At 38.3% G+C, this 288358-nt stretch overlaps 1 protein-coding gene across 1 annotated transcript; it reads left to right on the forward strand.

Annotated features, from left to right (window-relative positions):
• Positions 1–21047: 21047 nt before the first annotated feature.
• On the forward strand, positions 21048–209262 carry RFX3 (regulatory factor X3). Its single transcript, XM_052645026.1, has 17 exons — positions 21048–21164; positions 89603–89700; positions 105025–105283; positions 124956–125030; positions 134319–134500; positions 138551–138670; positions 152620–152741; positions 154451–154563; positions 158624–158739; positions 159177–159331; positions 163229–163326; positions 166324–166473; positions 174260–174468; positions 188357–188510; positions 203509–203571; positions 204506–204548; positions 209024–209262. The coding sequence occupies exons 1-17, from the start codon at positions 21048–21050 to the stop codon at positions 209260–209262; spliced, it is 2313 nt and encodes a 770-aa protein (XP_052500986.1).
• The last annotated feature ends 79096 nt before the right edge of the window (positions 209263–288358 follow it).

Below are 288358 nucleotides of genomic sequence, written 5' to 3' on the forward strand. Positions count from 1 at the left end.
ACCTGACCTACCTCTTGAGAAACCTGTATGCAGGTCAGGAAGCAATAGTTAGAACTGGACATGGAACAACAGACTGGTTCCAAATAGGAAAAGGAGTATGTCAAGGCTGTATATTGTCACCCTGCTTATTTAACTTATATGCAGAATACATCATGAGAAACACTGAGCTGGAAGAAGCACAAGCTGGAATCAAGATTGCTGGAAGAAATATCAATAACCTCAGATACGCAGATGACACCACCCTTATGGCAGAAAGTGAAGAGGAACTAAAGAGCCTCTTGATGAAAGTGAAAGAGGACAGTGAAAATGTTGTCTTAAAGCTCAACATTCAGAAAATGAAGATCATGGCATCCGGTCCCATCACTTCATGGGAAATAGATGGGGAAACAGTGAAAACAGTGTCAGGCTTTATCTTTTTGGGCTCCAAAATCACTACAGATGGTGACTGCAGCCATGAAATTAAGACACTCCTTGGAAAAAAGGTTATGACCAACGTAGATACTATATTGAAAAGCAGAGACATTACTTTGCCAACAAAGGTCCGTTTAGTCAAGGATATGGTTTTTCCAGTGGTCATATATGGATGTGAGAGTTGGACTGTGACCAATGCTGAGCGCTGAAGAGTTGATACTTTTGAACTGTTGTGTTGGAGAAGACTCTTGAGAGTCCCTTGGATGGCAAGGAAATCCAACCAGTCCATTCTAAAGGAGATCACCCCTGGGTGTTCTTTGGAACAAATGATGCTAAAGCTGAAACTCCCGTACTTTGGCCACCTCATGCGAAGAGTTGACTCATTGGAAAAGACTCTGATGCTGGAAGGGATTGGGCACAGTCGGAAAAGGGGATGACAGAGGATGAGTTGGCTGGATGGCATTACTGACTTGATGAACGTTAATTTGGGTGAACTCCAGGTGTTGGTGATGGACAAGGAGACCTGGTGTGCTGCGATTCATGGGTTCACAAAGAGTCGGACACGACTGAGTGACTGAACTGAACTGAACTTAAAAGAGTTGAATATGAAGACCTGAGGATGGAAAAATTTCTTATTTATTGGTATAATCTTTTGGGTACCAAACAGCAGCCTTAACTTTCTTATTGTTATTTAGGTGGAGGGCATGACTTTTTTTTCTGTTTCCTGAGTTATTACTTAGTATTCATCTTTCCATGCTGAGATGCCATACAAGAAACCTTAAAGGTTTTTCACTTGCAGACTCACAGTTGCGGGAGAACTGCTATATTACAGAAGTTAACTTATGTTTGCTCCAACTATTTTGACTGTAAAGGTGTTAAAGCAGTGCAGTCTTAGGTTAAATTCTACATTCAGGAAGCACTGATTTCTTCCTTCAAAGCAAGAAAGGACGAAGGTATGAACTCTTCAAAAAGTAGTGTCCAGGATGTGCAGTAGATAATAAATGATAAGTAGGTGCCTTTTTCTATTGATGTGCCTTTTTTTCTCCCTCAAGTGAAAGCTATACATGAAGAAATACCTTAATCTAAATACTGAAGGCGTGGCCTTCTAAAAATAAAATAAAAGTAGACGAATTCACTCCTGAACAAATTGTAAACTATCATAAAATGTCCCAATTTAATACTTGTGTAAAAGTAACTTAATTATACATTATTGGGAAGGAACATAAATCACCTAAATTCAGTTCAGTTCACTCGCTCAGTCATGTCTGACTCTTTGTGACCCCATGGACTGCAGAATGCCAGGCTTCGCATTCTATCACCAGCTCCTGGAGCTTACTCAAACTCATATACATCGATCAGTGATGCCATCCAACCATCTCATCCTCTGTTGTCCCCTTCTCCTCCTACCTGCAATCTTTCCCAGCTTCAGGGTCTTTTCTAGTGAGTCAGTTCTTTTTCATCAGGTGGCCAAAGTATTGGAGTTTCAGCTTCAGCATCATCACTTAAATTATGAATTGTTAATTATTGTTGAGCCTTATTCATGATATTTTACAAAATAATTTTTGGGTAAATTGAATCCATTTTAAAAGTTTTAATTGCTTTATGTTATGTTATGCTTTAACAAATATTTTCATAATTCTCTAAGACTATGTAGATATTGGATAAGTTTTCTTTAGGAGAAAAGGTTGTAATTGAAAAAAAATTAGATATTACTATAAAGTGTCAGTTTGTAGAAATTTGTATAGTCTGTGTATTTCTCAAGGGAAAGGCTTTTGGATATTTTGGTTTTTCTTGTTAAACTGAGATAAATTTTCATGTGTATAAAGCCTGTGCTTTAAGAACCAACTTAAGATGTCCCATTTTTAGATTTTTCAATATAATACACATTGGAATCTTATTTTTTGATTACTCTTATCTTTGTTGATTTTTATTAAATTCATACTAAAACAATACATAGATTTTCAGCTTGGTGGTAGCTTTTTTAATACCCAATTTGGAAGAAAAATGAATTTAATACTAGAATTGCCCGCAATGATGATTTTAAAAATAAGAAGTTTGTAATTTTTTTCCTGGAAGTTCAAAGATAGGCATAAATTTCCCTATTTATAAAATAACTTTGAGTAAAAACATGCTTCCTATATTTTGGAACCAGATGATAGCTTTTCTTGCAGGCATTGTTGCATCTCTGGAAGCTGCCCTGGGGACTTGGGTTTCACTGACTTAATGGGTTTGGAGCAACAGCTGGTGAACTTCAGAAATGTCAGCTTCATCCTTTGCACCTTTCTTTTATGACTTTTTACTCAATATATTTGCTCTAGGAAAAATGTTATGGTTTTTAGAATTTTCTCAGGAAGACAAAAAGTAAAATAAATTAATAATCTTTCTTTATTAATTTTTCCTGATAATCTTGTTGGAAGCCTTTATTTCTTCTCCCTTTCTACTGTTAATTATTATTTACATACTTAAAAACAAAAATATAGTGGAGTTACCTTGAAGTCACGTTAAAAGCTAAGTTATCCTTTGTCAAGTAGTATGGTAGAGCTTCATTGCAGAGATCAATCAGGCAGATCACAGCCTAAACTATGTCACAGGGTCTTACATTGAAGTGCTCTGAGCCTACGTTGTTCTAAACGTAATCACATAAAGTAATATGACTAGAGTTGACTGTTACTGGTCTCATTGTAAAGTGGTTCTATTGTAGTCTGGTAAGTATAAAGAAGGAATATTCAGTGCTGGTGATCTAATTTCACAGTAACCTTTGTTTTGAGACACCAGATACTTTGGACATGTGGCTTATATGTAAGTATTGAAAAATAGTTTAGCAATTATTTTTGATGTCTATAATGTTTGAAATGGTGTGACTCTACCAAACCTCAAAATGTCAAAATTAGTTGTTAAAATGTATGAGAACAATTTTAAAGAAAAAATGATAGACATAATTAAGCTTCATTGCTGACTCAGCCTATGTACTTAGAGCAATTTGGAGGAGCTGTTGTGTGGCTACTAGTTAACTATGGGCCTAACTAGGTGCTCTTATTTGGGAAAGTGGAACAGGATGAGTAAAAGGGAAGGAGGTATGGGAGAAAAGAAAGAGAAAGGGACTCAGGGAGGAAGAATGATTGATTCATTAGCCTACATTAAAAAAATTATGTTGTCTTAATGAAACAGAATGTATCAGTCAATGTTGAATAAACCTTGTGAACAAAGAGATTTTTCATTATAAAACAACCTTTTTTGCTCTGAGGGAAAAAAAAAACACCCTTGTAAATCTGTGCTCAGTTGTGTCCAGATCTTTGTCGCCCCATGGACTGTAGCCTGCCAAGCTCCCCTGCCCATTTAATTTTCCAGGCAAGAATACTGGAGTGGGGTGCCATTTCCTATTCTAGATGATCTTCCCAACCCAGGGATCAAACCCATGTCTCTTGAATCTCCTGCATTGGAAGAAGAAGCCCTTGTAAATCAGGTTTGTGTAAAAAAGGACCCCGCAGAGAGAAGTAATCAGCCCATATTTGTATCTGGTTTTGAATATAATATATGCATGTCTTGGTACAACAAGAAAAATCATTTATATTACCTTCATAAGAAAGGTGACAAAGAAAACACAGATTTTGAATAGTTATATTGGGAGGTGTTTGCTTTCACCTGGCTTTAATGTCCTTCAGTATTACAGAACTGTGATAGAACTACTACAAAACTATGTAAATTAGTTGTAGATGACTTACGAGGCAGTAAAAACCAACAGTATGCATCACGTGCATAAAGAGGTTATGGTTGGTTTGGGAGTTACATTTGTACAAAATAATTTAACATTTTTTGAAAGGAGGTGTGATCATAATATGTAAAAGATGTAATTGCATAACATTTTAACATGAATAAATAGTGCAAGTTGTGGAAAGCTTGTAAACCTGCCATCTAAAACTGATTACCCTTATGAGCATTTCATGCTGTTTGACAGTGAAAAGTACACCTTGTAAAAGCTGTTACACAAGCCATTACATTTAAAAGGTTTCCATCTCACACCCCAAAATTAAACTTATTTGCTGCAAGTGAAAGTTCAGAATTTGTTCCTTGTTTATTTTGGAGGCAGTTATCATGTTGTTGAATTTTGCTTCTTCCCCTTCTTCCTGGAAAGCTAGAAATTAGCCTTTTTGATTTCTTTATTTCAGTATGAACACAGTCAGTTTGTGTGCTATAGGCTACAGACAGAGATAATGTAATAATGAAAGTTGAACCTGAAACACTCTGATATTCCATGTAATAATAAAATACTGAACCTAGGTCACTTAGATGCTTCATGTATATGAGGAATAGACACGTGAAGACACAAAAGACAAAAGACAATTTTGCAAGAGGATTCAGTCTCTACAGAATGTAAAATCCAGTGAGCCATTTTAGTTAGCATCTCCATACACACACACGTTTGCCGTACTTGAAATCTTGTTAAACATCTTCAAAGAATACCTTAATCATTTATGTGAGAAAGAAACTTGAAAATGTCTAAGAGACTCACTTATTTTAGGGTTTCATTCTCCATGTTATGTGCATTTCTTTCGTTGTGTAAGAAGCAGTTTGAGCTTTTGACAGGCCTTCCTACTTCTTTTTAAGTGTGTTCCTTCTTTCTTCTCTTATGCACCATAGTTTGTTAGAAAGAGCTATTGACTGGGAATTGGGAATTCTGAGTTCTAATGCCAACTCTGCTACTAACTGATGGATCCATTTGGTTTATTGGTCTCAGATTCCCTGTGAAATGGGGACCTGAACCAGTTGACCTTCCAGATATTTTTTAGCTTTAAATGCTGTGATTTTGAAAAGTAGAGCATTTATCTGAAAATCTATTATATACCCTCTTCTCCAGGGTTTTGTTTTTGTTTTTGTTTTTGTTTTCACTGAGTGATCAATTTACTGAATGGATATATATCTAACGGCAGTTTGCTGAAACATGAAATTCATTGAGTGGCAATTTTGTTAAGTTCTCCAAGTACTGTGATTTATTAGTTAGCCAGGAACCAGTTTTCCAAATTATCAGCTGCCTGAAATATGTTTGTATTAATTACATATAAAATTTATCACAAATTACACTGCACTAAATAGTCACAAAAGCTTTTGAAATTTTGGTAAGAAGTATTAATTAGGCTTCCCTGGTAGCTCAGCTAGTAAAGAATCTGCCTCCAATGCAGGAGACCCTGGTTTGATTCCTGGGTTGGGAAGATCCCCTGGAGAAGGGATAGGCTACCCACTCCAGTATTCATGGGCTTCCCTGCTGGCTCAGATGGTAAAGAATCCGCCTGCAATGTGGGAGACCTTGGTTCACTTCCCAAGTGGGGAAGATGCCCTGGAGAAGCATGGCAACCCACTCCAGTATTCTTTCCTGGAGAATCCCCATGGACAGAGGAGCCTGGCAGGCTATAGTCCATAGGATTGCAAGGAGTCGAACATGACCAAGCAACTAAGCACACACATTAATTAGTTTTATTTTTTCCACAGCTGTTTCACCATGGACATTTTTCAACAAATATTTATCAGTACAGCCCAACTGAATGCCAGATGTATTGTTGATACTTTATATGTGAAACACCTTTCAGTTGCTTAAAACCAAAGCAATGTATTTATGTATTTGTAGTGGTTAACAAATTTGTTAAATTAGGATAAGTATAGAATGCACTTAATAGGTGAAAAATGTATTAAAAGAAATACACCTTCCCTGTTCTCATTTTTAAACCCCATAACATTCAAGACATGCACATTCCTTTAATTTAAATTAATATTCATTTTCAAAAGTCATTGGCTCAGAAAATGGTAAAATTCCAGAATATAGTTGTAGGTAGCCTATAGTGTGCTAACTTATAGCAATTTTCAGGTAAGTTAAAATCTTGAACTCATCAATAGAAGGGTCAAAGAAATCCTCAAAGACCCTTTAAAACTTTTATTCAATACAAATTGTGTCATAGAGTAAATGGTTAAAAGAAACGAATTTTGAGTGAACTGGTCAGTTTGTCACCAATGATTCTTATCCAACAAGTTGACTTTTGACAGAGTGGTCTTAGTGTTATCATATACCTATCACCATCTCTACCAGGAGTGGGGGACAGTGAAGCTGTAATGGAAGAGTACTGCTGCCTTTAGAATTAGTGTTTTTTCTGCACCCTTGCCTATAGCCAAAGTTGGAACCATCTGGAAGGTCTGCCTCTGTGTGTATTTGCATGTGTGTTCCATACTTACTACATGTACAGCATAACTGTTGATGCTAAATATCCATTATGTGTGTGCTGTGGGTGTGTGTGTGTGCATATGTGCACATGCGCCATGGCTACCACAACAGAGGATTAGTAACTTCGTTGAAAAATTACACCATGTCCAACTTCTGTTGCAGAAGATTAAAAATATAGAAAAGACTACTATTTAGACAGGACTACATAGTAATTGGTCTGTACTACATTTAAATCATTGTTTTATAAGCCCAATACAGCATATTGCTAGGGTAAAAAAAAGAAAGAAAAAAAGAGCCCAAAGTTTTTGCTCCTGGTACCTAATACATGGTATGGTATATTTATGTCCTCACTCTGTCCATTTCTAACTATATGACCTTGGGATTATAGAATTATTTAAGCTTTAGGCCTACGTTTTCTCATCCATAAAATGGGATAATAATAGTACTTACCTCACAAGATTTCTGGACAGATTAAATAATGCATGCAAAATCTTTACATAAATGTGTTAACTGATTTATAACTAGAGGCTTCTTGAAATACCCTTTTATTTATTTTTTTTCCATGAAATTTCAATGATTGTTAAGAGAACATAGAAGAATGTCAGTTGAATATTGCCAAGCTCAAATAAATTTCAAATGGTTAATTACTATTAGGCTAATTACTTATTCTTAGCATTCCAGCTATGAAAATTAAAGATCTCTGAGTGCTTCTGTCTCTTGAAAACAAAGGAGGCATACCAGGCTACGTTTTCTCAGATGATATGATTAGAGCATTGGTTCTTAAACCACAATTCAGTGAATCAGGTGTACTTATTAAAATAGTAAATGATGTGTCAGGAGATTCAGAGCAATAGTTGCAAACTTAATTTGCTCATTTGAGTTTATTTAATCCTTGTTTCTTTATTAAAAAAGCTATACACAAAATCTGTTAAGGCATACAAATATTAGAATATGGAAGTTATAAAATTCTGCCATAATGGGAATTGAAAGTGAAGTCAGAAAATTAAGAGAAAACATTCCTAATAAATAACTTGGTTGTAAATGGCTCTCAGTTCAGTTCAGTCGCTCAGTTGTGGCCGACTCTTTGCGACCCCATGAATCGCAGCACGCCAGGCCTCCCTGTCCATCACCAACTCCCGGAGTTCACTCAAACTCATGTCCATTAAGTTGGTGATGCCATCCAGCCATCTCATCCTCTGTCGTCCCCTTCTGCTCCTGCCTCCAATCTCTCCCAGCATCAGGGTTTTTCCCAATGAGTCATCTCTTCGCATGAGGTGACCAAAGTATTGGAGTTTCAGCTTCAGCATCAGTCCTTCTAATGAACACCCAGGACTGATAAAACTATATTTTTTCACAATTTTTAAATATTAAATACTCATGATATAGTGTGCTCTAATAGTATTGTTTCTGCAGGGTCTTAAACTCATCCTCCTTGTAGATCCATCTGTTCATTCAACAAATTGAAGATCCTCTGTGTGTTAGGCAGTGTTGCATATTTGTAGGTGAAAAAGATAAGCATAGTCCATGTGCTCATGGTTTTTATAAACTGGAGAGACAGTTAAACTGCAACTAATATTGCTGCTAGCTGAGTAAAAGTAAGGTGCTATAGGAACACTAAAATACCAGATCCAGACTTATTTGGAAGCAGAGGGGTCAGGGAGAGGGAATAGTGGTGGGGTTTGGGAGAGTGTCTGGGGGAAGTGGAAGGTATTCTGAGATCTGAAAGATAAAGTGAAGAGATGGGAAGGCAAATTTGTTTGAGTCAAAGGGAACTTCTTGTGCAAAAGCCCTGGGATCAGAATGCTGAAAGTAGTTCCATATGGCTGGCTTGTATTTAGTACTCTCTGGAGATGGTAGGTGGGATCTATATTCTAAAGAGTCTTTCTTACAAACCCTTGTTGAGGGCTATGCTATTCATCCTAAGGGCACTGGGAACCTATTGCAGGGAGTGACCTCCACTCTGGAGCTTGAGAGATGAAGATAATGTGAGTAAATTTTGAGAGACTTAAGAAGCAGAATCATTGGCCTCTGTAATTGATTATATTTGGGAATTGAGAGAGAAAAGTTTGGTGATAAAAGAAATGATAGAACAGTCACTGTTTAAGATATTTTAAGGGTTAAAGGAAGACTTCTGTTTTAGTCCCCTGGGAAGATCACCAAAGTGTGAGAAGAGGAGGGAGGGTAGAAATAAAACGCATCATGTAAAATTTTAACAATTGTATAAAACATTACATAATGACAATAGCTTTTAATAATAGAGAATTTACAGGTGATTTGCATATTAATATCCCCAGTTAAGGGGTCTTAACCATAGATTTATGAGATAGCCATGAGGCCTAAGGCTTTAGAAGGAACTCTTGCTTTTGAAGCCATGAAAATGCTTTAGAGTGAATTGAAAAAAGTACATCACCAATTCCAAAAAAGAAGCTCTGAAGGAAGTGTCTTTAGTTCAGTATTATTGACTTATTTCAAGTATTATTCGTTTTTAGAAGTAATTTTCTGGTTAAGTTTGAAGATGTACAGAGTTGGGTAGAATCTTCAATCTGTTTTAATTTTCATCTTTTATCCAAGCCATTTTTTCTAAGTGTGTACATATGCATTTTATAATGAGAGTCAGTGTAACTATTTCACTTGATTAATAGTATTATGTTTTAGAACAGTTATTTCCAGTATTTATGTATGTATGAATATATAGATTTTTTTGAAGTCCACCCTCTCTCCCATGTTCACTACATTCACCAAAAAATGGCAGTAATGAGAGTTCAGTTCTTTTAAGATATTGTACATTTAGTGGGGTGTATTATTTCCATTACTAGCAATGTTATTATACAGTATTATATCCCCTTTTAGATGTGTTGATCTCTTTGAGCCTGTCATTGCAATAGTTAGGAACTGCAAAAGGCTCTATTCTTCACTTTTATAAAAAGAAAAAGAAATAAGAGGTAGAAAAAAATAGAAAAATTTCTTGCGTGGGAAAGAGAATCCAAGAAAAAGTTGTTATTGAAGCCTTTTTTGGTGTGAAGAAAATTGAGATTCGTGTTTTACTTCACTCCCCGTTAAATCCAAAGAAAATCCTGTTTGGAGATAGCATTACCTATTTTCTTTCTTTTGTGGTTCTTTAAGTAAGCTACCTTTTAAGCCATTGTTTCCTCTCTCTTTGCTCTCATCCCATCTAAAGTAAGACCATTTATTTGGGAGCCCCAGCTGGCAAGCATATCTTTGTTTATCAACACAAATTATAAGGCTGGGTGAATAATTTCATGTGTGTGGATAAACCCCACTACTGAGTATAGGGAAAAAAATAAAACTTTTAAATAAAGTTTAGGGTGGGTAGGAAGAAGAAACCAGATGTCACTAGGCTTGTTTTAAAAGAGACACTAAACACCTAAATTCCCCACCTATATTCTCTTCTCCGTTTGAGATGTATGGAAAAGGCGCCACTGCTTTTATGAGTTTCAGTACGTGGGAACAGAAATGAAATTCATGTCTTTATTCTGGATTGGACAATAAGTGCTAGGCAATGTCATAAGGAAGGGATCATATTTGACATTTGGGAATGTGTATTACCATTGATTTCCTTCTTTCAGCAGAAATATGACCAAGTCTGTGGCACTAGCAATGAATGGACCTGTAGATACAATCTCCAGATAATTTTTTTTAACTTCTTATTTTGTATTGGGGTATAGCCAGTTGGGCTTCCCTGGTAGCTCAACTGGTAAAGAATCTACCTGCAAGGCAGGAGGAGACCCCAGTTCGATTCCTGGGTTGGGAAGATCCCCTGGAGAAGGGCATGGCATCCCACTCCAGTATTCTTGCCTGGAGAATCCTCATGGACAGAGGAGCCTGGTGGGCTACAGTCCACCAGGAGATGCAAAGAGTTGGACACGACTGAGGGATTAAGCACAGCACAGCATCTAGCCAGTTAACAGTGTTGTGATAGTTTGGGGGGAACAGCCAAGGGACTCAGCCATACAAGTACATGTATCAGCTCTCCATCAAACTCTCCTCCCATCCAGGTTGCCATATAACAATTGAGCAGAATTCCATGTGCTATACAGTAGATCCTGGTTGGTTATCCCTTTTAAATGTAGCAGAGTATATATGTCCATCCCAAACTCCCTAACTATTCCTTCCACCCATCCCTTCCACCAGCAACCATGTTTGTTCTCTTAAGTCTGTGTGTCTGTTTCTGTTTTGTAAGTAATTTCATCTGTGTCATTTCTTTATAGCTTCTACATATAAGGGATATCGTATCACTCAGTATGACAGTCTCTCGGTCTACCCATGTTGCTGCAAATGGCATTATTTAATTCTTTTTAAATAATTATGTGTACATAGGTACAATGGGCTGAGTAGTAAGTAGTCCATTGTATATATGTACCACATTTTATCTGTTCCTCTGTTGATGCACATTTAGGTTGCTTCCTTGTCTTGGCTATTGTACACACCCCAGTGAACATTGGGGTGTGTGTATCCTTTCTGATCATGTTTTTCTCTGGGTGTATACCCAGAAGTGGGATTGCAGGGTGGTAGCTCTTATTTTCAGTTCTTTACAGAACATCCGTACTGTTCTCCATAGTAGCTGTACCAGTTTACATTCCCACCAACAGTGTAGGAGGGTTCCTTCCTCTTCACACTCTCTCCAGCATTTATTCTTTGTGGATTTTTTGATGATAGCCATTCTGGCTAGTGTGAGGTGATAGCTCATTGTAGTTTTTGTTTTTCATTTCTCTAATAATTAGTGATGTTGGACATCTTTTTATGTGCCTTTTGGCCATCTGTATGTCTTTGGAGAAGTACCTATTTAAGTCTTCTGCCCATTTGTTGACTGAGTTGTTTGTTTTGATGCTGTTAAGCATCACAAACTGGTTATAAATTTTGGATACTAATCCCTTGTAGGCCACATCATTTGTAAATATTTTCTCCCCATCTGTGGGCTGTCTTTTCATCTTGTTTATTGTTTCCTTTGCTGTGCAAAAGCTTTTGAGTTTAAGTCAGTCCCATTTGTATATTTTTGTTTTTATTTACTTTATCCTGGGAGATTGATCAAAAAAGATACTGTTGCAATTTATGTCAGAGTGTTCTGCGCATGTTTTCCTCTAGGAATTTTATAGTGTATAGTCTCACATTTAGGTCTTTAATCCATTTTGAGCTTATTTTTGTGTATGGTGTTAAAGAATTATCTAACTTCATTGTTTTGCATGTAGCCTATTCCATTAGAAATGTTGGTTTAGAGCACTTTGGGAATTTTGAGCCACTTAGTAGGAAGGCAAACAGAACTTGTACTAACTGAAAGGATCAAATACTCTACAGGTATTTTGGGATCAGATACTATACAGGTATTTTGGGGATTATAAGGACTCTTTTACAGAATACAAAACTGACTTTTTAGGATGGTTCCAGGGTAGGATAAGTCTCTGGAGCTCATGTTGCTTTTGACCAGCAAGCCTATGGTTAGCTTGAGGCCACCCAAAGTTAAGATCATTGGTTTGGGAAAGCTTGTATTTCAGGAGTCCTTAGGAGGTACACTGATGTCACTGTATACCCTCAAGAATTTTACCAAACCATGCCATTTTACGGACAAGGCAATGGCACCCCACTCCAGTACTCTTGCCTGGAAAATCCCATGGACGGAGGAGCCTGGTAGGCTACAGTCCATGGGGTCACTAAGAGTCGGACACGACTGAGCTACTTCCCTTTCACTTTTCACTTTCATGCATTGGAGAAGGAAATGGCAGCACACTCCAGTGTTCTTGCCTGGAGAATCCCAGGGACAGGGGAGCCTGGTGGGCTGCTGTCTATGAGATCGCACAGAGTTGGACACGACTGAAGTGACTTAGCAGCAGCAGCAGCATGCCATTTTATATCTGTGAATAAGATTATACCATGGGCTGCATATTATTTGGCATCCTGCTTCTTATACTTAAGTATTATGAACATCTTTCCATGCTGACTTTTATAGATCTATAGAGTGTTCCATTATAGGAATATAGAATAGAAGAATTTATTAGTTCCCCCATTACAGACATTTCAGTTATTATTGACTGTCATAAGTAGTACTTAGTGAACATCTTTGTATTTGTGTATATTATTATATAGAGATACTAGCCTAAATGGGTCCATTTGACTGTTTTTTTTTAGACAAATTTAAATTCTTAAATGGAGACAAGTCTCATATTATTTCCTCTTCCATCTATAAAATATTTTCTGAACACAAGGTCAGTGCATATCTCTTAACCCATGATATGCTTTTCTATGTCATAAACATAACTTTGATTACATAGTGATCAAATACTAGGCATAGCACATTTTTACAGTTCATGTGATATTTGTGTCCATTTGTTCAAATTTAGAATTCTTTCTTAGCACCCAGAGTCTCCATAGAATACTTTTATCTTGATGATTTCACTAAAATAGCCTTACCTGTCTAGCTGTTTATATTGCTGCCTGGGATCCAGTGTCAGGGTGCCATTATTGGAGTGAGGCAGACCTGAACTTGAATCCTTTCTTTATCACTTAATAGTTCTATGACTGTCAGCAAATTACATAATTCTGAGTTTGAGTGAACTCCAGGAGTTGGTGATGGACAGGGAGGCCTGGCATGCTGCAGTTCATGGGGTCACAAAGAGTCGGACATGACTGAGTGACTGAACTGAACTGAACTAAACTGAAGCCTTTTCTGTCCTATAAAATGAGAATATCTACTTCATGGTTGAAATTAAGGTTCAATGTATGCAAAGATGCAAAGCATCTATCACATAGGAAATGCTCAACATATGCTAGCTATTTTTATTACTGTCTCTAGTAATGAAAATGATTGATTTATGATAAAATGCTCTGTTTTTTAATTCTAAGTGCTATCATCATTAAATACTCCGTTTAATAGGTTTTAGTCCCTGTCAGGATTGAATTGACCAATAATAAGAAACATTTATGGGTTTGTCTCATAAATTTTGGTAAGAATCTTTCTGTATGTTGCATCATTTTGTTCTCAGACTCATCTTCTAGTAAGAAAAAGTATAGGATATTCAGAAATTTTTTTTCATTGGTTTTCTTCTCTTTTAGCTGTTATCTGAGTGCTCTTTTTTTTTTTTTTTAAACGCATATATCACCTATGTAAGATTGATTTGCCTTTTAATTTGTCGAAGTGAGTGCAAGAAAATGCCAGGCAGGATGGCCTCAGCAGTAGACTGGATAAGCATGTGGGTTGTTTTCCCAGGAATTACCTCTGTAACTGATAATAGTCTCTTTTGATAACTAGAAACAAATAACAAAATTCTTACATCATTTCAGCAGTTTGGTTTCAGTAATGTGTTAATAATAGGTTGTTTCATTTTTTAATTAGTCCACTAAGATAAAAAAATGTTAAAGTTATTTAATTTGATTTGTCCTCTCCAAAAACAGTTTTTCATAATCTATTTCTGAATCAAAGAGAAAACTTTTGTTTGAAAAGTGAAAAAAGTTACCCAGGCAAATTGTGTATGTTACCGGTGTGCTGATTAATCATTCCCAAGATTAATCTCCATCTTCAGTTATCACAGGAAGATGACTGCCAAGAAGTCTACACTGTTATCATTCCATCATTTTTCTACAGATCAATTTAGTACAAAAGATTAAATGTACACAGGAGGATCATAGCATCAAATCTAAAAAAGAAGCAGAGCTTTTATAATATAGAAAATTAGAAATTTTTGTTTTACATCTCTTTAGTTACTTGATTTACTGATTTGAGAAAGCCCTGTGCTTTATTTACAATGAGTAAACTTTTCACAGAGGTATATTTCAAGTAAAAAGAGCTGACTGTTAGTTTGTAGCTTAACCAGTTTGTTTTCATTTGTGCTGCTGCTGCTGCTAAATCACTTCAGTCGTGTCCGACTCTGTGGGACCCTGTAGACGGTGGCCGACCAGGCTCCCCTGTCCCTGGGATTCTCCAGGCAAGAAAACTGGAGTGGGTTGCTGTTTCCTTCTCCATTATTTGTGGTAGTGAAGAGAAAAAAAGAAAAAAGCTTAGACATAGTGTTTTACATTTGTAGCTAGATTATTCAGCCCAACAAAGTTTTGTCAGTTTCGAAAAAAGAAACCCACATTATTTTAACCCTATATATAATTTCTGATATACCTCATTATTTTTCATTATATTGTCAACTTTGAAAATTGCTTAATATTCTTAGTTTTTTTCTAAAGAATTGGAATGATCTTAATATTTTCATCATCTACTTCAGAATAGTCAGAAATGTGTATTTCATACTGGTTTTATGTTCAGGAAAGTATGTATCAGCTATTTTTTTCCCCAAAATCATGACTGAGTTGTCTAATTTTAATAAGTAGAGGTTTTCAATGCTATGGGTGTTATATATGCTCTTATTTATTTACCAACATTTATTCAAGAATACTGATGCTTAGTCAGAGTATTAGTAATAACCTCTTACTGAAAAAGTTTTGTTGTGATTTTGGATGTTTTTCCATGAAAGCACACTGATGTTAAACTCCTTATTCTGTATTATAAAAGTAATAATTTTAAATTATGACTTTTTTTCTGTAAATAGCATTCATATGGTCTTATGTTGAACCAGGTTTCTAAGTAATTTATTCTTTAAAGTCACATTTTAGGTGTGATTTATTTTTACTATACCAATAACTGACTATCATAATAATATTGGTTAATTTGGTTCAAATAGAAATTGGAATTACCATCTTTTGCGTTTCTATACTAAGGATAGAGGAAGATAATTCTCTGTTGTATTCAAATTACAGGTTTTTATTTTGAGCTGAACTGAATTAAAACCTGTTACATTCCTAAGTGTGTAACGACAGTACAATCAGTATACTGGGACCAAGCTTTGCAGAGTTTGCCTTTTTTTTTTTGGAAAGCAAATTATTTCAGGATGAAAAAACCCAATAAAAATTAGATGATACTATGTACTTTTAAGCTAGCCCAGTTATATAGTTCTGTTTGATAAGTAATTGATTAGGTCAGACTATTAAACCATTTAATCTGGCATGTACATTGTGTGTGATGAAAGAAATCCAGCTGTGAATTTGAGTGTATTAAATAATCTTCAGGAAGTTTCACAAAGAACACTTGAATGCCTTGAAACTTGGAATAACGTGTGTTTGTTCCAAACACATTTGCTTTGCCTAGGTTTTGCCCATCAGGTTGCAGAATGGTAATCTTGCTGCATTCAGCAGCTGGGTTTTTGCAATATTCTTTTCCTTTTTCCAAGGGTTAATTAGCCTTCTTTCAAAATGTGGCCTATTTAGCTGTAGATTCGCATGATTCAGCCAGAGCTGGCCATACAAAGCAAAAACCGTTAACAGGCGGGTGTGTCCAACTGCTTAATTAGCCAGAATAAAAAGGTCCTTTGTCAAACAAGCATCTGTTGCTCTTGACACACCTGACAGCCACATTAGGCAAGGATGACTAGACTGAAATTGTGCATTTCTTTCCTGCAAGAATATACAACTTATTTACATATGGACTGCATCATGGACAAACTGCAGGGGTTTATTTAGCTTATCAAAATGGATTAATGTGACAGCATTTGTGGCTGATAAACAAATATCACTTGAAAGGGGGCTATGAAGGAACTAAACTAACCAAATTACTCCCAAACATAAACAAAACATCAGAAACCACCATTAGATGAATGGGAACACCTCAGATGTACACACAATCCTTTATACTGGATCTAAAACAAAACCTACAAATGAAGCATGCTAAGACACTACCCTCATGTGATGGTCTGTGCTTTCAAGTAATGTTGGAAAGCTACCAAAATACTCTACATGTGTCAGTGGGTTTAAATGACCTGTTTAGGAAAATTTGGCGGGAAACGTACACTTCTCAGCATGCTTTAACATTCAAATTGATCTGCTATTAAAAATCAGGTCTTGGGAATTAATCAGTTAAAATGCCTCTGGGAAAACACTAGTTGGGTTTTATTGAAAGTGAAAGTGAAGGTCGCTTAGTTGTGTCTGACTCTTTGTGACCCCATGGACTATACAGTCCATGGAATTCTCTAGGCCAGAATACTGGAGTGGGTAGCTTTTCCCTTCTCCAGGGGATCTTCCTAACCCAGGGGTAGAACCCAGGTCTCCTGCATTGCAGGCAGATTCTTTACTAAATGGGCAGTGAGGCTTCCCTGATAGCTCAGTTCAGTTTTATTATGCCTCAGTAGAAAAAGAATACTTCCTGTGTTCGATGTCAGAGAGAAAAGAGATGTCTCACTGTTATTAGAAGTATAGATCAAATAGGATAGATTGAGAATCCCAAAGATTTTCTGTTCAGACCAGTTATCTCTAGCTTTTCATTTTGAAGTCTTTCATTGTAATTTTGCAAAGTATTCAGTAATGTACATTATGGCATGTGTGTGGTATATGGTAACATGGGCTTTAGAGTAAAGCAAATCTGGATTTGAATTTAGACACTTACTCTTACCAACTGTGTGGCTTTCAGCAAGTTTTTAATCAATTTGTGCTTCAGTTTTCTCATTTTTTAATTGGAAATAATAGGATTACCATTCGGAGAAGGCAGTGGCACCCCACTCCAGTACTCTTGCCTGGAAAATCCCATGGACGGAGGAGCCTGGTAGGCTGCACTCCATGGGGTTGCTACTAGTCGGACACGACTGAGCGACTTCACTTTCACTTTTCACTTTCATGCATTGGAGAAGGACATGGCAACCCACTCCAGTGTTCTTGCCTGGAGAATCCCAGGGACGGGGGAGCCTGGTGGGCTGCCGTCCATGGGGTCGCACAGAGTCGGACATGACTGAAGCGACGTAGCAGCAGCATTACCATTACAGGGGTGTTTTGAGGATTAAATGAGAAGATATATTTCAAGCTGTTAGCATATTGTGTGGCACCTGGAAAAGACTAGTTAATGAGAGACCTAACTATGGGATTGTGACTGTTTTTTTGTTATGACTCTGGGAGGGATATAACTAAGAGCCTTCGAAGGCCTGAGGCTTTGGTGGAGAGAACCTGTTCTGCAAACTTGAGGAAGAAAATGAAATCAGAGGATAATTAAGTTGTGTCTATTAAGGAAAGGTAGAGACCAAACTGAGAGATTAAGTTCTTATCAGTTGGCATGACCCTGTAATTCAGGAGTCAAGGAGATTAGATGATAGCAGTAATTTGGGAGTAAACAGTAGATATTCTGGGAAGTTATTGAATGTTCTGGATTGGTCTTTCTGTGCTGGTTTTGATGTGGTACATACTAGAGCGAGAAGCTGGATGTAAGTTTCTCCATGACTCTATAACTTTAAGGTATATAGGCCATCATTTTCTCTCCATCTTATTTTCCCCATTCTATTCTGTAAAGGTTGCTCCTATTAAATAATTGGGATCTTTTTCCTTCTTTCTCATTCTAAAAGTTCATCAATTTGCTTTTTTAAATTATCTTCACTTCTGGTCTGTTCAGTGTCAATTATGAAACTCAGGACTTCTAGTTTGTTTAGTCGTTCAATGCATGAGCTTCAGTGTTATGTCCATACCCTCTTTTTTTACTTCCAACAGCTATTTGATCTCAGTTCAGTGACTTCACATCTCTGGGCCTCAGCTGACCCAGAGATGAAGTTAAATGATAAAGATTTTAGTTCCAATCATCTATAAGTTAAACATTCCTATTAGTAAAGTAGTCAAAGCTTGGGTGTTTCTTTTATGCCTCAAGTGCCTATAAAGGCCAAGTATATGTATTGCCATATAAATGATTTGAGTATAAAACACATAATATGGGCTTACCTTTTCTAGATATTCAGATTTTTCAAGAGAATTTAGAAATTTGGCTTTTAACACAGAATTTTCTGATTTTTAAAGGCTGACAATTAAAATTTTTAATTTGTAGATAGTCTGTGCCAAAGCCTATCTATGGAGTCTAATATGGTCCATAGGCACCCAGTTTTCAAATCTGTGCCTTTTATCTTCTGATAAGCTCTCTCAGGTGATTTGCTGAGGAATTACTTTCAAAATGCATTTAATTTTTTAAATATCTTCATTATTTATAGTCTTAACGTATATTTGTCTAAAACAGTCGTGGTCAAATTATGAGTCATATACCAAAACAGAGTGTGTAGGGTGATCTTCAGTATAGACCCCTGGACACACGAAAGAGCCTCAGTGAAGTTCGTAGCCAAGACTGGAATGAACAGGAGAGAGTTTTACTTTGAGTGACTTCACTGTAAGAATCTCATCCAACGCTTGAATGAGTAGCTTAAACACAAAAACATAACTGGTAACTGTGTTCCTCATTTGTGTACTAAATTGACCAATGCCTCTCTTGGAGTTGGGAAGAGAAGCTAAGAAAAACTCACTGAAGATGATATCTAACATCCGGTTCATTCCTCATTCCCTGCAGAAACGTGTCACCTCACTCTCACTAATAGCCCCTCTGCTATAGTGCAAGTGGCATCAATTGCCCAAAAGTGTGTAATGAATTGAAGGAAATTGGCATGTGCTTTCTTTTGGGGGAGGGTATTTTTTCCCTCTACAGTGGAATAAAGAAGAGGTACAGATAGAGTTCTGAATTTGTGTATCCCCTCTCCCAATTTTGGGAACCCCAGGTAATCTTAATTAGGCAAGAGTTTCATGTAGTGAATACTATCATTCTCAAATATTGTCAGGCATATTCGTGGTCTTAATACTAGTGAAGAAAAAAGGCTGTGTGTGTGTTTGAAGATCAGTGTTACATTTTTTGTTAATTTGCTACCATCTTTAGCTATTCACATGAAAAAGTCTTCTTTTGGAAAACTGGAGAAACTGACAGCTACAGTTTTGCTTTCCCATAAATTCAGTTATCCCTGAGCTGAACATTAGCTGGCCCAAATAAATGGAGTGGTAGCCACAGTCGCCATCACTTTCCTTCTGTAGCCCCTCTCTGCCTTCACTGTATGGGCATAACGTTCCTCATCTGTAAATGGAGATTATAATCATACCAACCACATTGGGTTGTCACATGGAGTTATTTATGAATTAACATTTAAAGCATTTAGAAGAGAACATAGCATATGTTAAATACTCTGTCAGTGTTAGCTTTACTGCTGTATCTTTTTGTACGCACTAAGGTTTATTGTTCTGCTTTAGGGGTTTGTCTAACAATGGAGTAAGAATAGTCAATCACCTAAAGTTATACCAGTATCAAGGTCTAGAAAGAAAACTAAGCAGAGATTCGAAGTGAAAAGGCCTAGCCCTTTCTCTACTCCCTGTCACCTTGAGCAAGTCTCTTAACCTCTCTGGCTTTAGTTTTCTCTTTTATGAAGTAAGTTTAGATTAGGTATCTTCAGAGGTCTGTTTCTGAAATTGAATGAGATGATTGAAAAGGTTTGGGGAAAAATTGGAAGAGGTCATGCTGTGACAAAAGATGCTGAGAGAGGTTAATTTTCTACTGAAAGAACTGAATGCTCTTTCAGAATTTTCTTTGGGAAAATTAATGTTCATCATACTGTTCATGGATTTAAACCATAATGCAGTATTTTTCTTAAGCTACCGATTACATATTGTTTTTCCCCTAGGAAAGAAAATTAGAATTCTGGTCCCTGCTCAATAGCAAAGAAATTAATATTTTTTCTATTGACTGTATAAGTAACAAAAGGGAATATCAGGGCCTAAGAAACCATACTTGTTGAATGTACACTGTAAAATTTAATCCTGATTTAGTAAGGTAGGCACATGAGAACTGAAAAATATGCCATGTTGAGTTGTGAATGAGAGATGGTAAAATTTCGTGTCTTTGTTTGCAAATGTCACTAGATAATAGTGATCCTCCTTATCTTTCAAAATATTCAACATTGTTGTTGTTTGGCTATCTTTGTGTAAGAATATAATTTAACTGTGATTTTAGCACCATATCATCCCACAGGCAAGAAAATCAGTGAGCTTGATCCTGTGGCTAAGTTTAGGATCTATCAATTGGTTTTTATATACACATTAATTTTTAAAAGTCAGTGAATATTGAGTTCGAAAGTTGGACCTTAGAAGTAATTTATTCTAAATTGTACACTTCCAGTGACATCCTATAGTTTATAAAAGTGTTGAGAAAGTACAATTTATGACATTTGCATCCAGTTAGGGTTTGTGTTATGAGAATTAAGTCTTCACATAATTTACAATATGACTAGTTTATAGTGTGCTTGAAACAGCTTATAACAGATGAGACCTCATTGAAGTTCAACCTTTATAGCCTCAAAATAAAAGGTATTCCTGGAGATTTTTAAAATGTAGATTAGCAATTTTCTATATTGATTTTAAAAGTGGTCAACATGACTATAACCATGCATGGAATATCAAGAGAGCATGTTGGGTGGAGTTAGAGATATTCTGGGAGTAGAAGGTTAGTCTCAGTTTAGGATGTTAAGAACAATGTGCTGCATCTAGTCATATAAGAATAGCATTTTAAACTTTCTTTCTGTTTTAATAAATTTCAGAGACCATCATGCAGACATCAGAGACCGGGTCGGACACAGGTTCGACAGTGACTTTACAGACATCTGTGGCTAGTCAAGCAGCAGTGCCTACACAGGTGGTTCAGCAAGTACCAGTCCAGCAACAGGTAAGGAGCTGCTGTTCCCAGAGAAGATGCTGTGCACCTCCTTGTGCTGCCCCTCCAACATAGCTGTGTTGAAGAAATGATTCGGACAACACTTTCTGGCACAATGGGCGCCCAAACAGACCTCGTTCAGTTCTTAGATAAAGTCAGCAAATTTTCCTTGAGCATTTTCTGGTGTGCCAAGTTCTTTCTGAGATAGGCTGTAGGGATACAAAGATAAACACTCAAACTATAATCCGTCTTCCAAAAGAGCCTCTTAAGTCCTAAAGAGAGCATTTGTTTCTGACTTGACCACTCTAACTGGGTTTTCTCCTCCTCTTTACTCCTCCTTATTCTTTATCACATCTTCCTATTTCTTTCTTATTGAAATGTCGGCACTCGTACTTTTATGTAATTGGCTTATGGTAGTATTTGATAAAGGAGAGGATGTTTGTACCCTACAGGAAGGGATTTTGCCTTTGTGATATTTTGGAAGGTGCCTGGGAGTTATGGTGACTGTTACTGTTTAATGAAAATTAAATTATCTTAAAGGTCTGAAAATCTGAGTCATGCCACTTAAAAAATTGATAATGAATTCATCATCACATGTTTACTACAAGGCTTATTCATACTTGGGACACTGAGCTTGTTTTGGAAAGCTACTGACAAAATAGTGCTATTTTGTGCCAGTTAATAGTTCTCCTTTGGATTGTGAATACATTGGCCTGTCATTTCCTCTAAAGAATGGTGAGAAAATATGTGAGAAAGATAATTTTCCTGTAATTTCTCAGTATCAAAGAAAATCTTTAGCAAATGTGCTTTTGAAATTGCAATATAAATAAGTCTTTGGGTAGAGGGATAACTTTTCTTGAATTATAGACAGAAGGACTCAAGGTTATGTTGTTCTCAGGAGATAGAAGTGGGATGGGCAGGGGGCGTGCCAGAATCATGGAGAAGGGTCTTGGACTCTCAGTGTAAATGAAGACATCTGTCACAATTATTTCTTTTATACTTAAATCTCAGCACACTCTTCTCCCTGTTCTGTATAACACAATGGTATCATTGATGTCATCACCAATTTCAAGACTCTGAACATTCAGAAGAGAGTAGCTTATGGCATATCATCCAAAGAGCAGGTAGAAAACTGTAGAAACAATGTTATATATAATTTTAAGAAGATAATTCAACAGCCTACCAATATTAAGCACACATTGAGCAGTTACACTCACTGTGGTTTGTTGTTGGTCTCCTGTGTGGAAGAAGAGTGGCCTTGAGCATGCCTATCTCTGATGGCAGTGCAGTGGAGAGCCTGCTCTTTTCTCCAGAAGGTGCTCCCTTGAGAACTTGAAGTGTGTGTGATAAGTGCACCTGGCCTTCACTCCTGGACTATCTTTTCTTTCTCTTTCTCCTTTCCCTTTTCTTCCTTTTTTCCTTCCTTCCTTTTCAAGAAACATTTTCAAAAAAATTAAATTTAGTGTTATTAGATATTTGTTACAGGTCAGAATAGTTCAGCAAGTTTGTTATTTAAAAAAAAGCAGTCCTCATCCTCCCTCTATTCCTTCTCAGAGGCAAGCAGTGTTTATTTTACTGTTTCTTGATTTTTTAAACATTTTTGTATCATACTCTTCTTTCTAGTTAGTCTTTAACATATGCTTGTGTGCATGCACACACACACTTTTTCCGTCCCAAAGGCTCCTGATATACTAGGTTGAACTATGTGCAATTTTTGATCTACAAAAAACAGCAATTTCATACGTTTCAACCTAATAGTTTTGCTATAATTCTGATAGATCATTAATCAATGTTTATATTCTTGTGACATATAAAAACTATTCAGATCTATCTAGTGAGCTGTGATTACTTTTCTTTTTTGTAAAACTCAATTTACTTTCCTTGCATTTAATGATTATGTGTCCCTTTGAATAAGTCTCAGAGCATTCTGACCTGCTCTAGTCTGGAATGGATGCTGTTTGCTCAGCCCCATCTTGGGCGATCCCTTTGCCGTCATCCTGGGATTTCCTTTTTCTCTGTTATGTTGGCTTTCCTGTTTCCTAAATCAGTGTCTTAAACTCTTTTTTGATTTGTTAAAGCACGGCTTGCAGTAACATCTTAAGAAATGGTATATTTTGCACTCTTTTGTGTCTGAGAGGGAATTTATTTCACAGTTTGGTTGTTGGATGGGTACAGAATTGGGGGTTGGATATCTTTTTCTTCAGAATCTTGAGGGAATTCTTCCAATGTCTCCCAGTGTTCAGAATTGCTATGGAAAAGTGAAAGACTCTTCTGATTATTGACCCATTGTATGCAATCTATATGTTTTTTTCTCTCATGTTTTAAATCCCAGTTTCTTAAAATTTCATGTCTTGATATGGGCCTATTCCCATACATTGTGCTGGAACCTTGATGAGCCTATTCAATCTCATGGACACTCGTGTTCTCCAGTATTGGGAGTTTTTATTCTTTTTCTTTTTATTTTTTTCATTTAAGATTACCTCCCCTCTTTTTTCTCCTTTTTCACTTTTTGGACTTTTGGGTTCTGTTTTTAGTTTCATCTTTCATCCCATCTGTTACTTTTCATTTCTGTTACCATCATTTTAATTTTTAAGAGCTTTATAAAATTCCTTATATGGCCCTTTTTATAACATCATGCTTTATTTCCTGTTTATAGTATCTTTTTTTCCTCTCTCTCAAGGTATTAATTTTTCAAGTTTGTGAAATTTTCTTCTCATATAGTCTCTTTCTTTCATGTACAATAATTTTTTTCTGGCCTATCGTTTGTATTAGAAACATTTCTGAAATACCTGATAATCTTTGAGGGTTTATTCATATTTTAAAATGAGGGGATAAAAGCCTGATTTAAATCCATCAGTGACTTTGTTGACTTCAGTATAGAGTAACTTGACTGGGCTTTTTAACTGGGGACCTTCTGATGTTCAGTACTGTTTTTCCTCTTGAGGTGGTCATATTTTTAAATGACTTCAACTTCTTGCCTGGTGGGTGAATGCTTAGTTGCCTGGGGAGCTGAGTAAGGAAAGATAGTTGGATATTTCTTGCGCTAATTCACTGAATCCTTCTTTTCAATATGGTTTCACCTGTACTTGGTTTCCTCACTGCAGAGGTTAAACCAAAGAATAAACATTCAGACTTTTACCATAGTTAGGGAAGGCCAGTCACCTCATTACACAGAGTTGATAGAGGAGATCTGATAGCTTCTTAAATAGAATCACTTTATATTTTCAGTTCAGTTCAGTTCAGTCACTCAGTCGTGTCCGACTCTTTGCAACCCCATGAATCGCAGCACGCCAGGCTTCCCTGTCCATCACCTACTCCCAGAGTTCACTCAGATTCACATCCATCGAGTCAGTGATGCCATCCAGCCATCTCATCCTCTGTCATGCCCTTCTCCTCCTGCCCCCAATCCCTCCCAACATCAAAGTCTTTTCCAATGTGTCAACTCTTCGCATGAGGTGGCCAAAGTACTGGAGTTTCAGCTTTAGCATCATTCCTTCCAAAGAACACCCAGGGCTGATGTCCTTCAGAATGGACTGGCCGGATCTCCTTGCAGTCCAAGAGACTCTCAAGAGTCTTCTCCAATACCACAGTTCAAAAGCATCAAATCTTCGGTGCTCAGCCTTCTTCACAGTCCAACTCTCACATCCATACATGACCACAGGAAAAACCATAGCCTGGACTAGATGGACCTTAGTTGGCAAAGTAGTGTCTCTGCTTTTGAAAATGCTATCTAGGTTGCTCATAACTTTTCTTCCAAGGAGTAAGTGTCTTTTAATTTCATGGCTGCAGTCACCATCTGCAGTGATTTTGGAGCCCAAAAAATTAAGTCTGACACTGTTTCCACTGTTTCCCCATCTATTTCCCATGAAGTGATGGGACCAGCTGCCATGATCTTCGTTTTCTGAATGTTGAGCTTTAAGCCAACTTTTTCACTGTCCTCTTTCACTTTCATCAAGAGGCTTTTTAGTTCCTCCTCACTTTCTGCCATAAGGGTGGTGTCATCTGCATATCTGAGGTTATTGAGATTTCTCCCGGCAGTCTTGATTCCAGCTTGTGTTTCTTCCAGCCCAGCGTTTCTCATGATGTACTCTGCATGTAAGTTAAATAAGCAGGGTGACAATATACAGCCTTGACATACTCCTTTTCCTATTTGGAACCAGTCTGTTGTTCCATATCCAGTTCTAACTGTTGCTTCCTGACCTGCATACAGATTTCTCAAGAGGCAGGTCAGGTGGTCTGGTATTCCCATCTCTCTCAGAATCTTCCGCAGTTTATTGTGATCCACACAGTCAAAGGCTTTGGCATAGTCAAGAAAGCAGAAGTAGATGTTTTTCTGAAACTCTCTTGCTTTTTCCATGATCCAGCAGATGTTGGCAATTTGATCTCTGGTTCCTCTGCCTTTTCTAAAACCAGCTTGAACATCTGGAAGTTCACGGTTCATGTATTGCTGAAGCCTGGCTTGGAGAATTTTGAGCATTACTTTACTAGCATGCAAGATGAGTGCAATTGTGCTGTAGTTTGAGCATTCTTTGGCATTACCTTTCTTTGGGATTGGAATGAAAACTGACCTTTTCCAGTCCTGTGGCCACTGCTGAGTTTTCCAAATGTGCTGGCATATTGAGTGCAGCACTTTCACAGCATCATCTTTCAGGATTTGAAACAGCTCAACTGGAATTCCATCACCTCCACTAGCTTTGTTCGTAGTGATGCTTTCTAAGGCCCCCTTGACTTCACATTCCAGGATGTCTGGCTCAAATATATATAAAGCCAAAAAAGAAAAAACAAAACTAAGTTCCTAACAGAAGTAGAAAATCAGTATCACCAGCGATAAATAGAAAATTACACATATACACACACACTTTGTTCATATCCTTATAAAAAAATACTCTCATGTACATATGGAACACAGTATAGAAAACTTTATGGTTATGCCACATGGCTCATTCCCAACAGGTGTATTTTTCAGTCCCTCAAGTTAGTTCTTTCTTCTAGGACATTCAAGGCAGGTGACAACCTGGTCCCCTTACATCAAAGAATTTGAGAGCTTTCATTTTCTTTTTGTCAACAAAGTACTTTATTTCACATAGTGGATTATTGTGATATATGCCTGGAATGCTTGTTATATTGTCCTTCCAGGCTTATGTTATTGGGAAAGATTTTGTCTACTCTGTCCTTTCCTTCCTTCCTCGCTTCCTGTCTCCATTCCTCCCTTCCTCTCTTTCTCCTTTCCTTCCTCACCTCCTTTTTCCTTCCTTTCTTGTCTCCCCTCCCTTCACCTTCTCTCCCCTGCCTCCTCTCTCCTCTCCTCTCTTTTCCTTTCCTCTCTAGAAAGTGACATATTTGAACATCCCCAGTGCGTTCTAACAGTGTTTCTGTGAATATAGATTGTCAATAACTAATAAGATAGGTGCTATAATTTCTTATTATTCTAACATCTTTGTATTGTTAATATGCTGATGTCATCTCAAGTTTTCAAACTGTGGTAGGATGCCTTTAAAATATTCCAAGTCTTGTCACTGACCCATGATGGATGTTGAAATCATAGCATTGATGTCAAAGGTAGTTGCTTCTATTGATTTAACTTTTCATTGTGTTCTAGCTTTCCTTGCTTTGGCCATATGGTGTAAAGAGAAAGCCCATAGCTGAATCTTTAAATTTTGAGACAATGTAATATTAAGTGTATTGGAATTTTGAGAAACCAGAACATTTTAAAATCTTAATATATAGTTTTATTTCTCCAAAGCCCTAAGGGTTTTTATTTCATTGTGTAATAAGTACCAAGCAAAACGTTTATTCTAAAAATAGTTCAGTTATTTTTAATTTATTCTGTATGATGTTAAGAATCAGTTTGTCACTTTCCTTGGACAATCTGATTTAGGAATGGAGAATTCTAAGAAGATATTTTGAGGTATTATTGTATAATTCTTTATCAGATTTTCTATTTTTTCCAATATTTCATTATTCATAAAATGCCATAGAGTCTCAGCTTAAAAATGCAGACATTGTTGCCCATTTAAATAAAATACATAAGAACATTCAAGTTCAGTACCTTGATTAGACACTACAAACTTGATATTATTTATCCTTATCATATTTGTAAAAAGCCCTTTTGAACTAATCGGTCTGTATTGAATATGGCTAGAAATGTGCTAATCTCCCTTCCCCTATCCCTTCCTTGAGTGATTTGTCAGATTTTCTTGTAGATACGTCTTCAAGTTGGTCATTTTATGCCTAATTTTGAGAGGTCTTCTAACCCTACTTGCCCTGGACATGAATTAAAAATCCAGGGTAAATGACTCAGGGAACTTAAAGTGGGGCTCTCTGACACCTAGAGAGATGGGATAGAGTAGGAGGTGGGAGGGAGGTTCAAGAAGGAGGGGACATATGTATACCTATTTCTGACTCATGTTGATGTTTGACAGAAACCAACACAATATTGTAAAGCAATTATCTTTCAATTAAAAATAAATAAGTTTAAAAAAAAATCCAAGGTAGAGGAAAAGGAAAATATATTCCTACTATTTCATTTTACATCATAGCCAGCCAATTTAAATTCTTTTCAAGGTAGAATCTAGTCAAAATTCAGAACTTTTATTCATGTTTTAATCATGGGATCCAGATATTTCACAAATGCTGCTGACACTGAGGATAATTTCTAAACCAGCCTAAATCTTGAACCAGGGCTCCAAGAATGTTTTCTCCCATTCAGGCTGCCCAGAATTTTAAGTGGTCCCCCAACTGGATTTCTTCCTGACTCTACTGTCTCTGCCTGTCTTCCCTTTTTCTTGAAAAAGGTCATACATCTTTTCTCTCAAAGTGGGAGAGTATGTTGTCCTAATACTGCTCCTTCTAAGTGTAATATACCCCAGGGACAGTTGAGCCCTGGGGTTTAGGGGCTTCTATCTGAGTTCAAGGACATATATATATATTTGTATTCAAAGATGCTGTCAACTTTGTTCAGATTCTTTTATTGTCAGAGACTGTGAATCTTGACCTTTCTCTGCCCAGATACTGTTTGTTTCTTTCACAGAATGGATGTAATAGCTGTGTGGCTATATTGTTTCCTTTTGTCTAGTATCAATTTATCACCCATTTAGCATTCCCACTTAAGTTATGGTGCATCCTGGAGAGTGAGCATATTATCATGTGATCAAAAAGACATTTTGTGTAGGAAACAAATCCAGCCAGCACTGTCAGTTAGGCAAAGGACAATCTTCAAGAAGGTTCAGTTCAGTTGCTCAGCCATGTCAGTTTATAGATATCTTTAAAATGGTGCCACAACCCTTAGAAGCTGGATTTTAGGGATTAATGTTAAGTATCAATGCTCCTGACTTCCCCACTTTAGGCCACAGCTTAATGGGTTATTTCTGTCCTCACTTCTCTTCTCCGTATTCCTGTGTGTAGTAAATCATCACAATCAGAAGGAAGCCATGGTAATTAGCAATATACCCATGAGAAAGTTCTGATGGAAGCAGTCAACAGTGATTAAGAGGAAAAAATGATTGTCTATAAAATATTGAGTCCAAAACAGAATGTTCTATTGGATTAAAATTTGATCAGTAATATTGTGGATGGAACCCTGTGTTAGCTTGGAGAACTAAGCCCGAGGTAGTGCATCCGTCTTCCTTGGCTATCTTTCCTCTGTTCTGGGTCAAGAGGTTTGCTTCTTGTTCATCCTAGCTTCAATGGGCATGAATAGAATTCTTTTCACTTCAGACCATTATTTGATATAATCAACAGAAACAAAGACATTTTTCTCTCATTTGCCCTTACTTGGGACTTGATTCTCGTTGGCTTAGTCCCCTAAGGGAATAGTGTTTTCATAATTAAGGCTGTGGCAGACATCCTAAAAGGTGGGGTTATATTTTTAAATGAATTTCAGTTGAAAGTCTTTTGTAAAAATAATTTTTTTAAAGACATTTATTTTAGTTCTTGAGGAACATATTTATTTTTAGAATCAGAGCTGCTAATTTTTAGTATCCAATATAAAAAAGTAAGGTGCTTTGAAGGAACATGCTGATTTATAATTGAAATAAATTTTACTGTGCCAACCCAATAAGAAGATCCTTTAGTTGACCAACTGTACTGAATATTTGTAAAAATAAGAACTACTATTTAAATAGTTGGTAGTTATAGTCTTTGATTCTCTTTTAAGTGATCTTTAGAATATTTTCTCATCTAGAGTTAAAAATTATTAAAAAAATTATTGACAGTTCTAGATAGTATATTTTAAGAGTAATATGCCAGGCTCTGTGTAAATGCTAGGGTTTCAAAGGTAATTCAGTTTGGTACCTGATACAGGAAACCAGTGATTTTATTTATTTATTTGTGGCTGTGCTGTGTCTTCGTTGCTGTGTTGACTTTTCTCTAGTTGCAGCAAGCGGGGGCTACTCTAGTTGCAATGCGTGGGCTTGTCATTGCAGTAGCTTCTCTTGGTGCAGAGCACAAGCTCTAGGGCATGTGGGCTTCAGCATTTGCTGCACGCTAGCCATATAGTTGCCGCTCACAAGCTCTAGGGCACAGGTTCAATAGTTGTGGCCCATGAGCCTAGTTGCTCCTTGCTGCTGCTGCTGTTGCTGCTAAGTCACTTCAGTGGTGTCCGACTCTGCGTGACCCCATAGACGGCAGCCCACTTGGGATATTCCCAGACCATGGATCCAACCCATGTCTCCTGCATTGGCTCTTTACCACTGAGCCACCAGGGAACCCTTCAAAACCAACTTTTAATGGAGATGGATTTGTTATAGAATTAGATACAAAGTTCCTTAGGAGTAAAAATGAAAATTGTTTTGGAAATGAGGGTCAGTGATGTCTTCACCAAGGATGTAACCTTTAAACTGTGTGCTGAAGGAAAAGTTGGAGTTCACAAGAAAAACAAACTGGAAAAGGGCATTTCTTCATAGAAATATTAAAGAGCTCAGTTGAAATCAAGGAGGTAAGGGGGCTGGGAGTGAGGGCTGTGGAACAATGTTGTGTAAGAACCTCTTGTGGGAGCTTGAGTATGGTATCTTTACATGTATCTCCTCCTGAGTATTTTCCCTCTTCAGTTGACATGTTTCTTCAGGTATTCCCTCATTGCTAATTTCCTGGACATAGACATCACAGTTACCTATTACATTTTCCTTTTGTCTCACCACTTTTTAATCCTATGAAATTTGGATGCTACCCGTGCAATGGATACTGTACGCTTAGAAAGTGAAAATGTTAGTTACTAATAGTGTGCTACTCTTTGTGATCCCGAGGACTGCTGTCTGCCAGCCTCCTCTGTCCATGGAATTCGCCAGGCAAGAATATTGGACTGTGCACTATCAGTTCAGTTCAGTTCAGTCGCTCAGTCGTGTCCGACTCTTTGCGACCCTATGAATCATAGCACGCCAGGCCTCCCTGGCATCTTTCCACTGTTTCCCCATCTATTCCCCATGAAGTGAAGGGATTATGCCACGATCTTCGTTTTCTGAATGTTGAGCTTCGGCGTGCTGCGATTCATGGGGTCGCAAAGAGTCGGACACAAACTGAGGCCTCCCTGTCCGTCACCAACTCCCAGAGTTCACTCAAACTCACGTCCATTGACTCGGTGATGCCATCCAGCCATCTCATCCTCTGTCGTCCCTTTCTCCTCCTGCCTCCAATCCCATCCAGCATCAGAGTCTTTTCCAATGAGTCATCTCTTGGAATGAGGTGGCCAAAGTACTGGAGTTTAAGCTTTAGCATCATTCCTTACAAAGAATACCCAGGACTGACCTCCATTGGAATGGACTGGTTGGCTCTCCTTGCAGTCCAAGGGACTTTCAAAAGTCCTCTCCAACACTACAGTTCAATAGCATCAATTCTTCGGCGCTCAGCTTTCTTCACAGTCCAACTCTCACATCCATATATGACCACAGGAAAAACCATAGCCTTGACTAGATGGACCTTAGTTGGCAAAGTAATGTCTCTGCTTTTGAATATGCTATCTAGGTTGGTCATAACTTTTCTTCTCAAAGAGTAAGTGTCTTTTAATTTCATGGCTGCAGTCACCATCTGCAGTGACTTTGGAGCCCAAAAAATAAAGTCTGATACTGCTTCCACTGTTTCCCCATCTATTTCCCATGAAGTGATGCGACCAGATGCCATGATCTTCATTTTCTGAACGTTGAGCTTTAAGCCAACTTTTTCACTGTCCTCTTTCACTTTCATCAAGAGGCTTTTTAGTTCCTCCTCACTTTCTGCCATAAGGGTGGTGTCATCTGCATATCTGAGGTTACTGAGATTTCTCCCGGCAGTCTTGATTCCAGCTTGTGTTTCTTCCAGCCCAGCGTTTCTCATGATGTACTCTGCATAGAAGTTCAATAAGCAGGGAGACAATATAGAGCCTTGACATACTCCTTTTCCTATTTGGAACCAGTCTGTGGCTCCATGTCCAGTTCTAACTGTTGCTTCTTGACCTGCATATAGAGGCAGGTCAGGTGGTCTGGTATTCCCATCTCTTTCAGAATTTTCCACAGATTATTGTGATCCACACAGTCAAAGGCTTTGGCATAGTCAATAAAGCAGAAATAGATGTTTTTCTGGAACTCTCTTGCTTTTTCCATGATCCAGCGGATGTTGGCAATTTGATCTCTGGTTCCTCTGCCTTTTCTAAACCCTGCTTGAACATCTGGAAGTTCACGGTTCGCGTATTGCTGAAGCCTGGCTTGGAGAATTTTGAGCATTACCTTACTAGCGTGTGAGATGAGTGCAACTGTGTGGTAGTTTGAGCATTCTTTGGCATTACCTTTCTTTGGGATTGGAATGAAAACGGACCTTTTCCAGTCCTGTGGCCACTGCTGAGTTTTCCAAATGTGCTGGCATATTGAGTGCAGCACTTTCACAGCATCATCTTTCAGGATTTGAAATAGCTCAACTGGAATTCCATCACCTCCACTAGCTTTGTTCGTAGTGATGCTTTCTAAGGCTCACTTGACATCACATTCCAGGATGTCTGGCTCTAGGTGAGTGATCACACCATCGTGGTTAACTTGGACAGAGCCAAATCCAATAATTTTCTCTAGGGTCTTTCTAGATTTTTTCTTTAACATTAGATTCTCTTGACTGTTACGTATTTCTTTTTTGCATGGATTTTAATTTTCCCCTTTTATTTCTTTGAGAGATATTTCATCAATAAATCAGGTTTCGTATAGATTAAGAAAGTGAGATTCATAGTTGAAAGGATGGATTTAAATCCTGATTCTTGCTCTTTTTAGTTATATGACTTTTGACAAACAATTTATTTTCTAAGACTGAATACCCTACTGTATAAAAATAATTATGTCTTAAATACTTCAAGTATTAAATAACCTATTTTTTAAATAATTTAAAATAGTACCTTATCTATAATAAACCTTTGATAAAAGTTCTCTTTTTGCTATTATTATTTTCATTCTTATCGCTATCAGTAGTACTGGTAATATTGTCAGACTTGTCTAATGAAAAATTGGAGGGGGTTGGATTTGACCTCCTTTTCTAGAAGAGTTGGTCTTTGACTCTCTCTTTTTGCCCTCATTGTCAAGTAACTAATCTTCTGCAGTTACATTAGTCATAAAGCCAGCTGCTTCCCTTTTCTTTACTAAGAACCTCTGATTCTTCCTTGTATTGCTCTGGATTGTGAATTATTGAAACTCAGGCTCTAGGTCAGAGTGGATACCAACTTGGCCTGAGGCAAGGTCAGCACTGGTGTCCTTCACCCTGGATGGTCTGTCACCCAGTGTAGTCACCATAGTGATTAGGGAAATGCCAATTTTTTTAGTAGAGCTGAAGAACATGTCCAGTTTTTACTCCATTCATAAGATATAATTTTGAACCAAAAGTATATCTGGTGGTGTAGTATGATAGGACTTTAAGAAATTAAAATGAGAATAATATATTAATATTCTATAGCTACTTTGACCTGGAATTCAGTTTTCTAATTAGAAGCGGTTTACACTGTTCATCTAATATACCTATTGCAAAGGACCTCCCAAAGCTGAACTGCAGAAAATTTTCTTTTTCAATAATCACTTAGCTTTATTGACTTATTTTAGTCAATTCCATAATTTTGTTCTTAGAGACATGTAATGTTTCCTATGAATCATCAAATTTGCTTATCAAACTATCCGTTTCAACATCAGTACTTTTTGTTTGTTTGAAAAGTTCAGTTTGTCCTATAACATTTTTCCTATTAGTAGAAAGTAGAAAACTATAATAACTGGCACTTCTGTTTACACATAATTTGAAGAAATTGGAACACAACTTAAACAGAGCACCTGCCCTCTTTGCCAAAGTAAATCAGAGGAGTTCTTTATGTGTGCTAGAAATACATTGGCAATATAGGCCTCAATATATATATATATAGCTGAGCCTCCTTGACATCAGTATCTGAAAGAGAAGAAGCAATAAAAGTTGTTATTTATAGTAACAGCTTGTCAAGGAAGTCTTCCCAGAGGAAGTGATGTTTAAGCTAAGATTTAAAGAATATAGGTGACCAAGGAGGAAATAAAAGGAAGAGTCTTCTGAGAGCAGGGTGTTTGTGAAGACCTGATGTGAGGGAGAACATGGGTTGATGGAACTGAAGCAGGGTTAAAGTGCCTGGAGGAATGGGTGGGAGACCTGAGTAGTGAGAGGTGAGGTGGAGTGCTCTGTGACTACTGGTCGAGCTATATAAGCTATTTAGATTTTTAATAATTCTCATTTTGAAGTCATCTACCATCTGCTTTGTCAGACATCCAGGTACAGCAATGAATAAAAATAATAGTAGCTGCCATCTACTAAGCACCTACTGTGTGCCATTTCCTATGCTTAATGCTCAGCTCTTTATTTCTAAAGCTTAAAACAGCTCCACAAGGGTAGGTGGTATTATTGCAGGTGAGGAAACTGAGAATCAAAGAATTTAAATAACGTACTTTGGATTAGAGTCATTTGGCCTTGACAGCCTGTGCTTAACACTTGAGAAGTATACTTTTAGATAGTAATTATATAATGTATGTGTGTGGGATTGATGTTATATTTCTTTAAAGAATGGGATTATATTTGTATTGTTATTTGACAAATAATTTTTTTGAAAGTCTTCTTTCATGGGTCCCATAAATGCTGAGCAAGTAGATAATCAGTTTGTATTGATGGAGTATACTAAATCATACAATAGCTTGAGCTCTTCAGACTCAGTCCTTGCGTGTGTGGAGGGGAAAGGACTTGGATCTTGTCTACTTCTGCCCCCGTTAACAGCTCCCAAGATGCTTTTCAACTATGGAGTTCTCCAGACCAGAATACTGGAGTGGGTAGCCTTTCCCTTCTCCAGGGGATGTTCCCAACCCAGGGGTTGAACTTACTCCCTTAATGCAGGCAGGTTCTTTACCAGCTGAGCAACAAGAGAAGCCCAAGAATACTGGGGAGGGTAGCCTATCCCTTCTCTAGTGGATCTTCCCAACCCAGGAAGTCAAATAAATGCAAAAATTCCTGCATTGCAGGTGGATTCTTTACCAACTGAGCTATCAGGGAAGTGGAACCTCTAGGGATATATGGTATACAAGCTGAGAATCATCTCCTCCTCTAGACTCTTTTATAGCCAAATGAATGACCCATTAAAATTCTTCAAGTTTAATACCTGTATTAAACCAGCATAAGTTTTATTCCATGGCATAAGTAACATAGCCTTTCTGTCCATGAAAAATTATCATTCTGCTCTTCCTTTTATCCAGGGCTGATTTTAGAAATAGACACACGTTGAATGGCTCTTTATTTTCTTTAAAAGCTTGTTTTGATATCAGTCAAAGCCATTTCTGCTGGGACACTGAGGTTTCATTTTTCTTACAGCCCTTACAAACTAAAAGACTTACTACTGAGTGGAAATCACAGCCACCTCTTTATCCCGGATGACTGGTAGTTCAGTGCTAAATACTCAGCCTGATGTTTAACTAATATACCTTCCTTCAGCCATGATTCTTTCAGGTCAGCATCAAACCCAAGATACCTGACTTCAAGACCTGAGCTCCTAAGCCACACCCTATAGAAATAAAGCAGTCATATAATGTATAATAAGATATGGTATAAGCCTACTGACATAGCTGGGCAGTCTCATGGTGAAGAAAATGATATATTTTATATCAAGAAGGATCAATTTTAGTTCTATGAATCAATTACAATGTATTTTTTAAGACCCCACACGTAAAACTAGTGAAGCAGGTGCATCTGGGGTATAAAGGGCTGCTTAAGCAAAGTAAATATCAAATCAAAAATTATAAACCTTAAACTTACTAAAAGTCCTCTCTAAACTCAGATTCTAAGTACCGATGTCAGTAAATATAGAACTTTCAACAAAAAGAGGGAAAATATGATAAAAATAAATGTAGTAAAATGTTGTCATTTAGAAAATCTGGAGAAAGAGTAACTTGGGAATATTTTGTATGACTCATGACTCTTGTACCTTTTCTAGTCTGCAGTTACATAAAAAAATTTTAAATAAGTGTGCTAATTTGAGGTAAGGTTTGTTAAGTGATAGTTTGAGCTACTAATCATAATATTGTGTTCAGTAAACATGGGTTCACTTCAGTTCATGTCCAACTCTTTGTGACCCCATGAACTGCAGCACGCCAGGCCTCTCTGTCCATCACCAGCTCCCTGAGTTCACTCAAACTCATGTCCATCAAGTCGGTGATGCCTTCCAGCCATCTCATCCTCTGTCATCCCCTTCTCCTCCTGCCCCCAATCCTTCCCAGCATCAGGGTCTTTTCCAATGGTCAACTCTTCGCAGGAAGTGGCCAAAGAATTGGAGTTTCAGCCTCAGCATCAGTCCTTCCAATGAACAAATCAGTTGATTAGCAGCCTTTTAAAAAAAGGAAACTCACCCAAATTTATACTACAGTTGATACATTAATTATTGAATAGAAGAAGAGGTAGAATATAGATTTTTTATTCAATAAAGAGGTACAGTTTTTAATCTTATAATATAATTAAAGATTGTTTAAAAGATTGTCTTATGTCTGTAAGTTACAGTTTTAATGAGTGACAAAAAGAAAGGCGTCAATACTGAAAATAATAATATGTGGAACTTTTTACTTTTGGTTTACAGCTTCATCGAGCTGTTTCTCAGAAATCTCTATAACTAACCAAAGCTATGATTTTTTTTTCCCCCTGTTGCCCTTTAGTACTTGGTGTTCCTGGGTTGTTAAGTATTGACAGCTTTGGGTTCTGTTAGATCTGTGCTTCCTTGTTATTAGCAATCTCAACATTGTAAAAGTAGTAGGATTAAAGAAGAGAAAAGAAATGAGAAAAGTTACACATTAGGAAAGATATCACTTGAAATATAAGAAGAAACATGATTCTTAAATAAAAATGCTTGTCAGTATTATATAATCAGGTTTAAAAAGGCACTGTCCCATTTATAAATCTCAGAGTAGCTTTTCGTCTTATTGCCAGCAGAGGTAAATTATAATACAGACTAACATGAGGCTTTGTGCTTTGTTTTCTTTGGTAAATGGAACTATAAATGGAATAACTGAGAAAAATTATATCTGAACTTTTGGAATAGTGATAGTAAGCAAGTTAATTTTACTTTGAATGAACCTAAACTTTAGCTGGAAGAGGATGTTTGCTATGACCAGTGCGTTCTCTTCGCAAAACTCTATTAGCCTTTGCCCTGCTTCATTCTGTATTCCAAGGCCAAATTTCCCTGTTACTCCAGGTGTTTCTTGATTTCCTACTTTTGCATTCCAGTCCCCTATAATGAAAAGGTCATCTTTTTGGGGTGTTAGTTCTAAAAGGCCTTACAGGTCTTCATAGAACCTTTCAACTTCAGCTTCTTCAGCGTTACTGGTTGGGGCATAGACTTGGATTACTGTGATATTGAATGGTTTGCCTTGGAAACAAACAGAGATCATTCTGTTGTTTTTGAGATTGCATCCAAGTACTGCATTTTGGACTCTTTTGTTGACCATGATGGCTACTCCATTTCTTCTGAGGGATTCCTGCCCACAGTAGTAGATATAATGGTCATCTGAGTTAAATTCACCCATTCCAGTCCATTTTAGTTCGCTGATTCCTAGAATGTCGACGTTCACTCTTGCCATCTCCTGTTTGACCACTTCCAATTTGCCTTGATTCATGGACCTGACATTCCAGGTTCCTATGCAATATTGCTCTTTACAGCATCGGACCTTGCTTCTATCACCATTCACATCCACAACTTGGTATTGTTTTTGCTTTGGCTCCATCCCTTCATTCTTTCTGGAGTTATTTCTCCACTGATCTCCAGTAGCATATTGGGCACCTACTGAGCTGGGGAGTTCCTCTTTCAATATCCTATCTTTTTGCCTTTTCATACTGTTCATGGGGTTCTCAAGGCAAGAATACTGAAGTGGTTTGCCATTCCCTTCTCCAGTGGACCACATTCTGTCAGACCTCTCCACCATGACCTGCCCGTCTTGGGTGGCCCCAACTGGCATGGCTTGGTTTCATTGAGTTAGACAATGCTAAGGTCCTAGTGTGATTAGATTGACTATTTTTCTGTGAGTATGGTCTGAGTGTCTGCCCTTTGATGCCCTCTTGCAATACCTGCTGTCTTACTTGGGTTTTTCTTACCTTGGACGTGGGGTATCCCTTCATGGCTGCTCCAGCAAAGTGCAGCCGCTGCTCCTTACCTTGGACGAGGGGTATCTCCTCACCGCCACCCCTCCTGACCTTGAACGTGAAGTAGCTCCTCTAGGCCCTCCTGTGCCCGTGCGGTCACCTCTCCTTGGACATGGGTTGCCCCTCTTGGCCGCTGCCCCTGGCCTCGAGCTTGGGGTAGCTCCTGGCTGCCGCCCTGACCTCGGACGTGGGGTAGCTCCTCTTGCCCATTACGGCGCCATTGCAGCCTGGCACTCTGGGCTGCTGCCCCTGACCTCGAACGTGGGGTAGCTCCTCTTGGCTGCTGCCCCTTGGGTATGGGGTCCTCCCGGCTTCTACCCCTGACCTCGGACGTATGGTAGCTCTACTCGGCCGCACTTGTGTGCTGTCACAGCCGCCAGTGCGTGACATCCTGGAATGTGAAGTCAAGTGGGCCTTAGGAAGCATCACTACGTACAAAGCTAGTGGAGGTGATGGAATTCCAGTTGAGCTATTTCAAGTCCTGAAAGATCATGCTGTGAAAGTGCTGCACTCAATATGCCAGCACATTTGGAAAACTCAGCAGTGGCCACAGGACTGGAAAAGGTCCGTTTTCATTCCAATCCCAAAGAAAGGCAATGCCAAAGAATGCTCAAACTACCACACAGTTGCACTCATCTCACATGCTAGTAAAGTAATGCTCAAAATTCTCCAAGCCAGGCTTCAGCAATACATGAACCGTGAACTTCCAGATGTTCAAGCAGGGTTTAGAAAAGGCAGAGGAACCAGAGATCAAATTGCCAACATCCGCTGGATCATGGAAAAAGCAAGAGAGTTCCAGAAAAACATCTATTTCTGCTTTATTGACTATGCCAAAGCCTTTGACTGTGTGGATCACAATAAACTGTGGAAAATTCTGAGAGAGATGGGAATACCAGACCATCTGACTTGCCTCTTGAGAAACCTATATGCAGGTCAGGAAGCAACAGTAAGAACTGGATATGGAACAACAGAATGGTTCCAAATAGGAAAAGGAGTACGTCAAGGCTGTATATTGTCACTCTGCTTATTGAACTTATATGCAGAATACATCATGAGAAACGCTGGGCTGGAGGAAGCACACGCTGGAATCCAGATTGCCGGAAGAAATCTCAATCACCTCAGATATGCAGATGACACCACCCTTATGGCAGAAAGTGAAGAGAAACTAAAAAGCCTCTTGACGAAAGTAAAAGAGGAGAGTGGAAAAAGTTGGCTTAAAGCTCAACATTCAGAAAACGAAGATCATGGCATCTGGTCGCATCACTTCATGGGAAATAGATGGGGAAACAGTGGAAGCAGTGTCACACTTTATTTTTGGGGGCTCCAAAATCACTGCAGATAGTGACCGCAGGCGTGAAATTAAAAGACACTCCTTGGAAGAAAAGTTATGAGCAACCTAGATAGTATATTGAAAAGCAGAGACATTACCTTGCCATCAAAGGTCCATCTAGTCAAGGCTATGGTTTTTCCAGTGGTCATGTATGGATGTGAGAGTCGGACTGTGAAGAAAGCTGAGTGCTGAAGAATTGATGCTTTTGAACTGTGGAGTTGGAGAAGACTCTTGAGTGTCCCTTGGACTGCAAGGAGATCCAACCTGTCTATTCTGAAGGAGATCAGCCCTGGGTGTTCTTTGGAAGGAATGATGCTAAAGCTGAAACTCCAATACTTTGGCCACCTCATGCTAAGAGTTTACTTATTGAAAAAGACTGATGCTGGGAGGGATTGGGGGCTGGAGTAAAAGGGGACGACAGAGGATGAGATGGCTGGATGGCATCACCGACTCGATGGACGTGGGTTTAAGTGAACTCTGGGAGTTGGTGATGGACAGAGAGGCCTGACGTGCTGCAATTCATGGGGTCACAAAGAGTCGGACACGACTGAGCAACTTAACTGAACTGAACTGAATCATTTTTTACTGAGTTTCTGATGCGGCTCACTAGGCCATTGATTACAATCCTCTGTTTAGGACTGTTGGTAACATATTTATTCTATGCAAAGCCTTTTTACGGCTAGCTTTTCTGTTATTGTGCTGATTTTCAAGGCTTTGCTTTGACATTGAGTTTCACTAACGTGTTTGTTTTATTGATCTGGTAGATATTTATACACTTAAAACTCATTTTCCAGTGATTTCACAGAGTTTTCAGAGAATGTATTTCTTTAGTTATTTGATTTAGTTAGATATTAAAATTAACAAAGCAAAAAATATCAGGGAACACTATCTAGGAAAAAAATATATGATCTACAGAAGCTAGTGTAATAAACAAAACCCATACTCTTTTGTCAGTATGATAATAGACTCCTCACAGTGCTAATTGATCTCAGTGGACAGTTTATTTCACACATGGAAAATGTTTTTGAATTTTGAGCTTAAATTGTATTCATGCCTATGTTTTTGTTCATAATACTTTAAATTAGTATTGAAGGAATGCATTCCTTCAATGGATGTTTTCTTAGGAATCCATTCTGTTGTTGTTATACTTCTATGAAGCAATGGTGGTGGTGGTTTAGTTGCTAAGTCATGGCCACCTCTTGACTCTTGGTGGACTAGAGTCCACCAGACTCCTCTGTTCATGGGATTTCCCAGACAGGAATACTGGAGTGGGTTACCATTACCTTCTCCAGGGTATCTTCCTGACCTAGGTATTGAACCCATGTTTTCCTGTCTTCTGCATTGCAGGCAGATTTTTTACCTGCTGAGCCACTGTGGAAGCCCCTGTTAAGCAATAATACTGCCCCAAATATTAGAGAGATAGACTGAAGGAACAGTGACTGGAATTTGGTCTCAGAAGGTGTGAGTGAGTCAGAATTCTAGTTCTGCCACAAAAAGCTACATGGTATTGAGCTCATTTTAACCACCCTGTGGTTTAGTCTGCATAACTGTATTATAAAACCTCACTGGACAAATATTGATTGAACATCTGTAACTTGCTACTGGCATATAAAAAACTTTAAAGATAGGTCAAAGAGATGGACAGGTGAACAGAAGGTGACATAGAGAATGGTGATGGCTGAAGTTTATAGAGCGAGCTATAGGAAAAAAAACACATAATATAAATTGGAGGTCAATCAGTTGATGCAAGGGGGCAATTGTAGGAAACTTCTTGAAGAAAATATCGCCCAGCCTTAGTTTGCTTATTTTAAAATAGATAATTCACTCAGAATTGTTATTAGAATCAAATGAGAAAATCTTTGTGATGTGGCTTTATAAACTGCGAAGCATTTTGCAGATATGAGGACAAATTACTGGTTCATTTACCAGACACTGCTAAGAACTGTAGGTTAGAAAATCACTGTAAGGAGCAGTACTCCTGAAAGTGTGATATATGGATGTTTTCTTAGGAATCCATTATGTATTTATGTGTTCATTTAGATAATGTTTGTAATAAAAGTGTAAACATAGTCAAGATTATCTTAATTTATGCATTATAACTGAAAATGCCTTTCAATTTCAATTTGTTTTCATATGTATTTAAAATGTCTTTGGTGTTAGGAGATTGAACTGCTATAATTTTTGAGACCAATAGGGAATGGAATCAACCTTAATATGAAAATGATCAAGGATAAATGATACTACAAGATAGACTGAATGCAAAAAAAGGTTTATCATAATATTTGGCCCCACAGCTATCATTGTTTATGCCTTGGTTCATGTTTATATGTTCTAATATTTTATTGAACACTTGAAGTCTGTTATCATCATCCCCAGGAAGCATGGTTAGTCCCCAAACCAAAATTAAGGCTTTCTGTTCTACACTCTCCTAGACCCTTGTGCCTTCCCCCTCACCGACCGTTTCATTGCTGTGAAATGATTTTTATTTTAACTGATTTATGTGATTAGTGTCTTTCTCCAAAACTGTATCTTGTTGATCCAGACACCATATCTTCTTTTGCTCCCACTATAGTACAACCTAGCATACCTGATCTGCCTGACACATAATAAGTGCTCAATAAATGTTTATTGAATTAATTAGTGAACTAGGTAATACTGAAGTGCATTCTAAACTAAATGGCTGAAGATATTTAATTACATGTTCAGAGTTAAATGTGCACACACACATACTCTAGTTTTTAAACACTATAATTTTTTGAATAGTATAAATGGTCTGTCTCAGATGTAGCCAAAGCAGAACTTATATATCCTGTATTTGTGCAAGATTTATTAGAGTAAGAGAAAGATATGTTACAATATCTGCTTATATTTTTTTACTAAAAATAGGAAATATAGCAAATTACTAATTACATACAGGGATTGAAGGCAGGAGGAGAAGGGGACGACAGAGGATATGATGGCTGGATGGCATCACTGACTCGATGGACATGAATCTGAGTGAACTCCAGGAGTTGGTGATGGACAGGGAGGCCTGGCGTGCTGTGATTCATGGGGTTGCAAAGAGTTGGACGTGACTGAGCGACTGAACTGAACTGAACTCTGAATCACATGTATAAATGAGTCATCCTAAAGGAAGGGGGGGTAATGGTAGCCCCCTATCTTTTGAAAAATATTTTATTTATTTATTTTTCTTGAAATATAGTTGATGTACAATATTATAGTTTCAAGTATATACCATAGGGATCTGACATTTAAATTCATCACAAAATGATCACCACAATAAGTCTGGTAAAGATTGTCAACATACAAAGTTATTACAATATTATTGACTCGATTCACTAAGCCGTATGTTACATCCCCATGCCTTATTTATTTTGTAATCTTAAATTTGCCCCTCTTAATCTCCTTCACCTATTTCACCCTTCTATTCACCCCCTTTCCCCCTTTTGCAGCCATTGTTTTTTCCTCTGTATCTGTGAGTGTATTTCTGTTTTATTTGCTTTGTGTTTTAGGCTCCACATATAAGTGAAGTCATACAGTATTTGTCTTTGCCTGACTTATTTCATTTAGCATAATACTCTAGAGATCTGTTTATGTTGTTGCAAATGGCAAGAGTTCGTTTGTTTTATGGCTGAATAATAATCCTTACGTACACACGTAACATATACACATACCTCATCTCCTTTTATCCACTCATCAGTGGACGATAGGATTGCTTCCATATCTTGGCTATTGTAAATAATGCTGCAGTTAGCATAGGGGTTTTTATTTTCTTCATATAAATACCGAGAAGTAGAATTGCTAGATCATATGGTAGTTCTATTTTTAATTATTTGAAGAACATCCGTACTATTTTCCATAGTGGCCGCACCAGTGTACATTCCCACCGACACTGCACAACTGTTCGTTTTTATCCACATCCTCACCGATATTTGTATTGGTTGTGTTTTTGATGATTTGTATTCCCCTGATAATTAGTGATGTTGAGTATCCTTTTATGTGTCTATTGGCCATCTGTATGGTTTCTTTGGAAATATGTCTATTCAGATCCTCTGACCATTTTTTAAATCACATTATTTATTTATTTTTTTCTGAAACTCAGTTGTAAGAGTTCTTTATATATTTCGCATGTTGACCCTTTAGGGGATGCATCATTTGAAAATACCTTTGCCCATTCAGTATGTTGCTTTTTCATTTTATTGATGATTTCCTTCACTGCAAAAGCTTTTTTATTTCACGTAACCCCATTTGTTTTACTTTGCTTTTGTTGCCTTTGCCTGAGGAGACAAATCAGAAAAATATTACTAAGACTGATGTCAGATTAGTTTACTGCTTGTATATTCTTCTAGAAGTTTTGTGGTTTCATGTCTTATATTTAAGTCTTTATTTTGAGTTTATTATTATATGTGGTATGAGAAAATTCTTTTGCATGTAACTTTCCAGTTTTCCCAACACCATTTATTGAACAGGTTATTCTTTCCCCATTGTGTATTCTTAGTGCTCTTGTCAAGGATTCGGTGACCATATAAGCATGGGTTTATCCCTGGACTCTGTTTCATTGGTCTATATGTCTGTTTTTGTGCCAGTACTATTCTGTTCTGATTGCTATCGCTTTATAGTATAGATTTGCATCAGGGAGCATGATTCCTCCAGCTTTGTTGTCTTTCTCAAGATTGATTTGCCTATTCTGGGTCTTTTGTGGTTCATACAACATTTAATATTATTTGTTGTATTTTTCAGTTGCTCAGTCTTGTCCGACTCTTCGCGACCCCATGAACCGCAGCACTCCAGGCCTCCCTGTTCATCACCAACTCCCAGAGTCCACCCAAACCCATGTGCATTGAGTCGTTGATGCCATCCAACCATCTTATCCTCTGTTGTCCCCTTCTCCTCTTGCTCTCAATCTTTCCCAGCATCAGGGTCTTTTCCAATGAGTCAGCTCTTCACATCATGTGGCCAGAGTATTGGAGTTTCAGCTTAAACATCAGTATTTCCAGTGAACACCCAGGACTGATCTGCTTTAGGATGGACTGGTTGGATCTCCTTGCAGTCCAAGGAACTCTCAAGAGTCTTCTCCAATACCACAGTTCAAAAGCATCAATTCTTTAGTGCTCAGCTTTCTTTACAGTCCAACTCTCACATCCATACGTGATGCCTGGAAAAACCATAGCCTTGACCAGACAGACCTGTGTTGACAAAGTAATGTCTTTGCTTTTTAAAATGCTGTCTAGGTTGGTCATAACTTTCCTTCCAAGGAGCAAGTGTCTTATAATTTCATGGCTGCAGTCACCATCTGCAGTGATTTTGGAACCCAAAAAAATAAAGTCTGACACTGTTTCCCCATCTATTTGCCATGAAGTGATGGGACTGGATGCCATGATCTTCATTTTCTGAATGTTGAGCTTCAAGCCAACTTTTTCACTCTCCTCTTTCACTTTCATCAAGAGGCTCTTTAGTTCTTCTTCACTTTCTCCCATAAGGGTGGTATCATCTGCATATCTGAGGTTACTGATTTTTCTCTCAGCAATCTTGATTCCAGCTTGTGCTTCCTCCAGCCCAGCATTTCTCATGATGTACTCTGCATAGAAGTTAAATAAGCAGGGTGACAATATACAGCCTTGACATAGTCCTTTTCCTATTTGGAACCAGTGTGTTGTTCCATATCCAGTTCTAACTGTTGCTTCCTAACCTGCATACAGGTTTCTCAAGAGGCAGGTCAGGTGGTCTGGTATTCCCATCTCTTTCAAAATTTTCCAGTTTATTGTGATGCACACAGTCAAAAGTTTTGACATAGTCAATAAAGCAGAAATAGATGTTTTTCTGGAACTCTCTTGCTTTTTCCATGATCCAGCAGATGTTGGCAATTTGATCCCTGGTTCCTCTGCCTTTTCTAAAATCAGCTTGAACATCAGGGAGTTCACAGTTCACGTATTGCTGAAGCCTGGCTTGGAGAATATTATTCTATTTTTGTGATTACCTTTGGTATTTTGGTGAGTGCATTGAATCTTGTAGATTGATTTGGGCGGTATGAATATTTTAACAATACTGATTCTTCCATTTCATTAGTATATCCTTTCATTTCTTTGTATCTTCAGTTTCTCTCATCAGTGTCATAGTTTTCAGAGTCGTCTTTCACAGTCTTGGTTAAGTCTGTTTTTAGATATTTTATTCTTTTAGGTGCAGTTTTGATAATCTATCAGAGAAAGAATAATTGATATATAGAAATGAACCTATTTCCAAATGTTTATTGGTGGAGTCTTTGGCCTTTCTGCTTAAGTTTCTAAATATAGTATCCATGCGAAGAGACAAACCCAGGATCCTCCTACTCCACCACCTTGTTCCCCCATCTCTCTCCTTCAGTTATTTAGCATTTTCTGTTTCCAGTAAGGTGGATTAATATATTACATAGTTTAGTTTTAATTAAACTAACTTTATAATGTGGAAAGGCAGCTTAAAATTTTTCTAACACACAGCCTATGGATTGAAGATAGTACTAATACTGCAAACAGAATCAAGATGGCAGAATAAATGCTCCTCTAATTCGACAGTCATGTAGAAAACGTCTGTTTAGAAAGGCACTGTCTGAGTGATGAGAGGTTGGCGCCACAAATTCTACATACTGATAATATTTTTGATATACAGATTCATGTCCATTATCTTTAGTGATGAACACTTCACCTAAGTAATATGCCATTTGATTAGCTAGTGAAGTGCTTCAATTAACAGGATACTTCATTATTTGACCTTTAGTTTTTTATTTTATAATTCCTATTTTTCTGTATTTTTGTAAAGTATATACTTCTAAACATGTATGTAATTTATAAGTAATTTTTTAAGTAAAAGAGGAACATGATTTTAAAAGTTTGCAAAGTACTGAACTAATATATTACTTACCATGCTAGCACTTTCTGTGAAGAAGGTGCTATTTACACGCAACAAAATCCATTTAAATGTACAGTTAAATGAGTTTCACCAAACATGTATTTTTGTAAAACCACTATTGCTCTCAAAATATAGAACATTTTCATCACCCCATATAGTTCCATCTTTCCTCTTTGCTCTCAGTTCTTCTCCTCGCCCATTTCCAGTTTCAGAAAAGTACTGATCTGCTATCATTTAGATTGTTTTGTCTTTTCTAGAATTTCAAATAAAACCTCACAACATACACTCCTTTATGTTGTGTTTCTTTTACTCAACATAATGTTTTGGAAGTTCATCCATGATTTTATGTCTCTCAGTGCTTCATTCTTTTTCATTCACGAATAACATTCCATCATAACAATATATTACTGTTGTTTATTCACTTACCTACTGTTGAACATCTGGTTTGTTTTCTGTTTTGAACATTCATGCATTGCTTTCGTGTGAACAGGCGTTTTTATTTTGCTTGTGTAAATACCTAGGAGTGGATTTGTTGGGTCATACAGTATGTGTTTGTTTAACCTTATAAGCAACTGCCCTACTGTTTTCCAAAATGCTTATATGCCCACCAGCAGTGTGTGAGTTCTAGTTTCTTGATATCCTTACCGAAGAGTTATCAGTGATTTCAGTTTTAGCCATATCAGTGAGTTATAAAGTGATATTTCACTATAGTTTTAGTTTGCAGTTCTCTGATAATAATGTTGAACATCTTTTGTGCTTATTGGCAACTATATATATATCTTAATAGTTTATTAACTACGGATAGTTTAATTTTCTTCCATTTATACTTTTATTTAAATCAGTAAGTACCTCATCTGTGTCTAATAGATTTTTAAAATACACTTACATGAGTTCAAGTAATTTTTTTTTAATTTTAAGTTAAAGCCTAACAGATTAAGAAAAGAGAAAATTTAATAATGATAAATTAACTTAGGTCAAGTTTATGTTTTCAGTAAGAAATAAATAGAATTATACAAACATAAAAAGACATGAGATGTTTTATTTAATTTTAGATATCCTCTTATCAGCTTGTATTAAGAAATGTGAGAACTTATGAGTAGATGGTACACTAATTGTAATAATACTGTGTGGTTACAGTGTACTATGGGCAGAGCTACAGAAGATCAATAAGCTACTGTATGGTGAGGTCTGGGGCTCAGAATCAAGGTAGAATGCCAGACACAGGATTGACCACGAAAGTGTAATAATGTTATGTTTTATGGGAGCACAGAAGAAACTGACTGCTCTTTGATCTTGCCTGGGATATAATGCCTTCAAATAGCTTTCAATAGAGATTAATAGTAACCTTAATTTTCAGAACTTTCTATTTGGACATAAGATTTCTAACATTTAGGTAATATTTTAGTGACTCTCCGTAGAGAGCATAAATAAGTATTAGTCACCAAGGCTCATTGCTTTTATCGTAGAGATTAGTGGTTCTCATCAGTTCAGTTCAGTCACTCAGTCGTGTCCAACTTTTTGTGACATCATGGACTGCAGCACGCCAGGCTTCCCTGTCCATCACCAACCCCTGGAGCTTGCTCAAACTTAGTCCATTGAGTTGGTGATGCCATCCAACAGTCTCATCCTCTGTCGTCTCCTTCTCCTCCTGCCTTCAGTCTTTGCCAGCATCAGAGTCTTTTCCAATGAGTCAGTTCTTCGCATCAGGTGGCCAAAGTATTGGAGCTTCAGCATCAGCATCAGTCCTTCCAATGAATATTAAGGACTGATAATGGTTCTAACACACATACTGTAAATATTGTGGATAAAATTTATGGGATGGATAAGTTTTTTGTTTTAATTTTGTTCATGAACCTTGAATCATGACCATGATAAATTACATAATTGTTGTTAATACTAATTTGAAGACTGTGGAGCTGAAAGAGATCTTAAATATTATATAGTCCTGTGGGTTTTATTTTTGATCTGTATTTTTTAACAGTTGAATTAATGACAAAATAAACATAACATTAAATTTACCATCATAATCATTTTAAGTGTACAGATCAGTAGTGTTAAGTAGATTCACACTATTGTGCAACCAGTCTCAAAAACTCTTTTCATCTTGCAAAACCTGAAACTCTTCCCCTGGTTATCTCTATTTTACTTTTTGTCTCTATGATTTTGACTACTCTCAGTTCAGTTCAGTCGCTCAGTCGTGTCCACCTCTCTGCAACCCTGTGAATCGCAGCACGCCAGGCCTCCCTGTCCATCACCAACTCCCGGAGTTCATTCAAACTCATGACCATCGAATCGGTGATGCCATCCAGCCATCTCATCCTCTGTCGTCCCCTTCTCCTCCTGCCCCCAATCTGTCCCAGCATCACAGCCTTTGATTACTCTAGGTATCTCATATAAGAGGAATCATACAGTATTTGCCTTTTTTTAAAATATAAATTTATTTATTTTAATTGGAGGCTAAGCCTTTTTGTGATTGGCTTATTTCACTTACCATGATGTCTTCCAGGTTCATCTATGATGTAGCATTAATCAGAATTCCTTCCTTTGTGAGACTAATATTCCATTGTATGTATACATCTCATTTTGTTTATCCATTCATCTGTTGAGACATTTGAGTTGCTCCCAGTATTTGACTGGTTGTGAATATTGCTGCTATAAACATGAGTATGCAAGTGTTTCTTTGAGACACTGGTTTTAATCCCTTTTAGGTATATACCCAGGAGTGGAATTGCAGGATCATGTGGTACATTCTACTTTTATTTTTTTGAGGAACTGACATACTGTTTTCCACACTGGATGTACCATTTTACCCTCCTAGCAATAGTACACAAAGGCTCCAGTTCTCCACATCCTCATCAACACTTGTTATTTTCTCATTTTTTCAATAGTGCGTATTCTAAAAAGTGGAAGGTGTTTACCTTTGTATTTAAAAGTCATTTTCCTTTCTTTTTCTTCTCCTAGTCTTCCTCCCTGCCCTTCTTTCCTCTTCACTTACTCCTTACTTTTCTTTCTCTCTCCTGTTTCCTCTTCCTCCTAGCAAATAGGTCTTTATGTAAAACTGGTCTTCCTAGAACTGCTTTGAAGGAATGGGACTGGGAAACCTTCAGCTTCATCTTTGCTCGCTCCACTTCTTCCTAAAGTGGCAAGGAGGAGATTGGAAAAGATAAGACATTGATCTGTTTCATATTTTGATTTTATGTTTGAGGAACCTGAGGTCCAGAAAAATAAAGTGACTTGGCCACAGCTACACAAAAAATTACGACTAGAATTCCTAATTCTCTTTTTAATAGTTTCTGAAGCTATAAAGAGATCAAAGAAATATTGAGAGATCACTGATAATTTTTTTCTGATTAAGATTGTGATTAGCTTTCTCAGGTTTTATCTATTCTGTAGCATAAAATTTTCTGAAGTGTGGAATGTATATTCCGTTGAGCTGTGAAATGATTTTAAATGGTCCAAGATGATAAAATGGACTTCGAGTGGTTATGAGAAAGAGATTTAAGAAAACTTTGAATCACAGAGTGAGGGGATTATTCCCTCTTCCATTGTCTGTCACTCACTTGAAGTAATCAGCAAGGTCAGTTGGGTGCAAGATACCTGTAATACTTCACAAACATTTGCTGATCTTTCCCCACTCCCATATACATACTTTTGAAAAAAGAGCAGGATTCAGACTCAAAGATAATAGGCAGCAGTAGCTGGCTCATATTAAATGACTCTTTTGATATCATTTACTTTTAGCATATAGACTAAAGACTGTAAAGACTGTAATAATGAACATTGGAAGGTATTAGTATTCTAGTTCTTGTGTTTAAAACAATTTTTCAAGAAATTTTACAAATGGGGAATTTAAAGAAACTGTTGAGTGTTTGAAAGACAGGTGGTACAATAAAATGGCATATATGTTATCTTGGTTTGGGTACTAAAGAAACAAACTTGAATATGAAGATTTCAGTGCAAGTCATTTATTTCATGGGTGATCCCTGGAAATGCCAGTAGGTTATTGGGAAAATGAGACAGTGAAGGGATTTTATCTAATAGATAGTATTATACAAGTTACAGCTGTAGGTGATTGGAGATGATCACATTGGGACAGTCTGGGAACCAGTGTTATGTCACATCTCAAGAGTTACTTCACCTGAGGGCAAAGGAAGCCTAGGGTATTTATATAGACTCCTGTCCTTCACTGGCCAGTCACAGGAAGAGGTTAACTTCCTGACACTGATGGCTGATGTACAAGTGGGCGAATACGGTGCTAAAGTTCTGATAAATCTCTCAGATGCTGTAATGTAAAGCTAGGCAAGTGTACACTGAAGTGGTATGGGTGAGTGTGTATGGCCCTGGGGTATACAACTTTGGCTACATGTGCATTAGAAGAGTAGCTACCTTTGGTAATTTCTATTGTGACTGAACATTTTCAGAGAAAATGTCTTGAAACTGAAAAGGAAACTTTTTTTCATATTACACATAGCCCTTCTAGTTCCTACTTACATTTATCCTCTTATCCTTTTCTCAGTGGGCAGAATACTGGAGTTCTATTTGTATATTATTTTATCTAGTTGAATAAAGACTGTTACTAGTTCCCACACCAGTCTTTTGTTCCCTACTAACCCACATTATTTTAGGCTTTCTTTGTTAGGTCAGTTCAGTTCAGTGCAGTCGCTCAGTTGTGTCCGACTCTTTGCGACCCCATGAATCGCAGCACGCCAGGCCTCCCTGTCCATCACCAACTCCCAGAGTTCACTCAGACTCAACGTCCATCGAGTCAGTGATGTCATCCAGCCATCTCATCCTGGGTCGTCCCCTTCTCTTGCCCCCAATCCCTCCCAGCATCAGAGTCTTCTCCAATGAGTCAACTCTTCGCATGAGGTGGCCAAGTACTGGAGCTTCAGCTTTAGCATCATTCCTTGCAAAGAAATCCCAGGGTTGATCTCCTTCAGAATGGACTGGTTGGATCTCCTTGCAGTCCAAGGGACTCTCAAGAGTCTTCTCCAACACCACAGTTCAAAAGCATCAATTCTTCGGCGCTCAGCCTTCTTCACAGTCCAACTCTCACATCCATACATGACCATAGGAAAAACCATAGCCTTGACTAGACGGACCTTAGTCGGCAAAGTAATGTCTCTGCTTTTAAATATACTATCTAGGTTGGTCATAACTTTTCTTCCAAGGAGTAAGTGTCTTTTAATTTCATGGCTGCAGTGACCATCTGCAGTGATTTGGAGCCCAAAAAAATAAAGTCTGACACTGTTTCCACTGTTTCCCCATCTATTTCCCATGAAGTGATGGGACCTGAGGCCATGATCTTTGTTTTCTGAATGCTGAGCTTTAGGACAACTTTTTCACTCTCCGCTTTCACTTTCATCAAGAGGATTTTTAGCCCTTCTTCACTTTCTGCCATAAGGATGGTGTCATCTGCATATCTGAGGTTATTGATATTTCTCCCAGCAATCTTGATTCCAGCTTGTGTTTCTTCCAGTCCAGCGTTTCTCATGATGTACTCTGCATAGAAGTTAAATAAGCAGGGAGACAATATATAGCCTTGACATACTCCTTTTCCTATTTGGAACCAGTCTGTGGCTCCATGTCCAGTTCTAACTGTTGCTTTCTGACCTGCATACAGATTTCTCAAGAGGCAGATCAGGTGGTCTGGTATTCCCATCTCTTTCAGAATTTTCCACAGTTTATTGTGATCCACACAGTCAAAGGCTTTGGCATAGTCAATAAAGCAGAAATAGATGTTTTTCTGGAACTCTCTTGCTTTTTCCATGATCCAGCAGATGTTGGCAATTTGATCTCTGGTTCCTCTGCCTTTTCTAAAACCAGCTTGAACATCAGGGAGTTCACGGTTCACGTATTGCTGAAGCCTGGCTTGGAGAATTTTGAACATTACTTTACTAGCATGTGAGATGAGTGCAATTGTGCAGTAGTTTTAGCATTCTTTGGCATTACCTTTCTTTGGGATTGGAATGAAAACGACCCTTTTCCAGTCCTGTGGCCACTGCTGACTTTTCCAAATGTGCTGGCATATTGAGTGCAGCACTTTCACAGCATCATCTTTCAGGATTCGAAATAGCTCAACTGGAATTCTATCACCTCCACTAGCTTTCTTTGTAGTGATGCTTTCTAAGGCCCACTTGACTTCACTTTCCAAGATGTCTGGCTCTAGATTAGTGATCACACCATCGTGATTCTCTGGGTTCTGAAGATCTTTTTTGTACAGTTCTTCTGTGTATTCTTGCCACCTCTTCTTAATATCTTCTGCTTCTGTTAGGTCCATACCATTTCTGTCCTTTATGGAGCCCATCTTTGCATGAAATGTTCCCTTGGTATCTCTGATTTTCTTGAAGAGATCTCTAGTCTTTCCCATTCTGTTGTTTTCCTTTATTTCTTTGCATTGATCGCTGAGGATGGCTCTCTTATCTCTTCTTGCTATTTTTTGGAACTCTGCATTCAGATGCTTCTGTCTTTCCTTTTCTCCTTTGCTTTTCACAGCTATTTGTAAGTCCTCCCCAGACAGCCATTTTGCTTTTTTGCATTTCTTTTCCATGGGGATGGTCTTGATCCCTGTCTCCTGTACACTGTTATGAACCTCATTCCATAGTTCATCAAGCACTCTATCTATCAGATCTAGGCCCTTAAATCTATTTCTCACTTCCACTGTATAATCATAAGGGATTTGATTTAGGTCATACCTGAATGATCTAGCGGTTTTCCCTGTGTTCTTCAATTTGAGTCTGAATTTCATAATAAGGAGTTCATGATCTGAGCCACAGTCAGCTCCTGGTCTTGTTTTTGTTGACTGTATAGAGCTTCTCCATCTTTGGCTGCAAAGAATAGAATCAGTCTGATTTTGGTGTTGACCATCTGGTGATGTCCATGTGTAGAGTCTTCTCCTGTGTGATTGGAAGAGGGTGTTTGCTATGACCAGTGCATTTTCTTGGCAAAACTCTATTAGTCTTTGCCCTGCTTCATTCCGCATTCCAAGGCCAAATTTGCCTGTTACTCCAGGTGTTTCTTGACTTCCTACTTGCACATTCCAGTTCCCTATAATGAAAAGGACATCTTTTTTGGGTGTTAGTTCTAAGAGGTATTGGAGCTCTTCATAAAACCGTTCAACTTCAGCTTCTTCAGCGTTACTGGTTGGGGCATAGACTTGTTAACTGTCATATTGAATGGTTTGCCTTGGAGACGAACAGAGATCATTCTGTCACTTTTGAGATTGCATCCAAGTACTGCATTTTGGACTCTTTTGTTGACCATGATGGCTACTCCATTTCTTCTAAGGGATTCCTGCTCACAATAGTAGATATAATGGTCATCTGAGTTAAATTTACCCATTCCAGTCCATTTTAGTTCACTGATTCCTAGAATGTCGACGTTCACCCTTGCCATCTCGTTTGACCACTTCCAATTTGCCTTGATTCATGGACCTGACATTCTAGGTTCCTATGCAATATTGCTCTTTACAGCATCGAATCTTGCTTCTATCACCATTCACGTCCACAACTGGGTATGTTTTTGCTTTGGCTCCATCCCTTCATTCTTTCTGGAGTTATTTCCCCACTGATCTCCAGTAGCATATTGGGCACCTACTGACCTGCGGTGTTCCTCTTTCGGTATCCTATCATTTTGCCTTTTCATACTGTTCATGAGGTTCTCAAGGCTTTAGTAATTTATATTACTTGGTCCTCGACTTTCTGCAACTTCTCTTCATTTTAAGTTGATGAGCCTATTTTCCGTAACTGCTTTTTCAAGAAAACACATTTATCAAAGTCTTATATAATTTAAATTTCTGACCACATGTAAAACTTCATAGTTTATTAATAATTTATCATCATTTGAATGGTAATTTAAATTTTAGTTATGCACATTACTGAAATTATCCCCAAAGTTATAGCATATCTGTATCAATTACTTGATAGTTATTATAATGTATTTTAGAACTGTGTAAGTAGAAACAAGGAGCAACAGTTAGAACTGGACCTGGAAAAACAGAGTGGTTCCAGTCGGGAAAGGAGTACATCAAGGCTGTGTATTGTCACCCTGCTTATTTAACTTATATGCAGAGTACATCATGAGAAATGCTGGAGTGGATGAAGCACATGCTGGAATCAAGATCACCAGGAGAAATATCCATAATCTGATATATGTAGATGACACCACCCTTATGGCAGAATGCGAAGAAGAACTAAAGAGCCTCTTGATGAAAGTGAAAGAGGAGAGTGAGAAAGTTGGCTTAAAACTCAACATCCGGAAAACTAAGATCATGTAATCTGGTGACATCACTTCATGGCAAATAGATAGGGAAACAATGGAAACAGTGAGAGACTTTATTTTTTGGGGGCTCCAAAATCACTGCAGATGGTGATTGCATCCATGAAATTAAAAGACATTTGCTCCTTGGAAGAAAAATTATGACCAATCTAGACAGCATATTAAAAAGCAGAGACATTCCTTTGCCAACAAAGGTCCGTCTAGTCAAAGCTGTGGTTTTTCTGGTGGTCATGTATGGATGTGAGAGTTGAACTATAAAGAAAGCTGAGTCCCGAGGAATTGATGCTTTTGCACGGTGGTGTTGGAGAAGACTTTTGAGAGTCCCTTGGACTGCAAGGAGACCCAACCAGTCCATCCTAAGAAATCAGTCCTGACTCTTCATTGGAAGGGCTGATGCTGAAGCTGAAACTCCAGTACTTTGGCCACCTGATGCTAAGAACTGACTCATTTGAAAAGACTCTGATGCTAGGAAAGATTGAAGGCAGGAGGAGAAGGGGACAATGGATGATGAGATGGTTAAATGGCATCACTGATTCAATGGACTTGAGTTTGAGTAAACTTCGGGAGTTGGTGATGGACAGGGAGGCCTGGTGTGCTGCAGTCCATGGGGTCGCAAAGAGTCTGACATGACTGAGCACCTGAATTGAACTGAGGTGGAGACACTGATTTAATCCTAAATACTTTGTGCTAATAATATAAAGTTAAAATTAAGCAATAGGATTTAGCTATGCTGTAAAAGAAATTGAATTGGTTACATTATTTTGTAAGTATCTAAATTCATTTGCTTTGTCTTCTTAACTCTATTGGCAGAAGAAAAAACAATGAAATACTGCTGACAGTATACATAGAAACATCTGAAAACTGAAAGCCACAGTAGATTATAAATATACAACTCTGATGTTTACAGGGCTTACTCTTGATAGCAACGAATAATATCTTCCTTAAGTGATATATATACAATAGCAAATAAATTGAATGACTTTCCTTCAATTACGTATTTATCTTATGCAGAGTCAAATGTGTATTTTGCTTCATTTAAAAAGGGATTTATTTTATGCTAATACACAAGAATTTGAAGAATCTTTGTTTAATTATGTTCTTGGTCATTCCTCCCCCAGGTGTTTTATGATGCTATTATGGCCATATATCATTATGAAAAGTCACTAAATTGCTGCTTCATTTCTGGGGGGGGAAACACCCACTTTCTCCCTCTGCACACACACCAGCATCTATTTTCATTGTTGAATTAATTATATTCTGTAATTGTATTTTCATTATAGTCAAGAAAAGAAATATTTTAAATACTTTTTTTTCCTGCCTTTTAGTTAGCTGCAATTTATTTATAGTTAAAGACATGGATCTTAGGTGACACAATTCAGTGTGCTGAGAGAAGTGATTTTATCCCTGTATGCCACACTTTGTTCAGGATATAGGACATTTTTGTCATGCCAGAAAGTTTTCTGTGCCTCTTCCCAGTCGATCTCTGCCTTCCTCTCCCATCAACTCAATCTGAGAAGCAAGCCCTTCTCATTTATGGATATATAAATAGTTTATGTGTATAATTTGTATATAATAAATAATATAAATTTATATATATATAATTTTATTTCATTTTTGAAAAGCCATGTAACCTCACAGAAGAATTTGAAGTTAAAGAGTTGAAGTTTATTGAATACTCTTTTGAACTACTTACTGATTAAGGATTGAATATTGATGTTATGATTTTTAAAATCTCTAAGATAGATCACATGCTAGGCCATGAAACAAGCCTCAGTAAATTTAAGAAAACTGAAATCATATCAAGCATCTTTTCTTACCATAATGCTATGGGAGTAGAAATCAACTACAAAAGAGAAACTGCGAAAACACTAACAGGTGGAGGCTAAGCGATATACTACTACAGCCAATGGATCACTGCAGAAAGAGGAAATTTAAAAATATCTGGAAACAAATGAAAGTGAAAACAAAATGATCCAGAACCTATGGGATGCAACAAAGACCTAAATAGACATTTCTCTGAAGAAGACATACAGATGGCCAACAAAAATGTGAAAAGATGCTCAGCATCACTAATTATTAGAAAAATGCAAATCAAAACTACAATGAAGTATCACTTCACACTGGTCACAGTGGCCATCATCAAAAAAAATTTACAAACAATAAGTGCTGGAAAGGGTGTGCCAAAAAGGGAACTCTCTTACGCTATTGGTGGAAATGTGAATTGATACAGCCATATAGAGAACAGTATGCGGTGTACAGGTGTTCTGTAATGTCCACCTCCTTGTGACCCCATGCACTATAGCTTGCCGGGCTCCTCTGTCCATGGAATTTTCCAGGAAAGAATACTAGAATGAGTTGCCATTTCCTCTTTAGGATCTTCCTAACCCAGGGATCGAACCTGTGTTTCTTGGGCCACTTGCATTGGTAGGTGGATTCTTTACCATAGTGCCACCTGGGAATCCCAGAGAACAGTATGGAGGAGGTTCCTTAAAAAAACTGAAAATAGAACTATCATGTGACCCACTCCCAGGCATATACCCAAAGAAAGCCATGATTCAAAAAGATACATGCACCCTGGGCTTCCCTGGTATCTCAGTGGTAAAGAATCTGCCTGCCAGTGCATGAGACTCGGGTTCAGTCCCTGGTCCAGGAAGATCCCACATGCTGTGGAGCAGTTAAGCCCATGTGCCACAACTATTTTGAGCCTGTGCTCTAGAGCCCATGAGCTGAAACTGTTGAGACCATGTGCTGCAATTACTGAAGCCCACGAGCCCTAGAGCTGATGCTTCATGAGAAGAGAGGCCACCATGTTGCAAGGCATGCACACAGCAACTCAGGAAGAGCCCCCTTCTCACCACAGTTAGAGAAAAGCCAGAGGAGCAACGAAGACCCAGCAAAGCCATAAGTAAATGAATAAAATTATAAAAAAGATACATGCATCCTTATGTTCATTACAGCACTATTCACAATAACCAAGACGTGGAAGCATCCTAAATGACTATCAACAGAGGAATGGATAAAGATGTAGTACATATATACAATGAATGTTACTTAGTCATTAAAAGGAATGAAATTGTGTCATTTGCAACATAGACATGGAGACTATCATATGAAGTGAAGTAAGTCAGAAAGAGAAAAGCAAACATTATATATTAACACATATATGTGGAATCTAGAAAAATGGTATGAAAGTGTTAGTCACTCAGTTGTGTCCTAGTCTTTGTGACCCCATGGATTGTAGTCCACCAAGTTCTTCTGTCCACGGAATTCTCCAGGCAAGAATACTGGAGTAGGTTGCCATTTCCTTCTCCAGGGGATCTTCTTGACCCAGGGATTGAACCCAGGTCTTGTGCATTGCAGGCAGACTGTTAACCGACTGAATCCCCAGGGAAGAAAAATAATATAGATGATCTTATTTGCAAAACAGAAATAGGGACACAGACATAGAGAACAAACATGGAATGCAAGGGAAAGGGACAGGATGAATTGGGAGATCAATGTAAAGCAACTATACTCCAATTAAATAGGAAAAAAAAAATCATGGGATGCAGCAAAAGCAGTACTAAGAGGGGAATTTATAAAATACAAGCTTATTGTAGGAAACAAAACAAAAATCTCAAATAACCTAACCATATACACCTAAAGGAGCTAGAAAAATATGAACAAACAAAACCAAAGTTAGTGGAAGAGAAGGAATCATGATCACAGCAGATTTAAATGAAATACAGAATAAAAATCAGTAGAAAAGATCAATGAAACTAAGACTTGGTTCTTTAAAAAGATAAACAAGGAGAGAACAAGATAGCAGAGGAGTAGGTGGACCTGGAGTACATCTCTCTCCACAGATACATCAGGATACATTCAGACACAGAAGAGCATGCAAAACACCAGTTGAGAGCAGACAGGAATACATGACCAGTGGAAAAAATATATAGAGAACCACGCAAAACTCGGTTGGGTGAAGGAACTAGGGGGAAAACCAGGAGCATTAGTAGAAATGGACCTGCCCTCGGTGGGTGGGGGAACTGAAGCACAGTTCTCCATCCGGGCAATTATCTGAGTCAGAGGAGAAACATTTAAGGCTGAGAGTGAAACAGCTTTTCGGTGGCAGCCTAAATAGAATGAGAATCAGACAGTCCTTGCTGCAGCCGTACATCTCCCGGACAGGAATGCTGGTACCCTAGAAGGCGCAGCAGCTGGGAGCTGGAGTTTAGGGATTGTGGAGCGACCCCACCGCAAGGGCTGCTGTTGATTGTGGAGAGACAGATCTGAGGGGATGTGAGGGAGGAGATTGTGGGGGGAAATGCCAGTGAAGGAAAGCCTGGCTGCCATGGAAGCAGGGCGATACTGCTGAGTCACACGTAGGGGATGGAGCCATCACCATAGCCTCTCTCCCCACACGCCAGCATTGGCAGCTGAACAGTAGGTTGGCCCATCAAACGCTGACTCACTGAATTACAGAGCAGGATCACACCCAGGGTACTCCTTTAAATGAATGATGCCCCAAACTACAGAGTTGTATCCTATTCAAGGTGCCCCTTAAAGTCCCTGATGCACCGATCTACAGAGTAGGACCCCAGCCAGGGAGTCCCCTCTATGTGCCTGACGCAGGGAACAACAGAGAAGGACCTCAGACAAGGGAACCATCTAAGTGCTTGAACAGGCAGAGCTAACGGAGAAAGACTGGCCAAAGAGGCCTTCTGATCGCCAGCTGCAAGAGGCTCGAAAAAAAGACTCTTAATAGGGGCATAACTCCTTTGGCAGAGGGTATCCCTGCACACTTGGCGCCACCAGGGTCCCCATAAGCCAAGTAGCTGTGCCACCTTTACGCACAACTCTCACTGTGGCATAGCTGCCACAGGCAAAAAAAGTCTTGTGTCTATGCATGCAGGGTTGCTTCAGTCATGTCCAATTCTTTGTGACCCTGTAGACTGTGGCCTGTCAGGCTTCTCTGTCATGGAGGGTGTTCTCCAGGCAGTACTGGAGCATACTGGCCAGTACTGGTTGCCATACCCATCTAGAGCACTATATTTCCTGCTGCCCTAGCAGCCAACTCCCCTGACTACCTGGTGCTGCCAGAATCCCTGCAACCCAAGCAGCTGCACCACTTCCACACCTTGCCCTCACAGGGGCAAACCCAGGCCCTCCATGGCAGCCTCAGGAGCAAAGCCCAGCAGATGAGCCGCATGCAGAGGTGGAAATAAAACCACAGTTGAAACCCAGGGGCAGTGTGGCTAAGGAAGAAGACTCCAAACCTTTCCACCAGCTGTACCAGCTGCAGATGAAATCCATACAATCAACTAGGCAGACTGTGTCTATGGAATATATAAAAGATCATTGAGAGCACCCACAAAAGGAAACACACTAGTTCTGGTAACTGTGGACATTGGAGGCAAGAAAACACAGGAGTAGGATCAGATTAGAATCTGAGCTGGCCCCATAGCAGGTCCAGAGATGAGCACAGTGTTGGAGGGCATCCTAGGGACGCAAGGTGGACTGTGACTCCCAGCAAGGGAGAGGACACTTGACAGCAGTGACTCAAGAACAGCATTTATTATTCTTATTTTTGACTTGTCCTGTAGAATCTTTGGGATTTTTTTTCTCTTTTCTACTTTTTTTTCTCCTCTGTTGTAGTTGTCGGTTTTATTGCTCTATGAAATCCAGTTAAGCTTTTGAACTTTTTTTTTTCCTCAGTCACATTTTTTATTGTTGTTATAAACCTCTGCCTTTACGTTGGGTGATTGCAGTTCTGTGAGGTTTCTTTTTTTAAATTTTAATTTTTAATTTTTTCAACCTATTATTGTTTTATCTACACTTATTCCTTTGTTTGCCTTTCTCACTGTTCTTCTCCCCTTGCAGTTGCTCTTTAATGTATATAAATCTTCTCCATCTACCTCTGTTTAACTTTGCATATCTATTCTTTCTTTCTTTTCTTTCTTTCCTTTCCTCTCAACATATTTGTTAGATTTGTTTTCATTGCTTTATTACCCACTTGACATCTTGCTTTAGTTTTGTTTTCCAGTTTGTGCTTTAGATAGTTTTGCTCTTAACTGGTAAGTATAATTTTTGATTTCCCTTGTTTGCTGGCTCAATCTATTGTACTTTATTTTTGTTGGACTGTTTTGACTTTGTTTATGGGTGTAAATGTATACGTGTATATTCCATTATTTTAATTATTTATTTGCCTTATTTTGTAACTGCCATTTGTCTGGGATTCATCTATGGTTTCTCGTTTTTGGATATTTATGTTAATCTCAGTTAACGCCATAACAAACCACTTCTGGAATCTCTGTTCCTGACCAGAGATCAGCTCTGAGCCATTGGAGTGGGACCACTGACTCCAAGACTACCAGAGAACTGACCCTAGGGAGTATCAAATAGTAAGAACACACACACACAACCACTTGAATACAAGACCCAACATCACCCAACCACCAGTAGCACCATGTGCAGAACATCTCATCTAAACAACAAACAAAACAAAAATGCAAACCCAATCATCAGCAGATAGAATTACCACCTCACTCAGCCTTGCCCATCAGGGGAAAAACAAGCAGACAAAAACTCAGCACAAATCTTACCCTATAAGAAGCTTACAGAAACTATTGGACCAGCCTTAGGAGGGCAGAAACCAAAAGGAAGAAAGAATTCAACCTCCTTCAAGGAAAGAATTCAACTTTCCTTGAAGCCTGGGCAAAGGAGACCTCAAACACAATAAGTTAAAAAAAAAAAGAAAAGGCAGGTAAATACTACACAAATGAAGGAACAAACTAGAAACACAGAAGGCCAAATAAATGAAGAGGAAATAGGCAAACTACCTGAAAAAGAATTCAGAATAATGATAATAAAGATGATCAAAAACCTTGAAAACAAAATGGAGAAAATGCAAGAATCAATTAACAAAGATCTAGGAAAATTAATGAATAAACATACAGAGGCAAACAATACAATTACTGAAATTAAAAATACTCTAGAAGGAATCAATAGCAAAATATCTGAAGCAGAAGAATGAATCAGTGAGCTGGAAGATAAAATGGTAGAAATAACTTCTGAAAAGCAGAATAAAGTAAAAAGAGTGAAAAGAACTAAGGATAGTCACAGAGACCTCTGGGACCATATCAAATGCTCCAGCATTCAAATTATAGGGGTCCCAGAAGGAGAACAGAAAAAGAAAGGGTATAATAAAAGTTTTGAAGAGATTATAGTTGAAAATTTCCCCAACATGGAAAATGAAATAGTCAAGCCCAAGAGGCACAAAGAGTCCCATACAGGATATACCCAAGGAGAAACACACCAAGACACATACTAATCAAATTAACAAACACTAAACACAAAGAAAGAATATTAAAAGCAACAAGGGATAAGCAAGAAGTAACATATAAGGGAAACTCCATATGCTTAACAGCTGACCTTTCAGAAGAAAGTCTGCAGGCCAGCAGGGAATGGCAGGATATATTTAAAGTATTGAAAGGGAAAGATCTACAACCAAGATTACAGTACCCAGCAAGGATCTCCTTCAAAATTTATGGAGAAATAAAAAGCTTTCAGACAGGCAAAAGTTAAGAGAATTCAGTACCATCAAATCAGTTTTACAACAAATGTTAAATGGACTTATATAGTCAAGAAATACAAGAGAAGAAAAAAGATCTATAAAATCAACTCCAAACAAGAAAATTCCAGTAGGAACAGATATACCAATAAACACTTTTAAGTGTAAATGGATTAAATGTACTAACCAAAAGACATAGACTCTGAATGGATACAAAAAAAAAGACCCATGAATGTGCTGTCTAAAAGAAACCCACTGCAGACCTAAAGACGCGTATAGACTGAAAGTGAGAGGATGGAAAAATATATTCCATGCAAATGGGAAGCAAAAGAAAGCTGGAGTAGAAATCCTCATATCAGACAAAATAGACTGATATGAAGATTACATAAAAGAAGATTACAAGAGATAAGGAAGGATACTACATAATGATCAAGTGATCAATCCAAGAGGAAGACACAACAATTCTAAGTATCTATAGACTCAACATAGGAGCACCTCAATACATAAGACAAACAATATCAGACCTAAAAGGAGAAATTGACAGTAGCAAAATAATAGTAGGAGACTTTAACACCCCACTCACACCAATGGACAGTTAATCAAAACAAAATTAATAAGGAAACACAAATCTTAAATGATACATTAGATGAGATGGATGTTATTAATATCTTCAGGACATTTCATACAAATACAGAAGATTGGATTGAGAGAGTGCACATGGAACATTCTCCAGGATAGACCACATCTTGGGTCACAAATCAGAACTTAGTAAATTTAAGAAAATCGAAATTGTATCAAGCATCTTCTCCAACCACAGTGCTATGAAACTAGATATCAATTTCAAGAAAAAAGCTGTAAGAAACACAAACACATGGAGATTAAACAACACGTTTCTAAATAACCAACAGGTTACTGAAGAAATCAAAAGGGAAATCAAAACTTTTCTGGAAAAGACAATGAAAACATGACAATAAAAACCTATGGTATGCAGCAAAAGCAGTTCTAAGAGGGAAGTTTATAGCAATACAATCCTACCTCAAGAAACAAGAAAAACATCAAATAGACAGCCTAACTTTACACCTAAAACAACTGGAAAAAGAAGAAAAGAAACCCAAAGTTAGTAGAAGGACAGAAATCATAAAGATCCAAGCAGAAATAACTGAAAAAGAAATGAAAGAAACAGTAGTAAAGATTAGTAAAACTAAAAACTGGTTGAACAAAATTGACAAACCTTTAGGCAGACTCATCAAGAAAAAAAAGAATTGAATCAACAAAATTAGAAATGAAAAAGGAGAGGTTATAAGAGGACAACAAACAATGCAGAAATACAAAGGATTATAAGAGACTATTATGGAAAGCTTTATAGAAATAAAATGGATAACCTGGAAGAAATGAACAGATTCTTCGAAAAGTTCAACCTTCTAAGACTGAAGCAGGAAGAAATAGAAATTATGGACAATCCAATTACAAGCACTGAAATTGAAGCTGTGATCAAAAATCTCCCAAAAAACAAAAGCTCAGAACCAGATGGCTTCACAAGAGAATTCTGTCAAACATTTAGAGAAGAGCTAATGCCTATCCTTCTAAAACTCATTCAAAAACTCAGAGAGGAAGTTCCAAACTTCCATACTCATTCTATGAGGCCACTACCACCATGATACCAAAACCAGACAAAGACAACACTAAAAAAGAAGACTATAGGCTAGTATCACTGATGAACATAGATGTAAAAATCCTCAACAAAATTTTAGCAAACAGAATGAAGCAACACATCAAAAAGCTCATACACCATGATCAAATGGGGTTTATTCCAAGGGATGCAAGGATTCTTCAGTATATGCAAATCAATCAATGTGATACACCATATTAACAAATTGAAAGATAAAACCATACGATCATCTCGATAAAAGAAGAAAAAGCCTTTGACAAAATTCAGCACCCATTTATGATAAAAACTCTTCAAAAAATGGGCATGGAAGGAACCTACCTCAACATAGTAAAGGCCGTATATGATAAAAGTACAGCAAGCATTCTTCTCAGTAGTGAAAAACTGAAAGCATTCCCCCTAAGATCAGGAACAAGACAAGGGTGTCCACTTTCACCACTGTTATTCAACATAGTTCTGGAAGTCCTAGCTACAACCATCAGAGAAGAAAAAGAAATAAAAGCAATCCAGAGAGAAAAGAAGTAAAGCTGTCACTGTTTACAGATGACGTGATACTGTACATAGAAACCCTAAAATAGTATCAGCAAGTTACTAGAGCTAATCAGTGAATTTAGCAAAGTTGCAGGATACAAAATCAATATGCAGAAATCACTTGCATTTCTATATACTAACAATGAAAAATCAGAAAGATAATTAAGGAATCAATCCCATTTGCCATTGCAGCAAAAAGAATTAAATGTCTAGGAATAAACCTACCTAAGGAGACAAAAGAACTGTATACAGAAAATATAAGACACTTCAGGTGTGACCTGAATCAAATCCCTTATGATTATACAGTGGAAGTGAGAAATAGATTTAAGGGACTAGATCTGATAGACAGAGTACTATGGACAGAGAGTACTACGGACAGAACTATGGATGGAGGTTCATGACATTATACAGGAGACAGGGATCAAGACCATCCCCATGGAAAAGAAATGAAAAAAAAGCAAAATTGCTGTATGAGGAGGCCTTACAAATAGCTGTGAAAAGAAGAGAAGCGCAAAGCAAAGGAGAAAAGGAAAGATAAAAGCATCTGAATACAGAGTTCCAAAAAATAGCAAGGAGAGATAAGAAAGCCTTCCTCAGAGATCAGTGCAAAGAAATAAGAGGAAAACAACAGAATGGGAAAGACTAGAGATCTCTTCAAGAAAATTAGAGATACCAAGGGAACATTTCATGCAAGATGTGCTCGATAGAGGACAGAAATGGTATGGACCTAACAGAAGCAGAAGATATTAAGAAGAGGTTGCAAGAATACACAGAAGAACTGTACAAAAAAGATCTTTATGACCCAGAGAATCATGACGGTGTGATAACTCACCTAGAGCCAGATTCCAGGGTGAAGTCAAGCGGGCCTTAGAAAGCATCACTACGAACAAAGCTAGTGGAGGTGATGGAATTCCAGTTGAGCTATTTCAAATCCTGAAAGATGATGCTGTGAAAGTGCTGCACTCAATATGCCAGCAAATTTGGAAAACTCAGCAGTGGCTACAGGACTGGAAAAGGTCCGTTTTCATTCCAATTCCAAAGAGAGGCAATGCCAAAGAATGCTCAAACTACCACACAATTGCACTCATCTCACATGCTAGTAAAGTAACGCTCAAAATTCTCCAAGCCAGGCTTCAGCAGTATATGAACCGTGAACTTCTAGATGTTCAAGCTGGGTTTAGGAAAAGCAGAGGAACCAGAGATAAATTGCCAACATCCGCTGGATCATCAAAAAGCAAGAGAGTTCCAGAAAAACATCTATTTCTGCCTTATTGACTATGCCAAAGCCTTGGACTGTGTGGATCACTATAAACTGTGGAAAATTCTTTAAGAGATGGGAATACCGGACCACCTGACCTGCCTCTTGAGAAACCTATATGCAGGTCAGGAAGCAACAGTTAGAACTGGACATGGAACGACAGACTGGTTCCAAATAGGAAAAGGAGTATGTCAAGGCTGTATATTGTCACCCTGCTTATTTAATTTATATGCAGAGTACATCATGAGAAACGCTGGGCTGGAAGAAGCACAGGCTGGAATCAAGATTGCCAGGAGAAATCTCAATAACCTCAGATATGCAGATGACACCACCCTTATGGCAGAAAGTGAAGAGGAACTAAAAAGCCTCTTCATGAAAGTGAAAGAGGAAAGTGAAACAGTTGGCTTAAAGCTCAACATTCAGAAAACAAAGATCATGACATCTGGTCCCATCCCTTCATGGGAAATAGATGGAGAAACAGTGGAAACAGTGTCAGAGTTTATTTTTCTGGGCTCCAAAATCACTGCAGATGGTGATTGCAGCCATGAAATTAGAAGATGCTTACTCCTTGGAAGGAAAGTTATGACCAACCTAGATAGCATATTGAAAAGCAGAGACATTACTTTGCCAACAAAGGTCTGTCTAGTCAAGGCTATGGTTTTTCCTGTGGTCATGTATGGATGTGAGAGTTCTACTGTGAAGAAAGCTGAATGCTGAAGAATTGATGCTTTTGAACTGTGGTGTTGGAGAAGACTCTTGAGAGTCCTTTTGACTGCAAGGAAATCCAACCAGTCCATCCTAAAGGAGACCAGTCCTGGGTGTTCATTGGAAGGACTGATGCTGAGGCTGAAACTCTAATACTTTGGCCACCTCATGCGAAGAGTTGACTCATTGGAAAAGACTCTGATGCTGGGAAGGCTTGTGGGCAAGAGGAGAAGGGGACGACAGAGGATGAGATAGCTGGATGGCATCACCGAATTGTTGCACATACGTTTGGGTGAACTCTGGGAGTTGGTGATGGACAGGGACACCTGGAGTGCTGCGATTCATGGAGTCGCAAAGAGTTGGACACAACTGAGTGACCAGACTGAACTGAATTGAACTGAATCAAAGAAATCAAAGATGACATATACAGATGGAAAGATACTCCATGTTCTTAGGTAGGAAGAGTAAATATTGTGAAAATGACTATGCTACCAAATGCAATCTACAGATTCAATGTGATCCCTATCAAATTACTAATGGCATTTTTCACAGAACTAGAGCAAACAATTTCACAATTCATATGGCATTGTGACAAAAGATTCATATGGAATTGTCAAAAAAGACCCTGAATAGCCAAAGCAGTCTTGACAAAGAAGAATGGAGCTGGGGGAATCAACTTTCCTGACGTAAAATTATACTACAAAGCTACAGTCATCAAGATAGTATGGTACTAGGTACTAAAACAGAATTATAGACCAGTGGAACAAAACAGTATGCCCAGAAATAACCCATGCACCTATGTGTACCTTATTTTTGACAAAGAAGGCAAGAATATACAATGGGGCAAAGACAGCCTCTTCAATAAATGGTGCTGGGAAAACTGGACAGCTACATGTAAAAGAGTGAGCTTAGAACACTTCCTAACACCATACACAAAGATAAACTCAAAATGGATTTAAGACCTAAATGTAAGACCAGAAACTATCAAACTCTTAGAGGAAAACATGGGCAGAACACTCAATGACATAAATCAAAGCAATATCCTGTATGACCCACCTCCTAGAGTAAAGGAAATAAAAACAAAAGTAAACAACTGGGACCTAATTAAACATAAAAGCTTTTGCACAGCAAAGGAAACTATAAGCAAGGTGAAAAGACCACCCTCAGAATGGAAGAAAGTAATAGCAAATGAAACAACTGACAAAGGATTAGTTTCCAAAATATACAAGGAGCTCATATAACTCAATACCAGAAAAACAATCCCATCAAAAAGTGGAAAAAAATACCTAAACAGACACTTCTCCAAAGAAGACTTACTGATGGCTAACAAACACATGAAAAGATACTCAACATCGCTCATTATTAGAGAAATGCAAATCAAAACTGCAATGAGATATCCCCTCACACTGGTCAGAATGGCCACCATCAAAATGTCTACAAAAAATAAATGCTGGAGAGGGTGTGGAGCAAAGGGAACTCTCTGTTGGTGGGAATGTAAATTGATACAGCCACTGTGGAAGATGGTATGGAGATTCCTTTAAAAGTTAGGAATAAAACCACCATATGATCCAGCAGTCCCACTCCTAGGCATATACCCTGAGGAAACCAAAACTGAAAAAGGCTAATGTATCCCATTGTTCACTACTGCACTATTCACATTAGCTAGAACATGGAAGCAACCTAGATGCCCATGGACAGATGATTGGATAAAGAAGTGGTGGTACATGTACACAGTGGAATGTTGCTCAGCCATAAAAAGGAACATATTTTGAATCACTTCTAATGAGGTGAATGAACCTAGAACCTATTATACAAAGTGAAGTAAGTCGAAAGAGAAAGATAAATGTCATATTCTAATGCATATATACAGAATCTAGAAAAATGGTACTGAAGAATTTATTTGCAGGGCAGCAATGGAGAAACAGACATAACGAATAGACTTATGGACATGGGGAGAGGGGAGGAGAGGGTGAGATGTATGGAAAGTGTAACATGGAAACTTACATTACCGTATGTAAAATAGATAGCCAACAGGAATTTGCTGTATGGCTCAGGAAACTCAAACAGGGGCTCTGTGTCAACCTAGAAGGGTGGGATGGAGAAGGAGATGGGAGGGAGGTTCAAAAGGAAGGGGATATATGTATACCTGTGGCTGATTCATGTTGAGGCTTGACAGAATACAACAAAATTCTGTAAAGCAATTATCCTTCAATAAAAAATAAATGAATTTTTAAAAATAGGCAAAAAAAGATAAGCAAAGTTATAAACCTCTAGTCAGGGTATTAAGAAAAAAAAAGAAGAGGACTCAAATCAATAAAATCAGAAGTGAAAAAGAAGTTAGAACTGATACCACAGAATACAAAAGATCATAAGAGACTACCACTAACAACTATATGCCAATAAATTGGGCAACCTAGAAGAAATGGACAAATTTCTAAAAATTAACAATCTCCCAAGACTGAACCAGGGAGAAATAGATAATATAAACAGACCAATTACCAATAATGGAAAAATATGTACTGTAATTTTCAAGAGTGATTTTTAATATTCTGACTTTTTGACTTTATAAGTATTGTATAATATGGATTAGAGTAGAATTGAGTCCCGCATATGAAATTGAGTCCCGCATGTAGTTTACGTGTATTTATTGGATAATTTTCTGGAGATCCCTAAACTGTCCATCTGTAAAAACAAAAACAAAAAAATGCAAACTTGTCTATAAAGCCATTGATTCAGCTCCAAATTAGTCATGAGCCATTTTTGTGACCCATATCTTTACATTCATCTTTGGCTTTAAAATATTTTTTTGCTTTGCTAATGTATAAGTATTCTTTACCTAAATAGGTATCTAATCTAATATGCTGTTAGTGCTTACTGGGCCCCATGTCTATCTCTTTGGAAGCAGTCTTTCATGGTAGACTGTTTTTTCCCCTACTGTTCCAATGAATTTTATTCCTTAAAATAGCATATGGATGGAACTATTTGAGAAAGTTGTGAAGAAAAAATAGAATGCCTTTATTTAGGAATAGCATGAAAACTGAACTTTCTTGTTCCTTTCACTATCACCTTCTTCTCTTTATGTTTTCTTTCTTCCCTAATGTGCCATTTGCCTGTGTCATTTTTTGTTCTTGTTGTTCATTGGCAACTCAGCGCTATTGGTTGATTTTAGTTTTTGCTCACCTTTGTAGCTCAGCTGGAAAAGAAACCACCTGCAATTCAGGAGACCTTGATTCGATTACTGGGTCGGGAATATCTCTTGAAGAAGGGATAGGCTACCCACTCCAGTTATTCTTGGGCTTCCCTGGTGGTTCAGATGGTAAAGAATTTGCCAGTGGGAGACCTGGGTTCAGTTCCTTGGTTGGGAAGATCCCAAAGAGAAGGAAGGGAACGCCTACCCACTCCAGTATTCTTGCCTGGAGAATTCCATGGACAGAGGAACCTGGTAGGCTACAGTCCATGGGGTTGCAAAGAGCTGGACACGACTGAATAACTTTAATTTTAACTCTTACTTTATCAAGTCCTTACTGAGAATTTACTATGTGCCAGTCATTGTGATAGAGGATAAAGAAGAAACAGATATTGTTCCTCCCTTCATGGGACTTTAGTACAAAACACAGTTCTCCTTCTGTCCTCTACATCAGAACTATCCTTGTCTTTGCAGGGAAAGTACATCTTGTACTAAGATGTAAATGGATGACAAAATAATGACATTTAAATTATAAACTACAGTGCTTAGGAATAGGCAGAGCATTAGATCAGAGGGATCGTTCTCCCTTGTGAGGTCCAATGCAAAATCGTCAGGCAGGTGGTAAGTAGATTTAGATGTGCTTTCCCAGCAACTGTTAAATTGACTGCAATCTGCCTTACCAATAGGCAGGGGCAACTTGGTAAATAATACCTTTTGTTTACTGAGTGAAAAGCCGTGGAGACATCAAAGAAAATCAATTGAGGCAATAAGATCCCTGTCTATCATCCTGATAAGACCATCTGTTAAAATTTTGAGACAGATACTGGTTCCTAGGTCTACCACTACAATTCTCTTATTTGTATATCATGGAAATTGGTGTTTAGAGGAGAGCAGGACAGGTCAATAATTTTTAAAATCACTTTTAATAAGAAAATAAACTTTAAAATTTTAGACAATGGATGAATTTTCTTTTTAATTAGCACTCATAACATTGTTTTGATAGTTCTAACAAATATCTAATCATTATTCCATGTTATGTTATTTCCTTAAATTTCTTTCTTCTCAATTTTTACTTTCCTTGAATTTGTTTTCTGATTTCAAAACTCTCTCAGTTCCATGATCATTAAAATCATCATCTTTCATATTCACTAAACTTTTTTCCTGTTTTATTTATTGCTTTGTTTTAAAAATTTTACCCAAGAGCTATAAGTAACATGCTTTGTTAAACAGGATTCAAATAGTATGGAAGCATGCAGACAAAATAAGTGAAGCTTATTTTATTGTCAGTCTTGTCACTGAATACCACTGTAAGTTTTCTTTTACCATATCTTTTAAAAAATTACATAATTCAGCCATGCATCAGCTCAAAATTCTCTAAACTGATTTCAAAGTATGAATTATTTAATGTTACTTAGACCATGAAGAGTTTTATAAATTTAACATACTATGGAGTAAATTGCATTTTTAATTAAAGGAAAAGGTAAATAGTGCAATAATTTATTCAGTGGAATCAAGAATGTTGATTAATTATTATTTTACCAATATACTGTATTTGCTTTTAAACATTGTAGTCATAATAGGTAAATTACTGAAAGAACCTTAACTATTATATATATCCTGGCCTCTTGTGAAATAGATTTTGGATTCTAGTATTTGATAACAGTTAATATGCTCCTACTTTTCATTAGGTGATTTACCCAATGACTTTTAGGCTTTATGTTCTTTGGTATTTGTGTTTTCAATTTATATTGTACCTTAAATATTCAAACTTTTTCAGGAAGAGATAGCATTTTACTCCCCCAAACTTAACATTTAACAGGAAATTAAAGATTTTGTTTGGCATATATGGCTTAATTAAGGAGTATTAGTTGATATACAGGGGAGGAAGGGGAAGGTGATTCTGAATGTATTTCCGTTTCCCCAGGAATCCTGAAACCTTATGGAGGTGGAAAGTAGTAATAACAATTGCTTTGGAGTCTATCTGGATTAATTTTCTATTGCTGTGTAACAAATTACAACTAACTTAGTGGCTTAAAGCAACACTCATTTATTATCTCATAATTTCTATAAGTCAGAAGTTTGAGTGGATGCGATTGGGTTCTCTGTTTTAGGTCTCACAGGACGGAAATTAAGGTGTCTGTAACACCACAGTTTTATGAAGTGGTCCTAGAATTAATTCATTTTCAGACTCATTCAGGATGTTCAGTTCACTTCACTTCAGTCGCTCAGTCGTGCCTGACTCTTTGTGACCCCATGGACTGCAGCACACCAGGCTTCCTTGCCCATCACCAACTCCTGGAGGTCACTCAAACTCATGTCCACTGAGTCGGTGATGCCATCCAGCCATCATGTTCTCCATTGTCCCTTTCTCCTCCCGCCTTCAGTCTTTCCCAGCATCAGGGTCTTTTCAAATGAGTCAGTTCCTCACATGAGGTGGCCAAAGTATTGAAGTTTCAAGTCAGCATCAGTCCTTACAAAGAATCAGTTCAGTTCAGTCGCTCAGTCGTGTCCGACTCTGCGACTCCATGAATCGCAGCACACCAGGCCTCCCTGTCCATCACCAACTCCCTGAGTTCACTCAGACTCACGTCCATCAAGTCAGTGATGCCATCCAGCCATCTCATCCTCTGTCGTCCCCTTCTCCTGCCCCCAATCTCTCCCAGCATCAGAGTCTTTTCCAATGAGTCAACTCTTCTCATGAGATGGCCAAACTACTGGAGTTTCAGCTTCAGCATCATTCCTTCCAAAGAAATCCCAGGGCTGATCTCCTTCAGAATGGACTGGTTGGATCTCCTTGCAGTCCAAGGGACTCTCAAGAGTCTTCTCCAACACCACACTTCAAAAGCATCAATTCTTCGGCGCTCAGCCTTCTTCACAGTCCAACTCTCACATCCATACATGACCACAGGAAAAACCATAGCCTTGACTAGACAGACCTTAGTCGGCAAAGTAAGTCTCTGCTTTTGAATATGCTATCTAGGTTGGTCATAACTTTTCTTCCAAGGAGTAAGAATAGTCAGGACTAAATTCCTTTAGGGTTGACTGGTTTGATCTCCTTACAGTCCAAGGGACTCTGAATAGTCTTCTCCAACACCACAGTTCAAAACGATCAATTTTTTGGTGCTCAGCTTTCTTTATAGTCCAACTCTCACATCCATACATGACTACTGGAAAATCCATAACTTTGACCAGACAAACTTTGTTGGCAAAGTAATGTCTCTGCTTTTTAATATGCTACCTAAGTTGGTCATAACTTTTCTTCCAAGGAGCAAGCATCTTTTAATTTCATGGCTGCAGTCACCATCTGCAGTGATTTTGGAGCCCAAGAAAATAAAATCTGTCACTGTTTCCATTGTTTCCCCATCGATTTGCCATGAACTGATGGGACCAGATGCCATGATCTTAGTTTTCTGAATGTTGAGTTTTAAGCCAACTTTTTCACTCTCCTCTTTCACTTTCATCAAGAGGCTCTTTAGTTCCTCTTTGTTTTCTGACATAAGGGTGGTGTCATCTGTATATCTGAGGTTATTGCTAGTTCTCCTGACAATCTTGATTCCAGCTTGTGCTTCATCCAGCCCGGCATTTCGCATGTGTACTCTGCATGTAAGTTAAATAAACAGAGTGACAAAATATAGCCTTGATGTACTGAAGCCTGGCTTATAGAATTTTGAGCATTACTTTGCTAGCCTGTGAGATGAGTGCAATTGTGCAGTAGTTTGAGGCTAAGTCAGTCTCAATTTTAACTTCAGTTGTGCCATGTAACACAATCACGATAGATATCTCTCATCACTTGCATAGGTTACAGGTATGCAGGTTTGGAATCAGCGATTTTTAGAAATCTGCCTACCACATCACTTTGAAAAATAGCATCAAGCTTCATAATAGGTGCTCATAACCAGTGAATTAGGGTGAAGCTTATAATTCACATATGAAACAACGTTAAAGAGGCCTAAATTTAAAAATGAGATTTTTTTTTTCTACAAAGGATATGTGGTGAGATTACTGTGTTTCTGGATGGATAGACTACGTATTATGCAGAATTCATTTCTTTCCCAAACAGATGCACAGTTTCAACATAATCCAACCAAAACATCCATCAGTGTTTTCTTAAAATTTGCAAAGCTAATCTTAAAATTAATGGAAAAGAATATATACAAGAGAATAGCCATGGAGGACTTGTTCTACTAACCTTATAAAATGCTACAAAGCTATAGTAATAAAAACTGAATGGTGACAGACCAGGACTAAATAAACAAATCCAAGTAAAAATGAGAACTTAGTTTATGATAAATATACTCTTTCAAATAAGAAAAAAAGATAATGCAATATATACATTGGTGCAAATAATGCAGTGGTGTTAAGAAAAATTGGTTATCTGTTTAGAAAAAATAAAGTTATACCTTTGTCTAAAAACCCAAAATATATTCTAGAACTAATCATTTTTAAACTTCAAAACCAATAGAAACAAAAGCTGGAGAATATTTTTTCATAATATTAAATGGAGGAAGATTGTCTTATGTAGAATATAAAACATCACAAGGTTTATAGGAAAAACATTGATATATTTTGCCAAGTAATAGTTAACAAACACCATAAGTAAAGTTAAAGGAAAAAATATCAAGTACATAAAAATTTCATCATGTTTATTAACAAGATTCTGTATATCATTAAGGGAAGAAAGTACAATAGCTAAGTCAACATAGGATATGAATAGGCTGTTCACAGAACATGAGAACCCAATGGCCAGTAAACATATGGACAGAATCACCTCCATAAAATGTTTGATTAAAAGTTAGGTGTATTCTTTTTTTTATATTATTTTTTATAATAGAGCAAAAGTAGCCTGAATATTCATCAATAGTGGAATGGTTAAGTGATTTAGCTGTGCTATACTTACTGTGAAACCAATAAAAATAGTTGTCTGTGCATGTACATACATACATACAAACATACTTGAAAAGAGCTCTGAGTATATCATTAAGACGAAGAAAAGTATATGGCAGGAAAGCACATTCTCTTTCACCTAATTCATATATGTACTATTGAACAGAATGGTATTGTAACATATATAAGTTCAGCTCTGTATTTTCCCTTATGTTTAGGTTGGGCCCTGTGGCATATTCTGGATAGTGGATTGTGAGCAAAAGTGGCATGCATTATGTGTGAGTCATGGTATTTAGGAGCCATGATGCCACCTCTACAGTCTCTTAGCTCCTCTAAAGCTACATTAAGGTCACACAAATACAGAATGGTAGAGCCTTGTTAATCAGGGTCTCTAAAGTGAACATGTGGATCGTGGGCTCCTTGTACCCTCTGTAGGTGGGTAACTTAGGATTTAAAGCACAGACATTTGAAAGCTGTCTCTTGTAGCAAATAGTGTTAACTTTCCTGGCTAGTATGAAAACAAAAACATACATGAAGGTGAATTTACTGGAAGGATATTGGAGGAACACTATGAACAAAGATAGTGGAGGTGATGGAATTCCAGCTGAGCTATTTCAAATCCTAAAAGATGATGCTGTGAAAGTGCTGCACTCAATATGCCAGAAAATTTGGAAAACTCAGCAAAAGCCACAGGACTAGAAAACATCAGTTTTCATTACAATCCCAAAAAAAGCAATGCCAAAGAAGGCTCAAACTACTGCACAATTGCACTCATCCCACATGCTAGCAAAGTAAAGCTCAAAATTCTCCAAGCCAGGCTTCAACAGTACATGAACCAAGAACTTCCAGATGTTCAAGCTGGATTTAGGAAAAACAGAGGAACCAGCAATCAAATTGCCAGCATCCAGTGAATCATAGAAAAAGCAAGAAAGTTCCAGAAAAACATCTACTTCTGCTTTATTGACTATGCCACAGCTATAGACTGTGTGGATCACAAACTGGAAAATTCTTAAAGAGATGGGAATACCAGATCACGTGACCTGCCTCCTGAGAAATCTGTATGCAGGTCAAGAAGCAACAGTTAGAACTGTGCATGAAACAGCAGACTGGTATGAAATCAAGAAAGGAGAACATCAAGACTATATTTTGTCACCCTGCTTATTTAACTAATATGCAGAGTACATGTGTGAAATGCCAGGCTGGATGAAGCACAAGCTGGAATCAAGATTGCCGGGAGAAATATCAATAACCTCAGATATGCAGATGACACCACCCTTATGTCAGAAAACAAAGAGGAACTAAAGAGCCTCTTGATGAAAGTGAAAGAGTAGACTGAAAAAACTGGCTTAAAACTCAACATTCAAAAAACTAAGTTCATGACAACTGGTCCCATCACTTCATTGCAAATAGATGGGGAAACAATGGAAACAGGTACAGATTTTATTTTCTTGGGCTCTTAAATCATGAAATTAAAAGATGCTTGCCATGAAATTAAAAGAAGCTTGCTCCTTGGAAGAAAAGGACCAACCTAGATAGCATATTAAGAAGCTGAGACATTAATTTGCCAACAAAGGTAGGTCCATCTAGTCAAAGCTATGGGTTTTCCAGTAGTCATGTATGGATGTGGAACTGGACCATAAAGAGTGCCAAAGAATTGATGCTTTTGAACCGTGGTTTTGGAGAAAACTCTTGAGAGTCCTTTGGACTGCAAGGAGATCAAATCAGTCAATCCTAAGTGAAATCAGTCCTGAATATTCATTGGAAGGACTGATGCTGAAGCTGAAGCTCTAACACTTTGGCCACTTGGTGCAAATAATCGACTCATTGCAAAAGACCCAGATGCTGGAAAAGATTGAAGACAGGAGGAAAAGGGGATAACAGAGGATTAGATGGTTGGATGGCATCACTGACTTGATGAATTGAGTTTGAGTAAGCTTCAGGAGTTGGTGATGGACACAGAAGCCTGGCGTGCTGCAGTCCATGGGGTCACAGAGTCAGACACAACTGAGCGACTGAACTGAACTGAACTGTTGGAGAAATGAATTTTGTCTTACAGTTTGTTAGTCATTATGTGCAGGAACAGGAATAGCTGGGAGTGTGAGCATGAAATGGGAGGAGCCTGGTGAGCTGCAGTCCATAGAGTTGGAAAGAGTCAGAAATGACTGAGTGACTTGAACACAAAGAGTCATACTTTACTCTGATTATTCTTTTTGTTTGAATCTTATGCAACTGTATTTATGTATAACTTCTATTGTAATAGTATTAGAATAAATGAAATATTGCTAAAAAGTAAGTGATACACCAAATTTCCTTCAAAACTAACTTGACTCTTGCTATGATAGTATTATGGCTACTGTACTCATTTAGAAATGTATGTAAGTAGTAAGTTGATACAATGAAGCAACTAATTGTATGAATTCTGTATGAAATGTAAAGTTCTGTAAATTGGAAAGCCTTTTGGTGGTCATTATTAAGAGTATGATTTATTGTGTTTGATATGTAGTAGAATATTTTCAAGTTTCAGTCTTTTGCAAACTGATTAATGGATTTTTTTTTTGCAGAATCCACTATATTTTTATGTACTAGTTTTCTATAAAATTACTTACATTAATTTAATAAAGAGAACATTATGTTTCTGCCTAAAGTGAAAAAAAAAATATGTCCCTTGACATAAATGGAAGATAAACATAAAGCTCTGTGTGTGTGTGTGTGTGTGTGTGTGTGTGTGTTAGTCGCTAAGTTGCGTCCTACTCTTTTGACCCCATGGACAAAGGCTCCTCTGTCCATGGGACTCTCCAGGCAAGAATACTGGAGTGGATAGTCGTTTCCTTCTCCAGGGGATCTTCCCAACTCAGGGATCAAACCTAGGTCTCCTGCATTGCAGGCAGATTCTTTACCATCTGTACTACATAAAATGAAATATAATATGATTTGGCTAAATGCTTTTGCTTAACAACATCCAACACTGGAGCCTGATTTCCAGAATCGAGGTGGTAAAGACTGGAATGGGTGAATTTAATTCAGATGACCATTATATCTACTACTATGGGCAAAAATCCCTTAGAAGAAATGGAGTAGCCATCATAGTAAACAAACGAGTCTGAAATGCAGTACCTGGATGCAGTCTCAAAAACGGGAGAATGATCTCTGTTCGTTTCCAAGGCAAACCATTCACTATCGTAGTAATCCAAGTCTATGCCCCACCAGTAATGCTGAAGAAGCTGAAGTTGAATGGTTCTGTGAAGACCTACATGGCCTTCTAGACACCCCAAAAAGATGTCCTTTTCATCACAGGGGACTGGAATGTAAAAACAGGAAGTCAAGAAACACCTGGAGTAACAGGCAAATTTGGCCTTGAAGTATAGAATGAAGCAGGGCAAAGGCTAATAGAGTTTTGCCAAGAGAACACACTGGTCATAGCAAACATTCTCTTCCAACAATACAAGAGAACACTCTACCCATGGACATGACCAGATGGTCAATACGGAAATCAGATTGATTGTATTCTTTGCAGCCAAGGGTGGGGAACCTCTATGCAGTCAGGAAAAAAAAAAAAAAACGGGAGCTGACTGTGGTTCACATCATGAACTCCTTATTTATTTCCAAATTCAGACTTAAATTGAAGAAAGTAGGGAAAACCACTAGGCCATTCAGGTATGACCTAAATCAAATCCCTTATGATTATACAGTGGAAGTGACAAATAGATTCAAGGGACTAGATCTGATAGATAGTGCCTGATTAACTATTGATGGAGGATCATGACATTGCACAGGAAACAGGGATCAAGACCATTTGCAAGAAAAAGTTATGCAAAAAAGGTAAATGACTGTCTGAGGAGGCCTTACAAATAACTGTGAAAAGAAGAGAAGCGAAAAGCAAAGGAGAAAAGGAACGATATACCCATTTGAATGCAGAGTTCCAAAGAAAAACAAGCAGAGATAAGAAAGCCTTCCTCAGTGATCAGTGCAAAGGAATAGAGGAAAACAATAGAATGGGAAAGACTAGAGATCTCTTCAAGAAAATTAGAGACACCAAGGGAACATTTCATGCAAAAATGGGCACAATAAAGGACAGAAATGGTATGGACCTAAGAGAAGCAGAAGATATTAAGAAGAGTGGCAAGAATACACTGAAGAACTATACAGAAAACATCTTCATGACCCAGATAATCACGATGGTGTGACCACTTACCTAGAGCCAGACATCCTGGAATGTGAAGTCAAGTGGGCCCTAGGAAGCATCACTATGAATAAAGCTAGTGTAGCTAATGGAATTCCAGTTGAACTATTTCAAATCATAAAAGATGATGCTGTGAAAGAGTTGCACTCAAAATGCCAGCAAGTTTGGAAAACTCAGTAGTGGCACAGGACTGGAAAAGGTCAGTTTTCATTCCAATGCCAAAGTGAGGTAATGCCAAAGAATGTTCAAACTACCACACAATTGCACTCGTCTCACATGCTAGTAAAGTAATGCTCAAAATTTTCCAAGCCAGGGTTCAACCATATGTAAACCTTGAACTTTCAGCTGTTCACGCTGGTTTTAGAAAAGGCAGAAGAATCAGAGATCAAATTGCCATCATTCACTGGATCATCAAAAAAGCACGAGAATTCCAGAAATACATCTATTTCTGCTATTGACTATACCAAAGCCTTTGACAGTGTGGATCACAAGACTGTGGAAAATTCCTAAAGAGATGGGAATACCAGACCACCTGACCTGCCTCCTAAGAAATCTGTATGCAGGTCAGGAAGCAACAGTTAGAACTTGACATGGAACAACAGACTGGTTCCAGTAGGAAAAGGAGTATGTCAAGGCTGTATGTTGTCACCCTGCTTATTTAACTTACATGCAGAGTACATCATGAGAAATGCCGGGCTGGATGAAGCACAAGCTGGAATCAAGATTGCTGAGAGAAATATCATAACCTCAGATATGCAAATGACACCATGCTTACGTCAGAGAGTGATGAAGAACTAAAGGGCTTCTTGATGAAAGTAGAAGGGGAGACTGAAAAAGTTGGCTTAAAGCTCGACATTCAGAAAACTAAGATCATGTCATCTGATCCCATCACTTTATGGCAAATAAATGGGGAAATAATGGTAGACTTTATTTTGGCAGACTCCAAAATCATTGCAAATGGTGACTGCAGTCATGAAATTAAAAGATGCTTACTCTTTGGAAGATAAGTTATGACCAACCTAGACAGTATATTAAAAAACAGGGACATTACCTTGCCAACAAAGGTCCGTCTAGTCAAGGCTCTGCTTTTCCCAGTCGTCACGTCTGGATGTGAGAGTTGGACTATAAAGAAAGCTGAACACCAAAGAATTGATGCTTTTCAAATGTGGTGTTGGAGAAGACTCTTTAGAGTTCCTTGGACTCAAGGAGATCCAACCGGTCATCCTAAAGGAAGTCAGTCCTGAATATTCATTGGAAGGACTGATGTTGAAGCTGAAGCTCCAATACTCTGGCCACTTGATGTGAAGAACTGACTTATATGAAATGACCCTGATGCTGGGAAAAACTGAAGGAGGCAGGAGAAGAGGATGACAGAGGATGAGACGGTGGGATGGCATCACCAACTCGTTGGACGTGAGTTTGAGTAAAGTCTGGGAGTTGGTGACAGACAGGGAGGCCTGGCATGCTGCAGTCCGTTGAGTTGCAAAGAGTCAGACATGATGAGCAACTGAATCAAAAGACTGAGACCTTTTCCTTGACATATCAGGATACATCAAAAATCATTGAAAATGGAATAAATTCTTAGCATTTGTTTTATAGTCATTTATTATTTTGCCTCTGTATCACTAGTATTATTAATCCCATATTTGCAGAAACACTGGTATTTTAGAAAGAATTCTAAGATTGGATTCATAATCAAATGACTGCTACCTGTCACCATATCTTTCGGTTGTCACTATATGTTGTACTTATATTACCATTTATAAAATGGGGGCAAAAATGCCTGCCATCTTTAATTCATCTTAGAATAATTGTGAGGAACCAATGAAATAATACTGCATGTCACTACTAATAGTTTCAGTGCTAGTTTAACAGTCATATAGAACTAAGGAATTCTGCTTTTTTAGGTTACAGTGCTTTGTCTGCTGACACTTAAGTTTAATTATTCATTCTGTTAATTTCATGTACTCCACCCACTGGGAATCAACATCTGTCCTATCTTGTAGACATACTTTATTGCCGCAGACACTGGGTGCACATGTGAGTTTGCGCCTATGGGATCTCACCATGGAATACATTCAAAATGCATATTCTAATGGTGAGTCTCGAGTTGTGAAGTGTATTTTGTGCAGAGTTAGATTTTCTGATGTGCTGCTTACATTTATTGATATTCTAAGTTTCTATAGATTCTATAGTAGATTGACCTTTTACTAGAAAGACTGAAGTAGCCTCCCATTCCAAAGTCTTCTTCTAATATGGCAGTGAGATTGGTATACTGAGCTCATTTGCCCCATCAGGTCACCAGAGTGTTATTTACTAAATTTCTTCCCCTAGAAATTATTACTTAGTTTAGTAGGATCTTATTGGTCTGTCCTACTGGGCCCCAAGGAAAATGTTTAGTGTTGTAATCATGACAGAAAGTGTTCCTCACTTGTAGGAAGTAGTTGTTACTTTTTTTTTTTTTTTGATTCACAAAAGTAGGTTTATATATTTTAGGAAATATCTATCAAATTTGTTATTGAGAAATCCTTATAAGCTAAATCTTCTCTTGGTCACATCCCTCCTCCCAGAAACACTTTCACTCTTGTCTTCAGGAACTTGCTTCACCTTTACCAGGGAACTTCCGTTCTTTGAAGCTAACTAGGTATTTTGGGGGAAGATAGATGGTAGGCAGTGGGGGTGATTTATTGAAATAATTCACTCCCTATTGACTCATTTTCATGTGGTCAGAAGTATGAGAAAGTGAGCCAGGACCTTACTTACCACTGTATTATTAGCTTTCATATGACTCTATTTGAAGTCCAAGTATAACAGTAATTTTTATAATAACCTTTAGTTGTCTGTACCAATCATATAATTTTAGTAAATAGTTCCTATACATTTGTTTACCTCTAGTCCTATTGATGAAGCAGGCTTCATAATGTTTGTTGGATCTGAATGTGCTAGAAGCGTCTTTTATTTACGTAGAGTCTGCTATAAGAGAAGTATATCCAAAAAATCTGAGTGTTTCTGAAAAAAAACAAAGTGCTACATAGTTTTTAGGTGAGAGTCCTATTTAAATTTCACAATGTAAATGAACAGATTCCATTTTCTGCATAAAACGAACTCTGTCATTTAAATAAACAATATCTTATTTTCCAACAGTTCATGTTCATCACATTCTTTGAAGTGGAGGGCTACCAGTCTTAGAAGATAAAACAGGAATTTTATAGTCATCATTGAATATCCCAGGAAGAACTTGGTAAATTAACAATAAAGATCTAGGGAAACTTCTTGTTTTCAGCAAACATAAGGAGAATATTTTAGTAGTAATTTTTTAACCTGTTCTGTCACTTAACCATGCTTTTTGTTCACCATGATCTTGTGATCAAAACGTATAACCATCTGGTACCTGCAAATGAACTTTGAACCTTCATAATATTTGTGGGATTCTTTCTCAGCAAGATTTATTAAACACCTCTGTAATATATGATTACTTTTTAATTTTAACCAAGACTGAAAACAGTGGTTTTCGGGTTTTGATTTCTGTTCCCATAACCGTGCTTCTAAAGAAATTCCCCGTACAATCCTTTGTTGTTGTTGCTGCATCTTTTTGAGGCAGCCCTAATGCTGTAGTCACTGAACTTTTTGACTGTCTTTCCACAGTCCCTTCAATTCCCTACAGTTTTTCTCGTCCAGAATTATTGAATTAGTTCTTTCTGTTTTCTCACAAGGTGGTTTTTCTAATTAACTCTCTGCTGCTACTCTGGATGTCTTACTTCCCCTCTGCCCTTTTATGAATAGCTGTTCCAGTGTTGATCTTTCTCTTTCTGCCTCACTTTTGGTCAGTCACATAGCAGTCTCTAATGTAGCTGTTCTAATATCCCGTTTTTAATCTTCTGAGAGCTCTTTCATATCTCTTGCGGGTTTATTAAAGTCATCTTATTGCAGTTTTTGACAGTTCTCAGTACTAAAGTTAGACGTTTTATGCCAGCCACATGTGTAAGGAATGGTTTTATATACAAGAAAGGCAATGAATGTCTTGACATAATAAAGACATTTTACAGAGACTAGTGTTATTCTTAACTGACTAATAAGCTTAACAATTATAAATGATTTCATTTACTGTTGAAAAGGATTACTGTTCTGAAGTGTGATTCATTTTTTTTTCTTGTAGCACATCCAAAACAACATATTGTATAAATTTGTCCTCAAAATATACTAATTGATTCTGTTGAACCAGCACATTTTCCTGTTGTATGTAGTTTGTTTTGGTATTCACTTCTTTTTATAAAAATAAGAATTATAAAAATGCAGTAAAATAAGGAAAGGCATTTGTCATACTACATTTGAATAGTAATAAGGTACTTCCATTTAAGTGTATATTAGTAAGAGTATTTATTAAGTTGTTTAATTCATCTAGTGTATAAATGTATATACATTGTTACATATATTTATATTTGGAGGATTTTTTTCCCTTCAGTTGACAAAAATGAATGAATTTCTTGTACAGAATGTTATGGTTTGACTTCATTCCCACCAACATTCTGATATGTATTATGTAGCCTTTTAAAAATTAACCCAAGGTCATTTTTATTAAATAAACAATTAATTGTAGAAATTGTTGGTTTATTTCTGTTAATTCTATCTCTTTTCAGTTCATATTTTTACCAATTTGTTGTTTATTAAAATTCAAGTGGTGAAAATTATTTGTTCATCCTCTTTGGAAACACTTCTGAGAATTTTTCTTGGAAATACAATAAAGTTAAGAGAAAATTAACTTCCTGTAGGGTTTTTTCAATCATTCTCCTTTCCCCTGAGGACTTTGGTAGGGTAGGCAGTAAAATGTGACAGTTTATAGATTTCACAGAGATGGATAGAAAATACTTTTACTGGGAATAGTAATAAGATGCCTACAGGATGCTAGTTTTCCTTTCTTTCAGCATTGCTAACCTAAACAGTTCCTGCACTGCAATTGGCAAATAAAATAGAAAATGAACTTAGAAAAGGTAGCAATTTAGTAAATATTTGAACAGAAATTAATATTTAACAAAAAGATGGTGTAAAATAATATTTGAACAAATTTAAGATCACAGTTAATTACTTTAGGAAAAAGAAAATAGCATGCAACTTCCTTTTAAAATTTTACCTTTGGTCTTTAATGACACATTAAAGGGCATTAAAAGTAATCACATCAATTCACTTTGGAATCATGAGCATTTCTTGGTGTTTTTTTAAAAAATGAATATGTGTCCACATTTAGAAGATATTATAAACTGCACAAATATTCACTGAGCATTTCCTTTGCTAGGTACAGGATGTTATTTAATTATTGTGCAATATATATAGTATAAAGGTGTTGGGTTTGGGGAAATGTATCAAAATATACAGAAGGCTCTACATGTGCATTTCCATCCTGTGACTGGATTTATAAGTCTCAATAGAGTTATTTTGTAGATATATCTCTCTTCCTAGATCTGAATAATTTTGAGATAGGAAGGGAGCATTTCTGTGCCTCTCCAGTGACCTCTACCAATGATATAGCTCCACTTTCCCCTCCCCCACAAAGGAAAGACAGTCAACTAAAAATTAAAAGGACCTCAATTTTTCATTGGTGAAATGAGACGTACAAACATAAGGTAGTTATTTTTCCTTTCTCCTTTCTTTTTCTGCTCTTTACTCCTCTTACTTCCTGCACTGTCATTATACCTTGAAGAAATACTTTATCAAACTGTAGGCAATTCCATTTCTCATCACTAATTTGTTTCAAGGCCTCTTCAGCCTAGTTTGTAATGATTAGTCTGGATAATAAGGAAAATTGTGTTATCTCCAATATATGCTATAATTAATTATTTTTAGTGTTTTTCTATTTTCTATTAAGTAAGTAGGTCTTTTATTTACTTCATCAGTTCTTTAACTTGGTAGATAATGCAAAGAATTATACTCTATTTTTACTCTGTACAGTTAAGTCTCAATGTAATCAAGAGCCATATTTATGTATTGATGTCTTAGATGAGTTAGCCAGCATCTACTCAAAATTCTTTTCCAAGATTCATGACACTTTGAGTTTCATTTCTACTTTAATTATAGAATTTCATGATTTGAAGGAACTCTTGATGAACATTTATTGTACATGTTTATGGCTGAAACCAAGTGGAATATAAAGATGAAAATTACACAGATGTAGAAGACAAGATTCTTATTTCAAAGTATTTAATAATGTTTCATTATTCAAAATGTATTATTATCATATATGCCTATGACATGCTTTCTGTTTTTATTTAGTAGTTTTAGATTCTCACAATTCTCTTTGACAGAGTAGGTATAGTTTTTCTTTACACACACACAAAATTATTAGTTAAGTGAATTGACTCTCCCAATGTATAAACAGCAAGCGTCAGCATAAAGACCTAAAATGAGTTCTCCTATTTCCAAATTAACTGAATTTGCAACCATTCCATATTGGCCTCCACAAAGGAAACTGGTTAACATTCAATTCTTTCAGTTTTTGCTTCATGTTATTTTGAAACTGTTCTTAGATGCAAAGACATATAGGATGTATTATTTATTCTTGATAATTTTTTATTAAATGTCCATCTTTTTCTTTGGTAGTATTGGTTGTCTTGAAGTCTACTCTGACTGATGTTAACATAGCCACTCTTTCTTGTGATTGGTGTTTGCCAAAGCTGTCTTTTTATATCCTTTTATTTTTAACCTGTCTTTGTATATTTAAAATGTGTCCTGGTGGAGAGTATATAGTTAGAGTTTACATTTTTACCCATCATGACAATCAAGATTTAAACTGAGTATAATTTCTTTTGTGCTATTTTTGTCATACTTACATTTTATTTCTGCATATGTGATAAGCCCTCTTATATACATATTGTTATTTTTACTCTTTACAGACAGTTATCTTTTATAGAAATTAAAAGATGAGAAAATAATCAAAATTACCTCACCTACAGATTTACCATCTAGTGCTCCTCATTTCTTGTGTAAGTCCCATTTTCCGTCTGAAATTGTTTTCCTTTAGTCCAAAACTCTCTTTTGTGGTTCCCTTCACTGGAGGTCTGCTAGAGCAGAATGAATGATCTTAAGTTTTGATCAAAGAAAGGATTTTCTCTTTATTTTTGAAGAATATTTCACTGGTTATGGGGTTCTTGATTGAAGTTTTTCTCTCACTGCATTAAATACATGCTATTTGATTATCTTAGGCTTTTATTTTTTGACTGGGAAGTTTTCAGTCATTTTAATACCTGTTGCCTTGTATACGATGTATCTGTTTTCTATCTGCGTAGGAATTTTTCTCCTTTAGCACTTTTTAATTATAATGCACTTTACTGTGGTTTTCATTTGTCTATACATTGACTTATATATTGAGCTTCTTAGATCTGTGTTTATAGTTTTAATAAAATTGTAAGTTTATACCACTCTTCCTTCAAATATATTTTCTGTTCTTCCTCTATGGGGACTATAGTTACATTGTTTAGACTACTTGATATTTTTCTATTTTTCTCTGTTCTTCATTATTTCTTTTTTCCTGGTCTGCAAATAGTTTTTATTGCTGAGTTTTCATCTTAACTTATCTTTTCTTCTGCATTATGTAATCTCTCAATTCCATTGAGCAAATTTTTCACTTCAGATACCGTATTTTTCAACTCCACAAACTTGACTCAGTTCATTATAGCTTCTTTCTTTCTTACCATGTTTGCATTTTCCTTTAAATCTCAAGGCTGTTTAGAATAGTTGTTTTAACGTCTCTCTGCCACTTCATATCTTTGATTTCTAGATTTGTTTCTGTTGATTGATTTTCTTCCTCATTAGCGATCACATTTTCCTGCTTCTTCATATGTCATAATTATTTTTTTTTTGAATGCTAGACACTGTGATTCTTATGGTTTTATATGTCTGGATTTTTGATATCTTCCTTTACAAATGTTAAATTTAGTTCCATATAGGCAGTTACTTGTGGATATTATCAAGGCTTTTCTTTTAGATTTGTTAGGATGGACATAAAGTAGTTTTTGAGACATAGGAGGTGCAGGTTCAATCCCTAGGTCAAGAAGATCCCCTGGAGGAGGGCATGGCGACCCACTCCAGTATTCTTCCCTGGAGAATCCCATGGACACAGAAGCCTGGTAGGCTATGGTCAGTAGGGTTGTAGAGTCAGACACGACTGAAGCAACTTAGCACGCATGCAGAGTAGTTTTATTCTAGACATAGTTTAGTCCTCTTATCAATACTATGGCTCTGCCCTCTGGTGTTTCTACAGAATGTCCTAGCTGTTCAATAAGGTCGTGACACTATGGATGGTCAGAACTTGAACATCTCTGTGTCCCTGCACATGTGGAGCTTAGTAATCGGCATCAAGGGGATCTCTACGAACATTTCTGGATCTGTTTCTCTACTTAACTTCCTTTCTGATACTGTCCTCAAATTTCAGGTGACTCAGCCTTCCCCAAATTCAGTATCTCCTCACCTCAGTTAGGTCACGATGCTCTGCTTTCTTTTCCATTCCTGCTCTATATTCTGCATCCTGGTCTCCAAGATCATCAAAGGGTTCACTGTGTTTGTTTTCCTTCTGTTAAGGAACAGAATCGCATGATGCCTTTTTGTTGAATGACTGAAAATACTGTTTTACACATTTTGTCTACTTTTCTACTTGTCTACAGGAGGAGGGCATTTCCAGTAGTATTTACTCCATCGTGGCCAGAAGTGGAAGTCCTTTCATATATTGAGATATATAAAATACAGTTGTGAATTCATAAAGGATGTTAGTCATTTCTTCTCTCCCATCTCATTTAATGTCACTCAGGAAAGTAACCATGTTTAGAAATTCAGTGTGCATTCTTCTATATTCGTTTATACATTTAAGCACATTTGTATGCACATGTGCCCATATATGCACATATATACGTAAATCAAGTTACATTGTAAGCCTCTGGAGAAGGAAATGACAAGTCACTCCAGTGTTCTTGCCTGGAAAATCCATGGAGAGAGGAGCCTGGTGGGCTACAGTTCATGGGGTTGCAAAAAGTTGGACACAACTTAGTGACTGAGCACGCATTGTTAAGTAGTTTTCAGCAACATTTTCACTTAGAATATGTCTTAGAGATCCTACTAATATAGTATATATTAATCTTAATTTATTCTTATATTGCGCTTCCCTGGTGGCTTAGAGGATAAAGTGTCTGCCTGCAATGCAGGAGACCCGGGTTCAATCCCTGAGTCAGGAAGATACCCTGGAGAAGGAAATGGCAACCCACTCCAGTACTCTTGCCTGGAAAATCCCATGGATGGAGGAGCGTGGGAGGCTGCAGTCCATGGGTTTGCAGAGTCAGACACGACTGAGCGACTTCACTTCACATTCTTTTATTATCAACCATATATTCTATAGAATGATCTTCTATATTTAATTACTCCACTTTTGCAGTCATGAAGGTTTTTCCTTCTTATTGTTCTTATAAGCTGTATTTTTAAAAATAATATTGTACAGCAACTCTTCATATGATGAATATTTCTGTAGAAGAAATCACAAAGGTGTCAAATTGTTTGCCTGTTGGTAAATTGCTTTCCCAAGCAGTTTCTACATATTTATATTACAACTAAAACAGAAGACCCAGGGGTTTTTAAAAAATGGTTGATTTCAGGTCTAGGACAGATGTGAGAATTAAGAAAGATACTGTGGTCATGAAGGCACTGCTGTGTGTATGTGCTGTGCTTAGTCGGTTAGTTGTGTCCAGATCTTTGCGACCCCATGGACTGTAGCCTGCCAGGCTTCTCTGTCCATGGGGATTCTCCAGGCAAGAATACTGGAGTGGTTTGCCATGCCCTCATCTAGGGGATCTTCCCAACCCAGGGATCAAACCCAGGTCTCCCGCATTGTGGATTCTTTACTGACAGAGCCACCAGGAAAGCCCCCATGAAGGCACTACCATTAGTCAAAGGTGGGACAGTTGTAGGGAAAAAAACTATTGCTCTGTTAAAAAAAAAAAATATATATATATATATAAAATATGTTCAAAAGCTAAAAATCTTAAGGGATACAAGCAAGGTCAAACTGAAAGCAACACTGGTCACCTTGGGGAGGGAGCTAAGGGAATAAAATCATTATTCTGAGTACCGATAAATAGTGAAATCATGCATTTATTCTATTCTTCCTGTACAAACCTTAATTCAGAGTAATCAAATATTAATAAGAATTCTTTTATAGAATTCTATTCATAAATAAAGAGAGAATAGCAGAATCAGATTACCACAAGTTTGAAGCCTTTTATTAATTAAAGTAATTGCTATGGAAAAAGATCATCAATGACTAGTGATATCCTCAAGTAAACATGGATAGGAAACATTGTAACCAGTGAAACCAGCTGACAACACCTGAAGCTCTTGATCAAATAATACTGCAGAATGAGAGACAACCAGCTGTTCAGTGGCAACTTATATGATACAATAGTACACAGCTTTTTCAAAATTGAATCTAATCAGGGTCCCTGATCTAACTATTCATTTGTAGGAAGTATAGAAGATAGAGGAATTTATCAAGCAACATTTCAGGGATGCTATTAGGCAAATTTAGCGTTCTAGAAATTCTAGTAGATAACTGATCTAGTTTTTTCAGTCACGAATAACTAACAGTCAAATATAAAAAGGATGGGAAACTGTTAGAGACTAAAAGAGAAAGAAAGGAAATAGCAACCAAATGTGACGGGTAGACCTTGCTTGGATCTGATTTGAGCAAGCTGACTTTTAAGAAAACATTGGAATAATTAGAGACATTTGAACAAACATAGGGTTTTATATGATATTAAGGAACTGTTAATGTTTTATTTATGATGTTAGTATTGTATTCATGTTAACAGTAGCTCTTTTCTCTTAAGAAAAAATGAAATATTCCCAGTAAAATGCTGTAAGTTCTACACTTGTTTTTAAATAATCCTGTGAGAGGCTGAAGAGGAAGATCTGGTGACAGTTTTTTATGTTGGATGATGAGTACATGGGGTTTATTATAGTATTTTTTTCTACATATAAGTATTTGAACTTTTCCACTGTGAATTTTTTAATTAAAAAATAAATGTAGCATTCACAAGCCAGGTTGAAGAGAATTGCGTCAACCATCAAAATAAGTGCAAAGCTTTCAGAATTTCACTCTAAATGCTTGAAGTGTGTATATACATGCATACTTGCAAGAATGTTACAGAATTTATTCAGCATAAATGCTACATTTGATTTGGACCTTTGGACCCAGCATGTACTTATGCTGAAATTAGCATGAACCTAATGGTTTTCACTATGAAACGTTCTTGGGTTTATCAGTACCCTAGAAACCCTTCGCAGTAGATCGGGCACTGCGCCTTCGTTCTGTCACAGGCACCTCTCATCAGGCCCTCGTGTTTGCTTTCCAGGTGCAGCAGGTACAGACGGTGCAGCAGGTGCAGCACGTCTATCCAGCTCAGGTGCAGTACGTGGAGGGGAGTGACACTGTCTACGCCAATGGAGCCATGTAAGTCCATGTGGGGGAGCCGTCTTCACTCCCCCATTCAGAGAGAGGGATGCGCTTCCTGACACCTTCCGCTCATCCCAAGTTCTTTCCTGGCTTTCACAGTTTTTTTTTTTTTAACCAGAGTAACATTGTTGAACTTAAGCTGATGTTTTGAGCCTTGTTTATGTTTGTTTAAAATATGTGCTCATTTTCCTTAGTAGAATATTTTTTTAATATTTTGAAATTTCTACCCCAGTAGAATATTTTTAAAATATTTTAAAATTTCTACCCCAGTAGAATATTTTAAAATTTTAAATTGTTGTACCCATGAATGATTTTCTCTTGGTTGAGAAAAACATACCCCCTTGTTGGTGATTTCTGTATCATAATAATACCTTCTAAAATCCATGCTTTTTGTTTTTATCCATAAGGTGAATTTTTGTGTGTCTTCTATAAAGTAATATAAATCTACTGTATTAGTAGATTAGGAGGAGGTTTTTGGGTGTGTGTGTGTGTGTGTTTATTAAATGAGGTACTTAACTACTCTATGTAAAAGTGCCAGATACTCAATAAATCTTATTTTCCTGTCTGAACTTCCCCTCCCTCCCCAACTCTCACTCTATCTCCTTTGCATCAGCAGTAATGTCAGTTTGTATATTTTTTTCATTAGTTTTTCAGCCACTTTGAGATTCAAGATGTTATTATAAATAAAGGGACTAAGAACTGTTAAAAGTCACCACATTTGTTTTCATTTCCCACAGGTTTTCATTTCCAATCTGTTAGATCTCCCGGTCTGTAATGAATTCAGATTCTCTTATTGACTCTTCTGCCCCAGGCTGAGAATCTCTGCTTTCTTAATTCTTACTGCACCTAGTGTTTCCTTGGGTGATTTCATAGACCCCCATGACACCAACCTGTAAGCTCCATGAGGAGCAGGGATTTTTGTGTGGTTTTTGTTTTTGTTTCACTGCAATAAATCTAGCGGCAGAAGTGTGTGTAGTATGTAGAAAGTGCATTTATTCTTATCATAGCTAAACATCTTAAAATCCTGGTTTAACTCTCTATTAGTTTTATAATCATGGTCAAGGTACTCAACTATTCTGTGCTTTTATTATTCTTTCCTGGAAAGTGGGAGGATAATAAACTTACTGTTACTGGATTATTGTGAGGATTTAAGGCAGAGTATGTAAAACAGCTTGCACAGGACCTGGTTTACAATAGATGATACAAAACTGAAAGTTCTTCATTGATCTTGACTCGTCTCTTTTTTTCTTATTGCTTTTGGTCACTGAATCTGCCTACAATACCACTGCCTTTAGAACCTATATTAGCTATAAAGTAAAATGTGTCTGTCTGTCTTGGTCCCCGCCCCCCCCCCCCCCCCCCCCCTTCTTATCTCCCTGGCTTCATCTTCCATCTGTTCTAGGAACAACCAATTTTGTACTTGTTTCCCCTTTCATGCCTCTGTATTATTGGACACGTGGTTTGTTTCCTCTGCTGGAATATCATTCTCTCCTTCTCTCTTCTGTTCCCAAACCACTACACCCAGTATAGCAATATCTTTGTAGACTGACATGTCACATCCTCCTTTGTGTTGTGAACCTTGGCCCTCCTCTGCAGGTAACTTATTTGTCCCCTGTACAGTAAAAATAGCAATGTACCCAGACTCTTAGTTCCACCATGGTGCAACGAATTCTTATATATATTTATCATACTAAGAAGAACTCTTCCTGAATGGGAATTTTTGTCATTTTGTTATTTTATTTACATCAGTTTAGGTGAAGGGCTGAGCGACTTCACTTTCACTTTTCACTTTCAAGCATTGGAGAAGGAAATGGCAACCCGCTCCATTGTTCTTGCCTGGAGAATCCTGGGGATGGGAGAGCCTGGTGGGCTGCTATCTGTGGGGTCGCACAGAGTCGGATGTGACTGAAGTGACTTAGCAGCAGGTGAAGGGCACATGATGAAGGATCAGCACATTTCTGTTACTCTAGTGAATCTATAACACTTTATATATATTAGACACACTGTGAATATTCTTTACCTCTTTGTTGTATAAGGCCAGGACATTCTGGAGCCTGTTTTTGGAATCTCTACCATAAATCTAAACTCTTATTGGCATTTAGACCAAAAAAAAAATGAGGATGCCTGCCACTTGGTCCTTTATGGTATCAGGGAAGATAAATGGGTTTCTGGACACTGCTGGAGGTCACTCAGTTGTATTGTTGCTGCATCCTTGTTTGTAGCATATTTCCTTCCAGAACCTCAGAGTAAAGTCATTATATTTTCTATCTTTGTTTAAGCAAGTACCATTTTCTACCTAGTTTGTTCTCCTAATTCAAAGACATCCTAGGTAATGCCTTAGCAGACCCCACTGGAGGGCTACATTATCACTCTCTATTCCATAACATTTTACCTTATGTTTATTACTGCAACCAGTCAGCTAAGAAACCAAAAAAATATGACAGCGATTTAAACAAATTAGGGCTTTTATTTTTGTCAAAAACATCCAGAGTTAGCATATTGTACAAGTAACTAGCACTATGTGTGCAAATATAAAATAAGCCTTATTGAAGAGATCTTACAAGCTGGCATACAACAGATACCTCTAGTAAGACTGGACAATACCGTGGAAATTGCTTCAGTAGATCTCTGGCCTCACAGAGTGCTCCATATTTCTAGGGAGTAGCGGTAGTGAACATTAACTGGTTATTTAGTAGAAAAAACATGGCTTTCTTATCTAGGGAGGAGTGGCTGCCTCTAAAGTTCAGGTCCCCCAGCCTGTTCTTCCATTAAGATTAACTCAGACCACCTGAGCCAGCTTAGTGCTAAGCTACCAAAAGATGACAGGAAATGAGCATTTAGAAACATCCACAACGGTACTTCCTCTCAGTCTGTTGCTGACATTAGCAGCTCAGGGATGTCAGGGCAAAGATTTGCTGGGATGGTAGTAAATCTGCTTTGGTAACAGCCATCACAGCTGTATTCCAGACAACAAGAAGACAGAAGGTGGAAAAAGAAGATACATTGTATATGCGTATGTACATATAAATATGTGTGTACACACACCCAGGCTTTCCCAGAAACCCCTACCTCCCTTTTTGTTTATATCTCATTGGCCATAACTGTGTAACAAAGTAATTAGCTGCAGAGGAATCTAGGAATGCAGGTTTGTAGCTTTTGTGTCTATATGGTAGATGACAGCAAAGGAAAAGGATAGTTGGAATGGGTGTTGAGAAAATTAACTTTGTTGTATCTATCACAGTCATTTATCATTGGCCCAAAGTAGAATAGGTGATTGCTAGTGTGTGATTTTGTAAAAGATAACACAGCCTGCTTCACTCTCTTCGTTTATGAAATATGGAGATAGTTTATCCAAAGTGTTTTGTATAGCTTCTGAGAAATTGAAAACACTCACTAAACATTAGTTATTACTATACAGTTTTGCTCTCTAGTTATTTTTTTTCTGAATTCTGCATATTGCCTTGTGCCTTTTAAAGCTATCCCACCACTGATACTAGGGTCTTCTATATGCGTAAATATGAGATCAGTGAATTCATTCATTCACAAAACGTTAGACAAACAACATCTCTAAAAGTTGACTCTTTAAAATTATAGGGCCCATTAAGTGCAGAAATAATTCAAAGTAAATATCTTGTGCCAACATATATTTTCTGTGGCCCTCAAACTCAGTTAGTTAGATCATGACTAATGAGGTCTAGGTCACGAGTTCATTTGCCACAAAGTCCAATTAGCTTTGATCCAGTCTGTGTGTGCCCAGATTATATCCTCAACTCCAGCTAATTATGTCAGAAACGTGCACCCTTGGTCAGGATAAAGAAGATGCATCCTTAAAACCTTTCATTACAATTTCAGTTTTGGTGCTTCTGACTAAAGATTCTGTAGCATCATTTTCATTTTTACTAAAGAAACATTGCGTTGCCATGAATTACACTCAACATTTTAGTACCTAGAGGACTATGAACATCTTTTTAAAATAAAACAAGAAAAATTTTCAGCTTAAGCTATTTCAATCTTTCTGTAATTTTGCAGTGCTGACATTTAACTATGTACAGTTTTTTCTCTAAAGTTCATTTTAGAGTCTTTCCACTCTTTATATTTGATGCACTTCCATGTGTGTTAGAAAAGAGTAGTCCACATTCATTTTCAGCACCGTGTATTAATAGCTAGTGTTTGATCCCTGACTCAGATCATATTGAGAGTCCCACTTCTGTGTGGTAACAAGTGCTTTTTGCTACTTATTCTCCCAGATCGGGATGCTGATCTTTATCATGAACTTCCACGCATCCACAATCTTGCAGCCTGTGCATGGTTAGTAAATCCTGGTTTGCTGTTGCTCCTGTCACCAGCAGCCTTGCCAAGTAGCCATAATGCACAGGGTTTGACTCAAAAGGTGATGATAGCCCTCACAGATATGTGTCATCGCTTATAAAAATGTTTAATCCTTATAATTTGATGATACTAACGTGTTTACTTTTTTTCTCTGTGACTATGGACAATTACTGTTATTAATGGGAGACAGTGAGTGAACATACATTTCAGTTGAAACTGCTTTTCAGTACTGAGTGCTGGAGTAGAATAGCTTTTTACTCAAGGGAGAAGGTAATCTAATTCATTCTTGTTCCTATTTATCATTACTTCTGTAGGAACACACATTTACGTATTTCCTGGCAATAGTTTTCCCAAGAATATTTTTTACTGGGCTGGTTCATAGGCTTGTCCATTGCTATAGATTCTTACAATTTATGGTATTTAATAATTTAGACTACTGTAATGAAACTAGCTGGGAAACATTGCATACCATGTAGAGAGAGTCCCATTCAGTTGAAATTTTTTGATGTAACTGAGAAATCAGTTTTTTTAAATGATGATTTTTTTTTTCTTTCCCATCTCCGTTTTTTGAATCTCACTTCCCCCACTTACTCCATCATGTTAGTCAAAGTGGAAATAAAGACATCATACTATATCTTGTCCAAATTAAGAAATATCTTTTGAAAACACTTTTAATTTCCTCTTATCAACCACTCTTTGAAGATTATCCCCTGGTTAGAGATGATCAGTGTTTTAAAATGTTAAGGTTTTCATTGTGTGGGTTTCCATTGCAATAAGACTTGACCAATGGGAAAGCATTCTCATAATCTTTAAATTACAGATTTATCAAACTCAATAGAGAATTTATCAAATGTGTTTCATAAAATGTTAGTTCTCTAAAAAAGTTCTGTAATCACACAAGCAGAAAAACACTTCATGAACTTCTTTTGAGGACTCTAAATTTCTGTTCATTTTTTAAAGAAATCCCCTAGGAATGAAACGCGGTGTTTTAAAAACTGATCACAGAACTCTCATCTGAATCATATGTAGTAACATGGCATCGTATACTTTAGGAGGTGGTACATTAATGCTATATTGACAATTAGTAGATTTATTCAAAAAGAAAATAATATAGTTAGGGTATTTTCTGAAGCCATCCAGTTATCCTTTCCATATACTTTTTAATTGATTAATTGTTGTTTAGTTGCTGTGATGTCTTACTCTTTGTGACCCCATAGACTGCATCAAACCAGGCTCCCCTATCTTTAACTATCTCTCAGGGTTTGAGTCACTGATGCTGTCTAACCATCTCTTCCTCTGCCCCCTTCTCCTTTTGCCCTCATTCTTCCCCAGCATCAGGGTCTTTTCCAAGGAGCTGGCTCTTTGCATCAGGTGGCCAAAGTATTGCAGCTTCAGCATCAGTCCCTCCAATGAATATTCAGGGTTGGTTTCCTTTAGAATTGACAGGTTTGATTTCTTTGCTGTCCAAGGAATTCTCAAAATTCTTCTCTAGCACCACAATACAAAAGGATCAGTTCTTCATGCTCAGCCTTCTTTATGGTCCAACTCTTACATCTGTACATGACTGCTGGAGAAACCATAGCTTTGACTATATGGACCTTTGTTGGCAAAGTGATGTCTTTGCTTTTTAATACGCTCTCTAGGTGTGTCATAGCTTTGCTTCCAAGTAACAAGTGCCTATTAATTCCATGGCTGCAGTCACCATCCACAGTGATTTTGGAGCCCAAGAAAATAAAACCTGTCACTGTTTCCACCTTTTCCCCATCTTTTTGCTATGAAGTAGTTGGCCTGGATGCCATGATCTTTATTTTTTGAATGTTGAATTTTAAGCCAGCTTTTTCACTCTGCTTTTTCACCTTCATCAAGAGGCTCTCTAGTTCCTCTTCACTTTCTGCCATTAGGGTGGTATGATCTACATATCTGAGGTTATTGTTATTTCTCCCAGAAATCTTGATTCTAGCTTGAGCTTCATCCAGCCTAGCATTTCACATGATGTACTGTGCATATAAGTTAAATAAGCAAGGTGACACTATACAGCCTCATCATACTCCTTTCCCAATTTTGAACCAGTCAGTTGTCCCATTTCCAGTTCTAATTGTTGCTTCTTGATTAATAAAGAACCTTAAAAAGGATATTCTTCAAGTTCATATTTTCTCTTTCAGTGAAATAGTCTCAGGATTTTCGGGTAAAATTATGCATTCTTATTATCATGAGCTCTCTGCTCAGAAGAAATGGTTGTATGGTGTTTCTATAATTGAGATAGAGAGGCTGCTTTCTTTATTTGTGCTGTCTTCTGCCTTCAGTGTGACTTGGAGCATTCAAGAAATAATCTGTTTCAAAACTCAACAGTATTGTTTCATGCTAGCCAACCAGAGATTATGTACCACATGAAAGCAATTTGTTGAAGATTCCAAATAATGTAGCTACTTCCATGTAGGGCTTTGGTGACTTTCACAAAAACTTCACAATGTAAAACTATATAAGGCAGAGTTCTTGATTTCAAGCAGCAGAAACCAAGTCTGGCTTATTTAAGCAAAACAAATAATTTATTGAAAGATATTTGTGACTCAGAATTTTCAGGAAGTCTGAAGAAACAAGCTGAAAAAAATAGGTACAAGCATTGTTAGACATTAACTAGACCAAAGACAAAACCGCACGCTAGGAGTTGTCCAGTCAGAACACCGCACGACCACAACCCTCTCAAACATTGTTGGCCCCTGCTGCCACTGGATTCCAGTCAGAACTGTGCAACCTGTGTGGCTGACTTAATGAAGATTCCATGAAATCATGTGCCTCTGTCCTTAACAACAGGTCTCCCCATTCTCATACTCTCCTAGCTCCCAAACTTTTTGAAAATATTTAAAACTGATTCATTCTGACTGCCTTTAGTTATTTCTTCAGTCTGTCCAATCAGACATATACTGCTATCACTACATGAAAACACCTTGCAGTAAGATCACCTCCTGTTATTATATCTAATGAACATGTTTCAGAATCATCTTACATGTTCTGACTATAGCAGTGTGCTCTGATTGCCACTCCCTTTTCTCATGGACTCCTGTTACCTCTCTGACCTCAGGCCTTTCTTTAGGTTGTTTCTCTGCCTGGAACATTCCCTTACCTCCTTGAACTCCTATCCCAGCTTAAAATAACATCCAAACTTCATTCTGTGGTCCATCATGATGTCTTTCAAGGTTTTTAAAAAACCATCTCCAGTGAGAAAACTAGAGTGCACTTTTTTACTCAGCTAAATATACATAGGCACACACACACGCTGCATATGCATATGACAGAAAAAAAGCTTCTCAAAAATAATTCTTATCCTCCTAGGTATAATATGTTCTGATGTTGTCTAGTCTCTTTTTTAATGCTAGTGTGACCCATTAAATTGCAGATCATGACCCATGAAAAAATTTGTTTACACTACTTACAAGTTTAGTTTTCACCTACTTTTTAAACCTAATTTTTCTTTCTAGTGTCCTTCTCATTCATTTTAAACGCCCACTCTAGACTTCTAGTTTATTCCTAAATACCAGGATCTTCCCTGTGGCATGACTTTTGTCCATGCTACACTATCTTCTTGATACATCTTTCCTCCTGTTTTTCATAAAACTGACTTCTTTTCATCCTCTAGTTTCAACCTAAATATCTTTTCTGGGAAAGTAACAGCACTTGATTACTTTATCTAATATGTGCCCTTCCATCAATATGCTGTTTTTCTCTTCTATAGGTTTAACAAAATATCTAATGATCTTATTTCCTTTTTTATTTTTGACCACCTATTTCTTATGTTATGTAACCTTTATATGAGTAGAGGTCATGTTCCTTTTTCCCCAGGTGCCATAAATATTTATTAAAAGAATATGTACAGAGTAGCCTGAAAGCAATAAAAACATTGTACCAATGTAAGATATTATAATGATCAACATTACTACATTTTATCTTCATATTGAATTTTATGGTATGAAATTTGTAAGATATTTTATTATCTTAATTTGCAATTTTTCATACCATTGCTTTATTTTGTAGTTGACTAGCTTATTGGTGAGAGGATATTCAAAACCGAGGTAAAACACAAAATGCATAATTTAGAGATATTATATATCTGGACTTATGGATAAGACACCTGAAGATAAAGAAAACAGAAAAATTGATTATAACTAAAATAAATTGACATAATCATTGTAGTGAGTAAGCAAGGAGTAAATATTCAGGGTCATGCTTAGCTAAGGTATATGCTGAGGCGTGATGGGATGCAACAGCACTAATTTACTGAATTCAGTGGATCAGAGTCCTGACATTTACACAGAACCTGATAATACCTTCAGCTATGAAGAACTTTCCGTCAGCAAGTATGGGCATGTCTGTGTGTTTAACATTCATTACTGGATACATATGCAGAACAATGGAAAGATTCCTCTTCTGCTATGGAATAATATGACATAGTATTTTCATAACAGTCTGTGGCAATCAATAAAGAACAAACAAACAAACAGGCATGTTTCAAACGTGAACAGAATTGCTTGGGAATTTAGTTGTTTCAGGAGTGTACAGTCAGAAATAGTTAGCTGCTTTCAATCTGATATGCCAAAAATTGAGTAATTTTCTCAAACATATGTCTTGGGGATTTCTGGGGTAAATAGTGTGCAAGCAATAACTCTTATGTATTCATTATAGCAGTATGAAAGACAGCTGATCTTAGGTATCAGAATTAGAATCATTATTTCTAGTTCCTAAGAAAGAACTGTTTGTTTTTGTTGTTGGCACTTCTTTTTTTAAACAAAATTTCTTCAGAATTTATCCAGGAGCTTAGAGCATTTAAAACTGAAAAGATACTAAGGAATTAATTTCTGCCTGACTCTGGCTCTGGCTCCAAAAAGGCCTCCAGCAACTGAGTTAGTACTTACCTTCTTACTCTTGAAGAGCAATGGCTGAGGACATTGAGGTCTGCCTCTGTTACCCAGTCCAGTGTTGAAAAGTCTCCTCTCTTCCACATTGCAAGTATTTAAGTGCCAGAGACAAATTCAGCAACAGTTTGTGACACTTCATCTACAAATATAATTGTGCCCTTTTCCCCCCTGGAAATTACCAATCTTTACCCCTGTGTGTGCTTACACAAGCTTTCTCCTCAGTCCCATGGGTCATGAGTGAGTACTGATCATAGCTTATGGATTAGACATACTGTTTAGTGACTTTCACTCTTCTCCTGTTCTTTGCTCATTTTTTAGCTAATGAATCATCTCCAGCTAGGGGGAAGTATGAAAATCAAAGCTCTTTGCTGCCGTATTTTTATGCTGACTTGAGGGCTATAGAGATTTTATATATACCTGTGATGCATTTATTTGTACTGCTATTATTCACTGAGGACTAATTATATAAAGGAGTCATGCCCAGAAGATGGCATGATTTAAACTCCTTGGAATGATGCTCTTATAATAGAACTGCAACTTCTACGATCATAGAACTTCCAAAGTCTTAGTGTGCAATGGTAAATATCCTCCAAAATAGTCTGATCTTTTCCATCTCTCTTTCTTTAACCATTACAAGTACATCTTCTGCAGATCCCATTCTGAGTAAGATAGGAGAGTAGTGGGGTGCTGATAAACAGTTAGCAAAGTGTAGTTGTAGTTCACTGGCTCAGTCATGTCTGACTCTTTGTGACCCCTTGGACTGCAGCATGCAAGGCTTCCCTGTCCTTCACCATCTCCTGGAGCTTGCTCAAACTCATGTCCATTCAGTCAGTGATGTCAGTGATGCCATCCAACCATCTTGTCCTCTGTCGTCCCCTTTTCCTGCCTTCAATCTTTCTAGCATCAGTGTCTTTTCTAATGAGTCAGCTCTTTGCATCAGGTGGCCAAAGTATTGGAGCTTCAGCATCAGTCCTTCCAATAATACTCAGGGTTGATTTCATTTAGGATTGACTGGTTTGATCTTCTTGCAGTCCAAGGGATTCTCAAGAGTCTTCTCCAACACCACAGTTCAAAAGCATGAATTCGTAGACATCCAGCCTTCTTTATGGGCCAGCTGTCACATCCATATGTGACTACTGGAAAAGCCATAGCTTTGACTGTATGGATCTTTGTTGGCAAGGTAATGTCTGCTTTTTAATATGCTGTCTAGGTTTGTCATAGCTTTTCCTCCAAGGAGCAAGCGTCTTTTAATTTCATGGCTGCAGTCACCATCTGTAGTGATTTTGGAGCCCAAGAAAATAGTCTATCACAGTTTCCATTGTTTCCCCATCTATTTGCCATGAAGTGATGGGACCAGATGCCATGATCTTAGTATTTTGAATGATCAAGAGGCTCTTTAGTTCCTCTTCATTTTCTGCCATTAGGGTGATGTCATCTGCAGCTCTGAGGTTATTGATATTTCTCTCAACAATCTTGATTCCAGCTTGTGCTTCTTCCAGCCCAGCCCTTCTCATGATGTACTCTGCATATAAGTTAAATAAGCAGGGGAACAATATACAGCCTTGACGTACTCCTTTCCCAATTGTGAAGCAGTCCATTGTTCCATGTCTGGTTCTAACTGTTGCTTCTTGACCTGCATACAGATTTCTCAGGAGGCAGGTAAGGTGGTATGGTGTTACCATCTCTTGAAGAATTTTCCACAGTTTGTTGTGATCCACACAGTGAAAAGCTTTAGGGTAGTCAGTGAAGTAGAGTTGATGTTTTTCTGGAGCTCTCTTGCTTTTTCTATAATCCAACAGATGTTGGCAATTTGATCTCTGGTTTCTCTGCCTTTTCTAAATCCAGCTTGAACATCTGGAAATTCTCAGTTTACATACTGTTGAAGTCTCACTTGGAGAATTTTGAGCATTACTTTGCTAGCATGTGAGACGAGTGCAATTGTGCGGTAGTTTGAACATTCTTTTGCATTGCCTTTCTTTGGGATTGGAATGCAAACGGACCTTTTCCAGTCCTGTGGCCATTGCTGATTTTTCCAAATTTGCTGGCATATTGAGTTCAGCACTTTTAACAGCATCATCTTTTAGCTAAAATATAAGAAACTCTTAAATAGCAATAGAAAGTTTTTATGTTACCTGTACCACCTTTTGTAACTACTCCACAATAGTTATTGATAAATATCATTGACATATTTAAAAGTTAAATTATTTTTATGTGATGAAATGTTTGAGAGAATGGGCTAAGTACATATTCCAAATCCAGTTTTTTACCAGCTGTGTGCTTTGGATAAAGCTGTTTAATCTATCTAGACTTCCAAATATTCGCCTTGTCTTTGCAAATAGAAATAACAGTATCTATCTCATAAAGTTGTAATGAAGGTTAAGTGAGTTAATACCTGAAAAGCACATAAGATCGTGCCTGTTGCATAGTAAATAGTAAATTTAGCTATTAATAGCTATTATTATATGATTTATTTGTAAAATCAGCTTACTACTGGAAAGCATACTTAAAGGTTTTGTTCAGATTGTGAAAAGGAAAGTGGACACAGTTTCGTGCATCTGTCAGTATTTATTTCCCTGTATCTGTTTGTACATCTTATTTGATTATACTTAAATACCAACATCAGATTGTGTTAAGTACAGCTAAATAGGGTCACTGTCATATTTAGGGGACATAAGATGAACTCATTTCTCTTTTTATCCAAATTTAAAATCAACATGGCTGTTTTATTAAAATAAGTATATACTGAAAGAAATATATAAATGAGATTTCCAGTTGGAAAATACAGCAGTATTGAGAAGAAATGTGTATTTTAAATGAAACTTTTCTATGTGTAAAAAAAAAACAACAAAAAGTATTCTCTATGGAGTTGTTTCTGTCATCATCCCAAACTAAAATTTATACCTGGATCTGTGGTGGTTTTTTTCTGGAAAGCAGTAACTTTACCCAGTGTTGAATACTTTTGGAGCACTCTTATTATTTTACTGAAATTTGCATTAGAAATTGTAATATAAATATAATTTGTAATGGGTTAAATGACCTATTTTAAATAATACAGAAAAATCTTGAAATAGTTTAGCCCAATTTCTCATGCTTTAACAAAACCGCAAAAAAAGAATGTATGTTTTAGAAATTTATGAAAGTGACCATTATGCCAAATATACTTTTAAGTAGAGTCCTATTTTATTTGTTGATTAGTGAGCCCACTACGTAGCAATAGTTACGTTAAGTGTTGAGGGTACAGATGGGAATGAATGCTCCCATAATTTCATGGGAGCATGAAGACGTAAGGAAATTAACAGTGCATTGAGGGTTGTATTTCAGGTGTGTGCAATGTGTTGGGAAAGTACAGAGAGGAAACCTGACAGTCCTGTAAGGAGTGGCTATAGAATACGGGGGTGCAGAGGAGTGATTCTGAGATAAGGCGATGCTCGAGCTGAGAGCTCAAGGCTGACTTAGGCGAAGGAATAGAGGTGAAGACATGCAAAGGCCTTCCAGACAGGGGAAACCCCACACAACATAGCAGGGAGGCAAGAGAAGCTAGTGCTTTACAGGAGATCAGCATCAAGGTCAGTGTGGTACAAGCAAAGAATCATTTGAAGACATGGCTGGTACCAAATCCGGAGCTTGTGCCGCCATCAGCCCTGAGAAGACAGGTCAAAGCTTGTGAATTTCTTCCCAAGGCAAGAGAGAATCACAGGAAAGTTTTTAAGAAAAGCTTAATTTTCCTATTTTCCTTTTAGAAATATTCCCCTGGCATCAGAGTTGAAGATAGATTGGAAGAGAACCAAATAGAGGAAGGAAAACTAGTTAGAAGGCAATTTTAATGGAGACTATTATGAGTTAAAGGACCCCTGATAGCTCAGTTGGTAAAGAATCCACCTGCAATGCAGGACGCCCTGGTTGGATTTCTGGGTCGGGAAGATCCGCTGGACAAGGAATAATAGGCTACCCAGTCCAGTATTCTTGGGCTTCCCTTGTGGCTCAGCTGGTAAAGAACCACCTGCAATGTGGGAGACCTGGGTTTGATCCCTGGGTTGGGAAGATCCCCTGGAGAAGGGAAAGGCTACCACTCCAGTATTCTGGCCTGGAGAATTCCATGGACTATATAGTCCATAGGGTCACAAAAAATCGGACACGACTGAGAGACTTTCACTTCACTTTACTCACTCATTATGAGTTAAGGCAGTGAGTACAAGAATGGAAAGGAGAATTGGAGAATTGTTTCGGAGATGAAGTTAGTAGGACTGATGTCAATCTGAGCAAGAAAAGTATGCGTGCACTCAGTCACATCCGCCTCTTTACAACCCCATAGACTGCAGCCTGCCAGGCTCCTCAGTCCATAGTTTTTTTTTGTTTGTTTGTTTGTTTGTTTTTTAAGCAAGAATACTGGAGTGGGTTGTCATTTCCTCCTCCAGGGAGTCTTCCCGACCCAGGGATCGAACCTGCATCTCCTCGCCTTCTACAGTGACAGGCAGATTCTTTTACCACTGAGCAAACTAGGAAGTCCTGAGCAAGAAGAATTAGCAATAATTTCCAAAGCTGAGTGTTGTGGTGCTGCCCTCTGCTGAGAGGGGGGAATATAGGAAAAAGAGCCGGAGAGAAAAGAATTCCCTTTTAGGTATACCTTCACTTTTACATAGGAGACCTCCCAAATATCAGGGGTTCCCTAGCAGAGATACTTAAGTGACTCTCAGAAATCTAGATTTAAAACTCTTAAAGTATAACCTAGCGTGTTGCAGTCCATGGGGTCACAAAGATTCAGACACAACTTAGAAACTGAACAACAACAAAAGTAAAACTAGAAAGTGAAGAAAGTGGAGGTATAAACTTATAAGCATGAATATGGTCATGTAGTGTATGATCAAAGTGTATGGTCTGAATAAAAGTGAGAAAACATAAGAGCTAAAATTGGAGACCTCAGAAAATTACTATTTAATATGCCAAAAAAAAAAATTGAGCCTCCAAAAGATTCTTGAAACACTGTGGTTAAAAAAATTAAAAGGTGAAAGAGAAATGCCATAGAAACTAATGAACAAGAAAGATTAAAACAGAAAGACCTTGCATATACATAGAAATGTCCACAGACATCTACACCAGATTGTCAGTACTGGCTCACTCTGAGATGTAGTGTTGAAGAGAATGACCAAAAACACTGGGAATTTTAATCTGATGTTTGAATTTTTTAAAAGAAAAGTATTTTACACCTTCCTACTATTTTTGAAACTTCTTGAGCGCCTACACTAATTGCAAAATAAAAACAAAAGTCATGTTAAAATGTATGATATAGTCAATTAAAAATTAAAAATAAATCCATCAAACAAGCTGCTTAATCAGAACAGGGCAAGGAGGGAAAGGGCAACATGGCATAGTCAACAACACTGTACTGCAGATAAGTCAAGAAAGATGAGGACTGACAGCAGCCTTTTAGCTTGGTATTTAGACGAGGTCACAAGTGACCTTATTAAAAGCATTTTCAGTGAAAGGCTAAGGGCAGAAGCTTGACTGTTGTTGGGAAGCAGAAAATGAGGACATGAGGTAGCACAGTCATCTCACTGAGGAGAAGCTTGAGTGTAAAGAAGAAAGAGTTAGGGACTTAGGGCACATGCTTTGCTCAAGATCCTGCCTAGTGGTTAGAAAGAGATTTATGCACGCTACCTTAGTCATGGAGGTTTCCTGCAAGTCACCAGCAGTGTGAAGTAGTTTGGGGAGCTGACTTGTCAACCCCTCTTCATTCCAGATCCCAGCTTTCCTAAAACTGGGATTTGCAGGAAGTTTTATAAGAAATTTAAGAAGTCACACAGCAGGATTTCTTGAAGGGACAAGACCTGAGCTTATTTATATACTTGAGGTAGGCCCCAATAGTGGCAAAAACTCTACTGTGCAGAAAAGTGTTGAGGTACTTATAAATAAATGTACCTTTAATTTGGAAAGTAAGCCCAGCTATTTCTGGGAATGAAGTTTCACAAAAAATACAAAACTCACCATGTCCCAAAGGCTAAGGTGATATATTTTAAACATATATTCTACCCTGGAAAAACAATAAGATGATATAAATAAATTTCTTTCTTTTCTTCTTCTAAAGCCGAACAACAACTTACCCTTACACAGAAACACAGATGTACAGCCAAAACACTGGAGGGAATTACTTTGACACTCAAGGGAGCTCTGCACAGGTGACTACCGTGGTCTCATCTCACAGTATGGTGGGCACCGGTGGGATTCAGATGGGCGTCACAGGAGGACAACTCATCAGCAGCTCTGGAGGAACCTATCTGATCGGCAACTCAATGGAGAATTCTGGACACTCGGTGACACATACCACTCGGGCTTCCCCAGCGACAGTAAGTATCTTAAGTTTTTTTTTGTTTAATTCAGCTTCTTGGTGGCTTCTTCCATACACTTTTCTCTTTAGAGAGAAAAAACAAAACAAAACACTGGGCTGGGGCAAGAATGTGTTGGGAAGTTTTAGCATGTAACTTTTTCTAATATATGTTAAAATCTGTTCTTTAGAGTAAAATTAGACATGCTTACCCATATGTGAAGTTATTTTACATTGAACCAGAGGGACACTTTGGGAAGCACTGACAAAGGCCATCTACACAGTGATTTTCACAGTGAAAAGGGAAGTACTTGGCCTTAAGAAAGCTGGGAAAATGGGGAGGATGAGTCCTTTGCTACTTTCATTTTCATTCCAGTGAAAAACATTTAATAATTTGGCTCTGATCATAGGTGTGAGCAAATAATAACTTAGGAACACAAATACATATTTGAGTTTTCAAGTTTTTAAAATTTAATAAGTATGTTTATTTTGACACAAGACATTTTAATGTGCTAAAATGCTATGATAGAAATAGTAATAAAAACCTGTGCAGTTTTTGATGTCCTCAAACCCTGTAACCTGGTCTTTCCTTTTTACTTCAGCTAAGCATAGGGAGAATAATCATCTAGAACTACCTAGCTAAAGTAGAAATGGAATTGGTCTTACAGTTGTATCATATAAAAGGGGCCTGGAAATTTGACTTAAGTGCATGTACCCCTTTTCTGTACTCCTACCATATAATTTGTTCTTATAATGAAATAGAAACAAATAGAAAATAATTATATGAGAGGCTTTACATTTTTCACTTTGTGGATTTTCTTCATGATATAATATATACTTGGTAAGTATTTTCTATATATATTTTCTGTTTGTAATGATTACCATGTATTCATACCTTCATCATTTAGTATCTTTTCCCTAATCTGTCTTTAAAGCCCTTTATTTTTAGTTAACTCTTTCCTACTAACATCAGAATAGATGTTCCATTCTTTTCTTTGTATTTTTGAAGCATTTCTAATACCCATTTCCCTCTTGCTTTTAATAACACTCAATACGGCACTTCTGAACCTTTCAGTAACATCAGTATATTTATGTAGATCAGAAACTAAATCATAGATTCTCTTGACCTCAGTTCTGCTGTCAATGAAATAAGGGATTAGTTAGACTAAATGATTTCCTAATTTCTTTTCAGCTTTAAAATCAATCATATTTACAAAGGAATTGTACAATATTTTAGATGTAAAATAACTGTATATTTGCCATAAAAGGAAAGGCGATAGATTAGGTGCCAGTACTTTATAATGCTCCTCATAAAGGTCACCCAGACAGTATTTTCAGTGGAAAGGGAAGTACTTGCCGCTTACGAATGCCTTAGGAAATCTGGGAAAATGGAGAGGAAGAGTCCATTTCCCACTTTCATTTCATCCACCTCTCTCAGGCTGGCTTATCACCACTCCATCCCACACCCGCTCCTGTTTCACCTTCCCCAGACATTCCTGCTTGCCTTCACATTGACTTCTAGCTTTCTGTTAAACATCCTCATGAGCTGGATATAGGTTTACTAAATTTGCTAGTGCTATCACTACTGAGATAACTAAGTTGATTATTTCAGGTCATGTGTATACAGGTACAGATTTTAACAGGGTAAATTTTATAGCTTGATTTTCTTTCTTTCTTTCCTATATAGAGTGTAAAAGGTGGCATGACTCTTTAAGTTATCCATCACACAAATACAGTGCAATTTTTGTTATATTAATTGGTAAATTAAACTAACTTAAAATAATTGACTTATACCACCTGGAAATAGGGAAAAAACTTTTTAAAAAAAGAAACCATCGATTCCTAGTATCAGTTGCACATATTAATTTACACTTTTTAAAAGGCATTCGTATTTAAGCTTTTGTTATGGGTGGTTTTTTGTTTTCATTTTTACAAGAAAACTTCCTTTTTAGCAAAAGGAGTTTAAATGTTACCTAAAGAAATAATTTTTACATGGAAAATCATAAGGTGCCCTCATTGAAAACACACAAAATAGTGGCATATGATAGATATGTATTAACTAAATATACATCTGATAGTATTATATTACCTTGCATTTACTACCACCGTTTATATGTGATTTAGATTCCCCCTCAGTCGTGCTGAAGGTCTTCATCTGCTTCATTCACCATAGGCAGTGATTCTGTGCACAATTTCATCTCTGTTCTTTACTATAATAAAGTTAACAAAGTTTAAGTGCCATGACACCTATTTAACATTTCCTCCCATCCTCCTCTTGCCAGATGCTAGAAAATTTGTACAATATAGTTGCTTAGACTACTAGAACTCTATAGAGTTTTTGGTAGGTGCTGTGTTATTAGAGGGGCTTTGCTTATTTTCCTGTACCTTTTTCATTCACTGTAGAACCATACGAACAATGTCTATGAGCGCAGTCTTTAACAACTTGCTGGTCAAGACACAAGCCATTTTTTTCCAGAGACTGAGCCAGACTGTGCCATATAAGTTCAATTTTTCTGACTGTTCTTTAGTGTTCAAGCTGTCACCTATAGCAAGCCTGATGAAACTAACTGTGTAGGCATTCGTATTTCTGGCCTCTACTTTGGCCAGAATTCCTGAAGGGAAATGGTCAACTGGGCTATTCCTTAACAGCCTATAATAAATGGAATAAATTGTTAATTCAGTTGATGTGAAACTAATGAAATTTGAGGACTTAGGAATAGCACAGACCTACTACTTCTACTCAGTTCCTGGTTAGCAAGGTTTCCTGCTCCAGTTCTTAGAATAATTGCCTTGATTCTCTCTTACCTTTGACCTCTGTCTAGATAGAAATACTTCCATTTAAATTCATGAGGAATAATTTTCAGCCACAAAAAGGTTTACTCCATTGTGCAAACCAACTTTTCAGGATAAGCCAATAAAAAGAAGAGGTCATATTTGAAATTGAAGCCACTACTAAGAAAAATAAATGGTTAGCACTTGAAATATTTTCTTACCTAATCTAATGGTCGATATAAAACCATCTTTATTACACTACAAGAATCTCTACATTAATGGAAAATTTATATTTGAGCAAATATTTAGTTTTATAACCTTAAGTGAAAAAATATTTTACATAAACATGTTTTAGAGTTTTATTTTTCCTATGCATTGTAAAATGTTTCAATTTTCAAGGTATAGAGAGATTTCAGAATTTTTCAGAAGATAATGATGGTAACATGTTAAATTTTATTTGATGAATGTAGTATGGTATAAACTACCAATATTCAGATTTGGTCAAAATCCTTTTTCTCCTTTTACTTACTGTATTCTTTTATTTGGTCAATGGAGTCCATGTGTATAAAGTTAAATATGTATATATACATATATTTTAGTTATTTAAATATAAGTATAAACTTACATTTAAAAGGCATCTCCTGCTGATAGTATTAGATAAGAATTTTTCAAAAGATTATGTAACATTTTTCTTGGGACATCACTGGATATGACTTCAGCTAAGTTACTACTTGAATACATGTTTTACATTTCATTAAATTAATGCTGCTGCTGCTGCTGCTGCTGCTGCTGCTAAGTCACTTCAGTCGTGTCCGACTCTGTGCGACCCCGGAGACGGCAGACCACCAGGCTCCCCTGTCCCTGGGATTCTCCAGGCAAGAACACTGCAGTGGGTTGCCATTTCCTTCTCCAATGCATGAAAGTGAAAAGTGAAAGTGAAGTAGCTCAGTCGTGTCCGACTCCTAGCGGCTCCATGGAATGCAGCCTACCAGGCGCCTCCGTCCATGGGTTCTAGGGATCTATTTATTGTTAACATTTTGGGAGAACATGGATATTAAGGTAGAAGAGTTGACTGCTGTCATATCTCAACTCATTATGCTTTGACCTTCTTCTAAATACATCTCCCTGTCAGTTTTCATTCCAATCCCAAAGAAAGGCAATGCCAAAGAATGTTCAAACTACTGCACAATTGTACTCATCTCACACGCTAGTAAAGTAATGCTCAAAATTCTCCAAGCCAGGCTTCAGCAATACGTGAACCATGAACTTCCAGATGTTCAAGCTGATTTTAGAAAAGGCAAGGAACCAGAGATCAAATTGCTAACATCCACTGGATCATGGAAAAAGCAAGAGAGTTCCAGAAAAACATCTATTTCTGCTATTGACTATGCCAAAGCCTTTGACTATATGGCTCACAAGAAACTGGAAAATTCTTCAACAGATGGGAATACCAGACCACCTAACCTGCCTCTTGAGAAATCTGTATGCAGGTCAGGAAGCAACAGTTAGAACTGGACATGGAACAACAGACTGGTTCCAAATAGGAAAAGGAGTACGGCAAGGCTGTATATTGTCACCCTGCTTATTTAACTTCTATGCAGAGTACATCATGAGAAATGGCGGGCCGGAAGAAGCACAAGCTGGAATCAAGATTGCTGGGAGAACTATCAATAACCTCAGATATGCAGATGACACCACCCTTATGGCAGAAAGTGAAGAGGAACTAAAAAGCCTCTTGATCCTCTTGATGAAAGTGAAAGAGGAGAGCGAAAAAGTTGGCTTAAAGTTCAACATTCAGAAAACGAAGATCATGGCATTTTGTCCCATCACTTCATGGCAAATAGATGGGGATACAATGCAAACAGTGTCAGACTTTATTTTTCTGGGCTCCAAAATCACTGAAGATGGTGATTACAGCTATGAAATTAAAAGACACTTACTCCTTGGAAGGAAAGTTACGACCAACCTATAGAGCATATTCAAAAGCAGAGACATTACTTTGCCAACAAAGTTCCGTCTAGTCAAGGCTATAGTTTTTCCAGTGGTCATGTATGGATGTGAGGATTGGACTGTGAAGAAGGCTGAGTGCCAAAGAATTGATGCTTTTGAACTGTGGTGTTGGAGAAGGCTCTTGAGAGTCCCTTGGACTGCAAGGAGATCCAACCATCCATCCTAAAGGAGCTTGGTCCTGGGTGTTCTTTGGAAGGAATGATGCTAAAGCTGAAACTCCAATACTTTGGCCACCTCATGTGAAGAGTTGACTCATTGGAAAAGACTCTGATGCTGGGAGGGATTGGGGGCAGGAGGAGAAGGGTACGACAGAGGATGAGATGGCTGGATGGCATCACCGACTCGATGGTCGTGAGTTTGAGTGAACTCTGGGAGTTGGTGACAGGGAGGCCTGGCGTGCTGCAATTCATGGGGTCGCAAAGAGTCAGACTCAACTGAGCGACTGAACTGAACTGAGGGTCTCCTTATGTGTCTTTAATTTTAAATGCTAAATTATTTTTCATATAACAATATTTTTTTACAATTTTGAACCAGAACACATTTTGCACATGAAGATCAAAAATTTGTGATTATAGTAGTGATATTTTTATACTCATCACAACGTAGTTTATCTTATATGAAACTATACAGTAATTAGCAATTTGCTGTAAGAAGCTTTATTTACTCATTCCTCCATAAAATAACATTTGTATTCTTATAATTAGATGGTTATTTATGGAGTTGTTTTTTCTTCTTGATAAGGAAACTAACTGAATAAGATTACATTAGTCATTTTTGAGACTGTGATATGAAAGCTAATTTTCTACTTTTCTGTATATACATTTAGTAATTATATATGTTAAATGTCTCTTGCTAAAATTAGATCCCACCAAAGGCACAAGGTAAATGTATCAAAACTAGTACTGTTCATATCTCTACCTCTTTTGATTAATGTAAAATATTGTAATTTCTTTCAGTTGTTTGGAGGAAAATTTGAATGTCCATCTATGGCTATTTAAGTAAAAGTTTGAGCTATCTTATGTAAAGTATAGAAAGTTAAGAATTCATTCAAAAATTTTAATGCTTTTATTTCTTTATCCTTGAATTTACACATTTGTGGATATGGTATGTGAGAATGCGTTTTCTAGGAAGATGAATACATTTTGTTATTGTTCAGTCACTAAGTCATGTCCAGCTCTTCTGCAACTCTGTGGACTGTATAGCCCACCAGGCTTCTCTATCCGTGGGGTTTCTCAGGCAAGAACACAGAGAAAGTGCTTCACAAGATAGTGCTTCATAAAATGACTTTGTTTTCTAATTTTTTACTGGAGTGGTACCAATGGCTATTTCTTTTAAAGTTTTTATTAATTTATTTTTATGAATAAGTTATACATTCTTAAGTTGCACAATTCAAAAGATAAAAGAAAGTGTTTCATGCAGTGTCTCTTTCACTCGTTTCTCAGTTCTTCTCCTAGGAGGCAGTCACAGTTACCGAGTTCTTTGAGTATCACTCTAGAGATACCTTCTGAATGTATAAGCAGAATGTCTCTCTCTTTCCCTCTCATTAAATTTTTTTGCAAGTAGTAACAAAAGTAAAACATCATGCTTTTTTTCCCCACTTCAGTATGTGTCAGAGATTTTTTTATTTTATCAGTACTTAAAGGGCTTCTTTATATTTAAGGGGAAATAGCTATATTAGAAGGAGCTATACTGCCCATACTTCTTACCAAAGGGTAAAAAATGTTAAAATAATGTTGGATTACTTGTTATAACCATATAGAGATAGAAAAGTAACATAGTCACATGAGATGACAACGTGTTTAACTGTCATATATATAGATATGCTTGGAAGAAATGTTTAGAAATGTGATGTTATACTTAAATCAGTTATTTTACATTTTGCATATTATAGAAATAATAAATTTCTATTTTAAATAATTTTCTTATAGCCTTGCTGCTGCTGCTAAGTCACTTCAGTCATGTCCGACTCCGTGTGACCCCATAGACGGCAGCCCACCAGGCTCCCCCGTCCCTGGGATTCTCCAGGCAAGAACACTGGAGTGGGTTGCCATTTCCTTCTCCATCTTATAGCCTTAATGATTTAAAAATGTAAAGCAAAACTGCTTTTCCCACTTATTTTGGCAAAAGTATGTATGTCCATTATAATCTTCATATTTTCTCTTTTCCTATGTCCCATTTTCCCTAGGCCAACCTGAGGTCTCAAATAAAACTCCTCTGAAAGAGTACCATGAATCTTCTGCTTTCTGCACTAAATCCTGAATTGACTGAAGGTTCTGGGAACTTATTTTCAAAGCACCTAATTAAATGGGACTTTGAGTGACTTGTAGTCTCCATTGCTTTATCTATATTCCATTCAGCTGTCAGTCAGTGTCACACTGCTCCAGCTTTGAAGCTGATAAGATGTAGAGGCAGTAATCTTATGGTTAAGATTGTAAGACATTCCACCCCTAGAAATCTTGATAAGGTAAAAGATTAAGACACACAAAATGATGGGGCCTTCAGCCACTCCTTAGCATAGCTGATGGAGTCCTCCTTAATTTCTAAAGCAAAATAGAATGTGTTATTTTAATTTTTAGCTATTTCATACTCAAACAGCATTTCAGAACCCCAGGTATGTTGCAACATGCCAGAAATGGCTAGATTTTATTTCAGCCAAAATCTAGATTAGGAGTGTTTAATGATGTTTGTAAATTCTGATTATAAATATGGAAGTTAACTATGTTCCAGGTGACCTGTTGCATAACTTTCGCTTGGTCCTTATATTTGTAAATCAAATTGCAAGCTAATTTACTAGTTTGAAACTAATATAGATTTTAATGGAAAAAATCACTGATGTTTCATTTGTGGAAACTGTGTGATCCAGATAAAATATAAAATGTATTGCTGGCAAATTTAAATATACTGTCACCTGTGAGCTACATATGAGTCAGCTTTAGACCCATAATATTTTAATACTGCCTGTTCCACTGATCCATGTCTTTTAATGAGGCTAACGATCACATGATGCCTATGACCAAATGTCAGTTCTCAAATGAGAGAGAATTTCTCCGTGTTTATGAGTTCATACTCCAAAAGCATGTGATTTGGTTAACACTTTCTCAGCAAGCATAACTACAGTTGTATTTATTGGCCATGGAATTATTTGGTTTCTTTTAAAATCTAGATTTAAAAAAATATAGCTATTGGTGCCCCTAAAATTTCATGGGTTATGGATTTTATAAACTAACTGTAGAATGTTAAAGTAATTTAACTCATTTATTTTAACTTTACCCACTGTAAGTTTTAGTAACTTTCTCATCACCTTGTGAGAAAAGAAGATGTGCTTTATTAATTGTGCTTTCACAATTATAGGAAAGAAGCAGTTAGACAGGAGAAGGAAATAAAATATAAAATTAGAGGTCAGAATTTGTAGATATGACTGTATACTTGATAAAAAATCAGGATCAAATGAAAATCTGTAACAAATAATAGGAGAATTTAGTAATGTGACTTAGTACAAAATTTATATACAAAGAAATCCATAGCTTTTCTAGATACGAATGACAGTAGTTAGAAAATAAGCCAACACATCATTTATAATAAACTCAAAATATACCAGGCAGTAAGCTAATAATATATGTGCAAGATCCAGCTGCTGAATAAAACTTTTTAAAGTTCCTAAGGGACACAAAAGGAAACCTGAGTAATTGAAGAAGAAGTTTCACTATCAAATATTTTGAATCTCCATAAGTTAACTTAAAAATTTTTAATATGATCCCAATCAAGATACCAGTAGGTTTTTCTTTTCTAAGAAAGGCTGTTTACATAAATAAACCTACCCATAAGAATAGTGAAGAAAGTTGTGAAAAGAAAACTAATGATGAATGGCAATGGGATACAAATGGCCATACCAGTTATTCAAGTGTACATAAAATTAATACTTAAAACAATAATCTATGCACATGAATAGACTAATATAGGCCAGTAATAGACTAAAAATCATAAATAGGCCAAATGCATTTAGGAATATAAAAATGGCATTGTCTGTAGGTAGAAAAATGGTGAACTATTGATAAATGATGTTTGGAACAACTGGGTAACTATTTTTAAGAGAAAATTAGATTGGTTCCACACATTATTCCAAATATAAAAATTAATTTCACTTGGAAGAAAAATATTTTTATTATCATTCTCTTATAATAGAGAAACATGATATAAAATTTAGATCCTACAAAAAATACATTGATGTGATCAGCTCTATAAAAGTAAAAACATTCCATATGAAAGAAACCACAGCAAAAAAAGGCAACAGTGAAACAACAACCTCACATCAAGTTTGAAACATTATATTCAAAGCATGAATTACTTTAATATACACATTACTCTTAGAAATCCTTCAGGAAAGAAAAAAAAGGTCAAAAATGAAGAAAGCTTTTGAAGAAGCAGTCTACTGAAAAGGAAATGAAAAATAAACTACAAAGAGATAATATTTTTTCTCTCTCACACAGGCAAAACTAAACAGTTAGTAAAGCTTGGCAAAGGCATAAGGAAATAGGCAGTCCCGTTGTTCTTAAGAAACTGTATTGGTATAGGATTGGTGAGCAATAGGAAATTTTAATCAAGATTAAAAAAACAGATATCTATTGACTCAGAGTACTTAGAAGAACTTAATCCACTGGTGATACTCTTACATACGTGAAATGTTCCATAAACAACTATATTCATTCAAGTTATTTGTATTAGAAAAAGATTGGAAGAAACCTAATTGTTCATCAGAAGAGAAATAAATATATATTTTTCCATTTGTCCGTTCAGTGGGATTTTACACAATCTTTTAAAAGAGTGAGGCAGTGTGTATGTGTATATATGTGTGTAAATAGATATGGAAAGATCCCTAAATATATTGTTAAATGAAAAAACATATAGTGTGTGTATGTGTGCATGCGTGTGTACATTGAATAGAAACATACTTTTTTCTATGAAAGAAAGAAAGTGAAAGTGTTAGTCACTCAGTCATGTCCGAGTCTTCATGACCTCATGGACTGTAGTCATGCTCCTCTGTCCATGGGATTTCCCAGACAAGAATGTTGGAATGGGTTGCCATTTCATTCCCTAGGGAGTTTTCCCGACCCAGGAATCAAACCCAGATCTCCTGCATTGCAGGCCGATTCTTTACCGCCTGAGCCACCAGGGAAACCCCATACATTCCTATATGCTTATATAAGTACAAAGATATCTCTAGAAGAATGCGTGAGGAAAAAGGGTGGGAGGCATATGAATATATTTTTAATTAAAAAGTGATTTATTGTTTTAAAAAAATTCAGGCAAGCTCTTAATGATTATAAAGTGTTATCTACCAAAATGCATGTAACTGCAGCAACCTTTTCTCTTACTTTATGCACAATAAAAGATTGTCTACGAGGGATCATGGTTCAAATTAAACCTTGATCCTTGCTTTTAGAAGACGTCCTCTTTTATTAGCCAGTAGAAAGTTTAGAGAATGAAAACTTGCATTAAATTTAGTAAAGATATATAGAACCGTTCTTACTATTAAATATTTTGGAGTGAAGGTGAACTTTTAGTATTTTTATTCATATACTCAGAGCCTGGATTGTTATCTTTAATCACTAACTCTCTCAGACATTTATTGAGCAATCACTATTGACCAGGCACTGTGCTTCTGTGGTTGTAAGGTTTACAGTATGGGTTAATAGAGCTAATTTCATCACTGAAAGGCACCTAATACTCCAAGGCAAAAAAATGGAAATCCACAAAGAGCCCCAAACTTCTTTCAAGTGGTTAGCTTTCATTTTCTTTCTCATCACATTATTTTTAAAATCACAAATGGTAATATGTTGTGAATTGATTAATTTTAGATTCACCAAAATTATGATTATCTTCTGATTATGTTACTAATATAAATTGCAAAATATCTAAAGGTTGGCTAAGATTGGCTAGCAAGAGAATGAAAGACAGGCAAAATTTCAAATAACACTTAAGAAACACCCCCTTACATAGAGTTAGCCAGGGCCATTGTAGGAATACCTGTTATCGCCTTACTTATTCTCTCTGAAGTATTAATTGCAGTTTAACCCTGGCAAAGAAAAAGATTAGATCTTGTTTAGTACAAGTTTCCGGGGAAGGCAATGGCAACCCCACTCCAGAACTCTTGCCTGGAAAATCCCATGGATGGAGGAGCCTAGTAGGCTGTAGTCCATGGGGTCGTGAAGAGTCAGACACGACTGAGTGACTTCGCTTTCACTTTTCACTTTCATGCATTGGAGAAGGCAGTGGTAACCCACTCCAGTGTTCTTGCCTGGAGAATCCCAGGGGCAGTGAAGCCTGATGGGCTGCCATCTATGGGGTCGCACAGAGTCGGACACGACTGAAGCGACTTAGCAGCAATACAAGTTTCAAGTTTCAGTCACTCAGTCGTGTCCGACTCTTTGCAACCCCATGGACTGCAACACGCCGGGTTTCCCTATCCTTCATCAACTCCCGGCGCCTGCTCAAACTCATGTCCATCAAGTCGGTAGTGCCATCCAACCATCTCATCCTCTATCATCCCCTTCTCCTCCTGCTTTCAATCTTTCCCAGAATCAGGGCCTTTTCTAATGAGTCAGCTCTTTGCATCAAGTGGCCAAAGTATTAGAGTTTCAGCTTCAGCATCAGTCCTCCCAGTGAATATTCAGGACTGATTTCCTTTAGGATTGACTGATTTGATCTCCTTGAAGTCCAAGAGACTGTTAAGCGTCTTCTCCAACAGCACAGTTCAAAAGCATGAATTCTTTGGTGTTCACCTTTCTTTATAGTTCAACTCTCACAACCATACATAACTACTGGAAAACCCGTAGCTTTGACTAGATGGACCTTTGTTGGCAAAATAATGTCTCTGCTTTTTAATATACTGTCTAGGTTGGTCATAGCTTTTCTTCCAAGGAGTAAGTGTCTTTTAATTTCATGGCTGCAGTCGTGTTTCCATTGTTTCCCGATCTGTTGGCCCTGAAGTGATGGGACTGGATGCCACGATCTTAGTTTTCTGAATGTTGAATTTTAAACCTTTTTCCACTCTCCTCTTTCACTTTCATGAAGAGATATGTTTAGTACAGTGTTCCTCAAACTTGAATGTACATTATGTTTGGAGCATTGATTAAATGCATTTCTGGGCCCCACCCTCAAGCCTTTTGATTGAGTGTGGAGAATGACCTAAGATTTGTATTTCTTGTAAGCACCTGGTGATTCTGATAATGCTGATCCAGAATTACACTTTGAGAAAATCTATGTTTTAATGATTATATGAACTAAATATAAACTGAAAATGTTCGTAGTACTCAGAATAGTCTGCAAAAGGCAGAATTGAAATATTAAATTCGAAAATATAAATTTGGCCTTAAATCCTGTCACCTAATCCTAGCTTAGCAGATTCCTGAAGGGTGATTGTAATCCCTAGAGCTTATACAGTTGATATCTTAAAATTAATTTTAAAAAATTAATTTTATATTCATGCACCAGTAACGCCAGTCTCAAAGAATCCTGGTGAGGGTGGAGGGATGTGGGCTTTACAGAATAATCAGTGGAGAAGGCAGTGGCACCCCCCCACTCCAGTACTCTTGCCTGGAGAATCCCATGGACAGAGGAGCCTGGTAGGCTGCAGTCCATGGGGTCGCTAAGAATCGGACACGACTGAGTGACTTCACTTTCACTTTTCACTTTCATGCATTGGAGAAGGAAATGGCAACCCACTCCAGTGTTCTTGCCTGGAGAATCCCAGGGACGGCGGAGCCTGGTGTGCTGCCCTCTATGAGGTCGCACAGAGTCAGCCACGACTGAAGCGACTTAGCAGCAGCAGTAATAGAAGCCCAAAACTACAGTGGTTTCAGTTTACCTGGTTAAACCAGATGTTCTCAGAACACATTCAGTTCATGCAAGTACCTTCTGTACCTTCTGTAGATTTTTTTTTCCTTATCAATATTTCAAAATAGCTTGAGGGAATACAAAATTGCCAAAACTTTAGGTTGAAAGCAAAACAATAAAAAAAAAACCTAGATGTCATAAAATTATAACTGAGTAAAAAAAATTTCATACAGTTAAACATTTCCAAGATCTAAGACTTCTTTTCTCTAAATGCTTAATGTATAAGATTAAGATATTATCTTAGCTACTTCTGGTTCAAGAGATGAAAAGCAAAACTGGTTAGGTGTGTTTTCTGGGCATTTTAAATGTTTTTAAGAGTTAAAAGAACAACCAGTACTGAATCTTTCAGTTAAACTTTTCTTTAATATTGCTATAGAGTAATATATTCACATGTTGATTCCTATATCGGTTGAATGTACAATTTACAGAGTAGTATATTCAGAACTTTAGCTTCACTGAGCTGTTTCTGTCTGCATTGCAGAGATTCATGGGCCAAAGAGACACTTGTAGATCCCTAGAGGGGAAGTTACTAGAAGGGAATAACTGTTCACGCAGAGCATTCAAAGTTTGGGGGCCACAATCTACAGTGAAAATACCTTTACATTGCGGCCTTTTACTACTCATACACATACATACATGCATACATTCATGAGTACACACTTGTATGCACACACATAAGACTATTATATACATAATATACATTCATATACAGAGGACTGAAGCCAAAGTTATGCATACTGTGTGCCAGGATATTTGAGTATTTTTCTACTCTATTTGATTTCTTTAATGTTTAAAAAATGCTGGTCAGGGTAGTTGGTTTCATAACCTACTAATGAGTTACACCTTACTTTCTGAAAAGTGCTGCTTTGGAAAAACTGAAGAAGAGTTCAAAGCATCAGCAACACATATGAGCAGCCAGGATGCAGTTTTCATTCTTTTTAAAAAAAAATTTATTTGTTTTTAATTGGAGGATGATTACTTTACAATACCGTGTTGGTTTCTGCCATACATCAACATGAATCAGCCACAGGTATACATATGTCCCCTCCCTCTTGAACTCCCACCCACCTCCCATCCCGTCTCACCCTTCTAGGTTGTCACAGAGCACTGAATTTGAGCTCCATTCTTTTTATTTGTTTTTCATTATTGTTGTTTTGCATTTCTAACACATGTTCAGATGATTCTAACAAGTGTCTAGGAGCACACTTGGAAAACACCTGTGTTGTGATTATATAGACTAAATGCAGGGTGAAAGGGTTTTTTCCTTGGTGCTCTTGGTTTGAAATACTTACTGTGAAAGTCCCCCTCCATCCAATACACACTAACACACCAGGAGGTGATCATTTCTAACAGGTATAAGGGCAGTTGTCACATGGCTCATGTCAGTGATCATGGGTACTTTTTCTAAACAAGCCACCAAGTAGAAATGTTTGTATCTTGCTGTGCTGTGCTTAGTCGCTCAATCACATACAACTCTTTGCAACTCCATGGACGGTAGCCCACCAGGCTCCTCTGTCCATGGGGATTCTCCAGGCAAGAATACTGGTGTAGATTGCCATGCCCTCCTCCAGGGGATCTTCCCAACTCAGGGATCGAGCCCAAATATGCAGTCCCACATTGCAGGCAGATTATTTACCTTCTGAGCCACAAGGGAAGCCCAAGAATACTGGAGTGAGTACCTTATCCCTTTCTCCAGGGCTCTTCCTGACCCAGGAATCAAACCAGGGTACCCTGCATTACAGGTGGATTCTTTACCAGCTGAGCTACCGGGGAAACCTATTTGTATCTTACTTAATCTCAAATTCAAACAAAATGTTAAGTCAATAGTTCAGGAGAAAAATTATCCCAAAGGAAATTTCCAGTCTTAAGTTTATTCTCTTCATTGGGTTTCTCTAACGAATTTACTTCTCTTTTACAAGGAAACAAAAATGATGTTTCTCCAAAAAATGTTAACTTGTGAGGTTAACAAAATAACCTATATTAATAAGAAAATGTAATCATTACATAACTATTTTATGACAAGTAAAACTGACTATCATTCAAAACTTTTTGTTGCTTTGTAAGTTGATCACTTTGAAATCATTTTCAAGCATTGCTTATTAATCATATTCAAGCCCTTTCTGTTAGAAAATGAATCTTGTTAATAGCAAATCATTTAACAAATTTTAATCTTACAAGCCACTCCTCAGAAGATATTTTGTTAAAAACAGTGATATTTCCACTTGATTAATGTTCATGTTGTATTTGTATAAAATGGAAATTATGTTGAATGTAGAGTGATAAATCTTGGATTCCAGTCTTCAGGTGTATAAATACCTATATAATTCCAGAGACACTCAATTTTCTGATTTGTGAAAAGGAGATAATATTGCTTGCCTTTTCTGTTTCACAAAGTTGTGAAGATCAAATGAGATTTAATCTAAAAAGGCTTTATAAATCATAAAACATTGTGGTATTATTTCTGTTTTTAAATTGCTTTAAATTGTTCTAGAAAGGAAATCATTTCTACCATGAGACCAATTTTAATTGTAGTGGTAGTTGAATATATCCATCTTGACCTTTAGTCTTCAAAAAAGATTAAAAAACCATTTCAGAGACACTAGAATATGCCTTGACCTATAGACAATGAGTAAGTTGATATAATTATTCTTTTTCCTTCTGTTAATGGCATGTAGTTGAATGGTCGATATTTACATTAAGACAAAGTTCTGACTGTCCATATATATGATATTCTATTTGGGCCATGGAATAGGTGCCCATAATATCTATATAAATCACATGTAAAGGGGAGCTTCTTTCTGGCCCTCTGCAACTCCTGCAAAAAGATTCAGCATCTCTCAGTTTGAGGTCAACTTTCCTGTTTGTTTTCACTGAAGGTGATTGACATTCCCCAGCATTGATGTATCCTGATGTTTGAAATAAGATTAGCTCTAAAACAACTGTTTCCAGAATTACTTAAATAACTCTCTCTCTTAGAAGTAATGGTGATGACAAAATTAATGTCAACAATAAATAAACGACTCAATACCTCTCCAAGTTTCTGTGTATTTGAACCTGAGATTTACCTTTATGACAGCATCAACTGCCCCTAAATGAAGCCTGTGCTCCAGCCAGTTTTGACTACTTGTACCTGAAGTATGTGTGAGCGGCATCGATTTTACTGACGATGTTGTGGAGGAAAGAGCTGAGGGTAACGGGTCACACATGCAGAGTCCCTCAGAGCCCCTCTGCAACACCTGTCCTCCCCATTCTGCCCATCATCTGCCAATGAACGTTCCCTTCCGCTCTGCCCAGGTCCCAGTCTCCTCAAATCTCTCAACCCTCCAGCAGAGCACTTAAAGCCTGATGATAGCTCTGCAAAACAAGACGCCATCCTGTGATAAGGATTCTCCTGCATGAAAAGGCAACAGGGAACCATAAATACCAATTATAAATAATGATGGGAATTATAAATAATAGGGAAAATGCTTTTTTCTTGTTACGTTTTTCTCTTTAAAAGTATTTGCTGCTTTAGTAAAAGTACAATATTGATCTCTTCTTTGAGCTCAGGAAAAGAGAATACAAACACTGTATTTACTGGACCTCAGACAGCATTTGACCTCTCTCCTGTGCTCTCTCGCCCTTTTTTCTTAAGGGCTTGGTGTGACTTTTCTACGTCCTTATCATGACACTGACTCTCGAGTGAATATCTCACTAGCCTCAAGTTACCCTGGGTGCTTGGAGACACTCCACCTGTCCTTTGATTCTAACAAGGCAACGTTAGCATTTCAGTGATTGGAAAAGAGTCTGCAGCCTGATATTCAGGTCGCATTCTTAGTATGGAGCACCTTTTGCCCAAATGAAGGAAGCCGTGGTATTCTGTCTTTTGAGAATTCAGTGTTTGGTTGTGGGAACCAAGTCATACCTGTATTTACTTTAATTCTCCAGTTCCTAACTGGTGACACAAGCCCAGACATTGTTTCATCATAGCAACTGGTGTTACCTTCCTCTCTGTCTTCACCCAAATTAAGCTTCACTCAGAGCAAAGCTCATGGGTGTCCCTGCTAATGAAGTCTGGGTTTCCCTGTAAAATATTCGCAGCAAATGCTCAAACCAGATCTTTAGCATTATGCTTCATAGTGCTTTGTCATGCAGCATACTGCAAAGCCCTCTTCTGTCTTCCTGCTAGTGTGTGGTCAGGAAGAAACCTGGCCTGTGCATTTAGGAAGCTCTCCACATTTCCTGAATTCTGACTCTTCAGACTTTGCAGGCGTTCTGTTGGGGTAGCATCTGAGGTTGGTCATCCCACACTTGTAACTGTTTTGGCTGGAAAACTTTTCATTGATCTCTGTCATTTTTCTGACCAAGAGGCTGGTCAGTCTTCTAATATTTCAATGATGTGTCTCAACACAGTGCGAAATCCTCTTTTCCAGTTTCTGAAAATGTTTCTGCAGTAGCACTGGAGCAAGGGTTTCTCTCTCTGACTGATAACCACCCTCAGAGGAGATTCCCATTCTCATAGGAATCCTGTTTAACCTGGTGAATCTGAAAGGTTTTAATTCACCCCAAGTATTAATATATTACTAAGTATCTTTTTTTTAATCTTCCAGAAAAGACTTATTTTTCTAAGAATTCGTGTGCCCATTGTGGCTGGAATGTATATCAGTTTCTTACCTGCTCTTTCACATAGGGAGTTTTAAGTCTCACCCACTCCAGTAATCACACTTAACGCTCTATAAGCCTGGCTTTCCAGGCCGAACATCTCATCTCAAATAGAGCATCCCACCATTTGATCTAAGAGTAGTTGCCATAGCTTCTTATCTGATTATGAGGCAATAGTACAGGATCACCATGGACCAGTCTAAACTCCAAAGCAACACATATCCTAGCATTAGATAATCGTGGAGAGGACGTGTGCACTCAGTCCTAGGATGGTTAAGAGACGCAACTGGGCTATAATATACCTTAGTTCTGAGAATTTATTTCTGCAAAAAAAGGAAGGAAAACAAGCTAAGCTATAGTCCAAAGCTCAATTAGTTTAGGGAAGAAATGGAAAATGTTCATTTATTGCATTCAATTTTTAATTGTCAAAAACAACAAATCCTTTAGTCATTAAGAAATGGAAATTGCTGTTAACAAGCAAATCTGAATTTGGATCTCTCCCACATTATTGCTCTGCTCTTAGATTTTTGGTGATTTTTACCTTTCACCTAAACCTCTAAAATCACAGGAAACAGATTATTTTATTTTTAAATAGACTAAAATCTAATTTCAAATTTTCCACATTCAAACTTTAAAAAAAATGTAGGCATTTTAGCAAATTAGAGTTTTGAGCAAATTTTTCCTAGAAGAGATTTACAGTCACTTGAGGATGGGACTCTTCAGCTATCTTTTGATACATGTTTTCTCTCTGAAAGTAGGAATACTTATTGATACCCTTTTAAGAGATGTAATACTGAGATTCTTTAGTTTTACAATTTAACATTTAGTAAATTTAGTAGAATTTACATTACTCTTTTTGGCTTGTACAGTATCATTTTCATCAGTTTATTTTCAAGTATAATGATGAAATACATTAACATTCCATCTGGCAAAGAGTATTTCAGAAGCCAGTTTACTTAAGTGTGTGATCTAAAAAAATTTAGCTAATAAATTGTGTTCTATCACCTTATGAATTATTTTAATACATATTTAAGAGTACTTTTGTATCATTTCTCACCTAACATCCTTCTCTGTATTACATTTTATTAACTCTGAGAAAGAAGAACCAGTAACTTGGGGAAATAACATAAAATTAAAGCTACCAATTCCTAAGGAAACTAAATTTAATATTGGCATAATTGAGACTGAACATTCTATCTATAAAGTATTCTACCATAAAGCAAGTGGACACTTGGTGGGAAAAACAAGACTTTGCTCTGCTATGGATTTTGTCATCCTTTTTTTTTTTTTTGAATAGGAGTAGGCAGTATGTTAAAATTTCAAGGCATCGTTAATTTCCATAGATAGTATAAAATACAACTTATCTATGTTTTAAAGCATGAAATATTTTTCTTAACTGCTTAAATGAATATTGATTTGATCAGGTAGCAAAAATAAAAATAATAATTTCTTTCTTATATAGTGTGATTTTTAAATTTAACTTTAGCTAATGTTGTTAATAAAATCCAGTAAGCAAATACAGGGTGTTTGGAACCTGATCTTACAGTAAATGCTATAGTGCTAGGAGCTCAGAGATAGTTGTCTTTAAATATGAAGGGATCAACAGCACATCTCATTTATTATTGGCACCTCCTACTTAATTAAGGTGTTACGATTACTCATCATATGCTGAGATTACACAGAATAAAATTCTTTCTGTGGTTGTCCCTTTTCTTTGTTGGTTCTGAATTATTTTCTCTTCTACATTCCATGTCTGCTATCATTTCTAATATCTCTGCCTCACCACCACATCTTAAAATATGATATAGGATCCATGCTTATGTCTAAATGTGTCCATACTAATGATGCTCCACTTCCAAGTTTTAATATAGGGTTTAGAGAGAAATGGTTAGGTTTAGTAACTTTTGAACATTAATAAAGGTATCTTTGCACCTTTGCATTAAAATACTAATGTATGTAAAATACAAAATCTGTACTCTTTTCCTTTTGTGACAGAATAGGGCAAATGTTAAGTACTTTTTAGGTGGGAGACTAGAGAGAGAGTGGTTACTATCTGACGTCTTGAACTATGAAAGTCAATAATGTTTTAACTAGCACAGTCCAGTGGGGTTCCTGCTCCTCAGGTCTCCGTTCTGATTATAATTGTGGAATATTCAAGGAGGTTTACTTTTATGATTGAGCTTATTATTAGTGTGCCTGTTTTTATGTTATTCTCTGGGATTGGGGGGAGGAAGGGGGAAATACACATTTAGTGAGAGCTATTCATTAGCCACCATTCAAGGAGAAATTGAACTTTAAAGAATCTATCAAAAATTCTCTGGTGAGCCTTTTATTACTATCTTGTCTTGAGCCCTTTTTTTAATGACATCTATTATCAGATTGAAATGGCGATTGAGACGCTGCAAAAGTCTGACGGTCTGTCCACTCACAGAAGCTCTCTTCTCAACAGCCATGTAAGTTGCCTCTTCTTCATGTAAACTAATCTCTTGCTTGTTCTGCATGTGTTGCTTGCTTCTAAATGCTTGTTTTATTTATTTACTTATTTATTTTGCTTCTTAACCTTCCTTTCTCAGCTGCTTATGATCTCTATATCACTTAATGGCATTTTTGCACAGTGGACTAGCTAAAAATAGAGCCCACAATATACTACTTCATTAGGGTTTTGTACTGTTTTGGTACAGATATAACATTTCCAAGTTAATAACAAGCTGCCATGACTGGTAAAAAGTGGCTGATGATTTAAATTTTGCTAGTGTGGTATTTGTTTATAATGTTATGAAGCAAATGTTTGTAATCTGCATCTTCATGTCTGAGATAGAGAAATGGTCGTCTCTATTTGTATGACCAGTAATATCCTTTAAGTGGAAAAATGTTAATGCCAAACCCAGTGATAAACTGTTTAAAATGATGTATTTAACAGTGGGCAGGAAACAGCTCCCTAGAGGAGCTCAGATCCTAAGACTTAAATAAAAATAAGTCTGGGCCAAGAGAAGAAGCTCTAAATAAGCCATAAACTGCTACTAATTGAGATAAAACAGTATTACTGTTGTTACTATTTCTTAAAGCTTTTAACCGTTACCCAGATGCAGCATCACTATAACACTGGTGAGGATAAGAAAGTGATAACCATTTGTGAAACTATAAACATTCTCATTAAATGTTCAAATTTTGGGGAATCAATGAAAATTGATTATGAATTATTTTGTTATCATGATTTCTGAATATATGAGGAACTGTAAATAGACCTAGACTTAAATCTGTCTAGACAGTTCTTCTGCTAAATTAGTATCAGTAACAGTATAATAAGAATTAGAGTTTTCCTTCCCAACTGACAATGTATTCTTAAATTTAGAGATAAGTTATTTTTAACTCTTCCCCATATTTTGTGATGGGACAGTCCAGAATTGGATCCAAATGAAATAAAACATCGTTTTTTTTTCAATAAACTTTATAACTTTAGCTTATAGAAAATGTTTTCGTTATGCTTTTTAAATATGTGGATTTTCAAACATTTAAATTTTATATTCCAACATAACACAAAATACTTTGTTATGTTCTTACATATTTGTTTTTAGATGAAGTAGTTTGTTTTTTTGTTTTCCCAAAGGGAGGTATCATGGCAAATAAAAACAGGTTAATGCACTTGGAGAATGACTACAATTTTGGTGAAAATTAGAGATTATAAATTCTAAAATAATACATATTTTGGCCCTTTTTTGAAAGTTTAAGGAATATGATTTTCCCCTTTCTGAAAATCTGTATGCAGTATGCCACTCTTTTATATTAATATGTTTCATAGGTATATTCCTGCTGTATTGGCATGAATCTGTGGTTGTGTGTAAAGGCTGATTTACTATGTACTATTAGAATGTTTGTTTTGGGGAGTGGGTGAGGACCACCTGGTGTTTTGTTTTGCAAATGGCAAGTGTTGAAAGTGTTGTTTATTTAGGTCAAAAATGTGCAGAGGTATAAAATAAAATTCCTTAAGTTTCCAGTTACTTTTTTGAACTTTCAAACATCTTAGAATTTGTGCTTTGATATTCAATTCACATGTCATTTTCATTTGAGATATATGTTTTAGTAAAATATGTGATATGCTTAATTTAACTTGAATTAATTAAATTAATTAGTCTTTTTATGAATAATAATGTGGATATAAGAAAATTTTTTCTTGTATGTTTAGATTTTATTTTTAAACTTTTCAGATATTTTAAAATTGTTATTCTCTTATAAAATTCACGAAGCACTAATGTTAACAAATGTGTATATTAAGCTGCATAAACAGCAGAGACATGTTTTTTACTCTGTGGCTTCGTATTTTTTATCAAATAGCATGGCAACTCTCCCATACTGTTTACAACTGACAGAGGCATTCCATTATATAGAAAGATGGGCATAAATGTTGCTAATGCAGTGATAATCTTTCTCTAAATATCCTGATTGACTTTTATTACACCTCTGAGGTACAGTTACTTTTACTTGAAAACAACACATTTATAATCAAGTCTTTGGAAATAAAAATGATTCTTTAGATGGATATAAGTAGTGAAGAAGGAGTCAGTGTTTCTGGTGATGGTCAGGTTTTGTTTCTACCTGAACAGAAAAAAAAAGGTCCTCCTGTCTTTCTGTCCTTGGAAAGTTAGTGATGCTCCTAATTTTTGTTAGATTTGTCCAAGGAATAAGCTACTACATGCATTCCAGTTGAAAATCACCTGGTGAGGGTATTTTAAATTCTGTTAAACTAATTGGTGATCTTAAGTTGTATTAAAAACATGTGTGAAGAGTTGTCTTTTTAATTTAAATATGGGTAACAATTTCAATGTTAATAAACTGGGAGTTACCTTTATCCCTTACTATATATGACACGGAAATATTTGAGGTTTGTGGGATTCTTTGAAGTGGACATGAATTCAACTTTATGATGATAGTTCCCTGACATCAGTTTCTACAAAGGACCGATTTCATTAGGCAAAACTTAGGAGAAATTATCAAGAAGTTGTGTTCCATACTTACTAGTCATGATTTTTGATCTGAAAGTCCATTGTCATTCTATTTTGCAATATGGAATAGAATAGATTTTCTATTTTTTCAGTATATATTTGATTATTTGCAGTAATTCAGGAGTCTCCCCTGTCAGTATAATCCATCTTGATTCCTTCATTTTTCACCTCTCTTTCTACACATTAGAAGATGGAGTGAGGTATTAAACTTTATATCCCTGTTCAGCATATTCTTAAGAATATTTTGTACTGCTGCTCTGTTTTTATCATCATCATGCTGTTATCATGCAGGTCAAAATACATTTACAGTGTGTCTTTTTCATATCCAGCCTCACCAGTGACTGAGTATATTTACATTGAATGCCATGTTCTATTAACATTATTAACATAATGGCACTTATTTCAGTAAAAGCTGAATAAATAGTAATAAATAGTAATATTTATTGACAAGTGAAAATTCTAAGACAGTAAAGATTGATACGTTTTGTCCACTGATAACATCCCTGGTGCCTAGAACAGTGCCTGGTACATAGTAGATGCTCAATAAATATTTGCTAAATGATTAAACATAGAAAACAAATAATGGATGGGAAAAGACCTTATCTTACCTTCAGTATGTGTGTGCATTTATTTGGGGACTCATACGTGCATTCTTTGTTATGAAGTGTGCTTCGGTTAGGTGTATGTGTGAGCCTTATTGATAAACAGTGGTCTTTTCCCTGTATACCATTTGAATGAAAGAATATATTGCTGGTCTGTCATTTCCTCATGTGGAGCCTTTAGTTTATTTAAACATTTCTAAGTTTTTTGGCATGTGAAAATGTTATGGGTAAATGATGGGTGGTCTTCCTAAATGGAATTAGAATATCTTAATTCTCTTCATTGCAGATTTAAGTTTATTTTATATTTGTTCTCAGTTATAATTAATATAAATTGGTATGTAATGGTTATACTGTATCCAATTTGGGATACTTTGGATTATAAATTTAAATGCAGAAATGTTCTTAAGTGAATTAATCTCTTAATTTCATGTAACATTCTTCAGCTTGTACATTTTAAAAATTCCCTTTAAAATATATAAATAGCTTTAGGCATTTATTTTATATACCTTTCACAATTTAGCAAATAATTGTTTCATCAATTTTGCATTTTAGCTATTGAAATATATTCAGCTCAAAACAAAATGTTGTTTTATGCTCACTTTCTCTTGACTTGGCTGTGTTGTAAATATAAATTATGATGGAAATAAGACCTGTCAAAATACATATCATCAGTGAACTGAACTTAAAATGAATTCTGATGGATAATAATCCATCTGGGAAAAAATGCCAAATGTTACATTTAGATGTTAATTGGTGAATGCAATATGTATTTTTTTTTTAATTTGTCAATCAGTATTTCCCTTTGGGAAAAATAGAAACTGTTCATCTTCCTTAATCTACTCTGATTAATATAGATTAAATGCAAAGGTTGAAAGATGCAATTATCTTGGTTTCGACCCTTACATGAATTTGTTAGTTCACTAGTAGAATACTCAGGTTTTAAAGATAAAGGTTAAAAGTTCCTATGTATTTCATAGGCTTTCAAAATCATAAATATAAACAAATATTTTTAAGACATTTTATGAATGAGTGAAAGAAATAGCAGTGGTTTATTTCTAAATTAGTAAATGTTAAGTATATTGAATTACTGTCCAAATACATTTTATTAAAGACAAAACCCAAGGAAACAATGTATCTTATAACAGGCATTAACTTCCCTAGGGTAACACATGGAGTAAATGCCTTCAGGTTACATTTAACGGCCCAGTGTCTCTTATAATAAAAATTAGTCCTTTCTTAATACTGTGTTTTAGACTCAAAGATCTGACTTAGTGCTTCATCACTGTGTCAAAACTCAAAGGTTAAATGCTGGCATGTAGAATGTAGATTATACTCCTCAGCTAAATTTCAAAATCATGTATAATAACTTCTAAACCGGTTTCTGCTTACACGGTGAGTTTGTAGGAGCAGTACCCCTGTCTGTACCGCTGTTGGCAGGCTCCCTTGCTGGAGCTGTCATGGCCACAGCAGAGCCACCTCTCATGCTTCAGGGCTTTTACCTCCACTTGACCTCCCTGTGCTCTTCCCACGAGATCTCCAGGCTTCTGGCAAGGAGTGAGTTCCTCTTCCTGCAAACAGGGCACAGGGAACAAAGCCCAGCTTTGCTGCTGTAAAACTTTATATATATCCACTAGAATATCCACCCTTGTGGAATTTTTCAAACCACCAATGATTTTGTGTACATAATATGTGTATAATTATGTATACACGTATGGATGTGTGTGTACATACACAGGCACACAAATACATATTACAAATAAACTCAGATTTTTTAAAACTGGATTAGAAATGAAGAATCTTTAAGAATGTAGAACTATATAATAAAAACAATGTTTGCAAAACAGCCAGTACAAATTGAGTGACTTGCTTAGCCACTTCAGAGGACCACATGGCCAATCCAATAAAAACTTAGTTTTCTCCAGGTTACTCACTGGAGGCTTGAGTAATATTATTTAGGTTTATGAGTATTTTAAGTCAACCTGTGCTGTAATTATCTTACTATTTCGGTGGAAGCTTTTCTTTGATTAAGAATGGCCTGATTAACATTTTTATATGTGCAAACATACCTTTGGACTAAAAGTATTTTATGTTAAACTTTAATTTTGGCACAAGTTTTCACTTTTACGAAAAGCAATTTATGCTAGTACCGTTCAAATATTTTATTATGGCTTTGTTTTTTCAAATTATTTTATAGATTTTAAAAATTTAATTAAAAGACAATTTTCTTGATCATGAGATAGTAATAAACTCTCATTTTTAGATATTTACTTTTAAGTAACTAAATATCGCAAGGAGACTAGTAAGCTATTAAGGCAGGTTTTAGAAATTTTAATTTGTATCTGATTAAATAAATTATTTTCATTTACTGTATATCTTATTAAAAGTATTTTACATCAGATCTATTTTTATTATTTGTATACTTTTGGTTATAAAGTTCACATTTAAAAATTATTTTTCCATTTCTGAAAAAGTCTTTAAGCCAACACTTCCTATACAGATATATGTTCTGTTCATTAGCAAAGGGATAAATATTTGATTTTTTATTGATTTTTATTTTTTGATAAATCATGTCATTTTGGCTTTGACGATATGCATTATTACGTGAGGACACACATATCTATACATATAGACATATCTGACATTTTTAACTTTGACATTTTACTGGCATTGTGTGTTTCATGCTTGTGGATGGGGGTACTTCATTAGTTCAGTTGCAAAATATTAACTGTTTTTCAAAAAATACTTATAGTTTTTAATACATTTGCCCTTTTGTAGTATTTTCTTTATATTTCTTGATCTCCAGTAATTTAAGTCCTCGGAATATTCCTTTATATATATTCTGTATTTTGATACTCTTTATTTATTTTATATCCTTTATATATTTAGAATACCAATGGAAGGCTATATCTAGTACATGTACACAAAACAAGAGTCATTACTTTTGTGCAATATGGTTCACTAGAGCTGTCCTAACACTATTAAGTGCAGAGACAATGCTTTCCAATCCCGGTTATCTTACTGAAGCATGTGAATAAAATATGTGAAACAGGTTTAATTTGCCATGTTTTATGTATTGTCTCCATCAGTTGTGCTCATAATCAATGAAGTCTCAAAAATTTAAAAAGGAGTGCTAAAGAGAGGTACTGACCCACTGTTGTAGGCAGAATACTAGGCTGAGCTTTAATAACTGAATATCCCAATCAGTTTACCTTGAATATGTCTATGTGAACTTCTATGTGTCATGTAGAATATTCAGGAATCATGTGTGAATGCCTCCAGAAAAGTTGTGTAGTAACAGTAAGGTTACAAATGATTCATATTAAAAGAAATTCTTAATTTTTTGACCATTATAAAAATAAATGCTTATTTTGTATAATCTTTAAAAAAATGTTTAGGGGGTGATTGTATATGTTCAGAGGCGATAGGTATATTTAAATGTATTGATATGCACATGTGCTTCATAGAGAACTTAAAGGCTTCCTGACCAGAACATTAATTTTTATTTTTTTTTAAAGTACTCTGCTCTGTCCTTTAGGCTTAGTGGCCATATTTTCTAAGCCAACATCAATTTGGGTTTAATGACATAAGTTTTGGTTACATATAAATATCATGTATGACTCTTTGAAATTGAAATGGTTCTGGAATATTGTCTTGGTTAAAGGAAAAAAAATTTTTAAACATTTTAATGGTGTTTTTTACTAAGATTCTGAAAGTGTAGGTTTGAAGTTTGATTATAAATCTTTATGTAAGGAAAATGGAGAGATGCTTTAGTTTATTTGACTGTCCATATTATCATTTTAGTATGTGTGAATTACTGGAGGACAGGGGTGAGCTCACATTCATTTTTGCATCTGATAGGCGCCTAGCACATTGCCTGGCTAATAGTTGATGCTCAATAAAGGGATTCTTTTACTTCCATAACTTATATTTAACTTGAATTGCATGTATAATATCAGCTTTTTACCACACTTCATATATATGGCATGGAAATTTGATTTAGGCAAGTAATATGTGATATATATGCTACTTTTGTAGCAATAATAACTGATATGTGAGTCATTAGGGAAATGTGTTGGAAACTATATCAGGCCCTGAGACAGTTTATGTATGGCCTTAAGAAAGTTATTTATACCTATTTCAATTCCCTTTTTGTAAATAAGGGCTTCCCAGGTGGCACAGTGATAAAGAATCCACCTGCCAATGCAGGAGATGCAAGAGACCTGGGTTTGACAGTCCGTGGGGTCGCGAAAGAGTCAGACATGACTGAGCACGCATACATGTTTGTAAATAAATAATGAACAGATTGATGATTTAATTTTACTAACATTGAAACTCGGTAATAAATGCTTAGATTTGATTTTTCTAAAAATTTCTTGCACAGACTGTATTTAAAGATGATTTTTTAAAAATACACACAGGACAACATAAAACTTTATTTTCTTAAATTATTTTTTAATTGGAGGAAAATTGTTTTACCATGTTGTGTTGGCTTCTGCTGTACAACAACTCAAATCAGCCATAATTAAACAGACAGCCCGTCCCTCTTGAGCCTCCCTCCCCTCCCTGAATCCCACCCCTCTAGGTTATCAAAGGGTGCTAGGCTGGGCTCTCTGTGTTCTCTAGCAACTTCTCACCGGATGTATTACACACGATAGTGTATATGTGTAGATGGTGTGCTCTCCATTCCTCTCACTCTTTCCTTCCCTCACTGTGTCTACAGGACCATTCTCTACATCTGCGTCTCCATTCTTTCCCTGCAAATAGACTCATCAATACCATTTTTCTAGATTCCATATGTCTGTGTTAATATACAGTATCTGTTTTCCTCTTTCTGACTTCACTCTGTGTAACAGGCTCTAGGTACATCCACCTCATTAGAACTGACTCAAATTAGTTCATTTTTATGGCTGAGTAATATTACATGTGTGTGTATATATGCATGTGTATATATATATACATATGAAAACTTCTTTATCCATTCATCTATAGAGGGACATCTAGGTTGCTTCTGTGTTCTGGCTATTGTAAATAGTGCTGCAGTGAACACTGGGGCACATGTGTCTTTTAGAATTATGGCTTTCTCAGGGTCTATGCCCAGTAGTGGGATTCCTGGGTCATATGGTAGATTTATTCCTAGTTTTTTAAGGAATCTCCATACTGTTCTCCATAATGGCTATACATGTTTACATTCCCAGCATTGATATAAGAGGGTTTTTTCTCCAGATCCTCTCCAGCATTTATTGTTTGTAGATTTTTTTGATTATGGCCATTCTGACTGGTGTGAGGTGATAACCTTATTATAGTTTTGATTTGCATTTTTCTAATCATTCGTGACATTGAGCATCTTTTCATGTCTCGTTGGCCACCCATAAAATTTTAAAATATGCACTACAGACTGAGAAAACATTGCTTTACCAACTACCATTGTAGTGTGTTTTCCAAAATTATGAAAAAAACATAGAGAAACTCAAATGATTGTAAAAAAGTGATCCCTTTTCGTTACACATAATTTTTTTTAAATCGGTGTCTAGCGAGTTTCTTTCTGGGGAAGAAAAGACTGAAAATTTTCCTTACTGCTTATAGAATTTGTCCCAGTAGATAATACTGTTATTGTATTATCTTATGTCAGTAAATTAGATAAGTAAATTAGAATTCTATAAAAATGAATAGAGCCTTAATATAAAAATTTATACAAGGCAGCCTGCTGATTATGTGTTGTAACAAACCAGCACTGAAGACATATTATGCACCGTGATGATGCCACGCTTGATAATATATTTATTTCTGTAGCAATTATGAATTATATTTATAAGCAGTTAATGGGATTATTTGAATTCCTTGAAGAGGTTTTTCTCTCCAAAATAGGAATCAATACAAGGAAAACTAGTATGTCTGTATAGGTGCTTGAATGTGTGAAGGAATGGACATGGTCTAAGGTCAATAAATGCTCGTCAGCTATCTAAACTTTCAAGAGTTTTCACATGCAGATTACACAGGCCTCCAAATTGCAACAGATTCCCTGTCATACGGTTTGAGGAAGATCTTCTATGTATTTCTGTGTGTTGTAGTTGCAGTGTCTTAGAGGCATTTTGGTGAATGATTCAGTTTCTCTGTGTTTACCCTGTCTTGTTTACACTAGCTCCAGTGGCTGTTGGACAATTACGAGACAGCAGAAGGAGTGAGCCTTCCCAGAAGCACTCTGTACAACCACTACCTACGACACTGTCAGGAACACAAACTGGATCCAGTCAATGCTGCTTCTTTTGGAAAACTAATAAGGTCAATTTTCATGGGGCTGCGAACCAGGAGATTGGGAACTAGGTTAGTACTAAAAGATAATATCATAAACTAATCTCTCTTTTTTAAACTGTAGTCATTCAGTATATTGTTTGGGCAAAAGTATTTGATTACATAATACATTAAGAAAAAATTTCAAAATTAGCTCAGTTTGTGAAAATCCTCAGGAAAAGGAAAGCCATTATTCACTGAAAACTGACAATACAGAATGATGTCTTGTCCTAAACATCCAAGTAGCAAAGCTTTGAGAAAAACTGATTCTCAAATCACATAGAAATGAACAGACCAATGCAGGAGACCCTGGTTTGATCCCTAGGTCGGGAAGATCCACTGGACAAGGGGAATGGCAACTGACTCCAATATTCTTGCCTGGAGAATTCCATAGACAGAGGAGCCTGGTGGGCTATAGTGCATGGGGCTGCAAAGAGTCGCACACAACTGAGCGACTAGCGCTTTGACTTTCACTTTTTAAGCTATTAATGGAAAATTTATATATGATGCTTTAAAAATCAGTGTATACCACTTTCTTCTCTTTTGGAAAATCAGTGTACTAAAGATGATGAGTAAAGTGACATAGTCAGTGGAAAACCATGTATCTCTTGATTTGCAAAATTACATTGAAAGCTCTTTATAAATAACTCTTTTATTTGCATAGAGTAAGAAATTAAAGCTGAGTTATTCGTGTCACTTTTGGAGGCCAATTAAAAATTATTTGGTGAACTTAGAAGTTTTGAACATTTGAAGTTCTCAGTTAATAACATTGTCCTTTTTAACCTTTTACTAGCCTTTTTAAAACTCTTGATTGTGAAGCCATGCATTTATGGAAGCAAAAATTTAGTATGGTTCCATTACAAGGAAATCAAAAATATGAGGAAGACTCTTAGAGTTTCTCTGTTTCCTTCTTTTGGAAATACGTATATGAGTGTTATTATTAGTAAAAATATGATGAAAATAGTACTTAAAACTGCAGAGCTTCATTTTACTGCTGTAATTTTTTACAAAGTATCATAATATATTTTAACTAGCTGAGCAGAGTCTTATGCATGCTTCTGATTTGTTATATCTTACGCAATTTATATTTAAAAGTGTAAGTGTAAAGATGCTATACAATATATATAAGATGATATATCTTTAATGAGTGATAAGTCACAGCCCCATAGTATTCTAGCAAAGAGTTTTTAATATTCTTAATAAAATAAACAGAGCCTTTGTAATTGACTTCAATGTAAATTTATACAGAAAAAAGGAATGTTACAGTTTTATGAGGATTACAAGGTCTGTATGTATTCAGAGTGTGAATTATTCCTTTCTGTTGCATTTTAAGTGATTGTACAGCTTTCAGGTTGCGAAAGGTTCTGTTCTCTCGTAAATGTATTTTCTTCTATCTATACTTCAAAAGAATAGTATATTTTAAACTGAAGAATATGATTATTTATTCAGAGTAAAGGAACTAGCTTCCTATCACTTGAAAAAGTCTTTTTGTTTTGCTAGTATTTTTTTTCCTGGAACCACAAAAATCATTATTTGGGGACCTAATCTACTATATCCTAGCTGATGGATCAGTAGTTATGGATACTGTGCCAATATTTTGAATCTCTGGGCTTTATTCAGCATTCTAATAGCTGTATTGTTGTGCCTTTTTTGTTACTGAAAGGGATTTCAATGAATCCTATTTTGAGGCTCCATTCAAGCTTTGAAAGGCATCTTTAAAATAGAAAAGGACAAAATTGGGGTTGTTTGGGTTTGCAAATGAGTGGAATCCATACTCTAGGCTCTATAAGTACATATTGCAATATTACAGCTTTTACTTTCTATGTTCTTTTCTTCCCCTTTGCACTATATAACAGTTGTGTCTCCTGTTCCTTTTAAAATTGTATGTAATGTTTGAAATTAGAGATGAAAAACAAAGCCTAGAAGAATAAGAAGAAAAGAAATCCTATGGAGAAAGTTTAAGCAAATACTGTGTTATGAAGATAGCAGGACTCTAATGTAGAAAAGCTGACAATGGTAGGGGTGAAGTACCAGGGACTCTTTCTACTGTGGAAACTGGTTTAGCATTCATTTTCTATGCCTAACCCAGGGAACAGAAAGAAAATCACTATAAATCATGAGGCAGACCAACTCAGATTTTTTTTTTCTAAGCAAACCGTATGTGAATTGTTACTTGCTGCTGCTAAGTCGCTTCAGTCGCATCCGACTCTGTGTGACCCCATAGATGGCAGCCCACCAGGCTCCACCGCCCCTGGGATTCTCCAGGCAAGAACACTGGAGTGGGTTGCCATTTCCTTCTCCAGTGCATGAAAGTGAAAAGTGAAAAGGAAAGTCACTCAGTCGTGTCCGACTGTTAGCGACCCCATAGACTGCAGCCTACCAGGCCCTTCCGTCCATGGGACTTTCCAGGCAAGAGTACTGGAGTAGGGTGTCATTGCCTTCTCCGAATTGTTACTTATCCATCAATAAAATTATCTGGTGAATTCGTTCAAACCAGAACCAGACTGTTTCTCAAGTTTCTGGAGCTAAGTAAAAGATGAGTAAAGTCACCGTGTTTCTAAACAAAGGCAAGTCAAAGGGTAGCTTTTCTTACATCCCATCTCCAAATTAAGTTAAAACAAGACCACAGAACATACTGCTATCCCCCAGCCATCTCCATTGGCACAGAAAGAACCACCTCTGCACCAACACACCCAAAGTGCTGATTGATCGGAAACTGAAGAGAAACTACTGATAGATACTTCATGTATTTTGGGGTCTCACAAGAACAATGTCATTTCACTTTGCAACTTTGTCATTGGCTTTTCCCTCTTGTTCTGCCATTTGTGGGGGAGAACAGGGCTAACTGAGTTTGTAGTATTTGTTTGTTTGTTTTTGTATTTTGCTCTATTTGGCAGTGGATCTTGGAGAAAAAAATCTAATGTCTGCAAATGGAAGGCATTAAGTTTTCCTACTGGTTTATTTTGCTGTAATTGTGTAGGTATTCAAATGCCTATACCGATAACTGTGTAGGTATTCAAATTGGTAGTCTACTTTTTTAGACTACCAATATTATTTATATAATAAAAATTTAATGTATTTTCAAATATATAGGATTCATCTAATGTATGTTCTTGAAGCTTGGAAGTAAAATTTTGTTTTATTTTTATATAAAATATTGAATCCACACTCCACTTGGATTTTTTTTTTTGTAAATGAAAGAAAAAATTGGAAAGAGCATTGATGGCTTGCTATATATAGACTTGTGAAAAACTACTATTTTCTATTTGCAAAAATTTACATATTTAAAATGTTATTTTTGAAAGAATTTGCAAATTTCATTCAGGGTAAAACTTTGTCGTTTCTAATAACAAATATGGTCTTTCTCATGAACATGAGGAAATTGTGACAATTTTTTTATCCAGGTGGAAATTTGCCATTTTCACAGAGAAATTTCTCCATATCTGTTGTGACACATCTTATTCAGCCTGCAAAACTGATATGAATCCATAAAAACAGAGACTAATAAAATATGTTTTGAAATCAGTAGGATTAAATGCCTGCTTTTTTAGGTTTCAAAATTTTAAATAATAGACTTCACAATGTCTTGTGTCAATGAAGTTATTTTAATCACCCCTGCAATAATAGAACTAGAAAAATACAGGACTTCTCAAGACAGTAGAATTAATATTTTTTTCCTCTTTGTTCTGCATAACTACTTTATAGTAAATTCTTAGTGTGTAGCCCTTTATCCTGTTAGTGAATATCCTGTTAATATAATTTTCTACATTATAGCTAAAATATAAATTTGAAAACAAAGTGTAATTTAAATCAAACAAATATACTGTGACTAATATTTAAGCAAAAGTTTATAAGGAAAGATTTTTCTTAGGGCCTTGAACTGATTGATTCAGAATCTTATTTTCATTCTTCAGATGTAGCCACCATAAAAATATACAGGTGTCCAGAACAGGTAAATCATAGATATAAAACATTCAGTTTGCGTTTACCTAATTTTTCCAAATATGAAATTAAATGGAATCCTATGTTATTGATATTGACTTGACTGACTTTTTTGTCTCTGTTTGCTGTTCTCTTATGAAGAGGAAACTCCAAGTACCATTACTATGGGATTCGTGTCAAGCCTGATTCCCCTCTTAATCGCCTCCAAGAAGATATGCAGTATATGGCTATGAGACAACAACCCATGCAACAGAAACAAAGGTAGACTTTGGGATTGTCATTGACATGTCAAAATTACGGATTTCTTTAGCTGTTTCAGTTTTTTTTTTTTTTTTCTGAACGAGTAGAACAAATACTTAAGTGTGCAAGAATGTCACTATTGTTGATATGCTTTCACTACAGACAGTTCTCAGATATGATTGAGAATTTCACTCATTCTGTTTTCCAAATCTTTTAAAAATTACTCATCAAACAGCCTGTTTTGTCCCTTTAAATAAACGTGACATCCCAAACTATCCCAATAAGGAGACTAAACACATGCTATAAGAAGCATCTGGAGAAATTTGTCAATATTCATGAGCGTCTTGTTAATCTGCACATGTTTTTAAGTCATTCTTTTTGACAATATAAATTCTTGCAGAATGTTTGGGACTTCTTGCGTTTTCTTTGACTCCAACTTTCATAAATGTAGAATTATAAATGTTAGGACTTTAAGATATCTCAAGCATTCATGAATGGATGGGTGGATCATGAATGGATGGATAGATAGAGTTATAGATCTTAGAACTGAAAAATACATCAGTGTCGTCTGCCTCCTCAGCCTTGTGGCAGTCAAAGCACTAAAACCCCTGGTTTTTTTGTTTTGTTTTTTCAGATAAGTCCCAGAGAGGTTAAATGATTTGCACAAGCATGTAAAGTTGCTACATAGCCAGAGGCTTTCTGTCTCATGTGACTTATATCACAGTTTGGAGCAAAATGAAAAATCTTTCTCTCTACTATAGCTCAGCCATGGCAGTAGTTCCAGTTTTTATTTTCAGTTGAGCATGCAATATTTGATAGGGAAAAGAAGTACTGCACTCAGGTAGTCAGATGATCTAAGTCAATCTGCTTGATCCATTGATCTGGGATAGTGAGTCACCTTGGCAAGATCTCCTCCACATCATACTAGCGTAATCAGATGCATTAGTTCTAAGTTACGACTGGAGGAAAAGGATACCATGCAGTGTGCGCATGCTCAGTCAAGTCCGACTTTTTTGTGACCTCCATGGATTGCAGCCCATCAGGCTCCTCTGTCCATGGAATTTTCCAGGCAAAAACAATGGAGTAGATTGCCATTTCCTCCTCCAGGGGATCTTCTGACCCAGGGATTGAACCTGTGTCTTTTTCATTGGCAGGCAGATTCTTTACCACTGTTGGACCTGGAAAAGCCATACCATGCAGTAGCCCTTTATCTATTTGGTAACAGCACCGGTTGCATCTCTACCATGTGCTAGGTCCTGAGTGCAGAGATAAGACACAGTTCTTACCTTTGAGGAGTTAAGAAATTAGATGACCAGGTTATAAGGTAATGCAGCCTGTGTGCATGCTGTCACTAGTCCTGTCTGACTCTTTTCGACTCTATGGACTATAGCCCTCCAAGCTCCTCTGTCTATGAGATTCTCCAGGCAAGAATACTGGAGTGGGTTGCCCTGGCCTCCTCCAGGGGATCTTCCCAACCCAGGGATTGAGCCCATGTCTCTTATGTCTCCTGCATTGGTTGGCAGGTACTTTACCACTACTGCCACCTGGGAAGCCCATAACGCAGCCTGCTGCTGCTGCTAAGTCACCTTAGTCGTGTCCGACTCTGTGCGACCCCATAGACGGCAGCCCACCAGGCTCTCCCTGGGATTCTCCAGGCAAGAACACTGGAGTGGGTTGCCATTTCCTTCTCCAATGCATGAAAGTGAAAAGTGAAAGGAAAGTCGCTCAGTAGTGTCTGACTCTTAGCGACCCCATGGACTGCAGCCCACCAGGCTCCTCCGTCCATGGGACTTTCCAGGAAAGAGTACTGGAGTGGGGTGCCATTGCCTTCTCTGATAATGCAGCCTAAGAAATACTAAAACAGAGCTTTAATCAAGGAACTATTGGAATACTTTGCCAAACGGTTTGAGCAAAATCTTGGAAAGGGAGGATTGGGAAGTTTCACAGAGAAGGTGCTATTTGAGTAGGGAATTAGAGGGATCAGAATAACAGAGGAACATTTAGGCAGAGGGAATAATGTAAACACATGTACCACTGAGGCATAAAGTCCATGACATCTCTGGTGAATACACTCTGATATGGTGAGGCCAATATTGCAGGAGGAGTACTGAGAAGATTGGGTCCTTTAGGGTTAAGATTAGACTTGAGTGAGAGATGAGATTTTAAAAGTAGTTTGGATCACAGATGAAGGGATTTGGTTGTATATGGAGTTAATGACTGTGCTTAGAAACTGTCAAGACTTCAAAGACTTGCTTCCAAACAAAGCAGTGACACATTCAGATTTTGTCTGAAGAGATTACTTTTCGATTTGGGGCAAGACATATTTAATGGGAGGAGACTGGAGGTAAAGGCGCTTGTTAATACAGATATAATTTCTAGTGCAAGTATTCAAGACTGAAGAGTCAGTTCAAGATTGGCTATTATATAAATTATGTTTCACAGATTCTCAAACTTAGTTTTGAAATTACTGATTCCTGTTTTTTGAAGTATAGTCAATGAAATATATTAAGAAGAGTTCTAGGGAAGAAACATAAAACAGTCCCTTTTTATGTTTGGAAACAGAGTTTGTGTGAGTTGGAATAAACTGTTCTTTGTCTTGATTTACAATTACTGTTTCCACCTGTTAGTGACAACGCTTATAGCTTTTACTTTCTGGTATAGTGTCTGCACTCATGCATAGCAGCACTTCACATTGGAGATGTTGGTGCAATAAAGAAAGAAAAGATCCGTTCAAAAATAACATATATTCAAAGTTAAATATGAACAATGCGCTGGTAAATTGCACCTAAGATATCTGAAGCTTACTTTATCCAGTGATTTCACTGCAAGTTTTCATGGAAATGGAAGCATTCAAGGAACATTCTTTTTACAAAGCCTGGGTTAGGTAAGCAAAACCAAAGTTACAAAGGTCTCCTTATGTAACAGATTTCAGAACTATAAAGTTTAATGAGCTATGAAAACCCTGCAATCCAAGTACTGCTTTTAGAATTAGATATAATATGGTTGTATTTAAGAAGTGATATAAAATTCTCAGTGATATTCATAGTTCATAAGACTTTAGTTTCTTACAGTGTTTGCTTTCTTATGAAATAAGAACATTAGAGAACCAAAGAAGTACTGAAACTTCCTTTAATTTGTTGTTGTTATTTGTTAATGGTACAAGTTTAGGATTATGGACAGTTTCTCTTGGCATGGTGTCTTGGATAATTGCTTCTATTACCAACTTCACCAACCCCTCATTGGGATTAGGAGGACAGAGGGAAATGCTTTTTTTAAAGTATCTCTGAAGGGTTATATCATTGGCAACATTGATGGGCCTTCAGTGAAGCCAATTACCCCACTGAGAGGAAGCACTTGTACAGAAGAGGAAAAGTGTCTCTTCATGAATCTAAATGCAAGGGTTAAATTATTTGTTGAACACAGTGGAAAAAGAACTTATTGCTTTAGAGCTTATAAAATAAGATGGTTTCAAAATTCAAATGAGTCCACTGCATGTATTAAATTTCACATAAGAAGAGACTGCCATTCATCCTGGTAAAGTACGAGGGACATTTGAAAAGTTTAAAATAGTTTATAGCATCTACTAGTATTTAGTATTTTAGAATATTCAAATTGTTTAAATACATTAGAGGTTTTTTATGAATCTATATGTGCACATCTTCCATAGTGTAAATGTATGTGCTTCACCTGTTCCTATAAGAAAATTCAAGTATAAATAGTAATTATTTTATCAAAAAAATCATTTTTTGGAGGTCAGTTTGTGCATTTTTTTTCTCATTTGTTTGGAATCACTGTAGCTATAGCATTTATAATGATTTTTGTTTTGCATAGCTTTATAATTTTTAGAACTCCTTTACATATGGTATCTCATTTGAAGATCTGATAGGACAGTAGAGGAAATTTCCACTAGTAGAGGAAATTTCCATTTATCTGCAAATCAAATTCCCAGCAACACCACCATATGGGAACATAGCCATGAGTATGGAAATAAATGGAAACAGCTTCTGATTGAAAAACAGATGTCACAGAGCCCATAGATTAGCTTAATTGAAAAGATGAATCCATCCTCAAGTCATTTACCTAAAATAAAGGAGCAGATTAGAGCCCACTTGATTCATAGGCAATCGTGAGATATAACAGCTGGCAAGAGGAAATAAAAGTAGACAAGTGTCTTTGATTCCCTTTTGGGTTATTCATCCCAGCAATCTGCATATTCCATGGAGGAACACATAGACCTAGGCACTCCAGTAGGCCCTTTAAGTAGCACTATAGTGACTAAAATCTAGTGATAACTATTTGGCATATTGATGGCATTATAGGTAATCAAAAAGAGGTTAAGCACTCTGATTAAGGAAGCAGGAGAATGTGTGATAATTGGGTAATTATTAAGACCTTCCTGTTGAAAATATTTCACATGAAAATAACTTCTGCACTTAAATGAGGTAATCTTCAGTTTTCAAGGAATTTCACTCATGGACTAATTTGCTTACTCTAATATAGACAATAAATAAATTAGGTTAGTGTAGAGCAAAAAGGAGGTGAATAATTTTCAGCTATATGATCTAAATAAAAATCTTTGCTGCAGTTTCTTTTTAATATTTAAAAGATGCACATAGAGAGTGTTGGCACATATATTTCAGTTATTCTTCCAAATTCTAGTAGCAAAAGTGGTGGAATAGAGTCAAGTGCTTTTGACAATGTGCTTTGCTGCATTTGATTCCTTCACCAAATACATAACCGTCAATGGTGCGTATAAAATATGTCCATCACATCTAAAAGCGAATTCACAGAGTCATAGAGCTGGAGCAAAGGGTCACCTAGTGCACGTAAAAGTGCAGTTTTCTTGATGAAAAAACTGAAGTCCATAAGAGTAGGTAATATATCCACGATCATATAGAAACCAGGACAAGAACCCAGGCCTCTTATCTTTGATCTTATAAGAATTCTTTCCCTCAAGAGGTAGTATAGCCCAAAGAGAAATGTACACATGTAATAAAAGTTTTGCATATGAAATAAAGGGGAAGATTACAGTTGAGTATGTCCTAAATAAGTGAAGAAATGTGTCACTTCCTGACTCTGTGAACAGTCTCTTCATAGGAATTGGATTCTGTGAACAAAAAAGGGATTTTTGCGGCAGTGAGGGGAGGAAAATAGAGGCCAATTGGAAAGCAAGGCTAGTTGCGCTTTGGCTGTAGACAGATGTGAAAGCATGCGTGTTCCTAAGGAGTGAGGGCAAGAACCTCTGTCATTAGAAGACCTTTCTTAATATAGTTTTGTAGACTAGTGAAAAGAATTCTATATTTAAAGTTTGGAAATAGGGATTTGAGTACAGGCTGCTTGGCACTTTGGTGTGTGTGACTGAACTTAACTGAACCTCAGTTTCTTCATCTGCAGAATGGAAATTAATAATAATTGTTGTTTTTCAGTCGCCCAGTCATGTCTGACTCTTTGCAGTCCCATGGACTGCAGCATGCCAGGCCTCCCTGTCCTTCACCATCTCCCGGAGTTTGTCCAAGTTCACGTTTCATTGCATCAGTGATGCCATCCAGCAGTCTCATCCTCTGACGCCTTCTTCCCCTCCTGCCCTGATCTTTCCCAGCATCAGGGACTTTTCCAATCAGTCATATGTTCACATCAGATGACCAAAATACTGGAGCTTCAGCTTTAGCATCAGTCCTTCCAGTGAATATTCAGGGTTGATCCCCCTTAAGATTGACTGGTTTGATCTCCTGTGTCCAAGGGACTTCCAGGAGTCTTTTCCAGCACCACAGTTTAAAGGCATCAATTCTCTGGCATTCATCCTTCTTTATAGTCCAGCTGTCACAACCATACATGACCACTGGAAAGACCATAGCCTTGACTATATGGACCTTTGTCAGCAGAATAATGTCTCTGTTTTTCAGCACACTGTCTAGATTTGTCATAACTTTCCTGCCAAGAAGCAGTCTTCTGATTTCATGGCTGCAGTCACCATCTATCACTGTCTGCAGTGATTTTGGAGCCCAAGAAGAGGAAAGTGAAAGTTGCTCCGTTGTGTCCAACTCTTTGTGACCCCATGGACTATGCAGTCCTTAGAATTCTCCAGGACAGAATACTGGAGTGGGTAGCCTTTCTCTTCTCCTGAGGATCTTCCCAACCCAGGGACTGAACCCAGGTCTCCCACACTGCAGGCAGATTCTTTACCAGCTGAGCCACAAGGGAAGCCCAAGAATACTGGAGTGGGTAGCCTATCCCTTCCTCAGGGGATCTTCCCGACCCAGGAATCAAACCAGGGTCTCCTGTATCGCAGGCGGATTCTTTACCAACTGAGCGATGAGGGAAGAAGGGGAAATCTGTCACTAATTCCACCTTTTCTCTTTCTATTTGCCATGCAGTAACGAGGCCGGATGCCACAATCTTAGTGTTTTTATTTAGTCTTAAGCAAGCTCTTTCATTCTCCTCCTTCACCCTCATCAAGAGGCTCTTTAGTTCCTCTTCTCTATCTGCCATTAGAGTGGTAACATTTGGACATCTGAGGTTGTTGATGTTTCTCCTGCTTTTCTTGATTCCAGCTTGTAACTCATCCAGCCTGGCATTTCTCATGATGTGCTCAGCATATAGATTAAACAAACAAGGTGACAGCAAACAGCCTTGTCATGCTCCTTTCTCATTTTTGAACCACTCAGTTGTTCCATACAGGGTTCTAACTGTTGCTTCTTGATCCGCATACAGGTTTCTCAGAAAACATGTAAGATGGTCTGGTATTCCCATCTCTCTAAGACCTTTCCAGTTTGTCATGACAAAGGTACTGATGAACCTATTTGCAGGGCAGGAATAAAAACTCAGACATAGAGAACAGACTTATGGACACAGTGGGGGAAGGAGAAGGTGGACCAAGTTGAGACAGCAGCTCTGAAATATATATATTACTATGTGTAAAATAGAAGGCTAACGAAATGTTGCTGTGTGGCACAGGGAGCTCAGCCTGGTACTCTGTGACAACCAGAGGGGTGGGATGGGGCGGGGGGAGATGAGAGGGAGATTCAAGAGGGAGGGAACATATGTACACCTATGACTAATTCATGTAGATGTATGGCAGAAATGAACACAACATTATAAATCAATTATCCTCCAATTGAAAATATTTTTTAATTAAAAAAAAAAAACACAAAAGCACTCAACTCCTCCGCCTGCCCATTCTTCCTTCCTTCACCACCCCGTCCATGGGCATTGATCCCCTGGGTGCCCCCCAACAAACTTCCTGGATACAATTCTCTATCTCAAGATATGTTTCCTTCTTCCGTATAGCAAAGGGAAATACACTCAGCATTTTTGAATAACCTACAAGGGGAAAGACTCTGAAAATGGACTGCATTTTATATAATCATTGAGCTGTACACGTGAAACTAGCACGATATTGTAAATCAACTATACTTCAACTTTAAAAATTAAAGAATAAGGCTGTTTTGGAGAAGAATGAAGCTGGGAAATTGGGCAAGTTTGGCTTTCATTTCTTTACACCTCTGGGCCAGTGGTTTTCAACTGTGATTGATGTTAATGGTTTACAGTTCCTTTCCTGACCATAAATTCCCTGAGGTCATTACTGAGATAACCATCTAGGACTGGTTAATTGCTCTGAGGCAGCTGAAGGTGGCAGGAGTCTTTAGTGAGAAGATGATCAGATGTCTGTGCGTTTGGCTTTTGGAAAAAAATAAGGAATCTTGGCACTGAGGTATTTAATGTTCACTATACTGCTGCAGCAAGTCCCTAATGTAAATATATTTTCCACTGAAGATAGAGTCATAAATAATCACATTCAGTAATTATTAAGTATAGTAATTCATGTAAAGTTTGTTAATATTAATTCTTCTGATGAACATTTATTGAACTTGTGAAATGTTCATTTATATGCAAGATCTCATTTGGCAATTATGTTGTTTGTTATTTACTGATAAGGAAACAGGCTTATTTAATTTTGCTTTATGCAAGAAGCTCACTAATTTATTTTTTCTGAGATAGAGCTTCAGATGCCCTTTTTTGTTTTTGTTACTGTCTTGCAGTCAGGTGGAGTCATGTTGTCATTCTCCAAATAAAGGAAGAGTGGAAGCATTCCTCTAGGATCAGTTTAACAGAAAGGACCAGCTATACATAAAAGAAGTATCATAAAGGTGTCATACATATGTGTAACAAGAATATATCAGTTCTACATAGTTAAGCCTAAATTACGTACAATAGGAGAACTCAATGAAGGAATTCATGAGCTAAGGGAATTGTATTTGCTTCTTTCAGCAGTGCATTTTCAGCACCTAGGAGAGCAGTGAGCATCATTTGTGAAATGAATAAAGGATCCACAGGCTTCTTTTAGCCAACAGCTTCAACCTCTTCCCTTCCCTGCTTCTCCCACATTTCCTACTGAAACTGCTGCAATGAACTCAAATACTCCCGTTTGAATTTAATTTTTCCTACTCTCCTTTCCCAATTATAGATGTAGAGCTAATGACGAGACAAATATAGAGCTACCAACAAAGATTGAAGAGTTGTAATAACTGTCATTAATCAGCAGGGTTGATGCTAGAAGTCAAGATAGAAACATTTTCAGTGTGACATCAAGAAGTCCATTACTATTCTGAAAAGATGGCACTCAACATTATTTTCTTCTGATCTGTTCATGTTTATATCATTTGATTTACTTCATACCTCAAGTCACCTAAGAATTTTCTGGGACAATTTTTCCAAAGGGAATGTCATGATTCCTGCAGAAAATTTTAGCCTTTTGTCCCAGTTATGAGCTCAGCATTTCGGTTTGTTCATGGCAGATCAAATGATTTTGTACTCTATAGTTATAAGCATAATGATGACTCTAAATGCCTATACAGCTCAGATTTTACATCTTGCTTGTGCATTTTTCTCCTGGTTCAAAGATACTTGTCCAAATGGTTCATTTAGTCTGTTGAAAATCCTTCTACCTGTTACTATTAGTTGAATGTAATGGTAAATATATACCCTTCTTTGCCTTCCATTGAACTCCTTCAGTGACTATATGTGTGAGATTATTGACAGAATTAGATATTATTTTACAGTAGAGTTACAGCTGTCCAAGTTCTAAATAACAGCTATGACTAACCCCATGGGGGAAGATTCCTAATAATTTTCCAAGTTTCTTTGTTAGTGACAGGTTTCATGCATAATGCTCAGCTATTAAAGCATTAGAGTTTCTTTGATTTCTTAATCATTAACAACTTTAGCTTTGATTGCCCATGGAGTTGCAAGCTGTTAAAATTATAATTTGCCTCTTACTAATTTTGAAACCAAGAGCTGTTTGTTCATTTGATGTAGCACAGGTCTTTATCAGAGAATATACAACTCAAGAGCACTAAGAATCTACTATAAGAAAGCCTATTATAAAACAATAAATTTGTAAAAATAAATGAGAGTAAAAGGAGATAATTCTTAAACACTAAAGAGTTTTGTTTTTTGAAAGATTCAACAAAATTTTTTCAGTAGAAAACATTTTTTTTTGTAATTTTAGTATTTAAATAGTGATTATTTTATTTAGAAAAGATAGAGACATGGCTGGTTCTTGTTGATGTTTGACAGAAAACAACAAAATTCTCTAAAGCAATTATCCTTCAATTAAAATATAAATTAAAAAAAAAAGATAGGAAATCTGAAAGCTGTGTTTCAATGCTAAAAGATCACTTTAAATTCAACCAGAGCTAAGATAATGTTAGATTATCATGTAAGTCAATGGAATATTAAAACATCCTGGAAAATTCTATGCACACACAGCCTGTTCAAAGCTATTCCCCTACAATACTTTACCTATAGTAAAGTAGATATTTGTTATCTAGATTTTCTGTTTGTTAAAATCAATTGATGGTCTGATACAGTGAAAGGTGTTACCTTGAGCATTCATTCATACATTCATTTAATCATCCACCATCTATTCAGAGATAGTTATTTATATTCCAAATATAGTTTATTGAAAAATTGAGAAATGACTTATAAAAATGACTTTTCTGTAATGTTATGGTTCTATTTCTACAACATTTGACTGAATGAATTTATTATTGGGCCAAGATGCTCCTATAGACTAGTTCTGTGAAGACAACCTAAGAAATATATAAGAAGCTAGTTAAAATAATAAATTCCTAATCCCCATTCTCAAAGATTTTGTTAGATAGATCTAAAGTAAGCCTAGCATTTGAATTTTTTTGAAACCTACTCAGATACTGATATTTAAATAGCTTTCAAAACCTAATATAATATCATCTATCACTATTTCTTCCAAGAAGAGTCAGTTACCACATGTATTTGTTTATCTTATGTTTAATGTGGCTATTCAGCTTCCTATTAAACTCCCTCCTTCTCTGGGAAGCCTCAGTTCTCTGAAGTAATGGCAGGGATAGGATGTTATCCTTAGCTAGGACGTCAGGAAAATGAACATCCAGCTTTCCTCAGTTCAATATTTCTAATTTCTTGGGGTTTCTTTCTAAGTATCAACTTAGTACCAGGCAATACCTGGCATTTGGAAATGCCGCTACTGGGAAAAGTCAGCACTGCCTGGAAGCTCTCTCTTATTTATAGGCCCACACTCATACTGTTCTTATATATGAGCCATATATCTGCCCTTCCGATGTCATTCTTTTTTATTATTTATCTCTTTGGCTGCATCAGGTCTTAGTTGTAGCACGTGAGATCTTTTGTCGCGATGCTTAACTCTGGCTGTGGCACACAGGCTCAGTGGTTGCAGTGAGCAGGCTCCAGAGCGCACAGGCTTTAGTAGTTGTGGATTGTGGGCTCTGAAGTGCTTTGAAGCATGCAGTCTCTCTAGTTATGATGTGTGGGCCCTGTTGCTCCATGGCATATGGAACCATAAGTTTCCTGACTGGTAATCGAACCCTGTGCTCTGCTTTGCAAGGTGGATTCTTAACCACTAGACCACCACAGAAATCTCTTTTGTCATTCTTTATGTCACAAAACCCTCCCAAACTTGTCTTCACAGCTTTTTCTAAAGAGATACAACATAAGCTTCTGACACATAGAGGTCTTGTTACTGAGGCAAAGGGCTTCTGTGGTGGGAAGAGTGCCAGCAATGTAGGAGACCTGGGTTTGATCCCTGAGTCAGGAAGATCTGCTGGAGAGGGAAATGGTAACCCTCTCCAGTATTCTTGCCTAGTAAATCCCATGGATGGAAGAGCCTGGTGGGCTACAGTTCATGGGTCACACAGAGTCAAACACAACTGAGTGACTAACACTTTATTATTACCCAGGGAAGCAAAAATAGAAACACTTAGTGCATTTTCACCCAATCCATTCAATCCATCATTCACTTTGCAGCCTTTACTCTATGGTTAGAATTAAACCTCCTATTGCCCAGTTTTGAATGTATTTTCTTTTTTTTTTAATGGTTAGAATTAAACCTCCTATTGCCCAGTTTTGAATGTATTTTCTTTTTTTTTTCTTCACCTCTTCTTTATAAGATTTGTTCTTAAGTACTGACCTGCAGAAATTTCTCCAGAATTAACTTTTTTCCTTTTTGTCTACAAGCTAATCTTAATGAATTTTTGAATCTCCTGTATAGTAGAGTATACCTCTAATCAGTGCTTCCCACTCGATATCATTATTATTAAGCATAATCATTCATTAATTATAATGTGTTGTGATTTGAGTGCTTATTAAAAATACCTCTTTCTCGTTTGGAACTTCTGCTGTCTACATCTTTCTGAGGAAGTAGATCATTTTCCTTGCAGACTATAGGCTTGCTAAGCACAATGTGCAAGTAGAAGATGACACACATGTGTACAATGTCTGTGTGTCAGTCTAAGGTGAATATATGTCATATTCTTTTATGGTCCTTGATATTTGTGCCTACTAAACATCTGTAGTATGCTAGATGCTGTGAAGGACAAAGGAGACTGATAAAGCATAGCTGGACAAAGTCTAATAATTACTCTCTCGCCCTACATTGAAAATTGATATAATTGAAGACTATAGGAAATATTTCCATTTTGCTCTTTAGAGTAAGTAATTCCAGTCCCTTTAACCACTTTCGTTTATTAATTCCATGATCCCCAAACCCTATTACATAAATGAAGAAACGTGGTTAAACAATTTTAGCTTCTTTTATTAGTGATATAAAATTTCATAGTTGAAAAAAGGAGGCTAAAATCAAATGAAACCTGGAATGGATCAATAAGGATAAAAGCTTCTCTAACTGTATTCCCTAAAGATAAAATCATTAAAGTCTTCTAGAACAGAATGGTTAGTAACTGCTCTCCCACAAAAGTACTCAAAGTTCTTGCCTCACAAAGGATTTTTTTTTTTTTTTTGCCTCTCTAAGATGATTCTTTAAGGAGGGAAAAAATCAGAAAAACATTCTTTTTTTTCTTTTAAATAAATGGCACTTCTAGCACACTACAATATTAAACCATGTGTTATCTCTTGATGTGGCCCCAATTGAAAAGTACTTTCAGATGTTTTTTTCCATTATATAAAAGAATAGGGTTGAGTTCTTTTATATCATTAGAAAGTAACAACCAACATTTTGGTGTACAGGGTCATCACTAAAATAACAAGAATGAAGCTGACGCGTGTTGTATCCTTTGTTCACCCTGTTCATCTTCTGACTTTATTTTTGCTTTTCATATAGTTCTTTGTGAGATTCCTGTCACATAAAAAATACAAGTAAATGTCATTATGAGTGACTCTGCAGTTTTTCATGGAAGTTTCATTTATCTAAGTCATCATAACATTCAAGGTTGAGTTACTTCCTAAGCAACCTCAACATTAGTTTGTGTGATGTTTCACCAGATCCATTCATTTCCTATCTGTTGTCAGACTGTAGGCACCTTTGAGCATATCTTGTTCATTTATTGGGGACATTGCTACTCACAGTAATTTCACATTAACACACTATTAACAGTTAACTTACAGTATCAGTGTAAGAGTTAAATATCTGGATGGTTCTGTTTATAAATATATTTAGAAATGGAGAGAAATGGAAGGACAAACAGCATAAAGTACATAAGTGTAGATAAACTTATTGTAGATTTTAACATTTTCTTACATATATCTGTTTTTTCAATTTCTAAAATGAATAAAAATATTCGAGACCTTAGAAACAGAAGAAACTATAGTTGCTGCTTATTTCTTATTTTATATTTGCTTTTCTTAGGAGACTTACCTATGCATTTTTCCTATGGTATTTCTCTCCCAAGCATCTTTCTTTCTTGCCTATGCTGTTGAAGTATACTTTTTCTGTTTTAAAAGTATGGAAAGTTCTTAAGGTTATATGACTAGGACCTAAAGATAAATGCATAACTATAGGTGACTTTTATTCTTTTTACTTTTTAAAATTTGATGACTCAGGTTTACAGATGGATTTTTGCATGCATTTTGCTACAAGCTGATGCTTATGGTCTTTATATTTGCAGATGTGGACAGAAGTCAAGGGAGATGAATGTGTTGAGATGCATGGGAGGCTTTAGGTGATATGGAAAACAGTATGGTTGAGTTTTAGGCTGAACCACATTTTGGAGATATTAATTAAATAAAGGCCACTTTAAACATCTCTCAGGCCCAAACTCTTAGATTTTAATTCAGATTCACATCCCAATGTATTTAAAATGTTTTTCCCTTGATCCATTGGCCATTAAGAATTATGTTCAAATAGTGTATTAAAAGTATAATCATGGACTTCCTTGCCACTGATGTCCAAAGAAATACCTCATAACTCTTTCATTCTTAGCTAAATTTCTGAATTTTTGAAAATGGGTGCCCTTCCTGAGTGCTTCTCCTTTTTTCTTTTTACACTTTAAAAAATTTCCTCATCCTAACTTTATGAGACTATCAAGGAAGAAAATCTTTTATAACTATCATGAGACAGTTAAAGAAGATAAAACAAAATTGAATGCCTTGGGAGTTTTGTGTAGTACAAAAATGCAAGGAATAATTTGGTTTATTTGTTTTTTCCCATCTAATATTTCTAGGTACAAGCCTATGCAGAAAGTTGATGGGGTTGCAGATGGTTTCACAGGAAGTGGTCAACAAACAGGCACATCTGTTGAGCAAACTGTAATTGCCCAAAGTCAACATCATCAACAGTTTTTAGGTATGTTAAGGTGTAATGCGTATTAGTTGTTGTTAGAATTTTGAAAACAATAGAACTGCAGTAGTATTTTATCCAAGTACAGTGTCTATTACAGATATTAATTACATAGATTTTTTGTGTGTGCTGAAACTGTGCACATTATGTGATAGTTCTAGTTCATTTCTACTTTTCTTGTGTCCACTAGACATTTTTAAAAATCTCAAGCTATGTAAAACTTTTAAATTCGTATGAATTAAAGGCTCATTTCTGTGGGATTGTTTCCCAGAATTTGTATTAATTGGGCATTTGTGATCAAAATTGTGTTGTAGTTTCAGTAATATTAGTAACTTCAAGTGCCAAAAGCAATTCTCATTTCCTATGTAAAAAGTTGCATGTGCATACAATCTCAGGTTAGAAAAAATTATAAACTTTTAAGTAATTTATTCTTTTAAATTGATCATAGTATTTCCTATTTTTGTAATTTTGTAAGTGGTATACATGTTTCTTGTTACTTAAGAGTTAAGTGGAACTTGAACATTTTGCATATTCCTGTAAAACCTAAATGTGCAGAATGCCATTTTACACTCTAATTGACAGCTTTTCTAGAGATGAACGTGCATAGTTTCGGTGCAACAGATCAAAATTAGTAGAATATATCAGAGTGTGTGTATGTGTCTGTGTGTATATGTGTCTATGTGCACTTTCTGACAAAGACAACTAAAATGTACTCTCAGGACAGAATAGCTACTGAAGTATCAGAACATTATGGCAGCATTCACAGACTAGAGTCTTCAAGTATATTCTTATAGACGTATGAGCTCGCAACACGAATTTTTATGTTTCTTATTTTATGCTCTTATTTCAATTATAATCTTTTTTTAAAAAAGCATATTTTGGATAACCTAGAAGATTAGAATGAATACTTGTTCTGAAAATTTAGTTTCCACATTTGTATTTGAATTTATGATAAGGCTGGCACCAGAGTGTATTGCATTAATTGTCCAGAGCTAATGAGAAAAGAACAGACTTACTATGTAAATTACAGCTTTATCCCAAGGGAAGGCTAAATGATGTCCCAGTGCTCTGTGTGGAGGAAAGTTTCACAGCTCATTTGAATATAGGAACATAATGGGAGAACCAGCCACCATGAAGTATGTGTTGGTTGTCAAACTCAAAAGTTTCTGCACTGCAGCAGTCAATACCATATTCATGTCATGAAAGATTCAGTTACAGGACAACATCATCATCTGTCATATAAATTAACACTGTGAAGTTTAATGTTTGTTTTTTTTTTAGGTTTCTTTATACTTACTTTGTAGGTCTTTTGGTTTATGATTATATGAGAAGTATAAGCATAATGAGTTTAAAGCTAATGTATTTTATATACCTAAGTAACAAAATGATAAAAATAACTAAAATTTATACTGGCCAGCTCAAGGTATTTTTTTTATCATAGGGGTCCTGCATTGAGAGACACTATGATATGTTATTTCCAGTATAATCATAGTGAAAATTTAGTTTCTCCAAAATTTTAAAACTATTCCCTCTATTCTTTTGTGCTGCTGCTGCTGTTTTATTTATAAAATACTAGTATGCAAAGTCCTTGCTTTTTGCACCTCTGACCTTTATTTTTTTTTTTTTCCTTTTTAGTCTGCTTAAATTTTCCTTCATTAGTCTTTAATTGGCACCATCCACAGTAACTTTTTTCCATTGTGTTGTCATGGTAACAGATGCATCTCGAGCACTTCCAGAGTTTGGAGAAGTTGAAATCTCTTCTCTGCCAGATGGTACTACCTTTGAGGATATCAAGTCACTGCAGAGTCTTTATCGAGAGCACTGTGAGGTAGGTCTTCTGAAAACATAGTATGGACACAAGCTAAGTTTTTCCAGACAACTGGCTAAAACAAATACTCCAACATATTCCTAGAGGACAAATGAAGTTAGTTCATATTTCTTTGAACACTGATAAGCTGTTTTTTTCTTGTCTCAAACTGGAGAAGTGAAGAATGCAGGAAGGGGAGAATAAATTTTACTTTCCATCCTCTTAGCCTAGTCTGATACGAATCCTTTGATGAAGCAGTTCCACTTCTAGGTGCTCATCCTAGAAAAACGCTTACATGTGGTTGAAGAGATAAGTGTATAGGGAACTTGTTCATTATGGTTTTTAATTAAAAATATTGATTATAACTTCAGTATCTAACAGGGAACTGAATAAATAAAATATGCTATAATCTATACAGTAAAATATTATGCAGTCATTAAAAGGAATAGGCAACTCTAAATGTACTTTTGTGGAACAAGCTCCAGGATTTATTTTTAAGAAAATATACAAGACGTAAAACAGTGAGTAAAGCATACTGTTGTTTTCATGAAAAAGAACATGCTGTATACATCTCTCCAGAAGAAAGAACAAAATATTAATGCTGGTTGCCTTTGGGATCAAAACTGAGTTTAAGGAGTCAGGGGAAAGAGACTTAATTTTTTAATATACCCTTTTTAATCTTCTGAATTTTATACTGTATTTTTATCAAAACAATTTTCTAGAAATGTTTAGGCATTCCTTCCAGGGATTATTGAGGCTCTAGTTTTGCTTGTTTCTTTTTTGCCCCTTGAGTCTTCTCTTCCTGTTTTCCATCCCTCCTCCTGCTTCTTTTCTGATTATCCCAGATCAGAATTGGATACATTGTCTCCAGGAGGTGAATTCTCTCCAGGTCCACATATACTGGCTACTTACCTGGCAGAAAGAAGATAGCAGATTGCAATAGGAGTTTTCTAAAGTATCCCTCCTTTTCAAAGAGGAACTGTTTAGAATTTAAGTAGCTTTATTCCAGGGCTATTTATGATCTACTTAGAAGTAAAAGATAATCCTTGGGCAGTCCTCCTGACTGCTGACGATGCAGTATGTAGTGAGAAATCTCAGCTCATAGCATTCACAGGTTTTTTTTTTTTTTCCCACTCCAGAAATAAGAACCGCTTGAGTGAATCTGAGTGCTTGTCAAGGGTGCTAGGTTATTAACAACCAAGGGCAAGTCCTCTCCTTATTAACAAACCATGTGCCATAAGTATTTTTCATGTCCCGCCAGTTTGTTCCCAACGTTTCTTTTCATGATGAAAAACACTGTCCATTTCTCTTCCACTGCTATACTTTTTCCAGTATTAGATAATTTCTGGATGATCCTTACTTATCAAGAAAAAAAAAAAAACTTCTTTCTTGCTTTCTATGTGAATATCATGTCTGTTCAAAGGTTTATGTAAAGATGCTGTAATCATTTTCTCATTGCTCTATGTTCAGGTGAAACTCACTTCAAGCAACCCAGCCTATACAAATATAATTCAGATTTTTTTTAAGTTTATCATATTATTCAAAATACAACTTGGGGAATGATTATTTACAACTAAAGAATATACACTAAAATTAATCTAAATGAAAAACTCCCCCAATAAGAAGAAAATATTATTTGGATTATAAAATTTTCATTAATTGTCAAGAATACTCTATATGAGGGCTTCCCAGGTGGCACTAGTGGTAAAGAGTCTGCCTGCCAGTACAGGAGACATTTGAGGCATGTGTTCCATCCCTGGGTCGGGAAGATCCCCTGGAGTAGGGTATGGCAGTGCACTCCAGTATTCTTGCCTGGATAATCTCATGGCCAGAGGAACCTGGCAAGCTACAGTCCATAGGGCCACAGAGAATTGGATGCAACTTAGCGCGCACGCACTCTATATGAAGAGAAATGAACATTTATAGTAATTAATCTACATGGAAAATGGCAGTTCATAGAATGATCCTCATTTGTTTCAGAGTTACCAGTATTCATGGCCACTTTCGTGGAGCATAAAGTCTTCTATGAAAAGGAAGTCCCTAATTATTGTTTCCTGTCACACTTCTAAACTTTTGATGGACAGGTGCTTGGGTCTCAGATCCAGTCCTGTAAGTGGTTGTTTGCTTTAGGCTAGTGGCGTTAGGATTATTTTAAACTATATTTGCCATACATTTCAGTCTGAACAAATTTAAAAGTGGGTGGACAAATGACAAAACGTTTTATTCATTTGTGAATGAGGCTGATACAAATGTCCTTTCAACAGAATTATTTGAGGTTATTTAATTTGAAGAGATACTTAATTTAAGGTGCACTGAATTTGTTACTTGTCTTATTTTATTTCATATTTCTTACTGTTTATGTTTTTAAGAAAGAGTAGCATACCTATTTTGACTGTTACTAGGAATTCTCATAGTTGGTTTTTCAAAGATATTTTGAAAGGATCACTAGTTATGTAAGGAACAATATAAGTTTCAACACAAGTTGCTCTAACAGTAATTTTTCCTTTCAATATATGCATAGTGTTCTTACAGCAGTCTCATAACTAGAGACATATAAGGTATTAGATCAGATATTACTAGTTGCTCCATTAATAAATGTCTGTCAGAAGAAGCCTAAGTTAGAATCTTTTGAGAAAGCAGCTATAATAATTTGCCTCCTTAGAAGGTTTTGGGTTTTGCTGGGAGCAGCCACATCTGGATGCCCTTTACTTTCAGGGCTTGCTTTTGCATTTTTATTGTTGCTGATATTAAAGGGTGAGGAGTGTGATATTAATTTGTCCCCTTCCCTTCGTTTTCATTATCCAGCTACTTGCAACATTTCCTACTAGTTCCCAGAACATGCTCCCAAACAAATTTTCCTTAATATTTGACTTGGTCTCAAAGTGTCTCTATATAGAACATCAGTTATTCTCTGTACCATGTACAAGGCCAGGTCTACACAGGTAGCACATACTCCAGCATTAGGAAGTCGTGGCTTCCTCTTTCTTCCTTAGATGTTCAGATTGATTCTCTAGTTGCTTCTTATTGTCTCTTAGTTTCTGTGAATTTTGCAGATCTTGAAGGTGTTGTTTTACGTGTATTTGTTCTCAATGCTGATGACGTCAAACACATTACACTGAGGACTTGTCTTTTATACTCAAAATAATCATAGAATCATGTGATCTTTGCACAAATAAGTTATTTAGTTTTACGACTGCTTTTATCTGAAGGCAAATTTGCAGACTAATTGCAGTGACAGGGTGAAATTAAATATGATCATCAAAAGCTAATGAAAGTGGCAAATTTTAGCATCATTGAAAAAAATACCCTGATGCAGCTGGAGATCTAAGAGATAAAATTAAGGAGAGGGAGAGGTGAGGCTCATGCCCTCAAGGTTAGAAAAGGAGAGAGAGTCTTATAGCTTCTCTCTAAAGGGAGTGTGTGCAAAGAGGATTGAGTGGAAGGCACTGTGTGACCACAGAGAGGCTTTTTTTCTGCCAAAACAGGCACTACCCTTTGAAGGTCAGCCTAATTCTAGTTTCTACCCCCAGCCTCTGCTTGGCTAGGAATGCTTCAGAAGCCATGGTCTGCAGCCCTAGACCAAGCTAACTTAGCCCTAACTCCATCTGCCACGCACAGGCACCTCCACACCTTTATCTTTTGCCCTCTTTTAAGACCAGTGAACACAGTCCAGTGAAGGCTGATGTGACTCAAATCTATGTTCTGTGCCCGTATGAATCTGAGAATAAGAAGAGTGGAGGCAGCCAGGGAAGCAATGGGTTAATGGGTGAAAGAAAAGTTAGGGAAGCAAGCATGAAAATGGAGAGAAAAGAGGTAAAATATAAGGGTGGGGTGTGAGGTCATTTTGAGAGGAATACAAGTTACCCTTCTTAATCATTTATGTATGAGATATCTTCCTCCTCGTTTCTAGCTAATCTCTTTTGTGTTCCCATTTCCATTGGCAAAACTTAGTCCAGTTTCACTATGTCAGTTTATGAGCCCAAAAGTGTCTTTACCTTGTAAGTCTTTTACAGTATGTACTCCTCACACATCCGCATACGTAATTTTGTAAGGTAGTATCGATAACCATTTTGTTTTGTAGGCAATATTGGATGTTGTTGTGAATCTTCAGTTTAGCCTGATAGAAAAATTGTGGCAAACATTCTGGCGCTATTCTCCCTCAACTCCAGCTGACGGCACTACCATTACCGAGTCAAGGTCAGAATCAATATGCTTTTCCAATTTGTTTTCATGGCTGAGTAGATGTCACAGCTAATAAATTAGAGATATGTATACCAGTTGTGAACCTTACCTGATAACCTTAATTGAAGAGATTGAAATAAACCACAAAGTACTCTCTTGAGGTTTCAGCGTGTGTATTATAGCTCCCATTTTTATTGATTTGGGGGACTGCGGTAGAACTATTTCATCCTCATGGGTTTAGTATCATATCTGCCTTTCATACCGACAGAAAGTCTTAATGTGCATAGGCAGCTCCGGGGGAGTATTTTATATATCCAGCCGTATGGCACCAGGGCAGTGGTGGTATAGTTCTAACCTCAGTAATATTTGATAAACTAAAACTATTTTTAAAGTCCATTTTCTTTTTTATCCTCATTTGCCATCTATTCATTTGCTACATTTATTCACACCAGCAATCTGAGTGAAATAGAAAGTCGACTTCCGAAAGCAAAGCTGATAACTCTGTGCAAACATGAGTCTATCCTGAAATGGATGTGTAACTGTGACCATGGGATGTACCAGGCTTTGGTGGAGATTCTCATCCCCGACGTCCTTAGACCTATTCCTAGTAAGTTAAATGCAGACAAGTACGGATGCTTTTGTTCTCCTACATTCCACCCAGGAAGTTTCGGGTAGTGACGTTGCAAACTAGAGTGATTCTAATCTCATTTAAATTTGCCACGTAGAAAACACGCAACACAGAGTATTGCATGAAAGCAGCCTAGAGCAAAACTGTAGATAAGGGAAAAATTCTGTTTTTCAATCTTTCTTTTTTTTTTTTTTTTGATGAAAAAAGACAACCTAAAGATGTGCTAGCCCTGATGACTAATTGCAAGAACACTCCCAGGTCAGTCAACCAGTGTGAAAATCATTCTACCCAAGGACACAGTGTCCTTTATAAAACCCCTACTTTTTGAAATCTGTGATTGCTAAACCAGCCTCTTTCATGGTTGCTTTTGATTTGACATGAATTTATCTTGGTTTCTACTGAAGTTGAATTTCTTTATAAAAGCATTTACTTTGTCACTGACATCATGTTAAAAACTACAAGTGCAGTTTCCATTAACAGTAATGGTTAACTGGCATTTTGAGAGAAAAATCTATGTAACTGCAAGAGCATTGTATTCCCGCCATGAAACAAATAGGAATTACATAGATAAGTTAGATTACTTTTTTAAGTGATAGTGCTCTCAAGCTACCCTGTTGCAAACAAAGCTATTTTTTTTTTTTTTTTGCAAGTGTCAGTCTAAAAACCACTATGGATACATATGTTGGAAGCAGTTGAAAAGATTTTAGGTCTACATCTTTATGAGCACATGCTAGTAAACTTAACCTTTAGAGAAATGGAACAGAATTGCTACTCTACAGTGACATTAATAAGGTAAAACAATCTTAGCTTGTTAAATTAGCAACTGTGTACTTCAAGTACACTGTTCGCAGTAAATTTGTATTAAAGTATTCCAGAAAATATTAATATAGGGATTTAGTAAGAAAAGGTGAAGATTTAACATTTGTATGTTTATACTTTCTTTTAAAAAATATGGTAGAGTGGAAGATATGTATGTTTCCCACCACCTTAAAAAGTATGCTTAGATATACATTTATATATAATATCAATGAACACACACATAAACATACATAAATATGTACACAAATTAGTTTTTTAAAAATTCAGCTGCATAGTCTCACGTTGTTATAAATTGCTAATATCTTCTCTACTGCACCAAGTTTCCTGACTAAAGATTGATTAAAAGTGACATTGTCATGGAAAATTTCAACATGTAAATTCTCTACTGATTTATGTTTCAGAATCTGATTTTCCTTGTTTTTGTCTTACTCCCTGTGCTCTGAGTAATAATCTCTAGAGATGTTTAAGAAAAGTTGCATAGGGTAGCTCATTAGCCTATGACATCTTGCCACCAATATAAATTTCTCTCATGAGATATAAGAAAAAAATGCCAGTGAGCACCTTCTTTGAGGCAAATCAACAACATCAGTATTTGTTAAACAATTCTAAAATCTGTTGCTTCTATGTTAGCATCACAAGACTAACTTGTAAACTCAGCAGTTACCTAACATAAACCATGTATCATTTGTTTTTCACAAATTTTTGTTTGAAAATCATTTTATTCTGTCTCTGCATTCAGAGAACTCAAATTCAGGAATTTTTGTATAAGCACAGTTTTATAGTTTCTCTGAAATTATAAGATTCATTGATGTGCCACCCTACCAAGTTAATTTGGAATTTTAATTCCTGTTCTATAATAAGATTTAACAAAAGTAAAGCTTAAAATATAGTTTAAATCACAATCTTCTGATTGTATGCATTTTTATATTAATCATAAGCAGGCTGAGACAAGTTAGCTTTAGAATAGCTTTAAATTTCTAACCGTCCATTCATGAGAAAAAGTTGTCAGTCAATCTGCACAATTTAATCTGACATGAATCCCTATAGAGAGAACAAACTTAATTTTATTTTTGAAAATTTTATTTTCCTGGCTACTAGTACTTCACTCTACCATTTACTGTCCAGATGGGATTCCTTTTTTTAGCCAAAAAAAAAAAAAGTTTGCATATCACACTAATTTAAAGTCAGCTTGAAGCTACTATACTCTAAAATACATTTATCTGAAAATAGAAAAAATAAAGTGAAGTGTAAAAAAATGGTATAAGGACTCAACTGGTAGCACTTCAATGTACAATTTATGATTTCAGTTAAAGGTGACCCAAAATGTCATATAATACAAAAAAATAAAAACTAAAAATCATTTGAGATATAAAACATACCTTTTTATTTTATAATCTCCCTAGCATTAAATTTGTTTAGATAAAAGAAGACCCATATTAAAAATTTTAAAGTAGCTTTTCCCAGTTCTTGGTTTTTTCAGATTAAATAATTATTAATTAGAGAAAAATACATAATACAGATAGTCAAACTGAATCTTGAACAGAATTTTATTGACTTTCAAAAAGGGTCTTTAATTTTTTTTCACTCTTTTTCATTTCCATCCATGCCTGCCCTCCATGGTTCTAGTACATAATACAGCAGAAAAATATTTTTCTTTCTTTTTTCTTTTTGACTAATATGGGAAGCTTTGGAAATTTCAAAACCTTAGCTCTCAAGAAATTTCCAACTCAGGGTTTCCAATGGATGATTCTCATGTTTAAAATCTGCACTACTTGAGTATTTTTCCAAAAAAAGATAGCCATTTAAATCTTTTTTGTCATTTGACCACTTAAATAAATAACTTTTAAAAATTATTTTATTATTGGATCAGTATAATTTATATCTGATGCAAGCAATTTGAGTAAGCTAAATTATGTCTAACTCTGCTTTAACAAAAGTAATAAAGATGCATGTCAGACTATTTTGAGCACAGAAGAAAAATGAGGGAATTTGATCCCATCATTAACATTAATACTCTTGGGAGCCTTGCGTAAAAATGTGACTTCTCTGTCTGTTATCATGGACTACCAACTGTACTACCTACCCGCATTATAGGGAACCCACAAGGATTTGCTATGTGTTGTGGGTGCTTCAGATATTTATTAAATGTCTTAAATGACTCCCTACACCTTGTAGCCTTGGGCACAGATGAAGTGAAATGCTCTGACTGAGTTACTTGTTGAACAAGAGAAGAATTCTGTTTCCTATCACAGTAAGGGATCTCAGTAAGCAGATCCCTTAGAATAAAATAATCATAGTCACCCCTGATACTGGAAAATGCTTCCAATTGTTTTATGACCACCATAAAAGTTGCTCTCATGGGACCTATACTTGCTTAGGTTTTAACAGAGATGCAAGGAATATGGAACAGACTATTTTAGGAATATCTTAAGAATATTGGTCTCTGTGACAGCAGTTTTATCACAGTAATCTTTTATCGCTACCTGCCAGTGAGATGGAGAATAGTTATCCAGAATATCAAGTCAGGCAATTTTAATTTTACCTTACTTTTCAACAACAGTGAGAGATAACTACTCTAATTGACATGTTCTAATGTAAAGAGATGCATAGACAAAGAAAGCTTTGCATTATTTTCTTTCTAGCTAAAGAAATGAAAATAAGAGCTTGAAAAAAGCCACCAGATTTCTAAAGACAATACTTAGCCTTTGAGCAAAAAGCTGTTTTTGAAAAGAGTATTTTGTCTAAGATAGAAAATTCCATAAGTATATTCACAACTGGTATATGTTGCTATAAGCTAAAAATGCTTGAATGTTTTCATTTCCCAATGAAGTATCATAAGTATCTGGGAACAAAATAGCTTTAAGACAAAAAAAGCCCACGATATAATATTTGGATTCTTTCATAGTTAGGAATAATGTTAAAGAAAGTCTTGTTAATGAGAATAAGTTCTGTCTGTGCTATTGCAAATATTATGGTTGTATGTTTTCCCTTATTCTAGCATAAAGATTAATGTTCTTTGGTATTTGTTTCGTTCTGCTTCTGTTCTTTAACATTTAGGTGCCTTGACCCAAGCCATTCGAAATTTTGCAAAAAGCCTTGAAGGTTGGCTTTCCAATGCCATGAACAATATTCCACAAAGAATGATACAAACCAAGGTACACTTTCATGTCCTTGCCTTTTCTTTTGTGTTTAGGAAATGGTCATGAACTATGAATTTTAAATCTGTCCTATCAAATGATGTTATGTGAAATATAGCATTGATTTTTATATTTGTATTTTATAACCATGTGGCAAAGAACTTCACAAGATACGTTGTTTGATAATGCTCCTTTCAGAGAAACTAGAGAAGCATTGTAGGTGTGGTGTATTTATCAGCCCTTTTCTAAAGTGTATATTTCAGGTTGCTTAATTTCAAATATTGAAAAGAATAGCCTAGAATGTGCAAAGAATTTCCATTTGAATGAGTTTTAGATTTTTTTTAAGTCCCCTACTGTACTCGTATTCTGAATGCTCATGTAAAATAATAACCATTTTGCTTTTCAGGATGTTTTGTTTTTAACACTGGAGAATGCTTTTGTGAATCAAGTAATCATTTCTTAAAGAGAACTGTTATCTCATAGTTGAGTGTATTATAGGAATATGGATTATTTAGCTGGAGATATGAGTTCTATTCTTCACTTTTTTCCCTACTAACCATGTTACTTTAGATTAATCTGTGAACACACTTGACAGATTGGACTGATTCTGTCTAAACTTTGATAACAAAAATCACATTTGTGGCCTTTTGTCAGGGACTGTATCTCCTGTCAGACTCCAACAATGTGCCTGGGCTTTCAGTTTGAAAATGTAGTTGAAGCTCTTGTGGCTGACAAGTCTGTGATAGCACAAGTAACTCTCAGTTCTTCCTGTTTTGGCTTAAGGTTAGCAATAACACATTCTATCTCTAAAACACACTGAAGGTCACATTTCAAGGACATGTCCACCTTAGATTGTTGCTTGATTGAGCTGTGCTGTCAATATGGTAAGGTTAACCACATGTGGCTATTTACATTTAAATTTAATCAAATTGCATTAAAATTTTAGTTCCTCAGTCACACTAGCTACATTTCAAGTGCATCTTAACCCATGTGACTAGTGGCTACAATATTAGGTAACACATATGTAGAGCATTTCCATCACTGCAGAAATGATTCCATCCGTGACAGTTAGGTTCTAGAGTGCCACACTGAGGTGAGCAAATAAAGGAGGTGCTCTTTGATTAAGATGATCAGAGGAATGCTTTCCAACTTGCAAAGTCAGTCATAGTCATAACAATACTTTCAAACAACTAAAAGCATCTCCTACCCCAGTATCATCAAGTGGTTGTGGTAGCAATCCAGCTGCACTATTGGTCATCTCATTGATCTCCAGAATTGATTTGGGTGATTTCCCTTGGTGAAAGATGTCTTCTGCTACTCCTCTCTCGAGGATGTGCAGCCTTTTTTTAGCTGAGCATTCAGTCAACAAAGATGATCCAGCTGGACAAAGAAACAGCATAATGAGAAAGTGACTGGAAGTTGTTATCATAATGCCTGGATTCATATTCCACCTCTGTACTTTAGTTTCTCTGCAATCTTGAGTAAGATAGTAAATCTCCCTGAGGTATAACATGTGTCTAATGGGATGTTTATGAGAATTGAACATGGTAATGTAAGTTAGACATTTAACACAATGCCTGGCACATAATATGTACTTGATTAGTACAAACCTCAGAGATGGGAAAATGTGAAATAGTCTCTCTGAGGATATGTGGATGTCCCCAAGCTCCACATGGTCCTCAAACATCTCACTATCAAGACAGGGCATCGTTGTCTTGTGGAACATTTACTCCCACTCAGCCAAATGACTGTTCAATCAGTTGCTTGTTTATATACCCACAGTGATTTAATGGCATTCCATTTTTCCTGTAAATACATTAAAATCCTCATTAGATCTGCTATGAAAGTAACAAATTTTCATGAGATCATGACATTTAGATATTTATTTAGACCTTTTTTTGTCATTATCTTTGCTATCTTTCTGCATAACCTGATTTGCTCAGGGTTTCAGCAGGAAATAAATGGTGTATCCAAAGAGAAGAATAATTGAAGAAAGTTTAATAAGGGTGTGTTTCTAAACGTGTAAACAGAGCTAAGAAAACCGAGGACTAGCGTTCGTGGGGGAAGCCTGCCCATCCCTGGGTCTGAATGGAAGAGAAGTGATTATGGCATTAGGAGCTCTTCTCCTCCATGCAGGACTATGGCCTTAGGAAGGAAAGAGCCAAAGTTGTGAGGGAATAAATTCTTTGACCACTTTGTTCTCTGCTTCAGTCCCTTACCAGTGGCTCTCATTGACCGAATCCAACTGGAAGCCCAAGGACAAGGGAGGCACTTAGTGTAATTTTTTCAGTTCAGTCTTCCCGGGCACAGAGCAGAAGGGGGAAGGATAGAAAGTACATTTCAGAGGGCAAACGGGGATTTTTCTGGATAACCCTTTTACATACATCCAGATTCTGAAAAAAAAAAAAGTTTTTCTTATTGCTTGTGTCTGAGAAGTTTATTAGCTATCTATTTGCTAATATAGGTTTTGAGTTCTCCTATTTCACCTCAAAATTGACCACCCTTATTTCACCTCTATAAAATAAAGATTAAAAGAGTGAATCAGAATGATAATGCTGTGAAAAGTATATTTTTTAACACAGTTAAAAGTGGAACTGGACAGTTTGATTTTGCAAGTAAAAGGAAATTTTTTTTGTTTGCTTAGTTTGTAGCTGACTCTCACACTGAGAATAAGAAATGAAAATCAACATTTTCCCTATTTTCCTAGACTAAATCATTTCTTGCTGATGATGAGTAGCTACTTGCAAGACCGGTTTAATTAATGGTGCACTCAGATGTCTAAGAATGTGGGAGTTTGTTTTAGCCTTGACCTCAACCTACTGAAAAGGAGAATAATACTTGGTTTAGAGGTTTAAATGCTATAATTTACAAGTAAACTGTCTCACCAAATGAATTTGAAATAAGTATCAGAGAGAAGCATTTAAAATTTGGCAAGGGAATAAAGATTTGAAAATTGCAGTGGTTTCTTTTATTGGAGGAGAAAAGAAATCCCAATTTAATTGGGTTTCTTTACAGGTTGCAGCTGTAAGTGCCTTTGCCCAGACTCTGCGAAGATACACGTCGCTCAATCACCTGGCCCAGGCAGCTCGTGCAGTGCTTCAGAACACTTCTCAGATCAACCAGATGCTCAATGACCTCAACCGTGTCGACTTTGCCAATGTCCAGGTACTCTGTTTTCTTTCAAAACAGATCTTTTAATGAAAGGTATCCAATATTTTTCTTTTTAATTAGGATCATCATATTTCTTTTCCAAAGTTACATCAATTCATAGGCACATCTAGATTCACAATGTCCTGAAAGAGGAGAGTTTTACTCAGCTATAACTTTACTGCTCCTCTGTTTTGTGGTTAAAGCCTGGGAAGATTTTTAGTGCTAGACTGCAACATATGTCACCAGGGTTTGCTGAATGATTAATAGAGTAAGGAGAGCCATGGTCATTGAACATTGGTAGGCAAGAGTCAAAGCTATGGTAGTCATGTATGGATGTGAGAGTTGGACCATAAAGAAAGCTGAGTGTCAAAGAATTGATGCTTTTGAACTGTGGTGTTGGAGAAGACTCATGAGAGTCCCTTAGACTGCAAGAAGATCCAACCAGTCCATCCTAAAGGAAATCAGTCCTGAATATTCATTGGAAGGACTGATGCTAAAGTTGAAGCTCCAATACTTCGGCCATCTGATGTGAAGAATTGACTCACTGGAAAAGACCCTGATTCTGGGAAAGATTGAAGGCAGGAGGAAAAGGGGATGACAGAGGATGAGATGGTTGGATGGCATCACCAACTCAATGGACAGGAGTTTGAGCAAACTCCAGGAGATAGTGGATGATAAGGAAGCCTGGTATGCTGCAACCCATGGGGCTGCAAAGAATCAGACATGACTTAGCAACTGAACAGCAACAATATACACTAAAATAGGTATTATCAAAAAGACAAATAATAGCAAATGTTAATGAGGATGTGGAGAAATGGGAACCATTATACAGTAGTGATTGGACTGTAAAGTGCTACATCCACTTTTAAAGCTGTATGGCAGTTTCTTAAAAGGTTAAACATAGAGTAACCATATGATTTGGCAGTTTAACTCCTAGGTACATACCAAGAAAAATGAAAACACGTCCACCTAAAAACTTGTTCATGGATATTCCAGCAGCATTATTCATATTAGCCACATTAAAGTGGGAACAACTCAGATGTCCATTAACTGATGACTATATAGACAAAACATGGCATTTCACACAATTAAATGTTATCAGACAATAAAAAGAAATGAATTCTGTTCTGATACATCCTACAACACAGATGAACATTACACTAAGTGAAAGAAACCAGATACAAAGGACCTTATGTTACAAGATGCCATTTATATTAAAAGAGCAGGATAAGTAGATCTATAGAGACACACAGTAAATTAGTGGTTGCCTAGGTTCTGTGAACTAGGTGATTGGGATATGATAGATAAGGAGTATGTCATTTCTTCTTTAAGAAATGAATACATTTTAAAATTGATTGTGGTGGTAGATGGACTACTCTGTAAATATACTGAGAAAAACCATTGAATTATATACTTTTATTGAATGAATTGTTTGCTATATGAATTACATCTCAATAAAACTCTCTTAAAAAACAATAGCATTGCTCAAAGATAAACTAATTATTTCTCCATTTCCTACAAATTTTAATCTACAATTCTGGGCTCGTTTTATCATTTAAAATAAAAGTAATATTTGGGCTTGATTATTTTTTAGGGTGAGGATTTAGTAGTTAATTTCATTCTAACTTTGATGAATTTGATTTAGTCTTCTAAGGTGCATCAGTTCAGTTCAGTTGCTCAGTAGTGTCCGACTCTTTGCGACCCCATGAATCGCAGCACGCCAGGCCTCCCTGTCCATCACCAACTCACAGAGTTCAGTCAGATTCACGTCCATCGAGTCAGTGATGCCATCCAGCCATCTCATCCTCTGTCGTCCCCTTCTCTTCCTGACCCCAATCCCTCCCAGCATCAGAGTCTTTCCCAATGAGTCAACTCTTCGCATGAGGTAGCCAAAGTACTGGAGTTTCAGCTTTAGCATCATTCCTTCCAAAGAAATCCCAGGGCTGATCTCCTTCAGAATGGACTGGTTCGATCTCCTCGCAGTCCAAGGGGCACTCAAGAGTCTTCTCCAACACCACAGTTCAAAAGCATCAAATCTTCAACGCTCAGCCTTCTTCACGGTCCAACTCTCACATCCATACATGACCACTGGAAAAACCATAGCCTTGACTAGACAGACCTTTGTTGGCAAAGTAATGTCTCTGCTTTTGAATATGCTATCTAGGTTGATCATAACTTTTCTTCCAAGGAGTAAGTGTCTTTTAATTTCATGGCTGCAGTCACCATCTGCAGTGATTTTGGAGCCCCCAAAAATAAAGTCTGCCACTGTTTCCACTGTTTGCCCATCTATTTCCCATGAAGTGATGGGACCGGATGCCATGATCTTTGTTTTCTGAATGTTGAGCTTTAAGCCAACTTTTTCATTGTCCTCTTTCACTTTCATCAAGAGGCTTTTTAGTTCCTCCTCACTTTCTGCCATAAGGGTGGTGTCATCTGCATATCTGAGGTTATTGATATTTCTCCCAGCAATCTTGATTCCAGCTATTGTTTCTTCCAGCCCAGCGTTTCTCATGATGTACTCTGCATAGAAGTTTAATAAGCAGGGTGACAATATACAGCCTTGACGTACTCCTTTTCCTATTTGGAACCAGTCTGTTGTTCCATGTCGAGTTCTAACTGTTGCTTCCTGACCTGCATACAGATTTCTCAAGAGGCAGGTCAGGTAGTCTGGTATTCCCATCTCTCTCAGAATTTTCCACAGTTTAATGTGATCTAATGTGCATAGTTTTTCTTAAATCTATATAAACATCTGTTTATATATGTGTGTATATATATACACACATAAAAACATACAAACATACACATGCAAATTCATAATCTTCATAAGAACAAACTCATGTTTACAAATCCATTAACTTTACATATTTCAGTGGAACTTATATTACCTGATTTTACTGGGAATATTAAGAGGTCATACAGTATTGTCTTAAAATGTATACTATAATGTTAATTTTGAATCTTCATTCAGAAAAGATATGTTTAAAAGTACCTTAAGAAAAGTTGAAATGGTAAGGAAACTTCTAGTCTAAAACAGTAATTTAAGTCTAATAGCAAAAAAACATATTTAAGACTGATTCCTGACAAGATCTGAGAAAGATTTTAAATTTTCTGTTAATTTTCACTTGTATAGTTGTGTGCCTGAATCATGTGAAGTATTTACAGAAATGAGTTCTTCCTGGCTATAAATGCCATACTTGGCAACATTATTACATATAAATCTAATAGTTATACATCTTTACTATGCTCATTCTCATCCTCTCTACTCACCAATTGAAGCTACCTTTTCCCTTCTTTAAGTACCAGATTTTTCTGGGTTTCCACAACAGTTATTAGTGCTGAAACCTGTGTGCTCAAGTATCTATCCTGCAGGGCCTCCTTCCTTCAGTTCAGTTCAGTTCAGTTGCTCAGTTGTGTCCAGCTCTTTGCAACCCCATAAATTGCAGCACGCCAGGCCTCCCTGTCCATCACCAACTCACAGAGTTCACTCAGACTCACGTCCATCGAGTCAGAGATGCCATCCAGCCATCTCATCCTCTGTCATCCCCTTCTCCTCCTGACCCCAATCCCTCCCAGCATCAGAGTCTTTTCCAGTGAGTCAACTCTTCACATGAGGTGGCCAAAGTACTGGAGTTTCAGCTTTAGCATCATTCCTTCCAAAGAATGCCCAGGACTGATCTCCTTTAGAATGGATTGGTGGATCTCCTTGCAGTCCAAGGGACTCTCAAGAGTCTTCTCCAACACCACAATTCAAAAGCATCAATTCTTCGGTGCTCAGCTTTCTTCACAGTCCAACTCTCACATCCATACATGACCACTGGAAAAACCATAGCCTTGACTAGACAGACCTTTGTTGGCAAAGTAATGTCTCTGCTTTTAGGACCATGAACACAGTGGTAGCCCTGCATTTCCCTCTACATTTTACTTCTCACCACTCTTGTTCATTTTAATACGTAATCTTTTCAGGTTAACATATTTATTTTAACTCCCTTCTTTCTTTCCTTTTCTGTTCTACATTTTGCCTGGTTTTCTGAGTCCCCTGGTTTTCTCAGTCTTCTAGCTCCCATTCCACCTTCATCACCATCTCCTGTTCATTTGAAAATTGTCCCTGTCCCTATGAGATTAACCTCAGTAAGACTGATACATGTAAGGATGAAGGTCTTGTAATAAGGAAACTTTAAAACAGTGAAACCATGTGTAAGGGTTAATATTTTAATGCTCTGAAGGAAAAGTGAAAGTGTTAGTTGCTCAGTTGTGTCTGACTCTTTGCGACCTCATGGACTGTAGCCTGCCAGGCTTCTCTGTTCATGGGATTCTCCAGGCAAGGATACTGGAGTAGGTTCCCCATTTCCTTCTCCCAGGGATCTTCACGGCCCAAAAATCAAAGTCAGATCTCCCACATTGTAAGCAGACTTGTTACCATCTGAGCCACTGTCTAGCCACCAGGGAAGCCTCTGTCATCACTTCATCATTCTCTAATCAAATCTTTTCCTCATGCATTCAGGATAACCTTTCCTATTGCAGTATAATTGGTTTTCTGTTTAATTGATAGCATTATAGTAGTATTGCTTTCTAAATTTTTTGTTTGTAAATGGATAGTTTTTCAACTACAGTATGGGATACATGGGTTAGTTGACCTGATAACCTAACTTTTGCATATACTTATGTTTCTGTATTTAAAAAAGAATCTGATTTTGAAGTTACTGACTTCTTATCATCTTGGAGATATTTATTCCCAAGATAATAATATTTTTAGTTTTCATCCTTACCTTTTTCCACTAAAGAATTAAAATATCCAAATTCCTTCACAAGGGAATATTTATAGGGTACTCAGTTGTTAGTATATTTTCAACCTTGGGAGTACTAAAATGAAACCTAATTTGAAAAGCCAGAATAATGTCCTGTGGCTTTATTTCTCTAAGCTTAGTCTTAGATTATCATTTTCTCTTGGCAAATCTAACTGTAGGAAGTAGTGAGTTTGATTTTATGTTAAGAAATGAAATTAAATTCTTCCAAGGATACCAGTAAGTTCCTTCTGTTCCTTGCCAATACATAAAACATATCTCCCACAGTGGCTTCCCATAGAATTTCAGTTTTGCAAGATGAAAAAGATCTAATGTACAGTATTGAGCATAAGTAGACACTCATATTATTATTGTTTATTGTATTTATTGTAGTTGCTAAGTCATGTTCAACTCTTGTGACCCCTGAGAAACTGTGGGATTTCCCAGGCAAGAATACTGGAGTGGGTTGTCATATCCTTCTCCAAGGGATCTTCCTGACCCAGAGATTGAACCCGCATCTTTTGCATTGGAAGACAGATTCTTTACCACTGAGCCATCAGGAAATCCCTAACACTCCTATACTGTATCCTTTAAAATGGTTAAGATGATAAGTTTTATGTTTCTTGTTTTATACCACAGACCAAAAAATGCTTAGATATTTGTGGATTTTAAACACACACACACACAAAACAGCATCCCCTGTCTTTTTCTTGAGGCCTAAATTCTTCACTCCTTATCTGCATCCCAGATAGTGCTAGCGGTAAAGAGCCTATCTGCCAATGCAGGAGACACAGAGATGTGAGTTTGATCCCTGGGTTGGAAAGATCCGGCCCCCACCACCGCCCTGGAGAAGAGCATGGCTGCCCACTCCAGAATTCTTGCCTACAGAATCCTATGGACAGAGGAGCCCAGGCTACAGTCCATAGGGTCACAAACAGTCGAATATAACTGAAGCAACTTAGCATGTACACAACTTCTTCCCGGGGTGCTCTCCTCAACTGTTGAACTGATATAAAATTTCTGAGAGTCATTTAACTGTATTTTGAAAGATCTTAACTATTCTTATGTAAATCTATTGTATAGAAATAAGTACAAACTAAGTAAAGATGTAGTTTCAAGATTGCTAATTCCAGCGTTATTCCTAAGAGTAAAGATTTGGAATGACCATAAATGTGCAGCTATGTGGAATTGACTTTGTAAATAATGGATATTCATGTATTGTAGCAAATTGAGTCATTGAGCAATAAATGTAGCTCCTCATTTGCCTATATATAAAGTGAAACTAAGCAAAATATTAAGTAAAATATATAATATGATCCTCTTTTAAAATAATACATATATACATAAATATACATGCATATGTATGTATTGCATGTGAACAGTTTGAAAATTAGCATGTTGTAGTTCTCTCTTATTGTTGGCATTTTAGATACTCTTAATATTGTTTCTTTTTATTTGTACTTTCAAATTTAATAGTCATATTTTAGTGTACTTAAAATACTTAAAAGTGATACTTAGGAGGTAAAAATCTGAAAGCCTTTATTATTAATTAGATAAGAGAAGGAAGGTTAGTAGATGGCATCATCAGCTGGGAATTTGGAAGAAGCCCTAAATTTCCCTGAGAAAGAAAAATGAATTGAGTTTAGCCATTTTCTCTTTGAAGTACCTCCCAGTTGAAATGTCTTTTGAGTAAGGTAAAGTCTGTGGGATCAGGAGAGATCCTGGAATCAGAGGGTAGAGATTAAGGATTGATTCAGTTGAAAGGTTGATTTAAATAAATTTGTCCTCTGAGAACAGACAGATTGAAAGCGATAGAGACTTTTCAGAAAAACACGCACATATTGGTAAGGTTTTACATATAGAATTAGAACCTTCACAGACACCCCTTCAAAGAACTCTATGTTGAAAATATTACCTGGACACAATGAACCTAGCTTAAAAATTCTTGTCACATTTCACTTCTCTAATTTTATGTTTGGGGAAAACGAGGCCCACGTAGATTAAATGAATTGCTTAAAATCAAGTTAGTGGATTCAGGCCCTATGTTAAAATCCAAGTCTTCACTCAAATATTATATTAATATTATCAGATAATTATATTCTGACCTAAAAGAGTATAATATTTTTTTAATCTTAAAATGCAGCACAGCACTAGAAACATGGTAAAACTTATGGCAACCACTGAAAATTAACTTTAAAAGTTTCTATTTTCATCCCTTTTACCAAACATGAAACTTTCCTATAAGAACCAGAAGGAAAACTATAGTAATCAAATTTCTTTATAGGTAGCATCCCTATATTTTCTCTAATGTATTTTTGGTTATTGTTATTGTTGTTTTCGGTTCTGTGAATTAATTGGCATTCATAGCTTTTACCTTGAGAGTCCTTGGGACTTCAATTCTTTCCCATGAAACTCATACAGCATATGCTTCTGCCTTGTATCATTCATTGTTTTTGTCTTAATCCTGAGGGGCCACTTTTGGCCAATTGAATCTATTTATCCATTCTGACTTACTCTAAAACTTTTCAAATGAATTGGCTTTAGTTTTATCTGATTGAGAAGTAAAAGAGTATAAAAACTAAAAAAAGACTCTACATACGGTAAGTTCAGGCTCCTCTTCCTCTTTTTTTAATTAAAAAAAAATTTTTTTTTCTTTACAATACTGTATTGATTTTGCCATACATCAACATGAGTCCGCCACTGGTGTACATAAGTTCCCACTCCTGAACCCCCCTCCCACCTCCCTCTCTTCTTCTTAAGTAATGATGTATTTTAGTCTTTCACACAAACTAGCTAATGTAGAACACCAAGTCATACCTGTATGTCACATCACTTTTTCATGCACAGAAGTGATGTTAGTTTCCCTAACAACTGCCAAGTAGTCATTCATTTTTCTTAATTCATTTAATTGTTTTGCACTTTCAAAATAGCTTGCCATTCATGCTTACGGTTTGTGTGCTGACATTCAGTGAAAAACTGCTGACTTGAACTTGTCCTTTGCTTTCTGTGTACTGTCCCAGGAGCAGGCTTCCTGGGTGTGCCAGTGTGATGACAACATGGTTCAGAGACTAGAAACAGACTTCAAGATGACTCTTCAGCAGCAGAGCACCCTGGAGCAGTGGGCAGCGTGGCTCGACAATGTGATGATGCAAGCACTGAAACCCTACGAAGGAAGACCCAGTTTTCCTAAAGCTGCCAGGCAATTTCTGCTTAAATGGTCTTTCTACAGGTATCATCTCAATTTTTCCTATTCTGCAATTATGTATGTACATGCGTCTCAGAAGAAAAGAAAAGAGTGAGGAGGTTAGTATGTAGAAACTCTCTGTTGTGATTATCTTCAGCCCACCTCGTGATTACAACATCATGGAACTGAACCAGGAGGCTTTTGGAAATAAAATTTCTGCTGGGAAAAGAAAGCCTCTTATTCAGAGCCCTAGAAGTTCTCAGATGGGAACATCAGAGATTGCAGTCTAGATACTGTGCTTAACAAGAGTCAGGAAAGTCTTCCTTTTGGCAAACATGTATCATTTAGGCTTTCCACCACTCTTCTTTTTATTCTCTACTTCAGGGATTCTCAGACTGTCCTTCCCTAGACCAGTAGCATGGCTGTTGCTTGGAAACACATTCAAAATGTGTATTTTCAGACCCCTCCCCCAAACCTACCTTAATCATGAATTGCAGAGGAGAGGCCTAGCAATCTATGCTTTTTATAAAGTTCCGTCCAGGCAATTCAGATGGACACTCAGAACAATCTACTTAATTTTTTAATTTGATCAATTAAAATTGTTCTCAAACCTAGTTGCACCTCAGAATTAGTGGAAAGAAAAACAAAGCGCCTACCTACCTCACAAAACTTACACACTCAAAATCATGGTGGTTCGAAAGTAGTAATTAGCAGTAGGGATAATCAGAAATTCTTTTTCTTCAGAAAGGGTACTCCTGGTATTCTAATGCATAGCTAGTTTAATATCAAATAATCTAGTAGATAACTCAAAATAAATAGCTTTTCAGTTCCGTTCAGTTCCTCGGGCGTGTCCAACTCTTTGCAACCCCATGAATCACAGCACGCCAGGCCTCCTGTCCATCACCAACTCACAGAGTTCACTCAGACTCACATCCATTGAGTCAGAGATGCCATCCAGCCATCTCATTCTCTATCGTCCCCTTCTCTTCCTGCCCACAATCCCTCCCAGCATCAGAGTTTTTTCCAATGAGTCAGCTCTTGGCATGAGGTGGCCAAAGTACTGGAGTTTCAGCTTTAGCTTCATTCCTTCCAAAGAAATCCCAGGGCTGATCTCCTTTAGAATGGAGTGGTTGAATCTCCTTGCAGTTCAAGGGGCACTCAAGAGTCTTCTCCAACACCACAGTTCAAAAGCATCAGTTCTTCGGTGCTCAGCTTTCTTCACAGTCCAACTCTCCCATCCATGCACGGCTACTGGAAAAAGCATAGCCTTGACTAGATGGACCTTTGTTGGCAAAGTAATGTCTCCGCTTTTGAATATGCTCTATAGGTTGCACATAACTTTCCTTCCAAGGAGTCAGCGTCTTTTAATTTCATGGCTGCAGTCAGCATCTGCAGTGATTTTGGAGCCCCAAAAAATAAAATCTGACACTGTTTCTACTGTTTCTCCATTTATTTCCCATGAAGTGATGGGACCGGATGCCATGATCTTTGTTTTCTGAATGTTGAGCTTTAAGCCAACTTTTTCACTGTCCTCTTTCACTTTCATCAAGAGGCTTTTTAGTTCCTCTTCACTTTCTGCCATAAGGGTGGTGTCATCTGCATATCTGAGGTTATTGATAGTTCTCCCGGCAATCTTGATTCCAGCTTGTGCTTCTTCCAGTCCAGTGTTTCTCATGATGTACTCTGCATATAAGTTAAATAAGCAGGGTGACAAATCACTTTTGGGCTAAAATAATTTATAAGTAAATGTATGTTTTTTTAGACATAGAATATCCCCAGAAGAGAAAAATTACTTATCAGTTCAGTTCAGTTCAGTCACTCAGTGGTGTCTGACTCTTAGCAACACCATGAATCGCAGCACGCCAGGCCTCCTTGTCCATCACCAACTCCCGAAATTCACTCAAACTGATGTCCATCGAGTCAGTGATGCCATCTAGTCATCTTATTCTCTGTCATCCCCTTCTCCTCCTGCCCCCAATCCCTCCCAGCATCAGAGTCTTTTCCAATGAGTCAACTCTTCGCATGAGGTGTCCAAAGTGCTGGAGTTTCAGCTTTAGCATCATTCCTTCCAAAGAACACCCAGGGCTGATCTCCTTCAGAATGGACTGGTTGGATCTCCTTGCAGTCCAAGGGACTCTCAAGAGTCTTCTCCAACACCATAGTTCAAAAGCATCAATTCTTCGGCGCTTAGCCTTCTTCACAGTCCAACTCTCATATCCATACATGACCACTGGAAAAACCATAGCCTTGACTAGACGGACCTTAGTCGGGAAACTGATGTCTCTGGTTTTGAATATGCTATCTAGGTTGGTCATAACTTTCCTTCCAAGGAGTAAGCGTCTTTTAAGTTCATGGCTGCAGTCACCATCTGCAGTGACTTTGGAGCCCAAAAAAATAAAGTCCGACACTGTTTCCACTGTTTCTCTATCAATTTCCCATAAAGTGATGGTACCAGATGCCATGATCTTCGTTTTCTGAATGTTGAGCTTTAAGCCAACTTTTTCACTCTCCTCTTTCACTTTCATCAAGAGGCTTTTTAGTTCTTCTTCACTTTCTGCCATAAGGGTGGTGTCATCTGCATATCTGAGGTTATTGAGATTTCTCCCAGCAATCTTGATTCCAGCTTGTGTTTCTTCCAGTCCAGTGTTTCTCATGATGTACTCTGCATAGAAGTTAAATAAGCGGGGTGACAATATACAGCCTTGCCGTACTCCTTTTCCTATTTGGAACCAGTCTGTTGTTCCATGTCCAGTTTTAACTGTTGCTTCTTGACCTGCATATAATTTTCTCAAGAGGCAGGTCAGGTGGTCTGGTATTCCCATCTCTTTCAGAATTTTTCACAGTTTATTGTGATCCACACAATCAGAGGCTTTGGCATAGTCAATAAAGCAGAAATAGATGTTTTTCTGAAACTCTCTAGGTTTTTCAATGATCCAGCAGATGTTGGCAATTTTACTCTGGTTCTTCTGCCTTTCCTGAAACCAGCATGAACATCTGGAAGTTCACGGTTCGCGTATTGCTGAAGCCTGGCTTGGAGAATTTTGAGCATTACTTTACTAGTGTGAGTGATGAGTGCAATTGTGCAGTAGTTTTAGCATTCTTTGGCATTGCCTTTCTTTGGGATTGGAATGAAAATGAACCTTTTCCAGGCTTGTGGCCGCTGCTGAGTTTTCCAAATTTGCTGGCATATTGAGTGCAGCACTTTCACAGCATCATCTTTCAGGATTTGAAACAGCTCAATTGGAATTCCATCACCTCCACTAACTTTGTTTGTAGTGATGCTCTAAGGCCCACTTGACTTCACATTCCAAGATGTCTTTCTCTAGGAGAGTGATCACACCATTGTGATCATCTGGGTCATGAAGATCTTTTTTGTACAGTTCTTCTGTGTATTCTTGCCACCTCTTCTTAATATCTTCTGCTTCTGTTAAGTCCATACCATTTCTGTCCTTTATCGAGCCCATCTTTGCATGAAATGTTCCCTTGGTATCTCTAATTTTCTTGAAGAGATCTCTAGTCTTTCCCATTCTGTTGTTTTCCTCTATTTCTTTACATTGATCACTGAGGAATGCTTTTTTATCTCTTCTTGCTATTCTTTGGAACTCTGCATTCAAATGGGTATATCTTTCCTTTTCTTCTTTGCTTCTCTTCTTTTCACAGCTATTTGTAAGGCCTCCCCAGACATCCATTTTGGTTTTTTGCATTTCTTTTCTATTGAGATTGTCTTGATCCCTGTCTTCTGTACAATGTCACAAACCTCCATCCATAGTTCATCAGGCACTCTGTCTATCAGATCTAGTCCCTTAAATCTGTTTCTCACTTCCACTGTATAATCAGAAGGGATTTGATTTAAGTCATACCTGAATGGTCTAGTGATTTTCCCTTATTTCTTCTATTTAAGTCTGAATTTATATATGATATCAAATGTTGTGATGAGCCATTGACCTTAGGTCTACTCCAGGGTTTAAAAACAGACTCTGTGCAAGTTGGCATATATACCATATATATGGCATAGGATGGAATTGACAGATGGAGTTCCATTTCTTAAGATGTTAGGTAAATTATATTTTTGACTGCAGCATTTACTCTTGTGGTGAGAGTTCATTTCTTTTCTTCTTTAGATCATAATGGGCTTTCTAAAAGCCATATGTACTTTAAACTTTAGGCAGTCCTAATTTAATTCCTGTGCAACCATGCGCTCATCAAAATAGTGGCTACAGGGCCCAGCACTGACTGTGGCTATGAGTACACTGTGGTCATCATCTGGGCATCAGTAGTGAGTCCAAAACAGTTGTGAGAAGAGATGGATATGCAAAGGAATAGCAAAGTTTAGAGACTAGTAGAAATTGTGAACCCGCTAAGCCCAGATTATAGGATTTCCATCTTGTTTTGATTACCTTTATAAGGATTGAACCAAAGATTCCATTTTCATGGTAGAAGGTTTTTATTGTGACTTCTTTCTTTTTCAATTGATTTAGTCCAATTCTTATTTCTTAAACTGAAGTGGAGTTGATTCCATATGTGTTTAAGTAGTTATATTATCCTTATATCCTGAAAATGATTTTCTAGTGTCTGCATACCTGCCAAGTATACCTGTCAAGTCTGACACTTTGCAAGCCCATGGACTGTAGACCTCCAGGCTCCTTTGTCCATGGAATTCTCTAGGCAAGAATACTGGAGTGGGTTGCCATTTCCTCCTTCAGGTGATCTTCCTGACCCTGGGGTTGAACCCATTCCCAGAGTTAAATAAATGCTATGAAAGAAAGCCTAGCAGTGGTGGTGTTGTTTTGTTTTTATTTTGGAGTGGAATAATTCCACCATTTTGTCTCTCATATATGTAATACTTTTAGCCCACAGGGTTTGTAAAGTACCTTATTAAGGTGCTATCTAACTCTGTGACCCACTGATATGCTTCATTAAAGCCAGCCCTAGGTTTAGATCTGGGTGTCAGTGAGAAATGTGTTGATATGTTTTCCCTTGATATATGGGAAACATTTGGAAAACAATATCACAGTATTCTCAAAGTAGATGTAGCAATAGTAGTAGTATTAATGGAATTCAAAATTTTAACTTGGGAAAATTTCTTTAAAAGATTTCAGATATTTCCCCATTTGTTTGCAAGTTGATTTCATCCATTTTTTTTCCTTAGAAAATCATATAGATGGTATATATGCTTCATGAATGATAAAACATGTTATACTAGCCGTTGCTCCAAAACCTATAGGGGCAAAAGCACAGTACATCCTCTGTATCAGAAAAAGCAAAGGTTTTTTTTTCCTCTTCTTCTTCTTCTTACTGCTTTCTTATGCAGTTACATCAGACTTGCCCTTACTCCTCCCTGAGGATTTTTTTAAATCTGTTTAGTAGATATCGTTTTAGAAATACACCCCTGGAGCCTTTGTCTCCACAGAGATCTGTTGAAGTATCTTGAAAGGAGAGAAAATTACTTACTCGTGTTTCTTGTTCCCTGCAGATATACAAACCCAGTAGATCATCACTTGCCTGCCCTTTGTCTGCCCTGAGTTGGGGATAATGGCTTGTTATTATTAGACACTATTATGGTTATTATTTTCATTTCAATAAGTCTTGAAGGTGTACAGTTCAGGGCTACAGAAGGAAAGGCACATTCAGAAAGATGCATACCTCCTGCTGGTAGGCGAAGTCAATAGCTTAGTAACGTAGAAGACTAAAATCTGACCTGTTTCTTACTGAGGCACAAGAACATATTGAGTAATGAAAACTTCATTCACAAACAGAAGCAGAGTTACAGAGTATTTTTTAAATGTTTTTGGTTTTGTAATAAGAATTTTGCAGTCACATATACCAACTGTTCATTTTCTGAAGTTGATTAATCTCATAGTTTCTAAAATTCTGTGTATAGATTCACATGTATATACAAGAAATGGACTGGTAGAGTCGTGATAGCAGTAGTGGACATGTTGCTGCAAGCACCCTCTGCTCCAGATGGGGGACTCTCCTTGCCTAACATGGCTTTGAATGTCTACTGCTGGCTCCCTGGGAGGTGGAAAATATATTGCTGCCTTTCTTGGGCAGCAGTGCAGAAGTTAAGTTTCTCAGCTTGGGTGTTTTGTGAATAACAGAACACAGACTTCCTCAGGGCCACCCTGCGGGTCAACCAAACATCCCATTTTTAAAGAATTAAATGTATAGCTTTGATACAATAACTTGACAGAGGGCACAGAGAACCTAGTTTGCCTACAGCTGAACAAATATATAAATCTTCCAGTTTGTGAATTAGCTGTAATCACTGTTTAAGGAGAGTTCACAGGGTGGAGTTGAGGGGTGGGGGGGTCACAGGTTCTCACCTTTCTTCTTAGGAATGTGTGATGTCTCCCCAAATACATAAAGAGGTGGCTTGAGTATCATATGTTCAAGTATATGTTTTAATTTTCATGCCATGAATTATGAAGATATATACACAAAGTTATTTCTCATCTGTTACAAAATAATTAATAGTTTTAACTCCAATTTTAAAGAGTTGAGTTCATGGCAACTTAGCAACATGAAATTCAGTGGAATCAATTTTGTAACATATCTTACAGAAATCTGAATCAGTCAATAGGTTTCCAATTAAACTTAATTGTGTCATTTGATACTTGGCTTGTAGGGCAGAGGCCCAACACAGACAGCATAAAGTAGACATAGACATTATTAATAATATAATATAATAATCTGTTGTTATATTAATAATATAATTCAACTGATCCTCTTCTAAACATATGACAAGTTCATAGCAGATTATCAGTACTTTCAAAAGTAACTATTATAACTGAAGGTCAGCACACTTTTTTTGTTTTTTCATTTTCCAACAGAATTTTGTGTTACTTATGTCTTTATGCTGCAATAAGGTAATTGCCCAATTGTCAAAAAGTTTCCAAAACAGTTGGGATAGAACATGAAGCCCTTATCATGGGCTACAGACCCTCTATGGTCCAGCTGCTAGGGATTTCTAGTCCCATCATATATATTCTCTTTGCTTATGTCTTCCCAGCCACAGCTTCTGGGCTATGCTTTCAATAAAACAAACAGTTCTGCCTCAGTCTCAGCATTTGCTCTCCTTTCTGTGAGGAAAGTGCACCTGTTCACATGGCTCACTCCCTCACTTCAGTCTCATATCTGCTCACTTAGCACCTCCTCAAAAAGTTTTCCTAACACCCTGACTTTAAGTGCCAGGGCCCATCACTCTGCAGTCTCTTGACCTGATTTACTTTTTTCATAGGATTTACCACTACCTAACTTTATAATTTATATCTACTCTGTTTTTATCAACCATCTGTCCTACTAGAATGTGAGCTCTGTTGAAACCAAATTTTTGTCTGACTTGCTGTAGAACAAGACCCTGACACACAGTATGAACATAATAAATATCTATTGAATGAATGAAAATTAATTGTCTTGGAAAAAAGAAATTGGCTTTGCATTTCTTTTACAAATACCATAAAACTACTCAATATGAATATTGTTCTCAATCATTTACATTATTTTGAGGGAAATAAAAAGGCCTAAAAATTGGATTTAAAAACACACATATATATATAATTCTTTCTGTATCTGTCATGTCTATCCCTGTAAAGATTTACTGACATTGAACTGACACAGGATTGTTTTTCTATATTATAATAAATGTCTTCTTTTAAAATAAGCCATTTTTATTATAAAATTAGTATATATTCACTTTAGAAAACCTGAAAAATACAAATACTGTACAAAGAATAAACTTAAATCATCCATAATTTACTACCCAGAAAGACCAATGGTAAAATGTTTTCTTTCAGTTTTATATAAAATTGAGATCCAGTTGTTTATCAGAGTTTATTATCTGTATTTTTCCTTTAACATTATACCTCAAGCATATCTTAAGAAATATAATTTTGAATGTCCTTCCAATATTCCATTTTGTACACAATGGCAACCCACTCCGGTGTTCTTACCTAGAGAATCCCATGGACAGAGGAGCCTGCAGTCCATGAGGTCACAGAGTCGGACACGACTGAAGCGACTTAGCAAGCACTCATGCATACATTATTTAAACATTCCTTTTGTCTCTTATTCTTGAATATTTAGGTGGGTTTTGGTCTTGCAGTATAAATATAAAACATACCTTCATGCTTATCTTTATATAAAGTTGCATGTTTATCATCAAATAAATTCAAATAAATTTGCAGTTTTAAGTTGGCTGATACTATTTTAATGAAGTATGCTATCTTGAAGCTAATAAGTATTAACCATTCCCATTTATTTAGAGGTAGGACTTTTTCAAGAACTTTGCAGATAGTTTCTATGTTAAATGGGCTCATATTACATGTTTTCCATCTTTCACTTAGCATTTTATCATGAACATCTTTCCGTCTTACTACCTTTATGTGTAATCGCTCTCATTTCTTTAAAGTGAGTGAAATGCTCAGTCATGTCTGACCCTCTTTGTGACCCCATGGACTGTGACTCACCAGGCTGCTCTATACATGGAATTCTCTGGGCAAAAAATACTGGAGTGGGTTACCAGGGGGTCTTCCCTTCCCAGGGGGTCTTCACAACCCAGGGGTCAAACTCAGGCCTCCTGCATTGCAGGTGGATTCTTACCATTTGAGCTACTCAGAAAGCCCAATTTCTTTAATATATTGTATAAATTTCCATATATGAATGAGCCATTTTTTACCTAGTATCCTACAAGTGGTTATTTAGTGTTGCCCCCTATTTTCTTAGTAGTATAAATATTGCTGCAATTAAAACCATCTTTGCTCATTTGTGTAAATTTCTAGAATTAGAACTGCTAGGTGAAAGCATTTGTGCATTTCTAATTTTTATATTTGTTACAAATTTCCCTTTATAAAAGTTTTGTGATTTTATGCTTGAAGAAACAATAAATGAGAGTTCTTTCCCCATAACCTCTTCAATGCTGATCTTTTAATTTCTTATAGTATAATAAATAATATATGGTATCTTACTTTAATTTATATTTCTTTTAATTTTGAATAAGGTTAATCATATATACTTGTTATGATTTGCTTAGAAGAAATGGAATAGCCATCATAATCAACAAAAGAGTCTGAAATGCAGTACTTGGATGCAATCTCAAAAACGACAGAAGGATCTCTGTTCTTTTCCAAGGCAAACTATTCAGTATCATGGTAATCCAAGTCTATGCCCCAACCAGTAAAGCTGAAGAAGCTGAAGTTGAACAGTTCTATGAAGACCTATAAGACATTCTAGAACTAACACCCAAAAAAGATGTCCTTTTCATTATAGGGGACTGGAATGCAAAAGTAAGAAGTCAAGAAACACCTGGAGTAGCAAGCAAATTTGGCCTTGGAGTACAGAATGAAGCAGGGCAAAGACTAATAGGTTTCTGCCAAGAGAACACACTGGTCATAGCAAACACCCTCTTCCAACAACACAAGAGAAGACTCTACACATTGACATCACCAGATGGTCGACACCGAAATCAGATTGATTATATTCTTTGCAACCAAAGATGGAGAAGCTCTATACAGTCAGCAAAAACAAGACTGGAGGCTGACTGTGGCTCAGATCATGAACTCCTTATTGCCAAATTGAAACTTAAATTGAAGAGAGTGGAGAAAACCACTAGACCATTCAGGTATGACCTAAATCAAATCCCTTAAGACTATACAGTGCTATTTCAAATCCTGAAAGATGATGCTGTGAAAGTGCTGCACTCAATATGCCAGCAAATTTGGAAAACTCAGCAGTGGCCACAGGACTGGAAAAGGTCCGTTTTCATTCCAATCCCAAAGAAAGGCAATGCCAAAGAATGCTCAAACTGCTGCACAATTGCACTCATCTCTCACACTAGTAAAGTGATGCTTAAAATTCTCCAAGCCAGGCTTCAGCAATATGTGAACTGTGAATTTCCAGATATTCAAGTTGGTTTTAGAAAAGGCAGAGGAACCAGAGACCAAATTGCCAACATCCACTGGATCATCAAAAAAGCAAGAGAGTTCCAGAAAAACATCTATTTCTGCTTTATTGACTACAGCGATGCCTTTGATTGTATGGATCACAATAAACTGTGGAAAATTCTAAAAGAAATGGGAATACCAGACCACCTGACCTGCCCCCTGAAAAACCTGTATGCAGGTCAGGAAGCAACAGTTAGAACTGGACATGGAACAACAGACTAGCTCCACATAGGGAAAGGAGTATCTCAAAGCTGTATATTGTCACCCTGCTTATTTAACTTCTATGCAGAGTACATCATGAGAAACGCTGGGCTGGATGAAGCACAAGCTGGAATCAGGATTGCTGGGAAAATAACAATAACCTCAAATATTCATATGACACCACCCTTATGGCAGAAAGTGAAGAACTAAAGAGCCTCTTGATGAAAGTGAAAGAAGAGAGTGAAAAAGTTGGCTTAAAGTTCAGCATTCAGAAAAGTAAGATCATGGCATCTGGTCCCTTCACTTCATGGCAAATAGATGGGGAAACAGTGGAAACAGTAACGGATTTTATTTTGGGGGGCTCCAAAATCACAGCAGATGGTGACTACAGCCATGAAGTTAAAAGACGCTTACTCCTTGGAAGGAAAGTTATGACCAACCTAGATAGCATATTAAAAAGCTGAGACATTACTTTACCATCAAAGATCCATCTAGTCAAGGCTATGGTTTTTCCAGTAATCATGTATAAATGTGAGAGTTGGACTATAAAAAAACCTGAGCACCAAAGAATTGATGGTTTTGAACTGTGGTGTTGGAGAAGACTCTTGAGAGTCCCTTGGACTGCAAGGAGATCCAACCAGTCCATTCTGAAGGAGATCAGCCCTGGGATTTCTTTGGAAGGAATGATGCTAAAGCTGAAACTCCAGTACTTTGGCCACTTCATGCCAAGAGTTGACTCATTGGAAAAGACTCTGATGCTGGGAAAGATTGAAGGTGGGAGGAGAAGGGGACGACAGAGGATGAGATGGTTGGATAGCATCACCAACTCAATGGACATGAGTTTGAGTAAACTCCAGGAATTGGTGATGGACAGGGAAGCCTGACATGCTCAGTCCATGGGGTTGCAAAGTTGCAGACACGACTGAACTGAACTGAACTCCAACATACGTAATAGTGTAGCAATAGGCAGTTTTCTTAGGATCTCACACACATTATCTCACTTGACTCTCAAGCTAATTTTGAACCTTAAAATGTTGAATGATGTACAGTCAAGATCATAGAGTGGTTAATGTGGATCTCACTCCAAACCTGTGGATGAAAAACTATGTTTTTTTTTTCTTTTTAGTAAGTAAATCCACAGAAAGAGAGATTCTCTGCCATCTTATTGTAACACCTATTCTTGTTGCTATAACCAAATGAGAGTGAGAAGCTCAGCTCCTCCTGTTTTGTGTATTAGGATCATAATCACTTATATTTGAGTCTTGTTCTATTCATTCATAAGTTTATTTCACAACCTTTAACCCACTTTATCCTTGAAATAATCACATAAATGAGATAAGGCCAAAAGAATTGTTTTTATTTTCACCCAAAAGGGAAACACTCTCGAGGAAATGGTGTTTTTTGAGATTGACAGTGAATTAATGAGAAACCAGAATCAGAATCCAGGGCTTTAGGGTTTTAGATGTACAATGGTGATCTGTCACTTGCCAAGTTGAATGTGTAGATTTGATGCATTAGTAGCCACTATATAATTATGGTTAAAAGTGAAAGATAAAAGTACAGTCTTCTGTATGTCCATCTGTCCATCATTTTACAGTTCTTCATTGCAAAATAAGGCTTAGGAATATTGTTGTTTGTTGTTCAGTCACTAAGTCGTGTCTGACTCTTTGTGACCCCATGAACTGTAGCCTGCTAGGATTCTCTGTCCATAGAATTTCTCAGGCAAAAATTCTGTAGTGGGTTGCCATTTCTTTCTCTAGGGGATCTTCCCAACCCAGGGATCAAACATACTTCTCCTACATTGACAGGTGCATTCTTTACCACTGAACCATCAGAGAAGCCCCTTAGCAATATTAACCCATACATTTGTGAGATTCTGTCTCTTCCTCCTATCTGAGAATATAATGCCTATTTTAATTTGTGTAGGATAAAAATCTCTAGAGAAAGACACTAAATGAAAGTGAAGAGAAACACACACACATCCTACTCTGACTCTAAGTTAAAAATATTAAGGATATTTGAAGTGCATGGTCAAGCTTAATATTTGACATGTCTTCAATGAAGCCAAAATTTTATTTTGACTTCTATTTTGAGTATAATAGAGTGTATTGTTAGTGTTTAATTAAAATGTATATTTCATATTTTGGTATTTTATAGTTACACATTCATATTTTTCAAGGTTATGCATTTTAATTGACTTTATTGTGCTCTTGCTAATAGGAAAATCACCATAATTTAATGGAAATCAGTACGGAAGTAGAATCACTTAGTAAGTTTGCCTTCCAACAAAAGTTGCAAGGATCTCTGTATGTCCTCTCGTACATTCTACATTGCCACATCTGGGAACATTACTTAGTATATTTGTAAACTTGCTTGTGTATTTGTAAACATTGTATAGTATATTTTGTAAACTTAGTCAGGGACAAATACATATTTTCCCCAAAGTGTACCTCAGAATCATTGAGAGATGGTGATACAGTGTTTACCCATCATCATAAGACTTTTACTTTGAGATGCTTTTTCTTATGGTGATGAATTAAGAACTAAATAGACATTTCTCCAAAGAAGACATACGGATGGCTAACAAACACATGAAAAGATGCTCAACATCACTCATTATTAGAGAAATGGAAATCAAAACCACAATGAGGTACCACTTCACACCAGTCAGAATGTCTGTGATCCAAAAATCTGCAAGCAATAAATGCTGGAGAGGGTGTGGAGAAAAGGGAACCCTCCTACACTGTTGGTGGGAATGCAAACTAGTACAGCCACTATGGAGAACAGTGTGGAGATTCCTTAAAAAATTGCAAATAGAACTGCCTTATGACCCAGCAATCCCATTGCTGGGCATACACACTGAGGAAAGCAGAATTGAAAGAGACACACGTACCCCAATGTTCATCGCAGCACTGTTTATAATAGCCAGGAAATGGAAGCAACCTAGATGTCCATCAGCAGATGAATGGATAAGAAAGCTGTGGTACATATACACAATGGAGTATTACTCAGCCATTAAAAAGAATACATTTGAATCAGTTCTGATGAGATGGATAAAACTGGAGCCGATTATACAGAGTGAAGTAAGCCAGAAAGAAAAACACCAATACAGTATACTAGCACATATATATGGAATTTAGAAAGATGGCAATGACGACCCTGTATGCAAGACAGCAAAAAAGACACAGATGTGTATAACGGACTTTTGGACTCAGAGAGAGAGGGAGAGGGTGGGATGATTTGGGAGAATGGCATTGAAACATGTATACTATCATGTAAGAATTGAATCGCCAGTCTATGTCCGATGCAGGATACAACATGCGTGGGGCTGGTGCACGGTGATGACCCAGAGAGATGTTATGGGGAGGGAGGTGGGAGGGGGGGTTCATGTTTGGGAACGCGTGTACACCCGTGGTGGATTCATGTCAATGTATGGTAAAACCAATACAGTATTGTAAAGTAAAATAAAGTAAAAATAAAAATTAAAAAAAAAATCTTTTTTAAAATTGATTCTGACCCATTTGTCAGCTTGCTTATGACAATAAAATGGTTTTTCCCAATGAGTGCCTATCTAGTTCTCATAGGATCTAGTCAAGTCCTAATGAAGATTACCTCTTTACCACTCTGTTTGAAAAAGTTGAGCCAACTGCTTCATTTATGAAATTATTCCATGGAAAGTCATGCACTATACCAATCTATTAGACCTATAACTTCTTTTAATAGGAAAAGTAGGCTGAACGCTAATCCTGGTCACTAACACTGGCTGCCTCTGTGTCTTTTCTCTTGGACAGTTCAATGGTTATTCGGGACTTAACTCTACGCAGTGCTGCTAGCTTTGGCTCCTTCCACCTGATCCGTCTACTCTACGATGAATACATGTTCTACTTAGTAGAACATCGTGTTGCTCAGGCAACAGGAGAGACACCCATAGCAGTCATGGGTGAGGTAAGAGAAGCTAAATGAGCTATGACCCACAAGGCTTTCTAAAAAGATCTGAATTTTATTTTAATCTAAATATTAATTATCAAAGCGATGGTTTCTAATCAGTGAGTCTTGGACTCCAGAGAGCCTGTATAGTTATTTCAGGGGGTCCCTAAATCCCTTTGTTCATATTTTATTAGTCAAAAGATTCTAAAATCGTAGATGATATCATGGAAAAGTACATGGAATATTTCAATATGCTATAAAAGTCTATATATAAAAGAGAAGCTTGAGAATCACTGGACTTAAAAATCCTTAGTATTACTCAACCATAAAACAGAATCAGGTAATGCCATTTGCAGCAACATAGATGGTCCTAGAAATTATCATACCAAGTGAAGTAAATCAGACAGAGACAAATATATGATATTTATATGTGGAATCTAAAGAAAGTAGTTATAAATAAATTTATTTACAAAACAAAAACAGACATACAGACATGGAAAACAAAGTTATGGTTACAAAAAGGAAAGCAGGTAGGGATAAATTGGGGAATAATAGGATTAATAATAATGTAAATCAGGCTTCCCTGGTGGCTCAGACGATAAAGAAGCTGCCTGCAATGCAGGAGACCCGGATTCAATCCTTGGGTCAAGATCTCCGGGAGAAGGGAATGGCAACCCACTCCAGTATTCTTGCCGAGAGAATTCCATGGACAGAGGAGCCTGGTGGGCTACAGTTCATGGGGCCGCAAAGAGTGAGACCTGACTGAGCGACTAACACATAGGTTTAACAGATGCACACTACTGTATATACAGTAGATAAACAAGGTTTTACCATATGGCACAGGGAAATTTATCCAGTGTTTTATAATATGATGGAAAAGAACTGAGAAAAAAGTTTGCAGATATATATAAATATGTGTGTGTGTATATATATATATATATATATATATAGCCAAATCACTTTATTGTATACCTGGAACTACCACAGTATTGTAAATCAACTATACTTGAATTAAAAAATAAAAATGTCATTGACTGGAAAATAAGGAAGATTGATGCTTCTGATAAGGCTATGGCCTAGGACCTGAGAGGGAAAAGTTAAATATGTATCTTGTTGACTCTATCCAAGTGCCCAGGAAAAGAATGAAGGATAATAACAATGATTATGAAAGTGATAGCTAACATTCCAGGAGCACTTACTATGTGCCAAACATAGTCCTAAGTCCCTTATATATATAATAAAGCATTTAATACATGTAACAATGCTTTGAGATAGGTGCTACCTCATAATGTTTTACTGATGAGAATCTGAGGTTCAGGAAGGAAGCTAAGGCACAGAGAGATTAAAAGGTTATATATCTAGCAAGCGGTGGAGACCTCTTTTAAGTATTCAGTCTGATTTTCACACCCATGCTCCTAATCAATAAAGATGTAGAAAAAAAATTCTCTTCTTCATAATTTCTGGATAGTGCCAAGATGTCATTGATATGTTCAACATATTGTAAAGCTAAAATGCTGAAGTTAATATATATGAGGTTGGTTAATATATTGAGGGATAGATAGATGTACATGCTTATATGATTCACCACTGGCTCACTTTGTTGTACTGTACTGGATTTTGACTGAATCCAGATTTTGCTAGATTATACCAGATTAGGCAGTGTTACATTTTATCATCCAAAGCAGTCAAGAAGACATATTCACTTTTAAACTATGCATATGTGCTTATTTAAATTAGAAAATAGGAGTTTTATAAATATGATGACAAAGTATAAATTAAAATATATAGTAAAATACCACAAGGATCTATGTAAGTATTCTAATATAAATAAAATACATGTGAATTTTATTTAGAATGTTGGTTAAAATATTCTTCTTTCCCTCTTTAAAATCCCTTACTGTTTGCTGATCTACATGTGTTTGTATGTTTCTTAATGGTGATTGTGCCTAAATGATGCCAATTATGTATATATGAGAATTAAGCAAGATTCATTTTAGCTTTTAAATTACGGGCAGATCCTCATGTGACCAAAGCAGTCTGAACTTTTCTTAGATTTGACTTCCCCTCAGTGCCTCTTTTCTTAGTTCTTCTCTGATTGTCTGGTTGCAAAATGCCCGATTGGCAAGTAGATTAAATACTATAAACTTTCTTAACCCAGGGCCCAAAAAGTTCTGAAATAGACATCCCTTTTGGTGTATTTAACGCATCTGGCACATACCTCCTGTGCTCCAGGACCTCTATAGCAGGATGACCAGGATAATGATCATAGGGATTCTCATTAATACCATGTGGCTAATCCTGATGCATGGTCTTTGCTTGCCTTGCATCTTTAGGGAATGAAAGCTGTGGCTGTAAGCCACTGACATGGCATGAAGATTTAACTACTTCCTCATATGCTAGTACAGGAAGTACTGGCTCACCAGAATTAAAATGGCTGTATATAGTCTATACTACCAAGAAACATTCTAAATGGCTTTTTTTTTTACCTTATGTAAACAATGTAAATGAATAAGACACTGTCACATGATTCAAAAATATGACACAAAATCTAGATCAGAAAGTGATCTTCTCTAAGATCAAAATCTAAGCATATCTCTTGATTTCTTTGCTTACTATCTCCTTACTCAGTTTATAGGAAAACCCTCTGAGTTGTCTGTGCTCATCATTATTCAGTCCAAGTCAAGTAAAGTTAATTTTACAGGTTTGATCTCCCTATAACATTTATGCCTCATAGAACAATAAGCCATTATAGACTTGTTAGCTATGGTCATATTATCATATCTAAAATTTCTTGATTCTTGGGGAAAGGAGAAAGAAATGCGAGATAAAGGAAGGCTGTTTTCCCATGTATCTTTTCATGTGTTACCCTAAGCCTACCCTAGAAGTCAGATTGGAGGTAAAAAGGCTTTCATGTGTCAAGCCTCAGCTGTAATCTAACTCCTTAGATGACTTCCATTTCAAAAGAAAAGGTCCAGAAGTGCCTGTGTATACAGTGGGCATGATACTACAGGCCAGAATCCATGGAAATCCATAAAAATTCACCATTACTCTCAATTGCAGCTAGTGGTTTTCAATCATCAGTGATAACAACCACAGTTGTCACTATTTAGTGTGAGTTTATCATACCCTTAATGAAATTAAGCTCTTAATCTATCTACTAATGGTCCTTTCTCAGTAAACGGTTCTCTCCCTCTGGATCAGGTTGAATATGTGAGCATCATCTTTACATATCTTTCTGTTTTGACCTGCGTGTCCAACCAGTTACTAAGTCTGCCCTTTCCCAAACTCCACATAGTGCAGGCAGTATCATCTTATGAAAATGCAAACCTGATTGTGTTATACCCTCTTAAAACCCTTTAGTGACTTTATCTTCTGCTAGTTAAGAAACAAAAATCTTTCTGTGGTATAAAATCTGGCCTTTCTCTCTGATCAAACTCACCCTCTCTCTTCCAGGTCCTTCTGTTGCAATTACAGTAGTCTTTTCTCTGTTCTTACTCAAGTTTTTCTCATCACTGGACAAGTGTATAAATGGTTCTTTTACCTAGAACTGTCTGCCTGACTCTCTTTGCCTATTCTGACTCCTTCATGTCTTAAATACCATTTCCTCTAGGAGGTCCAATTTCCCTCAGACTACATTAGATACTCGTTTTCTCTCTAATTTATACTTTTCATTCTAGAACCTGCAGAATAATAAGTGCTTTGTATGATTTGTGTTATTATAGATTTAATGCCTGGAAATAATGGAGGACTTTGAGTCAGAAGAATTGAACTCTGCTTACAGTTCTGTAACTTATGGTAGTATAATCTCAGGCAAATCATGTTCACTTAGGCTGATTCTCTGACTTATCTCTAAAATTAATGTATTCATTTATTTAACAAATGCTTCCTTCCCTGTCCTTCACTATCTCCCAGAGTTTGCTGGAAATTGGGTCCATTGAGTCAGTGATGCCATCCAACCATTTCATGCTCTGTTGCTCCCTTTTCCTCTTGCCTTCAATCTTTCCCAGCATCAGGGTCTTTTCCAATGAGTCGGCTCTTCGCATCAGGTGACCAGAGCATTGGAGCTTCAGCTTCAGCATCAGTCCTTCCAATGAATTTTCAGGGTTGATTTCCTTTAGGATTGACTGGTTTGATCTTGATGGCCAAGGGACTCTCAAAATTCTTCTCTGGCACCACAGTTCAAAAGCATCAGTTCTTTAGCACTCAGCCTTCTTTATGGTCCAACTCTCATATCCATACATGACTACTGGAAAAACCATATCTTTGACTATATAGACCTTTGTCAGAAAAGTGATGTCTCTACTGTCTAGGTTTGTCATAGCTTTTCTTCCAAGGAGCAAGTGTCTTTTACTTTCAAGGCTGTAGTCACCATCTGCAGTGATCTTAGAGCACAAGAAAATAAAATCTGTCAGTTTCCATGGTTTCCCCATCTATTTCCCCATGCCATAAAATGATGGAACCAGATGACATGATCTTAATTTTCTGAATGTTTAGTTTCAAACCAGCCTTTTCACTCTCCTCTTTTACTTTCATCAAGAGGCTCTTTAGTTCCTCTTCGCTTTCTGCCATTAGGGTGGTGTCATCTGCATATCTGAGATTATTGATATTTCTTCTGGCAATCCTGATTCCAGCTTGTGCTTCATCCAGCCCAGCATTTCACATAATGTACTCTGCGTAGAAGTTAAATCAGCAGGGTGACAATATAAAACCTTTACGTACTCCTTTCCCAGTTTTCAACCAGTTTGTCATTCCATGTCTGGTTCTGTTGCTTCTTGACCTGCATACAGGTTTCTCAGGAGGCAGGTAAGGTGGTCTGGTATTCCCATCTCTAAGAAGTTTCCACAGTTTGTCATGATCCACACAGTCTTACACATCTATTCTATAATGTTTAGTATATAGTAAGGAACAAGATGAATTTTGACACTGCATTCACGGAACTTATATTTTAGTAGTGGATACATATTTGTTAAATGTTCACATAACTATATAGCTATAAATTCTGAGAAATACTGCAAAGGAAAATTAAAGAGATATAGGAATACTTAGGGCTTCCCTGGTGGCTCAGCTCATAAAGAATCTGCCTGCAATGTGGGAGACCTGGGTCTGATCCCTTGGGTTGGGAAGACCCCCTGGAGAAGGGAAAGGCTACCCATTCCAGTATTCTGGCCTGGAGAATTCCCTGAACTGTATAATCCATGGTGTCGCAAAGAGTCAGACATGAATACTTAAAGAATAATACGTTATTACTATTATACTAATAATACTTAAGGAATAATATTCATTTGTGAGTGAATATTATTTTTAACTCATTTTACAAACAGTGAAATGAGACACAGAACCATCAAGTCACACAGAGTCACACAGCTACTAGCTTATAAAATCAGGTTTGGAAGCCAAGCACCCTGGCAGGATTAACCCTTGCTGGTATTCTGCCATGTTTGTTACCTGCTGCAGGATAGAGTGAGACTGAAGCAAGAATAGTTCAGATATTAGTGATGGGAAAGTGGAAAAATAGTCACAAACTTACTGGACTTTTGTTTTGCATTTATAGGTGTTGTATGTGGGACAGATATCAGACAGCTAAGGGGCTTCCCTTGTGGCTCAGCCATAAAAATTCTGCCTGCAATGCAGGAGACATGGGTTCAATCCCTGGATTGGGAAGTTCCCCTGGAAAAGGAAATGGCAACCCACTCCACTCTCCTTGCCTTGAAATCCCATGGACAGAGAAGCCTGATGGGCTACAGTCTATGGAGTTGCAAAGAGTCAGACATGACTTAGTGACTAAAGAGAGTCAGCTAAATAGATCCAAAGGCAAGGGGAAAGGTTTCCCTTTTAAAGTAGCTTAAGGGACAATGCATCTTTTCATTAATGTGAATTCAATACATGTTTTTAAATTAAAATTATTTACATTATTTGAGCAAGCAGGAGAGACCAATACCTCATGTTTTACGTATAAAGACTGTACACAAACATACAGTTATATTTTTGCATTCCCTGTAGCACTATTTCAGTTGTTGAAATGAAGGCTACCATGTAATGGAACTCCCAAACAAAAGAGCATCACCACTATGAGTTTTCTTCTAAATGTCAAGCCTGCTACTATATAACACCAACTAGCAAGTTATTCAAAGTATTTGCATTTCAAAAATGACATTATTATTTTTATTTTTTGTCTGGGTGATAAAGAGGAAACTATTTACTGCTAAAATTTATGCAATTTTTTGAATTTTATTTAAATATTATAAGTATACCAATAGACTTTCTGGCAGTGATAAAATTTGAAGAGAAGGAATAAAATAAACAAGTTGCATCTGTTTGCACACTTGTTAAATTCTTTTAAAAATCATAAGGTTTTCTGTGCAGCTTTGACACAGAGAACTGAGCAGAAAAATATCCATTTATTTGGATTTTATGACTGTTTGAAGTATATTTGGAAGTTTATGGCAAAAATGCTTTATTACTTTAAAATATATGTTGTTTTAATATAGTCATTGAATCTACAGATTTGTATTGCTACATAAAATGACTTTGTGACAAACATTTTTATGTTTAATGTATTAAGTATATTTAAATTGTCTTTATCATAATTTAATTATACTTAATAGAATATCTAAGACATCTATCTCTAATCAACTTTTTAAAATAAAATTAGGAACCAAAACATGCTTTAATTTTTAGTTGTGAATATCAATATTAAAAATATAATATTTTAGTAATATTTTTAGTGAAAAAATTAAGGCACTCTTAAGGATTTACCATTAAAAGAAAACTGTCTTGGCTTCAGTAATACTGATATACTCAGAGGGAAAGGGAAAAAACTGTTTAAAACCTAAAAAGTGGAGAAGAGCAATAATAATTCACAGACAAGCCTTTAGGATAAAAATTGAGTGAAAAAGTTCCATTTGATAGAAGTACAACCATTGTAAACAAGCATGAATGCTCAAAATCAAATTAATGATAAACAGATTTCAGTGAGCACTATTATTCTAGTGCACCAAGGGAATACACTGAAAATGTACTTGTTGAATAATAGACTTGTTATAGAATATTTTAAAAGGGATTATATCACAAGTTAAAATCATTTGCAGGAAAAAAATGCATCTTGGAACAGTAGTGACTTAACAAGTATAATGAGTACTTGTCAAAAGTTTTATTATTTATAACAAAGCTTACTTTTTATTAATATTTTTTTTTCTAATTGAGGACTGGCCTGGTGACAATTACTGTGCTGAATGCCTTACATTCTTATTTAATATTCACCAAAATCTTGCAAAGAATCTCTTCCTGTCCCCATTTCACCCGTAAGGAAAATACAGGTTGAAAGTCACCCAATATCAGAACTAGTCAGTGGTAGAGCTGACTGTAGAAAGTGGGTCAGTCTCATCCCAGATAGCCAAATGAGTTCAATCCACATTTTAATTTTTCACTGCATAAGTTGTTTATAGATAGTTTCAAAACAGGGACTGATTTATTTCTGTACTTTACAACTCCCCCCAAATGCATGCACACTCACAGTCTCACACACACTAGATGCCTGGCGTGAAAGCTTGCATTATGTTGTTCCAGGGCAAGGCTTCTTTCCTCTGTTTCGCAGGCTGCATCTTGATAGTCCTACCACCCTTCCCCTTTCCACTTTTTGTTAGTTAGCAAACTAAATAGAGTATTAGTCTAAGCAAATTGCAATTGGAAAGCTTAATCTGCCAGAAAACAACAACAGCAACAAATTATACCCTTCAGTTCCTCTGTACCCACCCACAGACTAGACCTAAATCAAAATTATGTTTTTAGAATTTGCAGTTTGCTTTTAGCTGTAAATCTGCTCCTCTACATTAGCACAATTCTAACAGCTTGAAAATAAATGATAGAAGTGACCCCCTGGAAAACCTTTCTCCTACACTTCATCCTCCAAGTTTCTAAGAGTTATCTCTGTAGATATTTTCCAATTTTTTTCCTCTTTCCTGGTTTATCATTCCGCTCCTTACTCTCCTTGCATTTGAGAAAAGCATCTATTGACTCAGCACCTCAGAGCTGCAACCTTGTCCCTCTGGGCTGGATCCCTGTACATTAGCTTCCTCTACTTGGTTTCCTTCGTGGCTTGCTCTGGGCTCTAACCTCTCCTCACATCCTCTTCAGGGAATGGAGTTTTGCTTAGAGATCTGGTGTAAACACAATGCAGCAATAGATGCCCCCAAAATACTCATTCAAGATTGTTGTTGTTGTTCAAGCAATAGATGCCCCCATAATACTCATTCAAGATTGTTGTTGTCATTCAAGCACTAAGTCACATCCAACTCTGCAGCCCTATGGACTGCAGCGTGCCAGGCTTCCCTGTCCTTCACCGTCTCCTGGCATTTGCTGAAACTCATGTCCATCGAGTCAGTGATGCTATCCAACCATCTCATTCTCTTTCATCCCCTTTTCTTCCTGCCCTCAATCTTTCTGAGCCACAAGCCTTTTCCAGTGAGTGGGCTCTTTGCATCAGGTGGCCTAAGTATTAAAGCTTCACCTTCAGCATCAATCCTTCATTCATGGTGAAGTGAAAATTGCTCAGTTATGTCTGACTCTTAGCAACTCCATGGACTATGCAGTCCATGGAATTTTTTAGGCCTGAATACTGGAGTGGGTAGCCTTTCCCTTCTCCAGGGGATCTTCCCAACCCAGGGATTGAACCCAGGTCTCCCTCATCACAGGCGATTCTTTACCAGCTGAACCACAAGGGAAGCCCTCATTCATGGTAGGAAGTAGAAAAAATGAAACAATACCAGCTAACAGAATGTCTCATTTCATTTCATGATGAACATTCTGGATTTCCATATCGGGAAAATAAAGCTCCTAGACTAACTCCTAGAGGGTGATGTGCTCCCTCTCCCCAGAATATGCCTTCAGTATTTCAGAGAGCCTCTGTATGAAGTTGGGTTTTCATGAGTGCTTACAACTGGAGCTTGGTTTTCCCAGAGAGTTTGGAAGTGGGCAAAGAGAAAAAAATCGAAATCCAAGATTTCTGGACATTTTTCAAGAACTAAAATGGTCAGTGTAGACAATAGGAAGGGAAATTCAGCACACTGTCCTCGTCAACAATGTCCACCACTGGGCTCTTCGCTTAGAAACAGTTCGCTGGTAGCCCCAGCTTTGGAGTCAGCTAGGTGTGAAAGGTTCCCGGGCGTAGATTAAGCATGACAGCGCCCCCTGCTGGCCTCCTTGCCACACTCTGTCTTCCTGTACCCAGCCCATGTGTCTGGCCCTGCCCGTTGTCTTCCTGGTATTTTTGCTCACAGACACAGGTGAAGATGGTGGTCGCTGGTCCTCCTGGGAAAAAAAGTCCTTGTTTGAGATGGGTAAGCTCCTTAATTCACAGGAATGGTTTTCTGCTTTTCACCATCACTGTACTAAAATATACTTTAATATGAGAGACTTTCAACATTTATATGGGCCAGGTGTGATAATCCTACAAGTACTTCAAATCTGATTCACTCTAGTGGTAAAAGTCTTCTTGTTACAAAGAGAACATGTTTCTACACTCTCATCACCCTTGTCTCCCCAGTTAATAATTTTCAAAAAGGGGAAGTGGCATAATCAAAATAAGAAGTGCTCCTCTGACAGAATAAATTAATACCATGGTTTTCTGATAGATAGTGAAGGTGGCCTCAGTGGGAGCCTGTCTGTACTTAAAAGCACCAAGTTTCTTTCTTATCAGCCTATAGTTTTAGTTGCATAAAGGGTATACTGCTGGGCCCCACCCAAACATTGACAGGGCCTATGGTATCCTACATCTGAATATTCTAAAAGTTATGAATCAAACTAGAAATAAAACCTGTTCTATCCATCTAGGTTGAAAAATATATTTTGATAATAATTTGGAAGACTGGATTTAAATTTAAAATTCTTAGGCTCCTCCTAGTTCTGTATCAGAATATGGTGACATAGACATAGCTGAGCCGTGGCCCAGCCTCTGTCCCGTAGACCACTTCTCTTCTCTTAGGTATCATTCCCTACCTATATTGTGAAGAGCCTGTGCTCATGCTTGTGGACACCTTGATCCAGTGTTCAGGTTTTGTCTGTCTTTTGCGAATAGCTGCTGCTTCCCCTACACCAACCCCCACACCAGCTATCCCTTCTTTCTTCCCAAAGGTGGACTTAGAAAGAGACCTGTACAGGCCTGAAAGGGGACTTTGGGGTTTTAGGCAGGAAATTCTGGGATCTCAGATAACAGAAGTATGGTCTGAGGGGTAGGAGTAAAATACAGGCTTCTGGAGGGCACACCCACGTGACCCTTGCCCTGTGGGAAGGGCCACGGCCATAGGAAAGCCAAAGCAGGGCCCTCTGTGACGTGGGGCTCAGGACAGAGGCTCCTCTTGGTTTGACCTAGTGGTAGCATTAAATATTCCTGTTTTTGAAATTACTTTTCTCCTCAAAAGCATCTAAGGCCTGTATTCCTTCTTTTTCACTACCTGCTTGCTCACTCATGAGTGCTTCTTAGAGGTTTTTTTCTTGAAATATAATTGCTTGGCAATATTAATTTCACATGGACAGAATAGTGATTCACTCTTTTTATCGATTTTACTCCCCATCTAAAGTCGTTACAAACTAATGCCTTTATTTCCCTGTGCTGTAAATATATTCTTGTGAAAGTGTTAATTGCTCAGTCATGTCCAACTCTTTGAAACCCCATGGACTGTAGCCTACCAGGCTCTTCTGTCCACAGAATCCTCCAGGCAAGGATACTGGAGTGGGTTGCCATTTCCTTCTCCAGGGGATCTTCCCCACCCTGGAGTCGAACCCAGGTCTCCTGCATTGCAGGCAGATTCTTTACTGTCTGAGCTACTATGCTGCTACAAACGACTATAGTAGTTTGTTTAATTTCTTAGAGATTTTGAAACCATATAAAGGCAGATAAGTTACTGTGTCCCTAGGGTGCAGAAGGGAAAAAATCCTGAGGAGTCAGAATCATGATAAAAATAAGCTACCTGGGTATAGAGTAGCCAACAGCACAAGTTGCCAGGACGGCCAGCTAGCCTGAAAGGGTAGAACCAACAGTGAATATTTGGCAGAATTTTCCTTGGCATGAAGCAGACTAGCAGAAATCTTACCCATCTTTGCAGGCTTCAGTAAAGCTATTTGGAAATACATAGAAAAGTCTACTTCTAGAGTGAAAAAATGGCCAAGGAAAACACAGTTTTCCCAAATGGAACATTAACATACCTTTCAGATTTTCCCTGGCTGCCCAGATGATGTCATGATTCCTGATGAATCCTCCCTCCCCAGAATGGGGTAAACTCTTCCAGCATCCCAGTGAGTGAGGTCTTTGTCTCAGGCTTTGGACACCTTCCTTCTGTCCCTAGTCTCTGTGTTGTGGGCTCCCGTGGAGCCTCCCCAGCTTGCTGTCTGGGCCCCCTGGCATCCTCTGCATACTTCAGTTTCCAGCTATTAGAATACACAGCTTGCCTCCCTCCCTGTGGAAAGTTCGCTGCTGCTGGATCTGACAGGTAGTGGTCTCTGGAGTAGATCTGCGGGCTGCGTTCTCCTGTGCCAAGCCTGCTTCCTCTCTTGGTGCCTGTTCTTGTGCATCACGTCCTGTGATGAACCCCTTCTCAGCTGCATGGCCACAAGTCAGGGTCATACTCAGGGTCACTCCCAGGGATGCTGCCTGTGGTCACACTGGCTATGCTGACAAGTCTCCCACTTATACTTCCTGGCCATTACTACTCGTTGTGAACTCATGGTCTAGCAGACACCTGTTGGCTGCCTTGACCACACATTTTTCAGTCTGCTCTTGTCTAGGAGCATGCTCATTATTATGACCCCTTGTAAGGCCTGGAGGAAACAGTTTCTAAGGTTAAGAAGTCTGTCTTCCTAAAAATAACAGATATGCTTTCTCTGCATCCCATTCAGTTTCTGCTTTAGAATGTCCCCTATTTATCTATATGGCTGACAATTTTAATTCCTTTGTACATACAAGGCCATATGCTTTCTACCCCAGAGCACATGTTAAGTCCCTTAAGTTATATTCTCTCCTCCTTGTATGGAACATTCTCTCTCTTTGACCTTCTCCCCCTTTCCATCTCTCCCTGCTAATCCCTAACTCCCTCCCTTCCTAAACTGATAGTCAGAATATCTGGTCTCAATATTGCATACTCAATGCTATATTTAGGAAATATGGTGGTCTAACACCATCATATTTCCTATATAATGTTAAACAGATTAATGTGTTTTCAATAGCTGTAAGATTAAGCTCCTTACCTTGCCAAATTCATAAACTTTTTTTGTGATGCTGCTGCTGCTGCTGCTGAGTCACTTCAGTCGTGTCCGACTCTGTGTGACCCCATAGATGGCAGCCCACCAGGCTCTGCCGTCCCTGGGATTCTCCAGGCAAGAACACTGGAGTGGGTTGCCATTTCCATCTCCAATGCATGAAAGTGAAAAGTGAAAGTGAAGTCGCTCAGTCGTGTCCGACTCTTAGCGACCCCATGGACTGCAGCCTACCAGGCTCCTCCATCCATGGATTTTCCAGGCAAGAGTACTGGAGTGGGATGCCATTGCCTTCTCCGTTTTGTGAGGCAGTGATACTTACGTAAGGTTGTGAGGAAAAGGCTCTCTGAGGAAGTGACATAGAGAAGGCAATATTTGGCATCCTTATATTTGAGAGGAAACCAACCACCTACTAAACCATGACTGTACTTTATAAATTGTTAAGATGTCACCTCAGTGAATAGCAGTCCCCTCCAGTCCCCTGTGCAGCAAGGGAAATTAGAAAACAGTAACAGTTTTTCTGATTTCTGAAGCGTAAGCTTACACTGACCTCTGGACCTTCTTGCCAACCTCCATTTTTTCATCTGTATCATGTCTCTCCTCCTCTGCTCTTGCCGGTTTGTGCCGGCCTCATTTAGGTCCATGTGGTCTCTCTCCCATCTGGGATTGTGTCTTCCTTATGCCCGCCTCAGTCTTCCCTGCCTCCCGTGCCTTCCTGCTACTTTACCCGCTGCTCACTCCCGTTCCCCCTGCAACTGATTTCCCTTTCTAATAACCCTGTACTTCTAAAGCCTTCCTGAAGGTTTCCCAGGCTGTCTTCACTTTTGGCTAAACCACCTGCCCTTTCCAACATAAGCAAATTTTGATATTCACCTTCAGAAAGAGGGAGCATTTCCAGACTAACCTGACTAGAACTGGCCGGCAGTGTCTAGCACATAGTAAGCTCTTAGCAAATATTTTTTGAATCCTGAGTGAATGAACTGATTTTTCTAGTCTTAGTCTATCTATAAGATTAAAGTGATTTTTTTCCTTAATATGTGTATATTGTTTCCTCACCCATAAAATGCATATAAAAACCTTTACCTTGCACTATATAGAGATATTAAAATCTCTTATTCACAAGATTTTTATTTTAAATCTACCCTGGGATTAACTTTGCAATTAATCCCAGAGACACCTAGAGGCATTGGCAGTGTCTCATAGATTATTATTATTATTGGTACATTGTCCCCCACAGTACGTGGTCACAAGCCTACAGCATTGAGTGTGCAAATACTTATTTACTAATGAGCATAACAATCAGAGATTTCAGTTGTTTGGGTTTTTATTTTTATCATCCTGAGTAATCAGATGTGTGTGCGTGCATGCTAAGTCGTCGCTTTAGTCGTGTCTGACTCTTTGCGACCCTATGGACTGTAGCCTGCCAGGCTCCTCTGTCCATGGGATTCTCCAAGCAAGAATACTAGTGTGTGCCATGCCCTCTTCCAGGGGGTCTTCCCGACACAGGGATCGAACCCCCCATGCATGTGTTTCCTGCATTGGCAGGTGGGCTCTATACCCCTAGCGCCACCTGGGAACCTGAGTCTCCTGCACTGCAGACAGATTTACTGTCTGCAGCCACTAGGGAAGCTCAGTAATCAGATACATTCATTCAGATTAAGCAGAAATTTTCAAGAAAAATATCTATATTAAGATGTTATATTTTCAGTTAAGTAGCAACTAAAAAGCAGTGTTTATTTTGAGGAAAAATTTTCAGATGTGTCCAGAGTTTGGTTTTAGCCACTCTGCATGGTATTATTGATCACCAGTAGCAGGAATAATTTCGTTTCAAAAAAACTTCTCAGGATTTATCAAAAACAAATGGTGTGTTCACTTTTTATAGGTATAGAAGTATGCTTAGATTCATCAGTGCCAACTTGTTTCCAGTATGGGGTCCTAAGTGTTGTTAAGTACTCATTTACAAGAAATAAAACTCTAATTCTGTATGTCAAATAGAAATAACGAACTGACCTTTCAGCTTTGAGCATTCTCTATTTATAGTCCTAAAATATTTAAATAATACCAAAAATAGGTAAAGAAAATCCTGTTGTGATTTTTAGTACTTCTATTCTCTAGTTCAAGAAATCCTATATAATTTAAACTGTGGTGTTTATTTAGACTAGCATAAGGTTCTGAGCCATGTGAACAGGAACAACTTAAAAACAACAGTTCAGTACTTATCATTTTGTGTTTACTGCCTAAGGGATATAAATGTAAGGCGATGGGGCAGTCTTTCAAACAAACATGCTGAGAGTTATGCATCCAGGAGGGCTTGTCCCTTTCAAAGCAGTCACCTAGGGAGGCTACACGTTTGTTCCATTAATAACCTCATGGCTTACAATGTTGTGGAATGCTGTTTTTTAAAACTGCCTCTGAACCTGCTAAGAAATAATAAAGAGCAAGATGACACATTATTTTGGATACCCAGAATTGTGGTAGAGATACATTTGACTTTGATGAGTAATCAAAAATCATCTTAGATCAAACACAGTGAAGAAAATGCAGAGTATTTGGGGTGGTTGTTTGATGTAAAAACAACAAGATGGGCTTTCTTGAATGATACATAAACTAACTCTTGACGTCGATTATCAAAGAGGAGTTCTGGACTCTTAAAACTTGGAATAAATGTAGAGGCTCCTAAGGTAGCTACTGTGAAGAATAATACATGTCTAGGTAAAAACTAATAATGTGTGTATATTTGCAAAATAAGGTTAGTTTTATTACTTTGTAGACATACTTTGTAGGTGAAAAAAATACTACTATCATGGAACTTTTTATAAGCAAACTTCCAAATGTAAGTAGAATTTCTCTCTTACCCTTTCTAAGCTTTTTGAGAAGTCTGAATTTCTACTAATGACTTATTCTGAATCTTCAGCTTTCAAAACAGTAATGTTTACCATTTGAAAAGCAGGTGCTGTGAGACTTCACTTCAGCTTTTCCTGATTAGCTTCGCGACCTCTGCTCTTCAGGGTTTTTCAGTGTATCCATCTTTGTTCATCCTGAGAATCTCAAAGTGTATTTTTCACTGTAAAAATATCATTAAGCTTTTGAACCAAGGTAGAAATTAAAGTCTAAGCTGAATAATATTAATTGTTCCATATTGTTTTAAGCCCTTTTTTGTTGCATTCGTAACAATGCCTTTCTTTTTTACTTTGGGACCCTGTATCTTAGTAAATAAAAAGATCAAATTATAAGAAGTCTCCAAGGTTTCGTAAAAATAAATACTCTCAGTTGTTGGGGCTCCTATTGTTTTTCACTTCTACTAATAAAAACTCCAAAAGCGGAGTTCAAACATGTGGCTGGACCACATTTCTGTAATGTAGACTGCAGGTGGACTCTTGGAGTTAACAGGGGTGGAGTTAATGCATCCTGCTTCATCAGAGCGTTTCCAAATCTATTCTGCCACATCCATCTTCATCCAGGTCAGCCAGGCCCCTATTTCTTCACTGCTGAGTTCAACTAATGAAAAGCAAAATGGAGCATGGAAGGCAGAGAAAATTGTTATCCTTTTGTGAAGAGGCTAAGACAGCTAAATTGTGACACAGTTTAAACTGTTCAAATTCGACAGGTTTGATTGGAAAATTAGGTGACCCATGTAGTTAGAGATCAAAATGGTCACTAGTTTACAGTTTTAAAAAGTCATATTGTGGTGTTTTTCTACAGTCTCTTAGAATATTATTTTATTCCACCTGGTAGTAACTGTTGCACAAATGACTATTGTTTTGCAGTTTGGTGATTTAAATGCTGTGTCTCCTGGAAATCTGGATAAAGGTAAGAACTGAAAATAATGTACATTTTTAAGGACTTTTTTTGAGTAAGAAGTTCTCAGAGGAAAATGCAGTATATGTACATATATAAAGTATATGTACACATACATTTCCATTTTGTGGAAATGGCATAGAATCCTTGATGAATATGACAGTTGTGTCTTTTGAAATGCTTCACTATTTCTCCAGTTCTATGCTTTCCTTATGTTATGTATATTAAGTGCAAAAATTGAATTTAAATGCAGCTTAAACTCTTCTTGACTTTTTGCCTGCAGTTGATTACAAGTAACAAGAAATTCTTTCTGGCCTTCATCGAAGTCCTGGAGAAAAGTGATAAAATTGGGTCAAATATTTTTATTCAAGGTCCACTCGGCAAGAAAAAGATTCCTCAGCCTACCCAAGTCACTAATTCATACTTTTCAGTAGAAAGGGAACTCAGAGATAGTGAAGTTTACTATAAAAGCACAATCAGTATTGGGGGAGTAACATATATACTTCTTGAATTTTCATATTAGCGTTGCCATTCTAATATGACAACCCAATATATAATTCTGAAGAAACTCACAACCTATGACACCAGAGTAAAAAGAGAAGGGCTCAAGGGGAAATGAGGTTGAAACAGAAAACACAAACACTCCTGAAAAAAAATTCTATCTCAGATTTTATTTTGATGTAAAATTTCTAATAAGTAAGCACTGTAGAAAGTACACCTTTAAGAAAGTACACCTTTCTTAAAACACACACACACACACACACACACACACACACACACACACAAAGTGAAGACATCTTGAGGTTTAAGGAATTGAGTTTTGGAGTCAAAGTGTACAAAGATTGGGAAGAACTATACTGTTAGCCCTTGCAGGACAGAGCCAGCGGGGAAGCTGAGGCATGAGGAAGGATGTAGGAAATCTACACGCAAGGTGCTGTGCTGTTCTCTGCAGCATTCGGTACCAGGGTCCTCAGTGTTCAGCTTCCGAGCCTTCCTGGTGGTGGGAGACAGTCATGTGCCGGGAAAGTCCTATGTGAATCAATATCACTCCCACATTAAACTCCTGTCACTATTTATCAACCATGTACACTTCAATTCCCATTTTAATAATACATATAATAGCTCAATAATAGCAAAACAGGAAAAGTAGAAAATGATAGCCCCTATAAAATAGCTGCAAATATATATTATTTAGGATTAACTGATGAAACATTAGAAAAGTAAATCAATGATGAGGCCAGTTTGTCATATCAGAGCAGGAAAAGTAGCTGTTGAAACCCAGGTACAACATAAGACAACCCTGATGATGCACTGATAAAGCCTCCTAATTCAGATTCAGGGATTTCATCCCAGGGTACCTGGAGGTGTCCTAGAAATGTTGCTTCTGGGCCAGACACTGGCTGGCAGCCAGTCTTCTTTGTCAAGTGTTGAACCAAAGTCTTTAATAAACTTCAGTAACACCTAGTTTTTGTTCTTTTGTTCCAAATTCCTACAACTTCAAGTAGGTTCCTAGGAAATATCTTGAATTTTATAGAAGTCTTTCTATAAAGACTTGAATTTTATCTTTAGTCTCTATAGAAGCGTAAACTGTCCGTGGGAACTAGAGAAAGGGCTTGCTTTTGTGCTCCTGGGTAGCCTGTCCAAAAGAGCCCTGTCACTCATGAGTGGGCCTGAAGCAGGGTGGCCTCGAACACGAGAGTTTGTTCTGTCCTTCGCCCCATTGCCTGTTTTAGGACATCCCACTCTCTCTCCACTTGCCTGCCTGCTTGAAATGATTTTTTTTTTCTTTTACTTCTGCCTCATTTATTATTTTGGCACTATTTTCTAGTCACAGGAAAGTTGGTGGAGATGGAGCCAAGAAGCAGTGTGACTCGCCCTCTCTTTCCTGGGTGGCTCTGCTGGTCCCATTCACTCCCAGCTGGATGCTTCTTGAGACATAACCACACTAGCATATTCAGAACCTAAGGCTTGAATGTGAAATCTTTTAAGAAATTTTTGTGGGTTCTTTGATATAGTATGAGAATTTAATTTTTTCCAGATAATGGAAGTAATATTAGCTCTGTAGAAAGATTTCAAATAATGCAGAGAAGTAGAAAGTATAGAAAGTGAGAACTTCATAGTCAAAAGCCTAAGACACTTCTGATTTTAAACATTAAGAATTTAATGAGAGGACCCTTCCAGACCTACTTTTGTTGATATATACATATATATATATGTATATAAAACCACAAAGGTATCATGAAAATCAAAGTATTACTTGCTCAGTCATGTCCAACTCTTTGGGACCCCATGGACTATAGCTCACCAGGCTCCTCTGTCCGTGGGATTCTGCAGGCAAGAATACTGGAATGGGTAGCCAGTCCCTTCTCCAGGGGATCTCCCCAACCAAAGGATCAACCTAGGGATCAATGGGTCTCCTGCATTGCAGGCTGATTCTTCACCATCTAAACCACCAGATCCTCTTATTGAAGCAAATGTCTATGGAATGTAGTCCTCTGCTGCAGCCCTCCAGACCTTTGGATATGTTCTGACAAAGTGCAGTGTTATCATCAAGTCCATTTTCCAGAGGCAAAGGTAACTGGATAAGTAGGTGAGCCAGGATATCTTGCCTCCTCTAAGAGAACTTCTCTGTATATTGTTTAATGCAGTACAGATATCATTTCTAGTTGATATACCTAATATCAACCTTTTTAATCACCCAGCATTCCCAGAAATGTTGCTCCTGGCAGCTGCACACTGTTCGACCTGCACAACCACATATGGAGGCTCTGTTATTCTTCACCATTTCTCTCTGGAGCCATCTTTGCACCAGTTGATAGGAAAAGGAGAAAAGTCAAGGAGCCCATTTATGTTGAGAGCTATATTAGCAGAACTTCTACAGAAGTGCCCTCAAAGGGCAAAACTAGCCTCAACACCTTTTAGAAAGAGTCCAACTGACTTTTTCAGTTAAGGCAATGGCACCCTACTCCAGTACTCTTGCCTTGAAAATCCCATGGACAGAGGAGCCTGGTAGGCTGCAGTCCAGGGGGTCGCGAAGAGTCAGACATGACTGAGCGACTTCACTTTCACTTTTCACTTTCATGCATTGGAGAAGGAAATGGCAACCCACTCCAGTGTTCTTGCCTGGAGAATCCCAGGGACGGGGAAGCCTGGTGGTCTGCCGTCTCTGGGGTCGCACAGAGTTGTACACGACTGAAGGGGCTTAGCAGCAGCAGCAGCAGTTACACACTCATACATAACATGCCATAGAATGTAATGGAGATCTAATTCTGTTAACACAAGTCACCATAAAAAGTAAAAATATCTAAGAGTAAGTATATATTTACTTTATTTATAAATGAGGTTTTGGTGTAATTATATGTGGGTTTTTTTGTGGGGGAAGGGTAAACAATAAAACATATTGAAGATGAAGTAAAAAAAGAGGTTTTTTTCCGACTGCACTTCACAGCTTGTGGGATCTTAGTTTCCCAACCACGGATCAAACCCAGGCCCCCAGCAGTGAAAGTGCAGTCTCTTAACCACTGCACCATCAGCGAATTTACAATAAAAAGATTTCTCAAGCAGAAATATATCCCTAGCTGTTTAAAACTTAGCGCTCATGAAGAGGCATTCTCTCCACTCCTCTGAGGAGAATCTTACACAGTGGTAAAGCTGTGTGTGACCATTTTCTCTCTCTGCTGTGCTTTTGAATTTTAATAGCACATGCTGGAAAAAATTAAATAGTATTCCATTATAACAATGTTTTAGTTAATAGAGAATGTATTAAAATTTGGAGGTAATAGTGACTGCTTAATACACCTAATTTCCAGAAATGAATACCAGCTATTAACAGAGACTATCAGTGTTGCTAGGAAGGAAATTCATTGTGCTTTTTAAATCTGATACTGTGCCTCAGTCTTCATAATGTTTTGTAAGGAAAGTTAAGGATCTAATTAATATTGTGATCGACAACATTCATGTGCACAGAAGGTGTGTACACAGCCCCTGCTTATATATGCTCTAGTTATTTTGTGAATCAACATAGTTCCTATCTGTATTAACATCAGCACAGATGAAATTTATATCTAGTGTAGATCTTCAGAGGAAACCGTACTCTTTTCTTTCTTCCTTTTTTTTTTTAAGTTAGCATTTTTCAGCTCAACATTCCCTGCAAACCAGCATAGTGTACCAAAGTGCCTACTTTAAAATGACACAAGTTATGCTACTCTTTAAAAACTTTAGGAAACTCCAAAGGTCTTCTTAGAAGAACTATTAAAGGTAGGAGCCACAAACAGGTCAAGAATAAAGTACCTTTGCTGTGTTTGAAAGAATAGGGCGCTGACACAGGTAGAATCCATTGAAAGGAAAACCCACAAGCTTTGTCCTCCAAGAAGGGCTAAGGAGTTGATTTCCGAACGTACTATATTAAAGTGTTTCTAAAGCATGTGTGGATTGCTCTTTTCCAGTTTGTCTTCTAGTACTAGTCTTGGTATTATTTGTTTGTGCAGATGAAGGCAGTGAAGTGGAAAGTGAAATGGATGAGGAATTAGATGACTCTTCAGAACCTCAAGCCAAAAGAGAGAAAACGGAGCTGAACCAGGCATTTCCGGTGGGTTGCATGCAGCCCGTTCTCGAGAGTGGCGTGCAGCCAAGCCTCCTGAATCCAATTCACAGTGAGCACATCGTCACAAGTACTCAGACTATCAGACAGTGCAGCGCTACAGGAAATACCTACACTGCAGTCTAAAGGATATTAAAGTGTATTTTTCCAGCTAACATTAACCCTGTTGATATTGGGCTTAAGTTGAAATTTTAATAAGCCTGAAGGTCGACTGTTGTCAAATACTATCTGTGCTGAACATTACCTTTTCGGAGTTGTGAAATGGAATGGGTGTATGTATTTTGCCAGGTCTTTTTTTTTTTAACATAAACAAAATTATTTGCCTCTTAATAATGAGTTTTTTTCCCTTAGTTTTGGGTGTCAAGAAGGATTTTTACAACACTTAATGTCAGTGTTTTTGTTTTCTTATAATTAAAAAGTAATTTACATTTTTGTAGCTTAAAATATTTTATTGTTGATTGTTAGTCTTGGTGTATGATTTCATGTGTAAGTTTTTAATTAGATGCACTTCTGTGAAATATCAAAAGAAATGATTTCTTTGATTTACACTGGAGGCATGCACATTTGGCAGCAGATGCATCAAAGTTGCTTTTGAAAGGTGCTTTTCATCGGACAGAACCACAAGACACTATTTTGATAACATTTTGGAGTACGGAGAGAGAATACAAAGCATTTTTATTATAGTGCTAGAGGGTTGGGAAGGTCATCTATTTTTCTCTGAAGAAAAATTGAGCTGTGCATTTATCAGTTCAGAGTAAATGACAGAATGGCAAGAGATTATGCTAATAAGTACATAATTTGTGTACATAATTATTAAACCATGTTAATGCAAGCTTCCGTTAAACATTGAATTTTAACTGTTATTTGCATACCAATTCCTCTGTTTAAAGACTACTGATTCTGTATTTGGGACCACTGCACAGATGCATTCTGCTGTTGAGTGGGGCTGTTGTAGTTAGATACTGAAGCTGAAAAAAATGACTTGACTTCTTTTTTTTTTTTAAGTGTACACGCTACTTATGCTGAGCTGGACATACAGGAAACCATTCCATTTGGATGACTTTCTTTTATTCCAGGTCTTTTTCCTAATAGTAGTTCAATGTGCTGCTATTGTAAAAGAAAATTTATAGAATGCAAGGAATGTAGCAACCTGCATATCGTTATTTCCTTCAAAAATATTTCCTGGTTTCTAAAGTACGTGGATTTAAATTTTAAACAGAACCTGAAGGCAGTGTAACTGGCACACCGCACTGCTGCTTATCTCCAATTCTGTCGGATTTGGATAGGTGGCTGGGTGGACCAGTGCCATTGAAGAATGTACATCAGGGATCATCGTACCTCGGCTATTACATGGTGCCTTAAAACAGAACTGAAGCTAAGGTTTAGTAAGGCTTATTTTGTTCATGTGAATTCCTTTTCAATCCATTTGACAAGGTGTGCCTGTCATTTTCAGATTGCCGAAGTGAGGACAGGTAACATGTTCTTCAAAGGAAATTTAGGGAAAGCTAAGCAAAACAAAAAGACAAAAATCACTTCCCCTCTTTGAGTGACCATGAATTTATTTTTGTTCCTAGAGCTGAAGATTACTTGATTGCAAATCACATTTCTTAAAGATTAAGGATCAGATCGCTGTTGTGGAGTAGCAGGCTATTTTTAATTACCAACTTTGTTACATAAAATCATATATGTTTTAGACCATTCTTATCTAGTTATAATTTAAGAAAATTAACAAAATAAGCAGGTACTTATTGAAGTGCATCTTTTCAGTCTAAATGTTTCTCTGTGTGTCTCAGTGTCTGTGTGCCCATGCACACAGGAGTGTCCATGGGCAGGAGTCAGCTACAAAGTCAGAAGGTGAGATCCCAGAGAGGATACACCCATCCCAATTTTAATTTATGTGAAAAGTGAGGTTCTTTTAAGCACTCAAATTATTAACAAAAGGAACAGGCACATCCATTTATTTAAATAGTTCTAAAAAAGCTAATTAGCAAAAATAAATAGTATACAAATACACAGAGCCAAAAAAAGGGAAAGCACAAAGTGATTTACAGATTATTAATGAGGCCTATGTTAAACTCAAGAGGTTTATCTTCTCAGTTTTATTAGGGTTGGGGTTGGGGGTGGGAAGGAGAGAGTGAGCCAATCTAATCTGTTAAACTGAAAATACCAAATGGCTTATTGGGTAACACGCAGTACATTTCAGCTGCTGTTACCTGATTGCCTTAGACTACTCAAATAACTAAGATCAACAAAGCTTCCTAAGTTTAAAGATTTAGATATAATTTAAAAATTATATCATACAACTCACATATTTGAAAGTCTTCACTAGCATCCTAGCATCACCTTCTTTAAATATCATTTAAATGATCATTCCCCTTTTTCCTCCCCAAAAGGCAATGAATTTGCACTATCACACACACACAAAGGCAAACAAACAAAACACCTTAAAGCTGCAAAGATGTGTATCTACGTCATTGTGCATTAGAAAAGGTTTACAGGTAAAATTAAAATCTAAAAAGAAAAAAATCATTCTTCATTATGACCCTCCTTTCTGAATTTTTTCACTTTCCCATTCACCACCCCCAGAACTATATTATATCTATATTGGACCAAATGTATTTACTGGTTTCATCTTGTTTATTGAATGATTTTCAATATTTATTATCATTGTTTAATGTTGGATATATTTGTGTTGTGAGAGGAATCTGATAAATAATGGGCAAATTTAGATTGATGGAATTTAGGGATTGGGTACCCTCCAGGATTCAACATCTCTTCCAGTTGTTCACGGTTTGTTCTAAATTAGGACAGATGAGAGGAATCAAATATTATTACATTTCAATAAATATTACAATATTCTAATGTCTTTTATGAACACAGGAACATTGATTCTTTGTGACTAGGGTAGGCAGTTCTGACCAATAGATAAAATAACATCTGTGGTCTCTGCTATTTCCAGTTATCTGTAATCCACAGAAAGACACACACAGCTTAAACAATTTTGACTTTGAATTGTGAAATATTATTAGAAAATAAAAGCGTAATTTATACAGTTGAGCAAATTGGAGCAAACATTGAATTTTTTTCATTTTTTTATTCACAGAAACGATTATCTTTTCTAAATAATGTTATGACAGTAACACTCTCAGAGTAGATTTACTGATGAGTGAAAGTACACATTTTAAGGACCTCTTAATATTTCTTGACATTGTAATAAAATACTAGTCATGAAAGTATCTATATAGACCCAGTGCTAGATTTTCGGTGAGGAAAAATGTGAGGAGGACATGTTGGCTATTTTTAAGTTTCTAAAAAGATATTTGCATGTAGTAGTATTGAGTATCATGGGTATAGTTTGACCTTCAGATACAATTTGAGAGTCATACCCAAAAGATTTGCATTCAGAAAGCCAGTGAACAATGGGATGAAATGGCTGAAATATCTCCTTGGAACACAGGACCCAATTTAAAATTTTTTCTCTGGATATCAAATGGCTGGTCACTTTTTCAGGATTCTCATCCAAACTATGTTTGGACTGACTGTATAAGTCTTACTGCCTTTTCAGAAATCTGCTTTCCTTTTTGTGCTTTTTCTTGTACTGTATAGCACGGTTCATGCACCTCTCTTTAGATGGTGTACTTTAAAAACAAAAGTAAATTTTAGAAAATGATTTTTAACACTGCATACCTAAAATTAGTAGTGTGCATCATTGACTGCCTTTGATTTGTAGTAGACATGTAAAAATGAACACGTTCTTGTAGAATGCTGTCAAAGTCATTCAGGACTGAATATGGTTTCATAACCATAATCATGAAACTTTTTACATGAACGCACTCTCTAGAAGTGCAAATTGTGATGCATTTTCAAATTGAAAAATTCTTCAGATGTATTTGAAATGTCTAAAATAATGCTGTGCTTGAAACATTAGTGTAAAAAAGTATAGGTCACTGTGATGTTGGTCCTCCTTGTGTGGACACAAGTAGAAAGTAAAAAACTTTGGCAAGTCACCTTTGTGTACAATTTGAGGCAGTGGTTATATTACAATAAATTAACCTTTGTTATAACCTCCCCTCCTCCAAATTCCTGGTGAGAAAAATAATAATCATCAAAAAACTAAAGTTAGAATTTATGATTTGTATGAATCACACCAGAACATGGGGGAGAGGGGTTGACATGCAGTGCTACTGAAAATTAGGCTTGTCACTAGATCAGATCAACCTCCATGTGTGTGGTTAGAACAAATCAATTAATGGAATCCTAGTATTTCTGCAAGTTTGGTGATTTTTAAAAACTGGAATAGAAGCATTAATTCAGTGCTTAGTTCTAGTATTAGAAAACCCCTTTAATGTAATGCCTTGTATTAACCCTTTGAGCATTGTAAGATATACAATGGGGGACAAAAGCCTTTCAGATCATTTATTTAGACTTAGACCGGTAAAATATACTCTATATCCAAATGTCTAATTATGCTGTTTTTTTAAAGGGGGGGTAGGAAGATAAAGTGTTTCCATGCTGAACACTTGCATTTTATATACAACTCTTAATTTTCTTCAAGAGGGCTTGATATATTTATTCCCAAATATTCACTGCCATCTAAGGAAGTGTACTGTTTACAGAAAATAAAAAATCAACTTTTCTAGCATCACATCATAACTCTAGAAAAGGAGGACAAATACATGGGCCTGTAGACCTATGTCATTACTGATCTCTGCACATTGAAAGTACCTAGATTGCCTTTAAAAGGTATGATAAAGAAAGGGTTACATTTTTTTTCCCCAAACAGAACAAAAGATCTCGTTTATTTAGCTTTAGAAAGTACAGTTGTAAGTGAAGCCTTAGAAACGAGTGGATAAAGAAAAGCTGAACTATGGGGGCAGGTAAGCTATTTGGAGTTAGATCTCTCATAAAATATTGTTTGGGAATTTCATGTAGGGCATAATTTTATCTATGCTCCAAAACTTTAATACTTTGTCAAAATAATTATATATAGATAGAATGGCACTTGATTTTAAGCTCATCTGTCAGGAGATGCTATGACTACTGCTTCTGGTATCTGTAAATGCCAGTGTGCTTACACAGTTGCTGACTTTGTTCAAGGGCCTCTCTGCGTGCACTGGGCCCCCTTTGTCCCCTGCTCAAGGGAACTTGAGAGCCGTATCATCTGCAGATGTGCTTGTGCTGCGCTAGCCAGGCGCTCATAAAGAGTGTAACCTATTCTGATGTCTGGTGAAAGGACATCCATAGCATAGTGCAAGTTTGCCGTAAACGTTGCTTTTTTTAGGCAGTTTAGGAAGTCAAACCATGCAAATTACTCATGTGTTAACATGCAATACTCAAAGGGTTTTAATTTAACTCTCTTCTTTTGAATTCTTCATGATGATTTACTGTAAATGCTTCTAAGTTTGCATGCCTTGATCATTGCTGCTAGTGATTTTATGTGCCAGTAGACCTGAGTTTAGTTTACCAATTTTACTTAAATAGTAAAAGCCACTTACAAAGTGACTGCCTAGGATTTCTTTTTTTTTTTTTTCTTTTGGTTTGAAGTAATTGGTAATATGTCCTATTTTCAAAGATGTATTTTGTCTCGTATTTGGTTCTGGTATTTGATCCTTTCCCCTCCCCTCCACTTCTTTCCTTTGTTTTTTTTTAAATGAATTATGATGTTGGGATTGGAAGCCCTGAGTAATGAAATCTTTGGTAAGGATTGTTTTTATGTAGCTCAGTAATGAGGACAAGTCTTTATTAGAGGGATTATGATTCTGGGGAGGAAAAGAAAAAGTGAAAACTCCCATTGACTGTTGATAACCAAGTAAATTTTTCCTTCAATGAATTAATACTTTTGAATAAATACTTGCCTTGTTTTAACCTGCTAAACACAATTTTAAATGACCCAGTAACAGAGGTATTGAATTTTATTCGTTTAAAAAGCATCTTTTGTACCAAAGCAAATTTTTTTCTCATCTCCATCATCAATTGGGACCTATGGTGGTGACCAATGCGTTGGTTACAGAAACTATAAGTGAGTGCCTTGAGAAAACTTGGAAATTTGTGCCTGGGGTGGTAAACTTTTAATTAGGTTAATTGTAGTGCTTACCAATCAGTAATTCTACTATCACTCAGGGCTTTCGTACCTTCTAGGTAAAACTTATTTCATTGTGTTTTTTTAAAATATTGTATTTTTTTTTAAGTGCCATCATTTAAATTTCACTTAGTAAGTGGCAGATTACATTATTCAGTCCCACAAGCACAGAAACATAGTAACACTAGGAGATATTTGAACATTTATTTTACAATCGACTGAATATATTATGTAAATGAGGTAAGCAACTTTTGTAGAGATTGTATGTGTGAGATAATGTAATGTTCTTTTCCAGTTTTGGACTACAGTTGAATAAACTTTTTAATTATTTAAAAACATCTTTACCGAATAACATGTGATGGTTTTTTGTATAATGTATTTGATTTTGTAAATACGTATTTCCTGATGTGATTTTTGTGAGAAATGCTAAATCTTTTAGTATATCATGTCCTCTCAAAATTGGCAGGAGCTAAATAATAGTTTGTGGGCGATTTGTATTGTGTACTGTACAATAACTGGGGAACTTTTATAATTATAAAAATATATATTAACTTTTAGTGTGTTGTTTAAACAAATGACTGGAACATACTAAAGATATTAGTAGGATTTTTCTGAATATTTCAGACTTGAACTCAGGCTAGCTTCCTTGTGTTTTTCAAAACAAAATGGTGTCTTGTCTTTTAAAATCAATAAATTTGTTTCCTTGTTACAAATACATTTGAAATGGCTTGATTCCCTCCCCCACCCCCAAACACTCACACACCTCATATCATTGCCAAGAAGCATATATTACACTGCCTCATCTAGGGTGTCTGTCATTCACTAGCTTAGAAACAAAATTAAGTTGTTTTCCTTGTTTGTGTCAAGTGAAATTGGCAATATTTACACATGAACAGCACAAAAAGAGAAAACAAAATTATAAGCCCAGCAGGGTACAAATCTTACCCTCAAAGAAAATTAGTGATTGAGTGCTATTTAATTTCAAAAGCTGTCAACATGCCCATTGTAAATCCAGATTTTTGGATGTTCATAATGTGTTTGTTTTGTGTCACTTCACATTGATATTTGGCACCCAAGTTTCTTGCTTAGATTGAAACAGTTTATTAAAATTCATTTTAATACACTTAAGATACCCTGCCTCAATTTTTCTTCTTTTTTGAATTATGTATTTACATTCAGGAAAATTCACCCTTTGTACAAAGAAATAAGAGTTCACAGTTTCTAAACTTTTTTTTTTTTTTTTTTTTGGACTTGGTGTCTCTTGGAAATCTGAGGCTCTCTGGAGGCAAACACAAAATGAGGCGCCAGACCAGTGATACTGGGGAACTGGAGAGAGGCAGGGAGACACAGCTCAAAGCCTGGGATCACCAGCCTGTTCCCTGAGGCAGGAAGGGTGCCCCTAGGCCAGAGCTCCTAGACCAGCACACGGGCTCCTTCTAGGAAAGTCTGGGGTTTCTCTCAGTCGGCTGTCGGGGCGGTGTCCCCAGCGCTACTGTCTCGCCGTTGTTCCAGTCCTGTGGTGTCTAGGACTGCAAGTCCCCCATCCGCCCCCAGTCACGTGACTGAGCCGTGTCCCCAGTGCGCAGCCACCAAACCCAGGCACCAGACAGGTGTGAACGTTTCCTTCTAGTTAATACCGGCTCAGGAGTGCAGCAAAGGAAGAGGGCACCTGCCAGGAAGAGAAAGATCTACCCCAAAAAAAACCAAAAAATCGCGCTGGAGCGAGGGGATGGTGCCTACCTTCTGTCCCAGAGGATGCCAGTAGTTCCCAGGTAAGTGGGCCAAACGCTCCACGCCGCTTGTAATAGAAGCAAAAGAAGCCTCCGTTCACTTCAAGTCTGCACGGAGCCGGGGGCGGTGTCTGGAGTCTGGGTGCTCCAGCCCTTTAGGAGCCCTTCTCAGTTTTGCTAGAGCCTTGTGGGTCTCCTGTTGGTTTTCAAATGGTTTAGATATTTTAAGGGCTAGTCTGTGAGGCGAAGGTATTAAAAGTTGGGCAGCCTGGCTCCTCAGGCAGTAGTTCTGGATTTTGAGTTCTCTTCTGATTGTGGGGTTGGGGTTGGGCAGGAAGTTTAAGGTGCGGTTGTGTCCCAGTCTCTCCTACCCAGTTTAATGTATTTTTGTTCCTGGTTTAGTCAACATGTCGCAGTTGGTCAGGCAGCCTTTAGGGTTTCATTAGAGGAAATTTGTTCCATCTGTAGCTGTAGATTCCCTATGTCTATGGGAGAGGTGAGTTAGGAATTTAATCCTCAGGAACCTCTCTGTCTTGATCACTGCAGAATTCTCTGTGTAGCGTGGTACTTGGCATATTTTATAATTAACTAATTAATTTAGGCTGCGTTGGTTCTTGCAGCGAGCGGACTTTCTCTAATTGCGATAAGCAGGGGTCGTTCTTCCTTTTGTTGCTGCGCCTTCTCTTGTTGGAGCACAGGCTCTAGGCGCCTGGCCTTCAGTGGTTGCAGCTTGCTGATTCTAGGCTCCTGGGCTCAGCAGTTGTGCATGGGCTTAGCTGCCCACTGGCATGTGGGATCCTCCCAGACCAGGGATTGAACCTGTGCCCCCTGCATTGGCAGGCTGATTCTTTACCGTGGACCACCAGGGAAGTCCTTGTGGTGAATTATTTAATAAATAACTTGTTTTGAATTGAATACCTTAATTCATTGTCCCTAATGTTTATACAGTTTTAAGGTTCATGGTTTCTGCCATTACAAATAATTCTTACAAACGCCTCTTGCGCATTTTGTCTGTGCATTTATCCCATTTTTCCCATAAACACATTCTCTACACACATTTCCAAAAGCCTAAAATGGTAAAACTATTTTTGGAACACATTGCTGAACTCTGTGAAAGCCGAAACCAATTTATAATTCCTTCAAAAACTCTGAATCAAATCTCGGGAAACAAATTAGTTGAAAAAAATTGTTTTAAAGGCATCTTATGTTTGATCTAGGACTATTTACCATTTTATAGGCAGAGAAATCAACACTTCAGAAAATTCCTGAATAATTTGGCAAATAGATTACCCAGCAAAATGATAGTTGATTATTTGGAAACTTTCCCTCAGCAATGGTCATATTAATTGCAAAGGCATTTTGGGCAAGTAAATATTTTATACCCCAAGTGGTCATCCTAAAGTTAAACTTGGAATAAGAGTTACAAATACGACACTAAGCACTTACGTTAACATATCATTACATCACTGTCATTTCAACTGTAGCCAGTTGAATATACCTACATATTCTCAGAACACTTCACTATGTGTATTAAGTAGAGGAACTGTTTTTTAAATTATGGAAAAAGAAAAAATTTTTTAATCTTTCTGAACTAAAGAAATGACTCATAATCTTACCAAACTGAAAACAACCCATTTCCTTCAAATATAGAATGGATAAAGACATTACAGGTTATTTATGTAAGGAGTACCATATGTTAGTGAATTAAACAGAGTACAATTAACTTGATAAATTTCACAAACATTTCATGGAAAAAAGAAGACATGAGAGACTACATGTTACATGATTTCATTTATAAAGTTCAAAGCCAGGAAGCTGCTTACTAGAGTTTATACCTTTGGAGAGGAGAAAACCCAAACTTGGGTCCGCTGGCCTGTATGCAGCAAGGCCAGTCTACTGACACTAGATTATGGAGAAATGCAGCATTTATTTCAGGGCACCAAACGAGGAGTCCAGGACAGCTAGTGCTCAGAACACCAGAGCTCCCTGATGTATTTCAGGAAAACATTTTCAAAAGCAAGGTGGGGGTGGTGAATGGGGTCTAGGTTATGTGATCAGCTCATTACAGTTCTGATTGGCTGATGGTGAGGCAACAGGGCAGTGTCACAGGGGTTAACACCATAGATCTTTTGATGCTAGTAGGTCTGGGGACTGCATGTTCATGGTCATCAACTAGTTCATTTCTCCCATTTGGTGGTAGTTTTCACATCAATAAAACAACTCAGGAAATGTGCATGAGAGATGATTACCTAGGTACTTCAGCGAGGAGATAAAGCAGAGCATATGGAGAAGGGGTCTGTCCCAGGAAGGCGTCGTGGGGTACTGCTTGGTTACAGAAACACTTGCAATTAGAAAAGAGCAAGGTTGTGTGATGCTAACAACATTCTGTTTCTTGATCTGTGTAGTGGTTATCTGCACATTTAGTTTATTTTTTTTTTTAATTTTAAAATCTTTAATTCTTACATGTTCAAGATAATTTATTGAACTGATTTTTTAAAAAATCGAAACTAGTCTAGGTTCAGTCTCCCCTAATGGCTTAAAATCCCAAATCCACAAACAGTTTTCTTAAGCCCAGGAAACATTTTAACTTACGCATTTGCATCCCAAATGCTGTGTTCCAGATTTACATTTAACACATTATTTAATGATGTCTTGAACCAGAAGTAGCTATGAAATGTTCATGCTTCAGTAAGCACAGTTGACTACTGCCTACCTGATTTCTTGTATCTTGTTACAAAAGGATGTATTTGTTGGAGTTGATTTAACAAATAAATGCTAAGCATAATCTTTTTTTAAAAAAATCTGAGTGCCTAGTAAGTTAAGAGTAAGGATACACGCTGTAACAGAATATTTTGGAGAATCTCCCAGGTTTACAGGTTGTCATTCTGAAAGAGATAGAATATCAGACCACCTAAACTGCCTCTTGAGAAATCTGTATGCAGGTCAGGAACCAACAGTTAGAACTGGACATGGAACAACAGACTGGTTCCAAATAGGAAAAGGAGTACTTCAAGGCTGTACATTGTCACCCTGCTTATTTAACTTCTATGCAGAGTACATCATGAGAAACGCTGGACTGGAAGAAACACAAACTGGAATCAGGATTGCCCGGAGAAATATCAATAACCTCAGATATGCAGATGATACCACCCTTATGGCAGAAAGTGAAGAGGAGCCAAAAAGCCTCTTGATGAAAGTGAAAGAGGAGAGTAAAAAGTTGGCTTAAAGCTCAACATTCAGAAAATGAAGATCATGGCATCTGGTCCCATCACTTCATGGGAAATAGATGGGGAAACAGTGTCAGACTTTATTCTTTTGGGGCTCCAAAATCACTGCAGATGGTGACTGCGGCCATGAATTTGAAAGACACTTGCTCCTTGGAAGAAAAGTTATGACCAACCTAGATAGTATATTCAAAAGCAGAGACATTACTTTGCCGGCTAAGTTCTGTCTAGTCAAGGCTATGGTTCTTCCAGTGGTCATGTATGGATGTGAGAGTTGGACTGTGAAGAAGGCTGAGCACCGAAGAATTGATGCTTTCTAACTGTGATGTTGGAGAAGACTCCTGAGAGTCCCTTGGACTGCAAGGAGATCCAACCAGTCCATTCTGAAGGAGATCAACCCTGGGATTTCTTTGGAAGGAATGATGCTGAAGCTGAAGCTCCAGTACTTTGGCCACCTCATGCGAAGAGCTGACTCATTGGAAAAGACTCTGATGCTGGGGGGGATTGTAGGCAGGAGGAGAAGGGGGTGACAGAGTATGAGACGGCTGGATGGCATCACGGACTCGATGGACGTGAGTCTGAGTGAACTCCGGGAGATGGTGATGGACAGGGAGGCCTGGCGTGCTGCGATTCATGGGGTCGCAAAGAGTCGGACACGACTGAGCGACTGAACTGAACTGAACTGAAGATCCTGCAGAAATGTCTCTCAGTGGTCTAGAGGGCCCAGTGTTTGTCCACTTTGCCCAAATGCTTATTCAGATGATTACATCAGCAGGTTCTGTGCATTAGAAGAGTAGCTCTGTGATCTTTAGAGCTGTGTGTGACACCGGGCAGCAAACTAAGGCCTCAAAATGTGTCTGGGGGAACCGTAAGAAACAGAAGATATTATGAGCAGGAAATCACACTGTTTGTATTGCAGAAATAGGAAGATTTACTTGCTTCATGGGTGTGCTACCACTACAGTATGCCCAAAGCCAGTCAGTTAAACCTAGGATGTCATATGGCCATCCTGAATGATTTGCAGAATCCAAAATACCACACAGCTTATGACTAGTGAAACAGCAGCACTCACACTGTTGCATAGAAATGCTTTTGCTCAGCAGTGTCGTAAGAATGCAAAGAGCCAGAGAGGGGAACTCCAGGGCTTGCCTGCCCCACTCCTCAAGTTCTCCCTGTCCTTGCTGCCTCTCAACTGTTGAGCCAGTGGGGATGTCCACTCTCTCTGTCTGTGCTTCTCTTCAGTCCCGCCTCTCTACTCCAGCTTTTAATGTACTCAATTGTCTGGCACTAGAATGTTTCTGTATCTTATTTGAGGCCCAAATTCTTTAAAAAAAATTTTTAATGAAAGTATAGTTGATTTACAATCTTGTATCAATTCCTTCTGTATAGCAAAGTGACACAGGTATATATATATGTGTGTGTCTGTATATATTCTTTTCCATTATGGTTTTCTTACGGTTTGTCACAGAATATTGAGTATTGTTCCCTGTGCTCTGCAGTAGGAGCCTTTTGTTTATCTACCCTGTATATAATAGTTGGCCTCTGCTAATCCCAGACTCCCATTCCTTCCCTACTTTCCTCTCCTCTCCGTTGGCAACCATAAGTCTGTTCTCTATGTCTGTAAGTCTGTTTTTTTTTCATAGATATGTTGATTTGTATCATATTTTAGATTCCACATATAAGTGATATCATTTGTCCTTTTTCTGATTTCCTTTGTTTAGTATGGTAATCTCTAGGTTCATCCGTGTTGCTGCAGATGGCACTATTTTATTGTTTTTGATTGCTGAGTAAAATTTCGTTTGTGTGCGTGCATGCATGCGTGTGCGTGCATGCATGTGTGTGCATGTGTGTTTACACCATGTCTGCTTTACCCATTTGTCTGTCAATGGACATTTAGATAGTTTGCATGTCTTAACTATTGTAAATAGTGCTGCTGCGAATATAGGGGTACATGTATCTTTTAAAATTATAGTTATGTCCAGATATATATGCCCAGAAGTGGGATCACTGAATCATAAGGCAACTCTATTTTTAGCGTTTTTGAGGAACCGCCATACTGTTTTCCATAGCGGCTGCACCATTTTACAGTCCCACCAACAGTGTAAGAGGCTTTCCTTTCCTACACACCCTCTCCAGCATTTGTTATCCGTGTTTACTGTTGTTTAGTCATCAAGTCGTGTCCGACCCTTTTCAACCCCACGGACTGCAGCGTGCCAGGCTTCCCTGTCCTTCACTATGTCCCAGAGCTTGCTCAAATTCATGTCCATTGAATCAGTGATGGCATCCAGCCATCTCATCCTCTGCTGCCCTCTTCTCCTTTTCCCTTCAGTCTTTCCTAGCATCAGGGTTTTTGTTTTGTTAGGTCCCATTTGTTTATTTTTGTTTGTATTTCTATTGCCTTAGAAGACTGACCTAAAAAGATGTTGGTAAGATTTACGTCAGAGAATGTCTTTTCCTATGATCTCTTCTAGAAGTTTCATGGTGTCATACCTTATGTTTAAGCCTTTAAGAGAGACCCAATTTCTTAATAATGTGTAGGTGCATCAGTTCTAACATAGGGTGTTTCAAGGTGGTTTCTAGGAGAAGGCACATCTGCTGTCATGTTCTGCTGGGAGAGTTCTGAAGCATCACTGTCAACTACCTGCTTTTCCATGGGTAACGGAGTTCGTCTGAATCTGGTCCAAAAAGGATTTTCATTAGGAGTTAGGGCAAATGGGCCCCTTTCCAAAAAATAATAAAGTAAAATTGCACAGAAGTATACAAAGTTAAAAAAACACTTCTTCCTCCCAATCTAGTTCTGCTTTACAAAGGGAACAGCTAATAAGTGTTCTGTTAACCAACAGAAGGGGAGCTGGATATAAGAGATTTAAAAACTACTTTTGTAACAGTGAATTTATGTGTTGTGAAATTTACACCCATTGCTAAAATTCTTGGGCTCCTGTAAATGGCATGCCCTCTCTCTAAAATTCAGTGCATTTCAAAGTTTCCACTCAACATTGGATGTCAGATTTATTTAGGAAGCCTAAACGCATTAAATTATTTTGTCTGCATCATCAAGACACATATGTGAGGCAGGCACAGTCCTTCTGATCTCCTTGCACAAGACTGAAGGACCAGCAGGAAGTGCTGGTAGAGGGCTTCTCTCTGCTCGTTGAGGGCAGCTGCTTAGTCGTGGGTTTACAAGAAACTTGTTCTTCATATTTGACTTTATATAAATTTTTTCACACGAAGAATGAATTTGAATAGGAAGGTTCAAGGAAACCAAGATCTATTTAAAACTCCATGACACACTCCACTAAGCAAAGATAAAAATGGGAAATGTGTGTAACACATGACTCACGATTCCTTAAACTCGGGGTTACACACTGCACTGATTCATGTAACAGATCTCTGAGAAATTAGAGTATGGACCTGGTACAGCTATACGAGGAGTGAGAGTAATGAGTCTGGAGAGGAAGCTCATTCCAGAAGGGAGATGACAACTCCTTAACTCATGATGGCGAAGCCTAGAGCACTAGGGTGAGGTGCATAGCTGGTAGCTTAATTGATCTGATCAACCTCTAACACTCCTTCAGATTTGGGATATTTCTTCTCTGAGAGGAGCCAAAATTATGAAGTTTGGGTGTTTTTCATAATTGTCTGTGGATGCTGGTCAGAATGCAATGCAGTTGGGGCTGGGCAGACTCAGCATTGGGTGGCCATGGTGGAAGGGTGAATGTTGTTTTGTGGGATGCTCTGACGGCTTGCATCTTGGCGGGTGACATAAAGCATAAATATTAGCTCATCTAATATCCCAACAACTCTATGGGATAATTTCTATTATTTAAACCCCATTTTCTGGAGACAGTAAATATTTGTCAAGTGCTCTTTTAAACAACTTTTATGGGTAGCTTTGTTTTATGACCACCTGCTGTCACACGATGCCACAAACCTCAGAATGCCCTCATTCTTTAAATAGCTATCCAAAGGTCAGTCCTGGGCACCATATGCTTCTTTGAAATAGTCAGCCCTGATTTATCTGTGCCAGGAAAGGGCTGTGTTGTTGTGGGGAAGCAAACATTCCTGATGGATCCTGCTGGGAGGTTCAGTGGGACCACTAATAAATAACGTGGGTGTAGAGGAGAAGAGAAGGGTATGAGTTTTCCAGTACCGTCAATTGGCCTGTCTTCCATCCCCACCCACGCCCTCTGTTAACCATGTGGCTGTGAAAGTCACCTTTCTAAAGTTCAGCTTCGTCATCTGTAAAATCAAGATAAGAATAGGATGCACACCACAGAGATTAAAAGAGCCAGTACAGGAGTTTAGGCTGTAATCTATGTGGGAAGACCCAGGGCGTGCTTGTGGGAAGGCCTGCAGCTCCCACCCACCCCTAGGCAGTTCAGGAGGAAAGGCTTGGTCTGTCATTGCTATAATTATGCCAGAGGGGAATGGCCTTTTCCTGAGATTCCAGTCTTTTGTTTTTGACGGCTAGTAAGGTAGTAATGAACTCTTTTGGAGTGCTTTCAGGAGCGGTAACAAGTACTGATTCACCGTCTTCCTTCTCTTCTGGATATTTTTCACACATGCTTCCTTTGATTAATGCTTTTCTACCATTCACTCTATCTTGTTTTATTAATTATTCCTTGAATGTTTGTTGAACTTTATCAGTTCAAGCCACTTGGACCTAGAATTTCCTTTTCTTTGGAAGATTTTAATTGACTGGTTCAATTTCTTTCATGGTTATGTTACAACTCAAGTTTTAAATTCCTTCCTAGGTTCAGGGTTTTTTGGGTTTTTTTTCAGGTCAGTTTCAATAAGTTATATTTTTTAGAAAATTTTTCATTTTCTGTAGGTCTTTCTATCTCACGTCATAAAAATGGTCCAGACATTTTGTTATGTGTTTGTTTTCACTCTGAACATTGTCTAATTTACATGATCATTTCCTGTTTGACCCATGGACAAGTTGGAAGTCTGTCTTACTTTCCAAACATAAGATTTTTTTAGTTAACTTGTGATTGATTTGTCACATAATTACATTGCTGTCAGAGAAGACATTCTCTGTGACTTCAGTCTTTTGAGATGTGTGTAGGTTTTACTCCATGACCCTGTATATAGTCAGTTTCCTTAAATATTATGTGTACCATGAAAGAATGCGTTATTCAGTACTGTGTGCAGATTTTATGTACATCCATGTGCTCTAGTTTGTAATTATGTTGTTCATATTTTGAACGTTCATACTGGTATGTTTTGTCTTCCTGTTCTATAATTTAGTCAGAAACATGAGTTTTTAATCTTTTACTCTCTGATTATGGATTTGTTTACTTCTTGTAATTCTGTGTTTGCTTGTTTACTTATTGGCAATGTTGTTATAAGTATAGCAACTTAAAATTATTTTATCTTCCTGAAGGATTGAGCCTTTTACCATTAGGAAGTGGCTTCCCTGTGCTGCTTTTTGCCTGGAAGTCTATGTTGTCTAATATTAATATGGATGTACCAGTATTCTTTTGACTTATCCTTTTTCATAATTTAACTTTCAGTTTTTGTACATTTTAATGTTTTAGATGCATTTCTTGTAAATGGATGAAAGTTAGATGTTTTCAGAAAAATCATGGATGCTGGCAGGAACACTTACTCTATTTATGCTGATACAACTGCAGACATAATTAGGTTTCATCTATCATTTTGAGCCTTTGTCATGCCTGTCCTTCCATGTTTTCCTTCTCTGTCATTTCTACTGGACTGAATAATTTCTATCGTTACATTTCCCCTTCTGCTGGGTAAGATGTCATGTACTCTTTTTCTATTCTTTTATTGATTAACTTAAAAATAATGTATAATACATTACATAGTATCATACATAATATATATTATTATTAACTATATGTATGATTAAGATCTAAAAGTATCAATACTTTTACCTTTGTCCTGGATAATACACAGGCCTTAGAACAATTTAACTCCATTTATTACCTACTCAGTTACATGTTATAATTGATACATTAGAACTATGTGTTTAATTGTAAGAAAAACACAATTCATAATTTTTACTGTAGTGCATGTATGCTAAAAAGTCTCTTCAGTCGTGTCCAACTCTGTGCAACCTCATGAACTGTAGTGGTCTCGCCAGGCTCCTCTGTCCCTGGGATTCTCCAGGCAAGAACACTGGAGTGGGTTGCCATGCCCTCCTCCAGGGGATCTTCACGACCCAAGGACTGAGCCCGAGTCTCTTACGTCTCCCGCACTGGCAGTTGGGTTCTTCACCACTAGCACCTCCTGGAAAGTTCTAAGTCTATTTAAATTTATTTCTGTATTTACTTCCTTTGTCACAAAGTTATGGTGTGTTTTCCTCATGATCTCCAAATTATTCTCAATCTGTAAAACATTATCAACTTCAGTTAAAAACTTGGTTCAACACAGCTCTACAAATATTTATTATCAAATACTCAGATCAACGGCAGAGAACCATCAACCAGCCGATTCCAGGATTGTTCGGGCATGAAGGAACAGACAGCCCTGCTCTGACAGGTGGTCTGTATGCATGCTCAGTTTGTCTGACTCTGTGTGACCCCATGGACTGTGGCCCACCAGGTTCCTCTGTCTGTGCGATTTCTCAAGCAAGAATAATGGAGTGGATTGCCAGATCCTAATTCAGAGAATCTTCCCAACCCAAAGGTAGAACCCACGTCTTCTGCATCCACTGCGTTGGCAGGCAGATTCCTTACCACTGTGCCAGACAAGTGGTCTCCTTAGATGTGAAATAGCATCACAATAAATAGAGAGAGAGCTTGTGCTGTGCTGTGCTTAGTCGCTCTGTTGTGTCTGACTCTTTGTGACCCATGGACTGTAGCCCTCCAGGCTCCTCTGCCCATGGGGATTCTCCAGGCAAGAATACCAGGGTGGGTTGCCATTTCCTCCTCCTCCTCCTCGACCAGGAATCGAACCGAGGTCTCCCACATCGCAGGAGGATTCTGTACCATCTGAGCCACCAGGGAAGTCCTATACAGTTCGTGTGATGGAGTAAATAAAGCATTGTATGCCAGTGTGCCTTGTGAGGTGGCAAACACGGGTAAAGTCACTGCCCTCCACCTGGCATTGGCAGATTGTGTGACACTCGGGAACACTGGTTTTCCTGTCTTCCTCACCTCTCCGTAGGGCTTTGAAGTACTGGACTTACACCCTGTTCCTGAAGGGTCTATGCGTCTGTGACTTCGGATTCATCGTATGCAATGTTTCTTCATGCACAGTCATTTGGAGAGAGAGCAATGTCTTTGGCTAGAACTTCTTTCAAAATACATCACCAAGTTATCAGAGTCTTTTCATCTCTTCATTAAACTATAGCATTGTCCCCACTTTCTCCTGTAAGAGTTTAGCCCTTCACCTTTTCACCAGCATCACACCTACCACCTGGGAGTGACCAACCCATGATGACTGAGTGAGCAATGGATATAGAAAACCAGGTGGGAACCCAATCAGGAGCTGTCAGTGCTGAGACAGGGAGGCCAGGCCACAGGCCAGCTGCACAGGTGCTGAATTGAATGGGAACCAGGGTCTGTGAAGGGGCAGCTCCTCTGCTGAGATTGCAGGTATCTGCAGCCAGCAGTGCTCACTCTCAGTTAGGGAAGAGCCCATGGGGCTGAGGCTCAGTGTTGGGCAGAACCGAGGCTGGCATCCCCTCAACTACTAAGGCCAACACAAAACAGTCCTGTGCAAAAGAACTTTTGCAGGTGCTCAGAACCAGCTGACAGAGTAGAGGAAGCAAAACCAAAGGGAGGGATGAGATTCAGTAGTTGGCCTAATTGTCTGCATAACCATCCATTCATTTGCATATCCATTCTTTCACTCATTCACTCAGTAAGCATTAAATACAAAGAGACTTCTAAGAATGTTCTTTTTTAAAAAAAAAATATTTATTTACTTTTGATTGCACTGGGTCTTTGTTGCTGCGCGTAGACTTTCTCTAGTTACCGCAAGTGGGGGCTACGCTTCACTGTGGTATCCAGGCTTCTCTAGTTGAGAAGCACGGGCTCTAACTGCATGAATTTCAGTAGTGGCAGCACACAGGCTTGGTAGTTGTAGCTCACGGGCCCTAGAGCACAGGCTCAGGAGTTGTGGCACACAAGGTGAGTTGCTCTGCGGCTTGTGGAATCTTCCCAGACCAGGGATCAAACCCATGTCCCCTACATTGGCAGGCAGATTTCTATCCACTGCGCCATGAGGGAAGTCCCCAAGGATGTCTTTAAATCCATGGAATCCACAAGTTTGCCTTATATAAGAACATATTCTTTTTCCTCCTGTGTCTGATATAGTGACAATAGGGGGTAAATTTAAAAAGATTGAAAATTATCATTAGGTTCACTTTGTTGAGTTCAGTCGCTCAGTGGTGTCCAACTATTGACGACCCCATGAATCACAGCACAACAAGCCTCCCTGTCCACACCAGCTCCTGGAGTTCACCCCAACTCATGATCATCAAGTCGGTGATGCCATCCAGCCATCTCATCCTTGGTTGTCCCCTTCTCCTCCTGCCTACAATGCCTCCCAGCATCAGAGTCTTTTCCAATGAGTCAGCTCTTCGCATGAGGTGGCCAAAGTACTGGAGTTTCAGCTTCAACATCAGTCCTTCCAGAGAACACCCAGGACTAATCTCCTTTAGAATGGACTGGTTGGATCTCCTTGCAGTCTAAGGGACTTTCAAGAGTCTTCTCCAACTCCACAGTTCAAAAGCATCAATTCTTTGGCACTCAGCCTTCTTCACAGTCCAACTCTCACATCCATACAGGACCACTGGAAAAACCATAGCCTTGACTAGATGGACCTTTGTTGGCAAAGTAATGTCTCTGCTTTTTAATATGCTGTCTAGGTTGGTCATAACTTTCCTTCCAAGGAGTAAGCGTCTTTTAATTTCATGGCTGCAGTCACCATCTGCAGTGATTTTGGAGCCCCAAAAAATAAAGTCTGACACTGTTTCCACTGTTTCCCCATCTATTTCCCATGAAGTGATGGGACCAGATGCCATGATCTTAGTTTTCTGAACGTTGAGCTTTAAGCCAACTTTTTCACTCTCCTCTTTCATTTTCATCAAGAGGCTCTTTAGTTCCTCTTCACTTTCTGCCATAAGGGTGGTGTCATCTGCATATCTGAGGTGACTGAGATTTCTCCCTGCAATCTTGATTCCAGCTTGTGCTTCTCCTAGCCCAGCATTTCTCATGATGTACTCTGATATAAGTTAAATAAGCAGGGTGACAATATACAGCCTTGACGTACGCCTTTTCCTATTTGGAACCAGTCTGTTGTTCTATGTCCAGGTCTAACTGTTGCTTCCTGACCTGCATACAGGTTTCTCAGGGGGCAGGTCAGGTGCTCTGGTATTCCCATCTCTTAAAGAATTTTCCACAGTTTATTGTGATCCACACAGTCAAAGACTTTGGCATAGTCAATAAAGCAGAAATAGATGTTTTTCTGGAACTCTCTTGCTCTTTCCATGATCCAGCAGATGTTGGCAATTTGATCTTTGGTTCCTCTGCCTTTTCTAAAACCAGCTTGAACATCTGGAATTTCATGGTTCAAGAATTGCTGAAGCCTGGCTTGGAGAATTTTGAGCATTCTTTGGCATTGCCTTTCTTTGGGACTGGAATGAAAACTGACCTTTTCCAGTCCTGTGGCCACTGCTGAGTTTTCCAAATTTGCTGGCCTATCGAGTGCAGCACTTTCACAGCATCATCTTTCAGGATTTGAAATAGCTCCACTGGAATTCCATCACTTCCACTAACTTTGTTTGTAGTGATGCTTTCTAAGCCCCACTTGACTTCCATTTCCAGGATGTGTGGCTCTAGATGAGTGATCACACCATCGTGATTATCCGGGTCATGAAGATCTTTTTTTGTACAGTTCTTCTGTGTATTCTTGCCACCTCTTCTTAATATCTTCTGCTTCTGTTAGGTCCATACCATTTCTGTCCTTTATGGAGCCCATCTTTGCATGAAATGTTCCCTTGGTATCTCTAATTTTCTTGAAGAGATCTCTAGTCTTTCCCATTCTGTTGTTTTCCTCTATTTCTTTGCATTGATTGCTGAGGAAGGCTTTCTTATCTCTCCTTGCTATTCTTTGGAACTCTGCATTCAGATGCTTATATCTTTCTTTTTCTCCTTTGCTTTCTGCTTCTCTTATTTTCACAGCTAGCTGTAAGGCCTCCTCAGACAGCCATTTTGCTTTTTTGCACTTCTTTTCCATGGGGATAGTCTTGATCCCTAGTCTCCTGTACAATGTCATGAACCTCCGTCCGTAGTTCATCAGGCACTCTATCTATCATATCTAGTCCCTTAAATCTGTTTCTCACTTCCACTGTATAATCATAAGGGATTTTATTTAGGTCATAGCTGCATGGTCTAGTGATTTTCCCTACTTTCTTTAATTTAAGTCTCAATTTGGCAATAAGGTGTTCATGATCTGAGCCACAGTCAGCTCCCGGTCTTGTTTTTGCTGACTGTATAGAGCTTCTCCATCTTTGGCTGCAAAGAATAGAATCAGTCTGATTTCGGTGTTGACCATCTGGTGATGTCCATGTGTAGAGTCTTCTCTTGTGTTGTTGGAAGAGGGTGTTTGCTATGACCAGTGCATTCTCTTGGCAAGACTCTATTAGTCTTTGCCCTGCTTCATTCTGTATTCCAAGGCCAAATTTGCCTGTTACTCCAGGTGTTTCTTGACTTCCTACTTTTGCATTCCAGTTCACTATAATGAAAAGGGCATCTTTTTGGGTGTTAGTTCTAAAAGTCTTGTAGGTCTTCATAGAACCATTCAACTTCAGCTGGTTGGGGCATAGACTTGCATTACTGTGATACTGAACAGTTTGCCTTGGAAATGAACAGAGATCATTCTGTCGTTTTTGAGATTGCATCCAAGTACTGCATTTTGGACTCTTTTGTTGACCATGATGGCTACTCCATTTCTTCTGAGGGATTCCTGCCCGCAGTAGTAGATATAATGGTCATCTGAGTTAAATTCACCCATTCTAGTCCATTTTAGTTCGCTGATTCCTAGAATGTCGACATTCACTCTTGCCATCTGTTTGACTACTTCCAGTTTGCCTTGGTTCATGGACATAACATTCCAGGTTCCTATGCAGTATTGCTCTTTACAGCATCAGACCTTGCTTCTATCACCAGCTGCGTATTGTTTTTGCTTTGGCTCCATCCCTTCCTTCTTTCTGGAGTTATTTCTCCACTGATCTCCAGTAGTATATTGGGCACCGGCCGACCTGGGGAGTTCCTCTTTCACTATCCTGTCATTTTTGCTTTTTCATACTGTTCATGGGGTTCTCAAGGCAAGAATATTTAAGTGGTTTGCCATTCCCTTCTCCTGTGGACCACATTCTCTCAGACCTCTCCACCATGACCTGCCCGTCTTGGGTGGCCCCAACCAGCATGGCTTAATTTCATTGAGTTAGACAAGGCTGTGGTCCGTGTGATTAGATTGACTAGTTTTCTATGATTACGGTTTGTGTGTTTGCCCTCTGATGCCTCTCGCAAGACCTACCGTCTTACTTGGGTTTTTCTTACCTTGGATGTGGGGTATCCCTTCATGGCTGCCCCAGCAAAGCGCAGCCACTGCTCCTTACCTTGGATGAGGGGTATCTCCTCACCACCACACCTCCTGACCTTGAATGTGGAGTAGCTCCTCTCGGCTCTCCTGCACCCGCTCAGCCACCACTCCTTGGACATGGGGTTGCTCCTCTCAGCCGCCGCCCCTGACCTGGGGTGTGGAGTAGCTCCTCTCAGCTGCTCCTGCGCTGTCGCAGCCTGGCACTCTCAGACGCCACCCCTGACCTCGAACGTGGGGTAGCTTAATTCAGCATAATTTAGCTACCAGTAAGTAATGAAGGATGGAGCCAAGATGCATAGATACATATCTAGTCTGGAAATGGAAAACATGGAATTAGAAATGTGCTGCTACTGCTGCTAAGTCACGTCAGTCATGTCCAACTCTGTGCGACCCCAGAGATGGCAGCCCACCAGGCTTCCCCGTCCCTGGGATTCTCCAGGCAAGAACACTGGAGTGGGTTGCCATGTCCTTCTCCAGTGCATGAAAGTGAAAAGTGAAAGTGAAGTCGCTCAGTCGTGTCTGACTCTTAGCGACCCCATGGACTGTAGCCCACCAGGCTCCTCCATCCATGGGATTTTCCAGGCAAGAGTACTGGAGTGGGGTGCCATTGCCTTCTTTGTTAGAAATGTGAGTCCCGTATGAAAAGGAGAGCACATTCAAATTATAAGGAAACTTTGAAACAATTTCAGGTAACTTTTGCCTGTGTTACATCAAGTTGCTTTTGTTTGGAGAATGATGAATACCTTATGAGCTATAGAGACTGTAGATATTTGTTAAAATGAAATGACCTAATTGCCAAATGCTTGCTTATTTTTAAGTAATTGCCATTCTTTGCTTTTCTGATCTTAAGTTACCAAGAGACGAATCTGTTCTCAAAGGTACATTATGTCTATCTTTATCTTGAAATGAAGATCCTGACTATATTTTATGGAGATGTCTTCCCTCAAATGTGGTCAGCAATTTTTTCTCTCTCTCAATGGCTCAAAAGGAGCACTTACAGAAAATTCTTGATGTTTCTCTTCATTCCTGCAGTTCCTCTGTACTTTGTGAATAGTGCCACTGAATAATATGCTGCGGTAGTTCTGATGAAAGTGAAGGTCACTCAGTCGTGTCCGATTCTTGCAACCCTATGGACTATACAATCCATGGAATTCTCCAGGCCAGAATACTGGAGTGGGTAGCCCATCCCTTCTCCAGTGGATCTTCCCGACCCAGGAATCAAACCAGGGCCTCCTGCATTGCAGGTGGATTCTTTACCAACTGAGCTATCAGGGAAGCCCAGTAGTTCTGATAACCCTCTTCCAACGTTAATGCCGTCTTTGCCCAGGTTTTTGTTTTTGGCTTGTTTCTCTGAACACACATTTGACATTATGATTGTTTTTTTGTACAGCCAGTGTTTCTTTAGATTCAGCCACATGTCTGACAAATCTCATATTTCGGACCTCTTATGGGCTTCCCTGGTGGCTCAGAGGTTAGAGCGTCTGCCTGCAATGCGGGAGACCTGGGTTTGATCCCTGGGTTGGGAAGATCCCCTGGAGAAGGAAATGGCGACCCACTCCAGTATTCTTGCCTGAAGAACCCCATGGACAGAGGAGCCTGGTGGGCTACGGTCCACGGGGTCACAAAGAGTTGGACACGACTGAGTGAGTGACTTAACTTAACTTATGTGGGATCTAGAGGGCTTCCCAGGTGGCTCAGTGGTAAAGAATCTGTCTGTCAAGCAGGAGGAGCAGGTTAGATCCCTGGGGCAGGAAGACACCCTGGAACAGAAAATGGCAACCCACTCTAGTATTCTTGCCTGGGAAATCCCATGGATAGAACAGCCTGGCGGGCTGCAGTCAATGGGATCCCAAAAGAGATGGACACAACTTAGCAATTAAACAACAACAACACATGTGGGAACTAGCTGAAGAAAATCTTTTTGAATTTCCTTCAGTGGATAAATGCAATGCTTTAAAACACTTTAAAATAATTTATATCAGTACAAGGTTATATGTATTCACTGTAGAAATTTGAAAATTTTCTTTGAAACAAAACAATAAATTTGTGAAGAATTGACAACTCAAAGGGATTTGGGCTTGAGGTAGTAAATGGTGAAGAAGGAACTAAGAAGATATGAGTTAATTTAACAAGGTTTGTTTGTACAGATTTCTTGGTCCCAAATTCCCCATTTTTGATGATATGAATGTCTTTCCTCCTCCTGGTGTGGGATGCTATTCACATAGGAGTTTTATGACCTGTTTCAGGGAAGAAGAGTGGTCTAGGAGAGGTCAGAGTGATCTTCCTGCTTCTGCTGGGGTTTTTTGTTTTGTTCTGTTTTTGTTAATTCCTTCAGCTTAAGATATTACTATCCCAAGGTGCCATATTTTGGGTAGCACATCCTGAACCTCATCACAGGCTCTATTTTCATGTAATGATGGAATTACAGTAAGTCCCCTACATATGAACCATCTTCAATCAAGTAAGTTAGTTCATGTGTCTGGTATACATTGCCGCATGCATGCACCCTCTGCACGTGGCTGTGCTTTTGTGTACTTTACTGTGTAGAGTACAGTGGTATAGTTTTTTATTTCAAGCCCAGGATGTCCGGAAGCAAGCATAAAAGCGGTGGTATGGAGCGATAGTGTTATGTGGGTACCTAGGCTAACTTTGTTGGACAAATTGGACTTTGGAACCCACTCTTAGAACAGAGCTCATTTGCATGTAGAGGACTTACTGTACTGTTCACCATCACAGTGTCATTGAACCCAAGTTCATGGGCCCAATGCATAGTGAGGCCAAACAAACTGAAACATTGGAGTCTGGAGCAGAGAAAGGCCTATTACAGGGCCAAGCAAGGAGCCAGATGTGTGCTCAATAGACCAAACACTTCAGGGAAGTGTTCTTAAAGGCAGCATTTGGCAGAGGGGTGGGGGTGAGAGGTTGCGGGATGTGTGACTTTCTTTTCATCGGTTGGTGGTGAGATAACAGGATGGTGTTTCAGGAATCTCAGTCATCAGCCTGGTTCCAACCAGTCTAGTGTCTGTATGTTTGTGCTCAGCCTGAAGTTACCATCTTTAGCCGAGTGGGAACCTTAGTTCCTGTAGAAGCACTCAGAGATATATTCCAGATTGTTGTGTGTGTCCCTTGAGGAGGAAGTGGGGCCCGTCTTTATTGTAGCACTGTTGTGCCGTGACTGCTTTTTCTTTTTTCTACATTCACTCAGTTCCCTTATCCCTAACTGTTTGAATCTCCCCTTTGGAGCTCAGGGAAGGTCTGGCTGAAGCCTTTTTCCTACAAACAAGAAACAGGGGACTTGGAAAGTCTTTTGTCCTGGGGAGGGCCCTGGAGGGTCCTGCTTCTTTTCTGCAAGAGGCTGTTCATTACCCGAAGCCACCCCAGGGCTGCCACAGAAAGCCTAGTGCCCTGCGTGCTGCCGTGTGCCTGTCACCGTGGAACTCTGACTCGCAGTCACGTTCCCAAGACAGCAGACAAGAGGTGCTGGCTGTTTGTTGTTAGTTCAGAACCAGAGTTCTTAACCATGGTGCTCTGATGCCCTGAACCTGTATTCAGTGTCCAGCAGATTCCCAGGTGCTGGAGGTCTGTGGGGAATAGACCCGTCTGTCTGGTTGAGAACTGTATGTAGGCTCAGGTTTGACTCCAGTATGACAGTGGTGGGGGACGTCCACCTAATCTGGACTGAACGCGTGTGCCCTTCCCAGAACGATCAGCTGAAGCCCAAAACCCCAGGTGTGGCTGTATTTGGCAATGGGGCTGGTAAAGGAAGTGATTAAGATTTAATGAAGCCATTAGGGTGGAGCTCTAATCCAGTAGGATTCAGGTCTCTATGAGAGACACCAGACACCTCAAGCAAACTCTCCCTGTGTGGGCTCCAAAGAGAAGCCTGTGGATGGGTTGAAAGTTAGATTAAAATACAAGAATCCACCTGCCTAACTGACACAGCCCCTGCCCGAGAAGAAAATCCTACAGCTATGTGGAGACTTTGTTCCGAAGCACCTCCACCATCTGAAGGTGTGCCTCCTGTCTTGTCCCTAGGCTCTGCCCACAGTTCGCCTCCCCTCCTGGCTCCCCAGGCACCTCGCCCAGTGCTGCCTCCAGCAGCTCCAGGAGTCCCAGGCGTTCTGACAGGACTGCGCTCCTGCTCCGGTACATTTTGCATTAATGAGTTCTCCCCTCACTGGAGAGGGGAGAACTGTAGCAAGTGATGCGGAGCCCTCTAGAGACCATGCCCGGCTGGCCATGTTCAGTCCTGAGCCTCTCAGCTGCATGCGAGAGGCTGGAAAGATTGGAGAGAAGGTTGGGGAAAGTACTTCAGGGGCCCCCGAGGCACTGCTTCTGGAGGCGGTGGAAAGACACCCCAGCAGATGTTTCAGATGTGTCAACCCTGCGCTGACTAAACAGGGAAGGAGGAAAGAGCAGGCTTCTGGTTTATGGAGAAGGCAAACCCTGTGAGCATTCCACAGGGTGAGTAGGGAGTTACGGGGGGTGTGGAGCAGCGAGGGCCCCCAGATCGGGAGATCTCTGGGCAGGACAGTCCTGCCTCAGGGTAATGCCTTCTTAGGAAGGGTGCTCACTCCAAGTTTGCCAAACCTCCAGAATATAGTCAACATTAGCAAATGAGGATGAGTAAGAAGAGAGGGATTTTGGCTGCTGGTGTTACAAGTTTTTAAGGACCATTTTATGTAGTATGTCAGGGGAGCTCTTACTCAAAGCCAACTGGAACACCAACCTGAAAACTCACGTCAAAGATGAGTTGGTGGAATTGTGTGGAAAGAGAATGGAATTTAGAGTCCAAGATGACTGGAGTTTGAACACTGATTTTCTAATGAAAGGTTTTCCGCCACTGTTCCCTCCCAAGGACACTCCATTTCTCTCTCATGAGGTAAATACCTTTATCAGTCTTTTATGGTCCTTCCAGAGAGTTCTACATATAGATAAGAACTTACTCCACAGCTGACTTTTTTCACTGACCACCACATCATGGAGATTGTTCCATATCAACACATCTAGTTTCCTTCCTTATAAAAACTATATTGTATTCTATCATACAAATGTGCCAGATTGATTTAAAAACCTAATTTATATAAGTTGTTTTCAGTCTCTTTCAGCAGTGAATTTCCTTTTCTGTTTTTCTGATTATAAAGTGCAGTTGCCTCAAAAGACATTTGGGTAAGCTCAACAATAAGATCAAATATATTTCCACACGTTTTGGAAAAGATATATTGTTCCATAGCCACGATAACAAGTAGCCACCAGAACTCCTTATAAACCAACAGATCAACAAATTGAACACACTTTTACCAGCCAATCAGTGTCAACCTTGGCTACAGAAAGCCAGTCAACCAGAGACCCATGCCAATAAATACACCTCAAATACAACCAAGCAACCAACCAACAGCTTCACCCAGGTAACCAGGCTTCTACATATGATGTTAGCCTACCTACACCTCTGAAAATGTGCAACCCCTGAACTCCATGCTTTCAAAACCAAACCAAATCAAACTAAACCTTGTGAGCTCAACAATCCTTTCTATGCAGAGACAATGTGCCTGAGCACGGTTGCGTAGTCCTTCAGTCGTGTCTGACTCTTGGCAACCCTTTGAACTGCAGCCCGTCTAGGCAAGAATACTGGAGTGGGTTGCTATTTTTCTCTTCCAGGGGACCTTCCTGACCCAGGAATCAAACTTGCATCTCTTGTGTCTTCTGCATTGCAGGCAGATTCTTTACCTGCTGAGCCACTGGGGAAACCCGTGCCTTAGCATACCCCTCCTTTTCTATAATCATCAATAATTTAAGCTTTGTCTTTTAATTTCCAGTATTGAATGAGGGAAGGTCTCGTCAACCTTTGTTGCTAGAAATACTGTAAAATTATATTGTACACATTGACCTCTACACATTTATATATTTCTCACATGTAGACTCTATTATGACTCTATACAATATGCTGTACTTTGAGGCAGATTGAAGGAATTTCTGAGTACGTTTATAAGTTTTACATTTTCATCATAAAATTTGTGTGCCTCATAAGCTTTGACTCCAGTCCATTTCCAGTCCATTTTTAGAAGTGGAAATGTTGAGTATGAAGAGATAGGTATTCTAAAATTTGATGTATACTGTCCTCTAGAGAGGTTTACCAGTTTACATAGCCCTCATCAACGAACTGGAGAAGGCAACGGCACCCTGCTCCAGTACTCTTGCCTGGCAAATCCCATGGACGGAGGAGCCTGGTGGGCTGCAGTCCATGGGGTCTCACAGAGTTGAACATGACTGAAGCGACTTAGCAGCAGCAACAGCAGCAGCATCAATGAACAGGATGCTTATTTCTCTACCTCATACTCAGTAGAGTTTTAAAGATATTTTGTGATTCTAGAACGTGAAAAAAGATTTAAAGATTTTTACTTCACATTTTCCAGACTGAACTTGAATATCTGATCCTATGCATGTATATACATCTGATCCTATACATACATACATACATATATATATAATTTGTATTTTCTGTGTGTGAGAGAGAATTGGTGGTTTATACCATGAGGACCAAAATGATCTTTGAAAATTATCCTCAAGGCTGATAATTTCTCTCAATTGTAGTGATATGCCTAAAGAACTAGGAAAGTAGTGAGAATTAAGTTTTCTTTATAGTTTACCAGTAAATGTCTTATTGATCTTATTTGGCAAACAAGAACAAGATCTTATTTGTCTTATTTCATTTCTGATTTTCAGAAAAAGACATTATTTGAAAAAAACAATCTTTTCAGGTACAAAGGAGGAGAAAAATCCTTTGCGTGTACTAGGGTTGAGGTGGTTCTCTGCCCCCACTTGTGTTAAGCCTCCACAAGTTTAAGTGGTTTTCTATTTTTAAAGAGCAGAGATTGCAGGTGCTCCAGAGCACAGCCCCTCTTAGCAGGTCTCTGGGGAAGATAATTGGCAGGTATCACTGAATGTCGACGCAAAGTGCTGAGCACTGCCCACTCTGAAAGACCCAGAGATGTGTGAGTGCAGTAAACCTGTGGGAGGCTTGGCTCCTAGGTAACCATTTGGGGCTGTTTCTGTCTGTGGCCAGCAGCTAGGTTCTTCCCTTACTGGGGAAGTTATTTAAAGTAATGTTAATAAAAGTATTTGTGTGCTTCTTCGTCTTACTAAGCACTTTTGCATGCATTATTCCCCTTTGCTGTACCTTCCACTGCAGAATTGTTCCTGTTTGGGGAATGGAAACAAAGTTTACATTAGCCCGAATAAGTGAGAATTAAGAGGATCGTCCTGGCCATTACTCTGAGATTAGTTTAGTTGTTATCCTTCTGTTATAAATGGAGATGCTTGTGGCACAGAGAGGTAAAGAAGGTACCAGCTTGTGTGGCTGAGATGGACGCACACATCTTTTGACTAGGAACCCTGTCTCTGCACCATAATAAGCTGAAAACCAAATATAGGAACATTTGAAAATAGCATCTCTTCAGCAGGTACTGGGAATTCATTTCTTGAGAGTGACATGATTTCCAAAGTGTAAAAATTAGTGGCAGAAAGAGAAAAGACTTAATGCAAAACTATAGAGGCTTCGAATTCATTTTGAAAACTTTTCAAACTAATGCACAAGCATTGCAGGTTTAGTTCTGATTGCAAAGCTTAGGAAAGTGAAAGTCACTCAGTTGTGTCCATCTCTCTGCAACCCTATGGACTATACAGTCCATGGAATTCTCCAGGCCAGAATACTGGAGTGGGTAACTTTTCTCTTCTCCAGGGGATCTTCCCAACCCAGGGATAGAACCCAGGTCTTCCCCGTTGCATGTGGATTCTTTACCAGCTGAGTCACAAGGAAGCCTAAGAATACTGGAGTGGGTAGCCTATCCCTTCTCCAGCAGATCTTTCCAACCCAAGAGCCGAACAAGGGTCTCCTGCATTGCAGGTGAATTCTTCACAAACTGGCTATCAGGAAAGCCCCAAAGCTTAGGAAAGCTTTTAAAATGGCCTACTTTACCTTTATGTATATATAAAAAGTGTTTTAAGATTTATCTTTATCTGCAATTAGCTTGTATATGTTGACTCCTTGTGCAACTTCTGTCTCAGGACCAAGCTGTTTGTTTCTCCTTCCAAGGAAACACACTTAACAGTGTGAGCTCAGTGATATAGTGTCTTTGTACTTTTAAGAAATTCTATTTTTAACTTGTACAGTAAAGCTGTCATACTAATAAATGTCCTCATACCAAAAATTAATTTGGATCCTTGAAAGGTAAAAATTTATGTGCTTAGTGTGTGTCAGTGTTCTTGGCAATCTAACTGAGCCCCACCCCCACCATCATTGTAAATTTGACAAATCTGGCAGACATATGGCAACTACTGAGCTTCAAATCTGCATTGTGTTTGTAAATTCTAAGATTCTTCACTTATCCTGACTTTAGTTTTCCATTATGAACTCAGAAAGAACAGGCAATACATTTGAAGAAATGAAAGACAAAGTAGATTCTTAAACAAAAAAGGACCCAAGAGATCAGTAGCTCAACCTTTTAATTTTTTCCTGGGAGCTAATAACCCAACTTTTAGACACCACAGTTGTCAGTCTTGGCTTTGCAGTCGCAGCTAGCAATCTCAGTGGTCCTCTGAGGGACCACAACACAGAGGCTTTTGCTGGCTGCAGCCAATCCGAGTGGCATAGTCAGATTCTTGATTGTTAAGAATGCCTTCCTTCTCTAAATTGCTCATTTTTATTGCACCTAATAGTTTATGTGTATCCATTTTAAAATTGACACTGTGTTTTTACCACAGGCCAAATACTGTCTTTTCTGATGGCCTGCTAAAAAGCAGGAACTGGGTTAAGGGTGTGTATTCAACAGCGAGCAAAACGGATACTCATGGGGTTTATGATAGTATTGTATGTGTGAGAGAGAGAGGTTAAATAAGTCATACCCTCCCCACCCGCCACATGGAGAGTTATAATCTCCAATGAGCATGCTGAAGGAAAGGAATGAGGTGCCCTGAGAGAATGGGAAACTCCAGGGTGTATTCTCTGGGCAGTGTTTTGCTTTCGTGTGCATTATTCTTTTAATCTTCACGTCAAGTCTTTGATACTGGCACTGCTCTTCTCACTTTGCAGATGCAGAAGGGGAAACATGGAAGAGGTTAAAGTGCTTCGCGTGCTGTACCTGGGATGCTCATGGGAATGAGAATGAGAGGGAAGTGCTGATTGGTTGGTATACAAGCGTGAAGGTGGAGCTCTTTCAAATAATCCCATTCTTCATTTGTCCCTTCTGGAAATTTTGTGTCAGTGCACCCCCTGAAACGATAAGCTATGATTATGACAGCTTTGAACTTATAGGAAAACAGTTCAAAGTGTTTGTGACAAAACCAGCTCCTGACAAATACTTTGTTGTTGTTTAGTTGCTAAATCATGTCCGAACCTTTCGCAGCTCTGTAGACTGTAGCCCGCCAGGCTCCTCTGTCATGGGTTTTCCAGACAAGAATACTGGAGTGGGTTGCCATTTCCTTCTCCAGGGGATCTTCCTGACCCAGGAATCGAACCTGCGTCTCCTGCTGGCTGGCCAATTCTTTACCACTGAGCCATCTGGGAAGCCCTCCAGCAAATACACACGTGTAACTGAACAATATAATTCTCCTTCATCATCTCTATGTAGTTCTTCAGTTTTCTGGATTAGCTGCTGCACAGTTTAACATTCAGCCTAACTTGGGGTGCAACTGCTCCCAAGGTTAGAACAGAGTTAATGTTTGGTCCACTGGTGGCAACCCGGCAGCATTGCCATCCCCTGAGATCTTGTTAGAAACAGAATTATTTCTTGGGCACCACACTAGGCCTGTTAAATTTGAATCACTGAGGACTGGGCCCAGCAATCTGCATTTTAACCATCTCTCCAGGTGATTTTTAAGCATAATAAAATTTGACCAGCATTACCCTTCAGAATGTGGAGGAGTGCTAATACTAGCCTAAAGGTAAATCTGCACCCATATGATACAAAGGAGAATCCACGTAGATCAATGAATAAATATCAGCTAGTCTACATACTGAAAATAGTAGAGCTGGAAGGATGCATTAAGATTCACTGGTGAGGCAGCTTTTTGTAATTTACGGAGAAACTGAAAAGGGTAAGCATGTGGTATAAAATATATCCTGATGCATTTTTTATAGCATCTGTTTTATTCTTCCTGCTGTGTTCTCTAATAAATCAGATAACAAGGTGTATTCTGGTTTACGGTGGTTGCTGAGAGAATAAGAGGTGGGTCAGTAAGCTTACTATGTCCGTTTTATATTTCTTGCTCAGAGATCAAGACGAGAACCTCATGAGAAATCATGCGTAGATCTCATACAAACACATCTCCTCTTGGGGAAGAACTCCAGGTGGATGATCACTGAAGTAATTTCCTTGTAACTGACAATTGCAGTGGGGTCTGACCCTGGATTTAAGCGTAGATTGGCAGATTAATAATAATCACATTAGTTTTTCAAAATGCCCCTCCAACCATCATCCCAGTTTTTCAGCTTATTTTCTCCGATTTTCATGTTTGCTTTCACCTCCATACAAACGGATCTGGAAATATAGCTGCTGTTTATTTATTTGGTAGTTTACAAAACATGCCAATGTGCCTCTGGGCATGAGTACAATATAAATCACAGCCATAAATAAATGACAGAACAACAAAAGCAAAAGTAAGTAAAAGCTGACACTCATATGCCTGTGTGATAAGTCTTTCTTATCCGAGAAAAATGGAGTCAATCCTATATACATACATCTCTCTGACTTGTGGGTATTCACACTTTTTTTCTTTCAATAAAAAAATTGACTTAATGCCATGATTAGCTAGCTAACAGAAAAAAGTAGTGTAAGAAATAACTCTACTGGAACTCATAGTTCCAGTACTTGCATTCAGGTGAGGGAATATGATTTATTTAAGCTTCTCTTTTCACTTTTCCATCTTTTCTGGCATGAATTAATAATACTAATGCTGTGTGCCGTGTGCTAAGTCATGTCTGACTCTTTGTGACTCCATGGACTGTAGCCGCCAGGCTCCTCTGACCATGGGATTTCCCAGGCAAGGATGCTGGAGTGGGTTGTCATGCCCTCCTCCAGGGGATATTCCTGACCCACAGATCGAATCTGCATCTCCTGCATTGCAGGCAGTTTCTGCATTCCAACCACCAGGGAATAGCTGCTATATATATTCAGTGCTGTACCGTGTCATTTAATTTTCACAATAAGCTTATAGGGGCATTGTGAGTTTACTGTAAAGGCTTCCATAAATTCAAAGCATATGAATAATTTGCCGGAGCTACTCAGTTAAGAAGGAGTGGGACTGGGATTAGACCCCAAATCTGCCGGGCTCCAGTCTCCTGGCGTATTCCTCAGCAGGTCTTGCTCCTTCCTTTCACTCCCAGCCCTGTGGGGTCCCATTCACTTCTTGCTAGTAACGGTCTGCAATCCTGGATACAGTCTTCTAGATAAATGCTTCCTCCCCATGCCACTGGCACATTTATTTCTCTTACCCTGAGGTCAGCCCACCATCACACTCAGCGGCAGAGGCAAAGCTGACCAACTGAAGCCCTGAGATGGGGTGCTGAAAGCTTACAGCCCAAGACGAGAAAAACTGCGTATGAAGTGGGACTTCCTTTGTGAGCTAAGGGACATGAAACCTCTCCTACGATGTTCCCAAGCCCTAACCTTGCTTCCCTCATCTCAGGTCCACCTCTCCCTGCTGCTTCTTCTACCTTTGGCCATTCCCATACATCTTTCTCAGGAAACCTCACCATGGTGGGGGTGGGGGGGGTGGGGAGGGGTTATCCCAAGGTTAATTCCCCCCTTTTCTTATAAGTACCTCTTCCTGCATCTGCGTTACTGGAGTTAGAATTGTGTCCCGGGGTTGGCCACAGAACTATCGGAGGTAGACTTACGAGTGACATCACAGTTTCTTCATGATGTGTAGATTTTTGTTGTTGTCGTTCGGAACAATATGATAAGTAATGTGGTCACTGTGTAGCTGAGGATAATGTACTTTGAAATCAGTGTATCAGGGACTCTCATCTGAGCTTCTCTATTGAGGATATGAAGGAAAGAGCTTGTTGGGAGTTGAAGAGACTGGTCTAGACTTCAGGCAGTTGAGTTGCAGTTCATTAGCAGATTGGGCTGCACCCTACGGAAGGCAGGAGATAGACAAAGTGGGCCCCTTTCTCTGTCTCAGCTCAGCACTGGTCTGATGATGTCTCTTTGGAGTCCAAAGCTGAGCTGAGCTTGCAGCCACAGGCATCTGCAAATGCAGTTGGCCAGAGGTCCTTTTCTGTGTGTTATCTGGATAAAGAAAAGGGTAGAAAGAATCTCTCAAAGCTTTGGACACAGATCACATACATAAACAAAGACAGTGCTTTTGATGCTGCACTGACAACAGAGTCAGTCTGGAGCTGGACATGGTGGGTAGGGGTCTGTCAAGGCTCTCAGGTACCAGGGGCCCTCCCTCACATCTGAGAGAACTTATTCTTTCTGGAGGATACGAAGGAGGAAGAATCTGGAGCATGGGTTTAGTTCCCCCAGTTGGACCCTCAGACCTCCATTATGTCTCTGCCAATTGCTCGAAAAAAAGCCTCTCCCTGGCACACACCAAGGCTGGCAAAGCAGATACAGGAATCTAGTAGAAAAGTCTCTCCAATTGCTCCCAATCAGTATTCCATTGCAGGGGAGCTCCTCTTTCCTTCTTAACTATCCTGTACTGATGTTTTTTTAGTGTTTGGTGGCCCTGAAAAGAAAGTGCTGATGACAGAAAGGAAGATGAGGAAGAAGGTGATGGCTGCTGGGAAACAGAAATTAGGGATAATCTAAAGATAAAAAGTCAGATTCACTGGTGGATCGAATAGATGATGTGAGCAAATCCACACTACACTTAAGACAGAAGAAAAATGATTCATGGAACTTTCTGCTTAGCACATGCTCCAGGGTGAAAACTGTTCAAGTATAAATATCAGCAAGACTATTGGAATGTGAAACACCTGTGGAGGGGAAGTCTAAGCGATTCTTAACCATCTGTATGGGTGGGAGGGGGGCACGAGAGGAAAGAAAATGGGACCCGTTTAAATAATGTGCTCACAATTCTGGGGCCTCTTAAGGTCCTGAGTTCTATTTGGAATACCAGGAAATTAGTCTACTAGCTTCTAACTGTGAAAAAATGGTAGTAAGGGCATTCATGGACTTATTTTTGTGTCTGAACTGTTGTAGTTTGTCGCTTCTCAGTTATGACTTTGGGCAAATTGGTCACTCTTTGTGCCTAGTTTCCTCATTCATCAAAACAAGGGTCATAATAGTCTAATTCCGCTCTCATAGGGTAGTGGGATGTCTATGATGTATTTAGAACAGTGCCGGCATGTGGTAAGCCCTCAGTGTGAGATGTCATGATTATAACTTGCTTTATCATCCCAGCGACCTCCTCCCTTTGGTTTTCGGCTCAGCAGTCATTCAGATGATGCAGATTTGGTAAGGCTTCCACTCTTCCTACTCCGGGAGCCAAATTGGGTAGCTGCTGCTGCTGCTGCTGCTGCTGCTGCTGCTGCTGCTAAGTCGCCTCAGTGGTGTCCGACTCTGTGCCATCCCACAGACGGCAGCCCACCAGGCTCCCCCGTTCCTGGGGTTCTCCAGGCAAGAACACTGGAGTGGGTTGCCATTGCCTTCTCCAAGTTGGGTAGACCTCACAGCAAATCAGTCATTTTCAGGTGGCTCAACTTGACTTGGAGTTAGAGGATAAGTGGCCTTGCCTTTGCCGAAAGGTTGTAAATCAGTGACGACTTCCAGCATGTGACTAAGGCCTCTACTTAAGATGAGATGAGACTGCCTGATCCATGAATTCCCTAAATTTAGTCATGACCAAAGCTTAGATTTCCTGGCTTTGTGGTGAATCAAATTTTGACTTTTTTCTGCAGTTAGCTGAGGCTGGGTTTTTGCGCCCCACATTAATGTGGGGGAAATACTGCCAATGTGTTTTATGTTTGCTTGTTTGGTTTAAGGAACAGAGAACTCTTGGTTTCTTGAGAGTATGGTGGAAATTCTAAGTTCTTTATATTGTCCTTGTAGAGATGCTTTATGAGTCATTTTCATCTATCATTCACATTTTAGCATGAATCCAACTTAACAACTGAAAGCATTTGAAGGCTTAACAAGCTTTTTTGACAGAAGGATAAAGAGGTCCAAGCACTACTTGGGAGGGTTTTGGGTAGCACGAAAATAGTGCCATCAAGGCAGGGCTTGAGAAGGCAAAAAGAAATGAGGAAGGCAGGAGAATGTTTAGAGGAGGCTGGAAGCAGGAGAGGCAGAATGATACCGGGAGGGGCGGGGTGCGCAGAATCCAAGTGTTCAGTGGTCTTCACCCCAGAAACTCGAGACAGCGCCAACTTTTAAAAGAATTTCTGAGTCCCAGGGACTTCCAGGGCACAAATCAAAGCCGTAAGAAGGAAGAGCAGGGTACTTAGATGAAAGAGAGAGACAACAGACAGCCAAAGGGGAGAAAAAGCCCTGGGAGGGGATGAGCCGGGCAGTCAAAGAGGCCATGTCAGGAACTTAGGACCAAGTGGGAGGTGGAGTGGTAGTTGGGAAATAGATGAGACCAGGGATTCCATAAGGCCTGGCTGGGTCCAATCCAGTTGGAAATTCTGAAGTTACAAACCCCAGAACCTCCAGGGAAGCTCATTCTTGTCAAGTCAGCCTGCTTGGTTAAGGATATTGTCTTCAAGGAATCTACATGGCTTTACAATCCTTGCTTCCTCCCTGCAGTTCATTCTGTCAGGAGATGACAGATTTAAAATACATAAATTGGTGCAGAATTTGAAAAGTTTCCTTTATGGTAAGTGAGTCTGTGACTGAGGGAGACTCCCGTCGGAAGGACTGCTGCTTTTTCATAGCCGCCTGCAGCAGAAGACCGATTTCTCTTTGGAGAAGACAACCTGTAATTGGGTTTGGAGGCCCCATCCGTTGACGCCAGAGCTAACTGGGTAGGTTAGGTGGCTGGTGGAGGCAGGCGTCAACTTGGGGATGAGACTCCCTGGCCCTCCCAACTCACGTCTAGAGAAATGGTTCACCATCCAGCAGCCAGTGGGTTTTCAACTCCTAGTTAGGCGACGGGAGATGCACGTGGTCATTTGGGCCAGCCGGTCGGGTCGCAGGAGTGTCCTCGGACTTCTCCCTTAGAGCACCGCCCCCGGCCATGCTACTGTAGGGAAAATTGCCCATGAGGAAAGAGCTCAGGACTTGAGACGTGTGTTCCAACGTGGGCGCCGGGGAGCCCCAGAACCTCCCCAGAAGAGCGAGTGCCCACCCAGCAAAGCGCGGGCCAAGGCAGGTTCCAAACCGACGCCCAGCGGGTCCCGGTGGACAGCAGGTGTCACCGTTCCCCAGCCAGCTCCGGGTGCCTCGCGCGCTCTCTAAACTTGTGCGCTCGGAGCCGCGGCCCCGCGGGGCGCCTGCACCCTGCTACTCATTGACAGCGCGGCCCTGTGTGCCGGGGGTCCCCGCGCCAGCGGCGGCCGGGCCCCGGGTGGAGTGGGGGGGATGCGCGGGCGCCGGGTGTAGCCCCAGCCGGCCGGCACCTCCCAGGTGGGAGCGCGAGCCCGCGGCGGAGGTGAGGCCGGGGCCCCGGCCCTTCCCGCGGCTGGGTTTTGGGAGCGCCGGGCGGCGCGGCTCGAGGCGGAGGCGCTCGCACCGTGGCGGCGGCTCCGGCTCCCGCCCGGATCCTGGCTCGCCGGCGCTCCCGCGTGCAGCTCTGCTTCGTCACCGAGGAGCAGCTCTGCGCCGCGGGGCCGCTCTCGCTCCCCTATCCGAACTCTCTGCGGCTGGAGGTGCCCCCGGCGGGGGAGGAGGCGGATGCGACGGTGACCGACGGTGAGCTGCTGGCCGGCGCGCGTGGGGTGGGGGCAGAGGGCTGCGGGGTGCGCTCAGGCCCGGGGTCGCGTCTCCTGGTCCTGAGAGGGTGTGCACCCCCTGCCCACGAAGGCTTGGCTTGCGGGACTGCCGGGCTATCGCGCCAGTTCCCCAAAGGCCCATGTGCTTCCAGTTGGGTCTTAATTGCGATCAGAGAAACTTTGGCGCTCTGGGCAGGCGGGCTCTGCGAACTAGTCTTGGCCGTAACGTGTAGATGTCAGAAGTGAGGCGCGTGATTTCCTCGCTGGGAACCTTCGTCTCTCTCCTTCCATGCCTCGCTGCCTTTCGAAGGCAGTGGGCCACCACCTCCCGGTCTGAAGCTTTCTTGGGGGCGAAGTTCTGAGTGGGAAGGACTGAGCCGGGTGTGCAGAGTCTAACGGCAGCAGTTTCGGTTCCAGAGGCGACTTCACCGAAGACGCGCAAGTGCCAGTCGCCTGGCTTCCTTGAGTCGAGGAGTATGAAGGAAATGCTTCTGATCTTTGTGGGATCTTAGAAGTTTTGAGAATTCAAGGAAACCTTTACAACGCGGCCCCAGAGAATGTATGTACACGCCCACCACACTTCGCTTATAACTATGGGGGTGGGGGGATCACTGCTCTTTTCTGCAGCTCATATGAAGTCACCAGTTTTAATAAGTGTAGGGAGTAGATCCTGAGGCAGGTGCAGGTCTGCAGACTGCTGAGGTTCCTTCCGACCCTAACTTCTAAGATGTTGAGTCGAGTTTAGGGTGCTCTGCGTTGTGATTTAACTCCAGTGGGAATTTCAAAAACTGTCTTGCTGTTCCTCAGTGAGAAGTGTGATCCCAGCTCACTGCTATATCTCTGTAGCCTTAGAACAGACCCAGGCACATAGTTCGCACTCAACACATACTTGCTGTGGAATAATAAAACCCTTCACGTGTGTCTTCTCTCTTTACTGGAGGCTGAAATGATGAAGTTTGGGCCTTTAAAAAAGAAGTATTAAAGGCTGAGTATTATTCCATTGTGTGTATATATATAGCGCATCTTCTCTATCCATTCCTCTAGGTTGTCTCCATGTCTTGGCTATTGTAAACAGTGCTGCAGTGAACGCTGGGGTGCGTGTAGCTTTTCGCACGGTGTTTTTCTCTGGATATGTGCCCAGGAGTGGGATTGCAGGTCGTATAATAGCTCTGACTTTAGTTTTTTAAGGAACCGTACTGTTCTCTATATCAATTTACATTCTTCCCAACAGTGCAAGAGAGTTCTCTTCGCTCCATGCTCTCTCCAGCATTTGTTGTTCGTGGGGTTTTTTTGATGGTAACCATTCTGACTGGAATGACGTGATATCTCATTGTAGTTTCGATTTGCATTTCTCTAAGGCCATGAAATTAAAAGCCATGAGCTTTCTCAAACTCAGGTCCATTGAGTGGGTGATGCCATCCAACCATCTCATCCTCTGTTGTCCCCTTCTCCTCCCGCCTTCAATCTTTCCCAGCATCAGGGTCTTTTCCAGTGAGTCAGTTCTTTGCATCAGGTGGCCAAAGTGTTGGAGTTTCAACTTCAGCATCAGTCCTTCCAATGAATATTCAGAACTGATTTCCTTTAGGACTGAGTCCCTTGACTGTTCACCTGAAACTATCACGGCATTGTGAATCGGCTATACTCCAATACAAAATATTTTTGTTGTTAAAAAATATATTAAAATTTTTTTTAAATGAAGTGAAAGTTTTTCCGCTGTCTCCAACTCTTTGCGACTCCATGGACTGTAGCCTGTCAGCCTCCTCCGTCCATGGCATTCTCTAGGCAAGAATACTGGAATGAGTAGCCATTCCCTTCTCCAGGGGATCTTCCTGACCCAGGGATCGAATTGCATTACAGGCAGATTCTTTACCATCTGCCTGGGAATCCCCACACACACACAAAGAATTTTTTTTAAGAAATATTAAGTATCATTTGACCAGTGTCTTAGGAAGCTTGAGATTTGGCTAGAGATCAGAAGCCTTACTCAAGCGACTCATGGATCTCTTTTTTGGATATAAGAAGGAAAAGGAGTAGGTTTCAGTGTTTTGCTGGGGAATTCTGAAACTCAAGGTGCCAGAAAGAAATTCAGTTTGCCTATTATAGTGATTTTGTTTAATCTGTGGTCATACATATAGAGAAACAGAAGAGCAGATTTGAGATAAACATGGTACTTGGTGTCTTGTGGCTTTCCCACAAATGTGCTTTAAAAGAAGTATCAGAGGTTCAACGTGACTGAAGTTGTAGTTTCCTGAGAGCACAGCGGATGCCTGGCCTATGAGGGTATAATCATCTTACAGAGAGGAATAAGCTTCCCTCAAATCAAATCTGGAGATGACCTCTTTGGTATGCAGTAAACCACGTTAATGGAAACAAAAGGAATAATTAAAGCTAAGGCGAGCAGTCACTGCCACAAGGTTTTCACTCAGTTCCAAGTGAAAGATTCACTAACAAAGAAGCAGAAAACTTACTCTCCTAACAACTTGAGTCCTAAGATGCGTTCTGTACATGAATGCAGTTACTTAAGTTTGCTGCTCTTTTATGGAGAGTTTTTGGAGAACAATTCTTGAGGTTTGTTTGTTTGTTTGTTTGTTTGTTTTTAAGTAGCTCATTTTACTGTATAACCAACTAGACCCCTGTGGATGGTGGTTGGGCAGAGCAGCTTACCCACAAATTCTAAAGAACTGTTAGAAGGGAGACTGTGCTGTGCTTAGTCGCTCAGTTGTGTCCCACTCTTTGCAACCCCATAGACTCCTCTGTCCATGGGGAGTCTCCAGGCAGGAATACTGGAGTGGATTGCCATGCCCTCCTCCAGGGGATCTTCCCAACTCAGGGATCGAACCCAGGTCTCCCGCATTGCAGTGGATTCTTTACTACTGTCTGAGCCAACAGGGAAGCCCAAAGGAAGACTATGTTGTTTTCAAATATTGTACATTTAGTAGCAGCATTTTGAATGGGTAGAATTTCTCCTGGGGTGAAGAATGGCCCAGATTCTTTAATGGGCTGTAAGAAAGGGCCTAAGCAATGTACCCTTAGAAAACGATATCGTTTCTCAGTTCGTACCTAGAATTTGTTGTTAAACAAGTAGACTCTGGAGTCACACGGCCCGAATTCAGATCCTGGCACTGCCTTTCTCAGCTGTGCTGCATTTATCAAAACTTTCATCCTACTTCAGCTTCAGTGTCTCCATTTGAAAATAAGAATGATAATACACATTTAGGGCTCCCTGGTGGCTCAGCGGTGAAGCATCTTCCTGTAATGCAGGAGACACAGGTTCACAGGTTCGATCCCTGGGTCAGGAAGATCCCCTGGAGACTGAAATGGCAGCCCACTCACTCCCACCCCGACATGAGGATTAAATGAAACAATGCATACATCATGCTTGATACAATACCTGGCATATGTTAAGACATCAGTAAGTGTTTTCTGTTGTTATTAATATTTATGTTGTGTCCCCCAGACAACAGTTTTCTCAGGCTGTGCTGAGGAATAGCTAGGCTGTATTTTGGTGAAGGTGTTTCAAAGAAGGGTTAATTAAATCTGATAAATACTTGGAAAACAGAATAATTTTCTTGATTTCCAGTTTCAATAGCTTGTCATGTAAAGAATGGGACAGAACAAGACAAATTAGTTTATTCTATTTTCAGTCCCTCCAAAATTGACAGTTTTGTGAAGGGAACACACCAGGGGATCTAGCCAGTAATGTGCTCTAGCTTGTGAACTCTGGGAAAACATTCATCCATCCGTTTTTCTGAGCCCCCATCCTACCAGGAGCCTGCCTGAGGCATGCTTCATTTATGCTGCTATTCCCAGAGCCTTCCACAATACCTGGCACACACAAGACATCAATAAATGTTTCTTGAGTGAGTCAGTGATTTAATGCAAGAATTTTTTAATCTTGCTAAAATGAAAGTTGAAATACTGAGTACTCAGAGTGCAGACTCTGAATTGTCTCCCAAATGATTAAGAGACTGGCTTCATTTACAGTCTAGGGGGATGTTGTAAAATGTAGTGAGTTAACAGGCAATTGGAGGTATAGTAAGGTACACAGGTCAGGAGACAGTTGCCCTGGTTGTCCAGGGGCTATGGCTCTGCTTCTAATGCAGGGGCCCTGGGGTTTATCCCAGGTCAGGGAGCTAGATCCCACATGCTACAACTAAGACCTGGTGCAGCCCAATAAAAATAAACATTAAAAAAAAAAAGAAAGTTTGTTACTCAGTTCCCAAGAAGAGAGAGAGGGCACGCCATGAGGGTGGGTGGGTGGAACTCTCAGAGAAGCACTGGAGTCCTCAGGAGGCGGGTGGGAGGAGATGGAGAGCTGTGGGCAAGAGCCTTTGTCGTGGTTTCTATGGGAAGGAATGGCTGAGGCAGGGTGGGCAGGTGTCAGTTGGCTAGTTAGAATCATTTTAGTGGGCTCTGGGGGCATACAGGCTCTCCCTGGTGGTCTGGTATCTGGCCCTGTGGTGTTTAGGGCAGGTGGATAGTGGCCCAGGGTGTGGGGACCCAGTAAAGGAGACAGATGGTGTGTGGGCCCTGGACTGATTGGATTTTATTTGAAAAGTGTGCTTGCAGGTAAGTTGTAAACTATCTCTAGGAATTGGTTTACCCTGGGAGAGGCAAGTGTATCCAGCATCAGCGAGGCCCCTGTGTCCGAGTATCAGAATATACAATGAAAAGGCATGGTTAATACAAGGGAGAATCAGAATACAAAAGAATTAGCAAGTATATAGGGTGGGGTGCTGCTGGCGTGGAGGGTGGCTGCAGGTAGGAAGGGCTTGTGGGTCAGGAGTTGAGTTCAGGTGATGGAGAAAAACATATATTGTTTTCATTGAACTGGGAAAGGGAAGGGAAACCAAAAAAGTGGGGGATGGGGCTGCTTCTCCTCCACCCCTTTCTCCAAGGTCTCTATAAGCTTGTGCTGGGGAGCAGTGGGGAGATGAAGAGCTGAGACTGCATTGTGTAAAGGCTAAAGGTAGAGTGGATCTCCAGGAGGAAAGAGAGAACTTTTTATTCCCTTTCTCAGTTTAGAGTTGTCTTTTAATTAATCTGGAAGAGTTTGGAAAATATATAAATAAGCCACATTGATAATCCAGTATGAAAATGCAGTGGTTTTTTGTCTCTGAGGGATTGTGAAAGGATGCCAGGTTTTTTGTCCCCTGGTGGTTGCTCATCTCATCAAACGAGGGAGAAGGAACATCAGAGAAACACGTCCTTTGTATCGCATGGTACACTCATCTTCCTTCATTGAATCTGTGCTAAAAGTGTTAGTGGGTTGAGGCCTAGGGACTGCAACTTAGAATCTGCAAGTCAGGCATCTGTGCATGACATGAGCATTAATTACTTTTCTTTTTTTAAATATTTATTTGGCTGTGCTGGATCTTAGTTGTGGCGTGTGGAATCTTTAGTTGCAGCCTGAGGGGTCTAATACCCTGACCAGGGATCGAACCTGGGCCCCCTGCGTTGAGAGCTCAGAGTTTTAGCCACTGTACCACCAGGGAAGTCCTGAGCATTAATTACTTTTCATTCAGCAAATATTTATTGAACATGTGTTCTGTGCTAATCACTGTGTGGACAGTATAGGGGCTGGATAAAGACCCAGTATTATGGAACTAATATTTTAACTGGGGGGAGACAATAGCCAAAGGTGCGGCAAGATAATTTCAGACTGAGGTAGATGAACAGAATGAAAAATGAGAGACACTGAGAGGAAGGCAACTTATAGAGAATGTGGTCAGGGAGGGCCTCTCTGAGGAAGTAATCCTTGACCTGAGGCAGGAAGGATGAAAGGAGCCAGCTAAGCAAAGTGCTGGAGGAAAACCGTAACAGGCTGAGACAAGGGCAGGTGGAAGGGCCCAGGAGCTGGCGGGAGCTGATGTGTCTGACATGGCCGGTGTAACTGATGCTTCTTAAGGGGGAAGGGGAGTAACGTGAGTTGAAGTTAGCATTCCTGTTTTTACTGAAGCATAACAAGCTCCCGCAGTGCCTTAAAATAACTGCCATGCTCCCAGACCACTCTGTGGGTTAAGAAACCAGGCAGGACTTGGCTGGGTGATTCTTTTGCTCCTTGTGCCGTTGACAGGTGACTCCTTGGCACTCAGCTGGTAGCCAGCATGATCTGGGTTATCCAGGAAGGCTTTTTCACTTGGGCTGGCATCTGGGCTGGTGTGATAGTTAGTTATGTATGTTAATTTGGGTGGGCCATGTACCCAGATAACTCACCAAACATTATTCTGGATGTGTCAGTGAGGGTGTTTTGGGATGAGAGTAATATTTAAATCAGTAACTTTGGGTATAGCAGATTGCCCCTCCAGAATTTGGACGGGCCTCAGCCAATCACTTGAAGGCGTTAATAGACCAAAGACTGGTTTTTGCTCAGCAAGAAAGAACTCTGCCAGCTGATGGTCTTTGGCCTTAAACTACAGCCGAGACTGTGCGTAGGGAGCCTGTATGTGGCCTCTGTGTGTGGGATGACGTTGTCCTGCGTGGTTTCTTCACACCGGGGGCTTCTCCCAGCGAGACTGCTGTTGCCCAGTGAGAGTTTTCCAGCAGACGAAACAGAAGCTGCCTTCCTTTTTGTGCACGGATGTCGGTTGGCATCACCTGTGTCATGCTCTGTTGGTTAGAGCAGTCACAAACCTGCCCAGGCTCAACAGGAGAGAATGCAGATAGACCTCACCTCTCCATGGGAGGGGTGTCACATAATTTAGGTAAAATGTTTTAAAATTGCCGCTGAGACCAACTGGGTCATGTAGGATACGCACACACTCACTCTCTCACACACGCACTTCGGGGTTTTTGGAGGAACTGTAATAACAGTCCTCTTCCTCACAATTACTGAAACAGCTGATAGAGAGCATGGGTTTTGATGTGTACCACAGAGGGCTTTCTTATTTTTCTCTTACAAACTGCACTTGCCCCCACTTGAGATGAACACCTCATAGAATGCCTTCTCTACGAGCAGCAGATCAGGAAGCAAGCAGGGAGGGGCTAGAGTGTGCGGGTTTTATCCTTCTCTCAAAGTCATAAATCAGAGAATCCTGGGGGGGAGAGAGAGGGCATGGGGAAAGAGGCTGGAGTCCTTACTGGGACACAGTATTTCTCAGTGGGGCATAATTTTGTGCTGGAACATTCTTCATTGTGAGAGACATTGCAGAGTGGTTAGCACCTCTGGTCCCTTGGCAGCAAATGCCAGCAGCCCCAAGTTTCATTCGCCAATTTCTGTGACAAAGAGAAACAGCCTTCATGCATGCTGGTGGAACTCCCTTCAGGTGGACATGTGAGGGAAGAAGAATGCAGAATTTCTTCCCCAGCCTATCCCCACCCAGCAGTCACAAACTCAGCACGCCCTAATATGTCTCCTTCCAAACTATTTGAAAAACAACTACATATTTCTTTAGCACAGTAGTCCACCCCCCAAACAATAGATCATTCCTTATATTCATGGGCAAAGCCGACCTTGCTACTGTTTAATCCTAGCAACTATTTTGATTTTGTTGCACTGAAGAGGTTGTTTTAAAATGTGAAATACTGTCAGAATCCTGCCAAGTAACTCCTTTTTTTCATTGTTATTTTACCAGAAGCAGTGCTTTCATGATTTCTTGTGGCTTTCCAAGGAAGATATTTAATAGAATGAAATGGAGGCTTTCAGCTGGACCTGGTTTTGTGTTCCAGCATTATGGGATGCGCAAGCAGTGAAGCAAAAGCCTTTCAGGCAGTAATGGAACCTCGAATGGGTGACAAATGGAAAATGGTTCAAGGCCCTTGTGTTTCACCGGAAGTGAAAACAGCTGAAAAGACTTGGTTTTCTGGCCAAATAAAGACCTTTTAAAGATCCCTTTCTTTCCCCATTTTCAATAGTGTTACTAAGTTTGTGATTAGTACCAATGAATCAGCTATGTCAAGGACAAGCAATCCACTGATTAATACTTAACATCAGTGCCACTGGGAAGAGAAAAGAAGCATGAGGATCTTGTGAGTAAACTGTAGATACCATAGGTGCTTGTAATATTCAGAGCTGTTTTTTAAAACAAAGAGATGATTGAAGCAAAAAAAAAAAAGAAAAGAAAGAAAGCTATGTCACTGACACTATGTTTGTGCTTTGTGTTGTGGCTGGCCACAGGATATCTGAAATGTATAGTTACCTTAAAAGATGAGGCTTATAAAAATGAACCAGACTAGGACCATCCTGATGATGAAACTGCTTCTGTACCTCCTTCTCCCCCTCCTGTGGTTGCAGCGATGCGCATTCTTATCCCTGACACATGGGAGCATATGGGCATCAGTAACCTCCTCCTCCCAGGATTTTCCTCCCGAGTGCCTGAGAGGCTTTCCCCCACACCGCTCAGTTCCTTCTCTGTCTTGCCAGGGTTTCACCTGGAAGATCTGTAAAAGCTGAAGGGGTTAGGTTTTCCCAGTACGTTAACATTTTAATAGGAACACATTCCTTGCTCAGTGGAATGCCCTTACATTCTTGAATAAGGTCTCACTAGGTATCTCAGATCCCTTTAAAATATTTAAATTTAATTAGTTAAGTTTTGGCTGCTCGGTGTCTTTACTGAGGTGTGTGGGCCTCTCACTGCGGTAGCTTCTCTTGTAGAGCCCAGGCCCTAGCGCGCAGGCTCAGTGGTGGTGGCGCGCGGGCTTAGCTGCCTGTGGAGTCTGATTCCCGGAACCTGTGTCCCCTGCATTGGCACGCAGACTCCCAATCACTGGACCACCAAGGAAGCCCTTCCCACGTCACGTTTTAATTACTCCACTTACTTCCACTTAGCTAAGCTACGCCCTCCGCGGTAGGTGCTGCACACATTAGGCTCACAATGGCCTGGAGGGCAGAGAATATGGACAAATGGACCTTATTTTATTGGTCTATTTGTTCCAGGTACATTGTCCACAAACTTGAGCACCTCCTCCTTGCCATGGTAACCACTTGTGTTTAGCTACCCAGTCTTTAGCCTGTGATTAAAATTGGATGTCTGGCCACAAATCCATAGGATGAGAAAATACTTACTTGTTGCTTACAGGGAGCTGGATTCTTCAGTGAGCTTAGAATCCTGAGTGAATGGGTAGAGTGGCTATCTACCACTCTATGATACTGTGGTATCTTTCTTGGCATATTTTAGATAGAAATGAGGTTTCCTAAACTCCAGGTCAGCAATCTAAATAAAATTGTATGACCGTCTTTTGTTAATTGATTCTCACTATTTGAACCTGTTTTATGATTAGGCTGGTGAGATGGTTGGATCAACCAGCTTGTGTGTGTGTGCTAAGTTGCCTCAGTCCTGTCTGACTCTTAGCTACTGTATGGACTGTAGCCCGCCAGGCTCCTCTGTCTACGGGATTCTCCACGCAAGTATACTAGAGTGGGTTGCCATGCCCTCCTCCAGGGGATCTTCCCGACCCAGGGATTGAACCTGAGTCTCTTAAGTCTCCTGCACTGGCAGACAGGTTCTTTATCACTAGGGCTACTTGGGAAGCCCCAGCCAGCTCAGATTACCCCAAGTATTGGCTTCATTACCTTGGGTAGTTTTTCTGAACCTGCCTGAACCTTAGTCTTCTTTCCTAGAAGCTAAGTTTTATCTCATAAAGTAATGGGGAAAATAAACAGAATAACAAAAAATAAAAATGACTTTTTATTAATTTTTAAAGTAAGTGGACTAAAAATGATCAATTAAAAATAACACAAAGCTATTTGACAAGCAGTTGTGAAGCTAAGCTAACACTTCTGTGGAGCTTGCATTTTAATACCATTCAGAGAGCCTCAGGTTTCTTTGTCTTTGCTGGACTTCCTGCAGGACTGTTGGAGAAAATGTACATTTGTGATTCCAACAGATGGATTGTGTGTAGTTGCCTTTCACATTCAGAATATGGCTGGCTCGACTATCAGCCTGTCTGCTGAGGGGTCTCAGAGCCTTTCTATGTGCCGTTCTTCTGCTTGAAGCGCTATTCCATGTCCACATCCCCATCTCAACCCTTTGTATTATGGGTCCTTCTCATCCTTTGATTCAAAGTTTGAAAGTTATGTTTCTCACAAGGCTGAGTACCCAGGGTTCCTACAGCATTTACCACCATTTACTTCAGCCCTCTTGCTTTCATAGCAGTGATCACAACTTGCAACGAGAAATTAAAAAAAAAAAATTATTCCCTCTTGGTTAAAATTGAAGTTGGAATCCCATGCTGCAAATCACAAGAATATCTAATAAGAAAGCTTGAGAAGAGCGGAAGTTGCCCCCAAAGCTTTTGAGAATGTGAAGGGTAGGTTGCAGCATATTTTCCAGTCAGGAGCCGTGAAGGCATGAAAGTAAAGAACACTTGCCAGGTCAGGTGGGAGGGCCACTTGAGTCAGAGCTACACAGCCTCGGAATTTTGTCATGAAGAAATTGAGTTCCAGACCAGTCCCTGAGAGTGGGGGGGGCGGGGGGGAGGGAGGAAAGTCTCCTGTAATATTTCATTTTTAGCTATAGAAAGTTTATTGTTTTCTCCTGGAAAATATAAGTCAACATTGAGGCTCTTATGGCTACCGAACAGTTTATTTAACATGTTCGTTATGGGAAATTGTATTTACTTAGAGTTTCTTTTACAAAATTGCATTTATTAGAGTGTTTGTAGAAAATTGACTTTACTTACCTATTTGTGTTGTACACAGCAGCACTGTGATGAATAGGTTACTAACTTTCTTCAGTAACACTCTCCATATCAGTGCTGGAAATTAGTTTCATTTGTTGGTTCATTCAGTTCATGTTTATTGCACACCTACTATGAGCCAGGCACTGTACAAGGTGCTGGGCAAATAGCAGGGTGGGTGTGTGTGTTAGTCACTCAGTCATGTGCAACTGTTTGCAACCCTATGGACTGTAGCCCCCCAGGCTCCTCTGTCCATGGAATTCTCCAGGCAAGAATACTAGCTCAGTTCAGTTCAGTCACTCAGTTATGTCTAACTCTTTGTGACCCCATGGACCACAGCGCACCAGTCTTCCCTGTCCATCACCAACTTCCAGAGTTTACCCAAATTCATGTCCATTGAGTCGGTGATGCCATCCAACCATCTCGTCCTCTGTCATCCCCTTCTCCTCCTGCCTTCAATCTTTCCTAGCATCAGGGTCTTTTCAAATGAGTGAGCTCTTCATATCAGGTGGCCAAAGGACTGGAGTTTCAGCTTCAACATCAGTCCTTCCAATGAACACTCAGGACTGATCTCCTTTAGGATGGACTGGTTGGATCTCCTTGCAGTCCAAGGGACTCTCAAGACTCTTCTCCAACACCACAGTTCAAAAGCATCAATTCTTCGGTGCACAGCTTTCTTTATAGTCCAACTCTCACATCCATACATGACCACTAGAAAAACCATAGTGTTGACTAGACGGACCTTTGTTGGCAAAGTAATATCTCTGCTTTTTAATATGCTGTCTAGGTTGATCATAACTTTCCTTCCAAGGAGCAAGCATCTTTTAATTTCATGGCTGCAATCACCATCTGCAGTGATCTTGGAGCCCCCCAAAATAAAGTCAGCCACTGTTTCCACTGTTTCCCCATCTAGAATGAGTTGCTATTCTCTTCTCCAGGGGATCTTCCCAATCCCGGAATTGAACCCAGCTCTCCCACATTACAGGCAGATTCTTTACTGTCTGAGGCACCAGGAAAGTCTAAATAGCAGAATATTAGCTACCTATTGCTGAGTAACAACCACCACTTCAGTGGCTTAAAACAGCACACTTTGATTGTCTTAACTGTTTTTAGGGTCAGCAGTCTTAAGTGTGGCTTAGCAGGGGCCTTTGCTCAGGATCTCTCAGAGCTGCTGTGGGCATCCCTGATAGGTCAGTTGGTAAAGAATCTGCCCCCAGTGCAGTAGACCCTGGTTCAATTCCTGAGTTCGGAAGATCCACTGGAGAAGGGATAGGCTACTCTCTGCAGTATTCTTGGGCTTCCCTTCTGGCTCAGCTGGTAAAGAATTCTCCTGCAGTGTGGGAGACCTGGGTTTGATCCCTGGGTTGGGAAGATCCCCTGGAGAAGGGAAAGGCTTCCACTCCAGTATTCTGGCCTGGAGAATTCCATGGAACGTATAGTCCATGGAGTTGCAAAGAGTCGGAGATGGCTGAGCAAATTTCACTTTCACTTTCTCAGAGCTGCCCTCAAGGCTTTGTTGCACTGAAGGCTCTGCTCGTGCTGAGATCTCATATAAAGATTTGGCTGGGCAGAGGATCCTCTTCTAAGCCCTCTTGTGTGGTTGTTGGCTTAATTCTGTTCATCACTGGTGGTTCACTGAGGGCCTCAGTTCCTTGTGGTCCATTTGTAGGAAGCCTACTCCAGTTCCTTGGTACATGGGCTGCCCAGCATGGCAACTTGTGTCATAAAGGCCAGTAAGAGAGGAAGGAGTCTGATGGAGAGATGAAAATCTCAGTCTTTTGTAACCTAATCATGGAAGTTATACCCATGACCTGTGATGTAGTCTATTGGTTAGTCACTGGGCCACTCCACACCTGAGAGGAGAGGATTCCATAGTGGTGTGAATACCAGTGCCCACTGAGGGCCATTGTAGAGTCTGCCTGCAACAAGGATTGAAGGAAACAAAGTCCCTGCTTTTATCAAGGGTATGTTCTAGCACCAGTCAGAAAGCATCTGCTGGACCTTCTAAGGGCCTGTTTGAAAAAAATATATTTGTGCTTCTAACACAAATTGCTAAATACCATGCGAAGAATCCTTTTTAAAATTAGTTATCACATACAGTATTGCTCTAAAACCCTCAGGGAGTTTGCAGCTAACTTGCAAAACTAAAGCACGTAGCTCAAAGTATACGAAATCCTTCAGCAGAACTGCACTGATCAGTGGAACAGAAAATCGGCTCCAGCGTGCTTTTGGCTTCTAGGTCCTTTGCTTTGCTTTGAATAGCTGGATGGAAGAGGCCCATATTTATGATTAAGACACATCCTTTGTGGGAACCTCTGTCTAATTTTTAGGCAGCTTTACTTTATCGTGACTTCATTTCTTTGTTTGCTGGGCTCAGCTAGCTTTTTTTCTTTTCAGGAATATAGGGATGCACTGAAGATAAAATTCATCTTATGTTTAGGTTCAAACACTGAAGTGTTTTTATTAAGTCACTCATAGGAGAGACAGGGGTAGCTGCTGTTTCAAACACTAGAAATTACAGTGAAGTTTTATAGAGTGAAACAAAGAAGTTAGGATAAAGATGGGGAAAGAGAATGAAAGGAGTGATGGATGGATGGAAGGAATGAAGGAAGGAAGGGGGCTAAGAAGAAAGGAAACGAGAATACTCACTCTGGGTTTATTGCATCTTGGGGATAAACAGATTCACTCTAGCAATATTGGTATTTTCTGTGGTAGCCATGTTTTAGGTCCTTATCTAAAATATGTTTCACAAACTTTGACATTTATACAGTCATGGGTTTAGAATCTATGTTTTAAAAGACAGAGACAGATTGTGGAAAGGCTTGAGAGAATACCCACGCCTTGAATCGTGGGTATCATGAAATCAAAGATTAATGAAAATCCATACATTGGGACAGGGAGGAGGAAAGTGAATCTGAATTTTATGCATTGCTGTCAGCCAAACCCAATCCAGCTAATGAAGCTGTAGACCCCAAGATATTTATAAATATTGCAAATTAATTTGAGATGGTCTGCTACCTTGGAAGAAGACTGAGGCATAATTCAGCAACTGGCCTAAAACTCTTTGAGGAAAGAACATAGCCGACAGTGTAAACACAGTCACTGGGGCTAGAATCTGGGCCCTTGTAATGCTTCTTTGTGCCTGGAAAACAGAAGGTCTGTGTCATTACTTCATGAATTTCCTTTGGATAAAGCTTATGTTTTTCTCCTTATAGGAAGACTCACTTCTAATTTCATAGTTTTTTCCTTCCTCAGAAAATTAAGTTTTTAAATCCTGTTTCCATAGATGACAAGTCCTTCAGGATATGAATTCTGTTTCCTTAGATTTTTAGAAAGATCAGATCAGAAGACCAGGGAACATGTCAACCACAGGCAATGAATATTAATTTTCTAATCTAAGGAATAATAATAGCATTTGAAGAGACTTTGGTTCAGTGAGGTGAAATAAATCCACAGGGGCACCTAGCTCGTACATAGATGGGTAGGGCTGGGCTTGCCCGCCGCCCCCATTTCAAAGTCTCCCTGGAGAATATTTAGAATGAGTTCTCTTAGCCAATTTATATGATTTGTATCTCTTGACTCCCAGCAATAGTTGTGATTTTTCTTTTTCATTTACAAGAGACATTTTTTTCCCATAAAGTTTTTGGTCCCCTGATATTCCAGTTAGAATGGTAATTACATTATCTGGTGTTGAAACATTTTAGGGGTACTGCTTTCTCTGCATTTCTCCATATTCTGATGTAGACCTTCACTTTCCTAATCAAAATGCATGCCTGAACCTTAATATAATGTAATAATACAACTATAAGGGGAAGTGTTTGTGCTAAGTTACAAGTATACTTCAACAAAGCATCGTTTAATGTTCTGGAAGTCATCTCCAGATTTTCCTACTCATTTTTCCCCTAATTCATTCTTTTTTTTTTTTTCCCCCTAATTCATTCTTAAATATATTTTTCTGCTTTTAGTTAACTCAGTTTACATGGGGCCAAACGTATTTTGTGATCTGTGAATAACACCCACCTTGTAAAAAGGTGAAATTTCTAATCAATCTAATTCCTTAGAAAGCTAGAGAGGACACTTTTCTCCATGGAGCTTAGATTCCAAGAAATAGAGACTTCATTTGATGTGAAGCAGAATAGTAGCTTTTAAATAAACAGTTTCTAAAGCAGCATATTCTGTCACTGACAAGTAGCAAGATTGTGAAGGGTCATCATGGTCATTTTCATTATTTCTCATATTCATTTGTGATTATTTATTAAGCATCTGAGCCTGTACCATTATACCATCTTATCAATAATAAAAGAGCAGCCAGTTATTTTGTATAATTCTTACTGTTGGTAATGTGACATAATAGATGCAATAGAATGTTTTCAGCAGCTGGTAGTGCCTGGAGTCCCAGAACTGATGTAAAGGTACACCTTTGCTCTCATACTTCTTGCCTTGATCCTCCTGATCGTCTCTGGAAATAACCAGCTTTTCAATTCATGGAATGAAATTTCTCTTAAAAGATACCAATAACATGGTATTAATAGAGTACAAGAAAGAGACATATAACACAAAGGAACTGAAACATGAGAGGTAAAGTAATGAACGCTAGAAAAAATCCACAATCCCATGTCCATCTTTTTATAATAATCTCAGAAAGTGATTACCAAATATCTCGTTTCCTACTTAACAAAGGTATCTTACTGCATTAGTTACTTACCATGGATCTGCTCCCCCAAATTTCTGCTTTTTCTTTTGGTCTCATATTTTTCACTTTCAGCCAGTTAATTATGTGGGCATATATCGAAAAGAAACAACACTAATTCAAAAAGATTCATGTATCCTAGTGTTCATAGCAGCGTTATTTACAATTGCCAAGGTATTGAAGCAACCTAAGTGTCCATCAACAGATGAATGAAGAAAATATGGTGTATGTATATACAATTAAATACTACTCAGTGATAAAAAAAGAATGAATTTTGCAATTTGCAGCAACATGGGTGGACTTTCACTTATGCTAAGTGAAATAAGCAGAGAAAGACAAATACTGTAGATACCATTTACATGTAAAATCTAAAAAGATACAACAAACTAGCCAATAAAACAATGCAGCGGACTTAAAGTTATAAAGAACAAATTAGTGGTTACCAGTGAGGCGAGGGAAGGAAGAGGGGTAACAGGGATAAGGGGAAAAGGGTTATTATAGAATTATATGAAACCATGGTGTAAAACTTGGAAAGTTGTAGGGTACCATAGTATTGAAAGAATCTTCCATTCAGTAAAAAAAAAAAAAAAGAAAAGGCATTCAGTAGATCTACCGCATTTTGGGCGTCCGTGGCGGTTCACCTGGTAAAGAACCTGCAGCCCAATACAGGAGAGACAGGAGTCGTGGGTTTGATCCCTGGATTGGGAAGAGCCTCTGGAGTGTTCTAACCTGGAAAATCTCATGGACAGATGAGCCTGGGAGGTTATATTCCACTGGGTCACAAAGAGCCAGATATCACTGAACACGCATGCATGTGTGCACACACACATGTCACATTTTAGTACCCTGATAGAAGAATGTGCTCTTATAGTAGGCATCTCATAAACCACTCTAAACCACCTGTACACAGAAATGCAGAGGCATGAACAGTCTTCATTTATATGTAACTACCATAAAAATATAGCAAGAAATGAGAAGCGGATTAATTCACCGAATAAAAATTCTACGAGCTCAGTCACATTAAATGAAATATTCCCAAATAAACAATTTGAAAATTAGAAAAAACAAACTACTTTTGTAGGGAGCACCAATTTAAAAATCAATAATAGGTTTGGACACAAGATTTAAAAGTTGATTAAAATTTAATAAGGGGAGGGAGCGGGGAAGTTGGCGGATAGTGTCACATGTCTCAAAGGTGGAGTTTGTACCTGGAGATGTGAGGACAGGGTGTGCTAGGTACCCCTATCTGTGTACCTGCCTTTGCTAGGGAGGAAACTGGATGGATTGGGGGTGGTCTTCCTTTTCACAATAAACTGTGGAAAATTCTGAAAGAGATGGGAATACCAGACCACCTAACCTGCCTCTTGAGAAACCTGTATGCAGGTCAGGAAGCAACAGTTAGAACTGGACATGGAACAACAGACTGGTTCCAAATAGGAAAAGGAGTACTTCAAGGCTGTATATTGTCACCCTGCTTATTTAACTTATATGCAGAGCACATCATGAGAAACACTGGGCTAGAAGAAGCACAAGCTGGAATCAAGATTGTCGGGAGAACTATCAATAACCTCAGATATGCAGATGACATCACCCTTATGGCAGAAAGTGAAGAGAAACTAAAAAGCCTCTTGATGAAAGTGAAGGAGGAGAGTGAAAAAGTTGGTTTAAAGCTCAACATTCAGAAAATGAAGATCATGGCATCCAGTCCCATCACTTCATGGGAAATAGATGGGGAGACGGTAGAAACAGTGTCAGACTTTATTTTTTGGGGCTCCAAAATCACTGCAGATGGTGACTGCAGCCATGAAATTAAAAGACACTTACTCCTTGGAAGGAAAGTATGACCAACCTAGATAGCATATTGAAAAGCAGAGACATTACTTTGCCAACAAAGGTCCGTCTAGTCAAGGCTATGGTTTTTCCAGTGGTCATGTATGGATGTGAGAGTTGGACTGTGAAGAAAGCTGAGCACTGAAGAATTGACACTTTTGAACCGTGGTGTTGGAGAAGACTCTTGAGAGACCCTTGGACTGCAAGGAGATGCAACCAGTCCATTCTAAAGGAGATCGGTCCTGGGTGTTCATTGGAAGGACTGATGCTGGACGTGAAACTCCAATACTTTGGCCACCTCATGCGAAGAGTTGACTCATTGGAAAAGACTCTGATGCTGGGAGGGATTGGGGGCAGGAGGAGAAGGGGACGACAGAGAATGAGATAGCTGGATGGCATCACGGACTCGATGGAGGTGAGTCTGAGTGAACTCTGGGAGTTGGTGATGGACAGGAGGGCCTGGCATGCTGCAATTCATAGGGTCTCAAAGAGTCGGACACGACTGAGCAACTGAACTGAAATGAACTGAAAGTTACTAAGGGTTAGTTAAATTCTGGAAAAACATTGAAGAAATAGTCTAATTCTTAAAGGAATGAAGACTAATTTAAAAAATTCCCTAAGGAATAGAATCAAATGAAAATAAGAGCATTAAAGAAAATCAGGAAAATATCACAGGAATGAAAAATGACATTAATGAAGAAATTTTAGAAGAGAAGTATTCCAAATGAAGCATAGGTAAACATGATCCAATTAGGTGTAATTGGATTCCCTGAAAAATGATACATATAACAATGGAACAATTAATATTTAAAACTATAACTTAAAAAATCCTTACTTCTTGGAAGTTAAAGGTTAGAATCTACATATTAAAAAGGCTTACTAAATAGCAGGGAATATTGATTCTAAACAACTAACTCTGACTCCTAACAGGTAACTTTCAGACCTATCTGAGTAAAACAATTAGACTATATAGCTTTTTAAAAAAGTCCTTAGAGTAACATAGCAAAAAAAGTAAAATATGTTATAAATATATTTATAGGGTGGCTTTAAACATTCAAAAACAACATACAAAGTACATCAGTAACAGAACAGCATTCAGTTTAGTTCAGTCGCTCAGTCATGTCCAACTCTTTGCGACTCCATCAATCACAGCACGCCAGGCCTCCCTGTCCATCACCAACTCCCGGAGTTCACTCAGACTCACGTGCATTGAGTCAGTGATGCCATCCAACCATCTCATCCTCGGTCGTCCCCTTCTCCTCCTGCCCCCAATCCCTCCCAGCATCAGAGTCTTTTCCAATGAGTCAACTCTTCACATGAGGTGGCCAAAGTACAGGAGTTTCAGCTTTAGCATCATTCCTTCCAAAGAAATCCCAGGGTTGATCTCCTTCAGAATGGACTGGTTGGATCTCCTTGCAGTCCAAGGGACCTTCAAGAGTCTTCTCCAACACCACAGTTCAAAAGCATCAATTCTTCGGTGCTCAGCTTTCTTCACAGTCCAACTCTCACATCCATACATGACCACTGGAAAATCCATAGCCTTGACTAGACGGACCTTAGTCGGCAAACTAATGTCTCTGCTTTTGAATATGCTATCTAGGCTGGTCATAACTTTCCTTCCAAGGAGTAAGCGTCTTTTAATTTCATGGCTGCAGTAACCGTCTGCAGTGATTTGGAGCCCCCAAAAATAAAGTCTGACACTGTTTCCCCATCTATTTGCCATGAAGTGATGGGACCAGATGCCATGATCTTCGTTTTCTAAATGTTGAGCTTTAAGCCAACTTTTTCATTCTCCTCCTTCACTTTCTTCAAGAGGCTTTTTAGTTTCTCTTCACTTTCTGCCATAAGGGTGGTATCATCTGCATATCTGAGGTGATTGAGATTTCTCCCGGCAATCTTGATTCCAGTTTGTGTTTCTTCCATCCCGGCATTTCTCATGATGTACTCTGCATAGAAGTTAAATAAGCAGCGTGACAAAATATAGCCTTGACGTACTCCTTTTACTATTTGGAACCAGTCTGTTGTTCCATGTCCAGTTCTAACTGTTGGTTCCTGACCTGCATACAGATTTCTCAAGAGGCAGGTTAAGTGGTCTGGTATTCCCATCTCTCTCAGAATTTTCCACAGTTTATTGTGATCCACACAGTCAAAGGCTTGGCATAGTCAATAAAGCAGAAATAGATGTTTTTCTGGAACTCTTGCTGGTGGATGTTGGCAATTTGGTCTCTGGTTCCTCTGCCTTTTCTAAAACCAGCTTAAACATCAGGAAGTTCATGGTTTGTATATTGCTAAAGCCTGCCTTGGAGAATTTTGAGCATCACTTTACTAGCATGTGAGATGAGTGCAATTGTACGGTAGTTTGAGCATTCTTTTCTTTGGGATTGGAATGAAAACTGGCCTTTTCCAGTCCTGCGGCCACTACTGAGTTTTCCAAATTTGCTGGCATATCGAGTGCAGCTCTTTCGTGGCATCATCTTTCAGGATTTGAAACAGCTCAACTGGAATTCCATCACCTCCACTAGCTTTGTTCCTAGTGATGCTTTCTAAGGCCCACTTGACTTCCATTTCCAGGATGTGTGGCTCTAGATGAGTGATCACACCATTGTGATTATCCGGGTCATGAAGATCTTTTTTGTACAGTTCTTCTGTGTATTCTTGCCACCTCTTCTTAATATCTTCTGCTTCTGTTAGGTCCATACCATTTCTGTCCTTTATGGAGCCCATCTTTGCATGAAATGTTCCCTTGGTATCTCTAATTTTCTTGAAGAGATCGCTAGTCTTTCCCATTCTGTTGTTTTCCTCTATTTCTTTGCATTGATCACTGAAGAAGGCTTTCTTATCTCTCCTTGCTATTCTTTGTAACTCTGCATTCAGATGCTTATATCTTTCCTTTTCTCCTTTGCTTTTTGCTTCTCTTCTTTTCACAGCTATTTGTAAGGCCTCCCCAGACAGACATTTTGCTTTTTGCCTTTCTTTTCCATGGGGATGGTCTTGATTCCTGTCTCCTGTACAATGGCAGGCACTCTATCTATCAGATCTAGTCCCTTAAATCTATTTCTCACTTCCACTGTATAATCATAAGGGATTTTATTTAGGTCATACCTGAATAGTCTAGCTGTTTTCCCTACTTTCTTCAATTTAAGTCTGAATTTGGTAATAAGGAGTTCATGATGAGCCACAGTCAGCTCCTGGTCTTGTTTTTGTTGACTGTATAGAGCTTCTCCATCTTTGGCTGCAGAGAATATAATCAATCTGATTTCGGTGTTGACCATCTGATGATGTCCATGTGCAGAGTCTTCTCTTATGTTGTTGGAAGAGGGTGTTTGCTATGACCAGTGCATTTTCTTGGCAAAACTCTATTAGTCTTTGCCCTGCTTCTTTCCGCATTCCAAGGCGAAATTTGCTTGTTACTCCAGGTGTTTCTTGACTTCCTACTTTTGCATTCCAGTCCCGTATAATGAAAAGGACATCTTTTTTGGGTGTTAGTTCTAAAAGGTCTTCTAGGTCTTCATAGAACTGTTCAACTTCAGCTTCTTCAGCATTACTGGTTGGGGCATCGACTTGGATTACCGTGATATTGAATGGTTTGCTTGGAGACAAACAGAGACTCTGTCGTTTTTGAGATTGCATCCAAGTACTGCATTTTGGACTCTTTTGTTGACCATGATGGCTACTCCATTTCTTCTGAGGGATTCCTGCCCGCAGTAGTAGATATAATGGTCATCTGAGTTAAAAATGGCAACCCCCTCCAGTGTTCTTGCCTGGAGAATCCCAGGGACGGGGGAGCCTGGTGGTGCCGTCTCTGGGGTTGCACAGAGTCGGACACGACTGAAGTGACTTAGCAGCAGCAGCAGCCAGTCCATTTTAGTTCGCTGATTCCTAGAATGTCGACGTTCACCCTTGCCATCTCTTGTTTGACCACTTCCAATTTGCCTTGATTCATGGACCTGACATTCCAGGTTCCTATGGAATATTGCTCCTTACAGCATTGGACCTTGCTTCTATCACCAGTCACATCCACAGCTGGGTATTGTTTTTGCTTTGGCTCCATCCCTTCCTTCTTTCTGGAGTTATTTCTCCACTGATCTCCAGTAGCATATTGGGCACCTACTCACCTGGGGAGTTCCTCTTTCAGTATCTTGATAAGATTTTGCCTTTTCATACTGTTCATGGGGTTCTCAAGGCAAGAATACTGAAGTGGTTTGCCATTCCCTTCTCCAGTGGACCACATTCTGTCAGACCTCTCCACCAGGACCCACCCATCTTGGGTGTGGACCACATTCTGTCAGACCTCTCCACCAGGACCCGCCCATCTTGGGTTGCCCCGTGGGCATGGCTTAGTTTCATTGAGTTAGACAAGGCTGTGGTCCTAGTGTGATTAGATTGACTAGTTTTCTGTGAGTATGGTTTCAGCGTGTCTGCCCTCTGATGCCCTCTTGCAACACCTACCATCTTACTTGGGTTTCTCTTACCTTGGGCGTGGGGTATCTCTTCACGGCTGCTCCAGCAAAGTGCAGCCGCTGCTCCTTACCTTGGGTGAGGGGTATCTCCTCACCGCAGCCCTTCATGACCTACAATGTGGGATGGCTCCTCTAGGCCCTCCTGCGCCCGTGCAGCCACTGCTCCTTGGACGTGGGGTTGCTCCTCCTGGCCGCCACCCCTGGCCTCGGGTGCAGGGTGGCTCCTCCCGGCCACTGCCCCTGGCCTCGGGTGTGGGGTGTCCAACTCTTTGCAACCCTATGGACTGTAGCCTACCAGGCTCCTCTGTCCAATGCTGAAAAGCACTTCTAAAACAAAAGATAACTAGATCATACTAAAAAGTACTGGATTTAGCTTAGCTTTAGCCTGAAAGAGAATGACTAGTTAACAGAACAGCATTATCATATCTTTTAAATATACAAGAACTCAGGAACTCGTAACTGGGAGCTTTCTTGAGAATATCAGAATTCCACTACACAAGAATTGATTCTTTTGAACTGTGGTGTTGGGAAGACTCTTGAGAGTCCCTTGGACTGCAAGGAGATTCAACCAGTCCATTCTACAGGAGATCAGTCCTGAATATTCATTGGAAGGGCTGATGCTGAAGCTGAAACTCCAATACTTTGGCCACGTGATGTGAAGAACCGGCTATTTGAAAAGACCCTGATGCTGGGCAAGATTGAAGGTGGGAGGGGAAGGGGACGACAGAGGATGAGATAGCTGGATGGCCTCACTGATGCGATGGACATGAGTTTGAGTAAACTCTGGGAGTTGGTGATGGACAAGGAAGCCTGCCATGCTGCAGTCCGTGGGGTCGCAAAGAGTTGGACATGACTGAGCAACTGAAGTGAACTACACATGAAGAGTTAAGCTTCAGCAAAAGGTCTGATGATATGAATTTAATATATTTCATTGTACATCTCACACTAAATTAAAAATGAAGATGATAGAGAAATCTGTTATATGTTAAAGTAATGATTAAAAGAAGAATTGATTAGAATTGTCTTAAAACACCTATGAAAATGAAAAATGAAAATTAACAAATGCCAGACTCAAAAAGCTAGAAAATGTAAGCAAATGAAAGGAAAAGGAGGAAGATAATAAACAAAATAAATAAAATTAGATATAATTAAGCCAGAAACAGGTTTTTGGAAAAATTAGCAAAATATACAAACCCTGATCTAACCTAATGAGAAAGTATAAATATTCAAAATAAGAATTGGCAGAAATAACTGTCAAAACAGAAGAATTTAAAAAAATCATTAGAGACAGTTTTGCCAACATCTATGCAAATGAATTTGAAAACCTGTGTGGAATAGACAGTTTCCTAAAGAAATTGTCTTTGTTATGAAAAGAAGGTTAAACAGACAGTTCCATCAAAGAAATAGAGATGATTTTAAAGCAGCTACTTCATAAAGAAACACCAGATCTTTATGATTTCACAGGGGAATTCTTCCAAACCATCAAAGGCTAGATATACCCACAGCTTTATAATGTATTTAAAAGTATTGAAATTCTTTTTAATAAATAAGTAAGCTAATGAAATTATAATTAGAAAACTATTACCAATATCATTTAGGAATATTGGTGCAAAGTTTAATAAAACATCAGCAAGCAGAATCCAACACTACAATAAAAATCTGGTAAACCATGATTAAGTGGCATTTATTCCAGGAGGGCAAGCTTGGTTCACAATTAAGAAATTCACTAAAATGATACACCACAGGAACAGATCTAAGGAGAAAAACAGATCCTACAAGTATCTCCAGAGATGCTAAAAAGTCTTTGAACAAAAATTAAAAATGTGTAAGTGGTTCTTTTTTTTTTTGACTTGCTTACTTGTGGCTGCGCTGGGTCTTCGTTGCTGTGCGTGGGCTTTCGCTAGTCTCAGCGAGCAGGGGCTCCTCTCTTTGTGGTGCTCAGGCTTCTCACTGCGGTGGTTTCTCCTGTTGCGGAACACAGGCTCTAGGCATGCAGGCTTCTCGGTGGCTGCAGCTTATGGGCCCTAGAGCGCTGGCTCAGTAGTTGTGGTGCACAGGTTTAGCTGCTCCAAGGCACGTGGAATCTTCCCAGACCAGGGATCGAACCCAGATCCCCTGCATTAGCAGACAGATTCTTTACCAGTGAGCTACCAATGAATCCCTGTGGCTCAGTCTTCAGGCTAACATCTTTGGAGAAATACTACAGGTACTTCCATTAATACTGAGAACAAGGAAAATATGCTACTATCTGTACTACCATTCAACATTGTCTTAGAATAGGACCAGGCAATTAGAAACCTAAGAATTGGAAAAGAAGAAATAGAATTGTTTCTGTTTGCTGATAATATGATCATGTACTTGGAAAACTCTAGGGGAACAATGTTAAGACTTTCTCACACAATAAAAGAAATTCAGTAAAGTAACAACTTATAAAATTAACATAAGGAAATTGAAATAGCTTGTCTTCAGATAGAGAAACAGTAACCAGTGTGCAGACATAATGGTAGAGAAGCCACATTTAAATAGCAACAAAAGAGATTAAATACTTAAAATTAGTTTGCAAAAACCAAAAAGGTAATCTTTAAAACACCTGTGAAAGACACAGAAGTATGTGAATAAAGACTCCCTCCCTTCATCTTGAAAAGGTGACTAACACCGTAAAGATGAAGTTGGATGAGTTGATATTAGAGTTTATGTGGAATGATGAATAGCAAGGAAAACACTAAAAAAGGAAAACTATGCAGGCAAAGTAGCCCTACCAGGCATTAAAACATACCACAATAGTCTATACTTAAAACATGAAGAGAAAGATCAATGGAACAGAATTAAAAGTCCAGAAATAGATCCAGGAATATCTAAAACTGTATTTATTATAAAGATGTCATGTCAAATTACATAGCGAAGATGGACTTTTAACTAAGTAATTCTAGGATAACTTATTAGTCATCTGGAAAAAGATAAAATTAGATTCATAACTCACATCATACATGAGAATAAACTCCAGATGGATCAGAGATCCAAACCTAAAAACTAAAATTGTATATATAATAGAAGAAAATGTACATAATTCTTCTTTTACCTATGTGAAGGGAAAGGGTTTTTAGCTGGGCCTCAAAATACTGACGCAGGGCTTCCCTAGTGGCCCAGTGGTTAAGAATCCACTGCAGTACAAGGGATACCAGGGATGTCCCTGGTCTGGAAAATTTCCAGTGCCGTGGAGCAGCTAAGCCTGTGCGCCATAGCTACTGAGGCAGTGCTCTAGAGCCCACAAGCCGCAACTGAAGGCCATTTGCCTGGAGTCTGTGCTCCACAAAAAGAGAAGCCACCTCAGTGAGAAGCTCGCACACGGCAATGAAGAGAGACCCCAGCTTGCTGCAGCTAAAGAAAACCTGCACACAGCATCAAAGACTCAGCACAGCCAGAAAATAAATACATAAAACCTTTAAAAAATACTGAGGCAATAAAATAAGTGATTAATAAAATTTACTACAGAAAAACTGTCTCAGGGACAATGGTGTAAGGCAAAGAGAAAAGGAAAATATACCCGTTTGAATATAGAGTTCTAAAGAATAGCAAGGAGAGATAAGAAAGCCTTTCTCAGTGATCAATGCAAAGAAATAGAGGAAAACAATAGAATGGGAAAGACTAGAGTTCTCTTCAAGAAAATTAGAGATTCGAAGGGAACATTTCATGCAAAGATGGGCACAATAAAGGACAGAAATGCTATGGACCTAACAGAACAGAAGATATTAAGAAGAGGTGGCAAGAATACACAGAAGAACTATACAAAAAAGAGCTTCATGACCCAGATAACCACAATGGTGTGATCACTCACCTAGAGCCAGACATCCTGGAATGTGAAGTAAAGTAGGCTTTAGGAAGCATTGCTACGAGCAAAGCTAGTGGAGGTGATAGAATTCTGGTTGAGCTATTTCAAATCGTAGATGATGCTGTGAAAGTGCTGCACTCAATATGCCAGCAAATTTGGAAAACTCAGCAGTGGCCACAGGACTGGAGAAGGTCAGTTTTCATTCCAATCCCAAAGAAAGGCAATGCCAAAGAATGCTCAAACTACCGCACAATTGCGCTCATCTCACATGCTAGTAAAGTAATGCTCAAAATTTTCCAAGCCAGGCTTCAACCGTATGTGAACTGTGAAATTCCAAATGTTAAAGCTGGTTTTAGAAAAGTCAGAGGAACCAGAGATCAAATTGCCAACATCTGTTGGATCATGGAAAAAGCAAGAGAGTTCCAGAAAAACATCTACTTCTGCTTTATTGATTAAGCCAAAGTCTTTGTGTAGATCACAACGAACTGTGGAAAATTCTGAAAGGGATGGGAATAGCAGACCACCTGACCTGACTCCTAAGAAATCTGTATGCAGGTCAAGAAGCAACAGTTAGAACCAGACATGGAACAACAGACTGGTTCCAAACAGGGAAAGGAGTATGTCAGGGTTATATATTACTACCCTGCTAATTTAACTTACATGCAAAGTATATCATACGAAATGCCAGGCTGGATGAAGCACAAGCTGGAATCAAGAGTGCTGGAAGAAATATCAATAACCTCAGATATGCAGATGACATCACCCTTATGGCAGAAAGCGAAGAGGAACTAAAGAGCCTCTTGATGAAGGTGAAAGAGGAGAGTGAAAAAGCTGACTTAAAACTCAACATTCAGAAAACTAAGATCATGACATCTGGTCTGATCATTTCATGGCAAATAGATGGGGAAACATGGAAACAGTGAGAGTTTATTTTTTGGGGCTCGAAAATCACTGCAGATGGTGACTGCAGCCATAAAATGAAAAGATGCTTGCTCCTTTTAGGAAAAGCTATGACCAACCTAGACAGCGTATTAAGAAGCAGAGACATTAATTTGCCAACAAAGGTCCATCTAGTCAAGGCTATTTTTTTTCCAGTATTCATCTGTGGATGTGAGAGTTGGACTATAAAGAAGGCTGAGTGCCAAAGAATTGATGCTTTTGAACTGTGGTGTTGGAGAAAACTCTTGGGAGTCCCTTGGACTGCAAGGAGATCCAACCAGTCAATCTTAAAGGAAATCAGTCCTGAATATTCATTGGAAGGACTGATGCTGAAGCTGAAACTGCAATACTTTGGCCACCTGATGCTAAGAACTGATTCATTTGAAAAGACCCTGATGCTGGGAAAGATTGAAGGCAGGAGGAGAAGGAGATGACAGAGGATGAGATGGTTGGATGGCATCACCCACTCGATGGACATGAGTTTGAGTAAGCTCTGGGAGTTCATGATGGACAGGGAAGCCTCTTATGCTGCAGCCCTTGGGGTGGCAAGGAGTCGGACATGACTGAGAGACTGAACTGACTGAAATACACAAAACTTTGCAATAAAAAATATAACTGACAAACTGAGAGAAAGCATTTGCCTCATGTATCACAAAGTGCTAATATCCTTAATATATAAAGAAATCTTTAAAAACTAGAATAAAAACCAGTAGAAAAATGTGCAAAGTACACGAACAGACAATTCACAGATAAAGATATAAAATGACACTTCAACAGATAAAGTTTTTCAGCCTCACTTTAATGAGGAAAATGAAAACTAAAGTGCTCTGCGTTATGATTTCCTATATATCAGATTGGCAAGAATTAAAAAGTGAAACAACCCATTCTGTGTTTGAAGCTGTGAGAAAATAGGCACTCTCACACACTGGTGACAGAAATGCAAATTGGTACCATCCTTGTGGAGGGGAGTTTGGCACCATCTTAACAAAACAAAACAAACTACATATGTTTTGGCATTGGATCCAGCAATTTCACTTTTAGAAATTTACCCTGGAGGTACCCCTTTAACAATATGGAAGCACATATGTGAAGTTCTTGTTGTTGCAGTAGAATTTGTAATGATATAATATTGGAAGCAACAGAAATGCTGAAATATTGAGGAATGATTAAATAAACTGGTAAATATATGTGATGGAAATTGTGCAGATGTAAAACAAGAGAGGTTTATCTCTGCGGCTGTTGTAGCATGACTTCCAAAAGTGAAAAGGCAAAGTGAAAAAGAGTATAATATGCTACCTTTTGTATAAGAAAGAAGGGGAAATAAGAAAATACATGCATCTGAAATTCATACACCAAAGAAGGAAAGGTACTTGAGAGATTAATTATATTGGTTACCTAGAGGGAAAGACAGGGAATGGGAATGCAGTGGAAAGGTAGAAATAATTGGGAAGAGAGGTTGAGACGTCTTAAAATGCATGGTATTGTATAGAACTACGCTGATGTTTTATATACATGATATGAATAAATAAGATCAACAAACAAGGGGGGAAACTAGAAATCAAAATACAGACAGAGAAATAAGCTGAACTGTATTTCAAATGAAAACCATAACCGCACTACAGTTCTCTGAGACGAAAGGAGAAAACAGTAATTCTGTGATGTTTGAGCATCATAAACCTAAAAAATGCGCTTCGTTTACCCTAACTGTTGACTAGGGCCCAGGGATTGGAATCCTGGAGCCAGCAGAAGCTGAAGGAGACAAAGGATGGATTCAACCACAGACCCTGCAGAGGGCACACAGCCCTGCTAACACCTGGATGTGGGACTTCTGGCCTCTGGAACTGGGGGGATATATTTGTATTGTTTTCAGCCATCTTGTTTGTGGTAATTTCTTCCAGCAGCCACAGAATTCTAACATAGAAAGCATTCAGTTACATTCATGTTTTGAAGTGATGAGGATGTGGTTATTTAAAACAGAAAGCGAGTATCTGAGTAAGTCCCTCATCCAGCCGACTACCATTTTTCTCTAAGTAGACACAGTCAGTGCCTTCTCCCAGGAGTTTGTGCTGCATTATCTCAGTGTAATTAGGGGCAGTCAAGTTACACTTCTCTGAGACTGAGTAAGAATATCGCTCAATATTCCTCTGGACCTTGAAGTTAAGTATAGGTCACTTAATGAACATGGCTAACCACAAAGAATTTGAAAGCTCAGAAATATTTACTCAGGCAAGGATATATCATAATAATGATGATACTTTATTTTTTTATTTTTTTTACCTTGTCATTTTATTTTTATTTTATTTTTTTAATTTTTACTTTTCCTTTATTTTGCTTTACAATACTGTGTTGGTTTTGCCATACATTGGCATGAATCAGCCATGGGTGTTCATGAGTTCCCAATCCTGAACACCCCTCCCACCTCCCACCCCAAATCATCTCTCTGGATCATCCCCGTGCCGATAGATACTTTACAAAACACTGTGAGGAAAAAAATAAAACAACCTTTGGACACTTTATAGTGCAAAAAGCTCACTGAATAGCTAGAAACCATATGAAATAAATCTGTCATTAACTTTCACATGAGACAGTATGACATATTGGAAAGACAGCTAGATTGAGAATCAGTTTAGTTACGTTAGGATTTTTGTGGTTCATTCCAAGAAGTTGGAAAAGAATAAATTGCTCCATTTATGACTATGATGGGTTGGATGGGTGTCTCCTCTTCCAAGGAAAATAAGCTCTTAAGTTGCAGTTTAAAAATTCTCATTGACGTGCAGTTGATTTACAGTGTTGTGTTAGTTTCTGGTCTACTGCCAAGTGATTTAGTGATAGATAGATAGATAGGTAGGCTCTCCTGGTGATTCATATGGAAAAGACTTTGCCTGTAAGGCACGGGAATATATGTTGTATATATATTATATATATTCTTTTTCCTGTTCTTTTCCATTATGATTTATTATAGGATGTTGAATATAGTTCCCCATGCTATACAATACCTTGTTTTTTAAATCCATTTTATATTTAATAGTTTGCATCTGCTAGTCCCAGTCTCCCAATCCGACTTTCCTCTTTCCCCTTTATCGCCCTGGGAACCACAAGTCTGTTCTCTATGTCTGTGAGTCTGTTTTTGTGTGGTAGATAAGTTCATTTTTGTCATATTTTAGATTCTGTATATAAGTGATATCGTGTAGTGTTTATCTTTTTCTCACTCACTTCCCTTAGGATACTGATCTCTAGATTCAAGATCCATCCATTGTTTCTGCATATGGCATTATTTCACTCTTTTTGATGGCTGAGTAACATTCTTTTATATGTGTATGTGTGTACAGTGTTTATATAAACATATGTGTGTATATATATCTCAACAGCAGTAATAATACTTAAACTATTCCAATGCAGAGTAAAAGACATCTTTCACGTTTATTATAGAAACATATTTATTGTTGATCCCCACAATGATAAAGACTGTATAAAACTTTATTGGTTATAAAAATTTGTAACTAATCTGTTATGACTATTGATGTAAAAAGCCTTGAATAAAAATACAGACGGCAACAGAATATTTTTAAAATACCCAGTAAAATTTCATTGTAAGAATATTAGAAAATTCATTAATTTATTATTTTAATAAAACTGGGGAGGCAAAAAACTGCATAATTTCTGGAGCTGTGATAGACGTTTAACTCCGCTTTGTGCTCCTCCACTCCCACTCCCGCGCCTGGCCCTGCTCTGCGCCCTGTGGCATCCGGCGGTGCTCCCAGGTTCCCTGCCCTCCACCATCTTCCTCATAAGCACCCTTGGCGGCTCAGAGAGAAGAGCTGGGGAGTGGGTAAGGGCTCCACTCGTCTGTGGCTCCCAGGGCTTCTAAACTGCTGTGCTAGCCTACTTCCAGGCTTTAAAAATGTATTAGTTTTGAGCTGATGTTTTTCCTGCTTTTAGGTTTATCGCCTCTTTCTCTCCTAGTTTTCCAATTTCTGTCTCCCATCTCTCTTCAGGGGGGTTTGAATTCAGTTTGCCTGGTTGCCTTGAAATCTCAAGGTTAGTCTGGGTTCTCCTTAGAGAAATGGAACCAGCAGGATATGGAAATACATACATACATATATATACATACACACACACACACACACACACACACACACACACACACACACACACATATATATATATATATATATATATATAGCGAGAGAATTGATTGTAAGAAATTGGCTTGAGCAATTAGGAAGGCTCAGAAGTCCCCTGATATGCTACCTACTAGCTGGAGACCCATGAAAGCCTGTGGTATAATTCAGCCCAAGTCTGAAGGCCTAAAAACCAGGCATGCGGAAGGCAGAAGAACATCAGTATCTCAGCTCAAGGCATTGGGCAGGAAGGGTTGAATTCTTCCTTCCTCTGCCTTTTTGTTTTATTCAGAACCTCAGTGGGTTTGATAATCCCCACCCACACTGGAGAGGACAAATTACTTTACTGATTTTACCAATTTAAGTGCATAATTTAAATTCATCATACATACCCAGAAATAATGTTTAGTCAAATATTTGGGCACCTCATAATCCAATCAGGTTGACACATAAAAATAAATATAAAATTAGGGTTAGAGTGATGTTCTTTGGTGGCTTTCTATATTCTAAACTCAGGAATTTGTGGCTTATTCATATCCTTATGACTAAACACATAACTCTCCTATTAACAACCTCATATTGGGATAAACTAGACATATTAAGTTGCATTAGTTGGAAGACTTTCTATTTCTTTTCCTTCTGTGTTTAAAGAATCTCAGTATTTACTCTTGGTTACTCCCTAGTGGTAGCATTAAAAAAGAAACAAAAAACTGACAGTATTTATTAGTAAATTATCTGACCATATTTTAGGAATGAAAGAGAAGCTGTGACTAATAAGCCAATACACAGAATAACAGAAACAAATCCTTTTGGAGACAAATACATATTGCTCTATTAAAGAAAGATGAAGAAATAATCACCAAGAGTTTTCTTAAACAGAATGCATTTCTGAGAATAGTTACCAACTTCAGATTTTCACCCCCGAGACTTTCTGAAGATAGCCAGGGCTTGCTTTTGTGTTGTCAGAGTTCTACCTCTAATGGATGTTGCGATTAGGAAGAAGAACAGAAAAACAGACCAAATAGATGCAAAATTAAATGCCTAGCTGGGAGAATGGAAAGTCCAGTCCTCTGAAATGGCACACAGCCACCCAGACTGTTGAAATTGATTGGGCATTTCCTTTACTTTTCATCTTGCGTAGCTTCTGTTCTGCAGTTTGTTTATCTGTCTTGTTATTTTTGAAAACCTTTTATTCTGATTTTGGTTCCTGGCAGCCACTGTTCTCATGGGTCACTATGGCCTCAGCTTTACCCCTCACCTCAGCTCCTGTTTCTTGAGAGGGTCTGAGATTGTTAAGCCCTTGTGACTGTAAACACCTCTCAGTCTCTTTTGCTACCCCATGGACGATAGCCTGCCAGGCCCTTCTGTCCATGGGATTCTCCAGGTAAGGGTACTACAGTGGGTTGCCGTTTCCTCCTCCAGGGGATCTTCCTGACCCAGGGATCGAACCTGCATCTCCCACGTCTCCTGCGTTGGCAGGCAGATTCTTTTCTACTGAGCCACCTGGGAAGCCCCCTCGGTTATGACCGACCCCCATTTCATGGCCAGTGTTTCCAATTAGATTACGTCCTCCACATTTCTGTGTATATTTCATGTCTGTTTCAAGTTTTCTCTAATGTCTACCCAATAATATCTTTTTCTGGGTTCATTTACCTTAATCCATTAGTCTCCTGGTCACACTTCCTCATCCATTCAACTTGATTTGTGTGTTAATGTGTCTGAATTATGTGTGTTTCTTTTCATGTTTTTTTTTTGTGTTCATGGAATATCTCTGGTGAGCCATTAGTAGATTACTTGTGGTATCTCTCTTTGCCCATTCTGTTTTCTCAGTAGATTGTAAATTCGGCGTAGGCAAGATGGAAACAGCCCATTTCTAAACTTTAGAACAAAGCTTAATTTCATGCATGTTGGGAGGATGCAATAAAAAAAAACCTTTTATGAGTCTGGTGTCTTCATTGGGAGCTATAGTTAATATATGCCCTTTAGTGGTTGTTTGGAAATGCTTGATCTAGGTGTGTTTTGGATGACATAATGGGTTATTTAAAAAAAAAAAAAAAAAAACTGCCCTGAGAGGTTTTGGAAGAGAATGCAGACAGCAAGCATCCATATTACCTGTTATTTTCCTTATTATCTTTTGTACCATTTTCTTTTGAGACTAAAATAGCATTTCCATAATTAACCACTGAGGATTCTTTGATCATACACAAGTATCACTGACAATATAGGTGACCAGTTCTTTTCTTAACTAGAATAAACTAATTGTGACCCTTGACAGACTTTCAAAAATACTGCCTCATCCTTCACTCTCCAGTCTACTGGTTCAGGCAGACTGTCTTCTGAGTGGATAATATCAAACATATGTACTGTCTCTATGTTACTTTTCATGTGTCTTCCCATGGTAGAAAGGAGGAGACAGGCCTCTCCAGGGTCTCTTTTCTAAGGGCACTAACCCGTTTACGAGGACTCCACACTCATGACCCTAAGCACCTGCCAAAGGCTTCACCTCCTAATAACATTATATTGGAGGTTAGGATTCTAGCATGTGAAATTTTGCTGGGGGACACAAACATTCACAAATGGCAGTTATTACATGTTATAATAATTAGTTATTGGGTTATATGAAATCTTTGGCCCTGTGTAACCCTCTAAACTTCAGATAACTTCGAAGAAAACTTGCCTTACAAATTAGCTTTGGTTAGCAAATACTAGGTCCGTTTTTGTTGCACAGTCTAATTTTTAAAATCTTGGGGTTTTGTTTCTCTCCATCACACAATACCAATTTATACTTTTGAAAGTTTGCTGTGGGAATTAAAAACAGTGCTATTTAGTGAAGTCAATTATTCGATTACCTCCCTGTGCTAGTTGCAGCCTGGCATTTAATCTGGCTGAGGCCCACAGACCACAATTTGAACAATCAGGGTAGTTTTCTATAATTGCAATAAATCATATCATTAACCATGACAGACTTTTCCTCCCACAGATTTTTTTTTTTTTGGTAACAGTTAACTCTTGAACCTCTCAAGAAAGCCAGATTTCACTGTAGTCAAATGAATTTCATAGTCAGCTGGCGGAATGTAAAGATGGAGCCTGTGTTGGAAAAACACTGATGTCCCATGAGCGGAGCCTGAAGAGGTCAGTCTAACTTTGAGAGATGGAGGGCTCAGATGAATGTGCTGCACACAGGGGCCATCTGAAGGATGATTTGTGAAAGGACGGTCTGCTGCAAGGCTGTTTAATTTTCTCACAGGGAAACAGATGGAGATCAAGATGTGAGGCATACTTACATTGTTACATTTTGGTCATTTATATAAAATACACCTGCCACTGTATTGAGGCTTCCTGGGATAAAAAAATATGAAAAGAGAAAATATTTTAAAAGGAACATTTATTGCCGCCTTATGTAAGCTCATTTTACAATATGTTCCTTTTGAATAGAAACTTGAAAAGTGGACGAGGTTCAAGGCTCCGCCGTCTTAGAAACTTTTACCTTCACATTCGCCCTGTCCAGTCAGTGCCTGATGTGCAGCCATTCTTTGTTGTTTATGCTGTTCTGTGATATACCTTTCTTTATTATCCAGTTGGTTTTCAAACTGTTGGCTCTGGCCGTGGAAGATGAGAAGTTTAGACCATTTTCACTCAACGCTTACTCATTTTGTTAAGCACATATCTCTCCCCATTATTGATGTTTTGAGCATTTATTTCTTGTTCTGTAACTCTGTCTCCTTTGCTTTGTCTGTAAGTTCAATAAATAGAGTAGTATGATTATCTACATTGTACTTAAAACAGTACCAGGCACTAGTTAAGACTTAACATAGAGAAAGCAATATAATTCTATGTATCTAAAGCCTTGCTAACCAAGCAATAATGTTCCAGTGGCAAAGACATTGCTTTCTTTGTTTTTTTTTCTTTAAATTTTTATTTTTACTTTATTTTACTTTACAATACTGTATTGGTTTTGCCATACATTGACATGAATCCACCACGGGTGTACATGCGTTCCCAAACATGAACCCCCCTCCCACCTCCCTCCCCACAACATCCCTCCAGGTCATCCCCGTGCACCAGCCCCAAGCATGCAGTATCCTGCATCGGACATAGACTGGTGATTCGATTCTTACATGATAGTATACATGTTTAATGCCATTCTCCCAAATCATCCCACCCTCTCCCTCTCCCTCTGAGTCCAAAAGTCTGCTATACACATCTGTGTCTCTTTTGCTGTCTCGCATACAGGGTCATCATTGCCATCTTTCTAAATTCCATATATATGTGTTAGTATACTGTATTGGTGTTTTTCTTTCTGGCTTATTTCACTCTGTATCTTTTGGGATTTTTTTTCTACCTTTAAGTCATTTTTGACTGACATTGTGTGCTGTATTAGGTACATGGGAGGTGAATTTTGTGAGTCTTGAATAACCCAAACTGTCATCATTTTGCCAAATTAATTTCTGTCTACTGGCTGAAGAGTTCAGTTTTAAGATTGTTTTCCCTCAGACATTTGAATGCATTTCCACATAGTCATCTGGTATTCAGTGTTGTTTTGAGACATTTGTTCTCAGTCTGATCTGGTCTTTTATAGATAATCCACTTTTCCTCTCTCTAGTGGGAAAAGCTAGTTTTATTCTTCTATCTATACTTGGTGTTCTGAAATTTCACAAAAAATGAATCCAAATCTTTAAAAATATAAAAAATTTGTCTTCCTCAGTAATTGGTGGGCTTTCACTTTTTTGACTTTTTAAAAAACTATTTATTTATTTGTTATTTCTTTGGCTGCACTGAGTCTTAGTTGCAGCATATGGGAGCTAGTTCCTTGACCAGAAATTGAACCCTAGCCCCTTGCATTGGGAGTGTGGAATCTTAGGCACTGAACCACCAGGGAAGTCACTTACTCATTCAGATCATCACCACCTTCCTTTTCAGAATTCTTTCTTACTTTTCATTCCTCAACTATAGTAGCTTGTCTTTGTCCTTGTTTTATAGACTAATATTCTTTTGCCTGTTAACTTTTCAGAAACTTTTCTGAACACAGAAGAATGTTAAAAAGTGGGTATAGTGGATACGTAATACCCTGCAGCTAGATTCAACCATTGCTGACATTAGATGCAGTATCCTTTGTAATCTGTCTGTGGATAGTGAACCTGCTAAAATACCCTCTTCTATCAACTAAATTATTTCTGGTTCTTCTGGTGTCAGTTGTTCTGATTATTTCTCTTGGTTATTCTCCTCTGTGGCATTGATTTTCCTTGGTTGTATATATATATTAGTTGCTTATGTTATTTTATGCACTTTTAAAGACTGGATTGATTAGTGCATAGGATTGGTGGGTATTTCTTATGCAATTATGTACTGATTATTCTATAAGCTAGCCTAAGTTTATACTGACATGCATTTGTGAATGTCTATTTCCCCAGCATGCTTTGCTCTTCAGTGAGATGCCTAGTAGTATGCTTTGCCTAAGAGGGCAGGGCATATTGGTTGGCAGGCTTCATTTTATGATGTGGATGTAAAGCAGACAGTCAGCCCAGGGAGCCTTTGTTCCAGTTGACAAAAGCATAGATGACACTGGGACTACAGAGTACGTGTTACTGGGCAGAGCGATCCTCCTTATTTTCCCTCTTGCATATCTGCTGTGTGGTTCCAGAGTTATCTTCTGCTATGTCTGCTTGTCTGCTAGCTCCATATTCAGGGCCATTGTTGAGTGAGAAGAAGATACTTCCTCTGCACAGACACGAAAGATACGGTTAACAAGAGTGTGGCCTGGATTTCAGCTCCATATAGTGAAGGGAACTAGATGGAAGGCTGTGACAGCTTTTCTAGTGCCCACCCCAATTCCTAATTACATATAATTTCTACCTTGCTACCAGTTAGATTTTCCCAATACTCACAAACATAGCATCTTCACTTGTCCAGCAAGAGAGGGAGATGTGAGTGTGAGGCTTCCATCCTGAGTAAAATTATATTAATAGATGCTGGGAAGTCATGAGAGGGAGCTACTGGAATGCTAGGACAAGGGAAGCCTAAAACAGAGATGAAAATCCCTGGATGGAAGTAAGAGGTGTGAGGGTAAGACTCGGATACAGGGTTAACAGAGCGCCTGGAGCGTCACCTTCGTGGAGGTGATCCCTGAAGCCAAGAGAGGGACAGATACTGTGATGGGTCGAGTGCAGAGAGCCTTTCCAAACATGTCGAGGGTGGGAGGCAAGGATTGGTGATGCTGAGGAGAAACATCTCAGGCATGGGTAAACGGTCTGCCGTTTTACGTCATATTGATCCTACATTTACAGTTATTTCCTCACTGAACGTTTCCTCACAGCAGAATTACTACTGTGCACGGCGTCTCGTTTCCTCCAGAATCTGACCACCACTTAGCTGCTTCCTGGCCCCCAACTCCCGGCTTTCCTGGGCAGTCCTACATTTCCAAACCCTTTTGTGTATTCTTATATGTGTCTAACTTTGAACATAGTATTTCATGTAATTCTTTTCCATCAACCTGAAAAACTCGCTTGTCTCCTCCCAGACTTTACCACTGAAACCATTCTCAACTGTAGCCATGTGGACTTGATTTGTTCCTCCACTGTCTTCCCTTTGTAAATATATTGCCCTTAAGTTATATTGCATTTGTTTAATTAGCCATAGCAGAACTGTTTCCGTTAGAAACTGTCCTCATCACGCCGTCCACATTCCTTGATACTCAGCAGGGACCTGCCTAGTGATTGCCAGCTAAGTGGATGAATGAGGTCCATGTCGCACTCTTTCTGGCCCTTCGGTCTCTGACACATCTGCCTCCTTTTGGCCCTCTTTTATAGATACGCAGATTTCGTTCTTCAGATTCAGAAGAACCCATCTGAAAGACTAACTTGCTCAGAGGCTACAATAGCATGGAGTCTGTGTATTCCTCGATACATCCATTCAGTACACAGTACTGGACACTGGCAGAAATACTGGAGAAAAACAAAGGCAGACCCAATTCCCAATCTTCGGTGTCAGTGGAAGACACTGGTGTCAATCACTTGATTATACAGGCAAGTATAATCTTGTTCTCCAAAGAAGGAGAACAGTGCTAGGAGAACCTCTAATAGGGCAGTAGATAGTTAGGGAGGTCACAGAAAGTCTGCTTCTGGGAAAGTGACACACGAGCTGATATTGAAAAGGAAGAGAGGGGAGAATGATCCAGCAAGCGTGAGCAGAATGTGCAAAGACCCTGTGACTGGTACGGGGGACAGAATGCACTAAAGAGGCCAGTGTGGCCAGTAGCGAGGATCCAAAGTGAGCATATTGATGAAGCTGGAAAGCGATAGGCATCCACACGTGTTGTGTCCTCTGGGCCAGGCTAGGTAACTTTCAACTCTTTTTTTGTTGTTGGACTAAGGTCTTTGTTGATGCACATGGGCTTTCTCTCGTGGTGAGTTGGGCTACTCTTTGTTGTGGTGCGTGGGCTTCTCGTCTCACAGCACGGGCTCTAGGGAGTGCGGGCTTCAGTAGCTGCTGTATGTGGGCTCAGTAGTTGTGGTTCCTGGGCTCTATAGCACAGGCTCAACAGTTGTGGCACATGGGCTTAATTGCTTTGTGACGTGTGGGATGTAACTGGATCAGTGATCGAACTCATCTCTCCTGCATTCACAGGCGGCTTCTTCTTTTTTTTTTAATTTATTTACTTTTAATTCAAGGATAATTTCTTTACAGAATGTTTTCTGTCAGACTTCAGCATGAATCAGCCATACATATATACACATATGTTCCCTCCTTCTTAAGCCTCCCTCCCATCTCTCTCCGCATCCCACACCTCTAGGTTGATACTGAGCCCCTATTTGAGTTCTCTGAGACATATAGCAAATTCCCTGCTGGCTGTCTATTTTTACATATGCTAACATAAGTTCCCTGTTACTCTCTCCATACATCTCACCCTCCCCTCCCCTCTCCCTGTGTCCATAAGTCTGTTCTCTTTGTCTGTTTCTCCGCAGGCGGATTCTTTACCCCTGAGGCACCACGGAAACCCCTAAGTAGCTTTAGCCTTTAGTATGCAGATCCTGGGACCAGTCTGCCAGGGTTTAGATCATGATTCTAGCACTTATATCCTGTGTGATCTGAGAAAGACTCTGTGCTTTAGTTTGTTCACCAGGAGCAAAAGGATCATATCAGTACCTACTTTAGGATTAAATGAGTTAGTTTGAAAAGCATTTAGAATGGTGCCTAGCACATTGCACTATGATAATTGCCAGCCATCATCATATGTATCCCAGGCATATTATCAAAATAAATATGGGCTATATTACAATCAAGAAAGTATTTGCGTTAGATCATGGGAAAAATATATGAGACACATACCTGTGATGTGTGTATATACCTATATATAAAAACTATACTAATGATATACATCTTACATATTTTATATGTATGTCATCACTGGTGTATATTTTAAAAAAGCGTCTATATAGTATATATATATATATCATTGTGTGTGTGTGTATATATATATATATATTGATTTTTATGACAGTGGAGATACTTCCTTGTTTATAATCTTGTCCATATTTATTTTTGTAGTATGCCTGGGAAAGATATGTTATGTTGGAAAGTAGAGGAGGAAAATTAAAAGATTATTTTTCTAATTTTCCTTTCAGAACTGTAATTTGAGATTATAAAGACTTTATTATGGTTAAAAACCTCAGTGTGCAAAGGATATTTTTTCTTTCCATTTCTTACATCTATTTAAGAGCAGAATGACCTGTAGCTATCATTTTTCTATAAGCTAAGAAGCAGCATGCTTTATGCACCTGAATACATTGATCCAGTACCGCTTGACCCCTTAAGTCAAGGTGGACGTGCAATAGCAGAAATCTTGCTAATAAAACCCTCTTTTTCCAATTGCTAACTACTACTAAGATATACTTGCATAAAGAGTATAAAAAGATTTCGTTTCAAGCATCATTGAGTTGTGAAAGTAAGAATTATGCTTAATTTGTTTTATTGGAACTACTATTTAAGAGGCCTTATTGATTTTTACTGGTGACCATATATAACTTGTAACATTTCCTTAAAGATCATTTTGATTGCAGTTGTGTTAAAATAACATCAAAAGTACAAATAGAGGGAAAATAAAGATTTCATTTAGAATCCATTTTTTTATTGAGTGCCAGCTTTGTAGTGGTCAGCAAAAGTAGAGCCTGCTGTGTGGGTGTGTGGGTGTGTGTGTATGGGTGTGTATCCAAGTTTAGTGTTTTGTAGAAGATATTAGCTTTTGAATACATTTGGACCATGAAACAATATTCCCTTTGTCTCCTTTTGTCATTGTTAATTAGGAAAAATTGCCAGACTCCCCAGCGGTAGCATGTCTAATTTAATAACCTGAGAATCTGATGCTTGAAAATATAATGAAATGTACTAAATACCATGGCCGCTTTATAATTACTGATACAAAACATATTGTAACTAATCTTTACTGATTAGAAAAGACTTTTATAAAGCACAAAATAGAGTCAGATGAGAACTACAGCTCTATCTGCATAATTTAATATAATTATCAATCAGGAAATTATTCTTGAGCATGGGCTGATGGGCCAGAATTTGGTTGAAGATGAAGACTATTAGTCAGCAAACCTCCTGCTAGATTTCTTTTCTTACCCTAGTGCAAGACTCCCTTTCTCTCTCTTTCTCTTTTTTTTAGGGGGGGAAAGCTTGTATCATTTGGTTTCCACCAGCAGTCTAAGTGACCATCCTAACAGAAACGGCAGTGTTACGTGATGTTTTCATATCATGTATACTGCCTGAGTCAGTATTTCTATGTGTTAATACTTTAGATTTTCCAGGCTCTTCCAATATTTTCTTTCGATGCATGATACAGGATGCTCGGGGCTGGTGCACTGGGATGACCCAGAGGGATGGTACGGGGAGGGAGGTGGGAGGGGGGTTCAGGATTGGGAACTCGTGTACACCCGTGGTGGATTCATGTTGATGTATGGCAAAAACCAATACAATATTGTAAAGTAAGTAGCCTCCAATTAAAATAAATAAATTATATTAAAAAAATAAGTTTTTACAGTTTAAGCTCTTAAAAAAAATTATATAGGTGATAGTATGAAATAGTCATCCTTCCAGTTTGAGTCTTCCCTAGGTGTGTGACCCCAGAGAATGATGAATTTGACAGGTGTCTTAACCTTGGAATCTCAATTTCCTTATCTGACAACACAGGTACATTTATTACAGGGATTAAATTTCAGTATAAAGCTTACCACCTAAAACATGATAGGCATCA

The sequence above is a fragment of the Budorcas taxicolor genome, chromosome 8 (genome assembly GCF_023091745.1).
Source record: "Budorcas taxicolor isolate Tak-1 chromosome 8, Takin1.1, whole genome shotgun sequence".
Taxonomy (NCBI): domain Eukaryota; kingdom Metazoa; phylum Chordata; class Mammalia; order Artiodactyla; family Bovidae; genus Budorcas; species Budorcas taxicolor.

What these genes read in the sequence shown, in the direction of transcription:
- RFX3 (XM_052645026.1), top strand. Translation starts at nt 21,048, where the DNA reads ATGCAGACATCAGAGACCGGGTCGGACACAGGTTCGACAGTGACTTTA. An exon ending in CTTAAATGGTCTTTCTACAG is followed by an intron (nt 174,469 to 188,356) that starts GTATCATCTCAA and finishes TCTCTTGGACAG; the next exon opens with TTCAATGGTTATTCGGGACT. An exon ending in CCATAGCAGTCATGGGTGAG is followed by an intron (nt 188,511 to 203,508) that starts GTAAGAGAAGCT and finishes ATTACTTTGTAG; the next exon opens with ACATACTTTGTAGGTGAAAA.